This window comes from Grampus griseus, assembly GCF_964374135.1.
Source record: "Grampus griseus genome assembly, chromosome: 20".
NCBI classification, from domain to species: domain Eukaryota; kingdom Metazoa; phylum Chordata; class Mammalia; order Artiodactyla; family Delphinidae; genus Grampus; species Grampus griseus.
Window position 1 is genome coordinate 8,437,803 of NC_139014.1, and position 282,571 is coordinate 8,720,373.

Consider the following 282,571-nt stretch of genomic DNA (forward strand, 5'->3'; position numbering starts at 1 on the left):
ACCTGAGGGATCAGCTGGGGAAAGGACTAGAAAGAAGTGGACAGAAGAGAAAGAAGAAAAAGTGAGCCGAAGCAGCAGAGCCCAGAAACGGAGGCAGATGGCGGAGGCCGTGGCTGGGGCAGGAAGCCTCAGACCCGCTGACGATGGGAGAAGGTGCAGTAAGGGCACCCGGGAAGGCCCTCTGCTCTCATTTCTGGCGTCTGGGCCGGGACGACTCAAAGTCCAGGACTGCCCACCAGGGCGGCCACTGTGGCCTCCCCGTGGCAGGTTGCTTCTGAGATGGTCCCCGTGAACTCTGCCTCCTGGTACTCTGGGCTGCCACTTCCATGGTCAGGTCATGAGACTGTAATGTCCATTTTGCCAGCAGACCATCTTTCTTACTGGCTTTGATGGACAAGTTGCTACGCTGGGAGTCCCGCCTGGCAAGGAACGGAGTTCTAGTCGGCTAAAAAGTGAGGCTTTCCAACTAAGCGCGTTTGGGGAGCTGAGTCTGCCAACGACCATGTGAGCTTGGACGTGGCTTCTTCCCCAGCTGAGCCCTCAGATGAGACCCAGCCTCTGCCAATACCTCGGCTGTAGCCTGTGAGATACTCTGAAGCTGATAACCCAGCTAAGTTGTCCCCGGATTCCTGACCACAGAAACTGTGCGATGATAAGCGTGTGTCGTTTTAAGCCACTAGGTTTGTGCTGACTTGTTATGTGGCAATAGATAACTAATACACCGCAGTGCCCTGGCTTCCTTGCAATACGGAGGTCTCTGGGTGATCAGACCCTTACGGAGTGGCTCAGGGCTCCAAGTTGAAGGGTTACAATCAAACAAAAAGCCCTCCCGGATTCAAAGGGAGGGAACACAGAGAAGCATGCCAAGCTCACGTGTGGGGGAGGAGGACGGGTGGGAGATATTGTTGGGACTGTTTAGGGAAAGCAGTCTGACACAGCCCGCCCTCGGCCACAACAGCTCACATCTCTCCCACGTGCAGAATACGCTCACTGGACTCCAAGACCCTGAAAGTCTCACCCACCGTGGTGTGCGTGCTCCGACCCGAGATGCAGGGTCTAGTCCTGTAAATCAGTGCAGATGGGTGCTGGGTGAGGGGCGCGTCCTTCAAGGCCTTCACCCCGGGGGTTGTTCCCCCTGCCTCGGCTCTGCCTCTGAGTCATACTTCCTTTTTCATAAGAAAACGGAGTTTGCAACCAAACGGCTTTCCCAGCCTGCTTCCTTCCTCGAATAGTTCGAGTCCAAAAGCCTCTTTTTCATTTTGTCCTGTCCTGAGTCCAAGAACCTAATTAATTCCTCTCAAAACCTGGGGGGTGCCTATGCGTTCATTTAAAATGCATTCTATGAGATAAAAACCTTACCCACAAACCTTTTTCTTTTTTTTAAATAGACTTTTTTAAGAGCAGTTTTAGGACTTCCCTGGCGGTCCAGTGTTTAGGACTTGGTGCCTTCACTGTGGGGCCCCAGGTTCGATCCCTGGTTGGGGAACTAAAATCCCACATGCCTCGCGGTACAGCCAAAAAAAAAAAAAAAAAGCTGTTTTAGGTTTATGGAGAGTCAGAGAGTTCCCATATGCACCGGCCCCTTGTCATCTCCCCTCTTATGAACATGTTGCATTAGTGATACTTGGTTACTAACTAAAGTCCGTAGTTTACATCAGGGTTCACTCTTGGTGTTGTACATCCTGTGGGTTTGGGCAAATGTTTCATGTCATGTATCCACCATTACAGTGTCATACAGAGTAGTTTCACTGCCCTAAATATCCCTGCTCTCCACCTCTTCATTCCCCCACCTCCCCCCACCCCTTGGCAACCACTGATAACTGTCTATAGTTTTGCCTCTTCCAGAATGTCATATAGCTGGAATCATACAGTCTATAGCCTTTTCAGATTGGCTTCTTCCGCTCAGCACCACAAAACTTTTTGCATTAAGCCCTCTCTACCCTCACATGAGGATGCAGCAGGTGGGTCCCCTTGAGAGTTTAGAATCTACCGCAAGGTGTGCTCTGAAGATCCTCAGAGAGCCTTTGTGAAAGCGTTTATGAGGCATCTCGACATTTTTCTCTGAAGTCTCAACAAAGGATCTTCTAGTCCCATTTGGACTTCTTTGTTCTGAAGCCCTTGACTTTGAGACTCCTTTGCTGGCTGAAAAGACTGTCCTGGTCCTTTGCATTCCCTCCTATTTCCACTTGGAATTTTGCTTTTAGCTCATCCCCCTCCTTTTAAATTTTATTACGGTGCCTTCAACATTCTGCCTGGAAACCCTCTTAGCTAGATCATCAGGTTTGCTGCATACACTTGGTGTCTATTTTCTGTGCTACTGCAGGCAACAGTTGTGCTAAACTTTCTGCCAGCAAATTATGAAGGTCTCCTTTCTTCCCACGTCCAATAGCTTTCTCTTTGCTTCTCTTCAAGCTCTCGCCAACTTCCTCCAAGACAATCAGGCTTCTGCCCACCTCGCACTCTCACAGCCGATGCCACACGGTCTGAGCGACAGCAGCACAGCAAGGCACTTAATATACATCACTTTCCTAATCATTACATCCGCCTTGCAAACTGTGTAAGGGATTGTAATCCCCGTTTATAGGAGTGGAAATGGAGACGGAGAAACTATATGACTTGTCACAAATCACACAGTAGGTGAGGGAGCTGAATGTTGAAAAACAATTTTAAAAATTGGATAGCATGGTAGCCTCGGGACACTTAGTGAAGGAGCAACATAGTAGTATGTGAGTCTGTAATGGTTAAACATGTCATTTAAGATGATATTGGGACTTCCCTGGTGGTCCAGTGGCTAAGACACCGCACTCCCAATGCCAGGGGCCCACGTTCGATCCCTGGTTGGGGAATTAGATCCTACATACATGCCACAACTAAAGATCCCATATGCCGCAACTAAGACCCAGTGCAGCCTAAATAAATAAATAAAATAAAATTTTTTAAAAAAATTTATTTATTTTTGGCTGCATTGGGTCTTCGTTGCTGCGCACAGGCTTTCTCTAGTTGTGGTGAGCCGGGGCTACTCTTTGTTGCTGTGTGCGGGCTTCTCATTGCGGTGGCTTGTCTTTGTTGCAGAGCATGGGCTCTAGGCGCATGGGCTTCAGTAGTTGTAGCACGCGGGCTCAGTAGTTGTGGCACATGGGCTTAGTTGCTCCGTAGCACGTGGGATCTTCCCGTACCAGGGCTCGAACCCGTGTCCCCTGCATTGGCAGGTGGATTCTTAACCACTGCGCCACTAGGGAAGTCCAGTAAAATAAATACATTTTTTTTAAATGTGTAAAAAATAAAAATGATCTTGAGCCACGAGAAGAAGGGTCACTAACATTTGGTATACTCTACTCATTGAGGCAGGTGATTACATCATACAGTTTACAGAGTTGTCCATAAAATTAAAATTTCGTGCTTAAACAATTTACCTTCATGCATCCTGAAAAAGTATTCATTCCCCCTCCTTCCCTCCCTCTCTCTCGTCTTTCCTTCAGATTTTTGGCAGTTTTTTACGTGCAATATTACTACAACACAGGTGTCTTGATTCCTGGGTGCCCAGGTACTTGTGAATTACGACTCACAGGCAGAAATGCTAGCATTGAGAGGCCAGCCAAACACAGAGGACACCCAAGGGTCCTCCATGACTCCAGGATCCATCTACTCAGAGGATGGAAGTGTGCCAGAGCACCTTTGACTTGAGCTAAGTGAAACAACCAACCCCTAACGTGCCCATTAGACAGATTCCTTTTTTAAAATTAATTAGTTTTTTAGGGCTTCCCTGGTGGCACAGTGGTTGGGAGTCCGCCTGCCGGTGCAGGGGACACGGGTTTGTGCCCTGGTCCAGAGGATCCCACGTGCCGCGGAGCGGCTGGGCCCGTGAGCCATGGCCGCTGAGCCTGCGCGTCCGGAGCCTGTGCTCTGCAGCGGGAGAGGCCACAACAGTGAGAGGCCCGCGTATCGCAAAAAAAAAAAAAAAATTAGTTTTTTGAATTTTATTTTATTTTTATTTTTTTATACAGCAAGTTCTTATTAGTTATCTATTTCATACATATTAGTGTGTATATGTCAAGCCCAATCTCCCAATTCATCCTCCCACCCCCCCATCCCCCCACCACCCCCACTGACCACTTTCCCCCCTTGGTGTCCATGCGTTTGTTCTCTACATCTGAGTCTCTAATTCTGCCCTGCAAACCGGTTCATCCCGTTAGACAGATTCTTGAGAGGTAGTTGGGCCTTGGGAAGCTCAGGCATCAGTGTGGGGCTGCTATCACCATGCCTACTGGCCAGAATGAGGACAGAGCTCAGCCTTCTGGCTTGGCCAGAGCGAAATTTGCAGGAGCTGGTACAAGCAGCGCTTGGGGGTGTGTGTGAGTGTGGGTATCCCAGAATCCAAGGACAGCTGTTCACAGTTCATCTCTGCTCCGCAGGCCTGTGGCTGCTCTCCTCCCTTCACCTCCTCCCCAGGTCCCCAGATAAGGAGTTGGAGGTTGGCCCAGGTGGAGTCCAGTGCCCACTCTGGTCCAATCAGCTCTAGCCAGGGGTTAGAGGAGGTCACGTGGCTGGGCTGCTCCCTCTGCAGGTCTGTGGCTGGACAGATTTCTTTTTTTTTAAAGGAGATCATTTTATTTATTTATTTATTTATTTATTTATTTATTTATGTTTATTTTCGCTATGCCGGGTCAGTTGCCGCTCGTGGGCTCTTTGCTGCAGCACGCGGGCTCTTAGTTGCGTCATTCGGACCCTTAGTTGAGGCATGCGGACCTCTTAGTTGTGGCATGCATGTGGGATCTAGTTCCCCGACCAGGGATCCAACCTGGGCCCCCTGCATTGGGCGTGCGGAGTCTTACCCATTGGACCACTAGGGAAGTCCTGGACAGATTTCTTAGGAAGGGTAATAGGAGAGACAGACAATCTGACGGAACCACATGTGCCTCGGTTCTTATTTATACAGGTTTTCTACTCTCTGGCAGGAAAGGAAAATGCTGCTTAGACCCCCAAGGAAAGTAAAGGAGAAAGAAAAGGGAAGAGGGTGCTTTGGTGACGTTAAGTCTACTTTCGGTCTCCTGTACACTCTTTGGATTGTTGGGCAGAAGGCAGCGTTGCGCCCTTGCTGACAGTTTGCGGCGCTCCCCGACCCCTTTGTTCATCTAGGGGCCTCGCTGCCCCTGCGTATCTCTCTCCGCAGGTTCTGGGATACTACGCGCCTCTGGCTCGGCCACACCCTTCCCTCTGCCAGGAACGGCCCGCCTCCCCATCACCTTGGCTTCCTGGCAAATTCCTGCTCATTCTTTAACACCTTGTTTTGAATCACCTCAGTAAGACTCTGACAACACCCTCTAGACAAAATTCATCACTTTTTCCTCTGTACATTAAAAAAAGTCGTTTTATTATGGAAAATTTATTTAGGGTACAAAGGCAGACAGAATTCTTCTGTACAATTTTTGCTCAGGAACGCACACTCTCCTCACTGCTTATATTACCCGGGCTGTAAAGACGCGTGTCCTTGTATCTGCTCTCCTAGGTCGAGGCCCTGAGCGCGCACAGTACCCTGTGCAGGGGAGGTGCTCAATATTTCTCAGATGCAACAGAAATTATCATCTGGTCCAACGCACCCATTTTACAGATGAGTTACCCGAGGCCCCAGTTCAAGGAGTCAGTGCAGTCGGCCCTCTTGATTACCAGAAAAGTAGTGGGACAGATATGGTACCTCGCCTGCCCTGCTCTGCCCTTCCCTGGTCCACTAAGCCGGCGTCCGGGCTCTGACCCCCGGGCGTGTGCCGGCGCGCTACCGCCCGGCCCGGCGGCCGCTCCCTCCGCCCTCCTCCCGCTGCCACCTGGCGCGGCCCCGCCCAGCCCGGACTCCGGACCAGAAAGTGGCGGCGACGCCCCGGAAGGAACCATTCGCGCCAGGGGGGTGTGGCGGCTGAGGACGGCTGTCGCCTTGGCGACCCCCACCCTCGGACCGCTTGCGTCGCGGCTGCAGTGCAGGGGCCGCGGGGACTGGCCCGGGCCGAACGGGGTCGAGCGCAGGGCCGGGCTCAGGGCTGCTGCCTCTCCAGGCCGGGCGTCGGGAGGCGCGGCCCGCGGGGCTCCGCCAGGTATGGGGCTGCGCGGGGCGGGGCTCAGCGCTCACCTCCGCGCGGCGGGGCGGGGCCGGGGCCGGGCAGGGCCGCCCGTCCTCCCCGCCCCCATCCCTCCCTCTCCCGGCCCGGGATTTGCGACCTGGGAGCCCGCGCCCCGCGGCCTCGCCGCCTCACTTTCCTGGGAGCGGCAGCCACGGCGGCACCATGAGGAAGTCGTACTCAGGTGGGCGCCGCGCCCGGATTGGGGAGGGGTGTGTCCCGGGGCGAGCCCCTCTCACCTGAGCGGAGGCGGTCGCGGGTGGCCGAGTGGGTCCTCGAGGCGGGGCACCGCGGGGCTCCGGGCTCCCGGGGCAGATTTTGATGTGTGGGGCGTTCGCGCCGGCCAGTTGACGCAGCTCCACCCCGCATCGGGATCGCGGGGTGCTGGAGGCATTGAACCCCTCGACGGACTTGGCTTTCTCCTTTGCTCCAAGCCGCCGCTGCAAGGCAGCGGGGCCCGCGCGCTGGTCCGAGACCACAGGTGCCTGGGGGAGACCGGGTGCTCGAGACCTCCGACCCCTGCACGGTTGGGCCCCGATTCTGACCTTGGCCGAGGGTCTCCTGCCCCTGTATGTCGGCCACTACTCGCTCAGGTGTCTGGAGGGGCCACTGTGGGAGCCGCTGCCCTGGGCCGGCCGGCCTTCCTGTTCACCCTCCTCCCCCCTTGCACCTTCTCTGGAATTGCTGACTTTACAGGCGCCGAGGGTGCAGGCGTTTTGTGGTCCACCCCCGCTCCCCCCCCTGCAACCTCCGCGGGGCGTAAGTGTGCGTGGGTGGGGGCTGGGTGGAGGATTTCCTTGGGGTCAGCCTCCAGGACTGGTGGTCCAGGTCACAGCATCCTTTCTTCCCGTGAACTCCTGTTATTCCTCTTCCCAGTGGAGAACGGGAACTTCACCAAATGGGACCATCCAGCTGCACCCCAGCTTGGCAACTCGGATTCACCTTTTAGGTATCAAGATGCCGTCAGGTGTGCTGGCATCCTAGGTCCACTAGCAGGCCTGACCTCACATAGGTGGAGGGGGCCTGACTAGTTCTTATCATGTGCACAGGATCCTTTGTAACCATTTTCCCCTTGGGTACTCTGAAGTTCCATTCTATGGATGGGTAAACTGAGGCCACGAGCCTTGAAGGGCAGGTTAAGGGTAATCCAGATCTCTGTTCTTTTATTTTATTTTATTTTATTTATTTATTTTTGGCTGCCTTGGGTCTTCGTTGCTGTGCTGGGGCTTTCTCTAGTTGTGGCCAGCGGGGGCTACTCTTTGCTGCACTGTGCAGGCTTCTTACTGCCATGGCCTCTCCCATTGCGGAGCACGGGCTCTAGGCGTGTGAGCCTCAGGAGTTGTGGCTCGCGGGCTCCAAAGCGGAGGTTCAGTAGTTGTGGCGCACGGGCTTAGCTGCTCCGCGGCATGTGGGATCTTCCCGGACCAGGGCTTGAACCCGTGTCCCCTGCACTGGCAGGCAGATTCTTAACCACTGTGCCACCAGGGAAGCCCTCTGTTCTTTTTTATTTCCCTTTTTTTCTTTGTGATTTTTTTCCCCGAAGGATCCAGGCAGGATCTTTTGTCTTCCTCAGTTGTCGAATTATAAACAGCATCTCTTCTTCTGCTAACCCTGCAAAATTTCTCCTCATGTTCCTCCCCTTAATCTATTTGGACATGAAGTTTTCTGCCAAGGACTCATGAATTAATTTTTCTTCATAAGAGGACAGAGTCATGGTACTTAGTTGGAGCTGAAGAGGTCATTTGGGCCATTTGGGGGGTCATTTTTTGACCCTTCCTTTGGGTCATTTTTTTCCAGTCTCCTCCTGCTTTCCACATTCAGAAAGGAAAACAAGTAAAGAATAACTTGTCTCAAAGAGGGTTACTCAGAACTTCCCCTAAAATGGCCTTCCGGGCCAGTGGCATAGAATTTCAACTTTCACCCCCTGTTGCAAACAGCATGGCCCTCAGACACCCTGCTCACAGCTCTGTCTTAGGAGCGTGGGAGCGTTGATGTAATGGTGGGGGAGGAGGGGGCTTCCAGGTGGCATACGCTGGGGTTTGGTGCTCAGCCTCCCTCCCCAACATGCTCCAAATACTTGAGATGGTTGTGGGCATCACTGCCCCACGCGGCCCTTTCCCTGGGTTCTGCAGCCCAGTGTGGCCCGGGGACCCCAGCTGGCTCTTGCCTTTGGGTCTCAAACTTTGCCTCCTGCTGGTCAGTCTGGACAGTGGGGGCCACCAGGGGCCCCCCTCCTGCTCACTTGGCCTTTTCCTGGGGGGACTTTGAGACCCTCCTACACAGATGCCAGAGGGCCCCTGGGGCAGGCTCAATGTCTGTTCTCCTCCACGCCTGCCCCCTCCTGCCCTGGCAAATTAAAAAAAAAAAAAAAAGAAGAGGAAGGTTTTTGCAGTAGTTAGAAGTAGAGTTCATGGGTGGGTAGGAATCAGCTCTTGTAAAGGCAGCCTCCGTGGCTCCAGTGTTTACCTGAAGGGGCAGGGCCCTGGAGGACGGGCCTGGAAGGGCTTGGACCTCTTCCAGCTTGTTCTCCTCCTGGCGATGGTCCAAGGCGAGCTGGGTCACTCTGTTGCAGTTGTATGGGGTCGGGCTGGAGGGGGCCGGCCCAGGGGCGGGGTGGCCACTTGGCCCCATTCTGAGGGGCTCCGGTTCTCTTAGTGCCTCCCCACCCCTGCACCGCCCGGTTCCGAGGAGAGGCATTTTGCAAAAGTCAGACTGACCCCTATGCAGCATCAATGCCATGAAATTAAGGAAAGCAGCAAACTGTGAAAAATTCCCAGTGTCAAAAATTCAAGGCCAGCCAACCAGGACGGCTTTTACTTTTCACCTGGGTTGAGTGGGATGATTGCTTCTGGACCTATATATGGGCTCCAAAATAAATCAGATGTGTTCTCGGTAGAGCTGGCTTGAACACTCATGAGTCTCTGAAAAGCGGGGAATTTTCAAAATGTTTGAGGGGATCCCTAGTGCCTTAGGTCTACATTCACTGGACACACATTATGTGTCAGGCCTGTGCCGCCAGGGCCTCGACGGTACAAAGATGATGGAAGGACGTGGTCCTCGCTTGCAGGGACGCTGCATTCTCATTGGGGAGGCAGGATGCAGGGGGGGCCCCGGCCGGTTAACACCCCCCAACCCCCTCCCGAGCAGTACAGGTTCCAAATGCCCAGGTGGGAGGTTTCACGGGGAGGCAAGATTGAACTGGGCCTTGAGGAGTGAGCAGCTCTGAGAAGGTGGAGAATAAAAAGGGCCCTTCTAGGTGGGGAACAGAGCGAATGCCCAGTGGGGCTGCGGGATGCCAGGTGGGTGTGCGGGAGCTCTGTCCGGTAGCTCCAGTTCTGCTCCGCGCTCCTCCTGGATCTGCCTCACCTGCTGCTCCAGCGGGGCAGAGCTGCAAGCGGCGTGGCCCAGTGGTTCATAGCACGGGCTCCTGGAATTCAACCGTAGGCTGGTACCTCCTCGATGTGGGGCAAGGTGCTTGATCTCGGGTGTCTCCTTTGCCTCATTTGTTAAACAGGGACGGATGCCAACTGGTTGTAAAGATGAAATGAATTGCTGCCTAAAAGGCTTGAAAATGCCTCTCCATCCGTAACTTCCTGCTGTTGTCTTCACTGTCCTTATCAACAGCTGGAAGGACGCGTTACCGCCTTTGCCCGGATGCCTGGGGGCTGCCGGCACCCTCCCTGGGCCTTTGCTGGTTTGGAGGCCAGGAGGGTGGCCTCTCCCCCAGCCCCTTGGTGTCAGAGCGGGCTGCTCTCTGCACCCCTCCGGCGTCCTGAGCTTGGGGCTTCTGGTTGCATACCAGCTCACGTGGAGCCTGCCTTTCAGTGGCCCTGGCTCTCCTGGGAATTCTCAGGGGCGCAGACGCGTATAGCCGAGGCCCCCGAGCCACAGAAATGGGGAGTAGAATCAGACCAGTGTGCACCTGGGAATTATTCGGAGATGCCTGGTGGCTTTCGGGAGATCCCCGAAGAGGTACCTGGCCTACCAAAGGTTAAAAAGCTCTTGCACTAGCGACTCAGAGGCCTGGGCAAGGCGGGAGGCACCCAGAGGAGGCGGATTAGACAGATTAGCCAGCGAGAGGCCTTCCCCACGCCCGGCGCTCCGGGAGCTGAGTTCTGGGAAGGAGAGGAGAGCACGTCCCCAGAGCGCTAGCCCCGGGTGAGGGCGAGGAGGGGAGTGTGCGAAGGCCGGTTCCTTCCCCTTCTCGCCCTGTGGCCTCTCCCGCTGGCCCGCCTCCCTCTCCTCATGCCCCAGCCTGCTTGCTCCGGTTCCTGCAGGGACCTGGGCGGAGACGAAGAGCCACCTGTGGCAGGCAGTCCATGGCCCCCTTGGACTCGTGCCCAGGATCATGGACCTCGAGATCCCCCAGTTCTGGGGGAGCTGGCAGAGCCTGAATCCTTCCCGGCCTGTTGCAGAGGAGGGAGGCCAGCTCCTGTCTGCCCGGCCCTCCGGCTCACTCCAGACCACAGTCGCCTGCCCGTCAGCCTATCCCCAGCCTGCCCAGAGGGGTTCCGAGAACTGAGTGCTACGCACCTGGCAACGTGCCTGAGTTTGAGACAGCCCACCTTCCTCCTGGAACCCCCCGGGTGACCAGTTCAAGCCAGGACAGGTGCAGAGGGGACACCGGCTCGCTGCTCAGGAGCAGCGGTCTGGAGTTTAGGTCCAGGTGGAAGGGCGGGCTGGCCACGTGCCTGGAGCTCCCGTGTGGGTGTCAGCAGCAGAGGACATCTCCCCAGGGACCCCAACAGCAGGAAAAAGGCACTTCCTATCCTCCACCCAGCTTTTGGGGCTGCCCTCCTCTGAGACTCATCCCACATGGATGGGGCCTGGGAGTGGGACCTCGTTTCCGCACGCCCTGCTGTTTGTCCGTGAGCCGCGTCGCATGGGCTCTGAAGTTTGCTTAAGATGTACTTGATAAGAAGCGTTCAGCAAACAGCAGTGCAGGGCCCGGCCCTGGGACGACAAGTGAGTGCCAGTTCCTGGGCGGATCCAGCTGGTGGCCTTGGGGGGAGGGGGGCTGGAGAGAGAGACCCCAGGCCTGGGGGGTATGAGCGGTTGGGTGGGGAGGGAGGTGACATGCTGAGCTCCTACACCCTTGTTGAAGCTATTACTTTGGGACACCCCGGCCCTAGGCATTGCTGGGGGATTTATGGGGGACCGGTGGGTGCTAGTGGCCGGGTGAAGCCCCCTGCGGACCTGTGTGGGCGTGCAGCGCACAAGATCACAGCCCCCACTGTGCTCCAGGAGAGACCTCGGCCAGAGAGTCCCAGTGGCAGCTGCCAGAGGTTGCCTGGTCCAGAAGCACTAACCAAAGGAAGCCTGTCCTGGTGGGCACAGGGCCCTGGGGTCGGGGGTACTGCGGTCAGGCCTGGGACCATGGCGCACTGAGCTTCGATGGGAGAACTGAAGTGTCCCCGAGGCCGCTGGGCTGGTTGTCCCTGCTCCTTCCCTGTTGGGCAGCTGTAACTGGGCCCAGAAGCTGCAGCAGCCAGGTTGAGCTGGGGGGTGCCCATCTCCCCAAGGTCCCTGGCCTGTTTTGAGTCTCCCTGTAGGTTCAGTCATTCATTCCAGAAGTGTCTGCCGGGTGCCCCTGAGTCCTTCCTGCATGCTGGTGGCTCTCAGCACTGCTCTGGAAGGGTGGCCTGGCCTCGGGTCTCCTGGGCTGAGTGTGGCACTCTGCTCCCAGCCCAGTTTCCCTCTGTCTTATCTCCCTGTGCCCGCCCTGGGCCTGGGTCCCTTTGCAGCCCACGTGAAGGGGGGCATTGAGCCGCTGCCCACAGCGGGCGAAGCGGCTCCAGGCGTCCTGCTGTCAGCGGCCTCTTGGAAGCCTTGCAACAACTGAGCTTTGTTCCAGGCCTAATCTGACCTGGTTCTGCGAAGCGTGACTGCTGGCAGCCTGCAGGCCTCCGGGACGGGAAAAGGGGCATCGGCGGGGAGAGTAAGATGATCCCGGGTCGCAGGGCGGCCCTTGGCCCAGGCTGCCTCTGGCAGGAATGAGAGTCACAGTCATCCTCTGAGCGATGCTGGCTTTGTGATGGGAAGAGGAACCCTGAATGGCCGCTCCGGCCTGCATGTGTGGACCCCAGCTTCCCAGGGGCCCCTCGAAGTGCTGGGTGGGGCAAGAAGGGCCAGATCACTCTCCCTGGGGAGTGGCGCCCTCCCTGGCCCAGGGTTTCAGAGGCAGGGCTGAGGGAGGAGTCTTCCTTTCCCGGTGAGGGATGGGGGGTCCTTACCCTCTTTCTGGCTCCTGGGGAGCTTCTCCCCGGACTCTTAAAGGGCATGCAGTGAAGCCTTCGCTGTGGCTGGCCCCCCCTGGGCGCCCCAAGGCTATACCTGGGAACTGGGGGCTGGCCACATCCACCCCAGATCTCCCTGAGAGCCGTGCCTGGGCCCCTTGTCCCAGCCGGGCCAGGCGTGTCGGGGCAGCAGTGGAGACTGTCTGCCCGGGCTGGGGATCACTCCCAGCGAGCGTGGTTACCAGGAAGACCTGGGAAGGGGCAAGCTGGCAGGCCGCCTCGGGCTTGTCCTGCAGATCAATCTGATCTGATCTGCATCCTGGGGCTTTCACAGCCCTCCCCTGGACTGTGCCTTCTGTTTCCACCAGGATCAGGGCCCAGCGGGAGAATAATGCTTCTGAAACCCAAGCCACTTGGAAGTGGGTTAAATCCAGCCCCTGTCATCTTCCAGCCTGAGGACTAGGCTAATCCACCTGGAGGGCTGTGGAGGGTGGTTTGCAAAAGTCACTAATGAGCACGTGACTTTGACTCTAGCTACGGGGTCCAACGTGTGTGTTGAAGGACAGGTGGTGGGTTTTTGTGCAGAGGTGACCCGGTATAGACACCGTGGGGACACCAGGTGGTGGAATGACAGCCGAGTACACGCAGTGGCGGCGGCATGGGACTGGAGGGGCGGAGGTGGTGGATCTCTCATCAATGTTAGGCGCCTGAGGTGTGGTCAACAGACCCTCAGCAACGGGGAGTGTGTCGTCCTGGTGGCAGCGCCTTCCTGGTAGCTGGGGATTGACAATCTAGCCGCCAAGCCTGTGCTTTAGTTTTTAAAGGAAGGCTTTCTCAAATACACCATGTATCTCTTCTTTCTCTTTTGCCTTTATTTATTTGGTTGTTCACTTTGTTCATTACTCGTTACCAAACAGTGTGAACAGGAAATTAAAAGGACAAATTCTCCAATCGCATCGGTTACAACATTGCTTTTTCTGTTCCCTTTAGTACTTGTTTCTACATGCACAGGACGCATCGTTTGATTTAACTATCAAAGGCGTATAAGTTTTTTTTCACAGAGTTGCGTATTCTCTGTACACATCGTTTCTTTTTTTTTCTTTTTTTTTTGCGGTACGCGGGCCTCTCACTGTTGTGGCCTCTCCCGTTGCGGAGCACAGGCTCTGGACCGGGGCACGAACCCGCGTCCCCTGCATCGGCAGGCGGACTCTCAACCACTGCGCCACCAGGGAAGCCCTGTACAAATCGTTTTTAACTCTGCTCTTTTCACTTGAAATCAGATCTCACACGTGGATTCCCTGATCACAGTTTGAACGGCTCTTCAGAGAGGATGTTCCCGAATTCACTTAGCCATCCTCTCACCAGAGCTCTTAAACGTTCTGCTGACGTTGGCGCTCTTCCTTGGTGATGTGCACCCGTGACCCTGACGGAGGGTGCCTGCCGTGCTGAGCCGCAGGTGTTACAGTGGCCGTGCTTATAGCTGTGAGACATGAGCTGGCTGGATACGTGTTCTTTTTTTTTTCCAACCAATGTTGTTTATTTATTTTTTTAGATGTTGGGGGTAGGAGTCTATTAATTAATTTATTTATTTTTGCTGTGTTGCGTCTTCGTTTCTGTGCGAGGGCTTTGTCTAGTTGCGGCGAGCGGGGGCCACTCTTCATCGCGGTGTGCGGGCCTCTCACTATCGCGGCCTCTCTTATTGCGGAGCACAGGCTCCAGACGCGCAGGCTCAGTAGTTGTGGCTCACGGGCCTAGTTGCTCCGCAGCATGTGGGATCCTCCCAGACCAGGACTCGAACCCGTGTCCCCTGCATTAGCAGGCAGATTCTCAACCACTGCGCCACCAGGGAAGCCCCCCAAATAAGTGTTCTTAACACAGCATTTTATTAAGAGGTTTAAGGAACAGAAAACGCCATTTGCCCTGATTAGCAGCCTGCTTAGAGCCACTGAGAAGTCCCAGGGTTTACTTGTCCTTTAAAAGATCTGCCCGTTGCCCACGGTCTGTGATTTCTCTCTCTGACTGGTGTGTAAGGCCAGGGGCTCCCCCCACCCCGCCCTGCCTCTCCTTCTCTCCCTCTCTTCTTTGGCCCCTACTGGATGCTCACGTACCCTAGGAGGTGTCTCTTTGCTTCCTTGGGCCAGCCTGAATGTTCTAGTCTTGGCGATGGGCCACCTGCCCCCAGGTGACCAGCCACCTCTCCTGGAGATCATTCGTTCTGCTGCCGGGTTACCTGGGCAGTGGTTTCTTCTGGAATCTCCAGGCTCCCCAGGCCACTCAACAGTGCTGCCTGTCGGGCCGACCCTCCAAGGCCGCTATTTTGTTTCTCTCCCCTCCCCTCCCATCTTCCCTCCCAGGGCCTCTGCCCCTCAGTCCCTAATTGCACCTCTCTCTATGTATTAATATATCCTTGCATTATAATCTCACGACCGTCGACAGGTTGAGTGAAACACGTGTACCTCTTTGGCGACTTGGTGCCCATTAAACAGAAGGGCTTGAAGACTGATGCAGCCTTTCCCGTATTCTGGGGCGTCCCCTTGCGGCTCCCTTTGCTGTTGTCAGCTGTTTCTGATCGCTAACCTTCCTGCACCGTATCCACGATCTCCCCCTTGGTCCATTGGCCTTACTTTGTCAGTCTGCTCGTCTTTCTCACCTGTGCAGTCTGTTCATGGCGTGTGAACCGGGGTCTAACCAGGAAACAGAAACCACTCCAGGATTTAGAACAGAAGGACTCAAATGTACAGATGATAGAAAAGCCAAACCAAGCATAAGGAGGCAGCCAGGGTTAGGTGGGGTTTATACAGCTCTTTGAAGGTACGAATGGGATTATTTGTTACGAGTGAGAAAAGAAGTAACAGCAAATTGTAAGTTTTAAACAGCGGGCAAATTTCATAAGCGTCCCCAAATCCAGAAAAATAACAATGTTTTTTATCCATCAACTACTTGTCTGATCTCCAAAGTAATTTTTTTCCCTACGTATTTTTGGCTGCATACTCTTTGATCACTTCTTTATATGATGGCCATGTAATATCATTTTCTGTTGAACGAATAGAAAGTAAATTCATCTTCCTAGTTAATCAGAAGTTAACTTTTACTTTTGGTAGTTGGGATGCATGAAAAAGCGTGGCTTACCTCAAGAGTTTGTGGTACTGCTGCTGGTCCTCACCCTACAAACACAAGAATTCTGGTAAATTCCATTTTACGTGATTCCCATCCAGAAAGAAATAGACAAGTATGGGCCATTTGTAACTGCACGGGATGCATTATTGCATTTCTTTCTGACCAGAGATACTTTCTGTTTTGAGGCGACATTGAAGAGAATTGAATTCTCAGCTTACAACTTTATATCTGGTGATTGGAATCATTTCCCATAGCCTAGCTTCTGGCTCCATGCGTTTCAAATCTTGCTGTCCCCCACTGCCCACGTTTTCCCAGCACCAGGTACTGCAGGACACGTTCCTATCTTATCCCTTCAGATTCTGCACAGTAGACAGATTTGGGAAGGTCCATGGAAGGAGTACTCCTGGCCTTGCACGTTGGGGCGACGAGCCGTCACTTAACTCCGCATGGAAATAACTGTGAACTATGTAAATAAAACCCAACTACATTAAAGCTAAATATCTTTCCAATTCAACTTTCCCTTAGCAGGAGCCCCCAAACGCCAACAACCCCTCCACTGGTACCTTACACAGGAGAAAGGGTGATGGCCAGGAACTCAGAGAAGAAAGAGACAGCAATCTTAACTGACGGGGGTTAAAATATCTTCTGTTTTGACAGTTTTACAAAAACGCTGTGGCCCTTCTCAGTGCCTTGAAACAAGGGCTCTGGTGCTTGAGGTTCCGTAGCTTCCCGGGGACACCCAGAGATGAGCCTGGGGGAGCCACTACCGCACCCCACCACCTGCAATCAGAGGATCAGAGAGAGGAAGGCGTGTTATCAGAATCCAGGGACCAGGGTCACCTGACGGGAGGCTGGACAAAGGTGGGCCTGACTGGCGGGAGCTGCAGCTGCAGAATAGACAGAAACTGCTGCTGGAGAAACCTTCCAAGGCAGAAAGCGGGGGAGAGATCTACCCTGGTTCTCCCTGGCTCCCACCTTCCAGTCTCATCCTATAGGTTGAATCCAGCCGAAAGGCTACAGACCTGGGGACCTGGAGACCTCAGCCTGCAGAGGTCTGCTCTTCTGCCACTAAAGAGAGCCTGGGAAGGGCGAGGAATGCGGGGTACACTTATGCTTAAAATTATTCATTGTTTATCTGGAATTCAGATTTACCTGAGTGTTGTGTATTTTAGATGGCAATGTCTTTTTTTTTTTATGGGAGTGGGACCCAGAGTCCAGACGCCCAACTGGTGAACCTTCACGGGAAGGGCTCTGTGGGTCCTTGGTCAGCATTGATGTCATGTGATGGACTTGGCCGTCTGGTGATGCCGCTGCCTGCTGGGCAGAGCCCTCCACATGCAGGAGCTGCTGGTGCTTCCCCGGCCTGAGAGTGGGATACCAGTGCTGGCTCCCCACTGGCCTCAGGAGAAAGGGGAAGACTGTGTTCCTGGGGGCAGCCAGAGAGGCAGGAGGCTCCTGGCCGAGGTCCTGGTGACCCTATCCTTTCTGGAGGGACTCTCATGATTTTTAAGAAAAAATTGAGAATTGATTCCTTTCTGTAGATAAGCTCCTGTCATTACTGAAAATGGGTATTTGTGCACGAGTTTGCATAGCACCCCTTCCTGCAAAACTCCCTTTTGAGAAAATGGTGACTTTCTGGCTGGGAAGGGCTGTCCAGCACCACTCATGGCTGGCACAAGAGCAGAAGGGTGTGTGTGTGCGTGCACGTGTGTGCGGATGGGGCCGAGTCACCCTCCCCTGGAGACCACCTGCTTCCTGTTCTGCCCCTGTCCTTGGGTTAAGATGTCTGGGCTGTGTGAGACCCCAGGAGGGTTGGGGACGGCCACCCTGATTATGGGTGGGGACAGTGACTGCGACTCCAGTAGGAGAGGATGATGGTGCGTGGGTTCCCCATCATTAACGTAATAATAATAATCCCCTAGCTCCGGAGTCTAGTTAGAGTCTCAGTGCCCGTTTAACCTTGTATTTTACAATACCAGGATCTATCATAAAAATTTGGCTGAAAGGAAAAGACAAAAGGTCTTCTCAGTAACTGTATCCTTCTCTCTCTTATCCAGGCTCCCCAAATTATATGCACAGGGGAACACCCATGAGCTGGGCATCCAGGCTCCTAGACGCGGGGCCAGCACAGGTCTGCCAGGCTCCTGTGCCTGGTGGGGCCCATCTGTGGCGAGGGGGCAGGGAGGGCATGGGGCTGTTTACCTGGAGGTGGGCCCTGCCGTCAGGCTGCAGTGGTGGCTCCCCACCCCGAATGCTGGTTCTACCAGGAAATGCTCCCCAGGGCGTCCTAGGTCTCCTCCCCCTGCCCAGCATCATCCCCTTTCTCTCCAGGACCAAGGAGCCCCATCTCTTTGTCTGGCCATCTTCTTTCCTATTTGAAATGCTGCTTTTTCATTCTCAGTGGGACACCAGCCAGCAGGGACTCCCCACTCCCTTCTCCTGTCTTTTTTGCTTCATCTCATCTGAAGTGTGTTTTAATCTCGTGGCCTCCACGTGGGAAACCTGACTGGTGTTTGTCACTGGCCTGTAGTTCATGAATATTTGTGAAATGGCCTTTGCCCTGGCCTAAGTGAGCCCAGACACCAGTTGGGGAGTTTCTGGTGTGGCCAGGTGTGGGAGGGCACCGGGATTCTGAGTCCCCCCAAATCCTCACTGTTTTCTCTGGATTGCAGAAACTGCCCCCCCACCACCCCCCATCTTCCTGTAATGTGCAGTCCATCCTGGAGGCTGGGAGGGTTTTCAGCTTCCCGTAGTTGGGAGGGAGTCCAATAGGACTCCTGGTAGCCTTTCTTGGGGTAGCAGTATCCTGGCTATAACATGCAAAGTGCCTTGGTTATAACTTACGTTTTGTCTAATGTATTAGCACAGGGCAGCCAAGCTTTGTTAATTTCCGATTGTAGATCCCTGGGTCCAGGCTGGTGTGTGTGGCTGGCGTATAATAATAATTTATATTAGTATGTAATATATAATATGCCAATAGTGATAATACCTACCGAGTGTTCATTTTGTGCCAGGCACTGTGCTAGGTGCCTACCATGTGTGACCTCGTTTAGTCTTAGTCGCCTGTGAGTAATCCCCATCTCTGGCCCCATTCTGCAGATGGGGAAGCTGAGGCTTGGAAAGGGGAGGTTGTTTCCTGGGGCCTGCAGGGAGCGCCTGGCAAGGTCTGGATCGAACCCTGTTCATCTGACTGCAGGCTCTCCTGCCTCCTTGGCCTCTGAGAACTCAAATAATTTGGTCTGGGATGTCGCCAGAGAGCTGAACTTCAAATCATCTCCTCTCTTTCCGAGTATGTTTTATTTAAAAATCACATAAAAATAACTCCGTTCTCCACTGGAAGGACTGAGCCTTTAGATGTCTTGGAGGCTTTTCTGGCTACCTCTTCGCTGGTCTCCGACACAGACCTCAGTAGTTAGGTCCAAGGAACTGAACTGCAGCTGCTCTCGTTCTGGGGTTTCTCCCAGGGCTGCGGTGGAGGCGGCCCTGGGCGGGACGCTGGTTGGAGCGCGGGAACCCCGGGCGGCTGCTTCCCATTCTTTATTAAGGGAGCAGGCTTGGCGTCTTCTCTGTGCCAGGGGCTGCCTGGCACCAGCTGCACGTTTTGGGAAATCTGAAAAATAAACAGTGTAAATAAAACTTAACTCGACCGGAGAAATCTGAGACACATGCTGTTTTCCTCATCACCGTGTCTCCACCCCGACCGTGGCTTTGGTTCTTAGGGATCAGATGCCTGATCCCTAAGGGTTGGGGTTTAACCTGAACAGACCCTCTTCATTTTTATCTTTGTCCAGAAGCCAGAGGCGGGGGCGAGGGTGGGCGCCCAGCTGGCCTTGGGTGGATGCGTGGCCGGAAGTGACTGGATCCCCAGGAATGTGTGGCCGATCCTTCCCCATTCCCAGGCTATTTCCATACTGGGGACTCACTGGCTTTATGGGCTCAGCTGTCGCTCACTGGTGCCACTTTCAGCCCAGACAGCTGACCCCTAAGTAGCTCACGGTGCGCATGTGTGGCGTCGGGGGACAGATGTTGAGGGTTCTCATGTATCATCGTATGCAGTGCAGATCCCAGTTAGGCGTGTGGAGGGAGGTCACAGCCATGGTGGAAGTGAGGCTGGAGCTGGGGCCGGGGATACCCACACTCACTCCTCTACCCTCTCAACAGCCCCGGGACCTGTGCCTGTCCCCACCTCCCTCTCCTCCCCAGCCCTGGGCAGCCCCACCAGAGCCACTCTGGACCTGCCCTCTCCTGGTCTTAAGGGGCGGTCAGTTCTGGGAGCTGGGCGCTGGGCCCTCCTGTCCCCCGCAGGTCTGAGGCTGTGGTCCATCCAGCCTGTCTCTCTGGCAGGACCAGCCTGGAGTCACCATCCTGGTTGGACTTTTGAGGAAGGATGGAGCTCTCATCGCTCAGCAGGGGGCAGACTTCGCATCAGTGTCAAGTGGGCGCTGGGGAAGGATGCTCCCATCTCTGCCGTGTGAGGCCGCTGATAGTCAGGGTTCGTCAGAGCAACAGAGCCAATAGGGGAGAGAGAGGGAGAGACTTATCCTGAGGAATTGGCTCATGAAATTATGGAGGCCGAGGAATCCACCATCTACCGTCTGCAAGCTGAACGCCCAGGGAAGCCGCTGGTGGATTCAGTCCAAGTCTGAGGACTGAGAACCAGGGGAGCTGGTGTTCAGTCCTGGGGCAGAAGATGGGTGCCCCAGCTCACGTGGTCAGGCAGAGAACTCTCCCTTCCTCTGCCTTTTGTACTGTTCAGGCCCTCCAGGGACTAGAAGATGCCCACCCACACTGGGGAGGTGACCTGCTTTACCCAGCCCACCAATCAAACGTTCATCTGATCCAGAAACACCCTCACAGACGGGGCCAGATGTAGTGTTTAGCCAAACATCTGGGCACCCCATGATCCAGTTAAATTGATACGTGCAGTCCACCATCAGTGTCCCCGTCGTGGCTGGGGTGGGGCTGGTGGCTTTGTAGGAGGCTCGACGGCTTCAGGGCTTCTGAACCTCTCTTCCCTCATGTGTGAAATGGGGGTGGTGGCCCCTGCCTCATGGGATGGTCATGTTGAGTGAGTGGGAGAATGGATGTAAAGCCCGTGGTTGTCATGGAGCCTTGGCATTGGAAGTGGCTGTGAGAGCCCCGTGTCCACCTGGCCCTCCTTCAAGGGTCAGCTTGCTACCCCCCTTCCTGGCCCCCCGTCTCCTCGAAGCCTCGCCAGTCACCCCGGGCCCTGGTGTTCACCCCCCCATCAGAACCACATGTCACATGCATCTCTTGCAGTGTCGTTTACGTGGTGGGTGAGTTCAGCTAAAACTGGGGCTGTCTTGCCGTCCTCCCCAGCCCGGAAAGAGGCCAGGGCTTAGTGGCAGGTATCTGTCAATACCAGGCCCTGAAGGATAGACCTCTCCCGTCTTGTCAGCTGTTGAGTCATCCTGCAGATGTGGAGAGCGCGTGTGTCCCGGGGGAGCTGGACGGGAAGACCGGGTCTGCAGGCTGCCCTGCTCAGGGCTCTGGAACCTTTTGAAACGTAGCTGACTGCATTCACTCCTGGTTGGTCATAGTTTAAGAGTGGGCTTGTGGAATGAATGAATGAATGAATAATCTGTCTGGAGGACTGCAGGGGAGGAGCTAGCACAACTGACCCCAGCGTTCTGGGTGCATGTTGGATGACGGAGGCTGCAGGTGGGTCCAACCTGGGCCCCTCTGGCTCTGCAGGCTCTTCTCCACTGTGTCTTGCTGTCCATGGGGAAGGCCTCCGCTGGGCCAACGTGGGTGTCCCTGCCGTCCTCTGTAGGACGGCCTGGTCATCCAGGCAGCAGACCCTAGAGCACCGTGACCTGGCAATGATAGGACGGCCGCCTGCCACTCCCTCTTAGAAACCTCTTGAGTCTGGCCGGCTTAGCACCTCAGCAAATCTGCTCGAGTTGGGACTTGCCTGCCCTGAGCCTCCCCAGGCATTGAATGCTGGGCCGAGTGGTGTGTGTGGAGGGGCACGAGGCCGCGTTAATCTGGGGCTCCCTCCTGGTGGGTGGGGGAGAGAACGGCTTGTCCTCCATGTTCCCCAGTCCAGCCCGGCTTCCTCCGGGACCCCGGGACAGGGAAACCCCAATTCCCAACAAGGTGGATGCAGGTTATAGGGGGGCTGGCCCGTGCCTGACCTGTGCCAGCACCTCTCCATCCCGCAGACAGTCCCGGCAGCCCAGCACGCAGGAGCCGAGCCCAGGTTTTGGAGTTTGAGGGACTTGTCTTTATCCTGGGCTCAGCTCCTCATAGCTGTGTGGCTTCAGACAAGTGACTCAACCCCGCTGAGACTTGGCTGTCTTATCTGCAAAATGGAGTACTGAGGGTTATGTTAGGTGGGGGAACGTGTGTAAAGGCTTTGACCCAGTACCTGGCGCGCATCCGGACGGCGGTGGCTGCCGGGGCCAGGTGTTACCTGGGAGGACTGGGGCCTCTGGCCCCACAGGGGACGGATTTCTGGTTCTGGAGCCCCTGGCAGGAGCAGAGGTGAGAATACGCCCAGTGGCCTCAGGTGACCTTTGCCCTCTGCCCTGTCTTTAGGAGTCACGCGGACCTCCGGCGGCCGTCTCCGGAAGCTTGGCGACCCGACTGGCCCGGGTAAGTGGCTAGGTCAGCCTTGGCCCCCTTGGTTTGTCTGGGGCAGGAGTTACTGCTCACGTGCTCCAAAGAGACTCTCCCGACCACGGCCTGGCCTGGGTGGGCAGAGTGGGGAGGGGGTGTGGAGCTCCGCCTCTCGACCTCGGTGCCTCGGGGGCGGGGCCTGTGCAGCTCCTCCCCACCGGACGGGCGGCTCTGGCCTCCCAGACCCCGGCGTGGCCGGCACGGGAGCCTGCTTTGTGTCTTTGTTGTCAGGTCCAGCGGCCAGGCCCGGGGGCTGTGCCTGGTCCGTGGTCTCTCGTCAGAGGACATTGGGGCCCAGAGGTGAAGGGACTCGCCTCCCCAAGGAGGTGGGAGAAGTGTGTTGAGGACCTGCTGGGTGTCAGACCCCGGGCTGGACGGGCAGAGGGGCATAATGGCTACGTAGCAGCTGTTCTACAGGAGGGGATGTGCCCACCCGGAGCCCACGCCCCACCTTCTAGACCAACCCTGTCCAGTAGAACTTTCTGTGTCAGTGAAGTGTTCCCTGTCTGCATCGTCCAGTACGTTAGCCACTGTCCACGCGTGACCATTGAGCACCTGAAGTATACATTGTCTATGTTATTTATTCATTCATTTGCACAGAATTAACTGACTTACGATTCTCACTTAATATCTACTTGTGGCTAGTGGTTATGAAATTAGACAATCCGAGCACATGCTGGCTCTCTGGGACCCCAGAGTTCTGAACCCGAATGCCCCTGGGGCAGCCCGGCCTCTCTCCAAGTGTGTCCTCCAGAGGCAACCCCCGCCAGTGGGCTGGGCACCCTCGGGCCCGTGTGGTGGCCGATGGTGGCTCTTTGCTGGGAGTGGTGGGGTGGCGGGCACGTGATGTGCAGGCTGGACGTCCACATGAGTGTGTAGGAGGCCCTTGCGGTACGGGACGGGCCGGGTGTGGGAAGGGAAGGGTGACGCCGGCTGGAGGCCTTGGGGTGGTGAGTGATTCACGTCCGTGGTTAAGCGGGAGCTCCGCCCCCTGCAGACACGTTGGGCTGCTAACCACTGCGCTGCCCGGCTGCTGCTCTGTTTCCTGGAAGCCTTTCTCGGAGCCCCGGCCTCTGCCGCTGTCTGCCTCTCCATGTCCCTCCCTTTCAGCCGCTGGGCTGCGTCTCCGGGCCCCTCGGCGTGATGGGCTGGGGGAGACGCCTGCGCTCCAGGAATGAGGTCTCAGGAGGCCGGCGCCCGGGGCTGCAAAAACACAGCCTCCCTCTGGGCATTACTTCCCTGTGCTCAGAGAGGCCAGTTCTGTGCCATCAGCACTTGGCAGCCATGACCACGGCTCTACTTGGAAGCCTAAGGCATAATTTGCCCAAGCTCAAAGCTGTGATCTGGGTTTCGCATGGGACCGCCTGCTGACACACGAAACCCACTCTCTGGGGGCCTCTGTGGGCTCCGGCCCAGACACCCCTCCTCCTCTTCCTGCCTCCCTTTTCCAACCCCTGCCTCCCTGCGGCCAAGACCTTGGTCCAGGCAGCCTTCTTTCCTGGACCCCCAGTCCCTCTGACCTCACAGAATGCCCCCATTCGGAGCTGCTGTCCCCTCCCCTCCTCCCAGACACTTCTGTCCCGTGTCTGGACCCTGCACCCCGTCTCCTCCCCAGAAGGCCAAGGGCCCTCGTCGTGGTGTTTCCTCCTTTATTTCAGATTTTCACGAGGCTGGGTTTGGGACTGGGCCAGAGATGGCCGTTTCCGCCGTGAGCCACAGTCCGTCAGCCCAGACTACACCCACGGTCACCCTTTGACCAGCTCACTCTGGCCTTTTTTTTTTTTTCCCCCCCAGAAATAGAATTGTTAGACATATAAAAATATGTGAAGAATATAGTAAGATACCTGTACACCCACCATCCCGCTTAAGAAATAAGGTGTTACAGGTGCAGCCCAAGAGCTTGGGTGACCCTGTTCCGGCCGAGGTGAGCAGCCGTCTGAATTTAGAACTGCTCGCTGCTGGGTGTGTCTGTACCGTGTGCTGTGTGTCTGCAGACGACACGCCGTCTGCTCCTGACCCCGGCAGCGTCGCATCATGTGTCCGAGGGGAGTCAGCTGCTGCCCTTTGCTTTTTCCCGAGATGGGACGACTGAGATGTATCCTCGCAGCTCCGTGTATCTTAGTTCATTTGCTCTGACCTCGGGCAGGCGGGGATTCCTCTGTGCAGGGGGGCAGAGTTTTCGCCCCCTCGGCCTGTTGCTGGAGGCCCATGGAAGCTTTCCTCTCTTACAGACACTGCTGGACCCACTGTCATGGGTCCGGGGCCTGTGTGTGTTCCCCTGGGCAGACTGCCTGGGCTCTGGGATGCTTGCCCCGGGCCCTCCCAAGTGACCTTCCTCTTTGCTCACCCACCCTCACCCCCTTTCCATGCTATGAGCTGCCACCCTGGGCGCTGCTGGCTGACCTTTGCCCTGGTTCCCACGGCACCCATGGCATTTCCCCTGCATCTGCTTCCTCACCTCCTTGCTGCCCTGCCCAGCCCAGCCCGTCTGTCCCCTGGCTGGGATCCCTGGGGCCTTCTCCTTCTGCCCTGACATCTGGTGTGTGGCCGGGTCCTGCTTTACATCCTTCAAGTACCTCTGGGGGGTGGTGGCCAGAGCCCCAGTCCCACCCTCATCCCTTGAGTGGTGGGTTCAGCAGTGCCGAACCACACCCCTGCCACCAATTCATATTTGCTCAGAACCTCAGAAGGTGACTTTAGCTGGACATAGGGCTTTTACAGGTTAGTTAAAGGCCTGGAGATGAGGTCATACTGGGTTAGGGTGGCCCTAAATTCAGTGGCTGGGGTCCTTTTAAGAAGAGAGACACAGAGGAGGCCACGTGAGGACAGAGGCAGAGATTGGAGTTTTGTAGCCACATGCCACAGGATGCCTGGGGCCACCAGAAGCCAGAGAGGCAAGGAGGGATTTTCCCCAGAGCCTCTGGAGGGACCGCGGCCCTGCTGACACCTTGATTTTGGACTTCTGCCTCTAGAACTGTGGGAAAATCGATTTCTTGTTATTTTAAGCCCCTGTTTGTGGTGATTTGTTACAGAAGCCGCAGGAAGCTAGGGCCCCTTCCCTCTGTGATCGACACCCCACCCACACAAGGAGCTCCCTAGTACGCTGTCTGAGCTGTGTCCCTGCCCTTACGGGGGGTGCCCCCGTGTCCCCCTTCCCCACCCCCGCCTTGGGTCCCGGCTCACACACCCCTTCCTTAGGGAGGGGCCCTGCTCCAGGCCCGGCTAGGGCCCCACCCCAGTGTCCTGTCACTCAGCTGTACTCATTGTCATCCCCCGTGGACAGTAGGCGCCGGAGGAGGGGTAGGGCCCCTCCAGCTCGTTGCCCACCCTTTCTCCAGGGCAGCACAGAAGAGCCGCTCGCTCTGTCACTGAGGGAGGGAAGGGAGTGTCCTTTGTGGAGGAGCTGGTCCAGGAAGAGGCCGCCAGAGTTTTGGCCACTGTGCACCTGACACCCGGGCCCCCGCAGGCATCCCCAGCTGTTACTCCCCCTTCCCACTGGCACCCCCCCCCCTCCTCCACTTCTCTCACGTTTCAGCCTCGCCATCCACCCAGGCACTCAAGTGACAAGTCTCGGTGTCGTCCTTGACCTCTGCCCCACCCCAGCCCCCCCAGGTCAACAGGTGGCCAAGGTCTTGTCGACTCACCATCCCCCCAGGTGGCCCTTGGATGGGCCACCCGTGATCTTGGCCGTATCTCAGTCAGGCCTCTGTGTCTCCCCTCACCCCCCACCCCCTTTCTCCCCACCAGAGGCTCCTCCTCCCTGTCCAGTTGGTGTTTGGGGGGCTTTACTCAGTCCCGCCTGTGTGCCTGGGCCTGGGTGATAGCCTCCACCCACGGGATTCTTTAAAACAGACCTGGTTGTCCTCTGACCAAAAGAACCCTTGCTTCCCTTCTCATAGGATAAACGGTAAACCCAGCGTGAGGTTTTCCTCCCCTGTCTAGCCTCTCACCCCTGCTCTCCCCTCCCTGCTCGGAGGGGTCACAGCTCTGGAAGCCATTCTCTTTCCAGGGTGATTTGACCCAGCCTGTCCATCCCGTGAGCAGGTGGGTGGCGGGGATTCCTCTATCCTCCCCACCCCGTGCTCTATGGCACAGGGCAGGCAGCCAGTAAACATCGTTGAATTGAACTTGATAGGAGAAGCTGGGGGGGATTGGCCAAAAAAACAAGTTTAAAATAAAAATCCCAGCCTTCTTTTGCCTTGGTTGACAAGGAGGCTTTCTCTTTGCCTTCTGGGGAAGAAATTTATGGAGAACTCCGCGTCTCCAGGGAGGACGAGGAGAAGAGGCAGCCAGTAGGCACGGTGGTCTTTACATTTAAATTATTTATTTAATACAAATGAAAAACGCAGTTCCTCCGTAGCAGGGGCCCCACGGTAGGCTCTCAGCGGCCACACGTGGCTGCCGTATTGAACGCGGCAGGTCCGCGGCATTTACGTCAACGCAGAAAGTTCTGCTGGGCAGGACTGGTCTGGATTGGCCCACACGCTGGATCTTCAGATTCATCGTTCATCCGGAGAGCCTTTACTGGGTGCTGCCGAGCAGACAGAATGTTGGGATCCCAGGAGGAAGTGAAAGACACCAGCTCTTCGGGGAGTTTTCGTGTATTCCGGAGAGTTTAAACCCAGGGGCCTTGGGGCAGACTCTATCGAGGACGCTGCTCTCCACGGCCCCGGACCCTCCTTGCTCTGTACGGGCAGCTGGGGACCTTTAGGAATAAAGCGGCAGCCCCCAGCTCCGGCAGGGCCGCAGCCAGGGATTGATGGCTGAGCACGAGGGCCGTTAGCGGTGGAATTTGGCCCTGTCTGGGCCGCCTCTCTCCATTGTCTAGATTTCCTTCCACACTGACCTGGAAGAACTCCCAGAGCAACAGGCCGGCCCAGGCTGTTTGCACCAGTAAACCCTGCAGCAGTCCCCAGGGCAGAGAGTAGCTGGATCGTATTTATTTAGGAACAGCCGAAACTTGAGGCGCAATAAAAAGTGGAGAGAAGATTCCGGAGAGGAATGCAGCAGGCCCCGGGCCCGGAATTCGTCTTGCTCTGGAAGGCTGCTGGCGGCCAGACTGGGGCCGGCCCTGGAGGGTCTCGGCCGGCTGCCCGCCTTGCTGGCAGGTACAGTAGCAGTGACTGCAGGAGGGTCAGCGGGAGGGGGTCTGGGGGATGCAGCTTCTTTATTTTTAACTCAGGGAAGCAAACTGTGTGGTGGAGTCTGGGGATGAGCAGGAAATGAACGGAAAAGTCTTTTTTTTTAGGTGAGAGGTGGGCATCCCCTGTAGCTTGGAGCTAATTATGGAGGATTCGCAAGTACCTGAATGAGGGGAGGGGGAGGGGAGAGGTGGCAGAGATTCTGAGCTCAGAGCCTCAGAAAGTGTCCTTTCAGCCGAATGCCTCTTCCTCCGCCTCCTCACAGGCCCCTCCCCAGAATGTACCCCAGGAACAAGGCTGTGCCCCTCTTGTCAACCCCTTCCTGAGGCCCCTGCTGCCTGTGTCACATTCACCTGGAGTGCTTGCCCCCTTTCCGCATGGCTGGGCCAGCCCAGGCCTCCTGGCTTGTGATGGGAGTTCAGGGGTCACTGGGATTGCCTCTTCTGTGTCCCGTCCCAGCCAGGCTCTGGGGCGCGCACACGCACTTCGTGGAAAGGGGCATAGCAGTGTCTTTAAAGATAAAACAGGCCTCACTCTTCCTCCTTACCCCGCACTGGGCTCCTCGCTGGTGATGGTGACATCAAAAAGAAGGTGGCTGGGAGTATGCAGATCACGGGTACAGGTCTGTGGGGCTCAAGGGTAGAGATACTGCCTTTAGAACTGTCTGGAAGGGGCTGCTGGGCAACAGTACCCATCCCAGGACGTGGGCAGGCTCCGGTGGCTGGGAGCTGGGGCTTGCTGGCTGGCACGAGCAGAGTTCCCAGAACTGTGGCCCGGGGGGCGGGTCCTGCCTCCCCAGGGCATAAGGCGTTGGTCAGTGTGGGGATGTGCTGAGTTCAGAAGCCAGCCCCCTCACTGGGGCTGCTCATGGGTTTACTATGCTAATATGCTTGTTGAAATCAAAGACCAGGACAGAGTTTTTTGTAACCACAGAGCCCTGTCTTGTTCTGCTAGAAGGAGAAGCCACATGGGGAGCCCTGACCTGCTGACCAGTTGCCCTCTGAGTGGCCAGTGCTGAAGCCAGGACTCAGTGAGCAGCGGGGGTCGGCCGCCCCCTTCTCCCACTGCCTGGCCTCACCCCACCTCTGTGCCTGGCCTCTTCGCGGCTCATGACTAACACGGCCCCGTCGGAGCCAATCGGTGCTGCCAGGTTTTCAGTTTCAAATTATCCCCCGCTTGGGCCAGAATGTTTGGAGTTTTAGGCATGGTTGGGGAAAGGACGCTGAGCCAGACTATGCCGGAGAAAAACCGAGGGTCAAGCTGTGCTCAGCAGCTGTGCCAGCCGCAGCAACAAAACGCACAGCGTGTGCAGCCGGCACCTGAAGCAGGTGGTCAGGATGGCTGAGGCCACGGCTGGGCTCCTCGTCCTGGTCCAGCCGCCCCCCAGCTGGCCCGGTCTGCCGCTCCGTGGGGCCTTCCTGGGCCTGCTCACCGCAGCGGGAATTGGTGTCGAAGAGTGCCCTGTGGCATTAAAGGGGTTTCTTTTTTCATACGTTTTCTGTAGTTGCTAAATCTAATACAATGAACATATAGTACGTTTATAATCAGAGAAAAACAATAAGGAATATTTTTTTCAAAATCAGAAAGGAGATTAAACAAACAAATCAAAAAACCTCCAAGATTCCCATTGTTTCCCACTGTTCTAACTTAATTGTTGGTGGTTGGCTTACTGTAATGTGTTAGAATGAAATATAATCACCAGAAAACATCGTTCAGGGAGCCCTGGCTCTTAAGTCTGTCTGTGGTGTCTGTTTGAGTGTCCTGTGGCTGATGTAACAAATTACCACAAACTTGGGGGCTTAAGTCAACAGAAATTTATTCTCTCACAGTTCTGGAGGCCGGAAGTCTGAAATCCAAGTCTCGGCAGGGCCGGGCTCCTGGGGAGCTCTAGGGGAGAAGCTGTTCCCTGCCTGCTCCAGCTTCTGCGGGCTGCCAGGCTTCCTGGGCTTGTGGCCGCACCACTCCACTCTTCAAGGCCAGCCTCTTCACATCTCTCTCTGATCCGTCTGTACATCCCCTTCTCTCTCTCTGTGTCAGATCTCCCTCTGCCCCCCTCTATGTGAGTACACGTGATGGCATTTAGGACCCTCCCAACCCCCTGATTCAGGATAATCTCCCATCTCAAGACCCTTCACTTAATCCCACCTGCAATGACTTTTTCTCCAAATAAGGTCCCGTTTACAGGATCCAGGGATTAGGGTGTGAGCTCTTTGGGGCCACTGTTCAGCCTACCACAGTGCCCACCTTCCGTCACTGTGCAGGCAGCCACCTTTGGAGCTGTCCTGCAGACTCTGCTGGGGGTGGGGTGTTGCTATTTGGTGTCTCCCAGAAGGTGTCACCCCCCAACCGCCAAGAAGATGCCCTTGCTACCTAGGAGACTGCATTTGGGGTCCTGCCCTGGGCAGGAGGGGACGGGGACTTTGTGACATCCAGCAGAGAAGTGTGCATGGCCCTCTTGTGTTGACATGTGGCTCATGTGGCCCTGTAGGGCAGGATTGTAAACTCAGAGGTCACCTGGAGGAGGGGCTGGCAGATAACGAAAATGAGTGATGGGGCTGTGGGGACCACAGCAATCCAGAAAACGCGGTTTCATCTAAAGAGGGTAGCAGTCTTCAAGGCGGCCAGGCAGGAAGGCTCATTCCGTGTGGCTATATGCCCTCCCTTTTCCGAGAGATGAGGAAAATCTGGAGTTCTCGGTGAAATTGCCCGTTTGCAACATTGGCACGAATACACATTTTCTTTAGACAGGGTCAGTTAGGCATACAAAACCTGCTTTTGTGTCTTGGGTAGAGGGCTGCCAGTCTGAACCCTTGCGGTGAATGTAGCTTAAAGGGCAGAGGAGGTGCCCCCCAGCCCTCGCTCTGACCACGTGCTGTCCCCCTCCACCCCTGAGTTGCCAGCTGAGCAGTTCCGGGACCCCAGGTGAATAGCAGGGAGCAGTGCTGAGCCCCCAGCCCGGCCAGGCCCCGTGTCCTCTCCCAGAGAGGCGCTGAGTCTGGGGAAATCAGTGGCGAGGAGCTGCGCTCCCTCCCAGGGGACAGCTGGAGACTCACTGACTCATGAGTAAGTGGTAGGACTCTTCCAGGAAGTCTCCATCCCGCGCTCCCCTCTCGGCTGGGGTGGGACGGCCAGCTGCCTCTGTCTCCGCAGGCGGACGGCACACCCGGGCGTCTGCAGGGGTGACTTCTCCGGGCTCAACCCCGGCAGGTGTTCCTGAACCTTCCCTCGGCCCCTGCCTGGGGCGCCACTGCCCCTCCTTCCGGCCGGGTCAGGGTGGGAGTGAAGGGCCGGCAGAGGTGGAGGGAAGGGAAGGCGGGCAGGCAGGAACCAGGATTTTCAAACGCTCCAACCAAAGGAAATCACAGCATCGCGGGCCGGGGGAAATGAAAGACTCTGGAAGTCTCCAGGAATTTGATTCTGTGAGCTGGTTTCCAAGAGGCTAAGTTAAGCTTCTCCAAGTGGATATTAAAAAGGAGCAGCGAGACGAGCCCGGGCGGAGGGGCTGGAGGGGGTGGAGAGAAGGCACCGGAAGCCGCCGCACGCTGCACCTCTGGAGCCACCGCACAAAGCCCCGCCGGCCGGTCCTCGGCCCGGAGGACCCTGGGGACCGCAGGAGCCTTTCAAGGCCCACGTCCGGCCCTTGCTCCCGCCTCTTCTTTTATTTCTCTCCTTCGCTGCCTTTCCCCTCCCGATTCCAAGAGACAATGCTACTTCAGTTTGGAGCACAAACATATGATCAGCACATGGAAATGTGGTAATTTGGATGCATTCGTGATTGCAACAGATTGAAGAAATTAGACCAGACAAAGAGTGTTTTTGGAGGAGGAGGAGAGGAGGCAGAAAGAGGGAGGGCGACGGGGTGAGAAAGGGGAGGACGCCTCTGGAAAGGGGGACGCCGGGACTCCCGCCTGCTGCTAAATATATCCGTAGTGATGGAGAGAGACCGGATCACAGGTAGGCAAGCGGCCCTCCTCCCCCGGCTGCCCCTTCCCCTTAACTCACAACTTTCTTTATGCTTCGGGAAATAAGCACCCAAGGGTCACTTTGACTCATTTTTGTGGACATATTTCTTTTCCTCTTGACTGTTCTGAGGTCCTGGGACGTAATGTTCCAAAAGTGAAGCTTCGCTAAGCCGGGCTTTTATTTAAACTCGGCTCTCCGTCCCCTCACTATTTCTCTTTCATTTCCCAATGTGCCACTTTTGCATCTTAAGACGGCCGTGAATGCTGAGACTGTGGGCGCCGAAGTCTGGGAAAGGGTGGGGGGACCTGCTTCTGGCGCTGGGGTCCGGGGTGGCGGCACCGGGATGCCGACTGTGGTTTGTCCGCTGTGTGGTTTGTTTGTTCGCTGCCAGCCAAAGTCCGTCTTCAAGGCCGCCTTGGTCTCCTCCCTGAAATAGCATTTCGGTGCCTTCCCGGGAGTTGATTACAGGGCCGGGAGCTCCCGGTGCCCAAACAAGATGTGCAAATGCCTGTGTGTGTGCGCGCGCGCGCGCGTGCGCGTATGCACACGTACAGCGGAGAGAGCTTATTCTATTCTGCCGGAAGCTTGGGGGAGTTGACCAAGGTGACTCCCACTTGGAGGTGCTGGTGTCATTGGGGTCCTGTACTCACCTGGGCACCGTGGACAGAGAGGGGGTAGCAATGATCGTCCACGTGGTTGGATGGGATTGATTTAGGACGGGAAGAGCGGAGCTGTGGGCTCTGCTCAGATTCTGGGGCAGAATCACTGATCAGAACATCAGAATGTCACGTTGGGGCAAGGAGTGAGGGCAGATGGCTGGTCCTCGGGCTGGAGGGACCTTGCAGGTCCCTGGATCGGTCCCCGCACCCTGTGTGGGATCGAGGCCAAGTGGGTCACTTTGGAGCGGGCTCAGACCCATCGGGGCAAGAACCAAGCAGTGGAGAGAAAAGAGGCCGCCCCTCCTAAGTCACCCCGGTTAGAAGCCCCTCTTTCTCGGGCTTGCTGTCCCGTGTCAGCATCTGATATCATCACGAATAATTCCCATTCATTATGGGGCCTGCTGCTACGGCACACCCCTCAAGCCAGGTGCTGGGGTACACTGTGCAGGCCTGAGACGTCCTGGGGCATCAGCCTCTGGGCTTCAGGTGCTCCAAGATGACCCCTGGGTCAAAGTGAGGATAAGAATGTCGCTCCCCAAGTGCCACTGGCTTGGTCTGTTGTTTGCCACTGTGTGTGTTGCAGGGGGGGCTCCCCAAGAGGCCAGAGGGAAGGAAGGCGCATGTCAGTGTCTCCTCTGAAGATAGCCCCTTGCCTGCTGCTCCAGGGGCTGATCAGATCCCAGTGTGATGTCAGGGCTGATGGGGCAGCCACAGGCAGGGGAGCTGCCAGCGGGGTGCGTGTGTGCGCGTGCACGTCTGTGCTGCAGGGCACACAAACGGGCACTGCGACTGACCACAGGAGGTGGGGCAGCCATGGAGACTGGCGGAAGGCACGGCTGGTGGGACCGCATCTCATGTGTGTTTGAGCTCAGTGACGCGGGCCAGCTGGGGCGGACGGGGCGCTAGCCAGGGTGCCTTGCTCTCCGGCTGGCAAGGGCTGCAGGCTGTGGGACCAGGGAGGATGGTTACTCCATTGGCCTGGCTGCCAGGGGCCTCCGGCCCAGCCTTCATTTAACAGATGACCAAGCCGAGGCCCAGCTGGGTGACCACCAGGGGACCAGAGAGGCAGGGCTCGGAGGCTGGAAGGGGGTCCTTGGGGGAATCAGAAGCAGTGGCAACGTCTTGCAACCTCCCGGGCTAAGTGAACTTGAGGAGCTTTTCATGAACTGAACAAACAGTCCGCTCTGTGCCTTCATAAGTGTTGAGCACCACGCCCTCGGCCGAGGACAGCACGGCGACGGGTGAAGTAGGGACCTTCTCCCAGGACGTGCCTGAGGAGAAATGGGTACTTTCTATGAAATCCTCATTTGGATGCATTTTCATTAAAAAATACTTCTTTCAAAGCTCGGTTAGAAACTGGTTCCAGAAGAGAGAAGTCCCCAGGCTGTCTCCCCATGTTTCTCAAACCTGGTTAGACCTTGACCTTCGTCTTTACTTGTAACTCAGAGCTTAAGCAGTCCCTGGGCAAGTCTCGCTCTGCAGCCCTGGGCTCAGTTTCCCAACCTGTAAAGGGAGGGAGTTGGATCAGCACGGCCTTGAGGCCGCATCCCCACAGCCAGCGGCGGGCTTCTGAGCCTGTTCTGGGGACCCCGCCGGCTGCGGGCCTGCTTCTCAAGGGCACTGCCCCTCTGTGACAGCGTAAGACAGTTGTGGCGGCCTCAGTCCGCACCGGGCGGCTGTGGGGCTGGGGGCCACGATGCCGAGCGTGTGTGTGGACGGGGGCCTGTCTGGCCAGACGCCCCACCCACCAGCTTCCAGAAGTAGCTGTCACTGCTCGTGGCCCACTGGGCTGGCATTTAAGGCGTGTCTGGCTGACTCTGGGCCGCTGCCCAGCAGCTGTCCAGGAGGGGCTGGTGAGGAGGGGGTTTGGGGCAGGTGCGGGCGGCCTCAGGAGACCTCAGCTCTCCCTCCTCCGTCTCTCGCGAGCACCTAGCTCCCACTTGGTTTGGGACGTGGGCCCTGGGTCCTCTTCTGCAGTCAGGCAGCCTCCAGCCCTCTCGAGGCTGCGGCCTTGCCCTGGGAAGATGCCGGAGGGCTCGTCAGCCGGGCGGGGATGAGTCACGGAGCAGTGACTGGCCGCTGAGACACAGGCCGCTTCTTCCAGCCAAGGGTCGGCCTTTTTTCCTTGTTCTGGACTGGCTTTGTGGCTTTTACAAATCAAGCAGTTTTATCTTGTTCCAAGTGCTTGTGTTTCAGCAGGGAGACTCTCCAGGAAGGGAACTTTCCACTGAGGGGCTGTGACTTAGCTCAGCTAGGCCTCAGGGAGGGTGGGAAGGGCCACGCGGTGAGCTGTCTGCAGAGAATGTGGACGTTTCTCCGCTCGGTCAGGAAGGTTGGCGCGGGGGCCTGGAAGGGCCGGGCTGCACTGCACCCGGGAGGAGAGAGCTGGCACTCTGCTCGGGGGCGGGGGGCGGGTCCTGTGTCACGGTCATGGGAGGGCAGGGAGCTGGACAGCCCCCACCGTGGGCGGCGTGCCTCAGTCCTCACTCTGCTGCACCCTCTTGCCTCTGGGTCCCGGGCATTTCATACTCTTGGCCTGGACAGCTGCTGCGGTCATCAGCTTCCTGGACCCTCTCTGCCAGGGCTTCACTCTCCTCGTCTCCAAGATGAGAAGCTTGGCCCGAGGCCCTCCTGGCCCTCTGCCTCTTCCACCTCTGACTGACGAGGGCCTTGGTTTCCTGGGGCTGCTATAACCAAGTACCACCGCTTGGGGAGCTTACCACGACAGCAGTTGATCCTCTCCCAGCTCTGGAGGCCAGAAGTCCAAATTCAAGGTGTCCGAGGCTTGGTTCCTTCAGGAGGCCCCGAGGGAGCATCCCTTCCAGGCCTCTCTCCTGGCTTCTGGCGGCAGCCGGCGCCCCTTGGCATCCTCGGCTGGTGGATGCCTCTCTCCAGTCTCTGCCTCTGTTGTCACACAGCCTTCTTCTGTGTCTCAAATCTCCCTCTGCTTCTCTCTTATAAGGACACTTGTTCCTGGATTTAGGGCCCACTCGGATAATCCAGGAGGACCAAAATTCTAGAACCTTATCCTAATGACATCTGCAAGACCCTTTTTCCAAATAGGTCCACATGCACAGATTTCAGGTGAACATGAATTTGGGGGGCGGGGCACCATTCAACCCACTCCAGTCCCCATGCATCCTGGATGCACAGGCTGATTCCATGTCCCAAGATCACTTGCCATCCCCCACTCTGGCCATGGGGTCCCCTACCCCTGATGGGGTGTGGGAAGCTCAGCCCCATGAGAACTGCAGAAGCCTGCCCACCCCCCTTCCAGGCACCTTCTTGCCGGAGTTGCCTTGTGTTCCCTGCTGGTAGGGGTGAGGCCTGGGGCAGGCCCTGGGGACAGAGTGGACCTAGGATGGAGGGCTTTGGTACCTGGGTCCGCCTGCCCGATAAGGGCACCTTCGCCTGGTGCCTTGTAATTTTTTTTTCTTTGAGCTCCAAATCGGTCTGTCCAAAACTTTTCCTGATTAGAGGATTTATTTCTATGTAAAGTCTTACTAAGGAATGGCATGACAATCACGCTGTTACGCATTAAAGAACCACCTTCAATAGCATCATAGTGTGAGACTGGGACTGTCCTGAGTGGTCACTGCAGCCATTCTGTACTATAAGGACCTGGGGTGCCTGCGGCTCTGGACTCCTTTTTAAAGCATCGTGGTAAAATGTACACAACATAAAATGTACCTCTTTTAAAAAAAATTTTATTGGAGTATAGTTGATTTACAAGGTTGTATTAGTTTCAGGTGAACAGCAAAGTGAATCAGTTATACATATACACATATCCACTCTTTTTTAGATTCTTTTCCCGTACAGGCCATTACAGAGTACTGAGTAGAGTTCCCTGTGCTCTACAGTAGGTCCTTATTAGTTACCTATTTTATGTATAGTAGTGTGTATATGTCAATCCCAACCTCCTAATTATCCTTTTCCCCATTTCCCCCAGTAACCATAAGTTTGTTTTCTACGTCTGTGACTCTGTTTCTGTTTTGTAAATAAGTTCATTTGTCCTATTTTTTTAGATTCCACATATAAGCGATATCATATGATATAAAATGTATAAAATGTATCTTTTCTATAATTTTTAGGTGTACAGTTCAGTGGCATTAAGTGCGTTCACATGGTTGTGCAACCATCCATCCATCTCCAGGACTTTTTCATCTTCCCAAAGTGAAACTCCATTAAACACTACCTCCTCTTTGCCCCCTCTGACCTGACCCTGACAAACACCCTTCTGCTTTCTGTCTCTATGAATTTGACTATTCCAGTTTCCTCATATACGTGGAATCATGCACATTTGTCTTTTTTGTGACTGACTTATTTCACTTAATGACTTCATGGTTCCTCCATGCTGTAGCAGGTGTCAGAGTCTCCTCCTGTTTAAGGCAGAATAATATTCCATTACATGATAGACCACATTTTGTTTCTCTATTGATCTATGGGTAGACATTTGGGTGGTTTCCACCTTTTGGCTATTATGAAAATTGCCGCCATAAACATGTATGTATAGGTACTTGCCTGAGTCCTTGCTTTCAAATATTTTGGGTATATACCCGGAAGCAGAATTGCTGGACCATATGGTAGTTCTATGTTTAATTTTGGGGGGAACCACCGTACTGCTTGTCACTGCAACTATACCATTTTACATTCCCACCAGCAGTGCCCATGGGTTCTAATTTCTCCACATCCTCCTGAACACATGTTATTTTTAAAAATATGTATGTAACAGCCATTCTGATAAGTGTGAGGTGGCACCTCATGGCAGTCCTGATTTGCATTTCTCTAATGATTAGTGATGCTGGTCTTCCCACGTGCCTCTTGGCATCTGTGCGTCTTCTTCGGCGAAATGTCTGTTCAAGTCCTTTGTCAGATTTTAAAGTGGCTTTGTGTGTGTGTGTGTGATTGAGTTGTAGAAGTTTTTAAAACCATGTTCTGGATATTAATTCCTCATCAGACATACGATTTGTAAATATTTTCTCCCATTCCGTGTGTTTCCTTTTCCTTCTGCTGAGAGTCTCCTTTGTTGCACAAAAGTTTTGCACTTTGATGAAGCTCAGTTTATCTACGTTTTCTTTTCGTGCCTGTGCTTTTAGCGTCGCACCCAACGTCACAAGCCTTTCCCCCTGTGTTTCTTTCTAAGAGTTTTACAGTTTTAGCTCTTGCGTTTAGGCCTTTGATCCATTTTGAGTTAACTTTGTACGTGGTGTGAGATTAGGCTCCAAGTTTTCGTCCTGGGCTCTTGATTTTTTTTTTTTTTTTTCTTCACACCCAGGCTGGCTTCACTGGGTGAGGTGGCAGAAGTGGGGAAATCCTGGGTTGGGCTGGCCTTGACCATCCCCTCAGGCTGGCCAGGGAGCCTCAGCTCCGGCCCTGGGCATGGCTGGACATGTGCTCTGCCCGGGGCAGCCCAGGCCTGTGTCCTTCTGGACTGACGAGGAGGCCAGCCTGGGGTCTCCTGGGGTCCACTCTCAGGTGGGCCTCCTATTCTCAGTGGTTTCAGTGCCCAGCCTGCGTGTGAGACTGACTGTCTGTGTGTCAGTGTCTGTTGGTCTGTCCCCATGCTGCATCTCAGGAAGCCTCCTCCAGCCCCATTCTCCCTCTTTGCTTCTGCGATGCTAGACTCCGTCTGCCTCCTGCTCGGAGCTGGTCATCCCCATTGTCTCCCTTCCCATCCGGGCACAAACCTCTGTCCGGAAGCTACCACCTAAACCGCCTTGCCCGAAGTCCCCTGGACCACCGTCCCGCCTTCACCGCCCTCATGTCAGTTCTGCTCCCATTGGGCTGGGCGCGGGGTGGGGGTGGGACCCAAAGGAGAAACTGGACAGATTTCCTCTTAACCAGAGGCTCATGTTTGGAGACTGTTTGGGGCCCCAGGCCTCGTATGAACTCAGGACAGATAGCAACGCAGATTTCAGCTCCTGGAGACCCCTCTCTGCCTGTGGGCTTGGGACCTGCCTTAGATCTTCTGATCTTCCCTCCCTCTTCTTTCTTTTTTCTTTTTAAGGTATGTACGTATGTATGTATTTATTTATTTTTGGCTGCGTTGGGTCTTTGTTGCTGCACGCGGCTTTCTCTAGTTGTGGCCAGCGGGAGCTACTCTTCGTTGTGGTGCATGGGCTTCTCATTGCGGCGGCTTCTCTTGTTGCGGAGCACGGGCTCTAGGCACGCGAGCTTCAGTAGTTGCTGCGCGTGGGCTCAGTAGTTGTGGCGCGCAGGCTTAGTTGCTCCGTGGCACGTGGGATCTTCCCGGACCAGGGATCGAACCCGTGTGCCCTGCACTGGCAGGCGGATTCTTAACTACTGCGCCACCAGGGAAGTGGTGCAGTAGTTAAGTTTTTTTTTTTTTTTTTTAGCAAATGAGGAAACTGACTTGAGCAAAGCTGAATAAACAAAGCAACACACCCCTTGGAAATTAGCAAAGAGGCACCAGCTCTGAAACTTTTCTATGAAAAGTTGAAAATGCTTTGGGGCTGGGCCTGTCTGCTGGAGCAGGTAGGTGGGTGTGAAGAGCCGCCCAGCTCTACGTGGCAGGAGCCCACATGCCAGAGCCCGTTCCTCTGCGTGGTCCCGATTCTCCCTCCCGCCAGCGAGTGTGGACAATCAGTGACCTCTGTCTCTGTCCTCCGCTTTACGTTCACCTCAGGTCCTGATGTCTCCGGGTGGCTGTTCGCAGGACCACTAGACACCTGTCGTCCCAATTATCTGGCAAATATTTATTGAGGTCGTACTACGTGCAGCCGAGACGTCTCCTGGGTTCTTGACCTACAGTGAGGAGCCAGTACCCTGCTCCTTTGGGGCTGGCAGTCTGAGCTAGATGTCAGACAGCTAACCAATAAACACATCAATTGATGACTTTAGATGAAGAAGCAAAGAACAGGTGATGTGATGTGATTGTTGGTAGGTGTGTGTGTGTGTGTGTGGGTGTGGGTGTGGGTGTGGGTGTATGTGGGTGTGTATTAATGGACACCTTCCTTGAGGGGGTGACATTGAGCTGAAACTTACGTGTCCAGAAGGACCTGACAGGTCAAGATCCAGAGGAAGGACATTCAGGCAAAGGGAACAGCAAGTGCAAAGGCCCTGAGGTTAGAACATCACGGAGGTGCGAGTGGCTGGACTGCATTGTTGGAGGAGAGGGGCAAGTCTGAGACCAGCAAGATAGGCGGGGCCAGGTCATGCCAGGCCTCGGAGGCCCTGGCGAGAGTTCGTTTCTCTCCTCAGTGTGCTGGGTGGAGAAAGTGGCAGGACCTGAGTGCCCCGTGGCCACTGAGACTCGCCTGTAGCAGGCAGGGAGGAGAAGCACTGGGACCTGGAGGGGTGGCCATCACCGTCACTCTATGCAGCTGGAGAGGGAGGACCTCTGATTGCTGGGTGGACCCTGGTGGTTGAAGAGGCCGCTGGACGCCCTGACATGTTGGCCAGCCCTGCCCAGTCCTGCCCCGTGGGCTGCTATCTTTAGGAGGGAGTGCTTGCGGCCTCTGAGCGCAGAGGCTGTGGTTTGGTGCGTGCTTGGCCGAGGGTGGGGTGGCCTGAGTCCTGGGAAGGTGACCCGAGGAGCGGACAGCCTCAGGGGAAGCATGACTCGGGGCCTCCTCGCTTTGTATCTCCTGGGTCCTGACTCACTGGCAGGGATATCACACATGCCTGCTCATGCCCCCAGGTGGGGTAGTGGCCAGTGTGTCTGAGGACACCGTCCCATCCCACTGGGCCCTCTGAGCCTCAGGTTTCTCCCCAGCTCTGGGCCCCTGACTCTGGGGGAGGCCTGGAAGTACAGAATGTTTTCCAGGGCATCCCACTGGCCCTCAGAGCTGGGGTGGGTCAGAGCCTCTTCCCACAATGGAGCAGTAGCCAAGGCCCAGGGATTCTGGCCTGGTGCCCGGTTCCTGGGGCAGGAGAAGCGAGGTGGCCAGGCAGGCAGGGCTGGGGGCTGAGCCTGTTGTGACCTTGGGCTGCGGCTCCTCCCCTCCCGCTCTGTCCCAGCTCCGGGTCCCACTGGGGCTCCCTTTGTGCCTCCTCCACTCGCTGGCCTCTGCATCCCTTCTCTCCCCTCTGGGGCCAACCCTCTCCTCTGGCCCAGACTGGCCCTCCCAGCTGCTCTCCCTACCTCCTGCCTCTTCTCCTTCAGACCCTGCGCTGCTCCCCCGGGGCCCACCGTGTTCCCTCTGTGTCCCTTGCCACCCAGCGAGGCAGGTGCAGGGAAGTTCAGGACGCACGCACCGTTAGAGTGCCCGTGTGTGCCTCTCTGCTCTGGCGCTCCCTCGAGCCTGTGGCCCCTCCGCACAGAGCCTGGCCCTGTCCCGCATCCAGAGCTGGTGCAGCAGGAAGGAGCTGCCCAGGGAGCCTGGGCACCTGGCCTGCTCTGCTGGCTGCAGCCCCCAGGGCTCGGGTGTCAGAGAAGAGGTGCTTCTGGGAACGTGTGACCATGATGTGGCTCATGGGTCAGGGCGCCGACCCTCCCCTCCTGCCGGAGTGGCCTGAGATGCTGCTTCTCCGCTCCCGTTTCCGGGGCATCTTGAAGTTGGCCCTTGGGCAGCCTGGATTCTCCCTCTGGCCTTTCCTGGCACTGTTTCTGCTCACCTGGAGAAGGCTGGGTGGGGCTTGGGGACAAAGGAGATTCAAGGGCTTCCCTGACAGGACACCCCACCGCACAGAGGGGACGTTTTGGTCAAAGCCCCAAGAGCCCTGCTTGCTACTCAGAGAGCAAGACCTCAACCACCTGCGGGGCATCTGGTGGGGGCAGTACAGGTGTGACTGTCAGCACAGGGGCTCAGTGCACGGCCCGAGGCCTCCCTTTCCATGGCTCTGCTCAGGCCCGCGTCCTTCTCTGGCCCTGTTTTCCCTGACGTCCACAATGGGCAGCCCTCAGTCTGGACTTTGCCCCCCACCATCCGCCCAGCTCAGCTCTGGCCGGCTTGTCCCTCCCCCGGGGCCCAGGTTCCTTCTCCAGGTGGCGTATTCCATCCAAGGATGCAGGGCCCTCAGCCATGCCCGCCCTGGGAGATGTCGGTTTATTGTTATCTGATAATAACTAAAGAACTATAGCTTTAGAATGACTGTTTTCAATGTTTTTCCAAGTTCAAGGGTCTTTAGAGTGTCCTAATCCTGATGTCGCCGTGTCCGAGAGAGAGGGAAGGGGCTGGGGGTGATTGCGGGCTGGGGGCTTGTTCCCCACCTGGAGAGGATAGTCTTGGGCTGTGCCTCTGTGACGTGTGTTGGGGGGGGTGCGTACCTCCAGGAATGCCCCGTAGCCCTCGCCACCCTCCAGCTTGTAGAGAGCAGCTGGGAGCGGAAGGGGAGGCTGCATCCATCCTTCTGAGGAGGTGTGGACAGAGGGGCCCGGGTTCTCGAGACGTGCATCCTCCATGCATCTCACCCGAGGATTTACTGCAGTTGGGGCCTGGCTGAGCCTTGGAAGGGAGCGAGGGGACCGCAGTGAAGCCGAACCCCCAAAAGGGGCAGGAATTCAGGTGCAGGAAGCCTTTCTTCCAGGAGGTGGCGGTGCAGGCCCTCAAGAGCCCAGCGCCTGCTGGGTTTTCATTTTCGCTGAATTTGTGAGAAGAGGCTGCCCAGGTGTTATTTCCACTCACTGCGTCTGCTGCAGCGACGGAAGTGACAGGTGGGGAGCACGGGAAGTAGGTGAGGACGGCACCTCTCCTGGCACCGGGGCTGGAGCTCTGCAGACCTCGCCCGGGGTGGTCCTAAACCGGGCCAGGAAAGCGAGGTTTGAGAGCTCTGGGCTTCGGGGAGGGGTCTCCTGCCACCTCTTCTTTCTTCCCTATTTCTGGTTGATATCTCTCAGTCTCTTTTAAAACTTCCCAAATTTTTACTATGAAAACTTTCAAACACACAGGAAAGATTACGGTGTGAACACTCGCACACCCACCACCTTGATTCTGCGGGGCACATTCTGCTCTCTGCGTCCTCACACTCCCCTCCCTCTAGCCACCAGCACTCCGTGTGGTATTTTTGCATGAGTTTCAAAATCAGTTGCTGGCATCTGTCCACGTTACCCTGTAAACACTTCAGCTTGCTTCTCACTAACCAGAGGCCAGTCTTTGTTTATGGTTCTTTTTCTTTCTTTGAGGTAAGATGTATGTACCCTGAAACGCACAGATCTTAAGGGTACCGCTCTCTGTATCCCGGCTCCTATCAGAGTGTAGAACATCACGATCACCCCTGCATGCCCTTTCCCGATCGGCGTCTGCCTCCGCTGCCCTGGGAGCAACCAAATTTCTGATTTTTTTCTACTATAAATGAATTTTGCCAGTTTGACTACGTATATATTTTTCAGGTGTACCCATGTTGCCCCAGGTAACAGTAGTTGTTCCGTGATTGCTGTATAGTGTTCATTGCATGACCTTTCTCTGGGTTTTTTTGTTTTAGCTCTTCTGTTCATGGGCCCCTGGCTGTTTCCATTTTGGGGGTCTCCTGAATAAAGATTCTTATACAAGGTTTTGTGGACATATGCTTCCATTTCTCTTGTGTAGATACCAAGGAGTAGAATTGTCGAGCCAGAGGATAGGTATCTGTTTAGATTTGTGGGAAAACGCTAGCTCTTTTCTCCAAGCGACTGTATCAGACACTCCCACCAGCAGCGTCTGAGCGTTCTGGGTGCCCCGCATCCCCACCAGCGTTCGGTGCTGTCTCTTTCATAACGTAGTCACTCTGGTGGGTGTGTGGCGATCTCATTCTGGCTTCGATTTGCATTTGTCCGATGACCCATGCTGTTGAGCACATTTTCATGTTCTTATTGGCTTTCCGTATATTTTCCTTTGTGAAACGTCTTTTCAAGTCTGTTGCCCATTTTATTTTATTTTATTTTTTAAAAATCCCTTGCAGCTCTGACAATCTTATTCCTTTAAAAAAATTAATTAATTAATTAGTTTATGGCTGCGTTGGGTCTTCGTTGCTGCACGTGGGCTTTCTCTAGTTGCGGTGAGCGGGGGCTACTCTTCGTTGCCGTGCACGGGCTTCTCACAGCGGTGGCTTCTCTTGTTGCGGAGCACGGGCTCTAGGCATGCGGGCTTCAGTAGTTGTGGCTCGTGGGCTCTAAAGCGCAGGCTCAGTAGTTGTGGTGCACGGTCTTAGCTGCTCTGCGGCATGTGGGATCCTCCCAGACCAGGGCTTGAACCTGTGTCCCCTGCACTGGCAGGTGGATTCTTAACCACTGCGCCACCAGGGAAGCCCCCTGTTGCCCATTTTAAAATTGGGTTGTTTGACTTATTCTTTCTGGATACTGGTCTTTTGTTAGATACATGAATTGCAAATACTTTTTCCCCGTCTGTGGCTTGCCTACTCTTTTCTTAATGATACAGCTTTTGGTGAGCAAAAGTTTGTAATTTAATTTTGACTAAGTTTAAGTTAACAAAGTTCTTTCTTTGTGGTTACCACTTTTTGTGTTCTTTGTAAGAAAGCTTCGCTTACCCCCAAGTGGCGGAGATATTTTCAATGATTTCTTCTAGAAGTTTTACAGTTAGAGCTTTTATGTTGGGTTTAGAAACCCCCTTGAATTAATTTTTCTGTATGGTATGATGTAGGGGGTAAGGTCCATTTTGTTGTTGTTTTATCTGTATGGACATTCAGTTGTTCTAGAACCATTTATTGAAAAGACATTCTTACCCCATTAAATTGCCTTGGCACCGTTGTTGAAAATCAGTTAATTTTGTATATGTGCTTCTATTTCAGGACCCTTGTGTTTTATTAGTATTTTGTCTGTTCTTTTGCCAGTACCACACTAACTTGATTAATGTGGCTTTTTAATACGCTTTGAAATGAGATCTCCTAATATATCCAAAACATCGCTTTGGGTATTCTTGGTTCTTTGAATTTTCTTATAAATTTTAGAAGTAGAGTATCAACTTCTACAAAAATGCTATGTGAATTTTGATTGAGACTGCATTGAATCTATAGGTCAATTTAGGGATAATTGGCATTTTAATAACATTGAGTCTTCTAGTCTTATAAACATGGTATGTCTTCATTTTTTAAGTTTTTTTTTTTTTGTATTTCTCTATTCTCTACAGAATTATGTTGTTCTGTAGTTTTCAATGAAAAGATCTTCATGTCAATAGTTAAATTTATTTCTAACTGTTTTTGGTGCTATTGTAAATTGAATATATATTTTAAATTTCATTTTCAATTGTTTGCTGCTAGTATATAAAAATTATATAAAAATGCAGTGGGTTTTTGTGTATAAATCTTATATCCCGTGACCTTGTCAAATTCATTTATTAGTCTAGCACTTGTTTTGTAGATGTTTCATGATTTACTAGAACAACCATGTTGTCTGAAAATAGGCAGTTTGACTTCTTTCTTTCTGATCTTGATGCCTTTATTTTTCATGCCTTATTTCACAAGCTAGAACTGCCAGTACAATGTTGAATAGAAGTGGTACATGGACATCCTTGCCTTGTGCCAGAAAGTATCATGTTAAATATAGGTTTTCCATATATGCCTTTTGTCAAACTGAGGAGATTCCCTTCTATCCCTAATTTTCCAGTTTTTCATAAGAATGGGTGTTGACTTTTGTAAATACTTTTTCTGTATCTATTGAAATGGTCACTTTTCTTCTTTATTCTATTAATAAGGTGAATTACAATGATTGACTTTTTTTTTTTTTTTTTGGCCGCGCCGCACAGCATGAGGGATCCTAGTTCCCCAACCAGTGATCGAACCTGCGCCCCCTGCAGTGGAAGCACAGGGTCTGAACCCCTGGACCACCAGGGAAGTCACACAATGATTGACTTTTGAATATTACACCAAGAAATAAGTCCAGGAAACTCAATTTATCTATTGAGCTTCCTTTTTATATATTGCTGGATGTGATTTGCCTAGTTTTTTTGTTAAGGATTTTGTGTGTGTGTGTAGATTCATGAGGGATATTGTGTGGTATTTTCTGTTAGTTTGTTTTGCTATTGTCTTGGTCAGGGTTCTTTTGGCCTCAAGGTGATCAAAGTGTTGCTTCCTCTCTATTTTCTGTAAAAGTTCGTATAAGATTGGTGTTGTTTCCTTCCTTAAATGTTTGATAGAAGTCACCAAGGAAGCCATCTTTCCCTAGAGTTTTCTTCTTGGAAAGTGTCTTTTTAAGTTACAAAATTAATTAAAAAACGTGTGTTAGGGAATTCTCTGGCGGTCCAGTGTTGAGGACTCAGTGTTTTCACTGCTGAGGGCCCAGGTTCGATCCCTGGTAGGTGAGCTAAGATCCCTCAAGCTGCACAGCGCAGACAAAATAAAAAATGTATTAAATAAATATTTAATTAAATATATTAAATATAATTTAAATATATATTTATTTAATAGAGAGAGAGAGCCATTCAAGTTTTTTACTTCCTCTTGTATCAATTTTGGTAAGTTGTACTTTGAAGGAATTTGTCTGTTTCTTGTAAGTTGTTGAACTTATTCATATAAAGTTCATAATATTTAGTATCATTTTAATATCCATGGGCTCTTAGGGGGAACCCTTCATTCCTAATATTGGTAATTTATAGTCTTCATTTCTTTTCCTCTCTCTCTTATCAGTCTTGCTATGAGTTTGTTGATCTGTAGATCTTTTTAAAGGACCAACTTTGGGCTTTATTTTGCTTCTATTTTCCATTTCCTTGATTTCTGCTCTTATCTTCATTACTTCCTTCCTTCTACTTACTTGGTGTATCAGTCGGGGCCCAGGCAGGAAACAGAAACCACACCAGTAATTTGAACAGCAAAGTGAAGTATAACGAATTATTAACTGGTAAAAAGTGTTTACTGCAAGGGTGAAAGAGGACTCTGAGGAACACAGAAACAGCAAAGACGAGAAATAAATATTTTAGAAGAAACCGTAGGGGAAAGCTTTGGAACGTTGCATTTGGCAGTGACTTCTTTTTTTCTTTTTTCTTCTTCTTTCTTTCTTTATTATTTATTTTTGGCTGCGTTGAGTCTTTGTTGCTGTGCACGGGCTTTCTCTAGTTGCGGCGAGCGGGGGCTATTCTTCGTTGCGGTGCAGGGGCTTCCCATTGCGGTGGCTTCTCTTGTTGTGGAGCGCGGGCTCTAGGCACGTGGGCTTCAGTGGTTGTGGCACGCAGGCTCAGTAGTTGTGGCTCGTGGGCTCAGTAGTTGTGGCTTGCAGGCTCTAGAGCACAGGGTCAGTAGTTGTGGTGCACGGGCTTAGCTGCTCCGTGGCATGTGGGATCTTCCCAGACCAGGGCTCGAACCCGTGTCCCCTGCATTGGCAGGTGGATTCTTAACCACTGCGCCACGAGGGAAGTCCCTGGCAGTGATTTCTTGTATAAGACACTGAAAAGCACAGGTAACAAAGTAAAAAATAGATAAATTGAGCTTCATCAAAATTAAAAACTTCTGTGACTCAAGGATGGCTATCAACAGAATGCAAAGGCAACCCACAGAATGGGAGAAAATATTTGCAAATCATATATCTGATAAGAAATTCATATCCAGAATATATTAAAAACTTCTACAACTCAATTACAAAAAACCAAACAACCCAATTCAAAAAGTGACAAAGAGCCTCAACAGACATTTCTCCAAAGAAGACATACAGATGCAACAGGCACATGGGAAGATGCTCGACATCACTAATCATTAGGGAAACGCAAATCAAAACTGCAATGAGATACCGCCTCACACTCATTAGAATGGCTGTGATACAAAAACAAACCCAGAAAGTAACACGTGTTGGGGAGAATGTGGCAAAATTGGAAACCTTGGGTGCTGCTGGTGGGAATGTCGAATGTTGCAGCCTCTATGGAAAACAGTTTGGTGGTTCCTCAGAAAATTAAACGTAGAATTACCACATGATCCAGCGATTCCCCTTCTAGTTATATACCCAAAAGAACGGAGAGCAGGATCCAGAGCAGATGCACGTGACAGTGGTCACCAGGGGCTGGGGGAACGGGAAGGCGGGGGGTTCGTGTTTAATGCGGACAGAGCTTCAGCTGGTAAGATGACAAAGTTCTGGAGACGGATGCTGGTGATGGTTGCACAACAATGTGAATGTATTAATGCCACTGGAATGTACACCTGACAATTGTTAAAATGGTACCTTTTATGTTATGGGTATTTTACTGCACACACAAAAGAAGCAGCTACTCCCTCCGGGGCTGAGGGAAGGTACATGAGGAGAAATGAGGAGCTCGGGGTGTCATCCCCGCCTTGCTGCACCTTGGGCTCAGGCCTTGTTGGAGAGTCTGTGGCTGCCACAGACACCTGCGGCCTGCTGGTGGCAAAAAAGTTCTTGCGGGAGGGTGTGGATGGAGTTGGTCTCTAGCAACAGTTTACTGGGTGGCTGAGAAACTTCCGGAGGTGATGTGCAGGTTGGAGCTGGCGTACAGGAAGTGCGCTTGGACCAGATGTCCCAGTGTTGGCTAGGTGCGGGGGCACTGGGAGCGGGGGATAGAGCTGGTCCACGGGAAGGGGCCTGCTGGCTGCTAACTCCGTGGCAGTTGTGCCAGAGGCCGAACAAGGCCCGGGACCAGGAAGAGAAGCCCCTTCCTCCGCTCGGCAGAGAAAGCCTCCCTCTCTGCTCCCCCCAGCGCTGTGCGCATGCGCCTGGTGCAGAGGAAATGGTTCACAGCCAAGTGCAAGGGTGACGGTCAGAGCAGGCGGCCCAGGGATGGAAGGAGCCCGGAGGAGGAAACAGGGTGGGGTGGGAACAGGAGACGCAGCAGAAACTGGAGAAACGCCTTCCACCCCTAGAAGGACCGATGGAGGTTGCCGGGATGCTCAAGACAGATCTTCAAATTCCTGACGTCCGGTCTTGTTTCCCAAGCCCGGAGATCCTTCGAGGCGAAAGGAAAGGAAGGCCTTCCCTCTGGGTGTGTGTGTGTGTGTGTGCGTGTGTGTGCGTGCACACGTATGTGCCCATTTTCCGTTTTTCCATCTTCCTGACACCAGAAAGAATTTCCGTGAGCTTCTCCACCCTTCCCCAGGCTGCATGGGGAGGGGGACATGCACATACACACACACACACGTGCATTCACACAGACTCACACACACACACACACACACACACATATAGGGAGCGCTCCTGCGGGTTGTACCTAGGCCTGACAGGAAACTGGACTCTGGGAAACTTCAGCCCCACCTTTGGCACAAAATCATGTTTTTTGTTGCTGTTCATTCAAAGGAACAGAAAGTGGGGTGGGTGGGGACAGTTTATGTTCAGAAGAGGAGATTTTGCCAGAAGTGTCCGGTGCAGTTGAGAGCTTGTCCTGGCGTTGCGTGCCCCAGCTCTGGGGGGCTCAGGAGACCCACCTGTGCCCCAGGGAGTCTCTCAAGGTCGGGAGGGTCCACACTCCAGGTCGGCCCTTGTCCTGGGGTCCTGGGCCAAGATCACCTGGTCCAGAGCCCCCCAAGCTGGCTGATGAAGTCACCCGGGAAACCTGCTAAAATGCAGGTTCCGGGCCTACCCCGGGGCCCCAGGATGAGATGGGGTGCAGGAAGGGCTCTGGGCTGCCCAGAGTGAGCCGGATGAGGGGCACCAGGATGGCGGGAGACCCCTGACAGCTGGTGCTCGGTGAGCGGCTGGGCTGCCTTTACTGGGGGTATGGGAAAATCCACGGATACTTGCTGACCGGAACTCGGGTGAATGGCCGCTTGATCTTGCCAGTGAGACAAGATGACGGATGAAGACTTTGGCTGCAGGGGTTGAGGGGCGCGGGACACGGTGCCAACTGGGCCACCCTTGCTCAGGCCCTGGATCGGTACTGTGGCTGCCGTAACAAATGACCACAATCCAGGGACTCAAAAAGCCGAAATCAGGGCTTCCCTGGTGGCGCAGTGGTTGAGAGTCCGCCTGCCGATGCAGAGGACACGGGTTCGTGCCCCGGTCCGGGAAGATCCCACATGCCGTGGAGCGGCTGGGCCCGTGAGCCATGGCCGCCGCGCCTGCGCGTCCGGAGCCTGTGCTCCGCAGCGGGAGAGGCCACAACAGTGAGAAGCCCGCGTACCGCAAAAAAAAAAAAAAAACAACAACAAAAAAACGAAATCAGGGTTGATTCCTTCTGGAGGCTCAGAGGGAGGATCCTTCCCATGCCTCTTCCTGGCTCCTGGTGGCTGCTGGTGCTCCGTGACCCGGGGCCACATCACTGTAGTCTCTGCCTCTGTCACCACATGGCCTTCTCCCCTATGTGTCTCTGGGTCCAAATCACCCGCTCCTTTCTCTTATAAAGAGACCAGGTACTGGATTTAGGGCCCCACCCTAACTCGGGGTGCCCTTATCTTGATCACATGTGCAAAGACCTGATTTCCAAATAAGATCATGTTCACAGGTTCCAGGCAGTAGGGTTCCAACATATCTTTGGGGGAGCACAGTTCATCCTGCAGCAGGGCCTGCCTACAGAGGGGCGTCTCCAGGGCTCAGTCCTGAAGGAGGATGTGGATGGACAAGTGAGGGCCAGGAGAGGGGCCTGCATGGCGAGAGGGCTTGAGACGGGTCAGAGAAGGGGACTGGAAGGGGACTGGTGGTTGCCTGCACAGGAGACGCAGAAAAGAGGAGAGCTACAGTCACTGTCTCCAAATATTTGGAGAGTTGTCACGTAGAAGAAAGAGAGGGCTTATTTTGAGTTCCTCCAAAATACAAAACCATAACCAGATACTTGGAAGGTAACAGAAAGTGGAGTTTGACTCATTACCTAAAGAGGAGTTTTTCTTGCAAGTTGCACTTTCTGACAGACGAGCGAGCTCTTCTGCAAAGTAGTGAGTTCCCCATGCCTCGAAGTATTCAAACAGAGACTGTATGCAGATTGTTCAGGATTGCAGTACAAGGGACCTCAGGTTCTTGCCAATGCCAGGCGTCTGTTATTTTATGAGCACTTGAGTTGCAAAGTGTAATATTACTGAGACTATGTCTGTGACAAGGGCCCTCCACCATCAGGCTCCACGCACTCTGCTTTGTCTTTAGGGCAGGGGACCAGGCTGGGCTCGAGCCTACCACCCTTTCTCGCCTGCTCTTTCTCTTTGGCTTCCCGTGCCGACCAAAAGCTCGCTTCACCTGGTTCCTATGGAAACGGAGCCTCAGCCCTGTGGCCCACTCGCCTGGCCCCGACATCATGATTCAGAGCTATGTCGGACGGGTTCTGGGTAAGCACGTGAAGAGAGTCATGCGTATGTATGAACAGACACGCACCCATGCGCTTGGAGGCTTGAGGCAACTCTAATCATAGAGGCAAATCCCTCTAGGTAGAGACCCTCCTGTTCAAGGGTCCCTAGAACAGAGCTCAGCATGGCTTCTCCTGGTTCAAGTGGGAGAATTCAAGAACGCCAGCTCTGCATGTGTAGGATATGCCAACTCTGTTCTAAGCACATAATAACACATGTCTTTTGTTATTTTCTTTTGGCCGCGCCTCGCAGCATGCGGGATCTTAGTTCCCCGACCAGGGATCGAACCCGCGGCCCCTACAGTGGAAGCGCGAGTCCTAACCCCTGGACTGCCAGGGAAATCCCACATGTGTCTTATTTTTACTTATTCAGCAAACCTAGAGCAGTGGTTTTGTGCCAGGCCCTGTCCTAAGCATATTATAAATATGAATACGTTTTCATTTCATGACAGCTCTTGGAAGTAGGTAGTGTTAACCCCATCTTACAGATGAGGAAACAGAGGCATAGAGGGGTACAGGGCCTTACCCAGATTCTGTAGCTCCCTTACCCACACCCACCCCCCATTCATAGACACTCATACACACTCACACGCTCACTCAGTGGTTGCTGTTTCTCCTCTGATGTGAAGCAGGGCTCCTGCCAGCCAGGGCCCTGGTCAGTGTGTGGGTCTCTCTTTGGCCCTGTCGTGCTTCGGGCACTGAGGGATATTCCGGCAGCCTGGTCCCTCTGGTCTGGCCCAGCTCCCAGGAACTGGATTTCTCCAAATGCCTCTGCCCAGCCCGGAGCCTCCCTTCCAGCTGGAGGAAGGGCTGAACGACCCCCTCCTCCCTGGAGGTCACTGGTCAGGTTCAAACCCACCCCCGCAAGCCCCTCCTGCACCATGGAGCCGGCTGCCCGGCCAGTGGACTTTGCTTGTGGATCCAGGCAGCTGTCAGGGAAGGAAATGGCACTTGAGGCGATAATTTCTCCTCTGGGGGAGGCTTTGGGAGAAGCAGCTGAGGGGCCTGGCCTGCCTCCTGCTGCGATTTCCCTGTGCCTTAGGACGGCCATGGGTAGATCACCCCTGGAGTATCTCCCACGGGGAGCAGAGCACAGCACAAGTCTTGTCCACAAGGAATGGATCTAGTCCTGTGACCCAGGCCAGTGCTGGGTGTCTGCAGACATCACATTTCTGACACCAGCTGCGGCAGGCACGGGGACTGTTTTACGAGGAAACAGAGGCTCAGAGACGTTGAGTAACTTGCCCGGACTCCACCAGCTAACAGTTTAGCCAGGAGTCCTCTTTAGGTCTGTGTGACACCAAAAGCCCTGTTCTTCCTGTTACAATTAGGGCCAGGAAAGGATCGAGATGTTTCTCATGAGCTGGGTTCCCCGGATGCTCTGGGCTGCTGGGCTCTTCGTAGTTGCTCAATAAAAGTGCTAAATGAATGGGTTTGTGCTCCCCCGTTGACCTGCGTGACTGACAGCTGATGGCTTTGGCCCAAGTGCCTGTCTCCATCCTCCGATTCGGCATTTCCCTTTGGGGTGTGTGACCTTGAAAACAGTGACCCTCTCCTTTCCACCTTGGACAGCGTCTCCGAGTGGCGTCAGGAGAGCAGCTGGGGATTACCAGCGCCCTGATGCTGGTGGGCTCTGGGCCAGACTCCGCGCCACGGACGAGGAGGTGATTGTCAGCCGCATGTGTACGAAGAGCTTGTGCAAAGGCTCCTCATCCCCCGACCTCCCCCAGCCCCGTCGGTGGCGGGGGGGGGGGGGGGTTGGCTGCCAGGATTCTGTTCTGGAACACTAGCCAGTGGGGGGTCTTGCCTTGTGTCCTGGCTGCTGTGCCTGTTCATTTGTGTCACACAGTGTGTGCAAAGAGCCTGAAGGTGGCTCGTGGGTCACGTGCCCACCCCATGTTCCTTCTACCTGGTAGGTGGAGACCTGCGTCCCACGCACAATGGCTGCTGCGTCTGAAAGGGCTTCACAATGAGGGATGTGATGGGATCCGTGCAAAATCCCTGGAGCCTTTAGAAGCACTCCAGGCTGCCTCCTCCCATGTCGAGGTGCTGAGTTTTCATCCTCAGAAGAAAACCAGCATCTGAATCTTCCAACGATGCAGGGTGGGGTCCTCGCTGCAGGGTGGAGGTCATTCCCAGACCTAGAGGTACTGCCGTAAACAAGGACCCCCATCCTGGGGGACTGGAGTGCCGGCTGCCCGCCGTGGATCGTTTGGGGGAAGCCGTGCTGCCTCTCGGCCCGGTTATCCCTCTGCTGCACAGACACTCTGAGCACCCACCACACCCCCTCACCCCTCCAGCTTCTCCGGAGCATTGTGGGGACCTTGCACCTGGCCTGGACTCCAGTCTGCTCTCCCTGGCCTTTAGGACCTCCTGCAGGGGCTCAAAGCCATGGCCCCTGCTGCCCTGGAGCCTTTTTAGGTCCACACGGATGGATGTGGGAGTCGGACAGGTGGAGCCCATGTCCCAGAGGCTCTACTGGTACCTGGCAGCCTCAGCAGGCCCCCATCCTCCCCGCACCTCTGCTCCTGTGCAGAAACGGGGTACTGGGGAGCCTACCTCCTGGGGGTTCGTGAGGATTCAAGGAGATAATGAATGTAGGAGAGGGCCGGCTTTCAGAAAAGGTCCTCCTCCTGTTTTTCCTCTTGTTCTTATTCCCCCTCCATCTTTTTCTCCCCCTCCAGTCTCACTTTCAGAATTTCTCACCGATTACCTAGTCTTTATACTCATCCAGGACAACTTCTTACACAGCAAGGGCACTGCAGGAGGAGTAGGGACTCTGGGTTCTAATCCTGCCTCTGTCAGTAACAGCTGTGTGACCCTCAGCAAACCACTCTGCCTCTCTAGGTCCAGTTTTCACACCCATAAAAAAGAAAGGGGGTTAAACCGTATGTTATAGATAATAAGAGCTACACTGACCAAGCTCTTGTTTTATGTCAGACACTTTCCACTTATGATCACTAATCCTTTCAATCTAGGTATTGTTCTTAACATAGTCACTGGGAGCTCGGAGAGGTGAAGTAACTTGCCCTCTATCTCATGGCCTGGGGAATGGCCGCCCCGAGTCTGCACCCACCGTTTGGCTGGAGCCCAGGCTCAGCACCTCCTGATGGTCTGGGCACGTGCTTTGTTCCTGACGTGGCTGGTTCCTTTATTCCTTTGCCGCTGTGTTCTGTCCAGCACGCGTCTGACTGTGTAGGTGGCTTTCAAGATCTGTCCCAACATCTAACTCCCTGGAGCAGTCCCAGCCTACTCTGGGCACATGTTTATTGGGTGTCCTCTCTGCTTTATGTTAGCTAGTGTACATCCTCAGATCTTTATGTTCCAGTTTCAAGTACCAAAACAAGCCAACAAAACAAACCTTGGGTGAACTAGACTGTTCATCTTGCTTTAACTACGCTTATCGTATCAGACTCTGCTAGGGCCTCAGTGCATAATGCTAAGAGCCTTGCCCTGCCCTCTCCTGCCCAGATTGTTGGGATGATGGGCACATACCTTTTCAGTCAGGGTGCCGTCTGGCTGCATAACAAAGACTGACACAACAGAGGCTTAAGCAGGAGAGAAGTTCATTTCTCTTCCACTTCCTAATCCGACTGTAAGCAGTCATGGTGGCCCAGAGCAGCAGGGACACAGTTTGTTCCTCCTTTGCTGCTCTGCCATCCCCAACAAACAGCCTGCACCTCATGAAATAAGATGGTTGCTTCAGCTCCTGCAATCACATCTGCACTCCAGCCAGGGGGAGAGGAAGGGGCAGGAGTACCTTAAAAGTTAAACATTTCAGCTCCCCTCCCAATGGCCAGAACCTCGTTACATGACCACTCCTAGCAGCAGGGGTGGCTGGGAAATGTATTCTTTAGCTGGGAAGCCATGTGCCAACTGAAACTTTTGTTACAGTAGAAGAAAGGGAGGTCAGATGCTGGGGGAGCAATTAGGGTCTGTGCCACACACACCAGTAACTCCCTTTGTATGTACAGAGTGGTAGTAAATTCTGCAGTAGGGATTACTCAGGAAAAAGGTGAGACTGGGAAAGAGTTCGCCAAGGAGGTGACCTTTGCACTGAACTTTAGAGGCAAGAGAAATGTCTTAGGTCAGGAATGGCAAGTGGCAAATACGTGCACCAATCTCCCATGCTGAGGCTGGGGCAGACATCATCAGTCAATTATCATCGCATTCTTTCTCCCCGAGCACTGAGGCAGCCTCAGAAACCTCCCTCACATCATGATGGTGGGCCATTGATTGGGTTGGCCTGCTGGTTGAACCCTATTTGCTGTTGCTGTTCTGCCTAGCAAAGGGCTTCCTAGACTTCTCACCCTCCCAAGAAGAAAGAATAAGCTGTAGTGATCTGAGAGTTTCAGCTAGTGGTGTGCACATCTCTTGCCAACTCTGTGCTCAGGGAGGTTACGTTGGTAGCCTGAACTCAGCCATGGTGGGAGTATTGACATCACGGCAATTGGCAAATGTCATAAATCACTCTTTCTCTCGTCCACCGGAGCAGGTTGTTAAACATTTATGAGCACGCCACTGTTTCAGCCTGGTCTTTCAACCTTTCTTAACAAAAATCTTGCTGAAAGTTGAGTACTAATTTCTGTTTTTATGAGGGTTCCTACTGAGCCCTCCTTGGAAGATCTTGCTTTGTCTTGGGGTCACCATTCTGAACGTCAGTTCCTGCTGAGAACTGAAGGTGTAGTGACAAACGGGGGAGACTTGGGAGACCTGTAGGATTAACAGCGGTCGTTGCTGTGTCGTGTTCTGGACGACTGACGCTTCGGCGGCAGATGGGATGAAAGGGCGGCGCTAGGAAAGTGACATGGTTCTGCAGAAAGGGGACATATGTTCTGAGATTTTAGGTCACCAATTGGACAATGCTGGACTTTTTCCTGGATAAATGTTCTAGATTATTCACAGTCAAGTGGTCAAACCTCTCAGCTGCTGGGTTGCACACCCTGCTGACCCAGAAGACCCCATGCACCATATGTAAGCTGCGTCAGTTTCCTTTTCTCCAGTGGTGGGGGATGGGCCCACGGCCTGCCCAGATGTGCAATTTGGTGATTCACTGGCCTAGAATGTCTTCGTTCACCTCCTTGGAAGTGATGCCCCGGGTACCAGAGTCTCCACTTGGACCTGTGAGCAGGTCTATTCTCCATTTGTGTGGCGGCTTCAGCTAACCAGGCAGATTCCCTGCCCTGCCCTTTGGGCCGTGCAGCTCCAGATGTGTGCTCACTTGGGCAGAGCCAGGTCCGTGGCCACGTGGATGGAAGGAGCCACGGAGACCCAGACTCCATGGTCCCTGTTGACCAGACGAGGCCCCATCTGGAATGTCCCCACCCTGTTCCTGAAGGGGAGAAGTTTCTCTCTGCTGAAGAACAGCTGTGCTGAGAAGGTGGCCCATCTGGCTGGCAGGACCGCTGGGGCGTGGGAGGGGCGATGCTCGTGGCTTCCTTCCTCCTTGGGCTGGGGGCTCCCCGTCTCGCTTCCTGCCCTGCAGTGTCACTCCCTGGTGCTGATTCTCTGCTCCGGGAAGCCCACCTCCTGATCCCCGCTGCCTGGCTTCCCCCTCCAGCGAATGGTCTGGGTCAGAGGCTGACCTGGCCACTGGGAAAACCCACGGTAGGGCCTAGAAGGGAGTCCCCCCCACCCAGGGGTTCCAGGGAAGCTCCCTAGAAATGCCAGGGAGGCACCTGCAGAAGGACTGAGAATAAGCCAGGTCGAGGAGGGCGGGAGGGGCCTGCCAGGCTGAGGGAACAGAGTCGGACAGTCGCAGAGCTATGACGCCCGGTGTGTCCAGGAACCGGGAGCAACTGGGCATGAGCAGAGGCAGGGGTGGCCGCCGGAGGTGGAGGCCTGGTTGTCAGCCCTGCCGGGCTCCCACTGTATCTGGAGGGTCGCCGGTCACATTTGCATTTTAGAAAGGCTTCAGCTTGGGGGGAACCAAGACCCCGGGCAGGGAGGCCAGCTTGGAGTCTCCCTCCCCAGAGCCTAGGGCTGAGTGGGTGAGAGAACCTGTGTGTTTAGGTTAAGAAAAGCCAGGACACAAACCCCCAGACCTGCTTCTCAGAGGTGGGAAGGGTGGTAACTGGCGCTCAGCAGCCTCGGCATTCTTGCTCCTGATCGCTGTGGCCGGTTCCCACGTGAGTTAACCTCTCAGCTCCCTGCCTGCAGCAGTCTGCCGGAAGACGGTCTGTCCGCAGATGGGAAGGGGCATGGCTGCCAGGGTCCCCAGGCACCAGAGAGGCACAGAGGGACCTACCCCTGGCTTCGGGGGCCCGGGGTATAGACAGTCCCCGGGAAGCTGTGTGAACCCCGGGCCACTGGCCTCCGGCTGGACAGCCTTTGTCCTCTGTGTCTCCCCTCACACGGCCCGGCCAGAACTGACAAACCCCTGGCAAGGGCCCTGCCGGGCCGAGTCATCTAGGCGAGTGACTCATGCTGGAGGGGGAGAGGGGAAGAGCAGAGGCGGGTGAGTTAATAGGAAACCCATTACGTCCCGGAGGTCACTTCACATGAGGGACAAACGGTCCATTGAGGTTGGTTGGCTGCTGGCTGGCTCTAGCAGCACTTGGGGTAGGAGAGTTCATTATCCAGAAAAGCAATACCAGATTGTCGGGAGGGGCCCCGCCAGCACGCCCCGCTCTTCCTCCCTCCCTCCCACGCGGAGCTGTCTGTTCCCAAGGCTGCCGGCCAGGACCCGGAGCCTGCATCTCAGGTACCCTCTCCCGTGGGGGTCACGGCGGGCCAACGGGCATGTCCAGGGGCACAAAACATCCTCTCGAATTCACGGTGGACTGGGAATGGGCTGGAAAAAAATCCGGCCCCCAGGGAAACTGCACACACATTTTGGCCATGAAGAGGGCGGACACCCCTAATTCCAGGCCCCCAGAAAGATCTCGCAGTAAAACTATAGTCCATGCCCCTACATCTCCTTTTCACTTCTGTATTCTGGAGAAAAGTAAAGTAGATATCTCTTCCATGGGCAAAAGCTGTGGTCAGGCAGACTTTAATTCATTCCTTCCCTCCCCCAACCCCATCTCTTTTAAATACCCCAAACTGGCTAAAGATAGAGTGAGCAGCATTGATAGGTACTGAGCTCCCCGTCACTGGAGGTTTGCAAGGGTAGGTCGATGAGCATTTAGGGGGCAGGCATTGGAGGGGATTCCAGCAGGGTCTGTGGTTGCAAGATAAGTCTTGAAGACACTTCTGAAGTGTGCAGAAGAGGCGGGGAGGGAACCTGTTTCCCTGCCCTTTCCATGCTGACCGGCCACCGCTCCTGGCAATGGGCTGGGGCATTGTCAGAGCATGTGGCCGCAGTCCAAGGGGCCAGGCCGGCTGGCAGCTCCCTGGGGACAACATCGCCTTGGTCACTGCGGTGCTTTAAGCGTGGCCACAGAGGCACTGTTGTCCCCTCTTCTCTGCTTAGATCCCGCTCGGATCCCGTTGTTCCCGCTGATGTGGAACTAGGGCAGGCTGGTGACTCAGCCTCGTCCCCACACTGCAGCAGTGGCAAGCGGCCTTCAGCTTTCGAGCCCTCGGAGCAGGGTGCCTGCTTGAGAAAAGTGGCGAAGAGACCAGGACAGTGATGGCCCCTGGGGACCTGGGAATGTCCTGTCCCCCGGGAAGGTGCCCTGGCCAAGTCTCCTGGCAGCCTTGGGGGTGATGAGTCCACAGCCTGGCACAGTCACTCGCTGCTTTGAGGCTGGGTCGGTACCAGGCCGGCCACTCCCCTGGGGCCCCTTGTGTGACTTTGCAGAGCCATCGGGAGGGCCCGAGCGAATTTCCCATCAGCTGGGGGGTGTGGGAGGCTGAGCGTCCGCCACCCCATCTCTGTATCTCCAGCCTCTACTGGTTGCTAGGAAGTTGGGGACTTCAATCCATTCCAAAGCCCTGTCTAGGGGGCTTGGAGTGGGAACGGAGGGTTGTGGGACTGTGTAAAGAGGGAATAATCAGGAATAAAACATGAGTCATCAAAAGAAGAGTCTTCCTCCTCCCCCATCGTATCTGGGTGATCACTCACCAAACCAGAGTCCCAGACAAACGAATTTGCCAATCAAAGCCCATTGGCTGCACGAATAAACAACTGAGTCTCCAAAGCCACAGCCGGAGTTCAGCTGGTGAGTGGTCATCTTGCAGGGTCCTAATTTCCGCCCTGTCCTTCTGCCTTCCGTGTTAGGGGCCGCTGCCCCCTGCCCTGGCTCCCAGGGTCCCGTAGGGTTTAATATCATCGCAGTAAAGTTTGCAGCGAATCTGAAGGATGGGAGGGGTGGGCAGTGCTGCCCCCCTGGTCATGCTGTCCTAGGACGCAGGGAAACTGCAGCTGATTCAGGCCTGAGCGTCTGTCCACTGGAGTCGAGGGCTCCGGCTCGCTGGGGGTGGGGAAGCCTGTTGGCTTGGGGCCCGAAGGCCAGGAGCTTCCTTTGGTGGCTCAAAAGCATGATTTAGAAGAGAAAGATTTTGTTTAAAAAGTCCCCTGCCTCCGAGATAAGGGCCAGGCCGCTGTGGTCAGAGTTTGCTGTAAATGTTCCGAGCAGAGCAGGCTGGAGCGAGAACTGGGAAGTTTGGGGAACAGATTGATCACGTGCTAAGAGCACGGCATTCCCCTTTGAAGTGAAACCTTCTGGCTGCATTTAAGCAGCCAGGCAGATGGCGTAAGGGTGTTTTGTAGCCTACGCACCGGTTAAATGTCAGCCGTACCCAGACGGGCTTCAAGGGAAGATTCAAATTCAGGCTGCCTGAGAGACTCAGTGGTCTGAAGCATGGTCGCTGCTGATTTCACAGGGTGATAAAGGGACACGGGTCCTGGAGGCCTGGTCCAGTACAGGCAACGCCCCTGCCTGTCACCCTGAGTGCCGGGGCCGGGGCTGGGCTGGTCTGTGTGAGGCTGGCAGGAGCGCAGGGAGTCCAGGGGAGTCCCAAAGGGCCCTCTGCCCCTTTGGGCCGGTTCCCTGTCAGGAGTCCCCGTGACCCTGCCATCCCGCAAAGGGAACTGAATGAACCCTGTCATTCCACAGGCTCTAACAGGGTCTCAGGGGAGTCTCAGGGAGCCTCCATTGCAGGCCTGGAGGCAAGGAAGCAACTGGCTAAGGGGTCTCCTGGGGGACCCTGGGGTGGGCGCTCTGATATTTAAACGGAAAAGACAGGCAGGGAGCCATCAAGGGCAAGACCTGGGGGAGGCCGTCCAGGCAGAGAGGACAGCTATGCAGGAGGAGGCCGGGGGCGCCGAGTGAATAGGTGAGGCTGCAGCGGCGGGTAGAGGCCAGGCACCTGGGACCTCGGCGACCTCGGTAAGGAATCTGCACTCGACCCTTAAGCCGTGGGAGGTGACGTAGTCTGATCCCACTTTTAAAGCCTCGCCGTGATTTCTAGGGCGAAGGGAAGTGCGAGCAGAACAAGCAGGTCAGTTGGGAGGATTTGCAGGAATGCAGGGGAGAGGGGACCACGGCAGGGCACGAGCCAGTTGTTAAGCACAGTCATTATTAAAATTTTAATTATATATTAAGTGTATACAATAGAAAAGACGTGATTTCCATTTCATACAATGTATGTTTTATGAAAAACATATGCTCGAAAATAAATTATTTAAAATTAAATTCTGTGGAATTATCGTACAATCCAGCAATTCCATCTCTGAGTATACCCCCAAAAGAATTAAGTGCAGAGACTCAGAGACATGTTTGTACGCCCATGCTCGTAGCAGCATTATCCGCAATAGCCAGAAGGTGGAAGCATCCCAAGTGCCCATCGATGGATGAATGGATAAACAAAATATGGTACGTGCGTACAATGGAATACCATTCAGCCTATAAAAAGAAGGAGTTTCTGACACACGCCAAAACGTGTGTACCTAGAATAACAAAAGTTGAAGACATTACACTAAATGGAATATGCCAGACACAAGGACAAATATTACGATTCCACCTTACATGAGGTACCTCGTGTAGTCAAATTTGTAGAGACAGCAAGTAGCATGGTGGTTGCCAGGGCCTGGGGCGAGGAGGGGGAAATGGGGAGTTCCTGTTTAATGAGAGTAGAGTTTCCGTTTGGGATGATGAAGACAGTTTTGGAAATGGACGGGGGTGATGGTTGCACAACAGCGTGAATGCACTTAGGGCCACTGAACTGTACACTTAAAGGTGTTTGAAATGGTAGATTTTTTTTTTTTTTTTTTTGCGGTACGCTGGCCTCTCACTGTTGTGGCCTCTCCCGCTGCGGAGCACAGGCTCCGGATGCGCAGGCTCAGCAGCCATGGCTCACGGGTCCAGCCGCTCCGCGGCATGTGGGATCTTCCTGGACCGGGTCACGAACCTGCGTCCCCTGCATCGGCAGGCGGACTCTCAACCACTGCGCCACCAGGGAAGCCCCACATTTTATATTATATATATTTTACCACAATAGAAATGCATCGCTCTATTAGAAAAAATTATAAAATTAAATCGTAGATGTATATGGTATGAATTAAATTACTTACAAGTAATTATATTAAGAACAAAGATAATACCCAGAGCTCACCCCTTCCGAAGTATCTTACTACATTTAACCATCATCTTTGTTCTGTTTTTCTTTTTGAGTTAATTTATTATTTATTTATTTATTGGAGTAAAATTGCTGTACAATGTTCTGTTAGGTTCTGCTGTACAATGAAGTGAATCAGCTATATGTATACCTATATCCCCTCCCTCTTGGACCTCCTTCCCCCCCGACACACATCCCACCCATCTAGGTCGTCACAGAGCACCGAGCTGAGCTCCCAGTGCTGTATAGCAGGTTCCCACTAGCTATCTGTTTTATACATGGTAGTGTATTTATGTCAAACCTAATCTCCCAATTCGTCCCACCCTCCCCTTCCCCCTCTTTGTCCACATGTCTGTTCTCTACATCTGTGTCTCTATTTCTGCCCTACAAAGAGGTTCATCTGTACCATTTTTCTAGATTCCACATATATGCGTTAATATATGATATTTATTTTTCTCTTGCTGGCTTACTTCACTCTGTATGACAGACTCTAGGTCCATCCACATCTCTGCAAATGACCCAATTTTGTTCCTTTTTATGGCTGAGTAATATTCCATTGTATATACGTATCACATCTTAACTCCAGATGGATTAAAGACCTAAATTTAAGACCGGACACTATAAAACCCTTACAGGAAAACATAGGAAAAACACTCTTTGTCATAAACCACAGCAAGATCTTTTTTCACCCACCTCCTAGAGTAATGAAAATAAAAACAAAAATAAACAAATGGGACCTAATTAAGCTTAAAAGCTTTTGCACAGCAAAGGAAACCATAAACAAGACGAAAAGACAACCCTCATAATAGGAGAAAATATTTGCAAATGAAGCAACGGACAAAGGATTAATTTCCAAAACACAAACAGCTCATGGAGCTCAATATCAAAAAAACAAACAACCCAATTAAAAAATGGGCAGAAGACCTAAATAGACATTTCACCAAAGAAGACATACAGAGGGCCAAGAGGCACTTGAAAAGATGTTCAACATTACTATTAGAGAAATGCAAATCAAAACTACAATGAGGTATCGCCTCACACTGGTCAGAATGGCCATCATCAAAAAATCTACAAACAATAAATGCTGGAGAGGGTGTGAAGACAAGGGAACCCTTTTGCACCATCGGTGGGATACAGCCACCATGGAGAACAGTATGGAGGTTCCTTAAAAAACTAGAAATAGAACTACCATATGACCCAGCAATCCCACCACTGGGCATATACCCTGAGAAAACCATAATTCAAAAGGACACATGTACCCCAGTGTTCACTGCAGCACTATTTACAATAGCCAGGACAGGGAAACAACCTAAATGTCCAACGATAGATGAACGGGTCATCTTTGTTCTCGAGTTCTTCACCTCTGCTGTATCTCTATGGTGGAAACACTGTATAACGGCAGCTACTGCAATCTCTTCCCAGCCCCAGTTTCTTTTTTGTTTTTTAATTAATTTTTATTGGAGTATAGTTGATTTACATTGTGTTCGTCTCAGGTGTACAGCAAAGTGGTTTGGTTATACATATACACACATCCGCTCTTTTTTAGATTCTTTTCCCGTACAGGTCATTACAGAGTATTGAGTAGAGTTCCCTGTGCTCTACAGTAGGTCCTTAATAGTTATCTATTTTATATATAGTAGTGTGTATATGTCAATCCCAATCTCCCAGTTTATCCCTCCCCACCCTTTCCCCCCAGTAACCATAAGTTTGTTTTCTACATCTGTAATTCTATTTCTGTTTTGTAAATAAGTTCATTGGTACCATTTTTTAGATTCCACATATAAACGATATCCAGCCCCAGTTTCAACGGTGTCTCATTGGTAGCCCCAAACTGGCCAAGATGGGAATACTTACACCACAGAAATAGGCCAGTGCCACACATCAGGTAGAGTTGTTTTGCCGGTTGTTAAACCTTAGGCAGCATACCTCTGGCAGAGGGGGTGGGCTGGAGGGAGGGAACTTGAGGAGGGACGTAGACTGATCCACGGATATTTGAGGCAGACACTTCCTGATGGCTTGGACGTGGCGGGGAGGGAAAGGGAGAACTCGAGGGTGACGCCTTGATATTTGGCTTGAGCGGCTGGGTAGATGCTGGTGCCGTTTACCGAGATGGTGGGCTGAAGGGGCTTGGGGGCTGTGGAAGGCTCAGCAGCTGACGGACCTGAGGCTCTGGGGCTCAGGGAGGCCCTGCGGGGCGCTAGGTGCACGTAGAGCTGAGACCACATGGCCCCTGCCCCAGAGGAGCCAGATGGTCCACTGCATGGGGTGTCCGGTCCAAAGGCCTGGTTTTGCTGGGCAAAGAGCCACCATCCTCCCTCTGCTCCCCATGCCACCCCCCTGGAGCGTGGGGTCAGGGGTACTGATGGGTGAGCCAAATGGCTGTTTCCGCCCATCTACTTCCTCCTCCCGTTCTCCCCATGCTTTGCAAGGGTCACTCCACCCGGGCTGGACCTGTGGGGTTCCCTTCAGGCCTGCTCCTTCCATCTCCAGAAAGGCTTCATATTCATACGTTTCTCAGCCAGCCCTGGCCTCCAGCTTTTCTGATGAAAACTTGCTGTCTGAGTGCCCCCGAGCCCCCTCGGGACTGCCACCTGCTGGCCAGCGTTCACTGCCGACTGCAGGATTTGGGGCTTATGAGACATCTTTGGGAGAGGCAGCTTTGGCCTAAAGGGATGATTCAGATGGGAGTTTAAGGTCTGTAGGAGGGTCCTGGGGCTGCTGTAACAAAGAACCACAAACTGGGAGGGGCTTAACAGGACAAAAAATTATTCTCCCTCAGTTGGAGACCAGGAGCCTGAACTCAAGGTGTCAGCAGGGCAAGCTGTCTCCGAAGGCTCTGGGGAAGCGTCCTGCTGCTTCCAGCTTCTGGGGTCCCAAGTGTTACTTGATTTGTGGCTGCGTCACTCCCATCCCTGCCTCTGATTTCACGAGGCCCTTTTCTCTGCGCCTCTGTGTCTTCTCCTTTTTGGTCTCTATAAGGACACTGGTCATTGGATTCAGGGCTCACTCTAATCCAGGGTGATCTTGTCTCAAGACCCTTAGCTTCATTCGTCTGCAAAGATCCTTACACCAAGTCAGGTCTCATTCTGAGGTTCGGAATGGACATATCTTTTGGGGGAACCACCATGCACCCCACTACATGTCTCACGGTGGACCTGTGAGGTAGGTGGCCCCTCTGATGTCCCCCTGATCACACCTTCCCCTTGGGCCAGGCCTACAAACGGTCTTGCCTTCCCCCGTGGCCTTGGGAGAGCGCACCATCACAGAATTTGGACGCATGGCAGTTCTTTTGCTCTCGCCAAATTTAAGCTCATTTTCTTCCCTCTTCTGCTGCTGCCGCTGCTTTTATCTGCCCAGCGCCCCTCCCAGGAGTGTCTGTCCAGACCCGGGCCCTGACTGCTCATGCCCTGGGACAGGGGGTCAGGGCACCCTCCCCATCCTACAGGGATCAGGCCTTATTAAAGTCCTGGAGCCCCACTTTGGACACAGTCATCAGAAGTGATCAAAGGATGGGGGATGATTAAAGGGCCGGGGACAGATGATTTAAGCTGAGGAAGAGAAGGCCAAGGAGCAACTGGATTGTCTTCGAGTTTGGAGGAGGTAATTATTACTCGAAGGGTGGTGCCCAGCTGTTTCCCATCTCCTCTGAGGACAGAAAAAAAGAAGAAATAAATGATGTACAATTAGAGCGGTTGGTTAGATACAAGGGTGAACTTCCTGGCTGGGAGTGTGGCCAAGTGCCGGGGTCGGTTTCCTCAGGGAACAGGGGGGAATCTCCTTACCTGGAGGTGTCTAGGCCTGGCCAACGGCAGCCTCAGTGGTTAAGTGAAGGGGGGCCAGAGGCAGGCAGGGGGATGGACTGGACGGGGTCTGGAGCACAGTCCGGCCAACGTTCTGGCCTCGGAGGTCCGCTCCCTCCTGCCATTGTCCTTTGGGTTCCCACAGGGGAGCATTTTGGTGAGGCATGCACCCTGGCTGGGCTCCCTGAGGAGATAAGCTTCAGTATGTTTAGCTCCACTGTGAATGGAAGTGAATAATGCACAATAAGCCAACCTATTCGAATGTGGTAGAACTCCAGGCCAGCGCCCTGGAAGAACAATCGCATGGGTGTGTCTACGCGCACCAGGTGCTTTTTATAAAAACACTGGAGAGAAATGCTGTGGCCCAGGCTGGATGCTGTCCTGTCTCTGAGACCCAGCATCTTCCCAGGGGGTTATGGCATTAGGTTGTTTCTTAGAGGCAGTGGACCACCAAACCCCCAAATACTGGGTGGGCAGGTGGCCAGAAGATTGGACTGTCGGGTGGGCCCAGGTGCTGGTTTTCAGACAAGAAATGCCCCGGGCTGGTGTGGAAGCCACCAGAGGTGCTATTAATGACAGTGGCGACTCCATTTCTGAAACCCCAGCTCCCAGGCAGAGGGTGTGTGCACATCTGAAATGTCTGTGGTTTTGCAGTTCCTTGTCCACAAACTCACTTGGTTGAAAATAGTTCAAAATATCCAAAGCATGGGGGAGGGAGAGACTGCTTTTCTTAAAAAGGAAGGACTCGATTTCATCAGCTTAAGAAATCTCATGCCCAGCGCATTGCACTCTCCGCAAGAGGCCCTGATTAACCGGGATGGCGGTCAGGCCTCAGCATCCCCTGTGCATTTGGGATCGTTCAGAACTGGGGGCGTGGGGGCTGGGAGGGGAGTGGCAGTGACCAGTCTGAGACCCAGGACGAGCTCTCGGGCACTCGCATGCCACCCGGAGGACACCGTATTGCCGAATTGCCCACCAGCTCAGAGAGCGTCTTTCCCTGCTGTTCTCACACAGGCCCCCGACTTGGGGCAGAGGCCCTGGGTCTAAGAAAATGGGAGGATAGGCAGGAGTGCCTAACTGGCTGGGGGGATTGGAAGAGACTCCCTCCCCCCATTGTTGGTGCCAGACCTGGAGGGCCCTTCCTGGCTGCTCTTCAAGTTCCAGCCCATCCTTTTGTCCCCAGCCCTTGGGACCTGACTGCCTTGTAGGTAATAGGGCTTAATCAATGTTTGTCGAATGTACGGAGAAGGGCAGAAATTAACTGGCCGGGAGGGCAAGGCCAGGCCTGAGGTGTGGGCCAGATGGGGCCGAGCCTCACCGGCAGGCCCCTTGCTCCCCGTCGCCTCCCCCAACGCCTCCCTTCAGATACTTTGAAATATCTGCGCCTTACCAGGGAGAACACGGGGTCTACGTTCTGCCTTCAGGAAGCCCCTTGTTGTGCAGCGTTGGAGTGGCACGTGTCCCTGGCGGTTCTGACAAGGGTGTTCCGTCCCTGCCCCGCGTCCCCGGTGGGCCAGTGCCTTTTCTGACACCGCCCCCGAGGGTGCAGCAGCGACCTCGGGGGCGGTGGGCTGGGGGTAGGGAGCAACTGGAGAGGTGCCCCAAGAGGGTGGGATTTGGCGCCCCCCTCCCCGCCCCGGGTCACGTGACTGGCGCTCGCCCCTCGGCTCTTGGCCAACAGGCTGGGCTCCTGCCGGCCGCCAGTCCGAGCGCTTAACCCTTGGAGGCGCTACGCGCGGGAAGGCGGCGGCGAACTTTGTTTGGCTGCGTAAATAAAACCTCCCGCAGAAGGAACCCTGCGCTCCAGGGAAGGGGAGGAATCTCTTCCCCCCTCGGCGCCGCCCCCGCGCCGCCGCCCGACCTCCACATCCGCCCACATCTGGCCTCAGCGGGGCGTCGGGGGGGGAGGGCGCCGGGGCCGCGTCCGTCGCCGTCCCCTGGGCGCGGGCCAGGCGGGTAGAAGGGGGGGCTCTCGGGTCGGGCGCCCGGGACTCGGCCTGTCCCCGCGGCGGCCGCTCGGGTCCCAGCCCCCCAGGCCCAACCTTGACAGGCGGGCGGAGCAGCCAGTGCGAGAAGTGGAGGCCGGGCCGCGGGTGCGGGAACCTGATCCGCCCGGGAGGCGGGGGCGGGGCGGGGCGGCGGCGCGGGGAGCAGGGAGCGCCGGCGCCCGCCCGCCTCCCCCATTCATTCAGCCGAGCCCGGGGGCCGAGGGGCTCCGGCGGCCAGCTCTACACGGCGGGAGCGCGGGCGCGGCCCCCCAGCCAGCGCGCAGGGCCCGTGCCGGCCGGGGCGCTTCATTGCCGCAGCCCTCCGCGCGTCGCGCCGCCCGCGAGCCACCATGTCCGACCCCGCGGTCAACGCGCAGCTGGACGGGATCATTTCGGACTTCGAAGGTGGGTGCCGGCCGGCCACCGTGCCGCGGGCGTGCTCGGGGGCCCCTCGGGGCGGACCTCAGGCGAGACGGGGGCGCGGACGGGGAGGGAGGACCCAGATGGGGTGCCCTCCCGCCGCGCCCCCCGCCCCGCGCCCGCGTCGCCTCCGTGGAGCACCCCGTTAGGGGGACACGGGGACCGCGCGCCCTCGCTGGCCCCTGCGCTCGCCCTGCGCGCTGCCGCTGGGTTTCCTTCCTTTTATTGTTGTTTGTGTTTGCCGAGCGACGACAGTCTCCTCGAGGGTTCGCGGGGCTTCCTCAAACGGCCCTGGCGCGCGGTTTCCCTCTCAGCTGTCGCTCAGTCCTATCCCTCCCGCGCTCCCCGTCGGCCTCGGGGCCCTGGCCCTGCGGCGGGTTGGGGGAGTTCGCTACCCGCCCCCGCGTCCCGCCCGCAGGACAGCCCCCTCCCCCACACCAGTTTCGGAGCCGGGGCTGAGCCGAATCCGGGCTGGGCAGGGACCCGAGTGGACACGGCCCAGGCCGCGGCGAGTGTAGAGGAGGGCGTCCCATCGGCCCCCATCCGGGCCTGGGGACATCCTCCTCGTCCTCCCGGAGTCCGGCTGTGGGGGGAGGAGGGGCCTGCTTGCTGGTTGGGAGCGCGTTTTGGTCCCCTCCCCCCTCCTGGGTTTACAAAGTGTTGAGAGACTTGGGGGGCTTCTCCCGCCGGGTGCGGTAGGGCATCCCGGTCCTGGGCTCGTGTGTGTGGTTTTCGTGCGTCCTCGTGACTGCCTGTGGCTCTGCGTCCTGCGTCTTGGGGAGTAAATAAAGCGGTCGGAAGGGAAGCTCACACAATAGTCTCCAGCACTTAGGGGCCGGATTTCTGAGGGGCGGGTCTGCCTCTGCTGGGATCTGGAGCCCCCGCCCCTCGGAGGGGCTCCCAGGCAGCCTTGGGCAGAGCCCTCTGGTGGACCTGGCCTTGGGAAGGCTGGGTCGAAAGGAGTTAACAGACGTCCAGGTGCCAGGCCTTGCGGGGAGGTGCCCCTCCCCCAAGGGCAGAATCAAGACTGGGATCTTCTGGGGGTCCAGAGCCCAGCCATGCACGTGGCCCACCGGAGATCAGCCCCATCTGCGCGGGGCACTTCTCCGGGACCAGAGCTTGGCTGCGCCCCCAGCAGAGCCCCAGAGGCGGTGATTCTGGGCTGGGCCTGGACTGGCTTAGCAGGGGGTGGAGAGACAGGAGGGGGTGGGGTCAAGTGGCCGGCTTGCCCTGTGCGAGGGATGGTCTGCTGGGGGCTGGCTCTGTGGTTGGAGCACTTTTCCGACTCTGACACTGGGCACTGAACAAGGGGAGTGGGGGTCTGCAGAGCTGTGATGGCTTGTACCCGAACATCGGGACCTCTTGGGGCGCATGCTCATACCCAGCATGTTCCCCGAGTCTCCTTCCTTCTGTTTCGCCTTCTGCTTGCCCCCAGCAGCCCTCCCGCAGCTCCTCAGGGGCCTTTCATCTCCTGAGTGTCCGAGCGGGAGAACTGGCCCATCTGGAGACTGCTGCCGCCTTCAGGTTCCGCGCTGTGTGTGCTTTTCTCCTGTGGCCTGTGGGAGTTAGGCTGGCCTGCGGTCCCTGACCTGGAAGCGGAGCTTTCTGGGGTTTCAGGGGATGAGATGGGAGCCCTGAAGCAGGATCGGCAGGAGGAGGTTTGGGGGTTGTGTGGTCTGTCACAGTTCGTGCCACGTAGGTAGTTAGTGCCCCTCCCTCCCGGCCCCGCGTGCGACTCCATCCTCGCCCCGAAGTGCCCCATCTGGAGACGCTGGTGGCCTCTGTGGCTGCTTCCCAGGCGGCTTCTCCAGGCTGTCATTTAGTTGGAGACAATGGCCTCATTGAGACTGTCCTGGTGCAGCAGTTGGCAACCCTGTGCCTTCAGGGGGAGGTTTCTCACTCTTAGGGAGCGCGGCCTCGGACCCCCCCGGTTCCCTGTGTGTCAGCCTCTCCGTTGTGTGCCCTGGAGAGCCGTTGTGCTCTGAAGACAGGAGAGTTAGAGCCCCCCAGTGTACCTGGGCATGCGTGCGTGTGTGTGTGTGTGTGTGTGTGTGTGTGTGTGTGTGTGTGTGTGTGCGGGCTCCGCACGGCCAGCTTAGGGACCAGAAAGGCGGCCTCCCTAAGAGCCCCAGGAACTTGGAGTAGAGTTGGGTTTTGGGGCTGATAGCCTCAAACAGAGAGACGTGGGAAGGAGCGATCAGGAAAGGAGGAGAGTGTCTGACCCAGAGCAGCAGTGCCAGGCTGGCAGAGCCAGGGCAGAGGAAGGTCGTGTGGAGGAGACACAGTCTGACTGCAGCAGAAGGAGGAGCGCGTTCAGGCAGCGACAGAAGCGTGGGAGGCCGGAATGAGCTGGTCCGTTAGGACTGGGACATAAAGAGGGGCCAGCTTGCCACAGTCGGACGGTGAGGCCACGGAGGCCCAGGTGTGCCCATCCCCCGGGAGCCCGGACCGTCCTGGGGAGGCAGCCGGAGTGGTCGAGTTCGGAGCCAAAGTGCTGGTCTGTTTCTCTGGGGCCAGTGGGGGGCCTCGGCCCGGGCTGCCCACTCCGCGTCTCAGTTTCCGCGAGGTAGGGTCAAAGTCCCGATAGTTCCTGAGGCTGGCGGACTTGGCCCCGTCTCGAAGCACGTGTCGATGGCCGAAGGATGGAGGCCCCAGGGGCCACCACCAAAGCCGGGCGAGTTCTGAGCCACGGCGTTGCTGGGGATGACAGTACATCTGAGCAGACTGGAATCCTGCAGCGGGGGTCGACGGGCTCTGATGGGGTGTTTCCTGGAGGTTTGGGGCGACGGCAGTATCCAGGCTGGAGCAGCGTGCCCTGCAGGGCAGACAGATAGCTGCCCCGGGTGGATGTGCATGTGGGGGGGATGGAGCGGGCGCCCACCGTTAAATTCTGCTGATGCCCCACATCCTGGGCACATCCACCCCCTTCCCTGAGGAACGCTCTTCTCTTTTCGTCCCGTTATTCCTGCCCATCCCCTTCCCCACCCTGGAGAATTGAGGGCGAGATCTTTAAGCTTCATCCCATCACCGAGGTGGCGCGGGGATTCAGCCTGTCTTCTATTTTGGACACGTCTGTGGATTCAGGTCTCCCAGGGGACTGAGAGGGTGGCAGTGTCCTCCATGGATGCAAACCTCCCACACTGGTCTTTGCTCTCGCCCTAAGGAGGATCTCAGGGCTCCGTGGAGACCCTCATATTAGGGGCAAGAAAAGTATTTTGTGTTTTGCTGATGCGATTTTTTTTTAGAGAGTCTCCTTTTCCGCTTCCCCCTGTTTGAAGATGGGCCTCAGGTGGCTTCCGCGCCCGTCACTCCCTGGGTGATGGGGTGGCCCGAGCGGTGACGTAGTCCCCTATCTGGCTGCCAGGCACAGAGCAGTGGAACGGCGTGTTCTCTAGTGAACTCAGGCCAACTCTGCTATCGCAAACGCTATTACAACCCTGGTCTTTGTGTAACAAAAGCCCTTCCAAGTGCTAGCTGTTGGCCTACTTTCCCTAGCAGTGTTTGCTGTAACCAGATTTGCACACGGAGAAAGAATCCTAAAAGTCCTTGATGTTGGTTGAAACACAGTCTGGCCCAGGACCCAGGAGCTCCGGACCCAGAGCCTTGTTCTCCCGCCTAGAGGACATGTCTGCCCTTCTGAACCCTCTAACGTCTTCTCGAGGATCCTGCCAGCCAGATCCTGGAGCCCAAGCAGGCCCTAGGCCCCAGAGCGTGAGAATGGGCAGAGAGCAGGGAGAGGGTCTCCTGGGGAGACGAGACCATGCAGATGCACCTGCTTGTCTGGGAGCCCAGACACCTCCTGGACAAGGGCTCCCTCGATGGCTGGATTCGGGGGCCCGTTTCCTCCCAGGAGGACAAGGCCTAGCTTTGTGACAGGTGCAGATCTGCCCCTAATTAATGCCAGTTGGCCTCTTGAGGGATGAGTCCTGCTTTTCAGCAAGACTCGAGACCTCTTGAGAATTCAGCCTCCCGCAGTTCTCATCTGGTGGCAGGAGACAGGATCCATGGCGGCGTGAGGTTACTTGGTGGACCGGAGGAGCCGGCCTTGCTGGCATTCTGCTGGACTCTTGGGGGATGAGTCCCGCTTTTCAGCTACGGGGGGACGGCTCTCTGACGGCTCTGACCACCACCGGCTTCGCTGGCCTGCTGCTCTCGTGTCCCGGGCCCGGGACTAGGCTCACCCACCGTCCTGATTGTGAGGCAGAGGGCGGACACACACGTGCCAGGTGGCAGAAGCGTCCCCGTCATCGGCTGGGCTGAGGGTCAGACGTGGGCCAGGGAGGTGGGTCCAGCAGGGAGGACACCCCGTGCTGTGGGGCGTCAGTCTGGAAAGGCTTCCTGGAGGACATGGATCTCTAGGAAGGTATTTTGTTGTTTTGGTTTTTTTGGTTGTGCCACGTGGCTTGTGGAATCTTAGTTCCCAACCAGGGTTCAAACCTGGGCCCTCGGCAGTGGAAGCGCGGAGTCTCAACTGCTGGACCGCCAGGGAAGTCCACGTAGGACGGTTTGAAAGAGACAAGTGGGCAGAGTTTGCCTCCAAAGGGAGAGGGCCTTTGGGGAAGTGATGGGTAGGGCAGCTGGGAGCCCCGCGCGGTGTAATGCTTAGGAGGGCAGGCTCGCTCTGCCATTGGACAGCTGGGTGGTGGAGGGTGTCTTGGCCCCTGAGCCTCAATTTCCCCTTCTGTTGAATGGGGTCATAAACACCGTTGCCCGCGGGTCGTCTTGGGGAGACAGCCGACAGCCTGAGCCTGGTGCCTGCTCGCAGGAGCAGAGCTTGAGGTGGGGGGTCAGGTATTTGCAAGAAACGGGTGGGCGTGGACGCCTAAATGCAGGAATCTGGGTGACGGAAGGGAGGGGTTCAGAGGCCACCGGCAAGGGTCTCCCTGAGTGGTGATGGGGCGGTGAGTGAGACTGTGTAGCATGGTCAGCACAGCAGATTCGGAGCCTGCCGGGGGGTCCCCCTGAGTCCAGCAGATACTTGGGCTGCCGGCCAGCGTGGGAGCCCTGGCCCCGGCCCAGTGGACATCCCATCACGCTCTTTCACTGTCAGAGCTTGGAGGCTTGGGTCAGGTGGGCTGCAGGGTTCCTTCACTGGGGAGGTCATTCCAGTCTCCTCTGCATCCCCCCACCCCAGAGCGTCCCAGATGGGTGGACCAATGGCCCGTCCTACAGACAGCGACACAGGCGTACGCTGGACGATCCGACTTTGAAGACAGTGGGGTGTGGCTGCCTGCCCGTGGCTCTGCTGGCTGCCAGCCTTCCTGAAAGGGAGTTGTAACTGCGAGCTGGTTGTGTTGCAGACCAGGAGCTAGGAGGATGATCCCATCTGGGGCCGGTGGGGAGAGCCAGCGCTCAGAGGCCAGAGCTTTGTGACTTGAGCTCGCCCCGGGGGCTGGTTAGGTCTGCACCCCTGCACCCGCTGAGGCTGAGGGCCGGGGGCAGGGTGCCTGGGCACGGGCTAGGGCTTCTGTGCCTGGAGGAACGAGCCCACCAGAGTGTGAGCCCCCAGGCTCAGTGGCAGCCACGGCCAGCACTGTGCCCAGCACATGGTGGGTACTTGCTCAGGCCACGTGTCTGGGCGAGGCTGTCCTGCTCGTGGAAGCAGTGGCCTGGCAGCTCATTCGTGATGGGACGTTGCCAAGGAAGTACTAACGTGCAGGTGGCATGCTTGCCCTGCAGGGGCCGGGGACTTCGCAGCTCGGTGACTGTGGCCTTGGCATGCCCCTCAGGGGTGCTGCGGCCCTCATCCTGGCACTGGCTGAGCAGAATGGGGCCTCCCCTTCTCTTTTTCCTTGAATGTTCACAGTTCAGGGGTGTTGTCACATTCCGAGATCAAGCCCCCTACCACGGTTCAGCTCAGCCATCACTATTATTGCACACCCCCCGCCCCCCCATTTCCCAGCTGAATGTCCCTCACTCGTTGTGCTGGGGGTGGGCTGGCTGCTATCAGAAGAGTCTCCTTGGGGTACAGACAGGACCACGGGGCCAGCAGCAAGGATCCGGGGGCCAGGCTCAGGGACCCATGGTGGCCCCCAAACCCAGGAGTCCCACCTTCCTGCCAGGCCAGGCGCTCCCGATGGGCAGGAACAGGGGACCTGGTGGTGTGTGTAAGAAGGGTGGGCCGGGGTAGGGGGTAAGGGGTGCCGGGCTACAGGTTTATCAGAGATGAAGGCCTCCGGGGATGTCAGTTTTTTGGTTCATCCCAGAAACCCAGCCAGGAGACCAGTTCCTTTGCTTTTTCTTGACAAAGCCACTGAGGAAAAACGGTCAAACAGTGGCTATCTTTCCAAAGTTCTCTCGGTTTTTCCCAAATTTGGAGGCTGAGTTGTTATGAGACCAAACAGGCTGGAACTCTCTGGCACGTGGTTCCAGAGGACTGAGGACTTGTCATCTCTCTGGCCAAACAGACCCAGCGCTTGGCCCCTAGACACCCCCGGCGCCTGGGGCATTTCTGGGCTCCGGCTGTTTAATTTGGTCTGGACAGAGCCCGGAGGGCTCCGTTCAGCCTGGACCAGGAGACGGTCTAGAAGCTTCAAGTTTGTTGTCATTTTTTAAAGTGCTGCCAATGCCCAGAAATTTAGGCGAAGGGTCAAGAGGATGGTGGCCTTGGAATATACACAGCGAGCCCCCCCCCATAGGACAGAGCAGGGGCTGCAGGGGAGGCGGGGCAGCCCCTGGGAATAAGGCTCCAACCTGCCTCTGTCATCTTTGTGTTTGGTGTTCTTCTCTGTTGACGCTCTGTCTCATGTTCCTGAGTCTCTGACGGCCCCTCCCGGGATGCTGAGCCCCCGTAGTCTCCAGCCTTCTCTGCCCGCCAGGGTCTCTGCGCCAGCTGGGGAAGCCCATGTCTGCCCCAAGTTGCAAAATCCAGAGATTTTGCAAGGGGCCTGGCCTTGAACACATTAGTGTGCCCTCCCCACACACGGCTTAGAGCTTCCTGTGTCCCTGTCCCCAAGAGCGGGAGCCTCTGCCTTCCAACCCTGGGAGGGCCAGGTGGCATGGGGGAGGGGAGGCAGGAGAGGTAACCCCCGCCCCCACCTCCTGTCCATTCCACTTGTCCTCTGACTACAGCCTCCAAGGGACCATCTGGTTGGGGGTTCGATGGGTGTTCCCTGGGTACAGATGGGGGGCAAGGGTACCTCCAGGGCCTCAGGAGGGTCTTGCGGGGCATGGGCCGGGGTAGGGAGTCGGGTTTGCCTTGCCTCCTGAGCCTTTATAAGACTGAGCTGGGAGTTCCTGGGTCTGGTTTTTCCCTCTCAAACAAGGAGAGATTGGAACTCTGAGCTTTTTGCAGCCAGTGACCGGTCATTTTTGATAGTTCTGTCTGGCTTTCTACCCTCCAACCCGCAGCCTTCCCCTGCCTTACGAGGAGCGCCGGCTTATGGCTCTGCTGGCCGCTGGGGCGGCTTGGGGATCCCGGGCACCTCCTTGTGGGAAGTGCTGTGGCTGAGGGTCCCCCTGGGAGTGGGGAAGGAAGCCACTGGAACACAGACGGCCCCCTCTCTGCGGGACGTTAACTGATGGAACTTTTGGGCAGGAAGGGGGCATGGTGTCCTAGGCAGAGTGGGGCAGAGTGGGCCTAGATTCGGGCTGCCTCACCGTGCCCCCTCCCCCGTCTCCTGTGAGATGGAGATGTTTCTGGTTCTGCCCATCAGTGGCCAGCAGTCTCTGGCTCTGCAGACTCTCCTAGGCAGGATCTCAGCCTGGACCCTGCTGGCCCCTCCCTGGGTGCAGAAAGCCGACCTTGGGCAGGGCTGTCTCTCTGGCCCTCCTTTCCACGTGGGTGGGCAGTTTCCCTGTGAGGGGTAGGCCAGGCCTCTGCCCTGAGCCCCTGGAGACTGATATTATCTACAGTGAAAGCATACCAGTTTTCCTGGCTCCATCCCAGGCCCAGAGGGGTGGCCTTCTCCGCTGTCCCCTGCCTCCTGTCCCCCATCACAAATCAGGGGAGGAGTGCTCTGTGGAGTAGCTGGGTTTGGGTTTTTCCTTTCAGTTCAAAATGAAGTAAGTGCTGGAATCCCTCTGTCTCTGGTGGGCCAGGAGGAGGATGGCCAGGGTGGGAGAGACAGCTCATTCGTTTGTTTATTTAACAGCTATTTGTGGGCGCCAGCTAAGTGCTAGCTCTGTTCTACGTTCTGGGGGTCCAGGCATGAGCCCAGGAGAGGGGTAGGTTCCGGAAGGCTTCCTGGAGGAAGGGACACCCAAGCAGAGTGCTGGGTAGGAGTTTACTAGGTAAGGTCTCCAGGCAGATGGTGCTGGCTGGCTCCCGTTGCAATTTCTGTCAACTCGTAGTTTGTTTGGAAGACACTGTTATGCCCACACCTGGCACAGGTGCCCTTGGCACCGAGGTGGGAGGTGGTGGGAGGGGCCTGTGCTTTCAAGCATAGGTTGGGGCATGAAGAGGCTCCAGACTCCATCTTTCCTCGTGGTCAGAGAGCTGGGAGGGACTTGGGTGGTGCTTAATCCGGGTGGGAGAGGGGCCCGTGATGTATTCCTGTAGCGAGGGTGGAGTGGGTCTGGAGTGGCGAACTTTACTCCCCAGGCCTCCATCAGAAGACCTCAGAAAGGGCTGCTGTGCTTTTCTGCTAAACTACAAAAGAAACCCTGGGGCCCCTTGGGGGTGAGAATGGGAAGGCCCCATTCATACCTTTGCAGGTGCAGTGCAGAGGAGAGGGGAGAGGTGGGGTTGTGTCCCCTCCCTCCCTGGTAGCTGTCCCCACCCCGGCTCCTGGCCCTGGAGGAGGAGTTTGAGGGCAGCTGGGGGAGGGGTGGGGACATTGGTGAGCGCGGAAATCTTGCCCCTGCCCTGGCTGCAGCTCCAGTGAGGCTGGGCTTGGCGGGGTGGGGGGCAGTGGAGGAGAGTGGCACTCAAATATTTACATCTCTCCTAATATTTAGAAGATGGAGCCAGGCTCCTGCGAACAGCTGCCCTGGAGCCAGCTGGTGGGTTCTGGCCTCCCTCCTGAATTTTTTATCTCTGACCCAAGTCCCAGCCCTTCCAGCTGTTCCCCCTTCTCTCACAGGTACTTCCTTTGACTGTGCTGGTTCTTGCTCTTCGTAACTGTCTCTTTATTGAGCACCTACTACATGCCAGGCCCCGGGCTGGGCGCCTTGTATCAAGGGCTCTTGGTCCTCCTGGAGCTCAGCAAGGTGGACAGGTCATGCAGGTCATGGCTGGCCTGAGGCCACGCTGGAAGGCAGACCCCAGTGCACCTGCCCCCGGCCCTTGCCTCTGCCACCTCACAGGGCTGACCCTGCCTGGCCGGGATGGAAATCTCAGTCTACCTGGCAGTGGTGGGTGGCGACAGCTGTTTGTCCAGAGCCTGGGGTCTGGCAGGGGTTCCCTCTGCTCCCATCCCTGCCTCGTTGCTTTCCAGCTCCATGACCATGTTTGTGACGTGGGAAGCCCAGGGCCCATCTTGCAGGTGTGTGTCTGGGGCTCAGCACGGTACAGGTGCAGTTCTGGTGTGTAGCAGGCGCTGTACGATTTTAGAGCCTGGCTTTTAGGGGGCGCGGTGGGGTTTGGAGGCAGTGCGGTGGGACGGTTCAGCATGCTGGCTCAGTTCGGCTTCACCCTTGCCCACGCTGTGATGTTGGGCTGGTCGTTAGGCTCTCTGTGCCTCGGTTTCCCATCTCTAAAATGGGGATGAGAGTGAAATCTCTCCGTCTCCTGGAGATGATGGGAAGTGAACGAGCTAATGTAACAAAAGCCCTTAGGGTGGTGTCGGGTATGTGGTGAGCACGCAGTAAACATTGACTATTAAAGGTTCAAGGCAACAAACACTTTTTAGAGACTCATAGGACATTCCAGGCAGGGCCCAAGGCCCTAGTGGAAAGTGGAACTGTCTTCGTCTGTAACAAAAAGACCACGGACTGGGCGGCTGACACAGCACACGTGTACTTCTCTCAGTTCTGGAGGCTGGACATCCGAGATCAAGACTCCGGCAGATTCATTTCATAGATGGCATCTTCTCACCGTGTCTGCACAGGTCGGAAGGGGAGAGAGAACTCTCAGGGGTCTCTTTTATAAGAGTGCTAATCCCATGACGAGGGCTCCACCCTCGTGACCTATCACCCCCAAGGCCCCCACCTCCTAACATCATCACCTTGAGGGGTAGCATTCAACTTGTGACTCAGCAGAGAGCACATTCAGTGTGCAGCAGGGGCCGACCTGGACTAGCCTGGCTCCTGCCCTCAGGCGGGTGAGAGCCTATTGGGAGGAATGTGATGGCCATTCTAGGGAGGAGGGGGAGGCTGGCTGGTGGCTGGCTGGGGCCCTGGACACTAGCGCTGGGCCTCTCTCCTGCCTGCTTCCTGGGGCAGGTGAGTTAGCCTGGAGGCCCTGGGTGGCTTTGACCTTCTCTAAGGTGCACGTACTGCGGGCCTTGGGCAGGTTTGGGGGCCTTGTGACTGACATGCCGCCTCGTCACACGGGCCTTTGCCCCAGCAGAGCCCAGTATACATCCTTTGGTCTCTGAACGACCCAGGGGCTGAATGTGGCAACCGAGGCTGGACCTTGGGTGCCTTGGGGGAAGGTGGGGCGGGCAGAGCTGCTGGCCTGGGGTGCTTAGGGTTTCCTTCTTGTAGGATTCTCAGGAGGGTGATGGAGAGAAGGCTTGTGAGCCCACGGGAGGGCAGAGGTCCTCACCCACCTGCCCCCCAGACATACCCTGGGGTGCCAGGCCCACCCATCCTTCCTGACAGAACCTCCAGGAGGCGGGGACAGTCTATTTTTTTTTTTTTTTTTAATTTTTTTTTGTGGTACGCAGGCTTCTCACTGTTGTGGCCTCTTCCGTTGCAGAGCACAGGCTCCGGACGCATAGGCTCAGCGGCCATGGCTCCCGGGCCCAGCCGCTCCGCGGCACGTGGGATCTTCCGGGACCGGGGCACGAACCCGCGTCCCCTGCATCGGCAGGCGGACTCTCAACCACTGCGCCACCAGGGAAGCCCCGGTCTATTTTTTAACAAGCTCCAGGAATGATTCTCATCATCAGTTGGAGCTGAGAATGATCTGGAACCAGAACTTTAGAACCACAAAGGAATTTGGATAACGAGTGCAAGAATGTATAGAGATGTGGGCTGCGGGATGCTGCAGGAGAAAAGCCTGGAGCCGTGTCTCCACGAGCCTGCTTTCAAAATATTTATATATACCCTCAGTGAAAAGATTGGAAGGACGTTTGCCAAACTATTGATAGTGGTTATCTGGGTCATGGGTTTATATACGTTTCTCCCCTTGTTTCTCCGTGTTTTGCAGATTTCCTGCGTTGCACATACATTTTCTGTATTGCTTTTAGAGTCAGGAAAAGAGCAATAGATATTAGTTTTTAAAGTTCATTGTCAAAAAGAAAAACAATTCACCCAACCCGATCTCCCAGCCCAGTTTGAGAGACTCAAAGTGACTAGTCCCCTGGCTGATGGCGGCCGAGCCAGGACCCCTGGGTCCCACTGGCTCTTTCCAGCTCTGGGTTGGGGTGCTGGGTGGAGTGAAGCTTTTGCCCAAGCGCGCAGGCTGTGGGACCACCTCTGCAGGCACCACCGGCAGCTGCATGTTCGGCTGCAGAGGAATGTGGCCAGAGCCTTGGTCCTCGACCTCGGCCCAGATGGGAGGTGGGCTGGCCGGGCCCCTCCAGCTCTGCTGAGTGTTTGGAATTGCTGGGCCTGTGTCGCAGGAGCGATGAGAGAAACTTGGAGCTGGTGGCAGACCCCAAAATGGCCCTCATGGGGTCATTCGGTGTCCCAGCTGGAAGAGACCAGGATGCTGAGGCCGGAGGGGTCAGCTGCCTGGCTCGGGTGGGGCGTAGACGGTACTCGTGAGAACTCTGCATCGTCTAGCAGCCCCCAGCTCTGGGCTGTCTGCAGAGCCCCCCGCGCACCGCCCCCCCCCCCAGACCCTCCTCCACCTAGCAGTTCTGCTGAGGACAACTTGGCTGAAATTCTCCATTTTTTGTTAAGAAAAGAATTACTCCCACCTGCAGCCCTGTTTCCTGAAGGCGCTTTCTCTCTGCTGCTCCGGACCTCCCCCACCCAGGAGCTTTCAGGCTGGGGGGTTGGTTGTGTCCCTGGTGACGTAGGGGACCCGGGCAGTTTCCTGGTGTGTGTATGAGGCGCGGCTTAGCCCTCTCTGCCCCATGGCCCCTGCAGCTGGTGGCCGGAAGGGCCTGGCTGTCCGGGGGCTTTGCAGGGTGGGAATTGGGGAGGTGGTGATTGGCAGCTTGGGCCCCGCGTGGCTGGCAGCCAGGTCAGAGGTTATGGGGCTGAGTTGGTGGTACTGGGTGGTAGGGGCGGGGGTGGGCCTCTCGGAGCACTCTGTGGCACAGCGGGTTTGGAGTTTACTGTATGCAGCTCTCATCTTTTCCCTCTCCCTCAGGCCAGAAGCAGAACTGAGAGGTGGTCAGTTTGGGGCTGTGGCTCTGCGGGGTGTGGGTAGTTCACCTGTCCACCCGCAGCTGCGCAGGCCGGTGGCGGAAGGCTCCCACACTGCCTGCCCCAGAGGCCCTTCCTCTCTTGGGAAGAAAGTGTGGGTGGACCAGAGGCCGCCTTACAGGGTCATAATTAAGGCTGGTCACCCTCCGAGAATGGTCGGGGCACAGTGCCCACCCTGCCCAGAAGACAGGTCTGTTCTGACTTTCGGGAGGTTTTTGCCTAAACCTATGGGGGGCAGGTGAACACTCAGAGGCTCAAAGAACAAACGTAAAGAGAAAAGAATAAGTGGGTCGCTGCCTGGAAGCCGCGGCTGGGTGGCCCCTGGAAGGTGCAACAGAAAAACAGAACAGCTGTGTGGCCAGTTCAGAGGCGGGGGGCAGAGATGGGTGAGGGGCTGGGAGTCCGAAGGAGCATGTGAGTGTCCTGTGGCCGCAGCAAAGACCACAGGCTGGGGGCTTAAAGCACAGTTCTGAGTCCAGAAAGTCCAAATTCAAGGTGTGAGTGGGGCTGGTTCCTCCTGCCCAGCCTCTCCCCCCAGCTCCTGGAGGGGCTGGCGAACCGTGGTGCCCTTGACTAGTAGACACATCCCCCCCAGTCTCTGCTCCCTGTGCCTCCGTGTCTCTCTCTCTGCCTTTTTTTAAAAAATAAATTTATTTATTGACTTATTTTTGGCTGCATTGGGTCTTCGTTGCTGCGCGTGGGCTTTCTCTAGTTGCGGCGAGCGCGGGCTACTCTTGTGTGCGGGCTTCCCATTGTGGTGGCTTCTCTTGTTGCGGAGCACGGGCTCTAGGCATGCAGGCTTCAGTAGTTGTGGAACGTGGGCTCAGTAGTTGTGGCGCACGGGCTTAGTTGCTCCGCGTCATGTGAGATCTTCCCGGACCAGGGCTCAAACCCGTGTCCCTTGCGTTGGCAGGCGGATTCTTAACCACTGCGCCACCAGGGAAGCCCTGTCTCTGCTCTTATGAGGACACTCACTCTCAGATTTTGGATCCATCCTAAATCCAGGGTAATCTAATCTCAAGGCTCTTAATTATATCTTTAAAGACCCTATTTCCAAATAAGGTCACGTGCACGGCTTCTGGGGGTTAGGACACGGAACAGTCTTGGGGGGGCCCCATTTGCCCTCTGCATCAGCCCTCTTTGGGGGGCAGCAGAGTGTCTGGGTGTGAGTCGGGAGACCAGGCTTGGACGGGCTTAACGGCGTGACTTTGACCGATGGTCTCCGCGGGCCTTGGCCTCCCCGTCTGTATCCCCCGAGCGTGAGGGTGCCGCGTCTCCGATCCTCTGCCTGGTGGTGCAGCCGGGCCTAGAGGCCTTGCCTGGCTTGCTTTCGGTTTCCAGGGTTCTCCCCGAGTTCCAGGTGGCTGTGTGGAGTCGGCCAGGATCTGGCCGTTCCTGGTGAGAGCCCGGTAAGGCCTCGAGAGGAGTCCCGGAGGTGGCCTCACTCAGGCCCCACCAGGGCTCTTTGGAACAGCTGGGCAGCCCCTGGGAGCCCCTTCCAGAATGTCCTCAAGGTCCAGCCGTGGCCTGTGTCACACAACAAGCCCACTTCCTCCTGTCAGGTTTCTGGACTCTTCCTTCTCTGCAAGGCCCCTCTACCCCTGTGTCCTTGAGGGTAGAGACCAAGCCCTCCTGGACCCTCGAGTCGGCCTTCGTGCCTGCAGGGCTTTGCGGTCACGGAGGCTCCGTCCTCTCGCCCAGCGGAGCTTGGCTAGTTTGGGGTCACGCGCTGTGACCCGCTCCATTCCTCGGGAGGCCTGGGGAGCAGCTGGACTCCTGGCTGCTGCTCTGACCGGGGCCTGAACTCTGCTCTCTAGGGTCACCGTCCCCTGTAATTAGGCCAGAGCTCATATGGGCCTGGGCAGCACCCGCCTGCGCCCGCCCTCAGGCCACAGCGCAGAGAGCTGCAACTGTCCCTCTGGCGTGATTAATGGAGGGCTCCAGCTGGGCCCAGCAGCCCCTGGTATTAGGGTTTTGTTTTGGGTGGTTTTTTTTGCATTTTTAAGTGTTTCTACCATTTCCTGCAGCAGTCAGCAGGATGGTTCCTCTTCCCGGTGGATAGGGAACAGCCACCACCCGCTACGCTGAGAACAGAGACGGGAACAGCAGCTCCACCAGGATGGACCGTCACGCTGACCAGCAGCCTGGCAGCCCAGCCCGGTGCCGTGGAGCTGAGACCACCGGGTGCACCCGGGGGCTCTGGGGTCCTGCTCTGTGCCCAGCTCAGTCGTGTGGGAAAGAGCCAGCAGGGGCGCGGGCGGCTGAGAGCAGGCCAGCTTGTTCGCAGAGTCTTTTCGTGGACGGGATGATCCTTGCTCTGTGGTCGGGGGTGGGGGTGGGGCTGGGGGAGCGGAACCCTCCTGTTGGGGGAGGGGCTGTGCTCCAACCTGGAGCCGGGGCTTCCGGGGCAGCCCAGAGGGGCGTTGCGGATTGAAGGGCCCTGTAACCTTTGAGCCCTCGGAGCTGCAGCCTGTGGCTTTGGTTTCGAAGTCAGTCCCCTCCCAGGGGCTCCCTCCTGCCCTCCTTCACTGCCATTTATCAGGGGACCTTTGACCCTCGGGAGGCCAGAAAGGTCCTCTGTCCCCTCCTCTCCCCGCAGGCTGGGCTGCACCTAGGCCCTCCTCCTCGGCCGTTCAGGAAGCCTGGTCACCACCACCCCCAGCGTCCCCACCCTGGGTCAGGAAATTCTTCCCCTATCTGGCCCGCATCTCCTCACACGCGGCCCCGTTCCGAAGCCCCGTTCCGTCTGTCCTTTTAGTGGAGAGAGCCCACAGCTGGCCTGAGAGGGGGAGGACAGATGGGTCTAAATGTGCTCGTGTTCCCATAACTTTAACTTCATCGAGGAAAGAAGGAAGTCCAGTGTCTTAGGGTGACTGTTAAAGTCTGCCCGGAATGACCCCGGTGTCGCCAGAACCAGGGGGACCGGTGGATGGCTGGAGCGAGAAGCGGCCCCAGGCTGAGAAGTGGCTTCCTCGGAGCGTTTGCTGTGGTTTTTCTCTGTGTTGAGAGATTTCCTGAAGCAGAAGTTGCTATGTGGCTGTCCCATGGTGCCTGCCAGGGCCTCCACTGTCAGGTTGCTCCCCGACCCTGAGAGCCGTCACCCCAAGACCCTTCTCTGACGGCAGGGAGGGGAACACGGGTAATGAACCCGCCTTAGGTAGGCCAACCAGATAATTCATTGCCCCGATGGGGACCCTGTTGGGAATGAACAGGGCGCCCTGATGGATGACAGTGGAACAACGGGTGTGAGCTGGGACGTCCCAGGTGGGCTGGACACAAGGGCCCTGCCCCAGGAAGATGGGGGCGAGGCTCCGAGGCCAGTGGGCAGCCAGTGGCAGGAAGGGGCTGCTGGCCCAGGCGTTGGTAGCTGTGAAGGTCTGGGGTGACCTGACGGCTGACGCAGGCTGAGCGGGGAGAGGTCCTTCCTGCCAGCCAGCCCGATTCCAGGGCACCCATGTGCCCCTCCCCGAGCTGGTGAGTCACTGCGGAAAGTAGCTTTGGCATCAACAGAGGCTGAGGAGGCTGAAGAGAAAGGCCACGGCAGCCGAAAAATCTGTTCTCTTGATGCGTGAATTTCCTGCGGCTGCAAAGTGCCACAGACTGGGGAGCTTCAAACATAGCAGTGTGGTTGGTCGCTCCCAGGTCTAGAGGCCAGAAGTCGGATGTCGGGTGTGGGCAGCATTGGTTCCTTCTGGGGACTCCGAGTGAGAGCCTCTTCCAGGCCCCTCTCCCAGTTTCCAGTGACCCGAGAATCCTCGGCGTCCCTTGGCTTGTGTACGCGTCCCTGCATCTTCACACGGCCTTCTCCTCTGTGTGTCTTCCTTTCTGTCTCTTACGAGGACACCTGTCATGGAGTTAGGGCCCACCCTAATGGGGGATGATCTCACTTCGAGATCCTTGCCTTAATTACATCTGCAAAGACCCTTTGCCCACATCACGTTCACAGGTTCCGGGAGTTAGGACTCAGACCATTTTGGGGGCCACTGTTGGACCGGTGTCCTCTGCAGACGGCATGAGGTCTGGAAGCCCTGGGAAGGAATCGGACAGGACCCATTCTGGGTGGATTACACTGTGTAGCTGGGCTGGGGAGGGCTGTTTCTGCCTGTGTCCTTGCTAGCCAGGGCGCTAGGGAGCTTTTTCCAGGGAGAAGTTAACGTAATGAATTTGGGGATTAAGAGAAGGTCTGGAATCCGAGGGCTGGCTGTTGACCACAGCTGCCACTGGGCTCCCTGCTCGTTGTGAGGGGTCTTGTTCGTGTCCTGAGTTGAGGGGGCCAGGGATCACCTTTGCGCTCTTTTTGTGCCTGGAAATGTCATGGGCGGGAAGGGCTGCGCGGAGGGTCCCCCTGCGGTGAGTGGCAGCCTGGGAAGGGAGGAGGGGGCCTGTTGCTTTCTCTTGGCCCAACTTGGGAACCCAACTGGCAGGCACGGCAGACCTCCTTCCCACGTCGCTGTTCCAGGGTGGGCCGTGGGCCAGGGCTCCTGAGGGGGAGGCTGTGAGAAGCAGGAAGGCCCCCTGGGGTGCCCGTGTCCTAACAGCCGAAGTAAAAGACAATCCTCAAAATAAATTGCAGGGTGGAGGGGTGACCTCACATCTTTCACCTGGGCGCTAAGACCCCCCGGGGAACCTCCAGTTCTCAGGGACACTGGGCGCGCCCCGCACGGCCCCTCAGGGCCGAGTGAAAGTGGCTCATCTCAGTGCTGTCGTCCAGAGCGCACCGGCCATCCCTGCGGGACTGTGCAGGGTGCTGAGATGCAGGCCTGCATCTGCTCAGGGCCCGGAGCAGGGGCTGTGTGCCGCCTTCAGCCACGTGTGCAGCTGAGCCCAGGGCGGCCGGTGCCCTCGGCCAGCACGCCGGGACCCGGAGCCGGAGCGGGAAGCAGGACGGGGCTGGCACTGGACAGGGTTCGCAGCCCAGCCAGGCCTGCCCAGGGAGGGCAGGGGAGAGGCCCAAGGGGAGGATTCTGAGCTGTGAGTGCCAGGCTGGGCCTTGTCTCTTCCTTTGTTTGGGCTTTGGCTGGTTTCTTGTGTTTCTCAGTGGGAAACCCAGGGCCACCCGCTGACAGTGCTGTTTACTGGTGTCCCTGTCCAGGCTCTGCTTAGCCACTGTGTCTATTTTAAGCCCTTCCTTTTGGACTATTTTTCTTCCTGAGGACACCCCCTCCCACTTTCCCCATCTGCATCCTCTTCCCTGCCCTGAGCCTGCCGCCCCCCACCTGCTCTCACCTGCCCTCTCAGCCCTGCCCCTCCTCCACTGCCAGCCCCCAGGCAGTTCCTGAGACAAGGATTCAGGTGGGAGGTGATCCCAGGTGGTCCCCAGGCATGGGAGTGCTGGGGGACCCTGCACCAAGCCCCCCAGAGTGTTTGACCTCCAGTTACTGCCTAAAGGCTGTGTGCCAGGGAAGCACTGTTAACCCCTTCCTGCCTTCCGGGCCTGGGCATCAGGGGGGGCGCCGGGGGAGGCCCTCGAGCACAAGGGAAGATACTGGCCGTGGGTGTGATGGACACGGGTAAGGCACGTGCAGCCTCGGCCACCAGTGGGGTGACCACACATGCACGTGTGCACACCCACCCCCCGGGGTGCACACACAGAGGGCAGTTATACCAACAACAGTCGTGATAGCTGCCCGGGCACCACTGTGTCAGCGCCTCAGCACCACACGTGGGGAAGCAGATGCCCGGAGGTGGCTGTGGTTGTGCCGCCCCCTGTTTGAGCCCCTGCATTAGGCCCTGAAAGTAAGAGTCCGACGTGCATCCAGGCTGCAAGGCCCCCACGTCCGGCCAGCTCTCGGCTCATCCGAGGCCCGCAGGGCCTTTGTCCTGCCCTGCCCTCTGCCTGGGATCGTCCCCCTTGCCCTGCCCTGCCCGGTTTTCCCCAGTGAATTTGTTCTTTTGCCTGGACCAGATCTTGCTTTTGTGGCCTTGGGTTCCTTTCCACTGGAGGATTGTTATTTCAGGGACCGGCCCGTTGGCCCACCGATTCCTGTTCCGTCTTCCCTGCTGCCCTGGAGGGAGCTTGTCCGCCCAGCTGCAGCCCCAGCTCCCTGTCCTCGCGGGAGAGCAGGAACTGGGGGGTTGCCTCCAGCCCACCCCAGGGGTCGCACATGCTCCGGACTCATTCTGTGAGTCTGATGGCCCATGCACTTAGCTTCGGGGTTGACTTTTCCTGTGACCTTTCCCTGCAGCCTCAGGCCAGGGAGCAAGGAGGTGTCCTTCGCCTGGCACCCTGTGTTTCCTGGGTGTCTCACCCTGGCTCCCAGGTCGCCATTGTTTCTCAGGACAGAACCTGCTTTGCTGCCGCCTGGAAGAGACTCACTTTCACCAGGGCCATGTTCCTGGAGCCTGAGCCCAGAATCAGACCCCTGAGCTGGGCAGTGGCCACGTTGCTCCTCCCACTGGAGCTGACCCTGGCTTTGTTTTGACCTTGTTCTCTAACGTTTCTTTGCGTGACATTTGTCCCAGGCTGGAGCAGGGCTTTGTGGCTCAGCTCGTGTCCCCTCCCCAGACTGAGGCCCGCGGTGTGATCCAGGAAGTGTTCCTGGAGCGGGGAGAGGTTTGCGGGCAGGCAAGCGTGCCTGTGGTCAGAGCGGGGGCCCTCACAATGGCCTCTTGTGTGCGGCACATTCCTCCTTAAACAGGCCCAGATCCAGGCTGCTCCTGCCTCGACCCTCATGCGCACGGACGACGGGAGGTTTGCATCTGGCCAGGCGGCCTGGCCTCTGCAGCGGCCGAGACTGTAGGTGTTTGATGGACCGGGAGAGGCCGCGCCGGAGGTGCAGTTATCCACACCCTCCCCCTCTTCGTAGCGAGGTTTGTTTTTTAAGAGCAGCGCTCATGGTTTTATCCCCTGAAAATATGAAGTGACCCACATTAGCATAGGCGCCTTGGGAAAAGGCAGGAAAGTGTAATGAATTAAACGGCCACCTTAATTCCATCCAGAGGCGGCTGTTTTCCTCGAATGTGCGTGCACCCTGCACATGTGTGTGTGCGATGAATCCAGGCCCGTGCATGCAGCTTGGATCCTGCTATTTTTACTTAGTATTCTCAGCATTTCTCAGCTTCAGAACCGTGATTTTGATGACTTTGCAGGACTCTGGCATATGGGTTCAGAAAACTCTACGTAAACTCGAATTGTTTCCAGCATTTGCTGTTTTAATGCTGATGCAAACATCCCGTACATAAATCTTTCTGTACGTCTGATGATTTCCTGGGGGTAAATTCCCAGCAGTGGGCCAAAGGGCACGGCAGTCTTCAGTCTCATGTGCTCGCGGGGAAGGGCTGACTGGAGCCGAGGAGGGCTTTGGGGAGCAAGCAGTGTTCAAGCCCGGCTTTGGGGGTTCTTGACTTCACGAGAGGGAGAACGGGGGCGTTCTTATTTGGGAAATGGTGTGAGGATGGGTGGGCCCCCCGTGCCCTGTGGGAGATGTCAGTCCTTTTCCCTCCCAGCGGCAGTTCGGGGACCCTCCCAGTACAGCCTGGTCCCATGTTTGTTTGGTGCCCCGCAGCCATGCCGTTTGTCCTGTCCAGCTTCGGGGCGGGGGTGTGGGGGTCTCTTGCCTGCCCTCTGAGGGCATCTAGCATCCTGCAGACAAAAGAGGAAGCAGCACAGCGCCACTCCCCACTGCCCTGGTCCAGTGGAAGGCCACGTTTCTGCCCGTCTGTCCCCCATCAGATGCGGTTACGTAGGGGCCTCCAGTCTGCACTCTTGCCGGCTTCCTCGGCCGCACTTGGACCCCCTGGGCTGCCTCTCCGCAGGGAGAGGGGAGAAGAGTAAAGTGGAAAAAAGCACCCACTGCCGTGGTGGATTATAGCCATTCTCCACGGAGGAAGTGGAAGGAGTTTCCAGGGTGAGTCTGACCCTGGAAAGGGAGGGGTGGCTGTGCGTGTTGGGGCAGGACCTGGAGCGTGTGTTTAGGACTTCCGTTGGGGGACGGGATGCTGGAGGACCCTGTCCTGCCAGCTTCGTGACAAGCCGTCTCCTAACTCTTCCCAGCTGGGTGCTAATTGTGTCATGACATCCTCTGTATAGAGGCGGCTGCTCCTAGGGCATCCCTCGCACAGCCTGCCTTAAAAAATGATCTTTGGTTTCATCACCAAATATTCCGGTGTAAATCGAGAGCAATGTTATTCTCGTGACGACTTCTCCCACCGTCTGGGGTTTTGTGTGATTCCTGAAGGAGTCAGCTTTTCCTCCTCTGGGTGCCTGATACAACAGTTCTGGAGCTCGGCCACGCTTCCATTGGTCCATCCGTTGGACGTTTCTACTTCTTCTTCTTCTTTTTTTTTACGTTTTGGCCACACCTCGCGGCTTGCGGAATCTTAGTTCCCTGACCAGGGATTGAACCCGGGCCCACGGCAGTGAAATCGCTGAGTCCTAACCACTGGGCCGCCACGGGAAGTCCTTGGACATTTCTTGAGTGGGGCTGGGTGCAGAGTGGGCGTGACAGCACCAGCGGGAAGGGCCCCAGACAATCTCGTAGCCCAGAGGTTTCATCCCTCCAACGGTCCCTGTGTTAACTCCTTGTGGCTGATGTAACAAATGACCACAAACAATGTGGCTTAGACAACAGAGATTTACTCCCATGGTTCTGGAGGCCAGATGTCCAAAAGCAAGGTGTTGGCAGCACCACCTTTCTCCAAAGCTTCTAGGAAAGAATCCTTCCTGGCCTCTTCCAGCTTCTGACAGCTCCAGGCATCTTTGGCTTGCGGCTGCATCACTCCAGTCTCTGCCTCTGTTGTCACATGACCTTCTTCTCCGTGTCTCTCAGATCTCCCTCTTCTTTCTCTTATAAGGACACTTACCGGACTTAGAGCCCACCCTAAATCCAGGCTAATCTCATCTTGAATCCTTACCTTGATTACATCTGCAAAGAGTTTTTCTAAGTAAGGTCACATTCACAGGTTCTGGGGCTTAGGACTTGGACGTAGCTTTTAGGTTGGCGGGGGGACACTGTTCAACTCCCTACAGAACCTTAGAGGAAAGTGAAACTTCTCAGGCTGAGATGGGGTTGAGGGCCTGGTACCTCCCTGCTCTGGGCCCACAGTTACAAACCTATGATCCGGTCTGGCCTTTACATTGTGAAGAAGAAGCACCCGAGGCCCAGGAAGGGCTGGAGGGCTGGCTCGTGGTGTAACAGAGGAGAGGACTCCGGCTCTCTTCCCAGGGAGCCCCCCTCCCCCGAAGTCAGTCCCGGCAGCCTGGGACGATCGGGGTGACACGGGAGGGAGTGGCGTGAACTGCACGGGGCCACCACGGCAGGCTTTGGGAGGAGGCACGAGTGAGCCTGGCTTTGGGGGGGGACTTGAAATCCTTGGGTGGGGGCAGCGCTTGTTTTTGGGGATGGCGTATGCCATCAAGAACCCCCAACAGCCCTGGATGTTTGCTGAGCAGGGACCGTCCTGATGGTGGGAACAGCCCTTGTCCTCTCAGAGAGAACTAGACGAATGGGGGTGTTGGTGCTGGCCGGTGAATGCCTGGATAGACGATACAGCCGAGGGCTAAGCATGCGGACAGTGTGGGCCCAGGGGGTGGCATGTGCCAGGAAGAAGCACAGAGCAGCCCAGGAGAGGAGAGGGTGGCGGATGGGGCCGGGCTTGTGCGTTCTGTGTAGACTTTGTGTTCCGGGGAGCAGTGATCTGTGTGCCGGCCAGTCTGGTTCCGAGTCATCGCCGAATCGGGCCTCCCGACTCAGGGAGGCCTTTGCTCTGGTGCAGGGTCTTAATTCATGAGTTGCAGTTGGAGGTTCATTCAAATGGGCTCCCCAAGAAGGGGGCTCTCCAAACAGGGGCACAGACCTTGTCGGGACTCCCAGGAAAAGGTCGTCTTATTCCCGTGGGGCAAACCTGGGGAAGAGCCCTTACCCACCTAGTTCCTGTTCTCCCAGCTTGGCCCCAAGGAGCTAACACCAAGTACTCTTGGACATGCACATGCCTAGGCGTGTGGGGTGTGGACCCCTCCTCGAGGGAGCTCACAGACAGACAGGAGCCACTATCGGGGACAGTTTGGACAGTGCTCTCGGGGCGGGGGTAGACCAGATGTCTCGGAGGCCCTGGGAACCATGAGAGGACAGAGTTCCAGGCACTCAGCCCTGGACTTTCTGGCCAGTTTAGCAGGCACTTGACCTCTCCCTGGGCACTTGAGGCTTCTTTGGACGGGCAGTTTGTACCCTGCGTATCTTGCTGGACAGCCCCCGGTGAGAGGCAGAGCTGCGCCGGCTGGGGTCCTTGCACAGGCACACCCCTGCCGCGCTTGGCCGTGTGCCTTACCAACCCGAGGTCACGGCGGGGCCCACTGGCCGAGTGCAGCCCTTGGATGTGATTTCCTTTGACCGCACAGTGTTTTTAAAGGGGTTGTTTTGCTTTGTTTGTGCCAGCATTTAAAAATCAGGAGATAACATTTTAAAAAAACACAGCTTTTCAGATTCTCTTGAATCCGGAGCTCTGGCCACATTGCACACACATGCCTGCTTGGCCGCAGTGAAGCTGGACAGCAGGTGTGTCCCTGAGTCAGTGCGTGGTGAGGCGCCCGCTCCCGAAATCTGCACAGCTCCCTCCCTCGGAGGACATTTCCCATCCCTGCAGGGCCTCTGGGATGGTCGAGCTTTGTGACCCGGGATTTTGTGAAGGAGGTGTGCCCAGGGCTTAGACAGGGTCCCCCAGGGGTATCACGTTTGGGAAACTGGTAGTTCCGGCAGCCAGGTATCAGGTTCTGGGGTCTCCTTTGCTTCCCTACATCCAGTGCTTCAGAGCACACATGCCCCTGGCCACCCACCCACTCAGCCACCCACTCCACCGTGGTCTTCTGAAGGAGGTAATGTCCACGGGGAAGAGACGAGGGCTGTGTTGGAATTTGGAGGAAGGAAGACTGGAGGGAGGGGCTGCTCAGAATGGCCCTGAGAACTGGTGTGGGGGGCTGGGGGAGGAAATTGTGGGGGGGATCCCTGTAATCCTGGGCTCCTGGGGCTGTGAGGTGAGGTGGGGAGGGGGGTGGGAGAGACACTGTGGGTCGCTGAGGGCGCGCTGTGGGCCCGGCTGGGAAGGAGCTGGTGGTGCACGTTCCTGCCCCGCGGGCCCCTTCCCACTCTGGTCCTTATAACCGGGAGCAGCTGGTTCTCGTTTGCAGCACGCCTGCAGGAACTGTGGGGATAGTGGCTTCTCAGGCAGTGTCCCCACCGCCTTGGAGGGAGCAGATCCTGGCGGAGACGGTGGGTGGACGGGTGGAAATGCTGGGCTGTGGGGTGGGAGTTGGGTGGTCAGTGTGCTGCGTGGGCCCAGGTCCGGCTGGGGCACGTGGTATAGGATGGAGGCAGAAGCAGCCGGTGTGAGGACTAAGAAAGGCAGCAGTGTGAACTTCGCCCAGGATCTCCATTATTCCACCAGAAAGGAGTAAGAACCCTGGGCCTTGGAGTTAGACGCATCTTCCGGCTCTGCTACTCACCCCACGCCACTGGGCACTTGGCTTAAGCACCTGGGCCTCAGTTTTCCCATCTGTATCAGGGGATTATAGCATCCTTTACACCATGGGGTTAGGGTGGGGGGGTAAATGTGGTTATGCACAGTAAGCCCAATGCCTTGCCTGTGTTAAAAGTTCTAGCGTTGGCTGTCCTTGCTGTTACTGATATGGTGGTGACATTCCCATTGAGATTCTTTTCTTTTTCTCTAGTGAGTTTTTGTATTTATTTATTTATATTTATTTGGCTGCGCCGGGTCTCAGTTGCGGCACGCGGGATCTTTTTAGTTGCGGCATGCATGCGAAATCTGGTTCCCTGACCAGGGATCGAACCCGGGCCCCCTGCATGGGGAGCGCAGAGTCTTAACCACTGGACCACCAGGGAAGTCCCCCCATCGAGATTCTGATTGGTTATGGTTGTGGCTGTTATTACTGGGGACATCTCTCCACCGCTGCTGCTGGTGGTGGTGTTTGCTGCTGGTGTCTGTGTTGGGCGGAGGTGAGGAGGGAAAGAAATCAAAGGCCCCTCCCTTGAGCCAGAACATCCTTATAGAAAATGTAGCTGGCGGGACCATGGCCACGGCAGGACAGAGAGGACAGAGGGCGTCCTCCAAGCTCCGGCCTTTTCTCTCTCTCCCAGAACACGTGGCTGCGGGTGCCTCAGTCCCTTCGGACAGTGGGGCTGTCCTCTCTTCTTCCTGAGAGGTGAAGGGCGCAAGAGTCTTCCCGGGGGCCCCTTGCTGTAGCGTCCCCGCCAGCTGCCCTCTGGTGTTCCCCGTTAGCGGGATGTTCCCCGTGAGCGGGATGTTCCCAGGGGCTCCCGAGCCGTCTACTTACCACGTTCTCCTTGCTTTCTCTTTCAGCCTTGAAAAGATCTTTTGAGGTCGAGGAGGTCGAGACGCCCAACTCCACCCCAACCCGGAGGGTCCAGACTCCCCTGCTCCGGGCCTCTGTGGCCAGCTCCACGCAGAAGTTCCAGGACCTGGGTGTGAAGAACTCAGAGCCCGCGGCCCGCCATGTAGACTCCCTCAGCCAGCGATCCCCCAAGGCTGCCCTGCGGAGGGTCGAGCTCTCGGGCCCCAAGGCCGAGCCTGTGTCTCGGCGCACCGAGATCTCCATCGACATCTCGTCCAAGCAGGTAGAGAACACCGGCACCGCCGGGCCGTCCCGGTTCGGGCTCAAGCGGGCCGAGGCACTGGGCCACAAGACGCCAGAGCCCACCCCTCGGAGGACGGAGATCACCATAGTCAAGCCCCAGGAGTCAGCCCACCGGAGGATGGAGACCCCCACCTCCAAGATCCCTGAGGTGCCCGCCATCCCCACCGCCGACGCAGCCCCCAAGAGGGTCGAGATCCAGGTGCCCAAGCCAGCCGAGGGGCCCGCCTCCCCCATCCCACCCCAGACCCTGGAGAATTCGGAACCCACCCCGATGTCTCAGCTGCAGAGCAGGCTGGAGCCCAAGCCCCAGCCGCCCGTGGCCGAGGCCCCACCCAAGAGCCAGGAGGGTGAGTAGCAGGTGCCGGTCATCCGTGCTGCAGTGATTTGGGGGGTGGGGAGCTGGCTGTGCCCTGGAGTCTTGGAGGAAGAAGCTGAATATTGAGGAGGGGGGCGCGTATACTTCCGAAGGCTCAGGGGAGGGGACTGGCAGCTCTTTCTGTCCACGGGGGATGGACCGAGATGCAGCAAGTTGGATTTGAGTTAGACTTGGCAAAGAATCTCTGGGTTGTGGAGGGCCCCTGTTAATTGGTCCACAGGGCCGTGGTGTAACCTCTGCTGTGAGCCCAGGACTTGGGGGCAGGAGCCGGGGCAGGCTCGTGTCGGGGCTGGATGGGTTTGAGACGCTAGGACAGGCTGTCACATTCTTGGTGGCTGGCGGTCACTGAGCCGTGGGGAGGCAGGCTCCTGCTCAGGAGGGGACTGTGACTGCCCTGCTGGTACCCCCGGGGCAGGGGGTGAGGAGGGGTTTTCTGCACAGGAGGGTCTTCCTCTTCTTCCTTCCCAGGTAGGGAGGGTCGTGGCCAGATGCAAAGGGAGCATGAGAACGCCTCATCTCTGCGTGCTAATATTTTCAGGGCTGCCTGGAGGGGGTCCCAGGCCAGGGAGCCCCGTGATTCCTATTCACAGCTCCGTTCGGGGGTGTTCTGCTTGGCTACCATCCTCGGAGGGTCCAGACCCGGACTTGTGCTCACGGCGAGCTCACAGGGGAGGCGGTGCCAGTCCCGTGGGACGCTGTTACTGCCCCCGCAGGGAGGGTCTTGGCCCCATGGGCTGTGTTAAGGTGCCGGCTGGCTTGTAAGCCCAGTGGAAGCTGGGTCCAGTTCTGATCCCGGGACTCGGAGCTCAGTAAATGTTCAGTAAGTGTCCTTTGGGTTGAACAGGCAGAACATTCTGGGATTTTGATATACCTTTTAAAAATGATTTTTAATGGTGGTAAAGTACACATAACAACACTGACTGGTGTAGCCATTTTTAAGTGTACAAGGCATGGGCGTTAAAAACATGATGTTGCTGTCAGCTGTCACCGTGATCCATCTCCACGACTTCTTCATCTTCACCACCTGGAACTCTGTCCCCATAACGTACTAACTCCCCTCCCCCCATCCCCTGGCACCCACCATCCTACGTTTTGTCTCTATACATTTAACTACCCTGGGAACCTCATGTAGGTGGAATCCTAGATATTTGTCCTTGTGTGTCTGGTTTGTTTCTCTTTGCACATCTTCAGGGTTCATCCATGTTGTGGCAGGTGTCAGGATTTCCTCCCTTTCTAAGGCTCAGTAATATTCCATTATGTGTGGAGCTCACTTTGCTTATCCATCCATTGTTGATGGGTACCTGGGGTCCTCCTGCTGCTTGGCTCTTGTCAGTGAAGCTGCTGTGAACGTGGGTGTGCGAGTATCTCGAGTCCTTGCTTTGAATTCTTTCAGGTTTTCCTTTTTGAATGAGAGTTTTCCTGTGGTCCGTGGACTTGGGGGCTTGGGATGAGGTGGGGTAGGGGTGGTGGTGGAGCAGCTGCGTTCTGCCCAAGTGCACATCTGACCGAGCAGGTCTGGTGGGCCGAGGGGCTGACTGAATTTCCTCTGACGCTGGGCCACGCTGTGGGCAGCAGGGGCCAAGAGGTCCCTTCCAGCCCTGGTGTGTGAATCTGCATCTCCCCAGACATGACCCTGCAGAGCCACGCCACCCCCAGGTGCGCTGGTGCCAATGTCAGGACGCATGGCTGGTGTTTGGGGAGCGGCCAGGAGGCTGTTTCCTCACGATCTTCTGCTGGTCCAGGACCTTTGCTGCCGGATACGGCCCCGTCACAGGGGTGAGGTGTTCGCGCTCAGCTGAGTCAGACAGCATGTGGCTGGGGAGACGGTCGTCACCGTCCAGATCTTGATGACAGTTGGCACTGCATGCCCGAGGAGGTGGTCCTGCTCTGGGGGACAGGCAGGGGGTGTCTGCTCAGGGTGGCACCGCCCTGGGTTGTCAGGGCGGGCGGGGCGGGGCGCAGCCTCGGGCACGTCTAAGAACATCTTCCTCCAGCGGCAGCCGCTGGTCAGGTCGGACCGTGGGGACTGGTCAGGTCAGCTCTGCCTCGGGAGCGGGATGTGAACAGCGGCCGTGGAATCAAGTGGGCGGGGCTGTGGGAGAGCCCCCGGGAGCCCGGGCCTCAGCAGCTGAGTTTTGGAGAGGGTGGGATTTAACCAGGGAAAGACGGGAGGGAAGAGCATTCCCAGCTGAGGCTGCAGTCCAGAGGTGTTGGGGAGCCTGGTTTTGGGCCTGTGCGGTTTTTCCAGGGAAAAGCATTTCAGTGTCTGAGCTGGGCGCCAGCACCGTGGACCCGCAGCCCCTCTGTGCAGATGGAAGTCCAGCTCTTCGTGGAGAGGTCCACGGGCCGGGGGGGAGGGGTGTGCTGCCTTCCCACCCCTGGAGCACGAACTGGGGGTCGGCGTATGTGGCAGTCATGGGTGCGCACATGTGTGAACTCACAAGTGTGCTGAGCCCGCCTCCTGTAGGTCCTATTGGCTGGATGGGGAGGGGGCTCTCTGAGACCAGGGCTCACAGATTGAGAACCTTTGGGTGCATTTGAACCAGGCGGGGGCGTTGGACAGATACTGCAAAGAGGGAGGATGCTCGGGTTTGGAGGAGGTGGGGGATTGGATGACTCTGGGAGGATTCTCTTCATTTAAAACAGAAGTCACTGTGGGGTGAGCCTGGAAGTAATGCGGGGTGAGAAGGAGGCTGCGGGGGGGGGGGAGTAAGGCCCTCTGTGGGCTGGGAAATTTGGCCTTCACCTGCTCGCTTGCACGTCCGGTCCTGAGGTCCTGGGCAAGTCCAGGGTCTTCCCGATGGAGGGGTGTTCCCTGCATCTATTGCAGTGGCTTCTGCAGAGCCCCGGGTCTTAGCTCCCCCCCACCAGCCCCTGTTCTGAGGCTCCATCCGCTTCTCCCTCCCTCCCCCTCCTCTGGTCTCGGCCTATCCAGCCCCTCCAGGCACAGATCCGGTTGTCCCTCGGCCTCATTTCCTGTCCATCTTTCCTGCAGACCTGACACTCCCATCCCCTTCCGCCCTTCCATGGCGGGGCTGGGTTGGGAGCTCCCAGGAGCCCCCCAGCCTGCAGGGCCTGCTCTGACTGCCCTCCATGGGCTCACTATCCCTTACCCCTGAGGGCCAGCTGGCGCTGCGGGGTCAAAGGATCAGGGAGGTAGGGAGCTCTGTGCCCTCTGATCAGACTCAGCCCTTTGCCTCTACCTCCAGGAAGCCCTCCAGACTGTGACCGTGGGCACAGGACAGGGTGTCCTGGGACCTCAGCTAAGTTGTTCCTAGATTGACCTCCCTAAAGCACAGCACTGATGAAATCCATGCTCACTATGAGCTTTCACTGCTCACCCGCCCGGGCCCCCGCCCTCCACAGTAGATTCACCCTCTTGTCCAGCTCATACCTCCCTGCTCCCCAGCCCCTCCTGCTCTGGTCCTTTCGTGGTCTCCCACTGGCCACCTTTCCTCACAGTGGTTCTGCACTGATCTCCTGATCCCCAGCCCCGCTCCTCTTCACATCACTGCTTTTCAAACTCCTATGCATCCTTCAAAGTCCTGCTCAAATGGCACCTCTCCCACTAACTGGAAGTAGCCTCACTTCCTCTGATTCCCGTGCCTTTTTGCATCTTTCTCATGTATAATATCGTGTGTTTGTCTTGGAATGTAAATTGTTTGTGTATGAACCTTCTTTCCTCTGCTAGATGTTTTTTTTTTTTTTTAATGCAAAAACAGTTTTTCACAGTACTGTTTCTTTAAAATTTGGAAAATATAGACATTAGAAAGAAACTATAATTCACCTGTAAGCCAGCAATACCCACTCTGAACGTTTGCTATGTCTTCTTCAGAATTCCTTCCATGCCCTGAACTGGATTCTAGGTTACTTGAGGCTGGGGCTGTTGTCTTTTTTTTTCTTTTTGAAAGACTCTCATGAGATACCGAGTGACTTGGACATAACAGGTGCTCAATAAAACAATGTTGGAGGAGTGACATGGGGATGGCTTTGTGGTGGCTCTCGTAGGCAGATGCAGGGGCTGCAGGGACCCCATGGGACTCTGCAAGGATCAAGCAGATACTTTTCTGGTCAACCAAGACCCCACAGGTCTGATCCGCTCACTCTGGCGTTCTGGGATCCTGGTTTCCGAGGCCCCTGGACCTGGCAGCCTCCAGCCCTGCTCCTCTCTCAGGCTCTTGCCTCCCCTTCCAGGTCCCCCTGCCCCCACCTGGGTGGCTCTGGGTGGGGCTGGGCTGCAGGACCCAGAACCCTGTCTGTGTGGCAGGCTCGTCACTCTCCCTCCCCCCAGGAGCCACCCCCCCTGGTTCCACCGGCCAAGTTTCCCCGAGGCTGCCTTATAAGGCGGGCGCTGGCCGCTCACTCGTGGGTCTGGTTCTTTGCCGTCTCTGAATGCTCACTGGAGGCCGTGGGGGAGGCTGGGGTGACCGGGCCATGTGGCGAGTGGGGTGTCCCCGGACTGGCGCCCAGCTGAGTTCTTGGGTGTGTCCTGGCTCCACCCCACTGGCCGACTGGTTCTGAGCCATCACTTCGCGGCCCCCCCAACCTGCCCCCCACTCCCCAGCCTCAGTTTCTTGATCTGTCAAACGAGGGAGGCGTTGGGCTTGCTGGCCCGAGGCAACAATGGTGGTAGGGGATCTGAGCTGTCCAGGTACAGCTGCACCTACCCAGCCCCCAATAACCAAGACAGGTATCCAGTCCACGGTGGTGCCTGGAGTCCCTGGTGATGTGGGCGTGACATTGGGGTGGGGCAGACGCAGCGAATGTCTTCCTCCGGTTTCCCTACGGCTAAAAACATCTAGAAATATCTTTGGTCGTGGGTAGAGCCTTGAGGAAGGTGGACGTCAGGCCCCCTACGCCTCTGGTGGTGAGCGTGGCTTTTTGGCAGACGAGATGAGCCTGCCGTCTTCCGGGTGTACCTGGGTGCCGGCTGCACAAGGCCTGTGTTAGGGGCTGGGGCAGAACAGGGAAGATGTCACTTCCACGGGGAATCATGGGACGCTACAAGCACAGGGACATGGGGACAGAGGAGGCTGGGCAGAGAAGGCTTTGGGGAACGTGAGATCTGAGCTGAGTCTGAAGGGTGGGAAGGGGTCAGCCAGTGAAGTGGGGGGACCGTGACGTGCCCCAGAAGTGTGTGTGGGGATCAGAGAGCGTGAAGAGGGGGGAGAAGGGGACCGCCATCTGCTTAGGGAGGAAGGGCCAGCTCTGCAAAGGCTCCCTAGACACCCCCCATGTTCGCAGGACGACTCACTAACCAGGGTCCGCGCTGGGCCTGTCCCTGGCCTGTGAACTCCCCGGTGCCGGGCTCTGCACCTTGTCCACCCTTTCATCCCAGCACCTGGCCTATGGCAGGAGATTCATACACGTTGAGGGTCTCGTTTGTGTCTGGCAAAGCAGAGCCGTGAACTTGATCTCTCTGTGCCTTTGGGCCCTGAGCCCGGAGAGTTTTCTTCTGTGTGGGGCTGCGTGTTTCTATGCTGGTGGGAAAAGGCTGTACCTCCTGCAGGGATGCTCCCACCTGGCTGCCTTGCCCGACAGACCCCTCTGCTCTGGGCTCCTCCCCGTTCCGTCGTGACCCCAGAGGGCATCCAGGCACCCTTTCACCTTTGGGGATTGGGTCCCTTTCTCCTTCCGCCTTTTAAGAACAGACGCTCTCCTCTGAGTTGACCCTGAGGCCCGTGCACACCTCGGTCTGAAGCAGGAAGTCCCCATGCATGGGGGGACAGGAGGATGTGGTGGAGGGGTGGCCAGGCCCAGGTGTGTCTCCTTCAAGGTGGGGCAGAGTAGGGCGCAGGGAGGACAGAGCGTGGCTCCAGGGCCTGGGAGAAAGCACTCACCGCCCCCGCTGGCCCTCCAGCTGTCTGCCAAGCCCAGCCCAGTGGTGAGGAGGGAGCAATGCGGGCCCATCCAGGGAATGCAGCCGAGCAGCTGCGGAATGCCTTACATAGAGCTGGGCACAGCTGCGGGAGCGGGCCGGGCCGGGCAGGGAGGCCGACGCTGCAGGCGGGTCCCCGCGCTGCCTCCCTGCAGCTTGGGGGCTGCAGCCCTGACCAGGGACGGAGCCCGGGCCCCAGACACGTGGTGCTGGGTGAGGCCTCCTGGGTGCGTGACCTGGGAAGCCGAGCAGCTGCCTGGAGAGGGGCTGTGTCTGCAGCCGCAGCCTCTCCACCCAGGACAGCTGCTGGCAGCCAGGGTCGGCACAATGGGGCTGCTGTCCGGGGGACACGCCTGCGCGGACAGCCACGCTCTGTGGACAGAGGGCACATTCAGCACCGGAGGAGCGGCTCGGACCCCTGCCTGGCGCCCTGAAGTGTGGGCGGCCCTGCCCAGACCCTGGGTTCCAGCAGGCAGCCTGAAGGATGATGCCACGTGGTTCCCACTGGCCTGATGTGGCTAAATGTGGACCTGGGGCTGCATGTCTGAGAGCTGTGGGTGGTGAGGAGGGGACCCTTCTCGGGTCCAGGCATGACTTCCTTTCCACGTTTTATCCACTTTGGCTTTCCCTGGCCTGGGCCTTTCTGTGCGTGTCACAGACGCCCCCCTGGAATCCCAGGGGCTCCCAGAGTTACCAGTTGTAGCGAATGAGCAAAGGCAGCTCGTGGCCAGGACTGAGCGTCCAGTTCTCTGAGCAGGGAGGCTTCCTGTCCCCTTTCCCATGCTGTCACCGGGCACACCGCTGTGGAACCCCAGGGCTCTAGGGAACCTGCTTTGGAAATCCCTGGTCTGTCCAATGCAGTTCAGAGACCCCAGCGCTGGTCCCAGCAAGGAATTGGGAAGTGGAAGTGGCCTTGGAGGTCACCTCTTCCATCTCCCTCCTTCTAAAATATAACACACAGAGGGTACAGCTCAGAAGCACAGAATGTTCCAGCAGGAAGCCACTCGGGAGGCCTTGCCCACTTGTTCGTGGGGGAAATGGCCCTCAGACTGCCCTGGCCCATAGGTCATCAGACCTATGCTCTCTCAGTCCTTCTTCTCATCATCGCAATGGACCTCATTCCTCCTGCACAGCGTTGTTAGAACGAAAGTGCTAACGTGTGAGGACCGCCAGGGCAGGCCCAGCGCCCGGGAGGTTTTGTTAAACAGGCTCATAAGTGAAAACCAAATGCAGCCTTATTTAACGAACGGGCTCAGCTTGGCCATTGCACGGTGCCTCTCCCTCCCCGCGCTTGTAGTCTGTATCCCTGACTCCCTCGGCCCCGTCTGCCCCATTGCCTTTTTCTCTTCTAATTCTCAAAGGCAGTGCGTGACCATTGGTAGAAGAGAAAAAATCCAGGTCACATGAAATGTGAAAAGGAAATCTGTCTCTCCTGATCTCCCAGCCTTTCCCCAGGATAGCCCATGCGGGTGGTAGGGCGCGCTGTGTGTCCTTCTGGAGTCTGCGTGTGTGTGTTTTCCCCATTTAACGACACTGTGGTTGTAGATCGGGCACATTCCTCGTAACAGCTGCGTCCTCGGCCCTGACATGGTCCTGCCATTCTTGTCCGGCTTCCTCTGTGATAAACGAGGCTTCCATGAACATCCTCTGGCTTATGTATGTGCACATGTTGGATAAACCTTTAGGAGTGGAATTTCTGCACCAGAGGATGTGTGCGTTTAAGATTTTGACCCATGTTGCCAAGTTGGCTTCTAAAACAGCTACATCAGTTTCTGGTCGTGACAGAGAGAGGTACTGTGTCCCTTGCCCTGGGCGGAGAGGTAGAAAGCTATCTGATGGGTGTTTTATTTTGTGCATCTCTTACTAAGTTGCGGGGGTGGGGGTGGGTATCTTTTCCTCTGTTTACAGGCCAAGGGCCCTAGGTTCCCTGGGAACTTCTCATTCCTGTCCTAGCTTCCTTTTTCCCCCAGTTGGGTCGTTAATCATTTTCTTGATTTTGTTTGTTTGTTTGTTTAAGAGTTCTTGGTACACCTTTGTCGTAGCTGTTACAAGTGCTTTTTCCCAGTTGTTAACTTTTCATTGTGTGTCTAGTGTGTTCTTTTTTTTTTTTTTTTTTTTTTTAGTGTGTTCTTTTAAATAGAGATTTTTAACCCTTAGGTTGTCACGTTTATTCTTTTTCTTTTCTCTTGTGGAGGTTTATGTCCTGCTTAGAGGCCGCCTGCATTCCAAAATCATAGCAAAAGAATTCACTCAGGTTTTCTTCTGGTACTTTTATGGTTTCATTTTTATGTACTGAAATCATTAATCCATTGGAATTTACTTGGGTTTAAACAGCGAGGTAGAGACGCACAGCTCCTGCATGGCTACGCACGCGTGAGCCTGGTCTACAGCGTGTTGGGCATGTGTGCGTTGCTATTTTTATCAATTTTGGTGTCAGTGTCGTGCTGGCTTAGCGAAAATAATTTGGATGCGTTTCTTTACCCCCCTCTGTGTTCTGGAACATTTTTAAGCGGCTACACGATCATCTCTGTGTTAAAACGTTTGAAGAATTCACTAGTGAAACCATCTGAGCTGGATATTTTTGTGGGAGCCTCATCCTTTAAAAAGTTTTTTCCGTAGGTTTGTTTGAGTTTAGCGTTTGTTTCTTCCTATTTTATACCTTTTTTTCCTAGAAAATCATCCTGTAAGCTATTTAAAATCCCTCAGATCATTCAGAGGTAGTGGTGTGTAGAGTGGGTGGTGAGAGGCCAGCCCCCCATGATTGCCACCATCAATCTGTGCACCTGAGTCTCTGCCCTGGGCCTGGCACTGTTCTCAGAGGAGAATATGCGTCGGTGGCCAGGACACAGCCCATGTCCTGGGGACGCTCCCTCCGAAACATGTGTGCAGTGCAGTGTGACAAGTGTTCTGAGAGGGACGAGTCCAGAAGGCCTTGGCACCCCGAGGAGGGAGCCCCCCCAACCCTGCCAGCAGAGACCTCTTGGAGGTGGGGGGTGGGGGGTAGGCCCCTTGGTCTTGAAGGGGGCAGAGTGGTCCAGGCAGGTGAAGGGCTGTTGGCTTTCTGGAATCCTGAGTTTGATGTTGCCCAGAGAGTGGCTTTCAAACTTATTTTGGACTGCAGCCCCCAGTAAGAAGTACGTTTTGCACCGCAAACCAGGACACACGTGCGTGTAGATGTGTGTGTGTGTGTGGTGTGTATACAAATGGAACAGCATTTCCACGGAGTACTTCTTGCCTTTATCGCGTGCCTGCTACACCTTCATACTCGCTGTGTGTGCTGCTTCGGATGGGGGAGCTTTTCTTATTTTCTAAAAACAGCTCTATCGAGATACAGTTCACATAATACCATTTAGTTCTTCCATTTAAAGTGTACAATCCAATGGTTTTTAGTTATTTACAGGGTTGTGAAACCGTCGCCACATCCAACTTTAGACCGTTTTCGTCACCTCAGAAAGAATCTCTGTCCCCATTAACTGTCACCTCCTGTCCCCCACCCCCGTTTCTCCCAGCCCTAAACAATGACCGTAGACTTGCCTGTTGTGAACCTTCCTTAGAGATGGGATCGTACAGTGTGTGGTCTTTTGTGACTGGCTTCCTTCCCTTTGCATCGTGTTGCAAGGTTCCTGTGTGTTGTAGCCTGGATCAGGGCTGCATCCCTTTTCCTAGCTGAGTAATATTCCATTTGTGGACTAAGCACATGTTTATCCTTTCATCAGCTGAGGGACATTTGGGTTGCTTCTACCTTCTTTTTCTAGTTCTTCTAGTATGAATGTATTCTTTTTAAATGTTAAAAAATAATGCTGGTTATGACCTGCTAACTAGTCTTCAGGACCCACAGTTTGGGACACACTGGCCTAGGCGGTGGGCTGAAGGCGGGCCGGGCCAGAGGTGGGCTGGATGCTGTGTTACGGGCCCGATCCACCAGAGGTGTTTCACCAGGACCTGATCAGATTTCCTAGAGATTATCCTGCCTGGAGTGTTTGTTTATTCAGGAAGGGTTGAGCGTTGATATGTACCAGGCACTGTTCGCGGCGCTGAGGAGTTCATCCGTGCTGAACATACAGAGAAAAATCCTGTCCTCCTGGGGCTTATGTGCTGATGGGCAGAGGCAGAGGGTAAACCAAGCAAACGGTAAATCGTAAAGCCCGTTAGCCGTGGCGAGGGCCGAAGAGGAAAGTGAAGGAGGCGAGGCAGCTTGGGAGGTTGTGACCCTAACCAGGGTGGTCCTGGGTTCAAGGTCGAGCTTGGGTGTGGACCCCTGGAGGTTGGTGGGTGAAAGCAAGAAGAACACGCCCGAGATTAGGGCAAGTGAGGCACTCCTTGGGGGCACAAAACTTAGTGGAGGGGTGGGGGAGCGCCAGAAAACTCAGGAGTCAAGAGAAGTAGTATTTTTATGCAATGCTTTTAAAAATCAGAATTGCGCCCCCCAAATCCTTGATGATCAAATACGCACATTTTCAAGAAAGATGGGCCAGGCACGTGCACAGCCCCGCTGCACTCTCCTCGCCCGAATCCCGCCCTGTTGGATTGGAAAAAATCATTACGGATTTTTTGCAAAAGTTTGATTTTCAAAAAATATTGCATTGACATATTATGTATCTTGATTCCCGAGGTATTTGGCGGTCCCTTTGAAATTTGCACTCCCTGGTCTCCGCCCCAAGAGCGCTGAGGTTTGAGGGGCTGAGGACTTTGAACTTGCAGAGTGCAGCTCCTGCCAGGGATGGCAGTGGGGAGGGTGGGGCAGGGTGGGGAGTGCCTGGGGGCAGGAAGGCGCTGCAGCGTCCTCCTCTAGAAAGCTCGGTGGGGTGGGGATGGGGGGAGCTGTACAACCACCCTTCCGGCCTGTCATTTTGCTGTTGGACGTCTGGCGTCTGTGCCGAGGCACTGTCCCCCTAAATGGAGTGTGACGGGGAGAGGAGGGTCCCTTGCACACCCAGAGATCCAGTGGGAGGAAGAGGCGTAATAAAGGGGGTCCAGAGCTCGGGCCTGGGCTGGGCCTTCTGCTGACGGCGGGGAGGCAGCCCTGCCCACTCGGACCTGCTGCGCGGCTGGCCTCCAAGCCCCGAGGATGCAGCAGGGCCTCCTTTCCTGTCTATCCCAGTGAGGTCTCCAGGTGCTCCACCCAAAGCTCTCTCCTTCTGGGGGCTCCCTGAGCTGGCCAAACAGCATATTCGGTTCCAGGCAGCCTCAGCTCGGCCAGGCCCTGGCGGGAGCACAGCCCTGACCATCATCTGAGACCTGTACGTCCTGTTTCCCGTGCAGGGCCGTGGGACCGGCTGCGGGGGGCGTGTCTGGTCTGAGATGAGGCCCTTGTGGCCCGGGAGGAGCTGGAACTTTATAACCGTGGCGGCCGCAGCTTGGAGGTGGGCAGGGCTGGCTGTCAATTCCCAGGGAGCGGCCCGCCCCTCCCTTCCTCTGAGCCCCCCAGTCGCCTGGTCCCTGGAACGAGAAGGCCAGCCTGACAGCCCGTTCTCCGAAGTCACTGTCTCCAGGCCCACTTCCTCTCATCTGTAGTCACCCGGACTTCACGCCTTGCCTTACCTCTGACAGGGCAGAAACGGGAGATCTTGGGGGACCCCCGAAGGGTGTGAGGAGACTGCTGTGTGAACAGAGGGGCTCTGTCCCTCCCCGGGGCGGGTCGCCCTTGCAGACGCAGCCTCCTGCCCTGGCAGAACTTGCTGTGTCCACTCCCTCCTCTGCACGGGGATGGGGAGCCCAGCTGGGGGGTGGGTAACACCCACGGTCACCGTTGTCACTGGTGACCCCAGGGCATGCCTGAGTCATGATGTGACCCCTGCCCGTTCCCCTGGCAGTCGGGTCCACTTCTTTGCACAGTGCAGTAGCCCAGCCCAGGAGGGGGGGCTCTATTTTCACCCCTGGGATCATGCCCCCTCTCCTTAGTGCTGGTCTAAGGCAGGCCTTCCTGAGGTCTGTGGCTCCCTGCCTGTTTACCTGCTGACTAATGCCTGTCTGGTGCCTGATGGGAAGAGCTGGCTTGGTGAGGCGTCCAGGGCTCAGGTTACAGAGGGTTGGGGCACCTCCTGAAACAAGGCCCTGCAGTGTGGCCTCCACCGCCCGCCTGGGTTTCAGGCACCTCTGTCCCCAGCCCCCACCAGGTGAGTTCGTCCTGGGGCTCCCAGGCCGTGGCGGGGGGCTGTGGTTTTCCAGTGGGGGGCAGGGCTGGGGAGGCTGCGATGGAAGAGGCCGAGCGGGGAGGCGCAGCCCCACTTCTTCCTGTGGCAGCGGGGGGGCCTGGCCACTCCTGTGTCTCTCAGGAGGGTGACAGGCGGCTGGGCAGAGGCTGTGGGGCAGCTGTAGGGACCAGCTGGTGCAGGAACGGTGGGCGGACCTTGAATCCCAATCCCAGCTTTTCGGGAGTGGGCTGGTTTAGTCAGTGGCTCTGTCAGTGGACTTTCTGTTCAGGCGAGAGAGCCTAGGTCAGTGAGTCGGAGCTGAATTTCTTGATATTTAATTTAGTAGCAAGTTTGCCTCCCCGCCCCTGCCAAGCCCTTGCTTATTACCCTGTGCTCGTTCGGGGCAGGTATTTGCACTCTGCTCTCCGTGGGTGGCGTGGGCCTCCCGGCCTTGGTGCCTGCCCCCGTGATGCCTGGGCAGCCCCACCTGGGCCTTCAAGCCAGTGACACTTCTGGCTCCGGTGGTGGGTGGCTCTGTTTGGACCGAGAAGGTCCGGGACCGTTCAGCCTCAGTATCCAGATGAGGCTTGGGGGGTGGGGAGTGTTCTGAGCCGCCTTCCCGCTGCGTGGTTGGTGCGGCCTTGGTGGGGGCCTCCCTGTTGGCTGTTCCCTTCTCCTGCACGCTTCACTCCTCCCTTGGAGTTCCCCTTCCCCGGCCCCTGCGCGGGCCAGCTGGCACAAGCACTTTGCGGATGGAACTTTGAAACTGGAAGACTTTCCAGGTCCATCCAGGTCCAGATCCCTGTGGCAACAATGAGGGAAATCCTTATCTCAGCCGGAGAAGGAGGCCGAGGGGTTGATAATAACCACCAGCAGGATAAGGTTAGCTTCCAGGCGCTCTCATTACCCCATTTTCCAGATTAGGAAATCAAGGCACAGGGAGCTCCAGCCACTTGCCTAAGGCCCCCCAGTGGTTAATAGTCTGAATTTGAACCCTGGGGGATGGAGCTGTCTGCCGGCGCTGGGGACCAGGGCTGAGGCATGAAGCTGGGTCTCTGCCCCGAAGCTTGGGCTGGGGTGCGGAGCCGCCTGGGCTGGCTCCCTCCTCTGGCCTCTTTCTTTCAGAAAGTACCATGAGATGATGAAATGAAAGAAAAGAAAACTCCAGTTAGAAAGGAGGGACTCTGGTACTCCCCCCGCTCCTCCAGCCCCTCAGCTGCCCTGGACTTTGGAGCAAGATGCTGTTTGTCCGGGGTGAGTGGGAACAGATTGGAAGTCCCGTTTCTCCGCCGATCACAGCTGCAGGGAGCCTGCAGTGGCTGCTGCCGCCAGCCCAGCCCAGCCCAGGCTGTCTCATCCTCTCTCCTCTTTTTCCTCCCCACCCCATTCCTCCTCACAAGACCAGCGTGAGTGTTGCTGAAGAGCTAGCCAGAGATGTGCTGGCTGGGCTGGGGGCGGAGCAGAGGGGCGGTGTGCCTTCTTGGCTGGGAGGGGCTGAATTAAGACCCCTGGTTGTAGTCTCCTGGTCGGCCCTGGAAGAGGGGGAGACCGTGGTCCCTACCTGCCAGGTTTGCTCCCTCGCCCTGGAGCAGGTCCCTGCGGGTCCCAGAGAGGCTGTCCTTACGTACAGCACGGCTTCTGTAGGCTCGCCTGGGCTATTGATCCTTCTGGGGCTTGGAGTGGTTCCCCTGATTGGGCTGAGCAAGGCGCTGAGATGGGCGGAGGAGGGGTCCCGTGAGTGCGGGCGTCTCTGCCTGGGGGCTTCCTCTAACTAACCTCACTAGGGCACAGGTCTTACTCCCAGGGATTGGCTCAGCTCTTCATTGCTATGGCTTTGGACAGCCCAGCCCTGTCCGTGCTTGCTGGACACCGTGGCGGGGGGCGGTGCTGTGCCCTCAGGGCATCAGAGAGACGGAGAGGCAGGTGGAGAAGCAGCTGGAAACACAGCATCTTCACTCTTGTCAACGCTGCGTCGGGGCCTGGCAGGGCGGCCAGGACAGTAGCGGCCACCGCCCAGCTTTCTGGGAGGTCAGCCCATCAGCACGGCCCAGGGGATATGAGGAGGGGAGCTTCTGCCCCCAGTTCCCCTCATTTCTGGCCTGGGCTTCGGGAGCAGGCCCCCAGAGTTCTGCCTGGGGGCCTGAGGTAGGAGCAGCTGAGTGAGAGTAAGGGCCTGGAGGAGCCAGGGCACCCTGGCAAACTATCTCCCCCCACCCTCGCCTACCCCTGCAGCCCTTCCTTCCCCAGGATTGCTTTGGGTTGGTCCCAGGGAGCGAGGCTGCTGGCCACGTGGACGTGGGGAAGCTGATACCCACGGGGTGAGACCCCACAGCAGAGGGCACTCTTATTACCTGTTGGGTCCGAGCTCTACCCTCCAGGCCTGCATTTCCAAAGCACGGTGGGCACCTCTGAATCTGAAGGCAGCTTCCTGGGCCCAAACCCAGCCTTTTGGGGACCAGGGTCTGTGGGGGAGGCGTGGGGGCAGCTCTGCAGAGAAAGTTACTAACGTGGCTCTAACCCCTCCCCCGTGCCTTCTAAGGCTTTTCCGTCCTCCCTCTGGGACCCTGGTCAGGGCTGGGCTCCAGGGTGGGCACCAGGAAGACCTGTGGGCTCTGAGGTCACATCTGCCTCCTGGCTACGCCGTGGGTAGAAGATGAGAAGCTTCAGTCGCCCCGAAAGTTCTGTTTAGGAACCTAACCCTAACCCTGACCCTGAGCGGTACCCCACCCCCGAAAATGGCCGACTTGATGTAGCGTTTGTGACCAAGTGTGTGCAGTCTGCCCAGGAGGCTTTAGAGATGTGGCCCCAGGCCAGGTCCTAATGGGGGGGGGCTGGGGCCTCGTAACCCCCACTGTTCCCCACCCCACCCCCCCGCCAGCCCCCAGTCCTTGGCTCTGCAGTGAGGAGGGAGCCCTCCCCGCACCACACCCCCTGCAGTGTAACTGCCACCCGGTCACGCTGCAGAGAAACTTTTCCAGGGAGCCAGCTGTCACATTTGGCCTCGATTCTTTGTTTTTGAACAGGAATGAAAGGAGAGAGTGAGTAAGAAAGTGTGTTGGGGGTAAGTGAGTAGGGGAAGGTCAGAGAGAGGGGAGGAAAGATCTGGAAAGTCCAACCATGTGCTTGCGAAGCCGGTGCCAGCTCTGAGATTATCTGAAGGTGGCGTCCTGCCCTGGGCCCTGCCTGCAACCAGGAGGGAATGTTCTGCAGGGGAATTGCCTGACGAGCTGGAAGCGAGACCTGGGAGCCTGCCCTTGGCTTGAGTTCTGCTGCTCTGAGAGCGGCACAGATTTGTTTCCATTTGAGGGACACCGCGGGGAGGCTGTCATTCCCTTCCTAGCCTGTATTAATTTTTCATTAATCACAGTGACCGCCTCCTGCGCACTTACACGCTCCAGTGCTGGGCTGGAAGCTGCTCTATGTGCTTCCTGGGATGTTTCTGCACAACGACCTTAGAAACAGTTACCGTTACGGTTTGTAAAGAAGGTACCAAGGCACAGAGAGGCTGAGTAACTTGCCCTTGGCCACACAGCTGGAAGTGGCTGATCCAGCTTTGAATCTGAACACAGGGCCGTTTGACTCCAGAGCCGCGGCTGGTTTGTAACTAGGTGCGTGGTTTCCATGCCCCTGGGGCAGCCAGCTCGGCCGAGGCTCCTTCTGTGTATAGGCAGCCACCGGGGCAGCCCCCCCATGGCTAAAATGGAGCCAGGAGAGGCGGGGGCTGCAGCCAGAGTCACACTGCGGGTGGGCAGCCACCCTGGGGACACAGCCACATCCCCCCTCCTGGTTCTCTGGAGCCTGCAGGTGTGGGTCAAGCGCTGCCGGCTGCAGGCAGAAGAGGGCCCCACAGCAGCAGACCCTGGGAGTCCAGCCTGCGAAACCCTGAGGCTTCTGGAGGCCTCTGGCCCGGCTTCCTGTGCAGCTGGGTCCTCCTGCACGCTCATTCCCCAGGCAACACGACCTCCCACAGCCGGGTCCATCTTCCCAGGCCCGGGTCACGTGGTGCAGGTCAGCCTGCTCTGGGGGAGGGCAGGGCGCCAGGAACAGCTGGGGGCAGGATTGGGGGGTGGCGGGGTCACACTTCCCGGGAATGGAGGGAGAGCTCACTCGGGGCAGAACGTCCACTTTGCACACTGCACTTCCACATGCGGTCAAGCAACCCCCCCAGCCCTGCGCATCCTCCAGTTACGCACAGGTCCACCCCCACCCCGTCCTTCCCCCCACTCCCCCGCCAACCCATCCAGCAGACATTTGCACCATGCTCAGGGTGTATGCATGGAGCACAGCCCTCTGTGTAGCGCTGCTGGCCCCCGGTCCTGTGATCTGGACAGACCCAGGTCTCCTGCCTGTGTGTCCTAATCTAGGGGGAGGTGTGACGTGAGGGGAGGTGTTCCCTCTGAGAAGTTAAGGTCTGTGTTCGCCCAGGTGGGCGTGGCACAGAACAGTGAATGGGGCTGAGCAAGGGGTCTGGGGATGGGGGGCTCCAGAGTCGCCTCCTCAGGCCCACCCCTCCCTGAGCTGCACTGGGCGCCTCCCAGCCTTCTCGGCCCAGCACAGCCCAGCTCAGCCATTTCCTCCTGAGTCCACACCCCAGGCCGCCTGCTTCGGAAACAGCACCCTCTCCGCCCACCACGTTGCCTGGGCCTCAGAAATTTGGGAATCATCCACCAGCCACAGCCATCTCCAAAACAGACCCAAATCTGCGTGCGCCTCGTCCGCCTGCTCCAGCCCCGGGCCTTGCCTTGGCAGACGGTCCGCCCCGAACTGCCCCCTGCGGTCTGCTCCCCGCAGTGGCCTACAGGCCCCTACACCTTCCCCAGGAGCGCCCACACCTGTAATGTGTGTGAAGGACGCCCCCTGGAGGTGTGCGTTGGCTGGACATGGTGAGCCTGACAGTCGCAGTGATTTCCTGGATGGAGGATCGGTTCACATCACTCCCTAGCTTAAAGCTCCCCGTGGGTACCTCCTGTGCTTGGGACACCTACTCCCTGCTCATGGGTTTGCAGCCCCCTGGCCTGGCTGCTCCTGGGGACACAGACGTTTGTCCCCAGCAAGCCTGTTCCTTCCTGGGATATCATTCCCCACATCTTTTCCTGACTGCCTCATTTGGGTCCCTGCTTATACACTTGTCTGCCTACTTATATGGGATCCCAAACTCTTACCACTGATTTGTTCACACGGAGTGTGAGCTCCAGGAAGTCGGGGGAAGCTGGCTGTGTCCCCAGGGCCTGGCATGTCGGCGGTGCCCAGTTCATGCCTGTTGGGCACCTACTGAGTGCTAGAGGAGCACCGAAGGGCAGGCTCTGTCCAGCTGGAACAATCAGGGAAGACTTCCTGGAAGAAGTGGTGTCTGGGGGGCCTTGGAAAGTGGGAGGTTTGGTGCCAAATTAGGACAGAGGGCAAAGGGGCATTGTCATAACTCAGCAGACAGCCTTGAGCAGCGACGACTGGCACAAGTAAGAGGCAGAGAGAGAAGTATCTGTGAATCGGAGTCCCCAGAGAGGCTGAGCTCCCGGCTGAGCAAAGGCTGGAGGTGGGAACGACACCTGTGCATGCAGCTCAGTGTGGAGTGGGCCTGTCTGCTCAGGCCACTGGAGCCCTGTCAGATGAGGGGTGGCCCTAAAACCACCAACCAACTAAGGTGCCTCAGGAAGGATGAGGGGGGTGTTTCTGAGGGACTAATCTAGCGCAGGTGGACAGTGGAACAGAAGGGAAGGGACGGGAGCGGGCCCTGAAGCCTGCCCAGCCTGAGGCTCTGGGAGGCTGAGTGAGGGTAGAGCCATGGGAACTGAGAGGGCAGGCTGAGTTCTGGAAGCCCCCAGAGGAAGAAATGGCTGGGGCGGGCGTCCTACTCCTTACGGGGGATATACCGCCTCACCTCCCCCGGCCAGCCCAGCTCTAGCTCTTGGTGAAGCTGGGTGAATGCGTTTGAAGTGCAGGGCTGGCTGCAGTCCCTGGTTCGTGGCTGCCTGAAGCACTGTGTTGAGAAGGATTCTGAGGCCAGGAGGAAAACCTTCTCTCTGGTTTGGCAACGTCTGCCTTGGGTGAGGGAGAGACCACGGGCGGTCCTGAGTGATCCCATTTGCAGAATTTGAGGAGACCAGGCGGGCGAGGGGTGGGGAGAGGGGGCCCTGGACAACACCCAGGGCCTTGTCCTCCCAGGCCCTACCTCGGTTACTGTTTGGAGCTCTGCTTGACATTTCAGAGTCCCGATCAGCTCGGCTTGGTTTAATCAGTGTCCCACCCCAGGCTCGTCTGCCTTTTTGGTTTGATCCATTTATCCTAGTCGCTGTCATCCCTACCCCACACCTGCCATGTGTCCAGCCTTTCCATGGTGCCAGCCACTGGTCTCATTGCTCTCCATGCATCTCCTGTAGCCCTCATAGCATCTCAGGAGGCACAGAGAGGCTGAGTTGCTGGCCCATAGTTGCACAGCAGGCACCAGGATTCAAGTGGGACCTCTGACCTCAGGGCCTTTGCAGGGCCCCGGGGGGATATTGGTGAGGAAGTGTGAGGTATGAGAACTGGCCCCACCTCTGAGCACCAGCAGGCCTAGCTGATGCAGTGACTGCAGTGGGCTGGTCCACTGACAAACAGGAGTGTGGGCTCTGAGCTCCGTGCACCCACTTGCAGCCCGGGTGACCTTGGGTGCCTTCCAGAACCTTTTAGCTTCCTTATCTAGGAAAAGGGGAACGAACCGTCTCTACCCCGCAAGGTGGGTAGGGGCAGCATACGTGGGGTTCAGGAAAGCTGTGTGCCCTCAATGACCTTTCGAAGCAGTCTGGTGTTGCTGTGTCCTCATTTTCAAGGTGCAGCCCTGAGAGGTTAGTGCACTGACCCCGGTCACACAGCAAGAGCCTGGGCTGCAGACAGCAGTGCTGGAAGGGAGAGTGCTGGAAGCATGGGGGCGGGGGTGGGATGTCAGTGGAGGGAGGGAGTGCTTCCCAGCAGTTCACGAATATTTAATAAGCGCCTACTTTGGCCGGTGCCTGGTGGCCTCAGACGGAGGGAGGCTGGAGCCGGGCCTGAGTTCAGATTCTGGTTCTCCTGACTCTTCCAGGCTGGTTGTTTACTCCGAGTTCATCTCATCGTTTGCAGGTGGGGGGGGACACATGTGGGGATTTAATGGGATAATGTAAGAGGTGGCCGTGGCGCAGCCCTGGGCATACAGTCAGCATATGATAAATGCTGAGTGTTGCTACCATTGACATAATCGGCCACGTTTCACGGGCGCGTCCTGGCAAGGCCTCCCGCTCCGTGAGCCTGCTTCCCAGGGCTGAGCGTGTGGGTTGGTGGCTGTTAGCTGTGTGCACCCGCGGCCTGATCGGGCCAGTGGGCACACGTGGAAGGCTCGCTGTCTCTGCCGCTGCCGCCAGCACTCACGGACCGTGCCTGGGCTGCCCACTGGCTCCTGCAGCCGCCCGGCGGAGCGCTGGGCTGGCACCGGCATGGGCTGTGTGTGGAAGTTGCCGGACGCCTGGGCGGCCGTGGCTCCGTTGGTGGAGGAGCTGCGCGATGATTGCATCGTTGGGGTAGTGGCAGAGAATCCGAGGGGACCTCAGAAAAGGCCATGGCACCTTGATGTGGATGGGCTGCTCTGGGCTTTGGGCACCCAGGTGATGTCTGTCCTCTCGGAGGGGCCAGGAAGGCTGGAAGCTGCGTTTCAGTTTTCTGTGATCAGAAAAGGGTGGCTTCTTAAGGGAAATGTCTGGGGACAGTCTCTTTCCTGGAGGAGGAACCGTTTGGGGAATAAAAGGCTGGAGACAGGGGCTGGTGAGGGAGGGAGCTGGCGAGGGAGGCTTGGCAGGGTTTGGTTGGCATTCTAAGCAGGGAGGGCGGAAGCCATGCAGAGATCCTGAGAGCTGATGGGAACGCAGGTCCAGAGGGGGAGGGGCGTGCAGTGGCCACACGGCGGGCGGGGGCAGATTGGGGGCAGGCTTCTGGGACCCACTCTGTGCTGCCGTTTTGGGGTTCGCCTCCAGAGTCGTGGGCGGTCTTGGTGTGCCAGCTGCTCGTGGGGCCAGGACCACTCACCTGTGAGCTGGGCTTCGTCCCGTGACATGAGCACCGTTCGTTCCCCCGTTGTTCAGGAGGAGTGAGGCTGCGACATCACGGGGCCCACCCAGGGCTGTCGCTGTGCCTGACTGTCCCCGCGCAGGGCGAATGGAGGGTCTGAATGTGCTGGCTGCGGCCTGCCTTCCCACTGAGGCTCGTAGCTTGTACGTGCCTTGCAGGAGCCTGGCCCATCAGGGTGGTCCGGGCCAGCCTGGAGCCGTGAGGGTCTCTAGACAGTGGACGGGAGCTCTCCTTGCCTGCTTTCTCGCCTGCTGCAGAACTGTGACCACCCCATCCCATCCCCCCACCACTCACTGCTGTCAAATCCTTTCCCGGCACAGCCCGGGGACCGGCTTGAGCGTGGGCGCTTCTGGGCTCTGTCGATGCCCCACATCCTCTTCCGCGGCAACAGCAGACCCTGGGAGCCTGCTCTGGAGGGCTTGGCCGTGGGGTGCACTGCCCCGGCAGAGCCGGGCTTTCTCACCCGGGAAGTCGGTGTACCACCCCAGGCAGCCTCATTTCGTGGCGAGAGAGAGAGGGACAGTGACTTTTTTGGAGACAGGAGCTGGTCCAGGTAAGAAGCTGCCCTCCCAGTGCCCCCAGCGCCACTCCCTCCCCCGGTGGTACCACCGTCCCCCCAGCTGTGGTCTCACAGGGCGCTCCACCTCCAGCTTCCTCTCCGAGCCTCGGCTGGTCAGTAGGGGGCAGTGGAGGCCTCAAGTCCTCCTAGAGGACTGGGCATAGTGGAGTTTTTACAGATCTGTCCCTGCAAAGTCTTTCGCATCACACCCACAGTGTCTTCCCTCCCTGCTAACATTTCTCCCGGGGTTGTCATGCCGGGTGGAGTGTGTGGGGGGCGCCCACCAGGCTGTGGGCAAAGCAGAGCTGTGTTGACACAAACTCTGGTTGAACCCATATCCTCCCTGCAACCCAGCGGAAGTAACCTCATGGCAGGGCCGGCAGAGCTGGGACCCAGCTCTGCACATGGAGGAGGGTTCAGGCCCCTCGGAGCCCCCCGGGGAAGACCCAGCCCAGTGCCTGGCTGACAGATCCTTAGACTGTTCCATCCACTTGTCTAGGTGATACAGGGGGCAGGTGTTAGCACTTCTGAGAAGCTAAGAAGCATCTGTCTTCCTGGTTGAAAAACAATTTTGTTGCGATTTTAAAAATTATGCCTCCTTACGACAAAAATAATTTACTTAGAAAGCCATAAATAAGACAATCGGTTATAACTGCATTCTACAGAAATAAGCACTGTTCACGTTTTGGGGTTTTCTTCCAGTCTTTTCCCTACACATATACTTAATACAAATGATTTTTTTTTTTTTTTTTTAAAGAACAAAAGTGGGATCTGACACTTCTCCCTGCCACTGACAAGACTGCCCCTCACTGGGAGATTTTCCTCACTCTTGGCCCAAGCCTTGCCTCATAAAGGGATGGGGATAAATTGCCCTAGGAGGGAATGGACAGTTGAAGAACCATCTCGTGGCTGGTGGGACTTGGAAACAGGCTGAGGAGTTTTGGCAGAGGGTGGACCCCAGCCCAGGGTGGTGGGCAGGGAGGGGATGCTTAGATGCTTTCACTTTTTATTCCAGGGGGTTATCTGGAATAAAATAGGGGTGTGAGTGAGAGTGTGGCCAGTGTCTGGGCCATGACCTTTCCTGGCAGCATGACCTTGGCCAACATACTTTGTTTCCCTCTGTAAAATGGGCGAACAGAGACGCCCGCTCAAGAGACGGTGTGAGAAACAGGCTTGCTCATACACGCAAAGGACTTAGGGCGGGCCTGGCATCACCGCCGCCATTGTGGTAAATGGTACTTTCACTGTGTTCTGTCTGTATCCCTGTTTCTCTCCTCCGTGGTCAGGCTCTCATTCGTTGGTTCATTCATTCATTCACCTGCTGAGCCCTCCTCTGTGTCAGGCCTGGAGCTGAGGATGACGCCCTACTCCCTGACCCCAGGGTTTCTGAATGGGAATGTGATGATCTTGGAGACTGGCCCAACAGGCTGCCCACTGCCCCCTCCTCAAGGGGGACACTGGAAAGCTAGCAGGCAAGGGGGCCAGCTCTGGAGGGAGCCAGCTCTATCCCTTCTTGCTGTGTGACCTGGGGCAAGTTGCTTAGCTCCTCTGTGCCCGTTTCAAAATCTGTCAAAGGAGGAGAGCCACAGGGAGGCTTGAATGAGGCTGCCCTGAGGACCTAAGGGGGCTGCGTGTGAGGCTCTGGGAACAGGGCCTGCACTTAGCGAGCACTCACTCCGTGCTAGCTTTGGTCGTAGCTGCTGTTCTGAGAATATTCTTGGATCTCCGGACACTGACAGCTGTGGATGGAATGCTGTTTCTGGAAGCCATCATGGGGGGCACTCAGCGGCTGCAGGAACAGTTACTGACTTGGGAGCCGCGGCCCAGAGCACAGTCACTGTTCTCGAGAGGGAGGCTGGCTCCCCTGGAGTCCCTCCTCCCAGAAACTTCTGTCCTCCTCCGCTTGAGCAGGGGGCAGTGGGGGCTGGTGGCGGTGTGCCTGGACGGCCCTTTGCAGGAGCCTGGTCATCTCCTGCTCTGATGGCCAGGGCCTTTCCTCCCTCGCTGCTCTGGCCTGCTGTGCGCTCAGCTGCTATGACAGGAGGCTTTCGAGTAATAGAAACCCCAACTCAGAATGGCCTGAGCTCCAAGGAGAATTTGCTGCTGCATAAAATGAGAAGTCCGGAGCCTGGGCAGCCCGAGAATGCTATGGAGGCCCCTGCGTTCGGCCATCCTCGGCTGTGGCTTTGTTCCCGGCTGGCCCCCACGGTCACAGACGCTGCATCATTTGCCAACACGGCCGCATTCAGAGGAACTCGAGCCCCCTTCCTGTGGGCCTCGTCCGCAAGCCGGGAAACCTTTCCCCCAAGCCCCCGGGTGCCCTCCCTTAGCCCCCGGGCACAGGCTGAGCCCCAACCTGATGGCTCCTGCCCCGAAGCACGCAGTGTTTCCGGGCAGCTCAAGGAGGAGAGTGAACCCCTGAACCAAATTAGGGTCGGCCGGGCAGAGCAGGGCCGGAGGAGGGAGGGACCGCGTGTCCTCTGTGGCCACTGTCCCTCGGCAGAGGGAACAAGGAGGGACAAGGCCCTTTGACTAGCTGGGGTCCGAGTAGAGACAGTGCCATCACGACCGGTCCTTCCTGGCCAGGCGTGCACAGCCACCACAAGCGGATGAGCCAGGCCCCATCTGCCACCCCAGGCTGAAACGGGGGCCGGCCGGCCACGCCGGAAGCAGCAGCTGCGGCTCACGGCACCAACCGGCTGGCGTTCTGGGGCGAGAGGGTTGGCTCGGGCTGGAGCCTGACCTCTGAGCGGAATCCAGCTGTCCCAGCGACAGGCTGTAGCTAATGAAACGCTGGGACAGATCGGCAGACGAAGGGGGCGGGCTGCCCCTCTGCACCCCCTTCCCTGCGGGGTGGGCACCCCGCTCTTTCCGGCACCCCGCCTGCCCTCCCTGGGCCCTTCGTGTGCCTGTCGGCTTCCTTCCCTGCCCCCCTCCTGCTCCCTGCACAAGCGTATGGTACCGATTAGGGCCTTCCGCCCCCCTGCTCCGTGGACGGCCAGAGCGAAGCTTGTGTGGTACCTCCCCGACCAGCGGGGTGGGGCTTCCCCAGCGCACAGCCCTCATCTTCTGGGCTTAAAAACCAGACTGTGCGTGTGTGCCCGCGTATGCGCGTGTGTGTGTGCGTGTGGGGCAGGAGAAACACTAAGCTGCAGCCCATCTGCGTGTGTTTCTCACTTTTCCCGCTTGTTTAAGGGCCTTTGGCTTGGTGTCTGCAGGCCGAGCCGCCCGTGCTCGCTGGGAGAGGCGGGCCCCTTCCCCCTTGATCCGCGCTGTTCCTCTTTGGCCTGCTTCCTATAGGAGCTTCCCTAGAACAGGGCCACGCAGCGTGGTGGCAGGACCAGCTCGGGCTCTGGGCTCCAGCCCGTTAGCCGTGTGCCCGGGGCTCCCCCGCACTTCCCCTGCCTGGGCCATATTCACTGTGTCCTCCTGGCAGGGCTGCTGGGAGCGTCGCTGGAGGGAGGGGCAGAGGGGACAGGGAACATGCAGCATAGAGGGAGCGGTGTGGCGGGCAGGGGTGGCAGGGCCCCATCGGCCCGCGGGGAGACCCTCCACGGCCGCGGGCATCTCCGTGCCGCCCTGGCTTACTGTGGCAGCCTCCAGTCCGAGGCATCCCTGTGTCTCCCGCGCCAGCCTCCCATCACACACACACATGAAGTAAAGACTCGTTGGGAGGAGCGAGTGTAAGGCGTGGGTTTGATGAGGGCGAGGAGGTTTGATCTAGACCTGGCGGGCTTGGGGCCTCTGGGACGGCTAATGCAGGAGGGTGGCGGGTCACTGGGAACCACGGCTGGGCTCCAGCTGTGGCCGTCGTCAGCAGAGGGCCTAGGGGACAGGAGGGCAGCAGAGGACCAGGGATGCTCCGCCTCCATTCTCCAGGGCCTCAGGTTGCCAAGGCCGGACAGGATCCCTGATAGCCGGGACAGCAGTGGTCAGTAGCCAGGGCTGCCTGTGGAGCCTGCACGGTCTCAGGGCTCTTTACCTGGAGTAAGTACAGTACCTCATTTAGTCCTCTTATCGGCCCTGTGAAGTCCATTCTGTCATTATTCCCATTTCACAGATGAGGAACCCAGGGCACAGACAGGTTAAACAACATGCCCAAGACCACACAGCTGGTGGGTGTGACCAAGGAGGGTTGGAATTCAGCATGCCTGACTCCAGAGGCCCTAAACCTCCTCAGACCTCTGGTTTCACTCCCTCTTGTCTCTGAGGCTCAGAGAGGGGGCTGGTGACATGGCCAGGGTCACACAGCGGGTTAGTGGCGGAGGTGGAGTCACGTCTCCCAGGCCCTGATGCTGCAGCCTTTCTTGAGCTGGTGCCTCTTTGGATGGCCCACCCATCCTTGGGGTGGGGTCAGAGGTGACAGCAGTGGCTGGTCTGCACAGCCCAGTCTCCCACACGTCGTTCCAGAAGGACATTAATACCGGATCGATGGGGCAGCTGGGGGGAGACGGACGCCTTCGCGCTAATGAACTGTTACAGTTCTGCGGGTGCCTTTGCGTCTCACGGCTCTTCACCTCTTGCGTTTGCTGTGTGTGTGCCTGAGAGCAGCACACGTTTGCAGGCAGCTCCGTGGGTGTCTGAGCCCTGCCTTTGTGTAATCGGTGAGGCGCCAACCTCTTGGCGCTTCCTTTCTTCCACCTGCAGAATCCGCGCCCTGCCTACCTTGCGCAGGGCAAGAGTAGAAAAGCCCTTTCCCGACAGAGCGTGTGTCCTCTTAGCCCTGACCGTGTGCGCTTTCGTGCCTGGGGCGTCGGGGAAGGGTGGCGGCCTCTGCCGTCCATGCTCCCACTGGCCCTGGCTGCCTTCCTGCCCCGCTGGCCTCTATGGGGAGGATGCCCGCGGGAAGTGAAAGAGTTAACAATGGATCCCTCTCCAGCTTTCCCAGGAAAAGGGCAGGAACCGCGAGGCCTCCTCTTCAGAGGAAGGGGTGGGCGGGGGATGCGAGGAGAGCTAGCTCCTCTGCTCAGGCACCTCCAGCCACCCTGCATATTCAGTTCCACCGACTTCTGCAGACCAGCTGTTCAGAGCGAACCCAGAAGGCGGAGGGAGGGTTTCCAATAAGCAAAGAGGAACGAATGTGGGATTCATTACTGGAATTTGGCAACGCAGAGAGCCTCACTTTCTCCCCTGAGATAGGATGGGGGCAGGGTCCTGCAGGAGTCGGAGGCCCTGGGTGGGAGCCAGGGGGTGGGGGTGGGGGGTGAGGCCAGAGTCCCTTCCCTTCCCCCACAACTGAGCTCCGGGGCCCCTGCTTCCCTTTGCTGCGGCTCGCCCTTCCCCTGAGAACCGCAGGCTGGAATCACGTGCCTGCTTTCCTCCACTTCCCTCCTGCCCCTGCGGAAGAGAATGGCTTGGCCCCTTTGGCCCCTGCCACCTACCGCCTCCTGTTTGGCAGAACTGGCCTTTCTCCATGGAGGCTGGGGCGGGTGTGGGCAAAAGCCACTTCCCGGCAGCGAGGCCAGGTCCTGGGAGGAACTGCAGGCAGCCGATGCCCCTGCAGGGAGGGCTGACTGTCCTGGTGTTGGGAGGACACCAGGGGAAAGGCCAGGGGGCCACTACGTTGGGGGGGGAGGGGTGCCACTGGGCTCTGGAAGCTTTGTCTTCCAGACCAAAGCTGGAAGGGACTGGTGAGCTGTTCTCTGTCCTCTGGATGCAGGAGGCAATTCATGGGATTCCCCTGGCCCCGATCCCGCAGTTTATGGAGGAGGAAATGAGAGGCCCAGAGAGGCAGAGTGACTTCCCCAAGGCCACACAGCCCAGCACCCCTCTCTCTCTCTCTCTCTCTCTCTCTCTCTATGCATCCCCGTGTGGCAGCTAGTGTGATGCTGTGGTTTGGGGCCCCTCGGCCTGTCCAGCGTGGACGCCTGATGCAGCAGTGGTTGGAAAGTAAGACCCCTGGGAGAGAAGTGAGGCCTGTGGTTCGGGCTGTCAGGAACCAGTGGCCTGGTTCCCGGGAGCAGAGCACTGACGCCTCGCCCACATCCCGCACCCCACACCCCCGGGACCTCTCTGCCACAAAGCCGGAGTGACCTGGGCTCGGGGATTCCAAATTCATCTCGCTGGACGTGAGGCTGTCTTACTGTGACCAGTTATCTCCGGGGGTGGAAGGGGGCTCTCTGTGCTCGAGAGGGTGCCACAGTGAGGTGGGAAGAGCTTGGCATCCAGGGAGCCAGCGAGGGAGGCGGACTGCACTAGCTTCCAGTGGTTCTGGTGAGGGAGGAGACCGCGGACAAGCCGGCTGCCACCATCGCTGTGGCCGTGGCCTGTCACCCTTCTGGGGCGGCCAAGCACCGCGCTGGGAGAGCCCAGGTGAACCCCAACATTGTCCTGGAAGAATGACTGGTCACGAGCTGAGGACGGAATTTCTGGGGAGGACCTTCTGCAGCCCCCGGCCCCTCCTAGGTACATTATCCCATTTTACAGATGTGCATAACTGGGTCCCTCAGCTACTAAGTGGTGGGGCCGGGATTTGAACACAAGCAGGCAGCCTGCTGGGCATCCTCCCCTTCGTCTCCTTTCAGGACCTGGGTTAGTGGGGTCGGCAGAATGATGATTCCTAAAGATGCCCGTGTCCTAATCCCCAGAACGTGTGACAATGTCTGGTCACAAGGCAAAGGGGAATCAAGGCTGCTGCTCAGCTGGCCTTAAAATAGGGAGATTATCCAGGATAATCTAGAAAGATTATCCTAGCTAATCCACACAGACCCAGTGTAATCCCAAGGGTTCTTAGAAGTGGAGGGAGGAGGGAAGCGAGTCCGCATCAGTGATGGGGTGTGGGAGAGATTCCACTGGCCACGCCGGCTGTGAAGATGCTGGGAGGACCAGGAGCTAAGGAATGCAGCGGCCTCTAGGAGCTGGAACAGGCAGGGAGACAGATTCTTCCCTGGAGCCTCCAGAGGGAACCAGCGTTTGGTTTCAACTCGGTGAACCTGTGTTGGACTTCCGACGCCCAGATCTGTAAGATGAGGAACCTGTGTTGTTCTGAGTTACCACGCTGTGGTGATGTGTTGTAGCAGCAGCATGAAGCAGATACAGTTAGGAAGCGGTGATCCTCTTCTGGAAGGATTCAGGAGGAATTCCCTCTGTATCCTGAGCCCTGGGAGATTCTGGGTTCCCCTAGACGCTCCCAGCCCTGGAGTGCACAGGATGCTCCCCCAGGCAGGGCAGGAAAGAAACCAGTTGTGAAACTGTTTCGCTTTTATACAGATGAAGGGCAAGGGTGTGGGCTTGTGCACCTGCCTCCTTTTTGTGGCTTTTTCCCGCCCCCCAGACAGAATTCTTTAGCTGCAGGAGACCCCAGGGTTCATCTGCTTGATTTGCAAGTGAGGAAACTGAGGCCCAGAGAAGTGAGCCTGCGTGGCCAGGGCGTGCCTGGTGCAGGTGGAAGGTTGGCGGGTGTGGACTGCCAGGGAGAAAAGCAGATTGGCCTTGGGGGGGGCGGTGCGGGCAGCTGGAGGAGCAGCTGCTGCAGCATCTTCCAGGTGCCCCTGCCTTGACAGCCTGGGAGCCCCGGGGACCAGAGGATGCCCAGGCTTGGAGGCTGTGGCCTGAGATAACACGTGGGAAAGTGCCAGGTGTCCTGCCTGGGGTGGAGGCTTCCTCTGCAGGTGCCGCCCGATTGCAAGCCCCGCCTTTCCTCATCAGCACCCGTGGCCGGCAGCTTACAAGAGTTAGGCTCCTGTCTCTGGCCATGAAATAGTCATTTTCTGAGCTGCTTAGGGCCCAGGTGAGCAAATCTCTTCCCCCTGACCGCTGTGATCATCCTATCCTGGGGTCTGGACAAACAGCCCAGATGACACTTAGTGATAGTTTTACAGCCCCATCACTTGCCCCTCTGCAGCTCACACCTCCCCTGGCTTCCTGAACGGCTTCCCTGAGGTTCCCCCGAGGCTTTGCTGCCAGGCCTTTGCCTGCAGGTCCCTCAGCCTGGAAGGTCTGCTTTCCCACAGCGGTGGGGCCTCTTTTCGGATTCTCTAAGAACAGCCTCAGCGCGCTGTGTTCTCAGGCGCCGCTGGCCCTTGCTAATTGTTGCCAGATTCCTTGCTTTGTGTCTTCTCCCTGAGGCCAGGATCTGAGTGGGCAGGGCCTCTGTCTGTGAGGCTCAGCCCCATCCCCATACCTGACGAGATGCCTGCACGCACTCCACGTGTGCATGGGATGAAGGAATGAACAGTTAGGTTGTGAAATCATCCAATTCCCATTTCTAACTGGTACATCATGATAAAATATGTGTGGCATTTCACATTTTGAATATGCTTTTGTGGGTGTGAAAGATCGAAGCGGTTTTATTGTGTGATTCATGAATCAGGCAGCAGCCCCTTGAGCAACGAGTCGGGAGCTCCCTTGAGTGTACTTAAAAACACTTTTTTATTTTGAAATAATCTTAGACTCACTAGAAACTGCAAAAGTAATAGGAGCGGGTTCCTGTGTACCCTTTTCAGCTTCTCCCCTAATGACATATCACAGTACATGTCAAAACCAGGAAGCTGACGGTGGTACAAGAATGTCAACTCAGCTACACACGGTACTCAGTTTCCACCGGTTTTACAGGCGCCCCCCCACCTTTTGGGGTGTATGGTTCTTTGAAATGCTATCACATACGTAGGTTCATGCAATCACCGCCACAATCGGGAGACAGAAGTGTTCCATCACCAGTGAAAGTTTTGCCTGGTTCTGAACTTTATCTAAATGTTACCATACAGTATATACTTTTTTTTTTTTTTTGCGGTACGCAGGCCTCTCACTGCTGTGGCCTCTCCCGTTGCGGGCCACAGGCTCCGGACGCGCAGGCTCAGCAGCCATGGCTCACGGGCCCAGCCGCTCCGCAGCATGCGGGATCTTCCCGGACCGGGGCACGAACCCGCGTCCCCTGCATCGGCGGACTCTCAACCACTGCGCCACCAGGGAAGCCCCCAGTATACTTTTATTTTTGGCTTCTTTCACTGAATCTTATGTTTGCAGGATTTGTTCCTTTTTTTTTTTAATGTACTTTTAAAAGAGAAATTTCCCAGAAGATCTTTTGGATCCACCATTAAGGTTTTGAAAGCACAGTTACATGAAACTCATCGGTAATCCAAACTCTTCATGTCCATCAGTAGTCTCTGCTGATTCTTCTCTGTGCTTCCGCCGGGGAGCTGGCAGACACTGCGTTCCTGCAGGCTGTCTTCCCTGCTCCCACGCCTGTGGAGGTACCAAGAAGAGGCAGGGAGGCATCTTTGTGGAACGTCTGCTTGGGTGCCAGGCTCATCGCCAGTCTGTACCATCTGTACTGGGCTTAGATGGCTCAGTGCCGTCTCTTTCCTTTTCGTCTTCCTTGAATTCTGGTGAGGGAAGAACCCCTTCCCCCCTTCGACAGATGTGAAAAATCATTCGCAAGAGATAAAGAAATTTACCTAAAGTCACTCAGCTGATAGGTGGTGGAGTCAGATTTGAACACCCATCCTTCTGACCTCTAAGCCTGGGTTTCCTGGATAAAATGGGAACTTGAGTGGCTTGGACTGCAGGCCCTGGAGTGCTCGTAAATGGGACTGCTGGCCCCTGGGCAGGGAGGGTCTGGCACAAGGGGATGCCCAGGTTTGTGAAGCCAGCTGGGAAGGGTCAGTGTCCCCTGTCTGAGTAAACAGCCGGAGGTCATGTGCCCGCTGTTTCACAGCCTTGAATTTCCTGAGCTGCCAGTTCTGGGAGGAGAGAAAGGAGAGGAAAGAGCTGGGCTGGGCTGGTTTGGGCCCAATTCCCAATTAAACAAGCTGCTTAGTTTCCCATGAGGGGCGGTTGTACCTGCCCCAGGGTGTTTGCTGAAGGGAAGAGGGGTTTCAGGCACCCCAGTTAAAAGTGGGTCTGGGGCTCACAAAACCTCATATCATATGCCCTAAGCAGCCGCAAAAGCCCTCAGCCCTCACGTCTGACACCCAGGCCTCCGCCCCGAGGGAAAAACAAGGCTTCTTCGGCTGGGGCATTTTCTGCCAGGTCATGAAGACGGGCCTGGAGTCGCCAGCTCCCCTCGGTTAGAAGCTTCATGTGGTTTTCAAAGCACTTTGACATGGTTAGTTCAAACCACCCTCCCCAAAACCCCACAAGGGAGGGCAGGAAGTTTGAGCCACCCTCCTCGCGAGCAGCCAACTAGCAGGTGGGTTCATCGCCCTCGGTCTCAGTTGGGTAAATGGAGGCTCAGGGAGGTGGCGCCTCGTCTCCGGGGCCACCTGGCCAGTTAGTCACGGGTAAGCTCAGGGCTTTGATTCCCCAGTGCCTGCGAAGATTGCTTGCATTTAAAAAACACAGGCACTGTCTCAGTGACCGCCTGGGTGCCTCTGTCTAGCCTGAGAAGCAAACATTTGACAGTCCTGTTTCCTTCCTCTCACCAAACACGACCTGTGTCCGTATTTATCTATTTATCGTTCCCATGTTGACTTTAGAACTTTTACTACGCGCCTCTGTTTCTCTCAGTAACGTATGCCATTGTTTTACGCGTTGCAAAACGACGTAACCAGGAGCATGTTCTGTAAGTAGCCTTCTGAAGCTTACTCTGTTTGTGAGTTGAGGTCATCTGCACCAGTGCCTGTAGTTCTGGCCTGTGCCTTTTCTCTGCCAAATGGTCGTCAGCGGGCAGACACACTGTAGCTTTCTGTGCTCCCCTTGATGGACATCTGGGTTGTTTTCATATTTTTTTGCCTTTATAAACCATGCTGCTCCGGCCATTCTTGTGTCCCCTGGTAATTTAGGAATTTGGACTTAAAAATCTTATTCCAAGACCTGTGGCTGCCCCAGGTAAGCTACCACCCTCCCCGTCTTTGGGACTCATGTTCTCCACTCCCACCCCTCCCTAACCTGTGTCCAGAGAGGCTGGATTGGTCCGATGTCTGGCCTAGAGCAAGAGCAGAGAGCTGATGGGCTTTTAAGTCTAAACCAGGGTTTCCCAAACTGTGTTCTCTTTGGGCTCATTAATACGCATTAGAGAGGCAAAGGGGGTTCCACAGTCCAATGAGTTTGGGAAATAGTTAAAGACTTTGAACTTTTAAAAAACTCACATTGTAGAATTTAGTTCAAAAATGTATTGAAATGTATTTGTAAACATCCAAAAGAATGACTGTAGAGGGTAGCAATTGCCAAGTCTGTTTGACTGCGGAAACCTTTTGGGATGGGAGCACCCCGCAGAGCAGGCTGTCCTGCTTTAACAGACTTTGAGAAACGGGTGTAAAGTGCTGGCTGTGGGTGGGGAAGGTGCCGGTCTGCAGTGAAGAGGGTTTTTTTGGGTAAATGTTGGGGAAGGAAAACTCTTCCTCTGCCCTCTTAGATTCAGTCATTGGGGGTCTGCAGATTAAACTGACAAGAGCCACGTTAGCACGAGGAACGACAGACTTAAGCATGTACATAAGGGAGTTCACAGAAAACTGTGACTCAAAGGGGCGTTAGAATTTGGGGCTTATATACATACCTTCTTAGTAGGGGAAGGGGAGGGGGAGAAGAGCACTTACTGGAAAACAAAGGACTCTGGAAAGATAAATGGGCCCTTAGGAGGAGAGATGCAATATAGGGTAGTTGTGTGAGAGTATCTGGTAGGTGTGGTTTGCAGACTTCTCTGCTGTGATAGAGGAGGGGAGGGGACTGATGACAATTGCATTCTTCTGGAAGGCTCTGCGTTTAGGCAGATAAGATTTAAGGGACTCAATGCCTTCTCTCCCACATCGTATGCCGCAGTAGTGTATCCTGGACCCCTTTCTGGGTGTCCTTCTCTTGTTCTCTTCCAGGTGCCAGCCAGGCAGTGGGCAGTGTGCAGACCCTTAATAAAAAGGCCAAGCCTTACGCACTGAATTGGCCGGGGCGCCTGTGGCCCGGCCCCCGCCCCCGCCACTGCGGGAACTGTTGACCCATCCCACTCACCCCCCCCCCCCCGCCCGTGTGTCTCTTGGGCACACCCAGCTCTAAAATGTTGTCAAGATCTCACCAAATCTGAGGACTGTGTATGTGTCTGTCAGTCCTAACGGTAGTTCTCAACCTAGGCTACCCACTGGAGTCCCCTGAGAAATCTTTTTAAAATTACCAACCCCTAGATGAGTTAAATCAGAATCACTGGGGTGGGGTCCGGGCATCTGTATTTCCTAAAAGCTCCCCTTGGAATGGTAGTGTGCCACCAGGCTTGAGAACCTCTTTTCAGAGGCCAAGCAAATACCCTGCCCTTTCTGCTTGCTTATCCCCTACCCGCCCGGTAGAACCTCAGTCCCCCCCTTCTAAATACTAAACCATGTATTGTTTGACTCAAAAATTTACCATCTTAGCTGCTAAAGCTTTTGTTTCGGTCCTTATTTCTGTGAAGGGTAAGGAGGTCCAGAGTGTCACACGTAATGGCAGCCTGGAGCGCCCCCGCCTGGCGGTCCTCCCTCCTGACACCCTGGAGAAAGCCTTCAGGGTCAGACACCCCTGACGCGATAGACGTCCTTGGTTTCTGTTTGAAATCAGTGCAGGATCTGATTGTTTTGTTGCTGGGTGTTCAGAATTCTGGAAGGAGGATGGGGTGGTGGGGTTGGAAATGTGCCGGGGGCTACTGCTCAGCTACAAAGTATCCTTCACACCAGAGTAACAGAGTTGGCTGCCAAGGAGAGTTAAGATATCATCAAATAATTTCTGACACATTGTTGATTTAATGATAGCTTTTCAAGAGGAAAAAGAAATGTGTATTAAAGGTGCCTGCGAGGGGAAGGTGCAGCCTGACAGTGGGGGTGGGAGAAGCACTTCTTACAAAGGAGGAAATGGGGCCTTCCTGCTGCAGAGTTCCACAAACATTTATGGGGCCACTACCTAGGAACCCAGGAGGAGGTAAGTCAGCCAGGCAAGTGCTCCGGGTCAAGATGTGAGGTGGGAAACACGAAAGGGGGCGGGGGTGGTCACATCTGATGGAGAAACATCCGGAGGGCTTCCTGGAAGTGGTGACTTCTAACAGGGGATTTTAGATGGGGTTTGGGAGACTACAGGGCCTGGATGAAGGGCATAGGGTCCTTAGAACACAGTATGTTTGGAGATGTGGCTGGCGGGAAGGTGGTCAGGGCCAGAGGCGGCGGCAGTCTGGGTGTCGTGGCTGAAGCTGGTGATGGAAGTAAGGCCGGCCTCTCCTCTCCTCGCATCCCAGAGGAGAACCCCGTGTGCTGTCTAAACCCCTGCCTTGGGAGATGAGAGAGGAAGGTCGCCCGGAGAAGTGCCCTTCTAGGAGGGGTGCTTAATGCATGCCACGTGCTGCCTCTGAGGTCAGATGGGACGGAGGAACTGGAGGCTGGCCATGAGGATTGTTTCAAGAGGTTGGTTTTAATAGTGAAATGGGCAGAAGCCAGATAGCAAAGGTTAAGAAGTGAGTGGGTGGTGGGAGGGTGGAAGCCGCCGTGTAGACCAACTGTTAAGAGGCTGGATTGTTCAGGGAGGAAGAAAGCAAGCCTACAGTGGAGGAGGGAGCTGGGCCAAAGGAAGGGGGCTGGCCTTATTTTTGAGATGAGGGGCAGCCTGAACGTTCTCCTAGGTCAAGTTGAGAAGGAACTGGAGAAAAAGAAAGATGTCAACCCAATGTGGCAACTCGCCTCTGCGGGCCTTGCTCTGCTGCAGAGAGCAGCTGTGCGGTAGGGCCCCTCTCGCCCCCATGCATGCCTGGGCCTTCGCTCTGGGGTTTTGGGGGTTACCCCCAGGGACAGTCGGGGCTCGTGTGTGTGTGTGCCAGCACCTCTCTGAGGCCTGCCTGCCTCTAGGCAGGGGGGTGCCCACCCCCCCACCCCTGGGGGCATGTGGCTGAGTATGCTTCCTGCCCACTGCAGCCCCCAGGCCCACACTTCCAACCCGCCCAGCCCTTCCCCTGTCCCCCTGTTGCGGGGGAGCCCAGCGAGCTGCCCACAGAGGAGAGCGAGGGATCTTTTTCTTGGCAGTTGACAGGAAGCATCTGCTGCCTCCCATGGGGTCTGCCCGGGGTGGGTGGGAAGAGAGCTGGCAGGTGGGCTGAGCTGCTCGGGCTTTGGGCTTGGCAGGAGGAACGTTCGGGACCTGGGAACTGGGGTGGGGGGGGCGGTATGTGTGTGCATGTGTGTGTGCGTGAGTGTGAGTGTGCATGAGACAGGGAGGGAGGGAGGGAGGATGCTGTGTAACCACTTCCTCCCCTTCCGCCGCTGCTGCATGCTAGAGCAACGTCTCGGGCGTCACATGAGTGCCCCTGTCCTGCAGGGCGGGCGACTCCCGCAGAGGCTGCTGTGCTCTTCACCCAGTTGGCCCAGCTGCAGGTGGGAGCCCCGACTACCCCTCTGTGGCTTCCAGAGTAGGATCCTGCTGCAGGACATCTGATCAGTGCTGCCGCCCCTGGCGACCTTTCTGTTGGGGGTTCCCCGGGGGGATGGTGGGCTCTGCTCATGGGCAGGTGGAAACGGCCCACAGCATCCTTGTCCAGGACACCATGGGACCCCCCTCTCCACTGCACGTCAGCTGGTGCCCAGCGAGGGGAGCTTCCTTAGTTTTGTGGGGGTGAGTCGAACTCCCTCCCCCAAAACCTGACTTAACACCCCATCGGGTCTGGGAAGGGTCCCGCTCATGGATGCATGGCCTGGAGCAAGTTCCCTCCAGCTCTGAGTGTTTGTTTCTTCATCCTAACATATACGGGTCGAGTTCCAGACTGCAGGGCTGTATGAGTTTCCTGTGGCTGCTATAACAAATTACCACACGCTCAGTGGCTTGAAACAATAGGATTTATTCTCTGGCAGTCCTGGAGGTCAGAAGTCTGAAATCAGGGTCACTGGGCTAAGTCAAGGTGTCAGCAGGGCTGGTCCCATCTGGAGACTCCAGGGGAGAGTCTGTCCTCACTTCTTCCAGCTGCTGGTGGCTGCCGGCACTGCTTGGCTTGTGGCCACATCACTCCACTCTGCCTCCAGCATCACCCGGTTATCTTCTCTATATTCTTCAGTTTTCCCTCTGCGTCCCTCTCATAAGGACCCTTGTGATTATGTTTGGGGCCCACCCAGATAATCGGGGTAATCTCTGCATCTCACAATCCTTCGTCACCTCTGCAGCGTCCATCCTGCCATGTAAGGTAACATTCACAGGTTCCAGGAAGAGGGGGCGTGATTCAGCATCCCCCAGGGCTCCTGAATTGTCTCAGGGCCCTTCTGGTTTTAAGGTCTAAGATGGGAGAAGAAACTGGCTCAAGTGAAAAAAGGACACGTTAAATTCTTTTCTCTTTAATCTACCGTGAACATATTCACATTGTTGTGCAACCGTCACCACTATCGAGTTCCAGAACATTTTCATCACCTCAAAAGGAAACTCCATATCCATGAAGCAGTCACTCCCCGGCCAACGCCTGCCCCCACCTTGGCAACCACTGCTTTCTGTCTCTATAGATTGTTTTTTTGTTTTTGCGGTACGCGGGCCTCTCACTGTTGTGGCCTCTCCTGCTGCGGGCCACAGGCTCCGGACGCGCAGGCTCAGCGGCCATGGCTCACGGGCCCAGCCGCTCCGCGGCATGTGGGATCTTCCCGTACCGGGGCACGAACCCGCGTCCCCTAGCATCGGCAGGCGGACTCCCAACCACTGCGCCACCAGGGAAGCCCTACAGATTGTTTTTTAATCACTGTAATTCTGTGTGACTTTGAAGTCAATAAAAAGAAGCATGTTGAGGTACTTCGGGGAGGCCGGCGCCTAGATGCCTGTGCACGGAGGAGCACGAGTTGCAGTAGCTCGGGTGTCTGGAAGGGTTCCTGGCTCCACGCTCCCGGGGAAGCTCCAACAGCCCAGCTCACTCGTGAGCCGCTGCTTTTGAGTCAGGGGTGCATCCTGGCCTGAGCACCTGTGAGCCAGGTAAGTGAGGGAACCCTGGAAGGGGGGGGGGTTGGCAGTCGCAGGAACCGACATCTTTGGAATCGTCTGACGGATGCTTAGCGCTCATCTGGCAAAGTGACTCTTAGGAGAAACTCTGTTCTTTCTGACGGTCGAATCTGAGAGTAATGTCCCCATACGTTCCCAGAAAGGGGACACTGATGTAGGGATCAGTGGCCTCAACAGTATCTCACAGTAGATGCTTCTCTGTGTCCTGTACCACCCCCCGCGTGGCTGCATACACGGTGCTAAAAATGATCCCGATAAACGGCCCTCCAAGGATCTGGTGTCATCTCAGGATGAAATTGAGGCTATCGAGAGCTGTACTGTCCAGGACATGTGGCTCCTGACCACTTGAAATGTGACCAGTCCAAATCGAGAGGTGCTGTAAGTAGAAAATGCTCGCTAGATTTTGGTACGGAAAGAAAAAAGAATGTAGATATCTCAAAAGTTTTTATGTTGATTACATGTTGGGTTGATAATATTTTAGCTCTTTAGGTGAAGTAAAATGCTTTAAAATTAACGTCACCTGTTTCTTCTTACTTTTTTACTGTGGCTCCTAGAAACTTTAAAATTATGTACGTGGCTGGCCCGTCTGTGGACGGCCTTCCATTTCCGCCAGAGGACTGGATGGGCAGCTGCGCAGGCGTCGGGTCGCTCTCTCTAGATGCCGAGTGTGTGCTGAGCAGCAGTGGGCTCTGAGCGCTTCCGGGGGGGCAGATGTGCTGTGTTGGAAAAGCCCCTGGACTGGGGGGCTTGTCAGGCGCAGGGATTCCCTCTCCTGTCCTCTGGGGGCCGCCGTCAGTGACAAGTGAGGGGAAGGTACGAGAGGAGCTTGTCACGTATACAGAGCACCCAGGCCGCCTCCTGGGCCAGAGATCTGGGGGTTGGGGGAGACGGCGGGCAGGGCGAGGGCTGGGCTTGGAGAGCAGCTGGTTGGCGCCCAGGAAGGGGTGGTGGGCCCTGGGAGTGGATTCTGGGGCCAGAAAGCTGGGGGACAGAGTGAGGCCAGAGATGAGAAGGAGGCTCCAAGGGGAGCGCTGGGGGTCAAGGCGTCTGCCGGGCAGGCGTGGAGCGGAGGCTCTGTGTTAATTAACCCTGACACCTGGCCTGGCCTCCTTTGTGCTGGTTCCTGGAGCTGCTTTTTAGGGCCCAGCCCAGTGGGCAGGGGTGTCAGGAGGGGCTGGGCCTTCCCCACTCTCTGCCTAGGAAATCACCTCCTTGGAGGACAGGGAATTGTATTTTTTGAATGGCTGCCCTTCCTGTTTCTGGACACACATCTCACTTTAATTCTTGCAGCTGGAGTTGATTACACCCATTTTACAGATGGGGAAGGTCCAGGCCAGCAGATGTTGAGTAGTGGGCCAAAACTAGTTCGAGTGAAGGGGCCTCCATCTCGTTTTGACTCTGAGGCCCATGTCTCGGATCCACCACGGCCTCCCGCCCACTGAGGTGCCCACTGAGATGCAAAAGAGGTCTCCGGACATGCAGTCCCTCCCGCGGACACTCCCCCGGCTCTGGCCAAGAGCCTGGAGACCCATGGCAGCAGCTCTCCATGGCCACTCCACATGCGGGTGTGGAAGGGTGTGGGACACAGCCCCCTGAAGCCTTTGTGACAAACCCCAAGACCTCAGAGGCCACTGGGGAGCAAGTTGCCTGTCAGGGGTGGGAGTGGCCGCTGCTGGGGTGAGCTGGCTGCTGAGGGACATGGTGGTGGACGTGGTCAGCCTGCCCATGTGACTGGTGGGGCGGGTGCCCTGGGGCCTTACCCACCCACCACGCGGGGGCATCTGGGAAGGGAAACCCTGGGTGTGGCCTGGCCCACGAGGGCCAGGCTGGAGGTCTTTATCCCGGAGGCAGGAGGATGGACTGGCTGGTGTCACTGGCCCTAAGACAGACCTCCCAGGTGTCACTCAGGCTCTTGTGCACTTGAAATAACCACTCCCTGCCCCAGGAAGACCCCCACACCGGCCCCCCGCAGCTCTCTCCTCCTGTGGGAGTCGGCCTGAGCGCAGTCAGCCCCGCCTGTGCCTGGGAGTGACTCACTCCCTCGGGGTCAGAGGTCGTGACACAGGCTGGATTTGGCAGATCCCAGCGTCCAGGCCCAGGCCCAGGCCCAACAGGGTCGATCCCAAGCTCCCTCCTCTGGGGACCACCCAGCCCATCCCCTGAGGGGGTCTCGGCACTTCCCAGGTGCTTGCAGGGAGGAGAGAGAGGAGGAGACTCCGTCACTCATTCCCAGGCCCTGAGGGGCTGGAGAGGCAGGAGCTGGATCGGAGTCGGAGCTCCGGGGCTCCAGGAAGAAGAAAGAGCTCTGGGTGAGCTGGCCACCACCTCTGCCTCCCCAGCCCCTGCCCGCTCCTCTCTTCTCCCTCCCGGGGTCATTGCCACCTCCGCACGCACAGCAGGGCTGGCTGTGCTCCCACCCGCAGCTGCCAGGAAGCCTGGACCTCCTGGGGAGGGCGGCCTGTCATCCGAGCTGCTCGGGGTCAGGACCAGGTGGGGGGGGGTGCACCTGGCAAAGAGGGAGCGAGGGCGGGGCGGCGGGGAGAGAGGGTGCCCGTGGGCAGCGTCAGATTCTTGGCATCGCCCTGAACGCACGGGCTGGGAAAGCAGGGCAGCCTGGCTGGCTGGCCAGGTGAGCCTCTTTCCTTTTCTCTCTTTCCCGGACTCCTTCCCCGGGGACCGTGTCACTCCCTTTGGGGGTGACTCAGGCAGGCTTGGGAACTGGGCTCCTTGGCATTTCCTAGGCACCCAGGGCGGGGGTGATTGCCGGGGGCGCCCCTTCTCTCCGCCTGCCCCCCCTCCCTCGGCAGCCCCTCGCCCTGCCCCCTCCGCAGGGAGGCCGTCGCGGTCCCTCCCTACCTCGGGCCCGCGCTCTGGGAGGCTCCTTGTTCCTCGGCCACAAAGCCTCTTTGATCCTCTGCTCGGCTCCGAGCCATGTGACCCGGTGGGCGGGCCGCGCTCTCAGGCGGCCAGCGCAGCCCGACTCAGCTGCTGGGTGAGTCCTCGCTCCCTTTGTTCCCTCCAGCCTCGCACCGCTTGCAGGGGCCCCTCAGGTGGTCCGGCTGCCCGGCAGCCCCCTCGAGGGCCGGGCGGGAGCGGCGCCTCCCCGGGGGCCCCCGGGTCCAGCCCCCCGGCCGGCGGGACAGCCCCCGGGCCCCAGGAGCGGGACGGTGGGATCTCGGTCTTCACTCGGGGCCCAGATTTTCGGGCGCGGAGCAGAAGAGAAGGGCTTTGTGTGCCACAGCCGTGTCTCTGTAAATATTTGGCCAGCTACCCGAGTGGTTAAGTCCTTCTCGGCCAGGAGTTTCTTGGAGCCCATTTCCCTTTCTCAAGGGGCTTCCCTGACTTCCAGGAGGGCTGGGAAGATCTGCGGATTGGCCACCAATGCCTCTTAAAATCGTCCCGTCCAGATGGTCAGCCGTTAGGGGTAGGCGGCTCCGAGGACCTGCTGGAGATTAGTTTCAACAGATGCTAGAAATGCCGGAATCAGAGATCTTGCGGGCGGCATTGCGATCTGGGGAGTTTCTGCTGCAGCGTGTCTGGATTCCTGGGAGGTGTTTGGGATGTGGGCGATGTTCCTGGGAGCGGGCCGGGGGGCGGTGGAGGGGTGGCGGTGCGGGGGGCTGGAATGCGAGTGCTTTGCTGGAGGATGGAGCGAGGGCGTCCACCACGTCGTCACGCCGTGCAGAGGAGCAGGGGTGAGGAAGCGGCTTCTCGGGGACGTGCCTTCCGAGGGGCTTTCCAGCCCGGCCAAGAAGTTGGGAGAACCCCCAGACTCAAATCCCACAGCCAGCCCGGCACGTCACCCTAGGCACCAAAGCTGGAGGGCCGAGGTGCTTCACAGGCAGTGCCATCTGCTCTGAAACTTCATCCCAAATGTGCCCTGGGTGTTGACTCAGCCTCCAGGCTGCTGCCCTGCGTCCTGGTCTCCCTCCTTTCCTTCTGCTGTGAAATCTGCTGGCATTTTTGTCCGAGGTTTGGGGAAGCATCTCTGCTCACCAAAGAGACGTTTGAAATTCCTTTCCTGGAGAAAAGTGTGCTGCCCGGCAGAGGTGCATACAGCGGGTTTCTGGTCCATACAGTGGGTTTCTGGCCCGTGGGGACAGCACCCTCGTTGGGATTCAGTTTGGATCCCGCATGGAAAAACCTGTTGGGAAGGAGGGAGAAAAAGGCCCTGTGTCCTCATAATTGTGTGTGCTTTCCCCGCCCTTCATTCATTGTTGTTTTGCCTTGAAACTAGGGCCTCCATGGGTGTTTACACAAATGTCATTTCTCTTTGGCAACCTGGGGGCTCCTTTTCAGGAAAGAGAAAGAAGAACAAGTTTGTTTAACCCTCTGGGGGTGGGGAGCCAGCATCCGCATGACGCCTCTTTGGAAAGGGGGGATTCCCACCGCTCTCCCCTTGGGTCCTTTCTGGGTGAAGACATGGCTGGGGAAGGGGGCCACTTCTGTGGCTGACCTCTCCTTACGCCCGTCTCGGGGGACCTGCGTTGGTCGCTGACCCTCTCCCACCCCTCCTGGGCGTCCCTGCTGCCCCCATCATTTCCGGGTTGTGGCACCTGCGATACTGTTGGGTCTACTGGTTTATGTCTGCATTTCCGCCAGACGCCGCACCTCGTGGCCGGCACTGTGATCGGGGTGCTGTCCGGTTCCGCTGGCGCGTGGGGAGGATCAGGGCCCCGGGCATCTGAGATGGAGGAGAGAGCCCTGTTCTGATGGGAAGGGGGAAGCCAAAAGGCAGAACACAGACAGTGCTGTCATTGGGTCCCACCAACCCCAAGCCTTGTGGGGCCCGTGGGGTTACCCCCCGAGTGCCAGGCCCACTGCCCCAGACCTCCAGGACAGGGTTCACAAGGGCTTTCACCCCAGAAGCCCTGAACCCCTTAGGGTAACCAGGGTCCCTAGGGCGCCTTGCCTCCCCACCCCCTCCCTGATCCCCCGGGCCACCGTGCCCGCCCCACTTCCTGTTGTGTCACCACCAGCCTGAGCTGCTCTGGTCAGATAGGGCAGCTTTGCAGGAAAGAGGTTTCCTAGGGGCTGAGATGCATTCGGCAGAAGGAGAGACCCCCACCAGCCTGGAGCAGTGCCAGCTTCCTACAGTGTCAAAGGTCTCTAGGCTGTTTTAGGAAGCCTGTCACCCCCTGAACGGTTCACTCTTGGGCTGGCTTTCCCACACCGCCAGCGGCTCTGGGCTCCTTCACTTTCCCGTTGGCCAGGTGTGTAGGAAGGAGGACTTTATTTTAGCGTGTGAGGGGGAGGACAGACGCGTGCTGGCCACCCCAAGTCCCTGGCCAGCGTCCTCTGCAGTGGCCTTCTACACCTGCTGTTCCCCCCCGTCCCTCTCTTCAGCCCTCCTCTCCCCAGCCCTGGTTTAGACCACTGATACCCCCGGGCTTCAGAAAGATGCGGGGTTGGATGTGGCCTGGTGCGGAGATCCCGGTGGCCCAGCTCCCCACAGGAGGGGAGTCTCGGGGAAGGTGACTCCAGCAGAACTCAGCCCTTGGCCGGGACTCTTCCCAGACTTCTGCCTCCCAGCGCCGGGCTTTGATTTGTTCACTGCGTGCCAGCCTGGCTCCTGGGACAGGTAGGGGCCTGTTCTCAGAAGCTCAGTGGAGCCTTCTGACGCCTTCCCGGGAGCACTCCTGCGGTGGCAGCCGGGCACAGCCAGCTCCGAGGGCGAGCTTGCTGGGTGAGCAGACTGGGGGCCCGGCAACGGTGCAGGTCTAATCACAGCCGGGAGGGCGCCTTGCCCCACCTGGCGAGCCCTCCACCTGCCCACCTCCCAGCGGGCTCACCAGGAGCCCTGTTGGGGGCTGGCAGAGGTGGCGGGTGGAACATCTTGCCCTGGGCGTGGGTGGATGGGTGGGGTTCAAGCCTGCCACTCCCTTCTCTTTTTATCTGTGTCCTGTGGAGAAGGGCTGAATCCCGAGAGGCCCACGGAGCTTTGATTCCAACTCTGCAGGGGCCTGTGTGGCCACTTGTCCTCATCTGGACTCACCGGTCCACCTTCAGAGCAGAGTTAATTATCAGCTCATGGGGGCAGCTTCACCCCACCCGCCCTTCTGGGGTGCGGGGCTGGGCCGTGGTTTGGAGGGAGGCCGTTCCAGCTTAAATGTGATTTTTAAACCCTTTAATCTGGGTTTGGTAGCGGGATCATAGCAGAAACACCAAATTTCTTGTCGCTCTCCTGAAGCTGGGAGTGGGGTGAAAGGTCAGCTCCTGAGCACCCAGGCCACCCTCGGAAGCTCCCGGTTGGGGTTCTGTCACCGACGCTGACCCCCACAGGGAAGGAGGTCCACCAGCCGCTGGGGTGCCCCGCCCTCTGTTCCTTTGCGCCTGGTGTGCAGCACCCCCTTCTGGGGCCATGTCCCCCAGAGGGGATGCCAGCCCCTGTCCTGCTCTGTGCGTGCCAGGCACTGAGTGCCCAGTGAGGCAGTCACTCCCATGGCATTGGAAGAGCGCCCTTGCTGGTGTCCCTGGTGGAATGTGCCCGTACCTCCTCCAGCCTCCCAGATCCTTATCGCTTATCTTATCTCCCAGGCCTGTCACCAGGCCTGTCACCGGGCTCTGACAGCAGATAAGGTTTTCCTTTCCTGGGAGCAGGAAAGTGAGTTTCCCTCCTGCGTGGAGGACATCCCACACCAGGTGGGGACGTCCGCGTCCTGTCCGTGAGTCTTTCCCTGGACTGTGCACTTGGGTTGTGTGTTCTTGGTCTTTGTGGCGGCCTGGACGCCCCAGGTGCTTGCTCGGTTGCTGTCGGAATAGATGCACGCACCACGTGGTTGCGGCGTTTCATCTTTTGTCCAAATACTCTTGTGGTTTCTGTGAGACAAGCTCGAGAGGGCCTTATAAGAACAGACATTTGTTTTGCTCTCTTCATACAAGCTCTCCTTGGAGCCTTTTTTTTTTTTTTTTAAAGATAAAGGACCAAAGAGCAGCATTTCTTCCATGATTTGAATACATTCTCCCGGGGCAGGGGACTGGACCAGATGACCCCAGGCTCGCCCCCATGCTCTGGTGCTGGGGGAGCCGTAGGGGAGTGAGGACAGGATCCCAGTCTTTTGTTCCTTGTCTGCCAGGGACAGAGGAAGAGCTGCCCGTTGCTGGGGGTCAGCTGTGGGCCCCGGAGACAAACGGCCGCTGGATAGCGGCCCCGTTGAGTCAGAGGGAGAATCGTTGTTGACTGTAGCTTGGGGGTCGGTGGGGGCCAAGGGTGGGCAGGGGGTGCAGAGGGCGGAGGGGGTGTCACAGACCCCATGGGGGAGCAGGTGGGCAATGCACCACCTATTGGCCTCACTCATCTGCCCCCGGCCCTGCGGTGACGGAGGGCATGGAGCAGAGGCACTGCCGCCACTTTGCAAACCGCATGCTCTGCTGATGTCACTCTGGTCACCCCGGTGGCTTTGCAGTCAGCCTGCCAGGCCCCAAACCCCACAACCAGCGCTGTCTGGCCAGGTTTACTCTGGCCAGGTGCCCGGGGCCCCCAATCTTAATGTCGAGGAGTTTCATTGAAGCGACCTTTGTCACCAACTGCTGGAGCTGCCTCCCTCCCTCCCTCCCCACGTGACGGAGGTGGGGACCAAGGCCTAGGTGTCCACGACAAAATGTCATCCTCCCAGACTTTTCCTCGTGGGAAAAAGAACACGTTTTACGGGCTTTTGTTTGCCCTTGGTTTAAGTGTAGATGTTTAAAAAAGTGGGAAAACAGAAGGATCTCCACTGTGTCACCTGCTGCCCGGGAGGTGCTGAGGGCAGGTGGGAGGGGCCTTTCCGTCGTCTCTGGCCGCTTGCCGTCCACCCCGCCTCCACGGCCACCCTCTGGGGCTGGAGTGCTAGTGAGGAGCGCGGTCGGGGCAGAGGAGGGGACCCGGGGGGTGTGGGGCTGCGTGTCCAGGTGGCAGCGGGGGGAGGGCCGATGTGGCGGCTTCTGCTCAAATCGCTCACCTCCGGCAGGGCCACCCCGGCACGGCACCCGCTCAGCAGATGCCCGCCTCCTGCTTGCCTGACACAAAGTTCCTCAGCTGTCCTTTTCCATCTTTCCAAAGTCTTGCCTGTCTCCCCAGCCTCCTCCAGGGCTCGCTGTGAAACTGGATGGCCTGGTCCCGTCTCCCCGAGGCTCCTGGGACCCCCCTCCACCATGCGCCAGCAGCCACCTCTGTCCCCATTCACTCCTTCACTCCCTCGTGCGTTCATCCACCAGTGCTTTTGGGGGCACCTGCTCAACAATCCTGAGCGGAAGGGGTGCCACTGTGCTTGGGCGCCAGGTCCCCCGTGGGCCACGGAGGGAAGGACAGGAGACCTCTGTGTGCACCTCAGTTTCTGCATTCAGCCTGCTGCCAGTTCGTCGGGTTGTGGGGAGACATGTGAGCTGGGGATGGGGGGGGTTGGTCCTCCGGTTTTGTGGGGTGGGTGGAGGGGAGGTAAACCCCCCTCCGTGGGTGCCCCCTGAGCTGGCTCCTCGTGGGGCTCTCCGATGACGGCTGGGGAGTAAAGAGCTGATTCACACTACGAGGCACCCGGAGACCCGAGTGCGAAAGTTATAATTAAAGTTGCTCTTGAGCAACGCAGAGGCCCGTCTCCCTCTGCGGCCTGTGCTAATAACCCTGTAAAAGTGGGACTGAACTGAATTCTCTCTAGTTGTGGCTTGTTTGGCATCCTTAGGGTTTGGGAAGGGGAGGGAGAGGACTTGGACTTCTAGCAGATTTGGGGTGGCTCCTACCAAGAGGGCCCAGGAAATCTGGCATCGGCCCCCCCAGCAGCTCCGGCTCCCCCCAATCATTTCCTTCGGGCCTGCGCTGAAGATGCTGCCCAGACTCAGCCCCTGACCGGTCGGGCGGGGCCGCAGGTGGGTGCCGGGCCTGAGTCCTGCTGCCGGGGGGCCGCTGCACCCCGCTGGTTCAGGTATGTGGAAGGGGTCTGAGTGGGTGTCTTGGGAAGCAGAGGTTTTCCCCTCTTGTCCCTCCTGCCCAGGGATTCAGGATGAGCCAAGTTCAACCTTTCTGAGTGCTTATGGGCTGTGTTTTTATCTCCACTTCCCCCTCCTTTCAGGGTGAGGTTTACGGCTTCTGTCTGTAAAAGGGGCCTGCTCCCGGGTCATTCTGTGACTTGACAGGTTCCAGCCCATGACACCGAGGGCCCTTTTTAAAAATTCACGTCCTTATGAGCACTGGTGGTTTGAGGAGCAGGCTGGGCAGGTATAGAAGTCACCAAAGTCACCTGGGCTGCGGAATTGTAAGGGACCGGGGCGCCTCGCAGGCCAGATGCTGGGTCAGTGCTGGGGGCTGGCCGTGGACCAGAGGACACAGTCCCTGCTCTGATTCCCTGGGGAGCTCAGCCATCAGCCTTCTTGTTGTTGATAATAGCTTTATTGAGAAATAATTCACTTTCCAGAAAATTCACTCTTTTAAAGTGTACAATTCAGTGGTTTTTGTATATTCACAAAGTTAGGCAACCATCACCACTAATTCCAGAATATTTTTATCACCCCTCGAAGAGATCCATTAGCAGTAGCTTTCCATTCCCAGCTCCCTGCTCCTGGCCCCTGGCAACCACGAATGTGCTTTCTGTCTCCATGAATTTGCCTATTCTAGGTATTTTGTATAAGTGGAATCCTATAGGAGGTGGCCTTTTCTGTCTGGCTTCTTTCACTTAGTGTAATGTTTTCAGGGTCCATCCATATGTAAACATGGCCATGTTCCATTTCTATTTATGACTGAATAGTATTCCATTTGATGGCTGCATCCCATCCTGTTTATCCATTCATCAGTTGATGGGCATTGGGGCTGTGTCCACTTTGTAGCTCTTTAGAATCACGCTGCAGTGAGCATTGGTGTCCAGGTTTGGGTGCGGGTGTGTGTTTTCATTTCTCTTGGGGTCACTGGGGAAAGCTTGGCTCACCAGCACTGAGTCGGGGGTGCCCTGTTGGTCCCTCGGGCCCCACCCCCAGTGGCTGTGAGCATCTCTCATATCATGTCTCGAATCTGTGTGTCTGTGCAATTTGCTGGGGGTTCTTTTGTTTTCACTGTTGAGTCCAGAGCCAAGATCTGTGGAACAGGATGAATCGACGTGGAATCAATGCATGGATGAGTTGGGGGGCGGGGCGGGGGCAGAGAAGCCCGTTGGGTCCGCAGCTGGGGCCTGTCGCTGACTTCCAGTTTCCTTTGCCTGCATGGGGCCCAGAACAAGGCAGAAAGGGGAAATGGAAGGCTTGTGCGTCCTCTTCCAGGGAGACAGGGAAGCATGCAGCAGTGAGCTAGTCGCAGTGTGAGAGGAAGTGGGTCGATGGAAGGAGTGGGTGGGTTTGGCGTACCCTCCCCCAGGGGGACCTGCCCCTCTCTCCACCAGCCTTGGCCCCGAGGGGGCGTGGGGGGGGTAGGAGGTGTTTCCTTCCTGGGAGGGTGGAAATGTAGGGTGGGGGGCTGCCTCTGGGATCCAAGGAGGGGGTGAGGGTGGCCGCAGTTCTCCCAGATCTGCAGGAGCTACATGCTGCAGCGTTTCTGATGTTCTGTGCATCACACGCAGAAAAGGTAAGCTGTAGAGAGAATGCATGTCGGTTGTTTTTTAAACCACCGCGCAAGTGCATCCAGGAAAGGCCTACCCCTGCACACGTCTGGGCGCCCGCTGTGTCCACTCTCAGCTTCGCAGCCCGGGAGCGCGCTGGAGAGGGCCCACGGGCGCGGTCTCGGGTCTCGGGAAGGCGGTCTCGGGTCTCGGGAAGGCGGCGGAGCGGCCGGGCTCCCTCCCTCCTCCTCTGGGCCCTCCCCGCCCGGCAGCTGGAGGGACCTCTGCTTCTCACCAGTTCTCAGGCAGAAATTACCATATGAATGTGGCTCCTTCCCGGAGCCGCCGGCTGGGGAGACCTGGGAGGGGACAGGCTCCCACCCTCGGGGCCCTCCCGGTTCTGTGCTGACCGTGGCACAGATCGATCTGGTGGAAGACGCCGGGCGTTTTCGATCCACAGTAGGTCCCCTCTGGATGCGGAGGGTGCGGGGGGTGGGTTGGGGTCTGCCTGCGGGCAGGGCAGAGCCTGCTGGGTCCCAGCGAGTGTGGGAGGCCCTGGAGACAGGCGTGCTCCCTCCTTTAGCTCTCGTCTCAACTTGTAGGAGAACGTGTTGTTACTGTAGCTCTTGTTATTTTGGTCTGATGTCAAAAGTCTCAGCTAATTACAGCAGGAAATGTAGACTCTAAGGAAGGATGTGAGGACGAGGATAGGGAAGGACAGATCTGAGCGCTTTGTAAACTGTAAAGTGCTGTGCGCAGGCCAGCCCAAGAGTCAGCCCTCCTCTGATGGCCCAGCCCGGCCCCTACTTGTGTCTCGATTTAATACCCTTTGGCAGTTGGCCAAATCACTCTTAAGTTTGGGCTGGTGATACGTCACATTGAACTGCTGGACAGCAAATTAACGGATACCTAGTGACTGGTAGCCTGTCCACTTCACGTAGGGGACCCACTGCTCGCCAAAGCCCCAGCCAGGCAGGCCAGGCCAGCTGCAGCATGGGTGCAGCGTGGCTGAGGTTTCAGAGTCAGCACAGAGCCCAGGGCGGGTCCAGGTGTTCGGGCCTGAGCCCCCTGCACACCAGCCCTGCCTGCCTCAAGCTTCTGGGAGAGACCCCACGTGCCTTGAAGCCCCAGTTAGGGGTGGGTGAGGAAGGTGGTAGGGATTAGGGACCACCCAGTCTCCCCGCCCCAGTGGGCGCCTCCATCCCCCCACTGACTGTTTCCTGAGCAAAATGTCCTGAATGGGCAGGAGCTGTCCCAGGATGTCCATCCATCCTTCCGCTGAGGTGCTTTGTGGCTGCAGAAGGAGGACGGAAACCGGAAATTGTTCACATCTCATTCACACGCTGCTGCACACTGAAAGCCGAATGAGGGGGAAGCCCATGGGAAAGGATGCAGGCCAGCACTGCGGGAACCTCGCGGAGGGGCCAGGGCTGGAGAGGCGCCACCTGGATTGACCCGGGAGCAGTGGCCGGCCCCGCGATGCTCTGGGAAGAGAGGAGGGCAGGAGGAAAGAGCAGTGAGCTCACCTTTCATTCATTCATTCATTCATTCATTCATTCAACATCTTACTTACTGGGCGCTCGAATGTGTAAGATTTTGTGAGCAGCAAAGGAGACAGACCCGGCGTTCAGCAGAGGAGGATAAAATCTTCAATTTCAAGTTGTGCTCAGGGCCACTCCGGAAGAGAACCACGGGACCCAGCGGGAGTCCCCCTGAGCAGTGCTGGGGGAGAACCTCTCTGAGGAACCTTGTTTGAGCCGCAGAAAGGAGCCAGGGAGACGGTGCACATATCAAAACTGGAGAGGTGGGCATGTGCTTGTATTTTATTAGCAAATTAGAGCATTTACAGCGCCAGGCACCATTCTCTGTGCTTTGTAAGTGTCTGGTTTGGTCCTCATAGTACTCTTACGAGGCAAGTATTGTTATCCCATCTCACACATAAGAAAATTGAGGCACAGAGAGGTTAAGTTACTTGCTCAGGGTCACACAGGGAGTCTGGGATGGAACAGGATCCCAGCCCCAGGATTCTGGGGCCTCGGGATCTTGTATTTTCCCAGGTGCAGGGAGAACTAGTTAGGATTTCAAGCCAGGGGGATGATGCAATTAATTTCTTTTAAACAGGCCTTCCTGGTGCTTTGAGAGGTTGGACTGCGGGGGAGGGTAGTTGATGGCGATGGTTTGGATTGTGGGAGCCATGGAGGGAGGGAGGCAGGGCGACTGCCTGCAAGATGTGTGTTGGATTCGGATTGATAGGACTTTGGGGTGGATGATTGGATCTGGGGAGATGGAAGCGGCGGGGGGACCAAGGCTGGCCCCTGGATTTCTAGCTGTCATAAATGGATGCTTGGAGATGCCATTACTCACAGGGGAGGGGGTGGGGTGGGGAGGGTAGGCTCAAGGTCCAGAGTTCAGTCTGGGGCATGTTCGGTGGGAGACATCTAGACTTCCCTAGGGCAGGGGCCACAGGTACCAGTTCTGGGCAGGGGGCCTGCCATAGCGGGACGTCCCTGCTGAGTCATGATGGACTCAGGGGACCGGTCAGGTTGGCACTGGTGTATGAATCTGGACAGAGTTTGGCATTCGATGCCCAGAGGATGGGCGATAGGTAGAGGAGGAGCCAGCGAGGCAGCTGGGAACCGATAACCAGAGACAGAGGAGAATCAGCAGAGGAAAAGCTGGGCCGTCAGGGCTGCATCCCTGCGAGTTGGGGTGAGGGGTGACCCCTGTGCGTTTGCTCTTCAGAGCGTGGGCGGCTCCATCTGGCCAGAGCCCCAAGCCCAGAGATGCACCCAAGCTTCACGCACAGCGGGGGCCGCACGGGCCGCAGGCAGCTGGGCCCTTCCTGCTTCGCTCTGGTGTCCGACCCGCAGGGGGCTCAGGGGTGTCTGTGCACCCTGCCCGCAGCCAGCTTCTCCCCCGGGCAGTGGTTCAGGGGTGATGAGCGTGTCTCCCAAGGGGTGTCCAGGCAGCTGTCCACACACACTGCTTTCTTCTGGAGTGAGCCTGGGGTAGGCGGAGGTGTGTGTCTCTGAGGCTGCTTGGATAGGCGGGCCATCCATCCTCACCCTCACCTCAGAGAGCGTTTGAAGTCGTGGCTTAGGGTGTGTCCTAAGATTTCACAGGCCTGCTCTGGTGCATCCGCTCCCCTGAGTGGCTTCCTTGGGAGAACAGGGGCTCAAGGTTGTGTGGGGCGGGGAGCAGTGGGGTCTTCCCGCTAGGCAGGGCTCTGAGCAGCCCTGCAGGCAGGTGGGCACAGTCCAGGTGGGCTGTCTGCAGAGCGCACGCGGAGGGAGCCATGTCAGGGGCCTTGCAGGTTCCCAGGCCATGAGCACACTTCCTGACCTGCTGCCCGGAGTTGGCCGGGGTGGTGGTGGTGGGGGGGGACATGACTCCAGCTCCCCCCAGGTCACATCAGCCCGGAGCTGGGGCTGCCATTGGATGGCTGACATCGTTCTAAATGGTCCAGAGCTGCTGACCCTTCGTTTCTTCCCCCCCCCACAACCTTCCCAGACCCTCCAGCCAGTGGTACGAAGTGTCCTGCCTCCTTAAAGGGTCATGGGTCAGGCTTCCACTCCTGTCCCAGGAATTCCCCCCTCCCCGCTTGTCCCCCTCCCTGGCCCTGCCCTTAGCCCCTGCCTCTCTGAAGGGACCAGGGCCCGGGGAGACCTTAGGCAGCATCCCGGAGCCTGAGTGGACGGATCTGCACAGGAGAAGGGCATTGCTTGATACCTTTGAGGGGAAAAGCTCTTTTCCTACTTAGCGCCTGGCAGCGGGACGCCCTGTTGCACCCCAGAGACCCCTGTCTAGTTCGTGTTATTTTAAATGATCTCATCAGTTGCGGGAGGTGGAGCCCCCAGCGCCCCCAGCCTCCCCAGCTGTGGAGCTCTGGTGTGCATCTGCTGACAGTCCTGCTGATAGCAGAGGGGGCTGGGGGAGGGATGCTCTGCCCCTCCCCCCCCAGGGGGACATCCCTGATAAGAGGAAATTCCACCCTGTGACAAATGGCTACTTTCCACCCATCAGAGGGGGGAGGTCTTTTCTTTCTCTCTTTAACTTGGCAAGCATTTGCCAAGAATCAACGGAGGAATCTCTGTGGCCGGCCGCTTTGGACGCGGTGGGCGGGCTGGCCAGGGCCAGATTCTGGGTTTGCCTTGGGGCAGGGGCCCATCACGCTGGAAGGTTCCCTGGGGTGGGAGGCGGCTCAGGGGCACATTCCCTGATCCTGCGAGGTGAGTGGGCGGTGGAACAGGAAACGAAAGATAAATCCCTTGACACAGGAAGTCGGAGGCCTCTTCCCTGGCCTTCACTGCAGGCCGCTTTTTAGGAAGTGAATGGGATGGAGTGCAGGTTGGAGCCTGCTCTGACCAAAGATTGATGTCTCAGTAGGCCGCTGAGCCCGGGTGAGGAGCTTTGCTGGAAGAGGAGGCGGGAGGCGGGCTGGAAATGAGAGAACAGAAGGGGCCTCTTCCAGAAGGGGGGCGGGCTCGGAGTTGGACGCTGTCCAAATCTGGCTCTAAAGACCGACGCCAATTGAAACCGTGTTGGCAGAAATGAAGAGCTGCTTGAGATTCTTTCCTGGACAAAAGAGAAGAAGTTTGCTTCAAAGGGTTTGGCAAGAGAAAGGGGCAGGCAGTAAGAGTGGAGAACGCCCCCCTCCAGGACTTTGGGGCGCCCTGGGCCCCTGAATGAATAGAATCGGGTGAGAACGGCGCTGTTCCTGCCGTGACCTCTCCCAGGTCCTGCAAAGGGCGCAGGGTCGTGGGAACTCTTTCCACCCAATCTCTCCTCACACAGAAACCGTAAAACTGCAGTTTCATGTTGGGTCTCCTCTTGGGAAGGAGCTGGGGCTCCAGCGGGGAGAGATGCAGCCCTTGCATTTGCAGAACCCTGGCTTTCTCTGCAGAGGCCTTCACCTTTGTGCTCGATTTCTAAGCTGGGTTTCAGGCCAGAGGGCAAAGTCTCAGATTTCTGGCCTCACGCTTACCCATCAGACTTCGGGGAGATGCTTCCTGCCCTGTACAAAGTGTGAAGTGTAATTCGATTTGGAATTAGTTACCAAATTAGATGAGCCATGTGCACTTTAAAAATTCACGCCTTGATCCCTGACTGCACAAATTTGCAAAATTCGGTCGTTTATAGTCAGTGTTTCCATCTTTAGAAGGGAACAGGAAGTTCCCCTGTGACATTTATGGGGAGTTTGTAGTGGCTTGGCTGGCTTAACGGGGACACAAGGAAAAGCAGAATCCGGTAAATGGGAAAGGATTCTGTTTCAAAGCCCTGCAGAGAATGGCACCCCTTACATCCCTGACCCACCCCCCACCTCCCCCCACCCCTCCCCCCCCCCACCCCCGGCTCGCAGCTTTCTCCTCCGGCTCAGGGATGGAGACCAGCTGTTCATAGCCTCTTTTCCCGCCTTTGATCGTTTTTTAAATTTTTTATTATTTAAAAATATTTTTTTTGGCTGTGGCACGTGGCTTGTGGGATCTTAGTTCCTTGACCAGGGATCAAACTCATGCCCTCTGCAGTGGAAGCTCAGAGTCCTAACCACTGGACCGCCACGGGATTCCCTGATTTTTTTTTTTAATAAATTTATTTATTTATTTACTGATTTATTTTTGGCTGCATTGGTCTTCATTGCTGCGTGCAGGCTTTCTCTAGTTGCGGCGAGCGGGGGCTACTTTTCGTTGCGGTGTGCGGGCTTCTCATTGTGGTGGCTTCTCTTGTCGCCAAGCCGGGGCTCTAGGCACGTGGGCTTCAGTGATTGTGGCTCGCGGGCTCTGGAGCACAGGCTCAGTAGTTGTGGCGCACGGGCTTAGTTGCACCGTGGCATGTGGGATCTTCCCGGACCAGGGCTCGAACCTGTGTCTCCTGCATTGGCAGGTGGGTTCTTAACCACTGCGCCACCAAGGAAGTCCCTCCCTGATCATTTTTTTAAACTCTTTCTCACCCTTCTCTCACCATGGAACCCAGAACATCTTTGTATGTTGAGAAGTTCAATTCAGAGATAATGTGATTAAATTCTAAGTTCTCATTAGACCAAATTAATTTCATCAAGAAAGCTAGGGTGGGCTTCCCTGGTGGCGCAGCGGTTAAGAATCCGCCTGCCAGTGCAGGGGACACAGGTTCGTGCCTTGGTCAGAGAAGGTCCCACACGCCACGGAGCAACTAAGCTCGTGTGCCACAACTACTGAGCCTGTGCTCTGGAGCCCGTGCTCCACAACAAGAGAAGCCACCGCAATGAAGAGTAGCCCCCGCTCGCCGTAACTAGAGAAAGCCCGCCTGCAGCAACAAAGACCCAACGCAGCCAAAAACAAATAAAAATAAAATAGAAAAATAATAAAATAAAAGAAAGCTAGAGGTTCTTTGATGAATCCCCCCAGATTGTCCAAATTTATTTGCATGTGTCTGTCTTCATGTGTATTTTTTTTTTAGGGAGAGTGTCCTTACCTTTCAACAGCTTCTAAAACAGGTTTGTGATACATACACAAAAGTCCTGAATTGCTGTGCCAGACTGGGTTCCTTGCATGTAAGGGACTACTGTGAATCTGCCTGGAAGTTTTAGGCTGATAAACATTTGAATAAATGAAGTTCATGTTCCTATGTGCCACCACTGTTTTCATTCAGACTGATTTTAAGCCTATAGTGTTTTCTTTTTGTTTGTTACTAAGTAATAGGTACTCAATAAATATTTGTTGAATGAATCATTGTTGTGGTCCTGGTCCACCAGGACCCCAGGATCTTTTTCAACCATTATCGTTTATAGCCATTTTTAAAAATTGAAGTATTGTTGATGTACAATATTATATAAATTACAGGTGTACAAGATAGTGATTCAGTTTTTAAAGGTTATACTCCATTTATAGTTATAAAATATTGGCTATATTCCCTGTGTTGTACAATATATCCTTGTAGCTTATTTTATATGTAAGAGTTTGTACCTCTTAATCCCCTACCCCTATCTTGTCCCTACCCCTTCCTTCTCCCCACTGGTAACCACTGGTTTCTTCTCTATATCTGTTTCTGCTTCTTTTTTGTTATATTCACTAGTTTGTTGTATATTTAGATTCCACGCTTAAGTGATATCATACATTATTTGTCTTTCTCTGTCTGACTTATTTCACTTAACATAATACCCTCCAAGTCCATCCATGTTGTTGCAAATGGCAAAATTTCGTTCTTTTTTGTGACTGAGTAGTATTCCATTTTGTGTGTGTGTGTGTGTGTGTGTGTACACACACATACATATGCACCACATCTTCTTTATCCATTCATTTGTTAATGGACACTTAGGTTGCTTCCATATCTTGGCAGTTGTAAATAATGCTGCTATGAACGCTGGGGTGCATGTATCTTTTTGAATTAGTGTTTTTGATTTTTTCAGATATACACCCAGAAGTGGAATTGCTGGGTCATATGATAGTTCTATTTTTAGTTTTTCAAGAAACCTCCACACTGTTTTCCACAGTGGCTGCACCAGTTTACATTCCCATGAATAGTGTATAAGCGTTCCTTTTTGTCCACATCCTCGCCAACATTCGTTATTTGTGTTCCTCTTGATGATAGCCATTCTGACAGGTGTGAGGTGGTATCTCACTGTGGTTTTGATTTGCATTTCCCTGATGATTAGTGATGTTGAGCATCTTTTCCTCTGCCTGTTGGCCATCTGCATTTCCTCTTTGGAAAAATGTCTATTCAGTTCTTCTGCCCATTTTTTAATCAGGTTTTTTTTTAAATGTTGAATTGTATGAGCTGTTTGTATATGTTGGATATTAATCCCTTATATGTCATTATCATTTGCAAATATTTTCTCCCATTCAGTAGATTATCATTTCATTTTTTTTTTTTTGGATGGTTTTCTTTGCTGTGCAAAAGCTTTTAAGTTTAATTAGGTCTCATTTGTTTACTTTTGCTTTATTTCCTTTACTTTAGGAGACGAATCCAGAAAAACATTGCTACCATTTATGTCAAAGAATGTTTGGCCTATGTTTTCCTCTAGGACTTTTATGGTTTCCGGTCTTTTAGGCCCTTAATCCATTTTGAGTCATTTCTGTATATGGTGTGAGAGAATATTCTAATTTCATTCTTTTACATGTAGCTGTCCAGTTTTCCCAGCACCACTTATTGAAGAGACTCTATACCCCATTGTATATTCTTGCCTCCTTTGTTGTAGATTAATTGACCATAAGTGTGTGGGTTTATTTCTGGGCTCTCTATTCTGTTCCATTGATCTATGTGTCTGTTTTTATGCCAGTATGGTACTGCTTTGACGACTGTAGCTTTGTAGTATAGTCTGAAGTCAGGGAGTGTGATTCCTCCAGCTCTGTTCTTCTTTCTTAAGATTGTTATTATAGCCATATCTTTGACATCTTCTCCAGGGCAGTTTCTTCTCCAAGGTCTACCCGCCTCTGTACATGTATCCGGTTTCCAGACCCATCGCTGTCCTGTCCTCTTTCGTTCACCCACATTTCCTGAGCTGGTTAATAATAGTGTCTCCGTCAACTTAGTCACTTGTACGAGAAGTGGGGAGTCATCTTTGAGGCCCCTGGGGGTTTTGTCAGTTCTAGCTGGGGCCTCGTGGAGGTGGAGGTTTAGGATGAGGATGGACATTTTGATATGTGCTTGGCATCAGTCCACCTGGAACCTCTGGCTGGGGCACCAGGTGTGTGGGCCTCTGATGTGCCAGGGTTTGCCTTCATCAGCAGCGGTGTCTTGAGGGAGCTGTAGGTAATCCTGAGAGGGCCCTGGAATCCTGGACCCCATGCTGAGCCTGGCGGCTGGAGTTGAAGAGCTTGGCCTGCCAGGCTTGGCCTGCAGGCTCCTTTTCTCAGGAGTTTATGGAGGCTAAGATGCTAATGCACTCAACAGGCCTTTCCAGATGGCTGGGTGGGATCCCCTCCCAGCAGCTCCTGGGGAGAGCACCCAAAGGAAGGAAGCGCTGGAGCCCTGAGGCCTCAGAGCGCTACCCCAGCACCTGGCACTTTCTGGGTCTTTGCTCTAGGAAACCTATACTTCTTTTAGCCTTTTCTTGGCCTGTGGAGTCACCCTGCCTGCCATTCACTAGCTCTGTGACCATAATAAGTGACAAAAGCACTGTAGGCCTCAGTTTCCTCATCTGTGAAATGGGGAAACTAACAATACCTGATGTATAGGGTTGTCGTGATGTTCCCTAAGTTGGTGCGCGGAAGGCATTTAGAATAGCGCCTGGTGCAGAGCAAGCCCAGCAAACGCTGGCTGTTGTGATTTGCGTCATTCCTTTGTTTGTTCGTTCGCTCAGCAAACATTTAGTCTTGGACTTGCCACGTGCCAGGCCCTGCTCCGAATGTGGCAGCACAGGAGTGAGCATAATGGCTGAGGTTTGTGGCTTCGTGAATCTTACGTGGGGGGGACACGTGGTTAAAGTAAACCACACACATCACTGTTCGGTTATCTTTTTTTTTTTTAATTTTTATTTATTTTTGGCTGCGTTGGGTCTTTGTTGCTGCATGTGGGCTTTCTCTAGTTGCGGTGAGCGGGGGCTACTCTTCGTTGTGGTGCACGGGCTTCTCATTGCAGTGGCTTCTCTTGTTGCGGAGCACGGCCTCTAGGCGCACAGGCTTCAATAGGTGTGGCACGCAGGCTCAGTAGTTGTGGCTCGCGGGCTCTAGAGCGCAGGCTCAGTAGTTGTGGCGCATGGGCTTAGTTGCTCCGTGGCATGTGGGATCTTCTCAGGCCAGGGCTTGTACCCGTGTGCACTGCATTGGCAGGCGGATTCTTAACCACTGTGCCACCAGGGAAGCCCTGTTCGGTTATCATTGTTGAGACTGTATAAAGTGGAGCGCAGGCCCAGCAAGAGAGCAGTGAGGCCGGCTAATCTGGGTGCCAGGCCGGGCCCTGCAGGCCTGTGCAGCACCCAGGGAGGTGGGAGGGAAGGAAGGGGCAGCTCTGGTCACTCTGTCCCCCTGGCACTTCCTCCATCAGGGACACGCCCATCTTTAAGAAGCCTCTTTGCAGGGGGCAAGGAGCATCTGCTGTCTGGTCCTGGCCATGGGCTCAGGTGCTCTGGTGGGGGCTGTGACTGTCCCCTCAGACTGCAGTGCGGCCTTCCCCGTGGTCCCAGAGGGTGGACTCCAGGGCCGCTGGGGATGGGGGCCCCTCTGCTGTGTGCATAGCTGCCAGATGAAGCCGGGAGACTGCCTGGCTGCGAGGAGCACCTGGGCGAGGGTGGGAAGGGAAGGAAGGCTTCACTGAGGGCGGGGTGCTGGCTGGAGACACAGTTTCCTGCAGGAAGAGTACGTGGTGGTCGGCTCCCTAGGACCCCCAACATCAGACCTCTGAGTGGGTCCACCTGGATCTGCCTGGTGACACTAGCTTCTGTTGGGTGGCCTCGTGGGTGTCTGTAGACAGGTTGGCTCGGCCACTGTGGGCGGTGATTGAGCAAGGCCTGTGCGGGTGTTGGCGCCGGTGTGCCTGGGGAGGGGCGGGGTGAGATCAGGAGCCCTGAGCTGGCTTTACCCTGAGAGCTTTGTCCTGGGCTGTGTCCCTGCCTGTGACACGGGTACCACGTGGCTGCCCCCTCTGGCTGGGCGGCCCAGGGGCCCTTTTGCTCCCATAGAGCCACCTCTGCACTGGGCAGATGGGGCCGATGCTCGGGGAGGATGGAACCTGTGGGGACGTTTCTGGGCCGCAGGACAAGCAACAGGACAAACAGGGAGGGGGCGGGTGGAGAAGGGTGACCCCTGGGTGTTGCAAGCCTGCCATGCCGAGCCCCCTCCCACGGCCGCCTTGGGGCTGCGATGAAGCGTGAACCCCCCTGTGAGGCGTTCCACCTGGGAGCAGGCTCCTCTCTGGGCGGTACCTCCCAGCCAGACGTGTGTCCCACCGCCCGCCCCGGTCCCAGCGAGCCGCAGACAGCGATCCCCGCCCTGGGGGCAGGCGGAGAATTTCTCCCTTGGAGCAGAAGTCCGAAGCTGGCGCTGGTGACTTACAGCCCCCCACCGTCAACTCCTAGAACAGGCGGCCCAGCAGGCCCCTGTGGGGAAGGAGAGGGCGAGGGGAGGGCAGCCCCATCAGCGGCAGGACCAGCTGCCCCCAGCCTGTGGGGACAAGGGCTCCCCACCAGGGACGCGGGCCTGGGCTCAAAGTGGCGGCCTGCGGAGAGAACGCGCCAGGGTTTCCTCTGGCTGGTCTGGACGTCCTTGCTGGGAGATGATGGGCTGCTTCCACGGCCGGACAGCACGGGGGGTGCGCAACGACCTCAGGCCTGAGTGGGGGCGTCTGGGCCTCAGCTGTCCTCCAGTCGTACCGCTGGGTGGTGGCCACTCATGGGCACAGTGGGTTCTTTTCAATCCATCTCTACCGGCAGCGTCTTCGTTTTTGTCGTAACGTAACAGCTCATTGAGATATAATCCCCACCCCATGCAATTCACCCACTGAGCGTGCGCGTCCGTGGCGCTTCTTCCCAATGTTGAAAAGCCGTCATCGTTACCTAGTTCCAGAGCGTGTTCATCACCCAAAAGGAAATCCCACAGGCATCATGGCGCAGCCCCTGGCAGCCACGCATCCGCTCTCTGTCTCTTCTGGACATTTCATTTAAATGGACTCATACCGTATGTGGCCTTTCACGTCTGGCTTCTTTCATTGTGCGTAACGTTTTCAAGGTTCATCTGCCGTAGCCTGTCGGAACATCAGTGCTTTTTTTTTTTTAATTTTTTTTTTTTGGAGTATGTTTAGTTTACAATGTTGTGTTCGTTTCTGGTGTACAGCAGAGGGATCCAGTTTTTACATAAATATATTCTTTAGCATATATATATGTTCTTTTTCAGATTCTTTTCCATTTTACTTTATTACAGGGTATCAAATATAGTTCCCTGTGCTCTAAGGTACGACCTTGTTGTTTATCTATTTTATTTATTAGCAGTTTGTATCTGCTAATCCCAAACTCCTAATTTAGCCCTGCTTCCCTCCCCCACCCTTTCCCTTTTGGTAACCATAAATTTGTTTTCTATGTTTATGTGTCTGTTTCTTTTTTGTAAATAAGTTAGTTCATTGTATCATTTTTTTAGATTCCACATAAAAGTGATACCATGATATTTGTCTTAGTCTGACTTACTTCACTTAGTGTGATAATCTCTAGGTCCATCCACGTTCCTGCAAATGGCATTATTTCATTCTTTTCTTATGGCTGAGTAGTATTCCATTGTATACATATGCCACGTATCCTTTATTCATTCATCTAAGACATCAGTGTGCTTTTTTTAACATCTTTATTGGAGTATAATTGCTTTACAATGGTGTGTTAGTTTCTGCTGTATAACAAAGTGAATCAGCTATACATATACATATATCCCCATATCTCCTCCCTCTTGCGTCTCCCTCCCACCCTCCTTATCCCACCCCTCTAGGTGGTCACAAAGCACCGAGCTGATCTCCCTGTGCTATGCGGCTGCTTCCCACTAGCCATCTGTTTTACATTTGGTAGTGTATATATGTCAATGCCACTCTCTCACTTTGTCACAGTTTACCCTTCGCCCTCCCCGTGTCCTTAAGTCCATTTGCGTCTTTATTCCTGTCCTGCCCCTGGGTTCTTCAGAACCTTTTTTTTTTTTTAGATTCCATATATATGTGTTAGCATACAGTATTTGTTTTTCTCTTTCTGACTTACTTCACTCTGTATGACAGATTCTAGGTCCATCCACCTCACTACAAATAACGCAATTTCATTTCTTTTTATGGCTGAGTAATATTCCATTGTATATATGTGCCACATCTTCTTTATCCATTCATCTGTCGATGGACACTTAGGTTGCTTCCATGTCCTGGCTATTGTAAATAGTGCTGCAGTGAACATTGTGGTACATGACTCTTTTTGAGTTATGGTTTTCTCAGGGTATATGCCCAGTAGTGGGATTGCTGGGTCATATGGTAGTTCTGTTTTTAGTTTTTTAAGGAACCTCCATACTGCTCTCCATAGTGGCTGTATCAATTTACATTGATAAACCCTCCAACAGTGTAGGAGGGTTCCCTTTTCTCCACACCCTCTCCAGCATTTATTTGTAGATTTTTTGGTGACGGCCATTCTGACCGGTGTAAGGTGATACCTCATTGCAGTTTGGGTTTGCATTTCTCTAATTACGTCAGTGCTTTTTATGACTCATATTCCATTGTGTGGGTTTACCACACTGTGTTTACCCTTTCATCTGTGGGTGGACCTTTTAGGTATTTCTCAAAAAGCTACTTTTTGCCACTCCCTGGGCTAGGATTGGGGGTACCGCTGAGCGAGCCATGGCCTCGGGTTTGAGGAGATGGTGGGGTAGGAGCTGGGGGGAAGTGCAGGGCAGGCTGGAGGGACCTGCAAAGGACCACGTGGGGCCAGGATGAGAACCTGAGGCCCCTCCCTGGTTCCTGGCCTCGAAGCCTTCAGGGGGGCGCTGCACCTCACTTTGACTGCGGGATGACCGTGTTGCCTATTGTCCAAACTGCAGCCTTTCTGAGCACCACCTGGGTTCTGTTAATAATTAAGCTGGATACCAGAAAAATTGAAAGCAGGGACTCAGACACATGTCCACCCATGTTCATAGCGGTATCATGCATCATAGTCAAAAGGTGAAAACCACTTAAGCGTCTACGGACAGATGAATGGATAAACAATGAAGTACTATTCCGACGTAAAAAGGAACGAAATTGTGACACAGGCTGCAACAGGGAGGAACCTCGAGGACATTATGCTCAGTGAAAGAAGCCCGACACGAAAGGATAAATACAGCATGACTCCACTTTTATGAGGTTCCTAGTGGAGCCTGATTCACAGAGACAGAACGTAGAACAGAGGCTCTAGGGGGAGGGGGAGTTAGTGTTTGATGGGCTCAGAGCTGCTGTCCAGGATGATGAAGGCGTTTGGAGGTGGGTAGTGGTGGTGGTTACTTGCCATCCTGAATGTATTTAATGACGCGGACTCAAATACTTAACATGGTCAGAATGGTCAAGGTTGTACGTCGTGTCTGTTACTGCGGTAAAGAAAGTGATTAGGAAGTGGAGGGAAGGCGTAAACTGGCGTGTTAAGGTCACCACACACACCCCGACCCCAGGTGGTCACTTGGGCTTTTCTTCCCCAGAGGAGGGTGGTGCTGTGGTGGGCAGGGATGTTGCCCTGGGCCTGGGAGCCTGGGGAGAGAGCGACTGACCCAGAGTGGCCGACCCGGTGGAGCAGGGGTGAGGCTGCCCCAGGGGTCACCACCCCCACCACAAACCTACATTTCCTCCTCAGAGTGTGGCTCCAAGTAGGAGCAGTGAAAAGTAGCAGCAGCTCGTACTGTGTGACCTTGGATAAGTTACTTAACTTCTCTGAGCGTGAGTTTTCCACATTTAAAGACCAGGGCTCCCTCTTGCTTTACTTGCCTGAAGTGAGAGTCACCTTGGACATAAATGTGAGACCTCTTATTTTTCTGGTAAGAACTTCCCTTTCCTATTAATAGCATTTGATGAAGTTTGGGTGTGAAACAAAAACAGATAACAGGGCCATGGGGAAGAGGGTGAGGCCTCAGCGGCAGGCAGCTCACTGGAGGAGGTGGATTGGACACAGGTCTGGGGGGCGGGTCAGGAGGTGGCGTCTGGCCTTCGTGGAGGGTCTGCAGGCAGCCTGCGGCAGCACAGCCCTCCTCCCTGTGCTCCCCACCCCACGCTGAGGGGAGACTCCTAAGACCCCATTCATTCAGGAGTATTGGTTGAGTGTCCCCTCCTTGTAGGTCTCTGGAGGCTCAGTGGGAATCCATACATATCACTGCCATAGTCACTGGAGCTCACGGTCTGTGGGGGGACATGGATGTTAATCAGATATCGCAGGGGTGAATGTGAAGTTACAGGGCTGATTAAATTCAGTGAAGGTCTCAGGTTGGCCAGACCGCTTCCAATGCATTTCAGAAAAACATCACTCTGGGGACCTCAGTTTCCTCATTTGTAAAATGAGTAGGTGGGACAAGAATTCTGTGCTGTCCCGTATAGTTGCCATATGCCCTGTGTCATTCTTTATTTGAAATTCATTAAAATTAAATTAAATAAAAAATTGTGATCCTCCGTTGGACCAGGTGCATTTCAAGCACGCCAGTCACATGTGAAAACAGTTGGTGATTCTCCAAAAAATTAAACATACGATTACCATTTGACCCAGCAATCCCACTTCTGGGTTTACACCCGAAAGGTTTGAAAGCAGGGTCTCGAGGAGATATTTGTACACCCATGTTCCCAGCAGCACTATTCACAGGAGCTGAAACATAGAAGCAACCCGAGTTATCCATCAAGGAACGAATGGGGAAGCAAACTGTGGTCCATCCATACCGTGGAATATTACGCAGCCTTCAAAAGGAAGGAAATCCTGACACGCGCTACAACATGGATGAACCTTGAGGGCATTAAGCTCAGTGAAACAAGCCAGCCACAGAAAGACAGATACTGTATGACTCCACTTAACATGGGCTACCCAGAGTAGTTAAATTCGTAGAGACAGAAAGAATGGGGACTGGGGGGTTCGTGCTTAATGAGGACAGTTTCAGTCTTGCAACACTCCTGATCTGCACACTTAAAATTGGTTAAGATGGTACATTTTGTGTTGTGTACATTTTATCACAATTTTTGAGAAGTCACACGTGGCTGCCACACTGGATGGTACTGGAGTCGCTGGTCTCCGCCGTCCCATCCAGCCGGCTGGAGCCCCGCGGGCCTGCAAGGGGTCGCACGCAGACAGCGTCTCTGGGCGAGCTGGCCTGCCAGGGCCTCTGCTCTCGCCCGCACGGTTCTGAAGGCAGACCCCAAAGCCTCCTGGCTGGGTGGGCATAGAGGGCGGGTCCCGTGTCTGTGGGCCATCTGGGTGGGCACAATTGGGGTTGCCCACCAGGGGGCCTCCCAGAGGAGGAGGGACCTTGCAGGAATGTACCCTCACCTGTGCAAAAGGCCAGGCCTTTCCCTCAGCGGGTGGGGTGGTGCTTGTCATGTTTTTATGATTATTTCTCAAGCAGGGCCCTAGTGGGCAGGATGTTTGCTTTGGTTTGAGTTTCTGCAGTGGTTGTTGGTGCCTGTGGAGGGGCCGGCTGGAGTCTCTCTCGCTCTGCTGCTCCCAGGGCCCGTGGAGGGAAGTGAGGGGGTTCAGGGCACGCCCCCCACCCCACCCCCTGTGCTGCTCGGGAGGGGGGGTGAGGGATGGAGGGAGATGTAGGGGTGGGGTGGGGGGCTGGCCCAGTCCCGGGCAGAATGGCTCCCAGACCCGCAGACAGATGGAAGCAATTTTCGGTCACGTGGGGCAGGGCTGAACTGCCGTCCTGAAAGACAAGGCCCCACGTCTGTCTCCAGGAAACAGCCCCAAAGCCACACGTTCAGGCCAGATGCAGCTCTGGTCTTTGTTTATTTAAAGATGCCGGAGCCCGGGGCAGAGTGTTTCTGAAGAGGGAACAGAGGCACAGGCCTTCCAGGCCATGCAGGGAGGAGGCCCGCGAATGGCGGTCGAACCCCCCCTGGGCCCTTCGCCTTTCCCTGGCCTAGGGCGGTGGTGGGGGTGGACCTGGAACCGAAGCCTCAAGCATCAGCCTGTTGTTAGGAGAGATGCATGCGCCCCCTGACAACCCCTGGCGCTTTTATCTGCGTTATGTTACTTGCTCAGCACCCCCATTGTGGGAAGCAGGAATGGCTGTGCTTGGTCAAGGGCAGAGGAGATGGGGACTGACTTGAGGATGAACCAGCAACACCCCAATTTCTCGGATTTGTAAGCAAACGGTGCCCATCATCCTTCCTGTCTTACTGGCCTGGGCCTGGGCGTGGGAGGAGAGGGTGCTGGCCCCCATCTTGGCTCCTGAAGACAAATGTGGCTGCAGAGGTGCGAGCCTGGGGACGGGATAGAGTCCGGTTTTTTCCCCGGGAAGTGGAAAGGCAGTTTATCTGAAAGCCCAGCAGTGACCTTCCTGACCTGGCGACCTGTGTCCTGCTGCTTCCTGGGGCAGGGTCGGAGGGGGTGGGCAGGAGGGCACGTTTGGGAAGGCTGCTTGCCCACCCTGGCGGTGGGGCACGCCCCCTGGAGCATGGGGCACCCGGAGCCGATGCGCAGGGAACCGACAGCTTCTCCCCAAGGGCTGGCGGGAAGGGCTCGCGGGGCCGGGGGAGGCATCTGGACTCGCTGTGTGGTCGCTTCCCATGAGCTCAGGGTGCCCCAGGAGGAGAGACGGTGATCCTTCCTGGGAGGTAGGATGAAGCCGAAAATGCTTCTTAGTGGGAAGAGCTTGGACCCAAGGGGGCAGGGAAGGGGAGCTGGGGGGCCAGCCGGGGAGGGTGTGGCCTGGGCATGTGCCACGTCGGGGGCTCAGTGGGACGCGGCCAAAGTGCTCCAGCCGGACCCTGGTGGGGACCCTGCACCGTCCTGAGCGCCCTGACCAGCCCTGCTGGCCGGGTGCACCTCAGGTCCCCACTGGGGGGCTTCTGGGGGGCATCCCCCCAGCCCCAGACCTCAACCTGGGCATGTGGATTCTTGAGGGCAGCACGGGAGGAAAGGAGGAAGGCTCTAACCTGTAGACCGCAGAAGCTTGAGGTATTTCGAGCAGCTCAGCCCGTCCGCAGACATGAAAGCAAAACCTCCTCCTGGCCTGTGGGTGTGAGGCCCACAGGTGCTGGGCGGCCAGAGAGAAGACGGCCACCTGGATCCAGTCCAAGGAGGGGGGAGGCGGGGGGCAGTGCCCCCAGGTGCTGCCCGGGGCCCTCTCCTTCCTGCCATCTCCCAGGAACGCTGGGCCTGGAGGAGCTAGCACTGCATCCAGGCCCTCCTGCCTCGAAAGAACGCCCCTCGTCCCAGCACTCCTGCCGCTCCAGGGCTATTGGCTGGTACCTGGGACTGAGCCAGTGCCGGCCCCCTCCATCCTTCCTTCAGAGGGCTGTCCTCTCCTTTGTCCTGGCTCATGGGTTCACCCAAACACTGGCTGTTTGACCCCCAGGGCCCCTTCGGCCGTCAGGCTGCAGCAGGTGTTGGGGCCAAAGGTGAAGGAGATGGGGGGGCCCACCTGGGTGCCCCGGGCAGGGCAGGAGGGTGGGGGGCAAAGAGCGCTCCCCGCCCTGCGCAGGCTAGTTCTCCTGGGTGCAGCTCAGGTGAGATAGAGGAGGGTTCAGGAGTCAGCCCTGCCCTGGAGGGGAGGGCCCCAGCCTAGGCAGGGCTGGCGGCTTCAGATCCGGAGTGAGGCTCTGTGGGCCAAGCTGAGTGGCTGCAGGACAACCTGGGCCTCCGGCTCCAGCTCCGGGGCATTTCTCAGGGGTCTCCCGGGCAGCTGAGCCTCAGTTTCCCCACCTGAGGATGTGGGGGCTTAGAAGACACCTGCACGTGTCCCCTGTGACCCCCTAACGCGCCCACTCGTCGTCCCGCAGCCACCGAGGCAGCTCCTGGCAGCGTTGGCGACATGGCCGACACCCCCAGAGACGCCGGGCTCAAGCAGCCGCCCGCGCAGAGGAACGAGAAGGCCCCCGTGGACTTCGGCTACGTGGGGATCGACTCCATCCTGGAGCAGATGCGCAGGAAGGCCATGAAGCAGGGCTTCGAGTTCAATATCATGGTGGTCGGTGAGTCCCCGGTCCCCACCACTGCTCAGCCTGCCCCCGGGCCAGCCACACAGGCTCCGGGGCATCTTCTCTTGTAAAATGGGGGCGACAGACGTGGCCTGCAGGACAGATTGTGAGTGGCGTTGTGTGTGTGTACGCGTGCCCGCCAGGAGGGTCCCAGCCTCCATCAGCTCCTCAGCAGGGCCTCTGCCCATTACATTAAGAACCCCGGAGACAGCTCGGCCCCGGGCCGGGCAGGGGCTCAGGAGACGACAGCTCTCTGACCAGTGGCCTCCACCTTCTGCTTTTACCTTCTGCTGAGGCATCCCCATCGCTGTGGCTCAAGCCCTGGGTGCGCTGACCCCCGCACCCAGCAGGCCTGGCTGGAGGCTCCCCTGCGGCCTCTGCAGAGCTGGATGGATGGTCATGGGGAGGGGGTGGTCATTGATCAGCCTGGCCCAGACAGGGTTAGGGGGCTAGGCTGGGGGAACAGTGGGCAGCCCTTGTTCCCGAAGACTCTCAGGTCCTGTTCAGTCCTCACAGTAACCCTGTGAAGGGAGCGCCCATTTTACAGGCGGGCATGATGAGGTCATTCAGCTCACAATCCAGGCTCCACGTCTCCGCCCTCCTTCCCACAGCAGTGCCCCCGCAGAAGATGCAGCCAGGGTGGAAGGGCGCCTGTGGGGGGGTCTGCAGACAGGGGTAGAATCCCAGCCTTGCCCCTGCTGAGCTGCCTGATGCTTGCCCAGACTTCCCTGGGGTTTGTCTCAGCCTCAGTTTCCTCATCCATAAAATGGGATAGTCCTGGCCCCCAAGGGCCAGGAGGGGCACATGGGAGAACGTGTTCGGTCCCTGGCATGGTCATGGGCACTCAGGAAGATTTCAGAAGCAATTATGAGGATGGTGGTAATAAAAATAATAATAATTACAGGATAAACTTTATAATATCCTGGTTGGCATCTCCCAGGTGTCAGGGGCCATGGCTGGAATATTGGATGTAGCCCCTGGCCTGAGCTTGGTGGGGACACAAAACCATCGGGCAGAAGGGGAGATGGTGGAGGAGGAGGGCCAGTCCTCGGGCTGGTAAACAGCTCAGGCCAGGGATTCCCGACGCCACCCTCTGGGGGATTCACGCTTTTCCTTGAAAGGTTATCAAAGTTGGAAAATCAGTGTGATTTAATTTTTAAAAATAACTTTGGTTACCATGGCCTAAGGCCAGCTCAGCGCAGAGGCAAAGTGATGGGGCTGCCAGTCTGGAGTGTGTGAGCCTGTGCGCATGCGGGTGCGTGCATGTGTGTGCACGTGTGCATGGTGCCGGGGTGTGCCCGGTGCGTAGTAGGCATCTTATAGGCGTCAGTGGCCATTGCCGCTATTAACCCCCGATGTGGAAGGTCCTGGCCGGGGCCGTGGAACTGGACTGCTGCTTCTAATCCTCAGTCTGGACTTGGCCTCAGTTTTCCTCATCTGTCTGATGGGCTAATGACAGCACCTGCTTGTGAGGGTTAAACTGCCGCTCTTAGGACAGTGCCTGGCGCACAGCGAGGGCTGCGTGGGCGAGACGTGGGGCAGCAGCAGCGAGGCGGACCCTAGGTTCAGGGTGATTTAGAGCAGGAGGGGGGGCCTTCCAGTCACGACTGAGTCCAGGTCCCCTCCCTGTTGTGCCCTCAGCCCTCGTTCTTCTTGCTGTAGGAGGGGACTGTGGGTGACGTGAGGTTTGGGCTCACAGCCAGGCCAGAATCGCTGCTGGGGCCACACCGGGGGGCGGCTGATGCCCCAGGGGCTCACTGGCCCCTCGGCCCCTCAGCTGCCAGGTCTGTTGATGTGGGCACTGGTCAGCGCTGTCCCTGCCCTTGGCAGTGAGGCAGAGCTGCCCAGCGTCCAGGGGCCCGGTCAGGCCTCCTGTGCCAGGAAGAACTGCAGCAGTGGCCTTTTACGGAGCCTGGCGGTCACGTGGCTGCAGGCTGTGTGTGCTGAGTGTGCCAACTCTTCAACCGAGATGATCCTGGGAGGCGGGGAGCCCGGCCCCCAGGGCTTTGGACTGGAGCCCCACAGTGTGGGCAACCCGGCCCTGGGGGATGCAGACCCTCCATCCTGAGGTCCCAGGGTGGGGGGCTCTGTAGGGCTTTTCCTTCAAACCCCATGTCGATCCCAGTATGCCCAACAGCTAAGAGTGGATCTGCACTGGAGGGGCCAGCCCCGCACTTTGCCTCCCCAACACCGTTCTGCATCTCAGCTCCTCCCGGGCACCCCAGGACCTCGCATGGGGCAGTTTGACCATCCCTGTGGTCAGAAGGCGAGGGGTCCGTGTCCTGCTCTGCCACAACGCACTGTGAGAGCTCGGCCACCACCCAGGCACCCTCCTGCCTCCTGACCTCCCCCTGACCCACCCCCAACCAAGGTGTGCTGGGGGGCGACGCCCAGGCATCACTGCATCGCAGGCCCGTGACCTGCCCTCTCTGGAGCGCCACGCCAAACAGCCCCGTTCTCTCCCCAGGGCAGAGTGGCTTGGGAAAGTCCACCTTGATCAACACCCTCTTCAAATCCAAAATCAGCCGGAAGTCAGTGCAGCCCACCTCGGAGGAACGCATCCCTAAGACCATTGAGATCAAGTCCATCACACACGGTGAGTGCCGGGCAGGGGCTGGGCGGAGGGATGCCAAGTCGGGTACCTCAGGTCCCCTGAGCTGGTGACTCTCGGCTACACCTCTGGGCATGTTGAGACTCAGGGTGAAGGGTGAGGGGTCGGGGCTGCTCTCCGGGACCCCTGCAGGCCCTGGTCAGAGCCCCCTGGAGATAGCTGAGTTTTCCACCAAAAATCATGGGCAGGGGGTGCCCAGGATAAGTGTCATCAGCTCTGCTGGACTTTACTGCTGCAGGCTGTCATCTCCCTGGCATCACCCTGCGGGCGCCCCAAGTGGGCTTTTTTGGGGCAGGGTGGTCAGGGAGCCTGGCTGGGGTGTCTGTACGGGTCCTGGGTCTCCCCCTGAGCTCGGTGGGGCTGGGATTCTGTGCAGATATCGAGGAGAAGGGCGTCCGCATGAAGCTGACGGTCATCGACACACCGGGGTTCGGGGACCACATCAACAATGAGAACTGGTGAGGGGCTCCGGGGGCCGCTTCCCCGGGTGGAAGAGCCCTAACGGGGCTGCTGGGAATCTTGCCCCTCCCCCCGACCCATGCGGTCAAAAGTCAGCATGGGAGGCTAGTGTGGGTCTCTGCTCGGAATGTCAGACACCTCCACACGTGTACGGGCGTTGGGCTGGGACTTGGGGAATTACGGACCTGCGGGTGGGGACGGGGGCCTGCCCCCCAGCTTGGGTGGTGGGGGTCCCGCGTGCAGGCTGACTGGGGCCTCTCCATGCAGCTGGCAGCCCATCATGAAGTTCATCAATGACCAGTACGAGAAGTACCTGCAGGAGGAGGTCAACATCAACCGGAAGAAGCGCATCCCAGACACGCGCGTCCACTGCTGCCTGTACTTCATCCCCGCCACCGGCCACTCGTAGGTGCACACAGCCGAGGCCCGGGGCTGGGCTGCCCTGCGTGCAGATGGGCTGGGTGGGCCGTGGTCAGCAGCCTGTGTGCCCCAGTCTCCCTCTGCCCCCGTACCACATCCCACCCACTTGTCCACCATCCAGCTTGCCTGGGAGGGTGGAGGACCAGGCGGGCCCAGGATGGTTCGGGGCCTGGGACCTGCCCTCTCAGGCCGGCCATTCGGGTAGGCCTGGCAGGCGGGTTGAGACTCCGGCTGTGTGTCCTTAGCACTTACCCGCTCTTCCAGGGTGGCTGCCGGTCCCTAAGGGGGGTGATGATGGTGTGATAACAGTCCCCGGCGGGGACCACCAGGAGGGTTTAAAGCACAGAGAACGGGCTTGGCCCCCCGCAGGGCTGGATGAGGGCTGTCGGTCGAGGCCACCTTGGTGAGAGCTGTTTTCTCCTGCGGGTTCTGTCTGCAGCTAGAGGTGCACACACGGGTCAGCGAGGCTGGCCTGCGCTGGGTGCCCCGGAGCCGGGGTGGGGGGGTCTCCTTGCCTCCTGTGAGCAGGGTGGTCTCCCCTGTAGGGCAGCTGGGCTCCTGATGGCCTCATAGACCCTTTGTCCTTGGCTCCCTGCACCGGTTACCTTGGTGCCTCTCTGCCTGCTGGTGGACACCCTCAGGCTTGTCCTGAGTCAGGCACCCAGCGGGCAGCAGGTGCAGTGGGGTGGGGAGGCAGCGTGGGTGGACAGACAGGGAGAGCTGGGGCCCGGCGTCCTGCTGGTCGCCACGGCCTGAGGCTCTGGCTCTTTCTGGCTGTTCTACTCTCGGTTCTACTCGGAGCAGGGAGCCCAGGGGTTGGGGGCCTGAGCCCCGCAGGCACGTCCAGGAAGGAGCCCGGCAGGAGGCGGCCGGCCTCGGCCGGGGCCTTTGTGGGAAGGCAGGCCAAGTCCCCGAGCTGCCCGCAGCGAGGGTCAGCTCAGGGGTGAGCAGGCCCGGCACCGGAGCAGGGACCGTGGCCGAGCCTCTCCCTCTGGGGGACAGCGGGCTCAGCCGCGGGCCCCACGGCAGCTGGTCCAGCTGGTCCAGGCTTTGCTCCACTGAGGCCGACGCTGGGAAGCAGAGCCGGCCGGCGAGCTGAGGGTGGGCACTGCTGCTTCCGCAGGGACCCAGCTGGGCACTGCGCCGTCCCCTCCCTCGGGTCCCGGGCCCGTGGGGCTGGGGTGGCCCCTCGCCCTCCTCGTTCGGACCTCCTCCCGGAACCCGCCTCAGCCCCACCCCATGTCTGCGACTGACTGACCCTTGACGGGGGGAGGAGAGCAGACGCAGCTCTGTTCATGGTGGGGACGTGCTGCCCGCCATTCAGGGGTCCTGTGGCCCTGCCCACACACCTGCTGAGAAGAGGTTTCACATCGGTGGGGGGCAGGGAGGGGCTGGAGGGTAAGCCACTCTCCACATCAGATCTCAGGCGCACTGGAGCCTGTGGGCGGGGGGCTGGGACCGCCCCAGAGAGCAGCCTCCCAGCCCGTCCCGGGAGTTGGGGCCGAGTGAGCTCCCATCCCTCCTTCCTCTCCCCCATATCGAGGACCCACGGCACGATGGCCACCTGAGCCGGTGGCAGGGGCAGCACTTCTCCGAGTGGACACACTGGGGGCTTTGGGAGCTAGTGCACGAGGGTGCTCGGAGTAGGCCTGCCCCTCCGCCCCCTGCTGCCCGGACTCAGTGTGTCCCAGGAGCCCTTTTCCTTTTTCTGTCCCTCGTTCCTGCCCCCCACTTCCCACGTCCCTCCAGCCACACCCTCAGCCACGTCTCTCTGCTCCAGCCTCAGGCCCCTGGACATCGAGTTCATGAAGCGCCTGAGCAAAGTGGTCAACATCGTCCCGGTCATCGCCAAGGCCGACACGCTGACCCTGGAGGAGAGGGTCTACTTCAAACAGCGGGTAGGGCTCCGCCTCTGCGCAGCTCCCTGGCCCCCTGCCCCTCTCTGGGAGTGAGGCGGGTGAGGGCCAGTCAGACAGAACAGGCCAGGTTCTTATTAGATGGAAGAGATGGTCCGGAAGGGACGGGCTCTGCCAGGGGACAGCTGGCCGCTTTCTTCTCTGCCACTGTCCCGCTCTGGGCCGCTGTCCGAGCAAGAGGGTGAGCCCTGGGCCGCTTCTTCCTAACAGGGCCGCACATCAGAACCACCTGGGGCACTTGAAAAACCCAGGTGCCTGGGCCCCCGCAGAGCCTCCGCCTCAGTGGGCGTGAGCAAGGGGGCCCCTCAGTCTAATCCCCAAAGCTCCGCCCTCCTCACCCGCCCCGCCCGCCCCCCCACCAAACCGCCCCGCGGGCAGCCCAGGTGCCAGGGATTTTCCCAGCATGCTCAGGGGAGGACGGTGTCCTGGTAATGGGTGTGTCTGGAGGAAAAAGGAACGAGAGAGCTCCCAAGGCTGCACGCAGGCATTTGCGCTCAGGGCAGAAGTGACAGTTGTTCACCGGCATGTTATCACTGAACGTCATCCATGTGGGTAACTGTCGCTGCAAAGGGTGGTGACGGTTTAACACAAACAGGTGCACCTGTGCAGGCTGGTGAGCTGCAGTGAGAGGCTTTCCAGGTAGAGCTCAGGGAGGGGAGGATTCGGCAAGCCTGAGTGATTTTCTTCGGGGTGTGATGAGCTGGGGGACAAGGACAGGGAGATACCCGGGACAGAGACCCGGGTCCCTTGGGCGGCTGCGTTCTCTCCTGGCAGGCAGGTCTGCAGCTGCCCCTCCTCCACTCGGGAGGCACAAGAACTGGAGAGCAGCAGTGTCACCAGCCCCCCAGAGCCCACCCCTGATCCCGAGCCTGGGGCCACTCACTTCGTGGAGGTTGTGGCATGAGCAGATCCCCCAAAGCTGGGTTTGTCCAGCTTGCTGCGTGGACGGTGCCCGCATCTCTCCCCTCTGGACCCCCAGATCACCGCAGACCTGCTGTCCAACGGCATCGACGTGTACCCCCAGAAGGAGTTTGACGAGGACTCAGAGGACCGGCTGGTGAACGAGAAATTCCGAGTGAGTGGACTGACCAGGATGCTGTTCCCAGAGGCCTCTCACTTCCTGCTAGAGGACATGGGTGGGGGTCTTCCCACCCCATCCAGGGTGTGCTGGGAAACGGGTGGTAAGGCCTTGAGCCATGAGAACGTTATTTTCTGGGCTAGGAGGAGTCGGTGCCAGTGTTCACATGCAACCTTCTCAGGCCAAGGGTCTTAGTGCTGGGGGCCTGGACTCTAGGCAGCTCCACCCAGGGGCCCAGGGAGTGGACTGGCCTTTGCACGCTCGCGTGACCCATGCTGCCTGCCCTTCCCCCAGGAAATGATCCCGTTTGCCGTGGTGGGCAGTGACCATGAGTACCAAGTGAACGGGAAGAGGATCCTTGGAAGGAAAACCAAATGGGGCACCATTGAAGGTAATCGCTGAGCTGATGTCCGGGGCCTCCAGACAGGTCAGAATAAAAGCTGCTTCTGCTGACTGGGAGCTGCGTTCATCTATTGCATTGCCCACCTAGCCATGGCGAGGGGTCCCATGGTTACCGCTCGGCTGGGGGGAAATGAGGGGGCAAGTGGCTCGTCTGGGGCCCACAGCCGTTAGCTGACGGAGCTGCACCTCCACTCCCATCTCCCATGGGCGGGGAAATATCCAGGGAGGAAGGAGGTATGACGGGCACTGTCAAGTTCTGGGTCCTGGTGCTGGGGTTTCACAGGCGTGCTGTGTGACTCTGGACAAATCACCCCGCCTCTCTGGGCTTAGGAAAGGGCTGGGCTATAGCTCTGTCCAGCTGAGAGCCAGATGCCCTCCCCACTTCCCACCCCCAGAAGTTCCCGGGACCCCCGTCTTGGTGTTCTGGGGCTGCTCTGACAAACCAGCACAGTCTGGGTGGCTTAAAACGGAAGTTTATCCTCCGAGTTTTGGAGGCCCTGAGGGAGAATCTGTTCCCTGCCGCCCTCCTGGTGGCTGCCCGCTGTCCTTGGCATCCCTTGGCTTGCAGACACATCACTGCGATCTCTGCTGTGTCTTCACACAGCCTTCCTCTGTGTGCCTGTGTCTTTCTTTCCCTCTTCTTATAAGAACACTTGTCACTGGCCTTAGGGCCCACCCTAAATCCAGGATGACCCCCTCTTGAGATCCTTACTTTAATTATACCTTCAAAGACTTTTTCCAAATAGGGTCCCATTCACAAGTGCCCAGGGTTGGGAGTTGGACGTTGTTTGGGGGACACAATCCAACCCACTACGGTGGCCATGACCCTGGGTGGGGTGGACCTGGGCATTTCTTTACCCCCCACCCCCCGCCCCGTTCCGTTCTCCCTCTAGAACAGAGTAAAATAGGCCACTTTGCTCCTTGTTCACTTGGCTGAAAGGCCCAGCGTAGAGAAGGAAGCAGAAAATCCAGCAGTTGCTTTCAGCTCCAGCTGCTGCCACCCCAACCCATGCCCAGCTCACGACCTTGGGCATGTCCCTTCATCCCCCAGGGCCCCTGTTTTCACCCTCCGTAAAGTGGGTACCATGCGCCAAGAGTTTAATAAAATGAGAGAATGTCTCAGGGACCATTGGAGCTTTGGGGCAGCAGATACTTTTAAGTAACTAATATAAGGAAAATGATACAATGGAGCGCTCCCAGCCTGGCTCATTTTACCTGGGTTAATTGTTAAGTTCCTTTACCTCCCTGACCCACCTGGGCCGTCTCAATGAGGCTTCACCCTGGGCTCATCCCGCCTTGGCCCCACCTCTTCCGTTTCCTGTCTTCCTGAAATCTTGCTGTTTAGGAACCTTTTTGTGAAGGTATGTTTTGGAGGGTGGAGAAGTTCGGGATAAGAAAGGGCCAATGGGGGCGGGGGGGACTTCCCTGGTGGCCCAGTAGTTCTCTGCGCTTCCACTGCAGAGTGCTCGGGTTCGATCCCTGGTCGGGGAACCAAGATCCGGCAGGCAGCCCCCCAAAAAATAAAAAAAAAAGAAAGGGCCAATGGGGACCTGGGAGGGGCAGGAAGGGCAGCCCGGCAGCTGACAGGCCTCTGCTGCCCCCTGGCGGCCAGCTAGGGCCCTGCAGGCAGGCGGTAAAGGAAATTGTCAGGAAATGAGCGAGGCTGGTTATCTGTGTCCCCCTCTCCTGCTCTGGCCGGGATACCACGCATTGAATGACCTGTGCGTTGTCGTGGTGCCACCAGCTCACGTTGAGGGTGGTGATGAGAAACAGCCCCGTGGAACCTGTAAAGACAGTGGTGGGGTGGTGGTTCTCACATCCCAGCAGCCTTCATGAGGCCCTGGAGGGAATTTCTGCCCTATCTTAGAATAGTTGAACTTCCCCAGGGCCTGGTGGACTTTTTTTTTTTTTTTTTTTTTTTGATCTCTGGGACCTTGTGAATTGGGAGCTGGCCACTCTGTGGCCACTCCAGCACCACTCTGTGCTGGCCCTCAGCCAGAGTTATTAAGTGCTTCTCCTCATCCCCACCCCCACCAGTCCTAGTTCTTTGTTCTTCCTCTGACTTGGTGTACAGCAGCGTCCTGAGGTACTTTGCTCATCCTTGGAAGCCTCCTGAAATGTTTTAAGAGGTAGGCGGGTGTCATAAAGCACACAGTTAACTCATTTAATCCTCTCGTGTCCCTGAGAGGTGGGTGGCATTATTATCCCCATTTTACAGATGAGGAAACTGAGGGTCAGAGAAGCCAGAATAATTTACCTAAGCCAGGAGGCGGCAGAAACACACTTACGCCAGGTTCAGAGCTCTGTTCTTCCCACCAGCTCTCACTGGTTCTCCAAGTTAGATTAAAAGGCTGCGTCAGGGGCTTCCCTGGTGGCACAGTGGTTGAGAGTCTGCCTGCCGATACAGGGGACACGGGTTCGTGCCCCAGTCCGGGAAGATCCCACATGCCACGGAGCGGCTGGGCCCGTGAGCCATGGCCGCTGAGCCTGCGCGTCCGGAGCCTGTGCTCCGCAGTGGGAGAGGCCACAGCAGTGAGAGGCCCGCGTACCGCAAAAAAAAAAAAAAAAAAAAAATGAGAGTCAGCTGGCAGAAGATTCTAGTGTGGGCACAGCCCTGCAGGGGCGGGGGGTGGGGGAGAAAGGAGGGCAGGGGTGTGGAGGGCAGAGCCCAGGCAAGAGGCAAGTGAAATCCAATAGGAGCAGTGGAGGCCCTGCCTGCCGCCTCATCAGCCCTTTAAGCTTCAGAAAGGCCCTGCTGCTCTGGGATGGGGAAGCCTGGACCAGGGAGCCAGGCCTCACGGGCTGTGGAACCCGGGCAGATCTCTTTTGCTCTCTGAGCCCCATCTCCCTACAAGCACAGAAGAAGAACCTTAGTCGCTATCCCGTAGGGTGTGTGAAGGTCGGATTAAGTCCTCCGGGCTGGACGCCTCCACAGAATAGCAGAGAATAGCCTCTCCTTCTGCCTTCTCTGCCCACCTCCCTCAGTCCAAGTGATGCCACTCACCACCCTTTAAAAGGTGTGCTAGCACCTGTTGACCACACAGCAGGCGGAGTGTTCCCGCATAGTTCTGGACTGTGGCAGTAACTGCCGCAAGCTTCAGCCCCAAGGCACCACCTGCACGCTCCAGGGTACCCGTGGGGGCCTGGGGACCCCTCCCTGCCCTCTTCCCGCGTCCCCAGAGCTATCCGCTGCTCTGCAGCTTGTCGGTCTGGGAGGCTCTCGTGTGTCCTCGTGCGCACCTTCCCCAGGCAGCATACGGCTCAGTTCTGCTGGTTCTTGACCTCAGTGTAAACAGTCACCCCCGGTGCCTGGCCTGTACACGGCTGTCCTTGTGTGCGTCCTGAGCATGTGGGGGAGAAGTCCCAGCCCTGATTCCTGCCTCATTCCGTTCCCAGCCCCCCTCTCGTCTTCAGGTCTCCCCTGGGACATCATCCCCCCCCCCCCCCCCCCCCCCCGTCACCACGGCATAGCAGCCGCCCCACCGCCACCGCCTGCTTAGCCTAGCGCTCCCCCCCGCGGCCGTCTTGGCCGGGTTACTGTGCCATCTCCCTGCTAGAGCAGAACCCTCCGGAGGGCAGAAGCCAAGGTGCCCACGGCTCCCCTGTGCGCGGTGGACCCCTCTTCCGCTTGCCTGCCCAGCACTGGGGGAACGGGGCTTTGCCTGACGTTAAAGCCCCTTCTGTCTCTCCGCAGTCGAGAACACCACGCATTGTGAGTTTGCTTACCTGCGGGACCTCCTCATCAGGTGAGCGCCGGAGGGGCCTCCATCGGGGCCGAGGGAGGGGCGGGACCGGGCGGAGGTCTTGAGCAGCAGCCGGCATGGCCGCCCGCGTCTGCCTGCCTTCCCTGGAGGGACCTCGGAGGCCCATTTCCTAAAACACCTTCTTGGAAATGAAGCAAGAGTTGAAATTCTTTTCTACTTCTACTTGGAAAGGGTCGAGTCTGCATCGCCGCAGCCTGAGCCCATTAGATTCAGGGCCCCCGGAGGTCTCGTACGCCGGGCGTGTGTTGGGGGGTTCCCAGCTCCCATCCCCGCGTCCTCTGACCTGGTGGAGGCCCCTGTTCAGTTTCCTTGAGCCCAGGCAAGGAGTAGCCTGTCCTCCGCCCATTCGCGAGGGTGCCAGGTGGGTGGGTCTGGGCCTGGGCAGGTGAACAGAGAAGGTAGGGGCTCCCACCAGGGTACCAGGAGCTCCCAGCTTTTCAGCCAGCAGGATGGATGCTAGGGACAATGTCAATAGGAGGGATGGGACCGTCTCACGGCCTCCAGGTTGGGGGGCTCTGGCTTCCAGGAGCAGCCCTGCCATGCTGGAAAGCCTGGCTGAGGAAGGAAGCCCACCTTGGGCCCTTTTGACGTGTCCTTTCCAAATCTCTCCTGCTGAGCTGCAGAGAAGGGAAGGTTGAACACAGGACTAGCGGGGTGCCAGCGTCCCCAACCCCGGCCGCCTGCTGCAAGCCGCTGTCCCTTACCTGCCAGCACACCTGGCTGCCGGCCTGGCTCTTCTAAACGGGAGCAAGGACGCTCCAGCCCTGCGCACTGCCCGGGGGCCTCTGCACTCAGCCCCTGTCCCTGGACTGGCCACTGGGTTGACACAGAGAAAGGGGGACATGTTAGAACACATGGTCCCGAGAGCAGCTGGGGTTGCCCTGGGGACCACCCCCCCCCCCCCCCCCCCCCCGCCACACATCCCTGCCCAGGCTTGGTCTGTCTTGGTCTATCACTGGGGAACCTCCGGGGAGGCAAGCAGTGGGGATTGGGGGTGGGGAGGGCAGGCCGAGTGAGCAGGGCCAGCCTCCTGCCCTCGCCCGTGACCCTCCTTGAGACCCACCCCCCGGCCCCTCCCAGGACACACATGCAGAACATCAAGGACATCACCAGCACCATCCACTTCGAAGCCTATCGCGTGAAGCGTCTGCACGAGGGCAGCAGCGCTGTGGCCAATGGTGTCGAGGAGAAGGCTCCAGAAGCCCAGGGGATGTAGACACCGCCTGTCCCGGGACCCTGCCCCAAGTCTTTTCCGTCTCCCCCCACCCTCCCCCCACCCACCTGCCCCGTTTTATTTTATATAATTTTCTCCATGTGTCCTCCATCTCCGCCCCTTTACACCTGCCAAGTAACAAGATGACGAGTGCCCTCTGAGTATGTTTGTCATTAGCCCGCTGACTATGGGGACCTGGGCTGGGGGGGGGTCCTCGGAGTGGAGGCCGGCTCTCTGGCCGTCCCTGAGGTCCAGGAGGGACGGGAGGACCACTGACTCAGTCCTGACCCTGCCCCGGGGCCGGAGGAGTGGCCTCCAGCTCTTGGTGCCCCTCGGGCACAGCCTCTGCGGCGTGGCAGGGTGGTGCCCGTGGGAGGATGGAGCCATTCTCGTGGACCTGGAGCCCCTGCCTGCCCCTGCCTCCCCACATGGCCCTGGCCGCAACTCAGAGCACCCCACCCCGCCCCACATGGCCCTGGCCGCAACTCAGAGCACCCCACCCCGCCCCCAGGGGAGAGCAGTTCATTCCACGAGACCCAAGTTGCCAATTGCTTTAGATGCAGCGGGGCCATTGGCTGCTGCCCGCCCACCTGCCTGCGCCCCTGTCCTGGAGTAGGAAGTGCCTTTATCTCAGCCGTCCTCGCGAGCCAGCAGCTCTCCCTCGCTGTCCCCTTGGACGAGAAATTGGGACAAGTTGGAGAGAGGGAGGTGTGTCTTCATCTCCCCTCATGTCCCACCCCCCCCCACTGGGATTTGATTGAGGATTCAAAGGAAGAGGAAAGGTGCACCCCACCCGCCTGAGTTTTGGGGAAGGTCCGAGTGAGAGAATCTGGAGCAGAAGCTAAGGGAGGAGGTACTGGCAGGTGCCCAAAGGAAGTGGGCCACAGGGACCATGGCTGGGGACGCTCAGAGTGGCCCTTGTGGCCTTGGTGGCTGCCCTGCCCCACCCCGTGTGACTGGGGAAGCCTGTGTCTGTCTGTCTGTTTAGACATCCATTGGGCCCAAGATGCTCTGGTTAAGTGAATGCCCAGTTGGGCACCCCAGATGCACACTCAGCCCTCCCGCCCAGGCTGTGCTGATGCCGCCGCCAGGGAGGTGGGAGGCCAGGGAAGCCTGACTTTGTGTTGCCCTAAGTTTGCCTGGGCCTCTGTTCACCTCCCCCCCGCACCCCAGAGCCCGTCGTAATGACCCCAAGGAGGGATTGGCCAGGGGTCGGGTGTGCATGGCCCACTGCTGGGCTGCAGAGCGGGCTTCACGTCTGCACGTCTCAGGCCTGTGAGCTTAGACACGGGGAGATGCACGGCCATCTGCAGACCCCTGGCTTGGTGAGAAATGTGGTGGGAGGGGTGGGTGCAGACTGACCTGGCATGTGCGCGCGTGCGTGTGTGTGCACACGTCCGCGTGCGTGCGAGTGTCATCGCTTTGCGTGTTTGCTCCCTCCCCACCCAAGAGAGGAAGGACCCCTTAGCGAAACAGTTTACTTGCCGACTTGCCATTTTTGCCAAAACCAAGATGTTGAAGGACGTGTCTGTCTCCAGCGTCGGGGTCGCAGCCTCTGTCCCGGGATGCCTTCGCTTTCCTTGTCTGTAGCCAGATTTTGAAACATTGTTAGTTTCCCTGGGATCTGTTCCACAGTGGCCTTTCGCTATGTGCCTCTTGAGAAATTCGTCTCTTTTTGTATAAATAACAAAGTGTTGAAAATGTATTTCCTGAAATAAATGTTCCAAATGCAAACCCAGGAGGCTCTGGAGTGGGGATTTTTTTTCTCTTTTCTGACCCCGGAAGTGCAGATGAGCGTGAACGTAGCGTGAAAGTGATCGCTGGGGAACTGTTTCATCTCCTTTCCCGGGGCGGGGGGGGGGGGGGGAAGAAAGGTTTCAGGGACTCAGAAGCACTGATTTAAGGGGATGATTGAAAAGAGAACAGAGAATCTTAATGTATTCATTACGAGGAGGCTTTGCAGGGCAGTGCTGTGAGCTGTTTCTATTACTGTATTCCTGGAAATGTTTTTCTTGTTAAAGTTGAAATCTATTGCAGTGAGCTCTATGAGCGGGTCGATATTTGACAATAATTTCATACCAATGTATTCCAAGAGAACTTGGCCCCCAAAAGACTAGACTGTAAGAGGCTACCATGCGAGGTTTTCTCTGCATCCCGAGAGCCGGGGAGCGAGGCTGGGGGTCCAGGTCCAGATTCTTAGCTGTGCGCAGGCCTCACCAGCCCCTTCCTCCCTCGTGGCAGGGTGGCCTGGGGCTGCTGTCGCAAATCACCACAAACTGGGGGGCTTAAAGCAACAGAAACGGATTCTCTCATAGTCTGGAGGCCAGACGTCCAAGGTCATGGTGTGGGCAGAGCCGGGCTCCCTCTGAAGGTCCAGGGAGGAGCCTTCCTGCCTCTTCCAGCTTCGGTGGCTGCGTCACTCCAATCTCTGCCTCCTTCACGGGACCTCTGTGTCTCTCTGTCTCTCATTGGATCTCGGGCCCACCCTAATCCAGGGTGACCTCATCTCGGTCCTTATCTTAACATCTGCAAAGACCCTGTCTCCAAATAAGGCCTCATTCTGAGGTTCCAAGTGGACATGAACTGGGGGAGTCAGGGGTCACTGTTCAACCCACGATACCCCCCATGCCTGCCCCTACCCCGTCTCAGGCTTCAGGACAAGGCAGGCAGCCGAGGTGGGGAGCAGGAAAGCCCTGAGTTGGGACTCTGGTGACTTGGGCTCGCGGCTCTGCCACCAGCGAGTCAGGTGGCCTCAGGATCGTCTCAGCCCCTCGGGGCCCCCCGGGCCCTTTTGTCAGGCAGGTTGGCTCCTTCTGGAGAAGACAAGTGGATTTCATCTCCAAATGAGCCGATGGGCAGTGGCCACACGGAGCCTCTCCTTCCAGGATCCGAGGCATGTCGTCGACGCCCACGTCTGCTGTGGGCTCAGGAGGGGAGGGGAGGGGAGGGTTGGCCCCCGCGCGGGGCTGCGACCCTGCTGGCCAGCATCTGAAGGCGCTCCTGGCTCTGCCGGCTTTGCCCCATCCCTGGATTCCTCGGCTGTAGCTCTTGGCAGTTCCTACACTTGAAGCCCCCATTCCTCCTCCGGACTAAAACCATCCCCGTTGCCGCCCCTGCCGGCCAGGCCTGTCCAGCAGCTCCTCTCTCTGTGGCCCTGACCCTCCGGGGCTGACACCGGCTCCAAGCCATGCACCTCCTCCGAGGGGCCTGCTTACCACGTCCAGCCGGCTCCCTGCCCCTTACACTGCTGTCACCTCGATAGCCCGCCTGACTCCTGGACCAAGAAGGGCCCGGGCCGTCATCTCCGCCAGCTCATCTGCACCTCCCATCCCAGGGCAGCCCAGGAAGGCCCAGTGATGAGTTCTCCCGCCTTCTACCCAACCAATCAAATCCCCTGCTGTAGGTCCAGGTGACTGAATGTCCCAGTTTGCCTGGGAGTGATGGGTTTCCAAAGACACAGTACTTCCCGTGCTAAAACCAGGGAGATCCTGGGAAGACTAAGCGAGTTCGTCCCTGCGTAGACCCCGCACCACCTTCTCCTGACCCTTGGAGCCCCGGCCTCAGGCTCTCTGGCCCAAGGGGCTCCTAGAGGACCTCAAGATCCAGGCTGCGCTGTTGCCAATAAGTCCCAGGGGGGGAGCCACAGCCTCCTGCTGGCCTGAACCTGTTTGGGGGGGGGTTGGGTTGAGATGTCCCAATGGGGCTGCAAGTCCCAGGTGTCCTGTGTCACCTCCTCCCCTGCTCTGGGCTGCAGTGTTTGGACAAGTCAGAAAATCAACAGGTAGCCTTTGGGTTTGCCCAGACCTACTTTGCCTCGTGTGCATCCGGCGTGGACCCAAGGCAGGTAGACTCCACCTGGGGAGGAAGCCAGATAGAAATCAGCCGACTCGGGGCTCTCCTTTCGGATCTGTATTTATGGGTGCGGCCCCCCCATTTGTAAACACTACTTTCTGACTACAGAGTTAGCACATACAACATAGGCCATCCGGAAAATGCCAGACAAGGAGGCCCCGAGGGCCCGATGGTTATGCATTGTCCGTGGTGCTAAGTGCTGGATGGAGAACTTCGGGGCTGCAGGGTCATATAATGGGGGGACCCAGCCCATTCTGGGGCGGCATCAGGAAGGTCCTCCTTTGTGCAAAGGTCTGAGACACGAGGGAGCGCAGAGTTGGAGGAACCAGGAGGCCAGAGAGACTGGAAGGTGGGGAGAGGTCGGGGGCCAGGCCACGATGGGGGCCGATTCTCTCCCAGGCCAAGCACTGCAGGGTGAGTGCCCGCCTGCACCAGGCTCTCCTCCCCGCGCCCCTGGAGGTGGGACTCATCCTCTCACAGGTCCGGCCAGCCAGAGCCTCTGCCCCGCGCTCCCAGGACTGGCTCCGGGGCCACGCCTGCTACAGGCCATCCTCCATGCTCGGGGGCCCGGCCAGCCCTTGAGGGTCCTGTGGGCAGCGCTGTCCAGCTGCGCAGCTGCTGCTTCCCCGGCAAGCAGGGGGTTCCGCTGGGCCTTGGAGAAATCACAGCTGCAGGAATGCCAAGACGCCGGCGGAGAAAACATCTTCCTTCCAGTTCAGAGAGGACGACTGTAAATGATGAGAATAAAAAGGGAGAGTAAATAATTAAAGCTGCAGAGTGAGTGGGTCTTGAACCGTCTGCATGATTTAAAAACTAATTACTTGGAGAGTCTGCCCTGCCAGGGAGCTGCTGCCCGTCGCCCACAGCGCCGCCGCCTCCTCTCCATCCACCCTCCCCTTTACTCCCCCTCTTCCCCCCTCCCCCTCCCCCTCCCCGCTCTTGGGTAGCAGCGGCACAGGCAACAGTCCCGGCACATGGAGAACAGCCACGGCCTCTCCACCTCCCTGATTAGTAACGTCATCAGAGCCTGTTCCATGGAAAAATATTAAGTCCCCTGAAGGACACAGCCATGTGGAGTGACCACATGGACGCCATCCAGGAGGGGCTGAGTCTAGGGCCAGGATACTCAGGAAACCCCAGGGGCGACTTCGCCGGCCCAGCCAGTGTGGGTACCACTTAGAATCAGCCTCTGCCTCCCATCAGGGGCCCCACGGGGGGTGGGGTTTGGGGATGCGCACCAGATGGCATCCTTCTCAGCCTCGTCCTGGCTGGAGATCTTCAGAATTTCTTACCCTCAGAACATCCTTGGCTAGGGTGCCAGGGGCTGGGGCAGCGGGCAAGGGGGAGTGTTTAATGGGGACAGAACGTCAGTTTGGGAAGAGAAGAAGTTCAGGAGGAGGATGGTGGTGATGTTTGCACAACAGCACAAATGGGCTTAGTGCCACTGAGCTGTACAGTTTTAAGTGGCTGAAATGGTAGATTTTATGTTATGTGTAGTTTACCACAATTTGCAAAATGAGTGTTAAAACAAAATGTCTGCGTCTCAGCCCCACTGGGCCTGGAGCAGGCCCGTCTCTCAGCGGCGGATGTGGCTCCAGGTGTACCGCTTGGGTGATGGGGGTGCAGGGAGGGGGCCCCTGCACCTCGGCAGGATGTGGTGTGAGAGCGGAGGGGGGCCTGTCCCGGAGTAAGAAACAGCCCAAATCCATGAGGACCTTGGGAGAGGCTGCTGAGAGCAGGGCTGGCCAAACCACGGGGTCCCTGGAAGGCACAGAGAGATTGAGGGAGTGGGAGGGGTGACTGGGTGGGGTGTGAGGGGTGGGGGGTGAATAGGCACCTCCCAGCCGAGTTCCTAGGGCTGCCAGATTCAGGGAACAGAAATGCAGGACGCCCAGTTAAATCGGAATCTCAGATAAGTCCCACGTGATTATGACTATTTATTTTTTTAGTATATGTATGTTCCAAACACTGCAGGGGATTTACACTACACTATTATTCATTATGTGTACAAAGTTCAACTTTAACCGGGTGTCCTGTGTCTCGTGTTGCAAACCAAGTTTTGGGTGTGACTTCTGTGAAAAAGCTCTGATAAGAGGGGTGAGGAGGTCTGGGTTCTGACATGACAGAGGGCTCCTGGGGGCCGCTGAGCTGGCTGATTTGGCCTCTTGTGACTATAAAGTCATGTATGTGCAGGAAAGACAGTATGTATTGGGTGCGGGTTAAGGTGTGTGTGGGCAGTCTCTCTTGTCCTGAGCTGTATCTAATGCTGGGTTTTAAAATAAAATGTGGGGCTTCCCTGGTGGCTCAGTGGTTAAGAATCCACCTGCCAATGCAGGGGACACGGGTTCGATCCCTGGTCCGGGAAGATCCCACATGGCGCGGAGCAACTAAGCCCGTGCGCCACAACTACTGAGCCTGCGCTCTAGAGCCCATGAGCCACAACTACTAATGCCCACGTGCCACAACTACTGAAGCTGCGTGCCTAGAGCCCGTGCTCTGCAACAAGAGAAGCCACCACAATGAGAAGCCTGCGCACCGCAATGAAGAGTAGCCCCCGCTCGCCGCAACTAGAGAAAAGCCCACACGTGGCAACAAAGACCCAATGCAGCCAAAAATAAAATAAACAAAAATAAAATAAATATTTTAAAAAGTTAAAAATAAAATAAGATAAAATGTAACCCACAAACCTGGTTATAACACACAAGAGAACTGGAAAACAGTACAGAGTTTCCTTAAAAAACTAAAAATAGAGCTACCATATGATCCAGCAATCCCACTCCTGGGCATATATAACACGTATCTGGAAGAGACGAACGCTCTAATTCGAAAAGATACATGTACACCAATGTTCATAGCAGCACTATTTACAAAAGCCAAGACCTGGAAGCAACCTAAGTGTCCATCAACAGATGAATTGATCAAGAGGATGTGGTATATATATACAATGGAATATTACTCAGCCACAAAAATGAATGAAATAATGCCATTTGCAGCGACATGGATAGGCCTAGAGATGATCATACTAAGTGAAGTAAGTCAGATAAAGACAAATATCTTACGATATCACTTATATGTGGAATCTAAAAAATAGTACAAATGAACTTATTTACAAAACAGAAACAGACTCACAGACAAAGAAAAACTGGTTACCAAAGGGGAAGGGAGGGGAGGGATAAATTGGGAGTATAGGATTAACAGATACACACTACTATATATAAAATAGATAAACAACAATGTCCTACTGTATAGCACAGGGAACTATATTCACTATCTTGTAATAACCTATAATGGAAAAGAACTGAAAAAAAAGAATATAGATATACACATATATGTGTGTATAACCGAATCACTGCTATACACCTGAAACTAATACAATATTATAAATCAACTATACTTCAATTAAAAAAAAAAAGAAACCAGAGAACTGAGCTGCCTGGTGGAAGGAGGGGACAAGGGCCCAGCCCCCCACCTGCCTGTCCCTACCCAGCCCACCCGCCCCGAAGGCTCGAGGGGAGGATCCTTCCTTGCTGCTTCCAGCTTCTGGTGGCTCCTGGCATCATGTGGCTTGTGGTAGCGCCGCTTCAGTCTCTGCATCTGTCTACGCTGTGTGTCTCACCTCTTCTCATAAGAACACCTGTCATTGGATTTAGGGCCCCCGAATCCAGTACGACCTCCTCTTGACTTAACTAAGTACATCTGCAATGACCCTATTTCCAAATAAGGTCGCATTCTGAGATTCCGGTAGACGTGAATTTTGGGGGACACTGGCCGACTACACTCATCATAGGCCCCAAGACTCCTGCACTAGAGCAGAAGCCTCATGAGGGCAGAAGCCTGTTGGACCCGTGGAAACGTCATAGGATTTCATTTAAAGGTGCCTAGAAGGCCACTTCCTTAGGGGCTAGGAAGGTTTAGAGGGGGCCGACGTGTAGGCGCTAGTCTTGAGAAGCAGGCAAGGACCCAGTGTGGGGCTGGGCTCCACTTAGCAGCCCTTCAGGAGCAGCTGTGACCTGAACCTCTCCCCCACCCTCCCACACGTGACCTGCCTCCTTGCATGTCATTTATTTTTTTTGGCCACACCAGGTGGCATGCGGGATCTTAGTTCCCTGGCCGGGGATCGAACCCATGCCCCCTGCAGTGGAAATGTGGAATCCTAACCACAGGACTGCCAGGGACTTCCCTGCATGTCATTTTTTATTTACTCCATATATCGTGTGTAAAAAACCAGTAGTATGTAAAATAGATATATTTTCCCTGGAAAAAGAACCTGCCCCTTCCTCCATCAGGCCATGACTGTGAGGGGCTGTCAATCTAATATGCAGGTGAGCTGCGTCTGGACTTTGACGAAGTTTTAGGTTCACCTCCCCACTCACTTTAAATGTTTTGAAGGTGGGATCAGGTCTTTCCCTTAAGTGCTTGGAGACAGCGTGAAAAGCATAATGTGTGTCTATATGAACAATGTAGGTGGGACACACCTGTATGCAGCTGGTGTGTCCGGAGCCGCCGAGGACATGAACATGGTATGTGGAGGGGGGACGTGATATTCAACAGGAGACCGCTGGTGTGCAGAGATGGGTGGTAATTCTCAGGGGAGGAGAGAACTTCTCCTTGAAACTTTAGATGGTACAGGTGGGAATGCTGAAAATAATGATGGAGACCGGCCTGAATCCAGTGCCTTCAGAGACCCTGGAAAAATTCTCAGTATTTCCAAATCAATTGGCTACAGGCCACTGCTGCTTCCACGTACAGGAAGTCCGCTACATACGAACCTTCAAGTTGCGAACTTTCAGAGGTGCGAACGTGCCTTCGCATGTCCAATCACGTAAGTTAGTTTACATGTCCGGCCCGCATTGTCACTTGTGGGCATTCTCTACAAGTGGTTGTGCTTTTGTGTACTTACTGTACAGTGCTGTATAGAGTACAGTGGTACAGTATCTTTATTTCAAGCCCAAGATGTTGGAAGCAAGCGTAAAAGCAGTGGTGATGTAGCTGGTACTACTGTACTTTTCAAGGTACAGTACTGTACTGTGAGATTAAAAATGTTCTCTTTATTTTTTGTGTTTGTTTTTTATGTATGATTTGTGTGAAGAGTATTGTAAACCTATTACGGTACAGTACTATATAGCCGATTGTGTTAGTTGGGTACCTAGTCTAACTTTGTTGGACTTATGAACAAATTGAACTTATAAATGAGCTCTCGGAATGGAACTTGTTCGTATGCAGGGGACTTACTGTAGTCAAAAAAAGGCCAACATCCCAGTTCTGCCTGCAAACCCCAGCGCAGGCTACGCTGTCCCCCACAGGAATTTGCTATTACAGAACAGAAACTTCACTGGTCCCGGCCCATCTCTGCATTCCAGCGCTGCCCGTAATGGGGGCTCCCGAAGCCCCGCTCAGCTCCCTGCCAGGCTTCCCACAGAGCTTTTTGGCTTTTGTCAGCTCGAGACAGCCCTGGAAAACTGTGGAAGCTGAGGGGGTGTGTGTCTAATAAAGTTGGAACTCTGTAATTTAGCAATTACTGTAACCCACACTTGTAATTTAGGGGGTTCTTGTAATTCTTCTTCGTACTCGCTCTTCTAAAAAATATGCTGCTTTAATAGTTTTCTCTTTAACGCTGCGAACCAAGGCTGCCATTTGCCATCCCCACCCCCAGTCGGCTGCAGAGCACACGAAAGTGCAGATCGGGGTCTGTGCTGCTTTTCGGAGATTAGAAAGGTTAATTGAATGTTCAGCAGCTCCCAAAGGACACCGAACTTGCTCTTTGCAACCGTGCCTTCCTCCGAAGGTCTGAATTCACCTAGTTTGATCATCGGTGTGGATGGAAGCCCACTGAAAGGTGTAATCTGCCCATCTCCCCAGGTTCTGTTATTCAGGCAGTCCCTTTACTGCTCCCTGACGCACTGAGTGCCCCACTTTTGTTCCTCTCTCTCTCTCTCTTTTTTTTTCGCTGCACCACGGGTTCTTAGTTCCCCAACCAGGGATTGAACCTGCAACCTCGGCAGTGAAAGCGCAGAGTCCTAACCACTGGACCTCTAGGGAATTCCTGCTCCTCTCTCTGCATTCATGTGATTAGCTGTTTATTTTTTTATTTAAAAAAATTTTTTTAGATTTGTTTATTCTTTTTGGCTGCATTGGGTCTTTGTTGCTGCACGCGGGCTTTCTTCAGTTGCGGCGAGCGGGGGCCGCTCCTCGTTGCGGCGCTTCTCATTGTGGTGGCCTCTCCTGCCGCTGAGCACGGGCTCTAGGCGCGCGGGCTCCAGTACTTACTGCGCTCGGGCTCAGTAGTTGTGGCACGTGGGCCTCAGTAGTTGTGGCACACGGGCTTAGTTGCTCCGTGGCATGTGGGATCTTCCCGGACCAGGGATGGAACCCATGTCCCCTGCATTGGCAGGCAGATTCTTAACCACTGTGCCACCAGGGAAGCCCCACTGTTTATCTTAGAAATATTTTTGGGGGGGAAACTCCATGTGCCAGACACTATGATCCCTATGGGGAGCCTAAGTCATAAAAGATGGGACTTTGTTGTCTGGTGGGGAAGACAGGTGACTGTATCATGACTACAGTTCCAGATGGAGTCGGCATAGAGGGCTGAGGAGCTGAGGGCATGGCACCCAAATCAGGTGGAGCTGTGCTGTGCAAAGCAGTGACGTGGGGATGCAGGAGCTGGGTTGTGAAGGATGGAAAGGGGGTGAAGAGATGAAGCAGGGGAGGTGGGAGCAGTCGGTTGAGGGGAAGGTGAGCCTTAGGACCTGAAGGCGTGAAGCAGCACAAGTGGATCAAAGGTGAGTTAGGAATTCCATGGAGCTGGAGGGGCGGCTGGAAGCTGGCAGGTGTGGGCGGGGGGCAGAACATAGGCAGGGATCATATTGTGAAAGCCTTGAGGGCTCATAACAGATACGGAAGGAACCTTTCTTGTGCGCTGTGTACTTCTTGTGATTCTACTGCGATCAGCTCAGAGAACATTTAACAAAACAGTCAAACCAGTCTCCGTGACTGGGGCTGCCCTTTCCCTGGAAGTGGGCATAAGGGAATGTCAGGGGGCTCCCCAGGGGAGGTCCACAGATGGGTGGGAGACATCTTGCTTGGAGCCAGATTGCAAAACTTTTGCCACCTGCATTGCCTCACCTAATGTCACCTTCAAAAGCATTCTTTTTTTTTTAAATAAATTTATTTTTATTTTATTTTATTTTTGGCTGCGTTGAGTCTTTGTTGCTGCACACGGGCTTTCTCTAGTTGCAGAGAGCGGGGGCTCTTTGTTGCGGTGCACAGGCTTCTCATTACGGTGGCTTCTTTTGTTGCGGAGCACGGGCTCTAGGTGCTTGGGCTTCAGTAGTTGTGGCACACAGGCTCAGCAGTTGTGGTGCACGGACTTAGTTGCTCCGCAGCATGTGGGATCTTCCCAGACCAGGGCTCGAACCCGTGTCCCCTGCATTGGCAGGCGGATTCTCAACCACTGCACCACCAGGGAAGCCCTCAAAAGCATTCTTGACCGCATATATTTGCACAGGTGTTCAAATGTTTCAGCAGCATAGGTTCCAGATGGTGGAATAACTGGGCCAAAGGGCATGCATTTATAATTTTGATATATATTGCCAAGTTATCCTCCGAAAGAGTGGACCTATATATATGCCAAAGATGGATAGGACAGATCATCTTCCTATATTCTTACTGCACTGGATGGTCTTGTTTAAAGAGTAATTTGCCAAAAAAAAAAGAAGAAGAAGAATTTGCCAAACTGGGCTTAAACTCGTATTTTGACATTGAGATTTATTCTGTGGGAGTGCGATATAAATAGCCCTTGGGTCTTGGATGACTGGGCACCTCTGTATAGACTGAGAATTCATGAAGCCCATCAGAGCAGCTGCCATGGGATGTTCACACTGGTTATAACCGCTATTGAAATTCTTTATGGAGTTATTTTATTTTTGGTACGTTTGACCTGCCCGTTCCTGAGATGTGTGTTGAAGTTTCCCACTGTGATTATGATTTTGTCAATTTTGAAAATTTCTAATTATATTTGCTTTACACAGTCCATGCTATGTCATTCAGAAAGTGAAAAGGCATGTCACCAACTGGGAGAAAATATCTGCAAAACATACATCTGACAAAAGGCTTGAACCCCGGATACATAAAGAATTGCTAAAATTCAATTAAAAAACAATCCATTCAAAAATGGGCAAAGCAACCAAAGCAAATATTACACAAAAGAAGATAACAGGCTATAGATACAGGTCAGTCGGCACGTCAACACCTGGGCAACTTCATTTGCCATCACATTGTAAGTGAAAACCACAAGGAGATACTGATTCACGTCCAATAAAATTAAGGCTCTGATAATGGTAAGTATTGGCAAAGATGTGGAACAAGCAGAACTCTCCTAATTTCCTGAAAGTTCCTTAATGGGGTTAAACATATGCCTGCTCTGTAAATCAGCAGTTCCATCTCTAGGTAGTTATTGGTTGTTTCTATGATCTCAGATCTGCCGTTGAGCCCATCTTGGGAATTTTTCATTTCAGTTATTTTACCTGTAATCTCTAGAATGATCATTCCTATTTCTCTACTAAAACTATTTGTGGAGTGGTCATCACGTTTTCGTTAATTCTTTGAACGTAGTTTCGTTTAGTTCTTTTTTTTCCCTCCCACATTCAGGTTAAAAATAGTGGTAAAAGATACGTAACATACAATTTGTCATTTTAACAGTTTCTCTATCCTTTAGTTCTTTGAACAGATTTCTAAGAGCTGCCTGGAAACGAACTGCAGCGTCAGGGCACAGAGCCACTGCTGTGTTTCCCTGGATGTGGCTCGTGCTTCCCTGTTTGTTTGCATGTCTCATAATTTTTTATCAAAAGTGGACATTTAAAATAATACAGTGCAGTAACTCTGGATTCTCCTTCTTTTTTTGTTTTTGGACACACCATGAGGCTTGTAGGATCTTAGTTCCCCAACCAGGGATTGAACCTGGGCCCATGGCAGTGAAATCAGAGTCCTAACCACTGGATCTCCTTATTTTTCTGAGTTTTGTTTTTGTTTTTGACTCACCTGTAGGATCTGTTCCCCCAGGTGCATGGTCGCTCATGTCTGTTCTCACATTTTTGGCTTTTCAGCCTGCCGTTCTCAGAGTCACCCCGAGTCTGCATTGCTTAGTAGGCTGCCAATGATTTTTTTTTTTTTTTTTTTTTTTTGCGGTATGCGGGCCTCTCACTGTTGTGGCCTCTCCCGTTGCGGAGCACAGGCTCCGGATGTGCAGGCTCAGCGGCCATGGCTCACGGGCCCAGCCGCTCTGCAGCATGTGGGATCTTCCCGGACAGGGACACGAACCCGTGTCCCCTGCATCGGCAGGCAGACTCTCAACCACTGCGCCACCAGGGAAGCCCCAGCCAATGATTTTGAGTTCGTGAGCCCCAAGCCTCTTCCCTCTGGAGTGGACTCAAAGCCCTGCCTCCCTTGGCTCGTCCTTTATGGCGGCCTCCCTCTGGCCTCCCTCAGGTGCCCTGCGTGCACGTTGTTCCCCATTCAGCCAGGTATTTTGGAAAACTGATTTCAGGGCTCCCAGAGCTTTCTCCTTTCCAGGTTCTCCCTGGTAAATTTCTGCCTGGTTTGCTGCTTGTCTCAGCTCAGAATGCATTACAAAACCGTGGTTTTCCCCCTTGTCCCGAATCAATCCCCACCCCGATACAGCTGTATTGCTCACCTCACGCAGGGAGGGTGGGGTCAGCCCCAGGTAAGAAGACCACAGTCCTTGGTATTCTCACCTGAAGTTCTAGCAGTTTTCCGAGAACAAGAGCTTCTCAGCTTATCGTTTGCCTTTACTTGATTCCCAGTGCCCCCAAAAGGTTGATTGTTCGACAATTTTGTCCGGTTTACTACTTAAAGCCCAGAACCCCACCCTAGCCCAGAAGTACCTCCAACAGATTAAGGTTTAAACACCATAGGACTAGACAATCTCAACAGATACAGAAAAGGTACATGGTACAGTTCAATGCCCACTTTTGAATCATGATAATGAAGCCTTAATCTAATAATAATGATGGTCTACCCCAAACTGACAGCAAGTGTACTTACCGATGAACTGTTAAAAGTTGTGACTTTAAAGTCAGAAACCACTCTGGGTGTTTCAAGCCAAAAGGGATTGAATATAGGAAAGTAGGTGCTTATAAGATTAATGGAAGGTGGAAACAGTGGGAATGAGGAGGCATCACTAATTTCAAGCTCGTGCCCTGTAGCTGTGATCCAGAGGTCCTGGCATCACCACTGCTTCAGACCAGGCAGTGAAAGGTGGGCTCGGGAGCGAGAAACTCACTCATGAATCTCCACCACCACAGAAAAGAGTTAGGATTTCTCTGTTCAAAGATTACACGAGTGCATCTGTTGGCAGCCCCTAAATCACCCTCATCTGGTGTTCTACAAAAGCCAGGCTGTCTGGGAGATGTGGCTCTTAGCGTTCTATCTCCCCTGACACAAAGTGGTAGGAATGGGTGCTGAATGAGAATACCCAGCGCAAACGGGCAGAAAAATTCTCCTTTGGTCTTTGGAGAGAATAATGGGATCTGCTTTACCTCCAGATGTGTCTTGAGTTTCCCTGGTCCCCAGCCCAGGTGAGGTAAGGGAAATGGCTTGTGAACACACACGCAACGTCTGACGTTTTACGGATGGCGCTGCAGAACATTTAAGCCTTGGTTCCGTCGGGCAGAAAGAATCCCTCTTAGGGATTTGGGCTGCTTTAATAAACATACCTTAGACTAGGTGGTTTATGGACAACAGACACTCCACTCACAGCTCTGGAGGCTGGGCGTCCAACAAGATGCCGGTGAGAGGCTGCTTACTGTTCATAGAACGCACCTTCTCTTTGTGTCCTCACGGGGCAGAAGGGGCAAGGGTGCTCTCTGGGGTCCTTTTTGTCAGAACACTAATTCCATCTGGGAAGGCTCTACCCTCTCGACCTGGTGCTCTCTCGAGGCCCCACTTTCTAATACCATCCCCTTGGGCGCTGGAATTTAACAAATGAATTTGGGGAGAACACAGACATTCCGTCTACAGGGAATCCCTAATATTAAATAAAGCAGAAACCTCGTCCCTAAGCATGATGTTAGACTCCAGCATCTGACCAATGTTCATATCAAGGAGAGGGAAAGCCGAGGGGGCTTCCTGGAAGAGGAGGAGGGAGGATTACAGGGGACCGGTGTGCTCTGCTCCTCCCTCTTACTTCCCTGCCCCCACCTGGTGACTCAGTAGTTTCCACCTGCAGCCGCAGGCCTGTCCCTGCAGTGACGGTTGTGACAGCGTTAATGCAAGAGTCCCTTCAAGCGGGGAACCTCTCCAGCTGTGTCAAAGCAGTACTTGCTACAGGCGCTCCCCTCCCCTGGACTCAAGTCTTGCTGCCCCCTGCTTCCCTCACCTTCCAGGTGGACCTAATTCAGACGGACCTAACTCCACTGCCTACACCCACAGCTCATGCCTCTGGGGGGGGGGTCTCTGGACCTGACCTCTGGCTCCCTTCTCTGCACCTGCCGTGTCTCTCCCCATCTGGCCCGGATCCTGCTGGGGGCCCCCCGCCCCGCGGGTCTGCTCAGCTCCCTGAAGAAATCTCCTGAAGATGTAGGTGCTCAAGTTGGAGGTACTGGGAGGGGTGCCAGTATCCAAGAGCCACCTGGGAAGTGGCCGCTGACAGCCGAACGGTTTAAAGCCCAGGCTGCAGTGTCCCCCTCCTGATTTTCAAGTTCAGTCTTACATTTCTCCTCAGAAGTGTCTTTTTTTTGGGTGGGGGGAGGTTTCTGTGGCAGCGGCCCCGACCCCAGGGACTCAGAGTTGGAGAGGGAGGTTTAAGAGGCCCCTGCAAAATATTTTGGAGAACCGTCTTCCTCTAGCCAGGTTTTTCTAAACGGCTCTTAAAAAGCAGTGAAGACCCTACTTGCTTGAGCCTTGCGGAGCTCAGGGCTGGGAGCAGCCGGTTTAGGACATATGACGTGGATGTCGACCCCATGCTGGCAGTGAGAGGAGATGACAGCCTGTGGCAGGGTCCTCCCTCCCCTCCCCCCTCCTCCACGTGGGTGTCACCCCCGGTGCCCCCGCTTTCCTCCTCTGTAACGCAGCCAGAAGCTTTCAACCCTGCGGAGCCGCATCTGCTGCCGGGGATGGGCCTCCAGGTTCTTGAGGGAGAAACAATAAGTACGTTTATGCAGCATTCCTTCCTCCCCGGGATCTGCGGGGCATCCCTCTCCCACGTGGATTTTCATGTAATTAATTAATATCACATTCATCAGAGCTTAATTCGTGTTCTTGTAACATACAAGGATTAAAAAGAAATCCTACCAAGAGAGCAGTCCCAGGCTCTGGCTTTCTATCTGGGCTCGAGGCTAACGAGCCCCTGTGATAATATCCTCACAACCCCAAGCCCCCCCATCCCAGGGCGCGGAAATGTTTACCACCGTGAGTGCCTCCCACGCTCAGAAGCACCACAGCCTCCCCCTGGAGCCGTGGCCACCCTGGGGTCCTTCCTGGGGATGCAGTGGGCAGCCGGCAGCCAGCCGCGGGCCCCGGGATGCTGCAACGCCGGGCGTGGCAGGGGCGCGGCCGTTTCTGGTGGAGCTGCTCTGAGGCTGGGGCGACCCTGCACCTTGCTCCTACCCTCCCCGTGCCAGGTACTTTTTAACCACTGTTTACATTCCCCTGCAGCCTGAGGGCTCCTCTGTGCCTGTCACTCCGCTGGATAACGGGAAAAGGAGAGGTGGCATCTTCAGGGTTTAGATTTTGCTTTATAATTAATTGCGGGCAAATGAGCTTAGAAGACCAGCATGGTGTGGGCTGGGCTGTTGAGGGCGACTGGACGGCGAGTCCCGTCTGTATGCCCAGGGGCAGCATCCGGGCACCGGAGCATCAATGCCTGAGTCGTGCCCGTGAGTGTGTGCACAGTCTGGGGGGAACCCGAGGGGCCAGTCAAGGGCTCTTGCTTCAACCAAGCCTCTTCCCGATGTCCTCCAAGCAGAAGACCCTCTGTCCTGTGCGTGGTCCCTGCGGCCCTTGTCCCCACTTTAGAACAAAGCACGGCTACTTTGGGAAGAGAAGAACAAAAGCTGGGAGGGTGGCACTCTGAGTGGCAGTGGCCAGGCAGCGTGCCCCGTCGTCGCCCAAGAGGCAGGTGCGCCAGGCTGTGGGCAAGCTCCCTGGGGGTGGGGAGGGCAATGCCAGGGCCCTGCCTTGGTTTGCCCCTCTGCTCCTCTCTGGGGCTCAGTGTGGCCAGAGAGGATCTCCTCTTCTTTCCTCACTTCCCACCCTGCAAGCCCTTCTCTCTTCCCTCCCCTCTGCTTTTTAACTTCTTGCAAAGTTTTTGTGTCAGCGCCCTGGCCTCCAAGTTGCCTGTCCTGGGTACTCGGGGCGCCCCTCTTTCCTCCACCCGCTGTACACGCAGCCACGCTTGGTGCCCGTGAGCTGTTATTTCTTCCCTCCCTCTGCCCCTTCATTTCACCATCCTCTTTCCCACAGCTTCCCAGGGGGCGGGGCCCCCAAAGGAGAGAGGGGATGGGGGGCAGAGGGACCACTGTTGGGAAGGAAGGCCCGCCCACCTGCCCTGCCGTAGCAGCTGCCAGCACGCAGAGCACCTGGTTGTCCCTCCAGCTGCCCGTGCGAGGGCCAGGGCCCGGCTGAGGAAACTTCTGAAAAGCCAGTTCATACAGTAGCAGAGAGCGTTCGGGAGTGGGCAGGGGGCACGCACCCAGGGGCTGGAGCATGCATCTCTGTCCTGGTGCAGAGTTTGAAATGCCAAGGTGGCAGCGATGATAATAGAATAAATTCAGTGACAATGATACAGGAAACAGGGCCGTGGGCTGCACACACAGGTGGGGGCCACTGTGGACCGGGGTTTCAGATATGCTGCAATGATGCAGTCCCCTGGGAAGCGGGTCCCTCCTTTTCTCTCTGCAGCTTGGAAGTGATGGGCCGGCTAGAAAGCGAGTGTCCTCGCCCCTCCAGCCACGCCGCTCTGGGTGCCCCGCTTTTAGCCATGCTTTGCTCTGAAGTGGAGGTGGGGGCCCCAGGGACCGCGCTCTTCATGGTGACTATTCCTCTGGTCTTTGGGGGGCCAGGAGGACAGTGCTGTGGGGGCTGCCTGCCTGGCATCATTAGGGGGGCTGTCTGTCTGTCTGTCCCCTGCTGGTGTGGGGTGGCTGGAGGCGAGGGTGACAGATGAGGAAGATGTTTTCAGGAGAGCTGGTGATTTGACCTGACACATGTCAGATGGGCACTGGTCTGCCTGCATCCCCGCGGGGAAGAGCCGCCCATTCTCCCAGAGCAGGAGAACGGCCCCCAGGAGCGGGGACGGCTGCTAATGAGGCTACAGAGGGGCTGCCCACGGGGGCGAGGACTGGCCTGGGGGTGCCGCCTCCTGCTCTCTGCGGCCCGGATGCCCTTCCCCCTGCCCTCCTGGCCACCTCGTGGGGCATCTAAGGTTGACTCCGGAAACCAGCTGCTTGCCTCTCTTATCAGGACAGTCCTCCAAGACGGGGATTTTCTGGAATGTTCCTTCTTCCTTTGAGGCAGTAGTTTTATTTATTATTATTTTAAAATCACCCTCTGGCATATTTCTCCTTAAAGATAAATAAAGCCAGTGGTCAAAACCAGGAGAGCTCTCGGAACTGTGCCCCACACCATTCCCAGGAAACCCTTCCTTCCCTGAGCAACGCATGTTTGCAGAAGGACTCTGTTACCGGCTGGGCCATGTTCCCCCCAAGTTCATATATTCATGTTGTAACCCCCAGGACCTCAGCTGTGAGGGTATTTGGAGAGAGGGTCTTTAAAGAGGTAATTGGGTTAAATGAGGTCCTTAGGGTGGGCCCTAAGGCAATAGGACTGCTGTCCTGATAACAAGGGGAGATTAGGACACACACACACACTCACGGGGAGGATCATGGAAAAGGAGGAGAGGCAATCAACAAGCCAAGGGGAGAGGCCTCAGAGGAACTGACTGTGACCTTGGTCAGAGGGCACTGTGACCTTGGTCCAGCCTCCAGACAGTGAGACGATACATTTCTGTTGTTTGAGCTGCCCTGTCCTGGTGCTTTGTCAGGGTAGCTGAGCCAACATGTGCAGAATCTGTTGAAAAAAAATGAATCCAAAATGTATTTCTAAAGACACATTCCAGGTGCCTAAAAACCTCTGCTCTGATTGGAGGGGAAGCGCTTCACAAACGTGTGGCCGGGAGACACCACGATGCTCTTAGGAACAGTTTCCACGCCCCACGCCCCTGACCAACAAGCTCCCCCTTAACGACGGCTCCTTAAAAATGTGGCCTTTTAAAAAGTTATCAACCCAGGGACTTCCCTGGCGGCGGTCCAGTGGTTAAGACTCCACGCTTCCACTGCAGGGGGCACGGGTTCGATCCCTGGTTGGGGAACTAAGATCCCGCATGACACGAGGTACAGCCAAAAATAAATTAATTAATTAATCTAAGAATAAAAAAATGGTATCAACCCAACAGATCAACATTTCAATACACGTTTAAAAAGCAATTCTGCATCTGCCCACCTGTCAGAGGGGGTTGCCAGTTGGTTGCATAAATAATCAGCTTTTAAACCTGCTGCCTGCCGTAGCTCTGTATTTACCTTTATGATAATGTCACATCACCCTCAGTTTTAGCTACTAATGGGAATGAAGTTATTCCAGTAAAAGACAGAGGAATGAATTTGATAGAGGACAGACCTGCTTCCTGCCCACCCTTACTCCGTCACACTATGTTTTGTTTTCCCAAACCCTGGGGAGCAGTTGAGAATGTTAATGTCCTTCCTCAAGCAGCTTTTTGTGTCTGTGACCCACTTCCTGATGGGGCCTCCAGTGTGGGAACCAGAGGATGTGGCCCTGCCATCCACGCGGTCACTGGAGAGGGAAGGGGGCCTGTGAGACACAGCCAGGCGTGGCTGCGCTGGGGGCCTGGGGCAGCCGGCCCTGAGTCCCGTCTCCAAGCCTCTCGGAATCACATGATCTCAACTGGTCCTCACAACCTCCCTCCTTTCCTCATGGAGGATTCCGTGATGGTGCCACATCCAGAGATACCCTTGCCTTCCTTCAAATTTCCAAACCACTCGGGCTCTTGTGCCCTTACCGCTTACCCTAGACTCGAGAGCACCTGAGAGTTGGGGAAGCGGATCCCACTATCTCCGCAGCCCTGGCCGTTCAGCACATCTGCCCTCCGCCCCTGCTTACTGTAGGAAACGAAAGAGGTCATATCATGCCCATTTTACAGACGGGGAGAGAGAGGCAGAGAAGTTCAGGAACGTGACCCTGGTCAGGCGTTTGTGATTTTTATATCTCACATATTATCTGGTGCTTTTCCAAAAAATTCCACGTTGGAGATTTTGAGACATGAAGCCATTTGACAATGGGGTCATCGATCTAGGGAGGCACTAGTGCTATAGGTGTCAAGAAACTTTGCTTTAAGAGAACGTTCAGCCCGCATCTGCTTACCAAGTAGGTCAGAGATGGCTGCTTTCATTAAGAAAGCGTATCTCTAAGATATCTCGGAAGGATGAATTCCTTAATGTACTTCAGATGGCTGAGGTCACACACAGCCCACTGGAGGGAATGCCCTCCTGCTTGGCAACCTGCTAGCTGAGCGTGTGTGTGTGTGTGTGTGTGTGTGTGTGTGTGTGTGTGTGTCGGGGGGAGCACAGGTGAGGTGCTGTTACCTGGGCTTTCACAGGCAGAGTGATTGTGATATGAACCAGGAATGCTAAAGTCAAAGGAAATGGGGGAAATGTTTTTCTCTAACAGCAAAAGCAGGCAGGAAAAAACCTCCAAAGTTTTACTTCTTAACTAGACGTTTTTAGCTAAAGGAAAAAAACACTCAAGTTGGAATCTAAATTCCAGCCAGTTTGGGGCCTGGGGGAATCTAACTGAAGGCTTCCTGAGTGGGTTTGGAAAGTCTCACGAGATGAACGTGTCTAAGTGTCTGGCCCTAGTCCCAAGGAGGGCAGGAGAGGTGGCCAGGCAGCAGGCTAGGCTGGGAGTGGCCTGCCCAGCACCCACAGGTGGGCTCAGCTGACAGCATCTCGAAGGCCAGGGAGCAAGTCCTTCCCTGACCATCACACCAGCCAGATGTCTCTGAGGACCTCTGGGGCTTTCACAAATACTCCCAAAGTCAAACTCATCACGATGAGACCCAGGTCACTCAACAGCATTAGTCATTAGGGAAGAGTCCGAATCGAAAGGAAAATTTGATGCTACTTCACACGGACCAGGATGACTTACTATTTACAAAACAGAAAATGACAAGTGTGGGAAGCGATGTGGAGAAATTGGAACCCTCATGCATTGCTGGTAGGAAGGTAAGATGGTGCAGCTGCCGTGGAAAACGGTTTGGTGGTTCCTCAAAAAGTTAAATATAGAATTACCATATGATCCAGCAATTCTACTCCTAGGTATATACCCCGAAGAATTGAAAACAGGGACTTGAATAGACATCTGTACACCCATGTTCGTAGCAGTGTTATTCACAGTAGCCAAACGGTAGAAACAGCCCAAGTGTCTATTGACGGATGAATGGATAAACAAAATGTGGCCTATAGATACAATGGAATACTATTCAAATATAAAAGGGAATGAAATTTTGGCATATTTACAATATGGATGGACCTTGAAAACGTTATGCTAAGTGAAATAGGGCAGACACAGAAGGACAAATATTGGGTGATTTCACATATACGAAGGAACTGAGTCGCTAAAATCGTAGAGACAGAAAGTAAAGTAGAGGTTCCCGGGGCTGGGGTGGAGGAAGGGGAGGTGGTGCTTAACAGGGACAGAGTTTCAGTTGGGGTAACGAGAAAATTTTAGTAGTGGTGATGGTGACACAACATCGCGAATGTATTTAATGCCAATGAATTGTACTTTTTTGGGGGGCCGTACCCCACAGCTTGTGGGATCTTAGTTCCCCCACCAGGGATCGAACCCGTAGCCCCTGCAGTAGAAGCTCAGAGTCCTTACCACTGGGCTGCCAGGGAATTCCCTGAACTGCACTCTTATGAGTGGTTAACATGCTAAATATTATGTCATGTATATTTTACCACAACTTTTTTAAAAAGGGAAAAAAAAAACCCTAGGTCAGTTATCTAGTGAGATCTCTGGGAGGGGTGGCTAGATGGGTGGATGGGAGAGAGTGAGGTCAGGGGTCCGGAGACCCTTTGTGCTTGGGTACGGGGTTTGCTCTACCTCCCTGCTGCCGGTCAGGGTCTGGACAAGAGCCAGCCCCTGGCAGCGGAGCCTGGCAGCTCTGCCCCTAAGAACCTGTAGTCTTCGGAAGGAAATGACCTTGATGTTTCAGAAGCCCAGGAGTCCCTGACACCCTGCTGCCCACTCAACACCCCCGATCTGTTCCCAGGTGCCTGGTACCTCAGAGCTCATTGTTCCTCAGGACCAAAAGCCGGTTCACCCAGGGTTCAAAGTGGACCATTTACACTTACCCTGGGGAGTGCATGGCAGAAGCAGCTCTGAGATCCTTTCAGAGAGACGGGCTTCCAGTAGAGGCTGATCGTCAGAACCAGCAGAAGGGCTTCCACATGCAGATTCCCGGGCCCGATGCCAGCCTGCTAGACAGGAACGGCAAGGTAGGGCCCCGGACGCTGCCCCTGAATGCATCTCTGCTGACTGGTGCACAGCTGTGGTTAATAGGGAGGCCTGAAGGCGAGCTGGACCGGGTGAAGGTGCCGATACCAAACCCTGCCCGGGATCCTCCCAGGAAACTCGTGGCTTGGGTCTCTCCAGGGGGGGCTGGGGAAATCTGACCTGACTGAGGATGCGGGGTTTCCATAGCTGCCCCACCTGACCATGGCTAGTCTGAAAAGGCAGGGAGTCTGTGGGCAGAGATTATTCTTATCTCTGAATGCAAAACTTATTCTCTGAACACAAAACTCCTTGGGCTGAAAGTCGGAGCCCGGGGAACCATGGGCGTCGGCACCACTCACCACCCCCGGCCGCTCCCCTTCCAGGCTCTGAATGAGGCGGCCAAGAACACAGCACCAGAGGGCCGTGGCCTCCACGGTGCCCTGGTCTCCGGGAAGCAAGGAGGTCGCTGCTCCCATCCCCCTGGAGCAGCGGGTGCTGAGCTGGGCGAGTGGCATGTACCATTTGGGGAGCGTGGTCTGGGGGTCGGGGCAGCAGCCCCTTGAACACCCACCCTTGGGTTCCAGCCTAGCTTGAGGGGGGGTCTGATTGAGGAGTCCTTTCTGCTGTGTCTTTACATTAACCACTTGAGGAGAAAATGTAATTGGTAATAAATCTGTTACAGTGGAAGTTCCGCTGCTCCAGTGGCTATAAAAGTTAATTCCCGATTCTAAGCATTACTATATGGCTTTAAAAGTGAATTGACCTGTGGTTGGGTTCCTGGTTTGGGCCATTATTAGTAATTAGTGTAATCAAACAGCATCTCTGTCATGTCCCCCACTCCCACATCCAGCCCTTTGCTGACCTCGCCGCCGTGTCTTGTCGCGAACTGGTTTCTGTGAAGTAATCAGACCTGGAAATGGGATGTGATGGGTCGAAGCTGCCTGCTGACTTGGATGGCCAAGAAAGATGTTTTCTTTCTACTCCCAAATGGTCAGTTTTGCTCCCTGCTTTTTTTTTTCTTTCGAAGTACTGTGTATGCTTGGGGATAACATGACAATTTTCCTGTTGGAGGGAGCTGCTGAGTGGAGAAGGACCCTGACGTCTGTTTAAGGAGGAGGGCTCCTTATTCTGGGGTCTGAGCGGGGAGTCTGAGGGTCTGGGGACCACATGCAATTGTCTGGTAAATGTTGTGTCCACGCACATGGACAAGCATTTATGTTCCCCTAAGGAAGTAAGTCAGTCGTCTTCAGCAGAAGTTCAAAGGGAATCCACGTCCCAAAGACTAGTAGCTGACGTTCACTTAGAAGCAATAGAGACCTGTGGTCCCTGACCTGGAGTTCATGACCTATTAGGGTCTGCAGAAAGAATTCAGGAAGTCCAGGAGCTTGGGTGAGGCAAATTTACATCTTTAGTTTCAGGAAACTTCTGAAATCGAGCATTTCCGTCAATTGTAAATGGAATTCAACACAGCACCGTGGCGTTCACAGCTATTTCTCCACTGTATTAAAATTGTTGCAGATATCTCAAAATATTCTTACGCTCGTCATTACTAAGAAATTATGGTGGTTTTAAACCAGCAGCTATGCCTTATTTAATGCATTACTAAAGAAGAACATATATTATAATATCTTGCTTTTTAAAAAATCTTTTAAGAACTGGTATTCAGTATCGTTGGTTACCATTATAATTCTATGTCTTTAATTTTATACATTTAAATGGGTCCATAGGCTTCACCAGATGTCAAAGGGGTCCACGGCAGAGCCATGTTAAGAACCACTGGTGTGCACAAAAGCAAGTATGCCCATCTGAGGGGGTATCGTATCTGGGTTTGAACTCTACTCTCCCACTGCATAGCTGCCTGATATGGGCTCTGATCTCTCATTGCTCACCTTGAAATTGGAATGACAGCCACCACACAAGGTGGTTGGGGTGATTCAAAGAACTAGTACTGGTATCAGGCACTACATCATACTCTTTACATGGGTTATCTCATTTCATCCTCCTGCAACCCTATACATTTTGTCCTAGAATTATTCCCATTTCACAGATGGGGAAATTGAGGTCTATTTTAAGTAAGTGCCCGAGATCATATAGCTAGGAAGTGGGAGAACTGGGATTAAAGCCCAGCCCATTGGACAGCTGGTCCCATGTGCCACACTGTACGGCCTTCCAAAAAAGCCAAGTGCTCTGGGTCAGTGGAGATTATCGTCTGGGCCACTCAGGGTCTGGAGAAGGCCGGGCTAGAGTTTCTAGGCTCCTGAAGCCCTTATTTGACCTTGAGCTCTAACTAGGTGCCCACAGACAAGTGCTGTTGTGTGAACCTGAGGTCCAGACCTGCCCCTGATGCCCAGCCTCATCTCCATCCACTGCACTGTGTTCTCTGCCCTCTCCCTGTCCTGGTTTCTCAGTAGTTCTCATCCAAGCCATGGGATTTGAAGCCTTGCTGCTTTCTCCAAGGACTTGCCTGTCAAGGGGAATTAGTTTGAGAGGAAAGGGAAATAAGGACTCGATGTGAATTTAAGGTAAAAATCTCCTGGATCTGAAGACAGTGGGTGTGACAGCCAGCGTGGGCCTCAGGGACCCCGAGGGAAACGCTCACACGGGTGCTTCACTGTCGCACTGTTGTGCTGACCGCGACCAGGGAAACACCTGCTGGGACCAATTAGAATCCTTCCTTCTGGACTGGTTTCATTTGCATAAACCAGAAGGCCTCCTATTCTTCGCTGAATGAAAAAGGTTCTTTCTCTTTCCCTAGCTGTCAGCTCACACATGGCTTCCCTGGGAAGCTTTCGCTGGCTCCTCAGACCGGGTTCTCCTCGTTTGGCTGCACTCATCACCCCCTCCGCCCCTCAACAACACCTCAACTCACTCAGTAATTCATGTTTACTTCCAGACTCCAGCACCAAGGACAGGGACTTTGCATCGTGTTGTCACCATTATACAACCAACACCTAGTGCATAGTAGGCATTATTTGCTCAAAGAACACATGGATTTCATTACACAACACCCGTCTGTCCCCATGTGAGCCAGACGCTCTGCAAGGGCCACTCTTGGGCCATTCAACAGAAGGCCTTGTTGGTACTTTCTTTAGCTCTTACCACGGTTTAGTCTCTCTGCTAGTTTCTGGGCCCACCCCTTAAGGAGCTTACAGCTGAGCTGGGGAGATAAGATGTAAGTCCTTGGAAAGATTCTTTTTAATTTGGAAAGTTGAACGTTTGAAGCCAGCATCCCATGAGACTGTGGGGTTAGGTTAGAGGTAGACCATGCTTATCCAATTTGGAATCTCTGAAGAGTTCCAGAAAGGGCTTAATTCTCCATCCATTAAAAAAATATATATTCTGCAGAGATTCTGAGATGCCGAGGTTAGGCTTGGGAGAAAAGCAAATGTCGAAGTGTCCAATGATGTGTTGGAGGGAACGAGTGGGAACTTTGGAGATAACGCCAGAGGGGTTGGGGCTGTCTTGGGGTCTGACTGAGCATTTGGTAGAGCACGGGTTGTGATTAGCTGTGTGCACATCCTGGCTCCCGACTCTTAGCTGATGGTGCATCCGGCCGCTGGAATTCGTGGTATAAAGGGCACACAGTTGACATGTTCTCAAGTGCTGCCTTTGTCCCCAGAGCGTAGCAGAAGATGCTGGCACATCTAACGAGGAGCGAACCGCCCCTAAACTGGAGGAGCGTGAAGACACCGCCCCCACGGTGTGGAGAACGCAGGTTGCCGGTGTGGGAACTTGAAGACACCAGCTGAGGCTTGTGCCCCAAGCAAGCGTCTGAAGGAGCTGGGGCAATTGCGCAGAGTGGCCATGGGGTGGCAGTGTGGAGCTAAATCCCTGATTGTGTTCAGGAGATAACACTGCTGTCTTGAGTTAGATGCTCCCTCCTGAAGTCAGGCAGGCTGGGAGCTGGGGCAGAAGCCGGGAAGGTTCTCCCTTAATTTAATCGACCTGTGCACTGAGCTGAGACCGTGACTGCCATCCTCTCAGGCTGGGTAGCTGCCCTTGTACAGAGGCTCCCGGGTGCTTATTCTGGGCTGGGAACACGCTGATAAAAAGTTAATTTCTATTTGCTGTTGCTTGGTAATTGGATGAACATGAAAGCAATTAAATATTAAAACATATAAACAAATAACTAAGTCACTGTAATTAGCCAAAGTTTGATCACTGTCATATTTATTTAAGAAGAGGTGATATGTCTCAGCAGGTGACATTTTAAATACCCTGGGCCTCTCTGGTGTTGTCTTTGGAGAATGCTGAATAATGTACTGAGAATTTAATTAAACCCTGTTATAAATCAGCTATGATGACAGGGAAATGACAGCCACATGTTGAAATGAGAATTAGTCCACAGCAAGGGATATTAATTAACTCCTTTTCTGAAGGCCTTTGGCACAGAGTGGCGTTAAAAAAAAAAAAGTGGCAGCCAGCGCTTTGACACGGGGAGGGACTGCGCCTGTTATTTCTATAATCATCATTATTATTTATGGCTGGAATTTCTTCAATGGCCAAAGTGCAGCTAATAACCACCACGCCATACAACGAGATTAAACAATTCTTTCCCCGGGAGCTAGGAGATACAGGTAGAAAATCGCAGCGTAAAAGGAAGCCGGGGAATGAGAGAGTGTCCCTTTGGAAAACACGAGCATGCGTATTATTCTCTTCCAGATTTGGACTCAGGGAGAATATACAGAGAGGTATTAGACATGGATGCACAGACCGCAGAGCTGGGAGACACCATGGAAACCAACTAGCCTAACCCCGCTCCCCTCACAGAAGAGGCTCAGGGAGATGTAAGGATTTGCCCTAGGTCACGGGCTTACTGGGGCTGAGTCAGGGTGCGCTGTGACCCTGAGCCCAGGTCAGTGGAGTTTCTGTGAACTCCTCCCCTGGGTTGTTTTTTAATATATATAATTTTATTTATTTAGTTAGTTAGTTATGGCTGTGCTGGGTCTTCGTTGCTACACGCGGGCTTTCTCTAGTTGCGGTGAGCGGGGGCCACTCTTCCTTGCGGTGTGCAGGCTTCTCGTTGTGCTGGCTTCTCTTGTTGCGGAGCACGGGCTCTAGGCGCGCGGGCTTCAGTAGTTGTGGCGCACGGGCTTAGTTGCTCTGTGACATGTGGGATCTTCCCGAACCAGGGCTCGAACCCGTGTCCCCTGCATTGGCAAGCGGATTCTTAACCACTGCGCCACCAAGAAAGTACCTCCCCTGGGTTTTGAAAGGCAAACTGCACAGGATGTGGATGTGGTGGGAATGGAAAGATGCTTCTGAGAAGGACGAGGCAACAGAGATGCTGTGTTTGTTCCTGATGTTGAGACTACTTGTGCAAATTGGAGCAGGTGTCTCCACACCCATGAGGACGGCGTGAGGTCTCTCCCACTCGGACTCTGTTGGCCTTGGCCCCCGGAAAGGAGGTTGGGTTTGAGGTGTTGGTTCAGTCATTCTTTGCCCAACTGTGAATACAAACACTCAGCAAATAGGAGGTGTCTTGTGCAGTCCCTCTGTGGGAAGAGAGACCTCATCAGTCAGAGAAGAATTGGGGCCTTCCCTGGCAGTCCAGTGGTTAAGACTCTGTGCTTCCTTTGCAGGGGGCATGGGTTTGATCCCTGGTTGGGGAACTAAGATCCCACATGCCCTGTCATGTGACGAAAAATTTAAAAAAAAAAAAAATCAGAAAAGAAATGGACCCTTCACTGAGGGCCGGGCCAGTGAAACCACCTGTGCATCCCAAGACCTTAACAGGAGCCACGTTACTTGCTCCTTTGGTGAATGCGAACAGGGTCAGGGAACGTGCACTTTCCTTCCACCAGGAATTACAGTCACGCCAACGTGTATCTAGAGGTGTGGATGCTACGTCTGTGTAGAGTCCTGGGTACTTGCTCCAGGAGCCATTAGCCAAAGCAGGCACACCTGGACTGCAGACTGTCACCCTATTGGCTCCCTGGGTTGGTGATGGACAACTGTATCAGCCAATTAAGAACTCAAAAGACTGGGCGGTCAGTTGCAGTAGAGATGGTCGTAGGTGGTCCTGACCTCATGTAGAGGTGGAGGCTTCCTGAATGGCCAGAGCAGCAGTCCCCGACCTTTTTGGCACCAGGGACTGATTTCGTGGAAGACGAGTTTTTCCACGGACGGGGGAGGGGATGGCTCAGGCGGTAATGCAAGCGATGGGGGCGGCAGATGAAGCTTCCCTCGTTCCCCAGCTGCTCACCTCCTGCTGTGCGGCCTGGTTCCTAACAGGCTGTGGACCGGTACCGGTTGGGGACCCCTGTTCTAGAGCATCTCCTTGGGCGTCCCACAGAGATGAGAATCTGGCCTTGAGGAAATTATCAGGACACAGTCTTTACAACATTCCCCAGGGTCGGAAGTGGTTGGTTCAGACAAAAGCCTGGTGTTTCAGAGAGCCGGCTGCACTGACTCCAGCCTTTCAGGTGTGTGTGTGCCTAAGTGTGTCCCCAGACGGTGGGACCCCCCACGGGTGCTCAGAGGAAGAGTGGCTGACAGCAGATGGGGAAGTTGTGCTGAGAGCTTTCTTGGCGGAGTCTGAGAAGCATTTGTGTGCAGCGGAGAACCACAGATGTCCCGTCGGTTTAGTTTGAATGATGTTATCTGGAAGGTCAGGGACTTAACAGAAGCTGAGCTTAATCCCCGGAGCCCTGCAGTCCTTGTGTCAGAGTCACCGACACAGAGGCCCAGGGTCCTGGCTTGTGGCGGGGAGCCCATCTCATCTGGGCCAGCCAGAGCCTACAACACAAGGCAGTAGCGTTTCTGCCGCTTCCACACTGTCTGACCGGCAGTCAGAATTAAAGGTTCAGGTTACTATTTTCACCCTAAGCCGTAGTTCCCATCCCGGCTGATCCAGAACTCGGCTGCTATGTGGCCTTGGGTGACATCTCACTGGGCCTGGGAAGGCTGGCAGGAGGGGAGCACAGGAGGAACCGGACGGGTGAGAGAGTCCCACTGTGTGTTCCTGACCCCACTGACCTGCAGAGCTCCGTCATGGAGTGCCAATAGTTACGGCAGAAAAAGGGATTCTGGGGTCACAGGTGTGTAGCCATACATCTGCCCAATGCCATACACTATAAGTCTTTCTTTGAAATTTGGGCTTCCCTGGTGGCGCAGTGGTTGGGAGTGCGCCTGCCGATGCAGGGGACACGGGTTCGTGCCCCGGTCCGGGAAGACCCCACATGCCGCGGAGCCGCCGGGCCTGTGAGCCATGGCCGCTGCGCCTGCGCGTCCGGAGCCTGTGCTCCGCAACGGGAGAGGCCACGACAGTGAGAGGCCCCCGTACAGCCAAAAAAGAAAAAAAGAAATTTCCCAAGCTCATATGCATAGGAAAGGCTCTGAACAGTCCTGCAATTGTGTTAACTTGGATTAGTAGAGTGAGTCACATTTAAATGATCACCGAAACAGCCCCACCCGCTTTTGTTGTTGTTCGTAGTACACTGTGATAGGCGGAATAAAGGCCTTCTGAACGTGTCCACATCCTAATTCCCCAGAACCTGCGAATATGTCACCTCATATGGCCAAAGGGACTTTGCAGATGTGGTTAAGGACCTTGAGATGGGAGGTCATTTGGATTTTCCTGCCCCCTAATCAAATTATGAGTCCTTAAAGGCAGAGACCTTTTCCTGTCTGTGGTCAGAGGGAGATGTGGCGACCGAAGAGTCAGAGACATGCAACGTTGCCGGCTTTGAAGAAGGAGGAAGGGGCCAGGACCCAAGGAATGCTTGAGAAGCTGGAAAACGCAAGGAAATGGATTCTCCCCAGAGCCTCCAGAAGGGGCACAGCCCTGCCGACACCTTGATTTTAGCTCAGCGAGACCCACATCAGAATTAGAACCTAAAGAATTTGTAAGATAATAAACTCATGTTATTTTAAACCTCTTAAGTTTGTGGTGATTTCTTCATGGCAACAATAGAAAGTGAATACACGTACCTACAACACGCTGTTGCACGCTGACATCGTTCTGAGAACGATGCCTGGCTGGTAATCCAATCAAGTAAGTACAAATGATTGACGGCTCATCACCTGGGTACTGGACACTGTGGACCAAACCAAGCTGCACAAGACACACTGCCTGCCCCTGAAGGGTTTGCGTTTCACTCGGGAAGTCAGGACACACGTGCACAGAAGGGAAATTCTGTTTTGTTTCTGGGGCATGCTGACTCAATTACACAATGCAGGGAGCTAGGCAGGGAGCAGACCACACCCACCAGGGTGAAGTGGGGTGGTTTCCTGGAGGAAACGTCAGTTCCAAGTTCCTGGGGTGGGGCTCCTGTCCATCCACCTGGCAGGAGGGGCTCTTGTCTGTCCACTTGGCATTCTGTCTGTCGGCTCCTGGAGCCTCACCTGTACCCAGGGTTGCTGTGAGTCAGGCAACCCCCGTGAGTGTTAGAGACATCCTCCCCAGGCGAATGTGCATCCACTCAATAAAAGCAAGATGCTGTGTTTGGAGACGATGGGCCCCCAGTGCAGACCGAGATCTGGGTCTCCCTCCTGCCTGTTCCCCCAGCACCTGCACCCTGGCTGGGCACCTGGGCCAGAGGGGAGTCTGCTCCTCTACGTGGAAGGAAGGAGGTCTCTTTCAGGGCTCTGGGCTTTGCAGATTTTCCTTAAACAAACAGGAGAGCTTATTTGTCTTTGGTCAAGATACACGGAGGTCAAAGGGCTGGTGACCCCTTTTAGTTGGAGTGACAGGGTCACGAGGTTATATGCTCCTGGGCCGGGATGATCCCCAGTGGGGGGAACTGGCTTGTGGTAGATAGACCTCAACTCCGCCCGCTTTGTTCATGAAATCCCGGGGGAGGAGACAGCCCGGGACGGGCTGCCGAGTGGCATCACTCAGGTGGCTTCCACCTGTCCCCCCAGCACCCTTCTCAGCCACGGTCTCTCTTGTTGAAGTGTCCCCTCCCCCTCTGCCTTGTCCCTCCACATCTGGCCCCCAGCCTGTTCACCTAGGCTTCCACCAATCCTGGGCCCTCAGTGGGTCTCTCTTGGCCCGATGGATAACCTTTAGGATGTTGGCAGGCGAAGACGCCCCTTCCTCCCCTGCTCGCCCCATCTCAGTGGTTGGCACAAACCGTCACTGCCAGGAGTGGCACGAAAGATGCTGCTCCGGGACATCCGCCTGCGGCCCCCGCCATCCGTCCCCAAGTGCAGAGCCCGCCTGCCTTCCACATTTGCACGTGTGAGAAAGCAGAAAGCCTACGAGACTGCAGAGACCACACAGTACACCTGCAGGGTAAACCGTTTTGAAAATAACCTGAGTATCGCTGAGATTAATTATTTGACTCGGCGTTAGCACCCTGACCCGATCACGTGCCATACTTATTGATAATAACTTGGTAATATTCCTGTTACAAATTTATATTTTAATGTGGTCAATCTGACCTACTGTATTCTTTTTTTTTATCTGGCAGGGTTATTGGGGGTCTAATTTGCATACAGTAAAATTTACCCTTGTTAGTAGACAGTCCTGTGAGCTTTTTTCTTTTTTAATTAATTTATTTATTTTTGGCTGTGTTGGGTCTTTGTTGCTGCGCATGGGCTTTCTCTAGTTGCGGCGAGCGGGGGCCGCTCTTCACCGTAGTGCGTGGGCCTCCCGTTGCGGTGGCTTCTCTTATCCGCGGAGCACGGCTCTAGGCGCGCGGGCTTCAGTCGTTGTGGCACGCGGGCTCAGTAGCTGTGGCTCGCGGGCTTAGTCGCTCCGCGGCATGTGGGATCCTCCCAGGCCAGGGCTTGAACCCGTGTCCCCTGCATTGGCTGGCGGACTCCTAACCACTGCGCCACCAGGGAAGCCCAGTCCTGTGAGCTTTGATGAATGTGTTGGAACCAGCAGCACAATTAAGATGTGTAACCATTAATTCCCTTAGCCCAGAACATTCCCTCATGTTCCTTTGTAGTCAAGAGCTGCCCTCCCCTTGGTCTCTGGAAACAAATAATCTGCTATCTTTCCCTATAATTTTGCCTTTTCCAGAATGTCCTATGAATGGAATTAGACAGTATGCAGCCTTTTGAGTCTGGCTTCCCTCACTTAAAAAGACATTTGAAAATCAGTCATCTGTGTCGTGGGCATTTAGGGGTTGTTCCTTTTTATTGCTGAGTAGTATTCCATCGTGTGGATGTACTATTGTTTTTTACATCTGAAGGATATTTTGGGATGTTTCTGGTTTTGGATGTTGATAAATAAAGCTAAAGTAAACACTCACAGACAGGTTTTTGTGGGAACACACGTTTCCAGTATGGGTTGCATAATAAGTATATGCTTAACTTTATAAGAAATTTCCGCACTGTCCTCCAACGTGGCTGTACCATTTTGCATCCCCACAAGCAGTGTGAGAGTTCCACATCCTCACCAACACTTTGCTATTGTCAGATTAAAAAAAAAATTCCAGGCTTTCTAGTATCTGTGTTGTGATATCACATTGTGATCTTAATTTACATTTCCTTAATAATTAATAACGTCGAACATCTTTTCGTGTGTTTATTTGCCATCTGTGTGTCTACTTTAGTGCAATGTCTTTTCAAACTTTTTGCCTTGTTTTTCGAATTGGGTGGGTTCTTTGTCTTTCTATTATTAAGTTTTGAGAGTTCTTTAACTAGCCTGGATACGAGTCCTTGAGCAGATGCGTGTTCTGCGAATATTTGCTCCCAGTCTGAAGTTTGTCTTTTTTGTTTTCTTAACGATGTCTCTCAAAGGGTGGAAGATTTTAGGTGTGAAGAAGTCCAGTTCATCCCTTTTTTTCCTTAACGAATTGTGCGTTTTGTTTTGTATCTAAGAAATCTTCCCCGATCCAAGATTTTCTCCTGTGTTTTCCTTCTAGAAGTTTTGGCTTGTGTTCCATTATGAGTTAGTTTTTATATATGGTGTGAGGTATGAGTGGAGATACGTCTTTTTTGCACATGGATGTCCAGTTGTTACAGCACCATTTCTTGAAAAGACGGTCCTTTCTCCACTGGAATGCCCTTGTACCTTTGTGGACAATAAATAAACCATAACTCGTTTGTTTGGGAAACTTTGGCTTAATGCTGAATGTGATTTGAAGGTCTACTTTATTTGTTTTTCCTTTTTGGCCGTGCCATTACAGATTGTGGGATCTTAGTTCCCCGACCAGGGACTGAATCCAGGCCCGCCGCAGTGAAAACACCGCGTCCTAACCACTGGACCACCAGGGGATCCCCTGAAGGTCTACTTCTAAACTGTTTATTGAACACTTATTTCATGGTGATCATAGGTGAAAATGACACCTCACAAAGGTGCAGATCCAACCAGAAGAAGCGAGTTGGTGGCTGGAGCTAATAAACCAATACAGTTGTTTTTCAATCCCATCTGACGATCGTGTAAAGTTTTTTAAAATTGAAATTTGGTGGTTTAATTTCTATCTTTCCTTATGTCAACCAGTTGTTCTTGCAATCTTGGAAAGCGTTATACATTTCATATCTTTAATAAGTGAGTTCAAAACCCACAAAACTCTTCATATGAAATATTTTTAAAAATGTGTTAGGAAGTTGCTTCCAGGTCATATATGCAAGCATGAAATAATCATATATGCAAGTATGAAAAATCTTTTAAACAGGTGATGCATTGCTTTCGTAATAATGATGTCAGCCTGACTCTATTGAGGACTTTCTACCTTTCCTTCAGAACACTCAAGACCGTGCAAGAAATGCAGCACGTGGATAAGGCGAGGTGCTGATGCCCGAGCTCTAATCAATAACAGTGATATGTACGTTCTTTACAAGTATAACCTGTTCCACACCTGTAGCGTTTAAATTTTCTATTCAACACATGGCCTTTTAAAAAAAATTATTTATTTATTTAGGCTGTGCTGGGTCTTAGTTGTGGCTTACGGGATCTTTTTCGTTGCAGCATGTGGCTTCTTAGTTGTGGCAGGCATGCGGGATCTAGTTCCCCAACCAGGGATCGAACCCGGACCCCCTGCATTGGGAGCTCGGACTCTTACTCACTGAACCACCAGGGAAGTCCCCACATGGCCTTTTTATTTTTCTAACCTGTTAAATGTTGATGGCAGGTTGAGTCTCTGCATTTGGAGATTGGGGGTCTGATGGCCTCAATTGTATCTCCCAGGTTCCCTGCTCTTCCTTCCTCGGGAGACTATGTGTTCCTGAGGCTCTTGCTTCTCTGAATCCTGCTCTGTTCCTCCTTGCGTTCCCCTAGAGCCTCTATTGAACACGAGCGAGTCTGTCTTTGAGAACTGAGTGAAATGCATCAGGCAGTACTCACTACAGAGGCCCTTTCTCTCACCCAGCAAGCACCGGAGAGCTATCAGACCCGCAGGGGCAGCTCTGAGCACTCCAGCCTGGTGGCCCCTGTGGCCAGCTTCACTGAGAGCCACACCCTCTGCAGCTGGGTGTCTGGGAAGTGGAGACGGAGCTCCTCAGCGAGCCTAACTGTGAGCACGGGAGTGATGGGTCTACACATACCCTCCTGGATGTCCTATATGTCACATCCTGAATTGAGGGTTTGCAAACTTTTGCAGCATCTTCTCACAGCCCTTGGGTGGGAGCCAGTAGATTTCACAACACCAAGTGCAAACTTGCTTTTCTCTGGATCCTTTCCTCCCTCGGACAGCACCTCAGTTCTTGGAAAGGCGCCCTGGGGATCTCACTGTACTCTGGCTCTCCTGAGTTCTGCAAACCCCCGTGAACTTGTCAGTGTCCAGCAAGCACTTGAGTGTGGACTTTTACGAGCTCTGCAGGCTTAACGGCTCAGGTACCCTGGAGAGCGGCGCGGTGTGGCCAGAGGACACAGAAATGAAGCAGGGAATGAAGAGAACTTGGTTCTCCACTTCTGGAACCATCGGGAGGCTGGGATTTGCTTTGGAGGGGGCAGCCTTTGGCCTCTCCTTGCCAGGGGACGGGAGTTCTTCCTCAGGAGGCCTCTCTGCTCCGGCCTGTCTAGATGTCTCCTGCTGCTCTTGAGCACAGAGAACAGATCCGGGAGCTGCCCAGCTTTTGAGGAGCAGGCTGAGCTGGGGCCATCTGCTGGCCACTTTCCCCAAGGGGGTCTGTGTGTTCTGCAACCAGGACCCTCTGATGCACGAAAACCATGGCAGCTATCATGGGTGTGTGCGTGCAGGTGGGTTTTCATCTCTAAGTGCTTCCGTCAGCAGGTCCCAGATGGCTGCTGGCAGCTCCTCAGGGCTCCCTATGCTTCCTTGATCGTATCCAGTACGGAAGAGCGAGGCTCTTGTTCTAACATTCCAAGTAAAGGTTCTGAGTTTGCTTTAATTAGGCTGCATTGGTTAATGAACCCATGTTTGGACCACTCGCTGTGGCAAAGGGATGGGAAACACACTCGTTGGCTTAGCCTACATCATGTGCTTTATCCCTGGACACAGGAATGGAGTTGGCTTCCTGGGACTGGTGTAGACCCCTGACTTGAGAGGTGGAGGCTGTTGGGGAGAGGGGATATAAGTGCCAAGGAGGCAACCAATAGGTGTCTGTCTTACTAAGGTTAGGGAGACCAAAGTTTGCTAGTCAGGTGATGACAGGAGTCGGGGAAGGGTCACTCCAGGAGAGTGGACATTGGTGAGCTTGTGATGTGCGAGGGGGGTGGTACCCTGGCCCTGGGCTGCTGGCATCATCCATTCAATACCGGCATAAAGATGGCCTTGGTCCAGTGACCTTGTGCAGGTGGGATGAGGGAGAGCACAGAGGTGGAAGCCAGGCTTGTCTCAAGGGAGCTCATCCAAGGTGCCCCAAGGGGAGATGAGACTTCCTTTTCCTGGGCCACTCAGATCCACGGTTCCGTCCGATGGCAACGTGGCTTCTAGCAGTCCCATCTCTCCATGCTGAGAGGGTGTCTTTTAGTCAAAGCAGTAGGAACAAATCCCAGTGCGGGGGAGCCCGTGAGGAGAGCACAGCCCCCTGCGCTCCCCACCTGGAAGATTTACTTCTTCAATATTTCCCTCCATGGTTCCAAACTGGATGCCGAGCTTTGCACATCCGAAGCGTGTCTGTGGATGACGAGCTTTTGTCCACCTCCCACCCAATTCTCTCCACATTCCTTTCCCACGTTTGACAGTTATCCTCTCATTCTCCTATGGTCTGTCTTTGCAATGAAAATGTTCTACCTGCTGACATTTCTCTGCTGCTTATTTCATCAGCATCATGTCGTAATACTGGGATGGATAATGCAGACATCTGCTGGGCATGAGATCAGACTCTCTGACTTCAAATCCCAGGGCCTCGGTGCTCTCCATGTGAAATGGAACTAGCAATCCAAACTACCTCTGGGGTTGTTTGGAGGATTCGGTGGGCACATTGCCACGGGCTGCTATAACAGAATACCATGGACCATGGAAATTTATTTCTCATACTTCTGGAGACTGGAAAGTCCAAGACAAAGGTGCAGGCAGATTCGGTGTCTGGTGAGGGCCTGCTTCCTGTTTCGTAGCCGTCTTCTTATTGTGTCCTCTGATGGTGGAAAGGACAAGGCAAGTTTTGGGGGCCTCTTTTATAAAGGCACTAATCCCATTCATGAGGGCTCTACCCTCGTGACCTACTCACCTCCAGAAGGCCCCACATCCCGATACCACCACATCGGAGGTTACAATTCAATCTATGAATTTTGAGGGGGGACACAAGTATTCATTCTATAACACATGTCAAGGGCTTAGCTGGGGGAGGGGGCATGATTTGAGCACAGGAAGTGGAGCCACTCCACTGGCTACTGCCAGTCCCTGGGACCACAGCCCAGAGGAGCAGGGTGAGCAGGGCAAGCAGAAGGAGAGAGAGGGGGAGGGGGGGAGAGAGAGAGAGGGAGAGAAAGAGAGAGGGAGAGAAAGAGAGAGAGAGAGAACCCCTGGGAGCCGGGAGCCCGTGTATCCTTACCCTGTCCTCCCGTGTACCTGATACAGCCACTGTTAAAAATAGAATTGTACTTTGCAGAGAGAGCCTTAAATGACACCCACCAAATGCCCATTAACTCATCAAAGTGGTGATTCCAAATTGATTACTTCAAGTATAAGACATAATATCATGTTCATCATGGAAAATAATTAGCGGGGGAGTGGGGCCTGCTGCCTGCCTGCCTGGCTCCCCAGCCCTGAGGCTGAGGGGCAGGGAGAGAGTGGGTATAGCGCACTGCTGGTTTTCACTGGGGGGGGTTGGTTGGTGGCCGAGGATTAACCTTTGTCCTGTGACCCAGCCCTCCTTCCGCTCCACGGGCCCAGCCAGGCCCTCTCCCCGGGGTGGGGGGGTTTAGTGCTCCCCGGCCCCTGGCCCCTCTCCGGCTCCGCTGTAGGCCGGCCCCTCCATGTTCGGCTGCGCCAAGTGGGCAGTAATTGGCTGGGCTCCAGCTGGGAGCCGGGGCTACCAAGAAATGCATTTCTCACTCGCTGAGCGTGGGCAACAGCCTGTGCACCTTCACACCGTTTCCTTGGAAACCAAATTGCTCTGGCAGCATTCCGCAGCGACACACGTGCACACACACGCACGCACGCGCACACACACATGCATGCACACACACTCCCCACTGGAAAATCAAGTGCCACAGAGAGCTGTCACTGACCAACCCCCCCCACCCCCCGCCCCGTGCTCTCCCTACTGCCCCCTGTGCATCCCCACCCCAGGCTCAGACCCCACAAAGGGATGGTCAGAAATGCCCACCCCCTAGGGAAGGGAGATAAACAGGGCTGGCATCTGCTGAGGTAGCAGATTGAGGAGGAGGTTTATGGGCTCTTGGATGGGAAAATGGCTCCTGCTGGTGCGGAGATGAAACAGGTCAGACTCTGGAAGAATCCCCGCTCCTCTGGGGGCTTTGGTCCAGAGCTGCATCCTCTGGTGGGGGGGGGGCAGGCAGTGAGACTTGCACAGGAGGGGTCTCTGCAGCCACCCTGCCCCCCCCATCCCTTACCCCCCTCCCTCAGTCCCTCACTGCATTGCATGCCTCAGGCAGAAAGCCTCCATAGCAGTAAATATTTGGGAAGAGGCTGTCCTCCCCACGATGGGGAGATAACTGCAGGGAACGTGGGTTTGTATAGTAGATGCTGCGGCCCAGGCCCCGGGGGGGCTGGGGGCTCATTCCCCCGCTCAGGCTCTCAGCTGATCCTTTCTCCTGGACTTGCCTTCAGCTGGAGAGTAGCCTCTGCAAAGGCCCGGGCCTACCTGGGGCAGTCTGTATCCCAGTCCTGGCCAGCATAGGGGAACAAAGTCCAGGCCACCTTGACTCAGCTGAGAAACTCTGGGGGGCCGCCCAGCTCAAGCTCCTAGGATGGAGGGCCGGCTGAGCCTTCACTAGGGCTGCCGGGAAGCTCCGAGGTCCGAGACCCAGCACATAAAACTCCATCTCCCGGCCAGCTTCCCGGACCCTGACCGTGACCCTGACCACAGCCGCGTGTAGGTGTGTGATTTCTGAGCACCTTCTTCCCTTCCATCCCCCCTTCCAAATTCTGTTGGATTTGTGCCAAGCACTGTCAGCCAGACAGGCACAGTTTCTGCTCTCGTGGAGCATCTATGCCGATTGGCGAAGACAGAAAAGAAACACACAGTAAGAAATATCCCACCCCAATGCTCATAGCAGCATTATTTACAATAGCCAAGATATAGAAGCAACCTAAGTGTCCATCGACAGATGAATGGATAAAGAAGATGTGGTATATATATATACCACATATATGTGGTATATATATATACACAATGGAATATTACTGTCATAAAAAAGAATGAAATAATGCCATTTGCAGCAACATGGATGAACTTGGAAGGTATTATGCTAAGTGAGATGAGTCAGACTGAGAAAGATGAATACTGTATGATATCACTTATATCTAAATCTAAAAATACAACAGACTAGTGAATATAACCAAAAAAACCCAGACTCACAGACCCAGAGAACAAACTAGTCATTCCCAGTGGAGAGAGGGAAGGAGGAGGGGCAAGATAGGGGATGGGGATTAAGAGGTACAAACTATTATGTAGAAAATAAACAAACTACAAGGATATATTGTACAGAACAGGGACTATAGCCAATATTTTATAATAACTATAAATGGAATATAATCTTTAAAAATTGTGAATCACTATGTTGTACACCTGAAACTTATATAATATTGTAAATCAACTATACCTCAATAAAAAATCAGTTACAAAAAGAAAACTATCCGGTAGAGAAATGTGTTCTGTGCAGTTAAAATAGGGTGATGGGCTAGAAAGTGGCAGGGGTGGGGCTACTTTATATAGGGTAGTCAGGGAGGGCCTCTCTGAGGAGGTGACATTTAAACTGAAATTTGAGTAACAAGAAGCCAACCCTGTGAAGAACTTTCCAGGTAGAGGGAACAGCAAATGCAAAACAGCAAATGCAAGGTAGGGACAAGCTTGGCACATTCAAGGGACAAAAAGAAGTCTCTGGGGTGGAGCAGGTGGGGGAGGCGAGAGAAGCAGGAGAGGAAATGGGCGGGGTTGGGCCAGGTCTCTGAGGTTTTGTCCTCCAGCAGAAGGAGTTTGGGTTTCCTTCCAAGTGTCCTCCTGGGCAGGCACTGCAGGACGGGGCTAAGTGATGTTATTGAATTTGTGTTATTTAATTTTTTATTGTGGTAAAATACACATAATATAAAATTTACTATTTTAACCATTTAAAAAGGTATAGTTCAGCGGCATTAAGTATATTTACATTGTTATGCGACCATCACCCCCATCCATCTCCAGGACTTTGCATCTCCCAAATGGAAACTCTCTCCCCATTAAACACTGACTCCCCTCCCTATCCGCCTCCCCCAGCCCTGGTAAGCTCTGTTCTACTTTCTGTCTCTGTGAATTTGATTATTCTGGGCACCTCATATAAGTGAATCATACAGTATTTGCCCTTTTGTTCCTGGCTTATTTCACTTAGCTTAAGGTCTTCAAGGTTCATCCATGTTATAGCACATGTCAGAATTTTCTGTTCACTGAGGTCTCCAGCCTACAGAACAGCATGAGGCACATAGTAGGTCCTCAGTAAACCAACAGGAAACTAATGGGAGCAAGGAGATGTGATCCTCCCACCCCCTCTCTCAGACCCCTCAGTTTTTGCCCATTTTTAAGAATTGAATTATAGTTGATTTACAATGTTTTGTTAGTTTCAGGTATACAGCAAAGTGATTCAGTTTTATATATATATATATATATATATATATATATATATATATATATATATATATATATTCTTTTTTCAGATTCTTTCCCATTATAGGTTAGTATAAGATACTGACTATAGATTCCTGTGCTATACAATAAACGCTTGTTTACCTATTTTATAGGTAGTGGTGTGTATCTGTTAATCCCATACTCCTAATTTATCCCTCCTCCCACCTTTCCCCTTTGGTAACCATAAATTTGTTTTCTATGTCTGTGAGTCTGCTTCTGTTTTGTAAATAAGTACATTTGTATCATTTTTTAGGTTCCACATATAATAATATCGTAATATTTGTCTTTTTCTGACAGACTTCACTTAGTATGATAATCTCTAGGTCCATTCAAGTTGTTGCAAATGGCATTATTTCATTCTTTTCTATGATTGAGTAATATTCCATTGTATATATATATATACACCACATCTTCTTTATCCATTCCTCTGTTGATGGACACGGGTGGATTCCGTGTCTTGGCTATTGTAAATAGGGCTGCCATGAACACTGGGGTGCATGTATCTTTTCAAATTACAGTTTTCATCTTTTCTGGATATATGCCCAGGAGTGGGATTGCTGGGTCATATGGTAGCTCTGTTTTTAGTTTTTTAAGGAATCTCCATACTGTTCTCCATAGTGGCTGCACCAATTTACATTCTCACCAACAGTGTAGGAGGGTTCCCTTTTCTCCACACCCTCTCCAGTATTTATTCCTCGGAGATTTTTGGTGATGTCCATTCTGACCGGTGTGAGGTGATACCTCATTGTAATTTTGACTTGCATTTCTCTGATCATTAGCGATATGAAGCATCTTTTCATGTGCTTGTAAGCCACCTGTAGGTCTTCTTTGGAGAAATGTCTATTTAGATTTCTGCCCTTTTTGCCCATTTCTTAATGCCATGGAAACACAGTCTATATCAGTGTGGAAATGGGAGTGAAATTGGATGGGGGAAGACTGTATCTCTTGACTTCCACTTACGGAAAATAGAATTGCTCCTGGACCACTGTCTCTAGCGGGAGTGCCTGGACCACCCCTGCATGAGTCCCATTGGGCTTCCGGAGCCTGCTGTGGGTGCCGTGGGTTCCGCGGCTGTAGAGGATCCTGGCTGGCGGAGATAACACTTGATAAGCAGGGAGAGCGGGCCGTCCCCTCTGCCCTCTTTTAGATATCCAGCGTTCTTTATAGCTTTGCTCAGGTAGATCATTCATTGCCATAAATTTTCTTATCTCCAGTGCTTTTCCAATTATGGATAACAACAGAAAAGCAGTCATTGGTTTCTAAAAGGTCATCAAGATATAGAGCCCACTGGGGAAGGGAATGACATGCAGCTGGCTGTATAAATCTGGAGCAGTTTTATGCACAAGTCAGACAAGAAATGTAAGTGAGATTCATAAAACATATAAAGATTTATGGTGTCTTGGCTGACGAAAATTGCCTCCCCTTTTGCTGTTTGTGTGGGAATTATTTGTTCCTTCCAAGTGTTTTACATATGGTACACGAGCCAACAAGTCCTCATGAAGCCCCCGTGAGTGGCTAGTGGCATCCTAAGGGCATGGTGACAATTAGTCACGACATCTTTGAGCAGCAGGCTGGAGGGGATCTTAGAAGCCATTGCTCCTCTGAACGCCAAAGATGCTCAAATTCCTGCAGGCAGCTGTTGCACTTTTGGCGTCTGTGGGCAGAGAAAACAAATATACACATGGATGCCCAACTAGCAGGTCATGTCATCACTCCCCTGAGATCTGGGGGGTGGGACACGTAGGCCTGGCTGCCTGGCGTTTCCCAAAGTGGTTTTGAGAGTCCCGGGCTTGGACTCAATGCAGATTCCCAGCCTCACCTCCTGAGAATTGGATTTTTTTTTTTTTTTTTTTTTTTGCCATGCTGCGTGGCTTGCGGGATCTTAGTTCTCCAAGCAGGGATGGAACCTAGGCGCCCTAAAGTGGAAGCACGGAGTCCTAACCACTGGACTGCCAAGGAATTCCCAAGAGTTGGATTTTGTTAGTTGAGGTTGGTCTGGGAATCTGCATTTTTATTTAGCAAGTTGCCCAGGTGTTTCACATGCACGCTAAGGTTTGAGAAGGACTCGTATAGCTGCCTGTCTTCCCTTTTGTGGACATGGGGGTGAAGGTCCAGGGAAGTAAAGTGGCACAGTTAGTGCCTTCCAGGGACTCAGAATATTATACAGGAAAGAATTACCAGAACCTGCAAAGCTCTTCCATGAAAAAGATGCAGGCTGATTGCAAAACACCATTTCTCTGGGAAGACCCTCTGACCCAGCCCGAGGGTCTCTCCCTTGCCCCGCCAGATCAGCAGCTCTGCTCACCCTGAGTCTGGCACAGTGGGAAGCTCGCTAGCATCCTGTATGTGTGGTGGCGTGTTGCTAAGTCTCTAACAACTGGCTCTCGGCAGGGCCGGGGGGGAAGCCTTGACGTTTGCCAATTCCTCTGGTGTAAATACTCCCACCACAGCCAATTTCAAGCTTAGGAATAGGACTTCACTGATGGTGGAGTTGGGAAGAGATGTACAGATCCAGCTCTCATAATGGTCTGAGCCACCTCCAGCAACCACTGCACCTTTGTGTCCCAGGAAAAGAGTTGGATGCAGCCAGAAATGGATCAGGCCCGAGGAAGGAGGAGACCAGGCAGACGAAAGGTTATGTCCAGGAGGCTGTTTACACATATGCTCGGGGTACCTCCAGGGGACGGGTTCCTCCAGGCCCAGGATCCAGGGGAACCTAGGAAGCCCACGTGGCACTGGGGCTCAGGGTCCAATGCTCCCCCAGGGCACAGGAGGGTGACAGCCCTGCCGCCTGACCTCAACCGCAGGGCTGCTGGTCACCAGGTCACGGGTGTGGGCGTCTTGTGCTTCCGGCCCAAGAGGCAGGGAGAGGTCAGGGGTTTCCTTCCAGGTCAGGCTGATGACCCCCGCGGGTGTGAGGCAGAGGTCAGAACCAAGTGCTAGCCCCTCCGCCTTGCATTTGAGGTTACCCCTTCCACGAACTGGCCCCACCCCTGTTCCATCTGGTGCCCCCGCCCTTCTCCGCCCGCCCCACACCCTGGCGAGAAGCCAGGGCCCAGTGAGCCCCCCGGCAAGGTAGCGGACGTGTGCCCATCTCCTGGGTCTTGCTTAGGCTGTGGCTTCCCCTCACAGTATCCTCCACCCCCTGCCTTTTGGTCTGTGGAAGTCCTGGGCTTTCCCAACAGCCCTCTGCAAATACACTGTCCTGTGGGTCCTTCCCGTCCTCCTCCGCCATGGAGAGCCCCTCCCTTCTTTGACCCCAAGACATTGTGTGCCTTTCCAACAGCATCGATGACATCTGCCCTGTGTGGTCACGTGGCCTTTCCGGGGACCTGCAAGGTGGCTGTTTATTTGGCCAAAGCCTCTGGGACAGGCAGCTGGCCCATCCCTGGGGCCACCACAGCCCTCGCCCTGCAGCCTGGGACCTTGCTAAGGTTTAGTTTTACCCCCTAAGGACCCAAAACAGTTTGCCGTCACTAGCAGTGCCTGCTAAGGTCCTGGATGGCTGGCGGGACCAGGCACGTCTATTTGAATCCTCATGCCCCCCCCATGCCCTCACGTGTGGCTCCTCCGGGTAGCCTGTCCTGCTGACCAGTGTCCGAGACTCACAGTGATGACGGCTGGGGGCTGCAGTCCGAGGCTCGGGCCCGTGTCCACCTTTCTCCGGAGGCCTCTGGTCCACCTCCTTCCCAGCTCTCCTTTCCTGAGATGCTGACGTCAGGCTAAGTGTGGGTTGTCAGAACAGGTTTTGGGACCAGCTGTGGCCACGTAGAGATGACCATGGCCCCCGTCACCAGCCAGAGCTTCTTCTCGAAGGCCAGGCCCGTCCCTCCCACCACGGCTGCTGGACGGGACCCCGTGACCGGCAGTGCCTGTTGATGCCATGTGGTCTGAGGTCACCTTGGAAACGGTCGGTCCTCGGGCTGCGAACTCCTTCTTTCCTTCTTCCCTCCCTACTTCCTCTCCTCAATCCATCAGAAGGAATAGTAGTTTCATAGTTAAAAACTCAGGCTCTGGAGCTCAAATCTCAGCTCACTCCCTTGCGATCTCTGTGACTCTGGACAGATTCTCAAAACTGTGCTCCGTGGCATCACCCACACAGTCAGTGTTAACCGTGGTATCTATCTGATCGGTTCCTGTTGGCCTTAAGTGAGACAACACAGACGAAGCAGAGCCGTGCCTGGCACACAGCAAGTGCAAGGCGCATGTTATCCAAGAGTATTGTCCTTATAACGACCATGACCATCACCGTGGGGCAGCCCAGCCTCTGATGTCAGTTTCGCTCGTTGCTTCTCTGCTCCGCCTCTTTTTTTCTCTAGCTTTCTCACGTGTGCGTCGTATTACTATTTGCTGAAATTCAATCAGGACACACAGGGACGTGCATAACCGTGCCGGCACAGAGTAGGCACCTTATAAATTACTGTTGCTTTCCAGGAGTCTTGGCACAGCCTCCCCTTGGTACCTAGCACGGTGCTGGGCGTGTAGTAGGTCCTCTGTGATGGAGCCGAGGGGTTGGTCTGGCCACCCTCTCTTCCTCCTGTGCCCCGTCCTCAGTACCCGGACCCTCACCTGTCATCGCAGCAGCGCAAATGAGCTGTGTCCCACGGGGGAGTGTGGCAGGGAAACATGCTCTCAGTTCTGGGGGTGAAGGGGCTCATTTTAGCAGAAACGAGGGGGTGTGACTGTGTCTTGGATTGCCTGCCTGTTTTTTTTTTGTTTTTTTTTTTTTTTTTTTGCGGTACGCGGGCCTCTCACTGCTGTGGCCTCTCCCGTTGCGGAGCACAAGCTCCGGACGCGCAGGCTCAGTGGCCATGGCTCACGGGCCCAGCCGCTCCGTGGCATGTGGGATCCTCCCGGACCGGGGCACGAACCCGTGTCCCCTGCATCGGCAGGCGGACTCTCAACCACTGCGCCACCAGGGAAGCCCCTGCCTGCCTGTTTTAATAACGGGCCCAAGGGGACTTCCCTGGCGGTCCAGTGGTTACGACTCCGTCCTTCCACTGTAGGGGGCGCGGGTTCGATCCCTGGTTGGGGAACTAAGATCCCGCATGCCGCGTGGTGTGGAGTGGCCAAAACTAAAAATAAAAAAAATAACGGGCTCAAGGTCAGGAAGCAGCTGGGTGGCCCACCCACTCAAATGAGCCCTTTCACCCCTGTCCGACACTGGGCTGGAGTGAAATCTCTGACTGATGCGCCTTCATAGGATGCAAGATGGAGGGGACAAGCTGTCCTCACCAGACTCTTGCCTGGGACAAAGCCCAGCCGCGAGGCTGTGTTGGCCAGCAGGCAAGACCCTGGGAGTCAGGTGCAGGGGCATTTTTCACGTTGCAGAATGACAAAGAGGAGGCAGGTGTCTGACCTGGGATGACAAAAACACAGAGCAGTGAAGCCCCCCCCCCCCACCGAGGGGGGAAGGGGCAGAGACCCAGTGTCATTTTTCAGCACGATTTTCCTCCATTTAATGTTCCCATAGATTATGGGGCCCGATCATCCGATGGCCTGTGGAGATGTTTTATGGTGTCAGAGTGTAAGGTTTTAGGAGAGGGAAAAATTAATAATGAACTTTCTGTTCTACAAAGACCCTCATCATCTGTAGAATACAAAGTTGATTTGGTTTTGCTTTTCTTAGAAATGTAATCAAGGTGAGAAAGATAAATAGAATTTACAAACCTCCTTCTGCATGTAAAAAAGATGAAAAGGAACTTCCTCTCTAGAAACTTCCTTTCAGCTTGGAAGAAAACAAGGATGTGTCTTCTCACACTCATGAGTGGGAGGTTTAAGAGGTTCCTGGAACAGCAGAGAATTTGATGCTAAGTCTTTTTCAAAACCTTCAGGTCTTCTGTTTACAGTTCTCTGTCCTGGTTCTGTGATCAGGAAGGTCTGAGGAAAGAGGCAGAAAGTTCTCTCTCTTCGATGGACCCTGGTCTGGGCCACATGTGCCCCAGGGTCCAGTTTGTAGTTCTTGACCCTGTGAGTGAAAATCTTTATTGAAAAACCACACTTCTTCTTTACAAAGGAGGAAAAAAAGAGAAACCAATATCACATCCAAGTGGGGACCGGTGAGCACATGAAAAGATGCACAACGTCATTAATCATCAGAGAAATGCACATCAAAACCACCCACCTCACACCCATTAGGACGACTAGAGTCAAGACAGATAATAGCGAGGGTTGACCGGGATGCTGAGACATTGGAACACTTTCACATTGCTGGCAGGGATGGAAAATGGTGCGGCTGCTTTGGAAAATAGTTTGGTGGTTTCTCACAAAGTTTAACACAGAATTACCCTAGGACCCAGAAATTCCACTCCTAGATACATGCCCAAGAGAACAAAAGAAATGTATTCAAACAAATACATATATGTGTCTGTTCATAGCAGCACTATTCACAAAAGCCAAAAAAGGTGGAAACAATCCAAGTGTCTGTCAACAGATGAATGGATGAACAAAAAGTGGTCCATCCACATAATGGAATGGTATCCAGCCATAAAGAAGGGATAGAGTTCTGATACATGGTAAAGCTCAGAAACATTATCCTAAGTCAAAGAAATCAGTGTGATTCCATTTATGTGAAATACCCGGAACAGGGAAATCCGCAGAGACAGAAAGCAGGTTGGTGGTTGCCAGCGACTGGGGGGGGGGGGGGGGGCAGGGGGGGAGGGGAAGTAACTGCTTAATGAGTAGGTGCAGTTCCTTTGGGTGATACAAATGTTCTGGAACTACATAGAGGTAGGGGTTGCACACCACTGTGAATGTACCAAAAACCACTGAATTGCTTGTTCACTTTAAAACGGTTAACTTTACGTTACGTAAAATTCATCTCAATTAAAAATACACATATAAAAAATTGCAAGCGGGGCCCTGAGAAGTAGCCTCAAAGAGCGAGGCTGACTCAGGGGGAGCTGCCGTGAATGCGCGAAGAGTCGGCTGCTTTCTCCTCAGAATTTCTTGCTTCCTGCACCTCAGTAGTGGCGGTTTGGGGAGGGTGTCAGGTAATAGATAAACGTTCCCTTGGGAGAATCTTGGGACCCAGGCTGGACAGAACCAAGAACCCAGGGGGACGCAAAGTGGCGAGCTCCCCAACCCTACTCATCTCCTGCACAGCTAATCGCCCCCCACGACCCCACGCACATACCAGCACCTGCCAGACCTTTCCGCCAGCCCCGCCAGTGAGAACCAGTAAGGTGAGGGTGCTGGCAGCGGGCCAAGGAGAATGACTCCAGGAAGCTGGGCACATGGGACACATGCTCGGCCAGCCGGGGACTGCAGTGCCGCTGTCTCTTCCCGTCTGTGGGCTCCAGGAGGGTGGCCCGCTTTACCTGGTTCCCTCCCTGGAGCTGGTAGAGGGCTGGCCCACAGGCAGGCTCTGTAAATGGTGTCTTGATGGTGCTTGGGTCCCAGGCAGCCCCTAAGCTCTCCTGGAGGGACGGTGGCCGTTTTCTCGCCTGCTCATCGCCCCTGCCCTCGGAACATTCCTCAGAGGTCTCCTTCTGGCTTGGTCCCAGGATGGCCTGGAGTTCTGAGCCAGCTCCGCCTGAGGGTCCAGGGGGAACCGCAGGTCCTCAGTGGGGGCTGGGCGGGTCCAGGAGGCAGAGGTCACTGAACTGCTGGCACCTGCAGGCCCTGATCCACCCTGGATGCCTGACTCCCTCCCCCCCGCCCCCCCACCGGCTCCCATCATCACCCCCATCTCGGGACTGCCGAGACTGCCTGTCCCCTATTACAGTCTTTTCAAGTGGCTCCTGGTACCCTGGGGACTCCCTCTTTCCTCCACTACATCCCTGCGTGGCGGGAGGGAGAGGCAGGTCCCCAACTCCCAGGCCTCAAAGAAGCCTCTCAGAACAGAAGTGGCTCTTGAGGGTCGTGCTAAGAGCCCACTCTCCCTGCATTAACCAGTGAAGAGAGAGAGGCTACAAGGGACGCTGCTATCCCGCAAGCTGGAAGACCCAGGTACGGATACGGAGGAAAATCGTACCTTATCTTCATCTGCTGCAACCCCCGCCCCACCCCCTCTGCCCCTGGCATCGGAGCCTGAGTTATCCATGGCAAGAGAGGATAATTAATTCAGAAAGGCCCACATTCCCGGGCCTTGGCCCTTTGACAGAGAGAGGAGGGGAAGCGAGGGAGAGGGGCTGAGAGACTGTTGGAATAATCCCTGTCTCGGGGCTAGATCGTTCCAGTCCTAATGAGACCCCCAGGCATTATCCCTGCGCGTATTGTCTATCTCGGCCAGGAACAGGGCGAGACCAACTTTATTTCTGAATTTGGACTGACTTAAAGAAGCGGCATCGCATTTGAAGGGCACCCAATCAATCTGTTACTCTCACTGCATGAAATTGTATTTGCTTGCCACTTCCTATCTCGCTGGGCGCAGCTGGGCTGTAAGTCATTGGTGATAACATTCTTTATTATGCCATCCTGTTTATGAACTGTGCCTGGGAAGAGGGATAGAAATATGCAGCAATATGCAAAGGGATGGGGCGAGGTGGGGGAGGAGAAGGGGGGGGCAAATGCTAGTTGCCAGGGCAACAGTGGGGCTATTTTGGGCATCGGATTTTGTGGATGATGAAAACCATTTTCCTGCGAAGGTTGGACTCTCCCTTCCCCCCTCCTGGAGGCCATAAATGCGGAACTAATATTTAGGAAGGGGATGGCTTAATTTCTTAATTAAAAATTATTATGTATATTTTTTCTACCTCCGTTAAAAATGGATGAAAAATCTAAGGGTGTTGATAAGCATTCTTGAGTGGAAGGTGAGCTTTCGTCCTGGTAGAAAGAGATGTGTGAATAATTTACTAATCTTCACGGATCCCCTGCTGCCTCCCCACCACACACACTCACCTCTTTTTACCTACAACGGACTTAGCTCTGATAAATTCCCCAAGCAAAATCCCGAAGCCCTGGACCTCAGCAAAATCTCAAAACCTGCAGGTGTTTACGAGCAGCCTGAATTCCAATGAGTCGCAGCCAACCTGGCTGCCAAGGAGACGGCTGGGGCTGGGCAGATTCTCCAGCTCTGGGCACACATGTCCCCGAGAAACAAAGGCTTGGGCGCACGCCCTCCTCCTGCCCGCTCCGTCCAAGTCTAAGATTTCCTGGAGGACTGGGATTTCTTCAGTGGTTCTCCAAGTGGGGTCCCCGACCAGCAGCAGCAGCACACTGCCTGGGGACTCGTTACAAATGCAGATTGGGGGTCCTCCCTCCAGGCTTGCTGAATGGGAAACTGGAGGTGGGCTCGGTCCCCTGTGTTTTAACGAGCCCCCTGGGAGATGCTGAGGCCGGTCCGGTGTGAGGAGTGCTGTGTTAAAGAAAGGCAGTGACTGGGTATTTCATATACCAGCACGCAGCACGTACGCACCACACGGTTGTAGGTGCCCAATAAGTAGGGGCTGGGTGATTGGAGCTGGGGAAACGCTCTTGGAATCCGCCCTCTCCCCAACGGGTGTGCGAAGCGACAAGGGTGGTGAGCAAACAGCAGGTGGATTTCCGGTACTCTCAGTCCAAGATCTGGGACTGAAGGGAGGTGGCTCACAGCAACCTCTTTCTTTCTGATCTGGGCCGTCTTTGGCTCATCCAGCTCTCCATGGCCAGGCCCCGCCCCCCTCGACCCTGCCCGCCCCCCCCCTCGCCCCCCGGGCAGGGAACTTATCTCTCAGGGGGACTCCGTGAACTGGGACACCCAGATACGTTCTCCCTGCCTGTTGAGCTCTGGTATCAGGTCTAGGACATGCTCCTGGACCTGGGGAGCATCTTGCAGGGCTGGCTGGGTTCTGGAAGACTCTATAGGTGTCAAAGTTGGTGGGATGGGGCTCTTATTCTGTCATTGAAATGGGTTTGTGCCATTAAAGTACTTTTGTGCCCCTGGCTTTGCGGCAGTGAACCATGTGTGTTCTCCCAAGTGGCCCCTTCTGCCCACTCCTACTAGCAGAAAGAAGTCCCGTGAAGATGTCCTTTGTGGGCTAATCTGGGGGAGGTTCTTTGTGATAAATTAGGGGAGAAGGTAGCTGGGCTCTTCTTGTGGGGATATAACTTATAAAAGCATCATTGCTCTAAGCCTGAAGAGAAAGAGAGGATTTAAGCTTTCTTTTTTTTTCTTTTTTAATTTTTATTGGGGTACAGTTGATTTACAATGTTAAGTTTTCTTTTTAAAATGATCTTTTAGTTACATATTATCCAAGTAACACATGTGGAAAAATTGGAAAATGTAGAACAGTGCAAAAAAGTAAACAAATTATACTTTTTCTGTCTGGAGATAAGAGATAATGTTTTTTTGTTTTTTTTGTTCTATGCTTTCTTTTTTCTCACTCTCTCCCTGTTTATTTTTACAAACTTGAGATCATATCGTATTCTGCTTTTTTTTTTTCAGCTAACATCCTAATGTGAGCATTTTTCCATTTCCTTAAATAGGCTTCAATGCCTTTTTTTTTAGTGGTCGCATACTATTTTATAATGAGGATGTATCATAGTTAAGCTTTTTCTGCGAATAAATTATTTTCCACGTCTCTTTCAGGACGGGGAAGCGGCAGCTCGTGATTTTAATAGTAAAGGAAAAGCCAAAAGCGCAGAGAGGCAGAGGTGAGTCCCTTTGTCTCTGACGCCTGGCATTCGAGTCGGTGCTGAAGGAGGAGAAACCAATCAGTCAGTGGCGTTTGAAGTGAGTTTCTGGGGTGACATTCAGGGTAAGAGATGAAATTACTTCCCCCGGGGCAAGTGGCAGCGTTTGGCATTTTGAAGGTTGGCAATGAGATAAATGTAGTAAAACCGAAGTTCACGCAAAGCTTCCTTTTAATGCACTGGAACGGGGCTGTCACGGGAGGGAAATGGGAGAGGTGCTCGTCTGGCAGGGCCCGCGCTCCGCGGCGCGTGGACCACCTACGCCCTCAGGGGCGGGGAGGCCCTCGGCTGGGCTCTCTACCGGGCTCTCGTGGACCTGCTAGCAGGTCCTGTGGAGAGAGCAAAGATCTGCTCAGGGTTTCCTGTGGTCTCACATCTGTTCTGTATTTCCCCTCTGCTATTGCATTTTGGGTCCATACACCTGTGAATAAGAGTGGGACAAATGAAATCCCTTTCATAAACAAAATAATGGGTGTCAGCCTGCAGAGTCAAATTTCCCGCCCGCTGACTCTCCCTCTGCTCCCCAGTCACGCCTCTAACTTTTCAGGACCCTTCGCAGCCCTGCTTTGCAAGAGCTTGGACTTGGCGTTGGTTTCCAAAGCCCTATCAGGCCGATTCCCCTTCTTTCCATCATGCCCGTCACAGCCACCTCTGCTAAAAGGGAACCCCCAAAGCCAGTTGCTGTGGATAAACGACACTCGGGCCGTGGGGACTCTTCTTTATAAGCAGTTATGTCGGCAGAATTTATTGCAGCCCAAGTGCAAATACTCCCTTGATCCTCGGGGCAGGGGTTCTCAACGGTGGCATTGTTGACCTTTGGGACCAGATGGTTCTGCATAGTGGGGATTGCTCTGTATACGGTAGGATGTTGAGAGCATCCCTGGTCCCCTCCCACTTCGTGCCATGGCACCCCCTCACCCACAGCCGTGACAACGAAAAAGCTCCTCAGATATTGCCAGATGTTCCCTGGGGGCAAATCGTCCCTGGTTCAGAACTACTGGTCTAGAACAGTGTTTCCCAAGATGTACTATGTGAAACCCAAGTTCAGTGGGATACCAATAGGTATTTTCTGGAAAACAGGGTTCCAAGATGAGCTAACCCTGGCCAACCACTGACCTTTTTGCTGTCTCCATAAAGAAAGAGCTGCCTTTTGCAGAATGAATCATACAGTATGTAGGCTTCTCGTATTGGCTTCTTCCACTTAGTAATATGCATGTAAGTTTCTGCCGTGTCTTTTCATGGCTTGATGGCTCATTTCTCTTTAGTGCCAAATAATATTCCAGTGTCTGGCTGTGCTACAGTTTAGCCATTCACCTATTGAAGGACATCTTGATGGTGTCCGCGTTTTGGCAATTATGAATACGTTGTTACAAACATCTGTGGGCAGGTTTGTGTGTGGACATAAGTTTTCAGTCCCTTTGGGTAAATACCAAAAAGCACGATTGCTAGATGGTACGAGTATACTTTGTTTTGTAAGAAATTGCCCACCTTCCAAAGTGGTTGTACCGTTTTGCATTCCCACCAGCAATGAATGAGAGTTCCTGTTGCTCCACATCTTGACCAGCATTTGATGCTGTCAGCGTTTTGGATTTGGCCACTCTAATAGGTGTATAGACCTCATTGTTATTTTTGCCTTCTTCTGATGAAATATGCTGTGGAGCATCTTTTCATATGTTTCTTTGCCATCTGTATGTCTATCTCCTTTGATGAGGTGTCTGTTAAGGTCTTTGGCCCTTTTCTAAGTTGGATTGTTGTTTTCTTTAATCGTTGAATTTTAAGTGTTCTTTCTTTACTTTGGGTTACAGTCCCTTATCAGATGTGTCTTTGGCAAATTTTTATCTCCCAATCTATAGACTGTCTTCTCATTCTCTTGACATTGTCTTTCACAGAGCAGAAGTTTTAAATTGTAATGAAACCCAGCTTCTTAATTATTTCTCTCATGGATCATACCTTTGGTGTTATGATATAAACTTTTTTATTTTGAAATAATTTTAGATTTATAGAATGGTGTCAAGATAGTACAGAGAGTTTCTGTTGACCAGCGATGTCCCTCACGGGGCATTTGGCGGGGTAAGGAGACATTCTTCATTGTCACATCTGGGGGGTGGGGGTACTTCTGGCATCTAGTGGGTAGAAGTCAGGGCTGCTGCTCAACACCCTGCCGTGCACAGGGCAGCCCCCACGACAAAGAATGATCTAGTTCAAAACACGCCCTTCATCAGCATCTCTCCTGTTCACATCTTACAGTAACCATGGCGCATTCACTAAAACTAAGCAACTGACATGGGTGCAATACTATTATCAATTGGCTTCTTTCTTTTACCCTCTTAACAAATTTTTAAGTGTACTGTATATTATTGTTAACTATAAGCACAGTAGTTGTACAGTGGATGTCTAGAACTTTTTCATCTTGCACAACTGAAACGTTATACTATTTGATCAGCGACTCTCCATTCCCCCTCTCTTCTCAGCCCCTGGCAACCACCATGCGACTGTCTGCTTCTATGAGCTTGATTACTCTAGATCCCTCATATAAGTGGAATCACACAGTATTTGTTCTTCTGAAGCTGGCTTATTTCACTCCAACTAATGTCCTCAAGGTTCATCCATGTGGTAGCATGTATCTTAACTCCCTTTCTTCTTAAGGCTGAACAGGTAATATTTCTTGTGTAAGTAGACCATATCTTCTTTATCCATTCATACATCAATGGACATTTAGGTTGCTTCCACATCTTGGCTATTGTGAACAATGCTGCAGTGAACACAGGAGTGCAACTATCTCTTCGAGGTCCTGATTTCAATTCTTTCAGATTAATTTCCATAAGTAGGATTGCTGGTAGTTTAATTTTTAATTTTTTGAGGAACCGCCATACTGTTTTCCATGGTGGGTGCAACGGTGAACAGAGGTTCCAATTTCCCCGCATCCTCACTAACACTTGTTATCTATTCTTTCTTTTTTAAAGTGGCCGTCCTGACAGGTGTGATGTGGTAGCTCATTGTGGTTTTGATCTGCGTTTCCCTGATGATTAGTGATGTTGAGCACATTTTCATGTCCCCGTTGGTTGCTTGTATGTCTTCATTGAAGAAATGTCTGTTCAGGTCATTTGCCCATTTTTTTAATTGGGCTATTTGTGGGGTTTTTCTTTTTTTTTTTTTTTTTTGCGGTACGCAGGCCTCTCACTGTTATGGACTCTCCTGTTGCGGAGCACAGGCTCCGGATGTGCAGGCTTAGCGGCCATGGCTCACGGGCCCAGCCGCTCCGCCGCATGTGGGATCTTCCCGGACCGGGGCGTGAACCTGTGTCCCCTGCATCGGCAGGCGGACTCTCAACCGCTGCGCCACCAGGGAAGCCCCTATTTGTGGGTTTTTTTGTTTTGTTTTGTTTCTTGCTGTTGAGTTGTAGGAGCTCCTTGTGTATTATGGATATTAATTAACCCCTTATCAGGTCTGTGGTTTGCAAGTATCCTCCCCTATTCTTAGGTTGCTTTTTCTCTCTCTTGTTTCCTTTGCTGTCAGTTGGCTTTTTAACACTTTTGATTTATCTCTTTATGCCCCATATCCTTCTGCTCTCAGTTCAGCCACTGGTGGCCTGAAACAAAATGTAAGCATGTGAAGGCTTCTTCTGGCGGTGGGGGGGGGGGGGGGGCGGGCAGGGGTGCATCATTTCATCAAATAAAACCTCTGTCGCATGGATCACCTTTGCATCATGGGTTTGTTTGGTAAAGATCACCTTAGGTCAGGCTTTATGAAATCAGAACCCAGGTGTACTTTCCATGAAAACATCAACACACCTGCATTTGGGAGGCGAGAGATCTGAGTGGCAAGACTTGGAGTGGCGGGACCTTCTCAGGGACACAAGTCCCCTCTCTTGAAGACAGGCCGTCATCTAGAACTGGGGCCCACGAGGACTCTTTGCATCCGTCAGGATGTGGATGTGAAGGACCATCCCATAGTAATGACCAGCAAGCTCACCCCAATGGATATTTGCTAAGTGTTCCTCAAGCCCTGGGCTCAGAGGGGGTCATGGTGAGGGCAGGTGCTCCCTGACCTTGGCTGCTTGGGTCTCTGTGGTGCCCAGTGCAATAGAGTGAGCTCTCAGGACCCCCCGCCAGGCCAGGTTGAAGAGAGATTTGGGGAGAAACCACCAATGGCTTCCATTGTTTTCACTGGCTCTCCGTGGTCCCTGGTGTCACTGCAGATCCCAGAGAAGCAGAGCCCTGAGCCCTCGTCCCAGGGACCTGACGCCAGGAGGGCCAGAGAGAAGAAAAGCTCATTCAACCGGACGGCATATACCCCCAGAGAAAAAGCGCTATGGATCAGGGGTCTCAATTAGGACATGCACATGGTCCCCCGGGGTTCTTGTTTAAGGTAGATTCTGATTCAGTGGGGCAGGGTGGGCCCGAGAGTCCGCATTTCCAACACGCCCGGTGAGCGGTGCTGCCGGTCCTGAGCTGCACGTTGAGAAACTGAAGGAAAGAGCACGGTGAGCGGAGTGATTTTGAGATGCTGCCCTGGGCCTCGACGGATGGACAGGATGGAGGTTGTACTGGTTGTACTGGGACAACCTTGCGATTTCCGGGAAGCAGAGGTCTGCCTTGTGTGGACCCAGAATGTGAAAACCAGAGCAAGGTGGGGTGGGCAAGCTCCTCCTTGCTTGGTTCATCGGGAATCACCTGAGACACTCAAGTGTCTGGCAGAAAAGCAGCGGAAAGTCGGTGGCTACTTAGGGACTTCGCGGTGCGGTGCGGAGGACGGCTTTTCCAGCCAGGCAGGTTCCTCACAGCTGGAGGGTGAGGATCCGGCTGTGTGCAGCCCAGACCTGTCGGCATCATTGCCTTCGGGCAACCGGTGGGGCCACGTGCCATCCAAGGGCAAAGTTTATGCTTTCAGAAATTTCTTTCCAAGGAAGCGATTAGCCAGACAGACCTGTTGTCCTTTTGCAAGCAGCAAATTACCCAGGAAAATGTAATTACCCGTTTGCTTTGTTATTAGTGCACAGCTAAGAAGATTGAAGCAATCTCCCCTTTCATGGTATTTCAAAGCTTACTCACATGATGCATCCCTGATATTAAACACAATGAGACTTTTTTGAATTCAATTAAGCATTTGCCTACTGTGACTCTTTATTCATTGCAAATTGTCTCAGTAAATAATCTTCATCAAAAGTCAGAACCAATCCCCATTAGTTGTTTAGATTAATTAATGGGTCCCCCTGGAGCCACCCAAATGAATTCAATTTGAACGTCAACAACTTGACGATGGAGTTTCCCAGGTTGGCATTAAGACAATATTAAACCTGCAATAAGTCACATTTAAAATGTTAATTCAGAGAAGCTCTCCATTTAGAGCATTTAATTAAATCCTTAAATAAACTGCATGGGCTCAGTACCAGATGGTTCTGCGTTTTCATTGCAGCACCGAGCAGGCTCGGTGAAGATAACCAGGATATATAGAGTAATAAAATCTAATCTCGTTTCTAGCGGGGAGATTCAGTGTATGTACACAACCCGGGCTCAAATTGTAAGTTAATTACATTAACCCTGGTGTACTCCGGGATCTGAGCAGCAGAGATGAAATTAGTCTTTTTTCTATCATAAGATTCTTTTCAACTTCACTATATTAATTTTTAGCCAAATACTAACTCATAAGGAAAATTGAAGTTAATGTAACCAAAGATAAAGTAATGCAGCCTTAATATTCTGAAGGGATTATGGAGACCCGTGAAAATACACTCTGCAAATGTCATCAACTTGGAATGGATTTATGGAGGGCAGGAGAGAAGAGATGAAGATGCTAGGCAGCCTCTTGTCTCCACCCATTTCCCCCCTCCCAACCTGGGGTTAATAAAGGACCTAATCTAGAAAATCCAGCCCTTGGAATCAAACAGTCTCACAGGGGTAGTGGAGAGTGTCTGTTGGGGGAAGGGAAAAGTTGCTCCTTCATCTGAGATGCGGGCGTTGGGGCCCAGGGGTCCCCCAGCAGCAGGAGTACCTCTGCCTGCCCTGCGAGCTCCGTAAATCTCCATGGCTCAGCCTCTTAATCTCCCCGTCCTGAGAGCATCAGTCCTCAGTGAGGAGGGACTAGGAAAATTGCTCTTGCTAGCTTCCTTTTCTGACCATTGGTCCCCCATTTGGCAGCCCAGAGACCCTCGGGATCACCCTGAGTTATCACAGCGATGTTTGGTCATGTGGTGACTGCAGATCCGGGACAAACCTTCTGAAGGAGTTTCCCCCAAAAGTCTATCAATTCTCAAACAACTAAGAAAAGCCCTCCACTTCATCCACTTGGCCCTGGGAGCCTGGTGTTCTCGAGAAGCTATACCTCGAAGGACACTCTGCCCCCTACAGGAGTGGGGAAACAAGGACACCCAAGACCTTTTAAATTTGTTGTCTCCAAAGCACAACTTTCTGCTCCTAGGGTTCCGAGAAACACAGCAGGAAATGTATTGAATTTCCAACAGCCTCATCCTCATCCTAGACCATCTCTGGTCCCCACTGATGGGCTATCATAACCCTGCACCCGCCTTGCATTTGACCTTCCTTGATTTGAGCTACTGAACTTCCATTTAGCTCCCTTTTTCCTCCTGACCTTGACTGTTATCCTTATAGCGGAAGGATCTTATACTGAGATGACTAGTAGATTTCATCTGAATGCCCACTGTAATCGATAGCGGCTGTTCAGAGGGCTGTGTTGAGAAGGATGCTGAGCCTGAATGCAACCTCCAAGGGGAAAAGAAGGCTGCGTACTATTAGCAGCATCTGTCATGTACGTGGGTGTGTTTGTGTTTATATTATGAATAACTTCCAATGTTTTAGAATATCATTGAAAACATTTTAATGGCTATGTCATAATTTATCTTGGTTATATCCATTTGGGGGGTTATTTTTGCCTTTTTATCTCTGCTAGTCAGGATAAATGGCTCATCTTTGTATATGAGTCTTTGTCTCAATGCCTCACCCTTTGTTCAGACTCCTTGAAGTGGAATTACTAGATCAAAGATAATAAAGAGAACAAATTTGTTTGAAAGTTGAGCTCTTTATAATGACCAGCATAATAACTTAAACAGATATCCCTAATTATTCGAATGAAGAGATCACACTGGGAGAGCAAGATTTAAAGAAATAAGCAGGCAGCCTCATGTGTTCTTTCTAATAATCCTTGTTTTCTGTCTATTCCTAGTCATCGAATTAGATTTTAGAGCTGGAAAGAAAACAGGAGGTCAAGTCCAGCCATCTCATTGGACAGAGGAAAATGAAGCCCAGAGAAGTTAAGTGACTTAACAAAGCCACACAGCCAGGCTGTGGCAGCCTGAGTCCTACTTTGGCGTCCCGCCACCTCAGCTTGCTTCCAACCATACCCGCTCAGGGTCCACAGCACCCGCTTTTCCTTGCGCCTCCAGCTGTGGACACCTCACTGCCCTGCCTCCCCAAGTTGGGACCGAGCCTAATGCAATTGTCCCCACATTCCTTTCGCTCTGTCTCTCTGCCCAGTTCTACATGGCAAAGTGGGAAGAACTAGATCCTGGTCACGCTGTGTCTCCATGAAGGTAGTGTGTACCTGCTGCACTTTTTAAGGTAAAAAAAATAAACCAGGCTTGGCGTGGATTGGTTTTGCAGAGAGTGTCATCTCCCTACTCCCCTCCACAGGGACCGCCATGAAAGGAAATGGCAGGCACTTTGCAACAGCAACCTAAGTGTGACCGGAGCTGCAGTAACAAAGATGCCCTCTTCTGCCAGAAGCACTTTTCTGAGCAGTCAGGGCAGCAAAGGGACTGAGCAAGAAGGGGTGCTGGCAATGCAGGTTCAAGTCTGGGGGGCTGCGCCTGTCCTGGGTGGGGAGGATGGGGGCAGCTGGAGGGTGAGACACAGCCTCCACTTTAAGCTCTAGTGTCCTGCATCGTGGGGGAGACTCTTCCTGGGGGGACTCAGCACAGGGACCGCTCTTGTTCCACCCAATCCAGGGCAGCCCTAGAAGCTGCTTGTGGCTGCAGGGCCTCTCATCCCAGCCCCGCACAGGAGGGGGTTAAGTACAGCAAGAGCTAAAGCTGCAGAATTATCATCGGTAACAACACGGGCAGTGGGACTTACGACACGGGCAGTGGGACTTCCGCAGTTAGTACTGAAGAGCAACATCCCCCCGCCCCCAAGGCAAGGAGTTGGCTGTTCCATTTCAGGCCAAAGTGAACCCAGCACAGCTAGGACCCCAGAAGGGGACCAGCAAAGAGGGCCGCCCCTGCTGTTTCAGGATGAACCCAAAAACCGTTTCTCTGATCCCACTGGGCTGAGGTTTCACCAGGCGCCTGGTGCGGGAGGCCTGGAGTAACAGTGGTGGCAACCTGTCTGTAGTTTGGGGTGGACTGATTCTACCCCGAAATGAACAGCTTGGCATCCAGCTCTCTGGATAAACGCTGTGGGAGCATTTATTTCGGAAGCAGCTGCCCTGGCTCTGTCTGTCACTGATTAAAGATGACGATTATTACCCTGTCACCTTTTCTGCTCTAGGGAGACTCACTCCCTCCTTGAATATTCTCGCCCTCAGCAGCCTGTACCTGCGTCTGTTGCTGGAGGAGGTGCAGGAGGTCCTCCTCGGTCACATCAACGCCTCAGCCTGCAGCCCGGGCCGCGTCTGCGTGACAATCTCCTGCTCCCGCTGCCAGCCTGTGTGGGGCTGGGGAACTGGGCACCCCTGGCCTGCTGCAGGGCTGGCGAGGCTCGTGGTCCTCTTTTTTTGCCGTACGTGGGCCTCTCACTGTTGTGGCCTCTCCTGTTGCGGAGCATAGGCTCTGGATGCGCAGGCTCAGCGGCCATGGCTCACGGGCCCAGCCGCTCCGCGGCATGTGGGATCTTCCCGGACCGGAGCACGAACCCGCGTCCCCTGCATCGGCAGGCGGACTCCCAACCACTGCGCCACCAGGGAAGCCCTCGTGGTCCCTTTTTGCGACTTCAGTCCTGCTGCCTAACAAGCCAGCTGGAGCTAGATTAGCTGGCAAGAAAGAGAGCAAAGGCATAGGTGTTTTTGTTTGTTTGTTTTGTTTTTAAAATATAGAAAAGGCATGAGACTCAAAACTTTTTTTCTCCTCCTCTTTCTCCAAAGAGAACACACAATAAAAGTGTCCATCCTGTGGCTGGCTCAGGCCTGAGGCTGACAGCTGATGAGGTCTCTTAATTTGTGGTTTTCTCCGGCTGCCTGTCCCCAGGACACGTCCTCAGGTCCGGGTGGTGGGGGCAGGCGGGGTGGGCGGTCACATAAGCCCTCTGTCCCCTGGCATTGTTCTGACTGCTTCTCCCTGAGCTGGGGGACACCTCCAGCCGTCGGACCTGGCGTCCTGGTGACAGGTGGTAGAGACAGAGGTGAGCAGTTGGTGGAAACCATGAAATAAATGCTGCATCGTTTTCATGAATTGAGCCTGGATGTAGGCTGCCCAGGAGAGCAGGGCCAGTGGTCTCCTCTGGACGAGAAACAGGAGTGGTGGGTGGCCCTGGAATGAGCCAGTCTTCAGGAGGCCCCGGATGGAGGCTTCCCAGCAGGGTTGTGCGCTGGGATCATTTTTGCTTTGGAGCAGAGTGGGCTGTGCTTCCCTCTCAGACTCCACCTGCTGGGAGCAAACCTTCCCAGAGTCGCAGAGTATGTTCTACCTTTCCCGAGGCTCCACCACGCCCTCTGCTCTGTTGTATCCTAGGCCAGGTGAGTCTCGGTTCTGGGCAATACCATGCGGCTCTCATTCCCCAGCAAAGAATGACCCCCTCGGTGATGGGACCACTGCTCTGTCAGGATGCAGCATCAGGAGCTGTCTCTTCCTGTATCCTTGAGTTGGAGGGAGGCTGCTCTAACCCGCAGGGTGGGCGCTGCAGTTCGGGTCCCCAAGCTGAAGCAGCTTCCGGGAGCTGCTCCAGTCAACAAGTGTTAATTGAGCGCCTCTGGGATCCGCTCCTGGTGACGGAGTAAATAGATGATCTGGCCGCCGTCCCCCAGGGCCTTGGGCACAGGCGCGTTTGGTGCCTGGAGTCGGAGTTCCAGCTCCAACCTGTCGCCATGGCTGTCAGGAGGCCTCTCTGCACAGCTGTGGCCCCGGCGTTGTCAAGTCAGGCAAGCGAGTCTTGTCATCAGGGGCTTTAGGACCAGAGGGAGCTGCAGAGACGGTGCCAACCAGGGACAGGCTGGGCGGAGGCAGATTTTGGTTGCAGGAGAGAGTCACGCTGAGGGCAGATGTTACCAGAGATGTGCTTCTCCTTCTAGGAGAGCTGGGCACCGACAAGGTGGATGACAAGACAGAGCAGGGGCTGGAGCCAGGCTGGGTGCTGAGCTCACGTCCTTTGTGCTTCCGGTGGCCTCTTGCTGCAGACACCTTTGCTGGTCCGGATGGTCGTGGGAGGATTCGCCCCGGGATGGTTTAAAGGGCTGTATCCCTGACATTGCTTTCCCTCTTGGACTGTATCTGCTGGGGGCAAACTTCCCTCCTTTCTCCCCCGCAGGGTGCACCCACACTTCCCGCCAAGCGAGGCAGGATTCCCTTATTCAAGTGCGTGGGTCTCAGACAGCTTGGTGTGGACTGTTCCTGCACAAGGTTGATGCCACTTGCCTGGTCCCCAGAGGCCAACTCTGTTGGGATCTGGGACCTTATCCCCAATGCAGTGGTGCCTGTTAGAGACCCAGATGTCGGGGTAGCCACCAGCAAGGGATAATAACACCTCAAGGTAGATGGTACTTGATCTTGGCTTTTTAATCAGAATTGTGTTCCATTAAAATAAAAGAGATGCCGAATAAACAGTAATCACCTACAGTCACTTACTGACAGTGGGAAAAAGCTAAGATTTTAGGAATGTCCCTCTTAGGCTGAGAGCAAGGCAGCACCAGCCTTGCTCTCTTATTAGCTATTTTCTCAGCTTAGCCCATATGTGGAGAGTGAGAAAAATGGTCACGAGCTTTTGAATTAGACCAAGCCTGAGTTCTGACCCCAGCTCCATCCTGTTCTTATCCAGGGGATTTAGTCAAATGATGCCTGTGGAGCTCCTAGTACACAGCAGGGGCTTGTTACCAATCAGGAGCCTTTGGTTGCAAGGAACCAAAATACCAAACTCAAATAAGGAAAAGGAAAATCATCATTGACTCCAATGGCTTCAGGTACGGCTGGATCCTGGTGCTCCAACAATGTGGTCAGGAGCCGGTGCTGTCTGTCTCTCTCTGATCTCTGTGTCAGCTTCATTCCCAGGTGGGCTCTTTTCCCATGATGAAACCTGGCAGCTCCAGACCTTCACCCTCCCACCTCTAAGACCACCATCCTTTCCAAAAGTCAGCTGTTCTTTCCCAACAGGTCTTTGGGGAGACTTTCACCATCACAGAACCTGCCTGACCTATGGGGCCACGTGGGGACAGGCAGGTAGCGAGGGAATAGCAGATGCTTTCTGGGCCCAAATCCTCTTGGCTCACCTGGGAGTTCAGGTGCAGCTGTGGAGGCAGGTCTCACCTGCCCCCTGCCCCGCCCTTCTGCCTCAGGGCATTTTCCCAAAGGAGTTAACATTCCCAGGGGCAACCATCTGCCAATGTTAGCTGAGTTAGTTCCCGTCTTGGCCTCCCCGTCTCTCTCAGGGTGAGTGGGTCACGTCCCATCTTCCTCTGGCCTCCACATTTCTAGACCAGATCACTCTGACCTCTGCAGGCCGTGGCTGCCTCTCCTGTTTACAGGTTGGACAGAGGAGGTTTCCGTGGCCTTTCACTTCAGGGGCTTTTCCCAGGAATCACGAAAGGGAACACAGCTAGAAGCGCTAACCTCCAAACCCCAAGAATGAAGGGGAGCCCCAGGTTGGACCTATCCCATGTCTGGGTGTGTTTTGTGGTCCCCTCTAGTTCCCCAGGTGATCGGGTTACTAAAACTGCAGTTTGGGGAGCGCTCTGGGAGATGTGGGCGGGGCGGGAGTGAACCTGGGAGAAGATAGCTGCTGAAGCCCCTCCCACTCTCTCCCTTCTCAGGATGGTTGCTGACTCCTGCTTAGTCCCATTTGGGGAATGAAATTGAGATGAAATTGTTTCCCCCCTTTGCGTAAGTTTCCTCTCGCTGCTGTAACAAATTACTGTCCACTTGGCGGCTTAGAGCAACACAGACTTATTCTTTCATAGTTCTGGAGGCCAGAGTCTGAAATCAAGGTGTAGGCAGGACCAGGCTCCCTCCAGAGCCTCCGAGGGAGGGTCCTTCCAGCTTCCAGGCATCCCTGGCTTGTGACTGCCTCACTCCATTCTCTGCCTCTGTGGTCACAGAGCCTCTGTGTCGCTGTTTCAACTCTCCCTCTGCATCGCTCTTAGAAGGACATTCGCAGTGGCTTTCAGGGTTCACCCAGATGGTCTAGGGTAATTGCCTTATCTCAAGACCCTTAATCACATCCGCAGAGATCCTTTTTCAAAATAGGGTAGCATCGGGCTTCCCTGGTGGCGCGGTGGTTGAGAGTCCGCCTGCCGATGCAGGGGACACGGGATCGTGCCCCGGTCCGGGAGGATCCCACATGCCGCGGAGCGGCTGGGCCCGTGAGCCATGGCCACTGAGCCTGCGCGTCCGGAGCCTGTGCTCTGCAACGGGAGAGGCCACAACAGTGAGAGGCCCGCGTACCGCAAAAAAAAAAAAAAAAAAATAGGGTAGCATCACCATTAGAACATGAACGCATCTTGGGAGCAGGTGGGTATTTTTCGACCTACCACACCCGTCTACAGCACACTTCCCAGAGCTGTTTATAACTTGCAGGCCAAATTGCCAGTCGATCTCTGTCTCCCATTTTCTTTGGGGATCTTGTTTTTCATCTTTCTGGAACTTTCAAATATAATTTTAACTGTAACCAAATGTAAAGCCCCAGGCAGGGTGCATGGCACGCCCCCCGTATGTAAATGAGTTGGGCACGCCCCCGGTATGTAAATGAGTTGGGCACGCCCCCCGGTATGTAAATGAGTTGGGCTCGTCCAGGTTTTGTGGAGTATCTGCTCTGTGCCAGGCTCCCTCACTCCTCACAGTGACCCCATTTTCTAGATACAGAAACAGAGGCCCGGAGTGTAAGGAGGTCACCCAGCTGGTAAATGGCAGGGTGGGGACTGGGGTCTGGGTCCTCTACCTGGAAGTGCAGGCCCTTGCTCTGGATCTGCTGGGCCTGAGCTCCCTCGCTGCACTGGACCCATGTGAAGCGTCCCTTGGTCTCCTCCAGTCCAGACTGGACTTTCTATCCAGCACTGGTCACTTCCCTTCCCCTGGACTTTCCAGCATCAGGCTGGGCTACGAGATCCCCGAGCAGCAGACATATCTCCCTGTATAGGCACAGACTCCCCTGTCCCGAAGTCCCTGCTGGCGTGAGGCTCCCTCAGTGGCAGATGTGTTGACAGCTCTTGCCCTGCCCCGCTCGCTGCCCCCTTGGACCCCCCGTGTGAAGGGTCCTCTCAAAGCCGCCAGTCCTCCCGCAGCTCTGTCCCCATTTTACCACTCGACAGCATCATCCTTCCCTTCCCCTCTCAAACCCCAAGCGTCACCTTCTAGGGCTGCCCCTGCCCATCCAGGTCTCGTCCCCTGCCAAGAACATGGAAGCATCAACTTCTCCATCCTCATCAAGTATCATTAGCCAGGAGCAAGCTACACATCGATTTTCTTTTACTCCTCGTTCAGGCTCCATGCTGGGGCCTCGGGCCGCCGTCGGGGAGGGCGGGTTCCTGCTCTGAGGCTCTCCGCGCTTCTTTGCCCTTTCTTTCTGGCCACCTCATGCTTCCCACGATGTGGTGCTCTGTGCAGTCTCAGGGCCAGAAAACAAGACCGGCCTTGTGCTCCCGGGGAGGGGTGGGCGGCGGGTGGGGATGAAGGGGTAGCTGGGCTGCACGTGCTTGGTCTCCTCCCACTGGGCCCTACACCGAGCCTCTGAGAGGTTTCTCTTATTCTTGTAATGTCCTTTTCCCAGATGTCACCCACGACATACCTTTTCTCCAGGATCTTTTATGCCACTAACAAACCTATCAGACCGAGTGCCCTCAGATCATTTTAAATTCTCCTTCTGGTCCTTGTGCTGGAGATGAAGGGCCCTAAACTTGCTTTTCTGAAATGCGGCCTGGCCTGTTCCCGAGTCTGAACGATGCCAGCTTTCCGAGAGGTCTGAGGTCTGGCCGTGCTCTGAACTTCATCCTGGAGAACGGGTGCCGACGCACATGCACTCTGTGCCCTTAACCGTGGCAGGCCAGCGGCAAATAAAACAAAATCAGATCCTCCGCTCCGCCAGGCAGCCTTGGCCCTGGGTTTCAGAGCCTGCGTGCCAAGTGAACTTTTTGTCCAGCTGTCACATGCTCCACGTGTAGATTCCGCGGTGGTTCCGAGGAGACCTATGGGGAGGGCCCCAGGCTGCTGCAGACCGCCTCTATAAATAGCCAGGTTCAGGAATCAACTAGGATTACGGGCTGTTTTTCCAGGTTTGCGTCTTTGTTTTTCCGGCAATCCGGCTGAGCGCTCCTGGGCCGCAGCCGGGGTAGGGACAACCCCACATCTGTCACAGGCAGACAACAAGGGGGGCAAGGGAAGCTCTTTCCCCGCCTTTTAGGAGGGAAAATTGGAGGCCAGGGCTGCTGTTGGCTCACGGGTCCTGGACTGTCTTTGGCGCTGTGGCCAGCACGTGACCGTGGTTATATGGGACAAGCCTTGGTCCCCAAGTCCACATGCATCTTCCCCTGGGCCTGTCCCTTGCCGATACATCTGGTAAGCATCACAATGAGACAGAGAACACTGTGTAACAGGAACCAGCTCTGGGTCCTTCCAGGCATCCCTTATGAGAAAACCCTTTCTACCAAGTCGGAATTCTGCTCTTAAATAAACTGTGTGAATTTCTTTTAAGCAGCCGGTTGCCAGCCAGCTGTGGGATTTGGGCAAAAACAGTGACTCACCGGGGTTCCTTTCCTCCACAGAGAAACAGGGATGCACCCCAGGGGGTCTCCAGTCCTACTTGGATTCAATTCAATAGCCTTGCTCCGGGCACCAGCCGGCCGGGAGCCGGGACCAGGAGTGGGGTCCTCTAGGCCCTGCAGACGGAAGGTCAGGGGTGCTCAGGGCAGGGCTGTACCTCTCAAAGGAGAAGGAAGTCTGCTCTCTTGTGAGCGAGTGCTGGCTGGCCCTGGAGAGGAAGACTTCGAGGGAAGTGAGAAGACGAGACCCTCCCGGCCTGAGCAGAGGGTCAGGACAGCAGAGTTTTGCATCCGAGAAGAGTGCAAAGGTCAGACAAGGACTTGGGGCCTGGAAGGTCAGACAAAGACGGGGGCCTGCACCTTGGAGCCCTGGGGCCATGACTCGGTGGGAAAGGCCGGCGCACCCCGCGTACCATTCCTGACTCTGAGACTCTGGCCCTGAATCTCTCTCACTCTCTGCCTTGAACTAGTCCTGATCTCCCAGTCCTTGTTCCTTGGCTTCATTCATTCGTTCATTCATTCACTCATTCATTCATTCACTCATCCACTCATTCATTCATTCATTCACCTGTCCACTCAGTAAGTATCTCCCCAGTGATTCCCACTCCCTGTTCATCCTCGACCTGGACCTCAATGCCCACCCCCAAACCCAGTGATGACCCTGGCGTCCCTCCCCGAGCCGCGCTCACCTTTGCCCTTTTGACGCAGCCAGCTCCATGGGGAGACCCCTTCTTGGTCTGGTCCGGTCCCACGGGAGCAGCTGGAGTGCAGAGCGGGCCCAGCAGACGGCAACGGAGGCTGCCGACAGGACAGTGATCTTCCCTATCTCTCCCTCTGGGACCAGGGGAATGAATGGTTTTGGGGTCACGTGGGTTGTGTAGCAGAGCAGCAAGTGATATTAAAGGGGAAGAAGAAATAAATTCAGACGCAGACAGCTAGAGGCTGAGATAAGCCCAATTTTTACTCTGAAGAAGGTCTCCTCCCTTGTTGGTGACCTGTCCCCAGTTCCCCAGGCGCCGGCTCTGCAGGGCCTCAGCTGGCCTCTGGGAGAGGCTCCCTCTCACCCAGCTTGCTGCTTGGCAGTGGTAGGCGACGTGTGACTGCTGTTGATGTAATGGTTGAATCCCGCAAAACAAGGACGGTACGCCGGACCGCAGTCATTCACCTTTGCACTGTAGCATCCTCTCAAAAGGAGCCCAGTGGACTCCGGTCCCTGTTAGGTTGCAGAATTATCTAGAAAGCGGCTAAATGTGCCCCCTTAGGGGGCTGAATGCCAGTTCTGCCATTTGCCAGCTGTGTGACCTTAGCCCCTCTCCTGATTAGTGGCGACAGAGGTGGCCACAGTGCAGGGCTGTGGATGGACTAAATGAGATGAAAGGTGGAAACTGTCCAGCACAGGCTGGGCAAGTACAAGCATCCAGTAGGCGACATTTGCCAGCTTAGTAAATGGCTGTCATGGGGGTGGGGCTCTCAAGCACCTACAGACAAGAGGCAGAGGTCCTGGTGAAGCAGGGGCAGAGCATGCCAGCCCAGAGGATGCCCAGCAGGTCCCTAGAGTCACAGGTGTCCCATGGAGGCTGACAGAGAGCAGGAGTGCGTCAAGGCTCTGGGGGCACCCGTACCCCTGGCCAGCTTGGAAGTGAGGTGTCACCCACTTTTCAGAGTGACACCCGTGAGGGCGGGCCTCCTTGACATGCGGGCAGCCCTCACTTCTGGTCGCCTCTCCCGCCTTTGACTAATGGCTGACCTGACATCTTTCAGTGAGTGACCTTGTTGCAGCTGGTAATTCAAATATCTTTCAGTGTCAGAAATAATAAGCACCACCGTGAGATGAACAAGCAGAGCTTAAGCTGAGCGCAGATTAATGGGGTTTTAATATTCCTAATTTAATCACTCCTTTCTGTCGCACTGCAGGCAACATGATGTAGCAGCTAATTATTTTTTTTAACCATGATGGGGATCTTTCCTAATCAATTTTATATTTAACGTGAATGAAGGGAGGGCAGTGATTAATGAGAGAATAAATCTCACCAAACAGGCACACGCGAGCGATCAGTTAAAAATACAACGCAAGGATACTTTTTTTCTTCTTCTCATGTAGTAAATTCTTCAGGGATGGGATGGGACACAACTTTGAGTCCATTTCATTGTGAAAAGGGGAAATACATCCAAGTTTTTAAAAATGTGTTGATTGGAGGGGATTTCCCTGGTGGTCCATTGCTTAAGACTCCGAGCTTCCACTGCAGGGGGTATGGGTTCAATCCCTGGTCAGGAACTAAGATCCCACCTGTCGTGTGGAGCAGCCAAAAAAAAAAAAAGTGTTGGTTGGAAAGGAATGTGCACACCTGTGTTCATAGTCTGAACCAATGCCTTCCGGTAAGTAGAGTGGCATTTCATCACTGCTACCTTTTGTAGGGAGCATCGTACAGAGTGGTAAAAGTCACGGACATGCACGTCGGGAAAGCACTTATATTTGAGTGTTTGGTGCTGTCCTTGACCGTGGGACCGTGGGCCTCGGTTTTCTCATCTTTTAAATGGGTGTCATGGTGTCCTTTCCTTGGAACATTGTGAGGACTCTGTAGGTGAAGGCACACAGCGTAATGCCTGGTGTGTACGTGCCCTCAGTCTAACTTGAATTCTCACGACCCTGGAAGTTGTGTCCTCGACTGAGATCCCAGGAGCAGGTCCTGGGAGGAGAATCCACACACAAAGGGTTTGTTAGGAGGTGTTCCCGGAAACAGAGCTGTGGAGTGTGAAATGAGACCAAGGGGAACGGGGCCACATGAGGGCGTGGGATCAGGCCAGGCCCACAATTTGGAGGTGATGGTCACAACCAAGAGTGGTCCCAATCAGGGGCTCGGGAGCTGAGGATGTCTAGCTCACCCTGTCAGTCAGGGGCTGAGGGAGACAAGTTCCCAGTCCTCCTGCAATTCAGCCCCCGATAGCTGGAAGACAACCCTCCCAGGAAGAGGCCAGGTACACGGAAATGGGGAAGGGACTCCCAGCGATGTGGGTAGGGGTGGACAGCCACGGCCCAGGTGGTTGGGCCCATCGCTCCAGGTCACTCGGTGGGGTGTGAACAGGCACAGACCGCTGAGCAGGGGAGGAGATGGTTTGGTCAGGTGGGAGCTTGCACCAGGTGAGCTCTGTGCCCTTGCAGCACCCTCACGGGGGCAGACGCAGGACCCCACAGGCCGAAGGAGCCCAGCTGAGCATTTCTCCTAGCTAGCAGAGTAGGAGGTCTTTGCCAGTGTTGTCTTCATTCATTAATTCACTCATTCATCCATTTAACCTTTACTCAGCAGACGCCTATGCTAACCAGTGACTGTTCTAGACGCAAATGAGGTACCACAGTGAATAAGGATCAAAAAAACCCCTGCTCCCATGGACCTGGGGAGAAACTCCATAAATACAGTACATCTCAGAAGGTGAGAGTCTCTGTGCAGACAAGTCTCTCTCTCAGAGAGAGAGCAGAGGGGGCCGGGGATGAGGGAAGGAATGCAGTGTTGAGGTGGGCATTGAGGGGAGCCTACCAAGGAGGTTTGAACCGACACAGGATGGAGATGGGGGAGTTGCTGCGGGATGTTTTGGAGAAGAAGTTCAAGGTAGTGGGAACAGCAAGCACAAAGACTCAGAGGCAGGAAACTGCCTGGCCCGGGGAGATGGAGGAGGGGGTAAGGGCTTGGTGAATGGGCAGGTCTGGGTGAGGCCTTGGGTCCCCATTGGAGGGTGAATGATGTGGTCTGATGTAACTGGCTGCGAGGTCGGAGAAGAGCCTACAGGGTGGCAAGGAGACCCACAGGAGGCCTCTAAGAGCATCCCGGGGGGAGGTGGTGGAGGCTACACCAGGGTGGGAAGGGCTGGATTCTGGGGGGCAGGTGTGGGAGGGGAGAGGGAGCCAGCAGACAGGCTGTGGAGTGTGAGCTACACAGAGCAGTCAAGGAGAAGGCCAAGCCTTCTGGCCGGAGCAAGAAGGAGCGGCTGTTAATCCAGATGGGAAGACCTGGCTGGAGTGGGCTGGAGCGCCGGGGGGACCAGCGGCAGGGTAGGAGTGTGCATGTGTTAAGTCTAAAACAGTCCCACTCCTGGGCATATACCCTGAGAAAACCATAATTCAAAAAGAGTCACGTACCAAAATGTTCATTGCAGCTCTATTTACAATAGCCAGGAGATGGAAACAACCTAAGTGTCCATCGACAGATGAATGGATGAAGAAGATGTGGCACATATATACAATGGAATATTACTCAGCCATAAAAAGAAACGAAATTAAGTTATTTGTAGTGAGGTGGATGGACCTAGAGTCTGTCATACAGAGTCAAGTAAGTCAGAAAGAGAAAGACAAATACCGTACGCTAATACATATATATGGAATTTAAGAAAAAAAAATGTCATGAAGAACCTAGGGGCAAGACGGGAATAAAGACACAGACCTACTAGAGAATGAACTTGAGGATATGGGGAGGGCGAAGGGTGAGCTGTGACAAAGTGAGAGAGTGGCATGGACATATATACAGTACCAAACATAAGGTAGATAGCTAGTGGGAAGCAGCCGCATAGCACAGGGAGATCAGCTCGGTGCTTTGTGACCACCTAGAGGGGTGGGATAGGGAGGGTGGGAGGGAGGGAGATGCAAGAGGGAAGAGATATGGGAACATATGTATATGTATAACTGATTCACTTTGTTATAAAGGAGAAACTAACACACCATTGTAAAGCAATTATACTCCAATAAAGATGTTAAAATAAATAAATAAAATAAAACAGCCCTCGAGCATCCAAGTGAAAATGTTGAGGACAGAGTTGGATGGGGGGAGTCTGGGATGTGTGGGGAGAGTGCGAGTGGCAGATATACAACGTGGGAAGTGCTCCTGGTGGGTTCATTTTTGTGGAAAGCGGGGCTGCAGCCTTGCCCTGGGTCCTGTCCTTCACAGCTGTGAAGCTGGAGCATGTCATGGAAACGCTCTGAGCTTATTTTCTCCAGAGGAGGGAAAGAAGTTGGAGTGGAATGAGGAAGGAACAGATGAAAAATAAATAAATCATGGCTGTCATCACTGGGGACGTCGGAGCACGTGGGCGACACACCCTCGGCAGGTAACAATAATGAACATTTGCACGGTGTTTCATCTTTAAAAATAAATAACGCTTTCATATACATTTAGCTTTCTAAACTCAATATTATTTCACCTTCTCTTCCCCAACATTCCAGATGGGAACTGAGTGACTGCAGTTTGCCTGAGAACAGGCCCGTGAGTGGCTGAGCCTGGAGGGCACCGCAGCCTGCGCCCCTCCCTCTCGCCAGAACGTGGGACACTATGGAGGACAGCCTTGAACTCCTCGTTTCCTTCTGCACTTGGAGCTGATGGCTTGTTTCCCATTGGACCTTAGAATTTTTATATAAACATTGTCTTGTGTTTAATTTCCTTTGTTTGGGGAGGTCAATTAAAGGTCTCAGCATAATTCTATTAAAACACTTGTCTCCTGAGTGAATGGTTGAGGCCAAGTCATAAAACTTTGCAAGGGGGAAACGGACATTTGCTTTGAAATCCCTTCCTTCGCCTCAGGGAAAACGAGAAGGAAGAGAGCTTTCTGCAGAGAAAGAGCCCCAGGATCCAGTGGACTTGTCTGTTTCATTTCTTTGTTTGTGTCCCTTTTTGCCCAAAGACAGTCCACATGAAAGCCGGCGCCTGTGTCCCCGCCCGTCCCCCTGGAAATGAGCTCTTTCCTTCTCAACCCCAGGTGCAAGGCAGTGGGTTAGCACGCGATCACCCCAGAGCCCTCCCCCTCCGCCAAGCCCTGGGGGGGTGGGGGAGGGCTCTGGCACCATGGGGAGCAGTGAAATAGCTCTGCCTTCCTTCCCACAGGCTTGGGGATCACAAAATCAGAGGCGATTCGTCCCTCGGCATTTTTCTCCCTTGCTTTTGAAGCCATTTCTGTTTCAAGGAAATTGAACCCATGTGTGTTTGGATTAATTGCTTCATTCCTAAAAATGTTGTTTTGTAAGACCAACTCCAGGTCCAGAAAGCTTTTAAGTTGCTCTCCACGTAGCCCCGGTTGAGGCATCTGAGCAGCCCTCTTGGGCCAGCCCTGTGCTTACAGCAGGATCGTGCTAAGGAGGAATTAGCAGCCCAGGCAGTGTTCAATTCACCCCTCAATCAGGTGGGCTCACAAGTCCCACCCTGACATCCAGGAAGTATCTTGGGTCCTGCTGGGTTTGGGGCTTTGGAGAACCTCCTGTGGTCTCACGTGTCATTGGAAGTTTCCTTTTCTCCACGTCTGATTTCCAGAACTTGGCCGCTTCTCTGGCAGTTTACGTTGCCCTGGAAGAGCTTCTCAACATAGGAGGTGCTGCTAAGTAAGGTGAGTCATGCCTTCTGCTCTAGAAATTGTTTTGATGTTCAGGCTTTGAGACTGATCGGCTGGCCCTCTGTCGTGGGTTGAAGGGGAAGACCTTGGCTGCTCGGGTGGTTAAATCCATCAGGAGCCCGGGGAGTGAATGCCTAGCCGAGGAGCCTTCCTTTGACATCCCTGGGCCTCGGTTTCCCCATCTGTTAAATGGGAATAACTCCTGAGCCCAGGGCTCTGAGAGCCAGTGCTCCAGGCCTCAGGCCAGCCTGTGCCTGCACCCTCCCAGGGGTGCCTGCACCCTCCCAGGGGTGCTTTGCTCAAGCCGATCCCTCCCTCCTGGGCCGTCCGCAGCCCCTCCTCTCTGACTTCCTCCTCCATCTGCAGCCCCACCTGGCCTCTGACACCTTCCCAGATGACTTCACTGGGCAGCCTTCCATCCCGAGCTACCACTGCAAACTGCAAAGATTAGCGCCAGGGTGTTGTTCATTGGCTTCCTGCACGCCCCGTTCTCTTTTCAGCACCCATTCTCTCTCACACCCTCCTGCACACACCCAAGAGCGGACCAGGACCTCATCACCTGCTCATTAAATTCCCTTCATTGATAAACTGCTCGGGGGGAGACCAGCCCGGGGTGGGGGGGGGAAGGGGGGACGTGATGGTGACACTGGTTTGCCCACCCTCGGGTTCTGAATTCTGACCCAAGGAGGTGAATGCGTACAAAATTCCTCCTAATGACTTGGCCCAAGTTCAAAGGCTTCAATGTCCATCTTTATCTGGATTGCCCCCTCAATCCTAGCCAGGAGTTTGCTTTTTAGCAAACAAGGAAGGATTTCTCAAAAGGGCCAACAGGCATAAAGCATGAGTATCTTCCCCTGCACCCCCTGCCCATCTCACCTACTTCTGTGCAGCTCTATATCAAAGGCACCAGGAAGAGGTCATCTGGGGTGATACCTGTAGTGCGATGCTGACCCCGACTTCCCGCAGTTAGCATCGACTTCCCAGGTCAAGGGGTCAGTCCTACAAGACTGCCCCCCTAGGACACCAGCCACAAGTCTCAGGGGTCTCAGGCCACCCCGCCTCCCAAATCTGAGATGTATTCCCTCAGGTTCAGAACTCGGGAAAGTACTACATGGATGACTGCAATTTTATTACAAATCTGAGCCAGCCGCAAAAAGAGACACTCAGCATGAGGTCTGGGAGAGTCCCAGACACAAAGCTTCTGTGTCCTCCAGGCACGTGGTTGTGTGATCACCGACCAGGAAACTCACCCAATGTCCAGAGCTTCTCCTGGGGCCTCATTACATAGGCAGGATTGATTGAACTCAGTTTCCCTCGAATCACATGGTTGGTCTTTCTGGCTTGGTCTGTCCTCTCCATGGCCCCTCCATGAATAACGAAGGCATGCCTCTCACTCAGGGAATTCCAAGGATTTAAATGTCGCCTCCCAGGAACAAAGGCCAGCCAATTCTTCATTATAGAGCAACACACCTGCTTAAGCAGGTGATACACTCTTACCCCGCTTGTCGTTACCCGTCCTGACTCTTGTAAGGAGGTGTCCCTGAGCCAGCTGGCAGCTGGCAGAAGCAGGGTCCCAAGCGCCCTGCAGAGACAATAACGGAGATCTTGTAATGAGGCTACTTCAAAGGCCAAGCGCTGTGTTCTGAAAGAAGTTAGAGCTTGAGTTCACGTGTCCATAATGAAATTCCAAAAACATGTTTTTTCTAAAAACATGGTTCCCTGAGACCTTCCTGTCAAGGTTGTATGACACTGTGCTTCAGAATTAAAAGTCACTAAAATAGGGCTTCCCTGATGGCGCAGTGGTTAAGAATCCGCCTGCCAACGCAGGGGACACGGATTCAAGCCCTGGTCCAGGAAGATCCCACGTGCCGCAGAGCAGCTAAGGCCACGCGCCACAACTACTGAGCCTGTGCTCCAGAGCCCGCGAGCCACAACTGCTGGAGCCCATGCTCCACAACAACAGAAGCCACCACAATGAGAAGTCCACGCACCGCAACGAAGAGTAGCCCCCGCTCGCCGCAACTAGAGAAAGCCTGAGCACAGCAATGAAGACCCAACGCAGCCAAAAATGAATAAATAAATAAAATTAAAAAAAAAAGTCACTAAAATAGACTGCCTGTACCTCGGCCCAATAGACTAAGGAGTCTTGTTTCAAGCTGGACACCTCTCTGTGATGGGATGGATTTTCAGATCGGGGCAGCATCCACTGTGCACCAGGCAGTGGGTACAACGTGGGAGTTCAGAGGGAAGCAGACACGAGTCCCCACCACAGAAGGGCTGCAGCCTCCTTGTCATGTGGAGGGTGAGGCTAGGGACACGGACCCTGAATAATAATTTCAGTTTGGTCTGGTAAGAGTTGTGCACGCAGAGCCCTGGGAACACGGGGCATGGACCCCTGGCTCAGACAGGAGGCTAGGGTTGTCTTGGAGGGTCTAAAGGGCAAGGGGGCTTGGCTGGATGAAAGTGAGCTGAGGGGACAGTAAAAGCAGAGAGGAATGAAACAGCAAACATAGGACATTTCAGAATACAGGAGCTTCGAGTCAGGGGCAGGCGTATCAGGAGACAAGTCAAGGGAAGCTTGGATTGTCCTGTAAGATGGAGCCGTAAATGGATAAATGGATGAACACATTGTGGTGGACACACGATAGAATGTCATTCAGCCTTAAAAAGGAATAAAATACTGACACGTGCTTCAGCATGGATGGACCTGAAAATATTACGCAAAATGAAAGAAGCCAGACACAAAAGGCCATAGATCATAAGATCCCCTTTACGTGGAAAGTCCAGAATAGGTAGAAATACATAGAAATAGTAAAGCAAATGGGTGGTTGCCTGGGGCTTGGGGGAACAGAAACTGGAAAGCAGCTGCCAGCCGGTATAGGGTTTCCATCTGGGATAATGAAAACGTTTTGGAACTAGGTGGTGGTGATGGTCGCACAACATTACTTAATGCCACTGAATTGTACTTAATGCCCCTGAACTGTACACATTAAAATGGTTAATCTTATGTTATATGCATTTCATCTCAATTTTCAAAAGAAGGTGGGGGACTTCCCTGGTGGCGCGGTGGTTAAGAATCTGCCTGCCAGTGCAGGGGACACAGGTTCGATCCCACATGCCGCGGAGCAACAAAGCCTGTGCACCACAGCTACTGAGCCTGCGTGCCACAACTACTGAGCTCTACAGCCCGCGAACCACAACTACTGAGCCTGCGTGCCACAACTACTGAGCCCATGTGCCACAACTACTGAGCCCACGTACCACAACTACTGAGGCCCGTGTGCCTAGAGCCCGTGCTCCGCAACAAGAGAAGCCACTGCAGTGAGAAGCCTAGGCACCACAACGAAGCATAGCCCCCGCTCGCCGCAACTAGAGAAAGCCCGCGCATAGCAACGAAGATCCAACACAGCCAAAAATAAATAAATAAATAAATTTAGATTTTAAAAAAAGTGCGGTGAAGCCATGAAAGAGTTTTCAGAAGAGGAGGGGTGGCCACATTTGACTTTGAGAAAGCTCATGCAAGTGGCAGTGTGGGTGACAGGTTCTGGGGGCCGGGGAGCTGTAGGGACATTAGACTGCTCACTCAAGAAACAGTGAGGCTGGCATCAGGGGAGGGTTGCAGGGAAAGGATGGTGTTAAGAATATTTAGGGGCTTCAATGGGTATATATTGGTGATTAATTAAGGAATACCTTTCTTCAGACAGGCCGACTTCACTAGGATTACATTTTTTCCCAATGGGGTGTAAATTGAAACAGACCTAGTGAAAAGCTTTACCTGATGGACCTTACTGTCTGCTCCATGTCAAGCCTTTATCCTGTGTACCCCAAGGGTTCACGCCCCACCTGTAACAGGGCCACCTGCCCTGCTCTGCTCTGGCCTGGGGCAGAGCAAGAGATATTCACACCCTTTCTGAGATGCTCATTGGTTTTAAAAGGTATGACCTTGAGAGCAGTTCTTGGAAAGGTTAGATCTTTAGCATCCAACATAGACACACATGTAATTTCTGAGTCTCCCTTACCTTGGCCTCCAGCATCAGAGCTGGAATCATTTTGGCACAGTCCAGCAGCTGTGGCACAATAATGATGCCTTTCTTCACCTTCCTCTGAAACGCCCTCTGTTGTATAGTCTGAAACCTTTGTCTAGCTCTGTTCTGTCTGAAACCTTAAGACTCTTCTGAAGGGTACTTTGTGCTAGTTCTGTGTGCCAGGAGTTTTGAAAATTGAGCGCCAAGCAAGAAAGTTCTGGCCTCATCTTAGTAAAACTGTTCTTAAAGTGGGGAGGGGCAGTATTTAATTATGCACAAGAGACCCTAACTAATTTGAATATCAAGTCTGATAAGAATGTGAACAGGGACTACAGAAAATCTGGTAATGTGTGTTGTTTTTTTTTAACATCTTTATTGGAGTATAGTTGCTTTACAATGGTGTGTTAGTTTCTGCTTTATTGGTAATGTGTCTCTAAGTCAACTAACCCATGATTTGCTCAGTTTTTCCTAGGTCTTTGGCTCTCTTTTGGGTCTTGGAACACCCAAGAGGTACAGAGTCCTTGACTCTGAGATGGAAAGTTGTCTCACGTCATCTGGTCAAGCCCCAGGTGCAGGGGGCTCTTCTCTGCCCTCATACTCACACCTGCTCCAGAGACGGTCACCTGGCACAGGCCTGGCCAATCAGAGAGCCCCGTCCTCCTGATGTATTCGAGGTAGAGGCATCAGTCTAACATGGGTTGGTCCTGGGACCTCCGTGGAAATGAAGAGGAAAGCCTTGGTCCCTCTCATGGGCTTGCTGGGTCGGTGGGATGGAAGCCTGGGGCCGCTGTTTCTACTACTACTTGGGTAGGGGCTGCCTAGAATGAGGCTGGCACAGAGGGAAGCAGAGGTGAGAGACAGATAACGGTTCTTGAAGACATGTTTTGTGCATTTGATCCAGCCGTGTGGAACATTTGGGACTTTCAGTTATGCAAGCCAAAGCCTCCTCGTCCTTTTTTTTTTTTTTTTTTTTTTTAACTTCAGCCAATTAAGCTGGTCTTTGGTCCTTCCTCATCAAGCATCCCCTCCAACACCTGCATCAGGTGGCGGCTGTCTTCTGCTGAAACCGCGCAGGGATGGATGGCTGCTCACAGGTGGTCCGACCCATCATTGGATCCCTGCGCCTGGTGTCAGAGGCTTTCCCCGCCGCGGCCTCCTTCTGCATCCTAATTCTCTCTAGGGAACGGCACCAAACTTGGATCAAACCTCTTTGTCAGCTGAACTTTGGAAAAACTTGCCTCAAACTCCCTTCGGCACGTGGTGGGACCCCACCTCCCTCCGGAACTTCCTGGGGACGTGGTGGGGGGAGGGGAGGGAGTAGCATCTGTTTCCCCCTCCATCCTGCCTTGGCTGGCCGGGCCCTGGGTACCGACCGTCTCTGCATCCCGCACATTGTCCCCATACAGCCCCGTGACCCAGAAACACAGGGCGTTTCCTCCAAACATTATCACAGGAGCATCTGTGTGCCAGCGAGGAAGGCAGGCAGAATCCACAGCACAGCACCGCCTGGACTCAGCCCAGATTCAAGCTTACTGAGCCAGTTCCTAATCCTCCTATGGCCTCCCTCCGAACAGGGACCCCCCTCCCACCCCAACTGCCCCCCACACACGGTGGCCCGAGCACCTGCGTCCCTCTTCCTAGGCTGGAGCCCTGCCTCAGGTGGGATTTATCTTCCCACCAACAGGGTTTACACCACCGTCCCTGGGAGGCAGGTCCAGCCACAGTCACGTTGGGTTTTCAATAACCATTTGTTTTCTCTCTGCAGCCCTTGATGTACTCGCAGCCTGTGGTAAAGTCCCACCTGGGCCATCCCTCCTCCAGGTCCGGCTGACGTCGCCTCTTCATCCCTCCTGCTTGCAGACCCTTCACCTTCCAGGTCCTCTCCCTGGAATGCGCTATGGCTTGCTCCTGTCCTTCAACAATGCTGACTTCCAGCTGCAATCTGCCGGGTGCACGGAGTTCCTAGGAGCTGGTTCCATGTGTTAGTAATACAACCCAGGCTGTGCTGGCTTCTCTTCCCATCAGTGTCTCCAGTGACCCCTGTGAGGGCTGCCACCTCTGTACATCGTCAGCAACTTCCTTCTGCCACGTCGGGCCTCCCCGGCTTGTAATGAGGCAACAAGAAATGTGACTGATCTCAGCAATGTTTGACCCACTGGTTCTGGGACTTCATGGTCATTCATGTTAAGCATCCCTCCCAGGTTTATACCATTTCCAAATTTGAAGAGCATACCTCTGCTTCTATCCAAGGTGCCGTAGAAGTGCTGACTGGCTCCAGAACAGAGCAGAGCCCTGTGGCCCTCCACTATGGCTCTGCTTCCGGGCTGACTCATTCAGTGCAGTGTTCAACAAGCTATGGATTTCCCTACGGTTCCATCATCTAGTCCTTGTATGACCACCTAATTTACACATGTTTATGCAAATCAGTGTATTGCCTAAGACATTCTTTGCATCCGTCAGTCTGATAACTCATTGAAAATGGAAATGAGATTCGTGGGGTGTGTTTTAGTTGCAGAGCGTTTCCAGTATTGTGTTGTGTCTCCTTCTGCATTCATGAACAAACTCTATAATAGTCTTATCCTTTTCTAAAGATTTACATCACGTTCACTGGTCTATTATTTCTAGAATTTTCTTTTATTCCTTTCTTTTTGAGAATCAGGTCAGGCGTGGTTCATGGCCAGTTTTCCGACACCTCCCTTGCCCTCCATAATTTCTAGAAATTACCAATAGCAGCTCTGAGATGATGGCTGCTGGCTGCTTAAACACGCTGGGATGTGGTTCATCGGGCTCTGGGGAAAGAACGCATTTCTAGCACCTCAGGTTGCTGTGTTTCTCTCTTCACCTGGGTCTGTTGTAATCCCCTCTCTGCATTTAATTCGACGAGCAGTTCCCAGCTCCTGTGAGATGCCTGGCATTGGGCGTTGTTAACCTTGCCAGTTTGAAGACCATTCTTTTTACTGGAACGGGCAGAAACAAGATGAGAATTGAGCTTTTCTACCTTCTCTCTCTTCTTGAGGGGAGACCTTGGGTGTCCTTGTTCACTTTGATCTGAAGCTTGCTTTAGAGCAGTGGGCCCCAACTTTTTGGCACCAGGGACCGGTTTTGTGGAAGACAGTTTTTCCACAGACGGGGGCGGTGGGGAGTGGCAGATGAAGCTCCGCTCGCTTGCCCACCGCTCACCTCCTGCTGTGTGGCCCTGGGGAGTGGGGGGTTGGGGACCCCTGCTTTAGAGGGTGTGTATTGTGTATTTGTGTGTCGTGTGTTAGTACTTTGAAGGTTCCAGGTTGTTCCCAGCTCTCTGGTGCTTGTCATCAAGTTCACACCCTCTTCTCTTCCCTCCAGCTCTTTGGGTTTATTTTTTTAAAATCACTTTATTGAGGTATGATTGACATACAAAAAGCTGTACTTTTTTTTTTTTTTTTTTTTTTTTGCGGTACGCGGGCCTCTCACTGCTGTGGCCTCTCCCGTTGCGGAGCACAGGCTCCGGACGCGCAGACCCGGTGGCCATGGCTCACGGGCCCAGCCGCTCCGCGGCATGTGGGATCTTCCCGGACCGGGGCACAAACCCGTGTCCCCTGCATCGGCAGGCGGACTCCCAACCACTGAGCCACCAGGGAAGCCCTGTACATTTTTAATGTATACAACTTGATGAGCTTGGAGATAAGTGTACACTGTGAAACCATCACCACAGTCTATGCCATAAACATATCCATCCTCTCCAAAAGTTTCCTCCCACCTTCTTTATTATTGTTATTGTTATTATTATTAGAACACTTAAGATCTACCATCTCAGCAAACGTTGAAGTCTACAACACAGTGTTATTAACTCTGCTGTACAGTAGATCTTAGGACTTACTCTCTTGCATACCCAAATCTGTGTGCCCCGTTTCCCTCTCCCCCAGCCCCTGACAACTACCCTTCTAATCTCTGCTTCTATGAGCTTGACTACTTTAGATTCCTCGAAAAGTGGTTTCATGCAGTATTTGTCTTTCTGTGTCTGGCTTATTTCACTCAGCATCATGTCCTCCAGATTCATACATGTTGCCACCAATGGCAGGGTTGTCTTCTCTTTTAAGGCTAAATAATAGTCCACTGTATGTGTACAACCACATTTTCTTTATTCATTTGTCTGGGTCATCTTTTACAGGTAGGCGCCTCATATAGCCTCATCTACTTCTGTACCTATGGCTCCCATCTCTCCCCAAAGCAGATTTACAGGTGCAAGGCCAGATATCATGTACAGAAATGTTCCAGGAGTCATGCATCTCGGGAGAGCCTCCGACCGTGGGCCTCTGTCTCTCTTTAGAATCTGTTTTCCTTCAGTTGGGGGGGACAGGGTGGTCCACACCAGTTCCTTTGCTTGCCATTTTGAAATGAAGTGGTTAGAGTCATTTTCTCAAGGTTTCTGTCACTTCTTCATTGCCAGCTAGCCTTATTACACAAGTCATGGGACAGTCCGTTAATCCCATTTATGCAACACTCTGCTAAGTTTGTGCGTGTGTGTATAAATAAATGCAAAGAAAAGTCTGGAAGGATTTACACAGAAGATGTTAATACAAGTGGCTTTGGTAAGGGGTGGGGCTGGGGTTCAGAAGACAAGGAGAGGGGGCCGTTCACTTTTACCTTATATTTTTTAAATTAAACTTTTAATTTTGAGATAATTGTAGGTTCACAGTTGTAAAACACGATGCAGAGAGATCCTGTGTAACCTGTAGCCAGGTTTCCCTAACGGTAACACCCTTACAAAACTCTAGAACCATCTCACAGTTGATAAGGTCAAGGTACAGAACATCTCCAGGGGGCTTCCCGGGGGCTTCCCTGGTGGCACAGTGGTTAAGAATCCGCCTGCCAGTGCAGCGGACACGGGTTCGAGCCCTGGTCCGGGAAGATCCCACATGCTGCGGAGCAACTAAGCCCGTGCGCCATGACTACTGAGCCTGCGCTCTAGAGCCCAAGAGCCACAACTACTGAGCCCGTGTGCCACAACTACTGAAGCCCATGCGCCTAGAGCCCGTGCTCCACAACAAGAGAAGCCACTGCAGTGAGAAGCCCGCGCACCACAACGAAGAGTAGCCCCTGCTCGCCGCAACTAGAGAAAGCTGCGTGCAGCAACAAAGACCCAATACAGTTTAAAATAATGATTAATTAATTAATTAATTTAAAAAAAGAACATCTCCATTAGCACAAGGATCCCACTGTTACCTTTTTACAGCCACACCCACTTCCCTCCAGCCTGATCCTCTCCTTAACACAGCAACCATTATTCTGTTCCCATTTCTGTAATTTCGTCATTTCATGAATGTTATATAAATGGAATCATACAGTATGTAACTGTATGAATCACGTTTTTAATTTTTTAAACTTATATTTACTTATTTTTGGCTGTGCCACATGGCTTGTGGGATCTTAGTTCCCCGACCAGGGATCGAACCCAGGCGCACGGCAGTGAAAGCATGGAGTCCTAACCACTGGATTGCCAGGGAATTCCCTGAATCATGTTTTTTAATTTTTCTATATTTTATGGTGCTTTGACATCTCAGGGCTTTGTGGACCCAGGGAGAGACTGCCTCTCCCAGTGTTGGCTAATTACTGGAGAAAGGGAAGCTGCCTTTGATATGCAAACCAACAAGTCCCGAGTTCATACCCTCCTCTGCCTCCTCTTATCAGAATCCTGCAGTCTGGGATGCTATCTGCTTGCCCTAAATCACCCAGGGTCAGGTGCCAGATGACTAGGGACCACCTCTAAAGCCCAGAGCCCACCAAAATTATTCAAACTAGCCAATCCTGAGACTGCTTCCCATGCCTGCCTTTTCCCCCCCAATGGAAACCGCACTAAAGTCTCATGCCCACGCTTCCCCTCGTTCCTTCTGCCTACCGATCGATGCTGTGCTTCCGTGTGTAGCCCTGTGTGGTGCACAGTGCCTCCAATTTCCAGGAATCAGAGTGTAATCTTCTTCCTACACGACAGTCATTGTCATGTCTGCGTGTCTTGCCATACCTGATTAAAACAAATCCTTGGTACATTTTCAACCAGTAACTATTTGGGTTGGTTTTTTTTTTTTTTTGCGGTACGCGGGCCTCTCACTGTTGTGGCCTCTCCTGTTGCGGAGCACAGGCTCCGGACGCGCAGGCTCAGCGGCCATGGCCCACGGGCCCAGCCGCTCTGCCGCATGTGGGATCCTCCCAGACCGGGGCACGAACCCGTGTCCCCTGCATTGGCAGGCAGACTCTCAATCACCGCGCCACCAGGGAAGCCCAGGATTGGCTTTTTTTACCTAGTATAATTTCTTAGAGATTCACCCAGCTTGTCGTGTGTATCAAGAGTATGCTTCATTTTATTGTGAGTATATCCCACGGTATGGATGTCCCAGTTTGTTTAGCCATTTACTTATAGACATAATCTGAGTTGTTTCCAGTTTTTCACTATTTGGAATATTTCTGCAATATCTATTCATGTACAGGTTTTTGTGTGAACCTAAGTCTTCATTTCCTTGGGACAAATGCCCAGGAGTGCAATTGTTGGGATGTGTGGTAGCTACATATTTAGTTTTTAAAAGCAACCACCTGGACTTCCCTGGTGGCGCAGTGGTTAAGAATCCGCCTGCCAATGCAGGGGACACAGGTTCGAGCCCTGGTCTGGGAAGATCTCACATGCCGCGGAGCAGCTAAGCCCATGTGCCACAGCTACTGAGCCTGTGCTCTAGAGCCCACAAGCCACAACTACTGAGCCTGTGTGCCACAACTACTGAAGCCCGCATGCCTAGAGCCCGTGCTCTGCAACAAAAGAAGCCACGACAATGAGAACCCCCGCACCGCAACGAAGAGCAGCCCCCACTCGCCTCAACTAGAGAAAGCCCCGCGTGCAGCAACGAAGACCCAACGCAGCCAATAAATAATTAATTTTTAAAAATTATATATATAAAAAAAGGAACCACCAACTGTCTTCCAGAGTGTTTGTACCATTTTCCATTCCCACCAGCAATGCAGGAGTAATGTAGATTCTCTGCATCCTTACCTGTATTTGGTGTTATATTTTATTATAACCATTTGTAAAGGTAGGTAGTGATATCTGATTGTGTGTGTGTTTTTTTTAATAAATTTATTTATTTTTGGCTGTGTTGGGTCTTCATTTCTGTGCGAGGGCTTTCTCTAGTTGCGGAGAGCGGGGACCACTCTTCATCGAGGTGCGCGGGCCTCTCACTGTCACGGCCTCTCCCATTGCGGAGCACAGGCTCCAGATGCGCAGGCTCAGTAGTTGTGGTTTTAATTGGTATTTCCTTAATGCTTAATGATGTTGAGCATCTTTTCATGTGCTTATTTGCCATCTGTATATCCTCTTCCGTGAAATATCTCTTCATGTCTTTTTCCCATTTTCTAATTGGATTTTCTCTTTCTTTTTTTTTTCCTTTTTTCTAATTGGATTTTCAGTTGTCTTTTTTTTTTTTTTTTAACAGTTGGGTTTTGAGAGTTCTTTATATATTCTAATTATTAGTCTTGTGTTTGGTATGTAGCTTGCAAATATTTTCTCCCAGTCTGCAGCTTTTCTTTTCATCCTCTTAATAGGATCTTTCCTGGAGCAAAAGGTTTTAATTTTGATGAAGTCCAAATTATCAGTTTTTCCTTTTATGAATTGTGCTTTTGGTGTCAACTCTAAAAGCTTTTTAGCTAGCCCTAGATCTCTAAGACTAGATCTTAGATCTTCTTTTTTTCTTTTCTTAAAAATGTTATAGCTTTACAATTTACATCTAAGTCCATGACCCATTTTGCTTAATTTTTGTGTAAAATGTGAGAACGAGGTTTTTTGTTTTCATGGGTGTCCCGTTGCTCCAGTAACATTTGTTGAAAACGCTATCTTCCCTCCGTGGGTTTGCTCTGGCACCTTCGTCAAAAAATCATTTGGGCACATTTCTTTTGGTCTATTTCTGGGTACTCTGTTCTGTTCCATTGATCTGTGTATCTAATTCTCTGCCAATACTACATAATCTTGATTACTGCAGGTAGATAAAAAGTCTCCAAAATAGGGTAGAGTGATTCCTCTCATTTTATTGTTTTTCAAATTTGTTTTAGCTATTCTAGTTCCTTTACTTTTCCATTTAAATTTTAGAATAATCCTGTCGATAGCTACAAAAATATCTTGCTGGAATCTTAATAGGAATTACATTACCTGTGTACCAATTTGGAAAGAATGGACATCTTTGCTATGTTGAGTCTTCCAATCCATGAACACGATATGTCTCTCTACTTATTTAGGTTTTCTACTATTTCTTTGATCAGCATTGTGTAGTTTTCAACATACAAATCCTACACCAAGTTTTGTTAAGTTTACACCTAAGCATTCCTCTCCCTCTTTTTTTGGAGTGGTTATTAATGGTATTGCTTTTCAATTTTGGTGTCCCTATGGTTATTGTTAGTATATAAAACTATGATAAATTTTCGTATGTTTGTTTTGTGTCTCGTCACTTTGCTGAACTCACTTATTAGTTCTAGGAGGGCTTTTGTTTGTTTGTTAATTCTTTGGAATCTTCTAAGTAGACAATGATGTCATATACAAATAGGCACAGCTTTATTTCTTCCTTCCAGATTTGTATGCCTTTTATTTCCTTTACTTGTCTTATTGCATTGGCTGGACTTACAGTATTATGTTGAATGAGTAGTAAGAGCAGACATCCTCACTTTATTCCCAATCTTAACAGGAAAGCATTTGGTCTTTCACTAGTAAGTATAATGTAATCTGCAAAGACTTTTTTCCAAACAAGGTCCCATTCACAGGTTTTAGGTAGACATGTCTTTTGGGGGCCCCCATTCAACTCACTGCAGCTGGTGACTAGCCTTGGTTGTGCTTGGGCCATGGCAGCCTAGGAACTCAGCAAACATATGAGGTGGGCTTGTCTCTGAAGAGACACCATGTCCTGCCAGTACTCAAGGTGGAAGTTGAGACCTAGCTGTGCAAGGTGGGGAAGCTTTTCAGGCAGGAGGGATGGGTAGCCTGCTGTCCCAGGGGGCAGCTCCATCTGAGGGGCAGCGACAGAGAAGCAGGAGCCTCCCTCATCAGGTACAAGGGGTGCTGAGCTGGGGCCTGGGAAGGCCCAGGGGAGACTGCAGTCATTCAGGGACCCACCTTGGAGGGCTGTGAGCTGGGCGAGGAGCAGGCTGGGTTTGGGTGGCTGGGCAGTTTTCCCAAATCAAGGTATTTTAAACCAAGACTTAAGTCCTAAGTTGGACACCAAGAAAGACTCTTATCTCCTCACCATCTGTAATTGCTTGTGACCTTATAAATCCCCTCATCTCCGTGGGGTCAGGTTTATCTCATTCCTGTTAGCTGGCTGGAGGCTGTGTTGTCGTCTGCCATCCTTGGCTATCAAGACTTTATTTCGCAGCAGAGATAAACTACAGTCCCTGTCTACCAAAAGTCCCTACCCTAGGGGAGAGAAACAAAGGAAGCAACATTAAAGGCAGCTTGGTAAATGCTGTGACGGAGGCTGCGGCTGCGTGTGGATGGCTGCAGGGTGCCAGGTGCCTTCTGCATGTTGGCTCACCCCCATTTTACAGATGAGGAAACAGAGACTCCCAGAGGCAAGGCCTCTGCTGTAGTCACACAGCTACTAAGGGGTGGGGCTGGAATTCCACACACCATCTTCCTGACCCCAGAGTCTTGCCCCTTCTGGAACCTCATGCTGCTCGTGAGTGCGAGAGGGGTGATGTTGTTTGGGGTGATGCCTGCCAAGGGAGCAGGATGGGGCAGGGTGCTCCTCCACCCCGTGTTGCTTTCTGGCAATGCCTGTGGTCACCCAACAGGGAGCTCCACAGTAAAGATGGCCCTAGAAGGGCCACGTGAGTGGTGCACCTCCCGGCTGCCTCTGTGATGGATGTGTGGCCAGAAGTATCATGCTCATATCAGGGGTCCCTGTGTGAGTGTCCTGGGGTTGCCTGATACATTACCACAAGCCGGGGAGCTTGAAACAACACAAATTTATGCTCTTACAATCCTGGGGGCCAGAGGTCCGGAATCAAGGTTCACGCAGGGTCATGCTCCTTGCAAAGGCTCTAGGGAAGAATCCTTCCCCACCTCTTCTGGCTTCGGGGGGCTCCAGGCACTTCTGGACGTTCCTTGGATGGTAGCTGCCTCGCTCCAATCTCTGTTCTGTGTCTCGCGGACTTCTTCCCCGTGTGTTTCCAATTCTCTTGCTTCTTATAAGGACACCGGTCATTGGATTTACGGCCCACTGTGATCCGGTACCACCTCATCCTAACGAATTACATCTGCAAAGACCCTATTTCCAAATATGGTCACGTTCTGAGTTTTCAGGTTAACATGAATTTTGGGGAGACCGTTATTCAACCTGGTATAGTCCTTATTCAGAACTGGAAGAGTTTTTCAGAAGAAGTGAGCTCTAAAGGAGACCTAGAGCGAGGAGGGGAAGGAACCAGTGTATGCAAAGGCCCAGAGTCTGGAAAGCACGAAGCTGTTTCGGTATGATTAGAACATTCTAGAAAGGGGGCAGAGTGGGGGTTGCATTACAGCAGGGCCAGGTTAGGAAGGGGCCTCCAGAGCCTTGTTCTGGAATCTGGCCTTTATCCTGAGCTGTGGGAGGGCCCTAACTCCCACGAGAGGGCATCAACTTCCTCCATCTCTCCAACAGGCTGGGATATCCCTGGGATACGGCAGGGGAGGAGAGTCTGACCCTGCCTTGCTGCCTGGCCTCCCTCCAGAGGACGGACGCTGAATCCAGCCTCCTACCGGCTCCTTCCACCTCCCCGCCCCCAGTGCCCAGGGCACCAGTGACCCACACTCCTAATTAGAGCACCGGAAGGGATTGGGCCAAGAGAGCAAAGACGGAGGATGAGTGTAGCCGTGCAGGGGTCGGGCGGGGGTGGGGGGCTGGCTGGAAATGATGTGACACCCACCCTGCCACACAGAGCAGGTGGCAGTGCACGTGTCAGTCAGCCTGGACAGCAGCCCACGGGTAAGGAAGTGGAGGCGTGTGGACTCAGCTGCAGGAGTTGGAAACCATCACAGTCCTGTTGGGTCTCCTCTCTGAGTTGAGAAGCAGGTGAGGAGCGATTGGTAAATGTCAGGGTGGAGCCCTTCTTCCCAGATGGTGGATGTCAGATCAAGCAGCCTGTCTCCGGCCTCTCTGTGCCCCTCTTGCGTCCTTGGGGACTGGGCTGTTCCAGAGCCTGGAACGGGAATCCCTTTTCCTCTTGGGGGATACGAGCTGTTTTAGAAACCAAGTTTCCTCCTGCTGGCTGATCTCAACCTTGAGAGGTCATGCAATTCATATCCTGCCTGGGGGTAGGACTAGACCCAAGCTGAGCCAGGGCGGTGAGGCAGCCCCTCCTCTGGGTGCCCCCCGAGGAGACGTTCCTGAGTAATCAGCGCAGCAACCCACCGCACAGGGTTGTTAATGCAGACCCCCAGCCCGCTCTGCCTCCCTGCTCAGCTAGGCAGGTTGCCATAGTGACAAGCAGATGTTAGTTTCTCCATCATAATACCAGAGTCTTCCCAGGCTCTGCCCAGCCTGGCCCCAAAACACAGCCCAGGGGTGGGGAAGAAACCCTGGGGTCCCCACGCAGAGGCGATTAAATAGCAAGGAGAGGAAGTGGGAAGGGGCGAGGGCAGGGAAAGTGTCAGAGATGACCGCGTCTTTGCCAGTCAAATCCTGACACCGCCCTGAGTTATTTCCTCAGTGGGAAGTGTCCAAAGAGGTCCCGGAACCCAGACTATGGTGCCCAAGACTTTTATGTGGGGGGTGGGAGGTGGGGGTAGAGGCTGTGGGTCTGTCTTTGAGGTTGTAAATGTCTGTTTGAGGCCTTACTGATCGCACAGGGGCCACGGAGGCGGCTGCCTGCGGGTGGGAATCGCTCACCTCTGCAGCCCCTGGAGGAGTAAAGGGAGTGGGAAGGGGGAGCTTTCGACCCTGATCTGATGTCTGCAGAGAACTGAGCCCCCAGCCTGAATGCCGTGCTCAGTCCTTCTGAAAGAAACAGCCTCTGCAGATTCAGGTTTGTAAGTGATAAGGACGGTACAGGAAAAGAAGGCTTTTCCTTTGCTCTCCTGCCTTTCCGGGCATGAGTTAGTCCCCCTGGGAGACCACCCTCCAGCTGTGGGCTACCCCCGAGGGGGTGTGGTGAGTCACAGAGGGTTGAGGTGCTGACAGGAGGCAGCAGAGCTGGCCCACCCGCCCAGCCCTCATCCAAGGAGGGCAGGTCTCTGAACAGAAGCCAGGGCCCAGGGGCCCAGTCTCCAAACAGTCGGAGAGTCCGGATCCGACAGCCAAGAGGGACTGTAGGGGATCCATTTCCTAAGCCCAGCCGTGCTTTCTGGAGCGTCCAGCTTTCCTGTGTGCAGTCTCTAACTCACGATGCGGTGATTAGTCTCGTGTCAGTGTGGCCGGGCTGTGGTACTCAGCTTACTCAATCAAACATGAATCGAGGTATTGCTGTGAAGGCGTTTGGTAGATGTGGTTAACATGTGCAATCAACTGACTTCAAGCGAAAGAGACCACCCTCGAGGATGTGGGTGGGCCTCGTCCAATCAGTCGAAGGCCTTAAGAGCAAACACTGAGGTTTCCTGGGGAGGAAGAAATCCGGCTCCAGACTGCAGCAGCCCCTCCCGCCTGAGGCCTGGCAGCCCTGCCCTCTGAATTTTAGGCTTGTCAGCCCCACAGTCACCAGAGCCAGTTCCTTAAAATAAGCCTCTCTCTGGAGGACACTGGCTGATACTCCAATGGCTCGGATGCCTGTCCCAGCAGCCGTCAGTCCTCTCTCTGCTTTCACTGTGCCTGGGGCTCAGTGTTGACATGGGGCGGCCGGAGAAAAGACCAGGAGGGGTGCTCGGGCCACATATGACGGCCTTACAGTTAGGGTGGCTGAGTTTGAGTTTGGTTTGGTAGGCAGTGGGGGAGTTGAAGTTTTCGAGCAGGAGACGGGCATCCCTGGGATAGGACAGGGTGGGGACAGCCATCGGGAGGAGGAGAGGGGCAGAGGGAAGACATGGCTTTTCCAGTTGGAGCTGTTCAGCCACGGCAGAGGGAGAAATGCAAGTGGGGAGTCACTCCCCAAGAGGTGAAATTATATTAGGAGCAATTGATTCCAGCAATAAACACAAATCAATAGATACTTGAAATGGACAAAGGGGTTTCTGTTTAGAAGAGGCGGGTTGTAAAGCAAAGAATCATCTTACAATTAGACCAACCATGACATCCCATGTCCTTGTAAGCTTGGATTCCATATTTAGAATTTTTAAAAGATCAGAGCCTGTCTGCATTCATCCCCAGTGTCACTGGCCTTCTCTTCCCCCAGGCCTGAGCCCAAGTGATGGAACGGGGATCCCCGCTCCACTGCACTCCCTCCCCCCTCCCAGCAGATAGGGTGGTGAGCCCCCCAAGCACAGGTGTTGAATGCTGTTGCAGAGAAAGGGGACGGTCGGGGTCTGGCATGACGGGGTGGGGTCAGGCTCTGCCTGCAGCATCCTTCCATGGCACTGTCACAAAGAGGGGACAGGTGACTTCCTTTGGTGCTATAGTTGTTTCCTGTGGCTGCTGTAATGAATTACCATGAACTGGGTGCCTGAAAACAACAGAAATGTCTCCTTTCACAGTTCTGGAGGCCAGAAGCCCGATATCAAGGTGTCCGCAGGGCCGCGCTCCCTCCAGAGGGTTTAGGGGTGATTCTGTTCCTGGCCTCTTCCAGCTTCTGGTGGCCACTGGCATTCCTGGGCTTGTGGCTGCAACACTCCAGTCTCTGCCTCTGTCTTTATAGGACCTTCTCTCTCTGTTTCTCTCCTCTTCTGTTTCTTATTAGGACACTTGCCATTGGATCTAGGGACCAGCCAGATAATCCGAGGTGATCGCATCTGCGATCCTTAACTTAATTACACCTGCAAAAGTCCTTTTTCCAAATGAGGTAACATTCTCAGGTTCCAGGAATTAGGGTGAGGAATTTGGGGGCGACCACTATCAGCCCGCTGTGGGCTTGGAGAGGGGTGGGCCTGTGGCGGGTGCCAGCCTCCTAGAGCGTTTACCGCAGACCTGCCTCTCCTGTCCCTCTGCCCCACGCCCTCCGTGGCTGTTCAGTGCCCTCCTTTCTCCCTGGGAGGTGCCCCCACCTGGGTCTCCCTTTCTCAGCTGCACCCGTTTCCTCACATGCGTCCCTCCAATAAAATCAACATATTTTCCATCCTATCCCTCCTCTAGCCTGAGAAATCATTCCGTTCTCACGTCAGGAAGGGGAAACATGTTTTGTCTGTTCCAAACAGTGGGCTGGACCTAGGAAATAAAGAGATGCGGGTTTGAATCCCATCTCAGAATTGTTATCAGCTGTGTGTTCCAGGGGCGTCAAATCCTTCAGCTTCCTGCATCTTCCTCTCCCCACCTACAAAATGGAGATAATAAAAGGCTATACACTCCGGACGAGAAAAATAGTTTCTGGAACACATTTGCTCGCACCCCCATCCTGGTAATCTCGCTCCACTAATAATAGACTTAATTATTTAAACTTAATTTGTTAGAGGTTTGATGTTTAATTTGAAAATCCTCATGAATTATTAATATTTAATAAATAATAAAATCTAATACATATTAACTGGGGTTTAAATACGTAAACGACTTGATTTCTAAATTCAACGTCTATTTAAAAAATAAAACAGATAAGAATCACTCCTCCGATACGTCAGACCCTGGGGACATCCTCGTGGAAATCACAGCCCCTGTTCTCTGTCCGTGAAAGCAGCGTGAGTGGGCACCCCTGTGTCCTCAGGCCGGCTGCACGCAGAAGAGATCGGGAGGTCACCCCCTCGTCTCCCCAAGACCCAGACCCAGTCTAAGTGAGCCTACCGCTTGCTGGGCCCCTCTCTTGAAATTTCCCCCATGGTAGCTGCCTGCAAAGGGGACCACCGCCCAGGGAAGGAAGGAGGCTGTCTCAAGAAGGAGGCTTCTTATAGGGAAATCGAACTGCACATAGATAGACACACCGTGCTTTTTATTTGAATATTAACTGGCACTGAGATATAGCGTGAGTCTAGTTATATCAGCAATTAGTTACTGACGAGGTTCTGGGATGGCCGCTGCCCCTAATTCTGACACAGAAGTTCCCGTAAAGTGGGCTGACTCTGTCCCCCAGCAGCCTTGCCATCACCATCCTTGGGCGAACGGGGTCTTGTGTGTCACCCAGAGACAATACCTTTGCCTTTCACAGGGACAAGAAGCCAAGTGACCACCCACAGGACTGGTCTAACCGTGTCTCACCCTTTGGAGGGAACCACTCGAGGTGGGCGAGCCCTCGGGGCTCTGGGCCCACTCTGGGCCCTTGCGGCTCTCTAACCGTCCCTTGGTTCAGGGTTTTTCCTGCTCTTTAAGGATGCACAGGGCTTTCCCTGGTCATTCCATCCTCCGGGGAAGAGCCAGGCAGCTGGACACGGGTGCCCAGAATCCCGGGCAGGGCAGGGTCCTGGTCACGGCACGCCTGCGATGTCGGGTCAGCTGCGGCCGAGCAGGGGGCAGCTGCCCCGGTACCTCCTGTCGTCTGGCAGCCCAGCTGGCATGGGCTGCACTGCCGTCTCGTTTCACAGCCTGCGTGCCGGCTTCCTGCTCCAGACTGGAAGCCCCTTGAGGACACCTGCCTGGCCTTGCCCACCTGTGCACGCCCAACCCTTAGTGCGAAGCCTGGCACACAGGAGGTACTCAGGAATTCTCCAATAGTGGAGCATAAAAGGTGGGGGGACATTCTCTCTCACAGCTTCCCTTGGGGTGGCAGTGCCCGCAGCCCCTCCTCGGCATCTCCCTCCATCCCCAGATGCAGGTCCCCTGCCCTCCCTCCCGGCACCCCTACCCCACTGGCTGGGGCAGGACTGGCTGAGGTAGCCGGAGAAGCCGGGCCGCAGGTGTCCTGCTGTAGGGGAGGATTTGTGGGAGAAGCCGATTAAGAGCCGCCTCTCCGGGTGCTAATTCTCTCACCCCCGAGCTTCCCGTGGCCGCCTCACTGCTGCGTCTCAGACTGAAGGATTGCACGGAGTTTTAAATGGGAGAGAAGGAGCATTTCTGATCTCATTTTCCAGTATTTCAGCTGCACCATAATCTATTTACCACACAATTTGTGTCACTTTGATAAGGGGCTGCTTCAAGAGTGCATTTATTAAAATCAAGGGCGGGGACAGCTTTCAAGTCTCTCAAGAATTGTAATAAATGTTTGAAATTAGTCATTCTGGTGTTTGTCATGGTTCACGTCATATATTCCATCGCGGTGACAATCACATCCTGCACACGCGTCCTCTTTGGTGACGGTGGTGGAGGCCTCGCTTTGATGCTCGCGTGCCCGGGGTGTCAGGGCAGGGCTGGGCTGGAGGGTGCAGGAGACCCACACCGGCAGCTCAGCCTGGTGGAATGCTCTTTCAGCCTAACCTTTCATCCTTGAAAAGGAGCGAAATGGCCTAGAGCCACTTTGCCTCCTACCCGCCTCGAAAACCCTCAGCTCTTCTCTCTCTGGGCACCAGGGCCTGCCCTCCAGCCCCCATTCCTGCCCAGCGGTGCTATTTGAGGATATTGTAACATCACGGCTGGTTTACCGTTTTCTTTGGGGGTTTTATAGCTGTGGGAAGTAACCCTGACCTCAAATATGTCACCTTCTCAGAGGCTCCAGTTCTGCAGGATTTTGAGGCCCAGGAAGTGGGGAGGAGGGTCACTGAGGCCATTAGAGGAATTGGATGGGATCAGGGAAGAGCCGTTTCCTGCCTCTGTGGTGTCTTGGGGTGCATGACCCCAGAAATGAGGATCAGAGCGTGAAAACCATTTTTATTAGAGACACTGAGAACGGGCCCAGAGTAGCTGAGGCTCGGTGCTGGGTGGGAGAGGTGGGAAGGACCAGGGGACATACATTTTCTGGTTGGCTAGAGGATGTTCCTTCCGAGGGGTCGTCAGAGCTGGTGGCGAGGCCCCTGGGTGCCCCGGGAGCCCCCCCAGGCCACTTGCTGTGGGTACCGTCCCGCTGCCAGGCCTAGCTCCAACCACAGAGGAAAAGCTGAGGGGGCAGGTGTCCCCAGATCCCCTGGGGAGCAGGTGACACAGGGACACAGGGACTCAGGGTGGGCAAGGGAATGGTGGGGCCCCTTTGGGTGACAGGCTCTCTCCTCTGGGGAAAAGCGTCCGAATTTTGTTTGTGTTCAAGGGCTGGTGAAAAGTCCTTTATATTCTACTGAAAGTATTGAAAACAGTCCTTCCACCTCTCTTGAGAAAAGCGTTTTAGTAGCGCAGCAACTGAAGCTCACCTGTTGCGGGGGGTGTGGGTGTGCGTGTGGCAGTGAGACAGACAGACAGACAGACAGACAGAGACTTGTAACTAAAACCTCACAGTGAGAGATCTGAACCATTTGCTCAGGCCTGTGTTTCCCAGGTGAAGCTCTTTCTCACAGATGTGAACAGTAAAAGTGGCTTTTTCTCTACTATAGTTTTATATATAAAAAAGGAAAACAGTCAACTTTCTGTGAGTCTGATTTTAAAGGAGACATACTCTCATTTGCAGATATTTTGAAAAATATAGAAAAGAATAAACATAAATATATTTTTCAAAAAAGAGCCATGATTCTCTAGACAAGGTGGGGGTGACCCTCATTTTACTCAATAATGGCCCCAAAGCACAAGAGTCAGCAAGGCTGGCAATTCGGATAGAAGCCGTAAAATGCTTCCTTTAAGTGAAAAGGTAAGGGACTTGCCTGGTGGTCCAGTGGTAAAGAATCCACCCTCCCGTGAAGGACACACGGGTTCGATCCCTGGTCGGGGAACAAAGATCTCACAAGTCGCGGGGCAGCTAAGCCTGCACGCCTCAACTAGAGAGCTTGCGTGCCGCAGCTACAGAGCCCTTGAGCTCTGGAGCCCGAGTGCCACAACTTGAGAGAGAAAACCCACACGCCACAACTAGAGAGAAGCCCGCGCACAGCAACGAAGAACCTGCGTGCCACAACTAAGACCAGATGTGGCCATAAAAATAAAATTAATAAATAAAATAAATATTTTTTAAAAAGTGAAAAGGTAAAAGTTCTCAACTTACTAAGAAAAAAATCGTAGGTTGAGGTTGTGCAATCTTCTACCTGTGAAATTGTGAAGAAAGAAAAAGAAATTTGTGCTGGTTTTGCCGTCACACCTCAAACTGCAAAAGTTACCACCATGCTGCGTTACGAGTGCTTAGCTAAGGTGGAAAAGGCATTAAATTTGTACAATGAGACATTTTGAGAGAGAGAGAGAGACCACATACACAAAACTTTTATTACAGGGTATTGTTATAATTATTCTATTTTATTATTAGTTGTCGTTAATCTCTTACTGTGCCTAGTTTATACATTAAACTTTATCATAGGTATGTACTTACAGGAAAAAACATAGTCTATGTAGGGTTCGGTACTATCTGTGTGTTCAGGCAGCCACTGGGCGTCTTGGAAAGTATCCCCTGCAGATAAGGGGGGACTCCCGTACATTTCTCAAAATGCAGATCTGATCATGTCATTTGTCCCTGCTCCAAGCCCTCGGTGGCTTCCTCGTGGCTCGGAAGATGAAGTCCAGCCCACTCACCTTCCGCTGCAGCCCTCGGCACGGGCTGGGAACGCCTCCAGCCCTTCACTTCTTCTGAGAAGCCTCCCTGGCCCTGCGTCGCTGGGGGACCCCTTCCTCTTATTCCTCGGGCCCCCAATCCCCGGGCCCTCCTTCCTGGCCAGGCACAACTGCACATTTTCATGGTTGTAGGGATCATTCGGTGAATGTGTCTCTACTTCCCTTGGGGAGCATGCATCCCAAGGGTAAGACGGGGCTGTCTCGCAAAGCCCTGGGCCCCAGCTCGGAGGCAGCAAGGACGGCAGGGGGTTAGCCCTGCTCAGGCGAACAGATTGGCAGCTCCCGGTGGCAGCACCTCATCCTCTCACTGCCCTGGGGCTCACGTCCACCCGGCAGGACATCCTGGCAGCACCTCCCCTGGGGGGAGGCCTTGTGCCTCCCAGAAATGTGCGGGTCTCTCCCCTGAGCAGGACAGAAAGGGCCAGGCCCCACCTTCCACCCCTGACTCTCATCTCAGGCCCGTGTAGTGAGCTCAGGTCACTCTTGACAGTGGCCAACTCACTTTCTGTGTCACTCTCGCCCTCACGTCTGCTCCCTGGGTCAACGTCTCGGGCAGGTCCTCCCCAGAAGCCCGTCTCAGGTTGTTTTTAGGTCACCCAAGCTAAGGCGCCAATTGTTAACTCTCACCCTTGGCTTTTTGCCCATTCAGATGCTCAGGCTTCTGTGCAGAAAGCCCACTTTGTAGCCTTTGTTTGGGGAGCAGGGGTTACCCCAGGTTTTCTGGCTGAGTGTCCCCCTGTAAGAATCACTATAACCTCACCTATGTTCTTTCTTCCTTCCCCTCCATGAGCCCTTTCTTCTTCTCCCTTCTCGCTTCCCTCTTCCTTCTCCTCTCCCGCTTTTCAAAATTGTCCCTCAGGCCTTCCTGCTGCTGGTGTTTAGACATGCAGATCTTGGCTCCCGTTTTGCATGAAGGTTTGACCTTGGGCAGAGTTGCCGCCCAGGATGGATGTGTTGTCACTGCATTTAATCAAGAGCGGCTCAAGCCTTGAGAAACCACGGAGACCCAATTCCCCGTCCCCTGCCTCGAGATGGCAATGAACTTCCGAGAAATAGCTAATCAATGAATTGAACAAACCATTCAGGCAGTTAACCCTCTCCATCAGGACCTTCATCACAATTGCAGAAGTAAATCGGGGGTGGGGAGCAACACCTGGGGTGGGGAGCTTGTATTAACCCCTGATGTCTTCGGTGGGAGTGCGCTGGGGTGGGTGGAAGGAAGCCCTGCCCTCCGGGGATTTGATTTCTGAGAGGGGACGAGAGATGCAGCTTGGTCTAGCCATCTGTCTGGCTCTCTCTACCCACACTGAGCTAGGAGCACGCATGATTTTCTCAGCTGCCCCATGAAATTATTTTTGAAAACCGTAAGGTGCCTCTTAGCTGTCCAGAGCTGATGACTACATCGACCGTCCCCTCGGCCAAGAACCCACCAGGTCTCCCCTCTGCCTGTCCAAACCTCGAGGTCTGCCACCTCCCTGTCCAAGAAAGGAGGATGATTCTAGACGGATCCGCTGGAGTGGGAGACTATTGCCTTTCAATAAATATTTTATTTAAAAACGTAAAAATTCTGTAAGACAAAATAAAATTCAGCTGAGCAAAAAGAAATTAAATGTAGATCATTCTAAAACTCACCACCCAGAAAGAACTGATAAGACGGGGGTGTATGTTTTAGTGTAATCTTCTCAGGGGCTTTCCTGCTCCCAGCTTTATAATCATAGGAGTGTGTGTGTGTGTGAGTGTAAGAGAGAGAACAGGCAGTAGCAACAAGCAGCAAGATGCTGAGACACTGGGTCGTGGCGAGCTGCCTGCCTTGGGGCTGGAATTTTCCATGGCAGTAAATAAGTCTCCTCTGCGAGGTGGCAGGCACGGAAAGGACATGAGCGAGGTACCAGCATCAGCCCAGTGTTTACTGCACAGAGAGAATATTTACAGCTCCATCTTTGGTGTGAAATGTGGCTCTTCCAGACCCCACGAAGGTCACTGGAATGTCAGGAGAATTTACAGGTGTTTTATAGCACATTTGTGCCGGGGAGCAAGGCGATGGGATTCTGTGCCTCAGTACCCGGAGCAGAGAGACCCCCAAAGAGGGAGCGAGGGAGCAGCTGGCTGAGAACCCCGTCCCCCCCACCCCATCACGCTCATTTATGCCCGTGTGATTCTATTTGTCCGTGTGTGTGTAGAACATATGTTACTCTAAGGCTGGGGAGGGGAGATTAAAATGTGCAAAAGGGAAAAACAATTAGAAGATTCATGAATCACGATTCTGTTTCTGCTTCTACTGTCAGGGCTAATTATTTCTTGCTTTTACGTAAAGGATTCTGCATTCACTAAAGCCAGGAAAGTCCCAAGTAGATTATAGTTTTAGATTCCAGAATCCTAGCGTGGGGCAGGGACCTCCAGATAATAAAATTTATTGTCATTTTCAGTTGAGAAAGCCGAAGGCTGATGACTTTCTGTTTAATAAGCTTGCATGTCATCAGAATTATGGGGGGGGAGTGGTTTGGAAGGTCTGAGGGAAGTAGGTTGGGCTTACGTCTCCAGAGGGTCTCCTGATAACCTGCAGGTGGTCCCATGCCAGGTGCTTGCACGTTTCCTATGGTCTCACTGGGTGGTGCTTTAGTGCAGGTACTTGTCTGGTTCCTCTTGAACCAGTCCTGTGTTTATTCATTCATTGGCCCCCCACACATCATGCTGGAGGGCATCCTATGTCGAGGGTCTACGACATGGCACTGAGACCACAGAGGAGAACCCCAGAAAGCCTCCGCTCTGGAGTTTCCATCTCCCACACCCTGCGACCACGTTGCCAAGTCAAGGGCAATGCATCCTGATCAGCTCATAGCTCTGTCCCTGGTGCTTCTTAAAATACGCTGCAGGACAGGCACCCAGGCTCTGCCCTGGAGCTGCTCCTCTCGGCTGGCAGCTGTGTGACTCCGGGCATTGCCCTTTTCTCTTTTCAGCCTCGACTGTGCTATCTGTAAAAGTGTGTTCTTGCATTAGTGATCCTTCCCTGATTCTGGGTTTTTCTAACTCCCTGGAGGAAGCTGTCACCCAGGATGAAATTCCCTGGAGGAAGCGGTCACCCAGGATGAAACATTCTTGACGGTTGAGTCTGTGTTAATGTTTATAAGTGCAGTGTTGGTATGGAGAAGAGTTTGGAGATGACAGAATTGTCAAAATACATGGAAGCACACAAATAGGGTGAAGGAAAAGCTTTTCTCTACAGCAGATGTCAATTAATAAGTATGGAAGGGACGATGGAGTGATGTAGTTAGAAAACTCATCCACGGGTGCTAAAACCAGTGGGTGAAAGTATGATTAGGGCGAGGATATTTATATAGTCTCCATGTATCTGCCCATAAATTACATATCAAATTCAAAGAGTGCAGGGTGACTCAACAGTGAGGAGGTCTGGCAGACACTTCCTGGACTAAGGGATCAAGGCTAATTTCACCAACATGGGGACAAACGTGTAGGGTGTGCCACCTGCTATGATGCACTGAGGACACACACCATTTCTGCAGTCGTCCCATCAAAAATGCACAACATGGGGACTTCCCTGCTGGCGCAGTGGTTAGAAATCCGCCTGCCAATGCAGGAGACATGGGTTTGAGCCCTGATCCGGGACGATCCCACATGCAACTAAGCCCACATGCCACAACTACTGAGTCTGTGTGCCACAACTACTGAAGCCCGCGCACCTAGAGCCCGTGCTCCCAACAAGAGAAGCCACCACAATGAGAAGCCTGCACACCACAACGAAGAGTAGCCCCTGCTCTCTGCAACCAGAGAAAAGCCCATGTGCAGCAAAAAAGACCCAATGCAGCCCAAAACAAAATAAATGAATTTACAAAAAAAATGTTGTAAAGCAATTATACTCCAATAAAGATGTAAAAAAAAAAAAAAAGAAAAAGAATACACAACCTGCATGTGATTGTGAAGAAACATCAGAAAAACCTAAATTGAGAGGCTGTCTATAAAATCACTGGCCTGTGTTCTTCAAAAACTTTATGGTAAAAGAAAGAGAAAGAAAGACTGAGATGTTATTTCTAGTTAAAGGAAGCAAAGGAGATGTGACAGCTAAATGCAACTCGTGAGCCCAGGTTAGGGCCTGGACCAGGCAGCAAATGGCAATAAAGGACATTATTTGGATAACTGATGAAATTTGAATAGGGTATTAGTTTTCTCAGGCTGCCATAACAAAATGCTATAGACTGGGCAGCTTAAACATAGTTCTAGAGGCTAGAAGTCTGAGATTGGGGGGCTGGCATGGCTGGGTTCTGGTGAGAGCTCTCTTCCTGGTTCACAGACAAGCCACGCACGTCCTCACATGGGAGAGAGGGAGAGAGAGAGAGAGTGAAGAAGAGGGCTCTCTGGTGTCTTTTTTTATTAGGGCACTAATCCCATCATGGGAGACCCATCCTCATGACCGCATCTTAAACACATTACTTGCCAAAGGCCCAGCCTCTTACTACCATCACACTGGGGGGTTAGGGCTTCAACATACGAATTTTGGGGGGAATGTTAACTTTCAGTCCATAACAAATATGGACTGTGGATTAGATAATAATATTTTATCAATGGTAAATCTCCTGATTTTGATAATTGTCCTGTGGCTACATAAGAGAATGTCCTCGTTCTTAGGAAAATGCCCACTGAAGCATCCAGAGGTTAGGGGGCATGTTGCCTCCAACTTACTCTCAAAAGGTGCAAGAAAAAATAATAATGTGTTCAGAGAATGAGTGAGTTCGTGGTAAAGCACAAAGTAAATAGGGAGTGAATCTGGTCAAGTGTATGGGAGCTCCTGTTGCTATTCTTACAACTTTTCTCAACTGGAAACTATTTCAAGATTAAAATTTACCCCCAAATAAAAAATAAAAATAAAAGCAGCTCAGTACACTGTGTAACTGAAGTTATTGGTGTTGGATCAAACCTGACCTGATATGGGATCTGAGTTCCCCAGTCTTCTAAAGTTCATCTTTTTGTTCATGACCTTTCAATGCAACCACTAAAAGTATTGATATTATTCCAAAGGAGCAGTTGACCAGGTCACCAAGATCACTTTGCTCATTTGCCCTTTCTCCTGAAAGTACTCAGGTAGCAAAAGAAACAATTATGAGGTGCTTCCACCTGGTCAGCTAAAAATTCGTCCCAAATATGTCTTGAACCAATCATCTTCCACTCCCCCCTCTGTTTCTCCCTTCCCTCCTCCCTCCCTCCCTCCCTCCCTTCCTTCCTGCCTTCCTTCCACTTATAGCTTCCAAATCAATAATTACTTTGATGTAGGAGAAGGGTTTCTTCCTTCTCATCCTTCTGGGCTCCAATTTTTCCAGATAAGTGTGGAAGAAACAATCTTGAAAGTGTTCTGTGGGACAAAAAAATTGCAGAGTTGAAATTAAATATTGTAATGATGTAACACAGTAAGCAGATCTGCTTGACAGCTCTGACAGCTATTTGTTCTAGAAAACAGCATTTATGATGTCAGTCCTATCAGGGAGTATGTTTGAATTAAAATAATTACAGCTGATAGCACAACAAAGATCGCTCATCGTCAATCATCCTTCACAAATACCCGGGGTAGAACTTTCCCAGTGGCAGGAAAAGTCTCTGTCAAGGGGAAGAAGCGAGTAAGTGCTTGCTGTCGGTTCCTGCAGAAACCTAGCGTCCTCCAGACGCCCATGCATTTCACCTTTGAAAGGAGCTCAATTGTGGGGACGTCTCTCGGGCCGCCGTGTCTGTCGGACTGAGTGGATGGTCACTGCCACTTCTGGGATACAGTTCATCCCCCTCTTGTCAACTGTTTTGGTTGAATCGACCTGTTCTTTTGATGAAACCATGTTGATGTTCAAAGTGAACTCCTTTGTCTGCCGCTCCCTTTGGAATTCTGAATTTGAAATTACAGAGGGTTCCGTTTCAACGCCTGGGTGAAACTGATGAAGAACCTGGCCGAGTCGTTGAGATGCCCAGAGAAACTTCTCTGCCCGCGGGTAGATCTCTTCCTGCTTACCCCTGTCTAAATTCTTCCCAGAATAAACTGCCCCTGAGAGGGTCGCTCCTGGGAACCCATTTCGGCTTGAGGGAAGTTGCTGGGATCAGGACCAGGGAGTGTTGAAGCCCGGAGCCTGAAGGGCTGAGGACGACAGAGAGGGAGGAAAGCCTAGAAGGGGTCCAGGAGCCAAGGCAGAGGAGGGGAGGGCTTCTTGGGCCTGAAGCTGGGCCCCGGCTGACAGGACCCCCTCCCCTCCGTTCACTCAGCTCGGAGCTCCGGGACAGGGAGAAGCTTCCCGACTGTCACCTGGATCAGAGCTCTCATGAACGCTGCCCTCTCCACACTGCTGCCTCTCCCTGCCTGGACCTCCACATTCTACACCTGCTGCTCCCGGGGCCGAGCCTCGGGGTTCAGCTCAGGATGGTCAGTCCCTCTGCATGTGGGTAGCTCCCCTGGTGTGATCACTGGTCTCCCGCTGCACTGGGTTGGCACGTGTCCCGCAGATGCATGACCACCTGGAACCTCAGAATGGGACTTGGCTTGGGAAGAGGTCATTGAAGATGTTGCAGATGTAATTGAATTAAAGATTCGAGATGAGATATTCCTGGATTGGGGGATGGGAGGCTCTAAATCCAGTGACTGGTGTCCTTATAAGAGAAAGGAAAGGGAGACTGGAGACACAGACACAGGGGAGAGACGCAGAAAAGGCCACGTGACGATGGAGCAGAGACTGGAGCAATGCGTCTACCAGCCCAGGAATGCGAAGGATTGCTGGCAACCGCCAGGAACTGGAGAGAGAAGCCTGGGATGGATTTTCCCTCAAAGACTCCAGTGGGGACCAACGCTACCCTTACCTTGACCATGGACTTCTGGCCTCCGGAGCTGTGAGAGAATACACTTCTATTGTTTAAAGTCCCCCAACATGTGGCCCTTCGTTACAGCAGCCTAGGTAACTTTCCTCTTTTCATGACTATTTATTGACCTATGTGCCAGGGGTTCTGCAATGCTCTGGCAACAAAATCAAGACCAGACTGTCAGGGCCGAGCCAACGCTCCACATGGAGGGGTGGGGCTATAGGGGCTGGAACTCTAGACCCACTAGGCTTCAAATGCACCCTCTCCAGACCTGGGCTGGGTCTGCCGTAAACAGATAAGGGCATCATTTGGCTGGCCCGCGGGCACTAAATAAATCGTCGCATTATCCTTCCTATTCCAGCACTGTGATGCTTGTTCTTTCCCTGGTCACAAACTGTCCTCCTAGTGCTTTCACGATGCCCGGCTCTCAGCCCTTAAAATTAAACGCCGTTCTTTTACAGAGCCAAGGAAATTGCCCAGGAAGACCAATAAAATAGAATAAAAATGAAAACGTCAAAAGATTTTTGAAGGGCAATCTAGGAACGATGTAACATGGTGGTAATCATGCAAGAGACCATTGTTGGAGACCACTCCACCAGGAGGCATAGCACTTTGAATGTATAATGAACGATAGAACAGGAAGAAAGGCCATATCGCGCGGAGAATCAAAACCCAACTTCTGAATGTAGAAGTGGTCCCAGATGAGCCTGGGTAGTAATTGAGGAAAGAGTGAATAAATCAGGGAAAAGAACCTTGGCTGGCAATGATCCTGGGTCTTAATCAGGCATTGCCATGCCTGGTGGAGGGAGCTGGGTCGAGGGACGCTCGCTGCGGGGAGGGGAGGGCTGCAGCGGCCTCATGTCTGTGTTTTCAATGTTCATGTGCTGGCGGGGCAGAATAAACATGTGTTTTGTGGCTCCTCTTGGCACACCGGCCTCAGGATGTCATCAGCTTAATGCTGTTTGTATTTGTCATTTGTCACTGAGCATTAGCGTGTTGGAGGCGGTATCACTTCCCTAGGGCTGTCATAATAAGTACCACAAACTGAGTGGCTTAAACAATAGAAATGCTCTCTCTTCCGATTCTGGAGGCCCGGAATCTGAGATCAAGGTGTCTGCAGGGTTGGTTCCTTGTGGAGCCCTAAGGGAGGATCTGTGCCAGGCCCCTCTCCAGTTTCTGGTGGTTTGCCGGCCATGGAGGGCATCCTTAACCTGTGGATCCATCACCCAGTCTCAGCTTTGATCTTCACAGGACCTTTTCTCCCTCTGCGGCGTTTCCGTGTCTAAATATCCTCTTTTTGTAAGGACACTCATCAGATTAGGGCCCACTTGAGTGACCTCATTTCAACTTGATTACCTCTGTAAAAACCCTCTTTCCAGGCTTCCCTGGTGGCGCAGTGGTTGAGAGTCCGCCTGCCGATGCAGGGACACGGGTTCGTGCCCCGGTCTGGGAAGATCCCACGTGCCGCGGAACGGCTGGACCCGTGAGCCATGGCCGCTGAGCCTGTGAGTCCGGAGCCTGTGCTCCGCAACGGGAGAGGCCACGGCAGTGAGAGGCCCGTGTACCGCAAAAAAAAAAAAAAAAAAACCCTCTTTCCAAATAAGCTGAGGTTCTGGGGGTAGGACTTCAACATATGACTTTGGGGGGACCTAATTCAACCCATATCAGAGGGTGTTGGGGAATTTCCAGTTCCTGTTGCTGTGTTAGAAACTACCCCAAAATGCAGTGGCATAAAACAATAACTGCATTATGCTCTCAAATTCTTTGGGTCAGGATTCAGACAGGACCCAGCAGGAATAGCTTTTCTCTGCTCCACAACACCTGGGAATCAGCTGGGAAGGTTTGCCGGGGGCTGGGATCAACGTGGGGGTGTGTCCCTGATGCACACATCTGGCTGTTGCCTGGGACTTCCCTGCTGTGGCCTCCTCATGGCGCCTGCGCTTCCTCACACCATGGCGGCCTCGGGGTATGGCTTGTTTTCGAGGCTGCTCAGGGCTGCAAAGGTGAGTGTCCAGTGACCAAGGAGGAAGCTGGGGGGTCTTATCTGACCCAACCTCAAAAGCCCTGCAGTGTCGCTTCTGCCTCAAGCTGTTAGTCCAAGGGAGTCACAAGAATGCTCCCAACTTCACTAACGTGGGGGGAGAGTTTTCAATTCCACACCTCGCTCCAAGGAATCTGGGCTGGCTGTCTTCTCCCTCCCCACTTCCCCAAACCTCAGACTGTGCCTACAACAGCAAAGTGGAGAGGGGAAGTGTGCTCCGATCACTCAGGAGCAGTTAACTCCTGCTGATTCCCTGGACCTGAGTACTTACCGGCCAAGAAGGTCATTTCTTCCTTCCTTCCTTCCTTCCTTCATTCAGGACATGTTTCCTGAGCCCCTGTTACACACCACGTGCTGCTCTCAGCATGGAGATTCAGCAAGGACCAGGACGGCTGGATCCCTGCTCTCATGGTGTTGAAATTCCAGCAGGAGAAAGCAGACAAGAAACAAACAAACAAGATGATTTTAAACAGCAGTAAGCGCAGGAGAAAAATTAAATTAGGTAAAAGGAGGGAGCCGCTGGGCAGGGTCCTTTAGGTTGGGTGTTCAGGGAAGGTTCATCCCTAAGGCACGAGGCCTGAGAGGTGAGTGCCAGTGTCTGGCCGGGAGGACCCTCAGGCCCTGGGGAGGAATTTGGGTTTTATTCTAAAGGGGGTGATAAGTCACTGAGGATTTTAAGTCAGGAGCACAACCCCTGCCCTGGGGGCTGGGGCTGGGGGTGTGGGGTGGGTACATAGAGCCCAGGACCCGCGGAGAGGGTCCACGCCTGTACACGCGTGGGCGTTTGCTGAGTGCATGGTTTAATTATCTCAGTACTGGGCCCGGGCTCCCCTTAATAATTCAGTGAATTTCAGCGGCAGATTAAATTCTATAAAGGAGTAAATGGCCCAGGAAAGTGAAGCGAGGCCATGGTGGAGGACGGTCAGTACATTATAGCTCTTTATTAGATAGAAGCCCACAGCAGCGGGCAGTCGGGCTCTTGCAAACGCACATGTAACACAGGAACTGTGTACACGTAACACAGAAGCACACGTAACACAGAAACACAGGAACTGCCTCAGTCAGCTTGTCAGTCACTTGGAAGAGCTGGGCTGTGCGTAAGCGTCAAGGGCCGGGGACGGATGGGCTGGCCCTGGAGGAACGTGGCCCCGGCGTCAGCACCAGGTGGGACTGCCGCTTGCTGCCCGGCCAAAGTTCCACCCAATGTGCCTTTAAAAACTTTGTTTTTATAGCCCTGTTAGAAGAGCACCATGTGTTTTTATAGCACGTGTTAGAGGGAAGAGCTGGCTGTTTCTTGATCCGTGTGGCTGCTGACGCCAGAAACACACTGCAAAAGGGCGGCCTGAGCGAGGATTTTCTGGATCCGCTCTGCTCCCCACGGGAGGAGTGGGAAACAGGGAGCAGCTGCCCGGGCCTGTCCTGACTCTTGGCCTGAGAGACGGAAACCCAGCCCAAGCAGCTCTGGCCGTTCCATATTGGTCTTGAATTCCAACTTAGAGGGAATCATAACAACAAGGTTCTGGGGGTAAGACGTGGGTGGCAGCTCAGAGGCAGGGAGCTGGCAGATGGGGTTGAACTCAAAAGGATGCTGGAATGTCAGCTCCTGAGGGCAGCAAGGTCTGGTTTTCTCACTGATGTTCCCACTCCAGAAACCACTCCTGGCACAGAGTAGGCACTGGGCAAATATTTGTTGAGTGAATAAATAAATGAACGAACTCCCAGCGGCCGAAGACGGAGAGACAGAGGAAGAGGTAAGAGATTCATGAAAGCGTTCCAGGGTCTCGCCCCTTCTTTCCTTCATGATCCTTTGCAACCTGGGTCTGGGTGACATGCCCTTGTCCCGAAATTCTAGATGGCCCATCCGGCAGAGAAACCACTTGCCACCGTTTATGAAATACCAATCCGATCAATCAACTGCGACCATGTTTTCCTAATCTGCTCTCTTACGTTGAGAGCCTTTCCGGCGTATGTGTTTTGTCACCCTGGATTTTATGCTCCTGAGGACAGAGGATGGTCTTGTATTCCAGCATGTCTCCAGGACATTGGTCTTAGAGATGGTGTACACACTCTAGGGCAGGGGTCCCCACCCCCCAGCCCGCAGACCGGTACCGGTCAGCGGCCTGTGAGGAACTGGGCCGCACAGCAGGAGATGTTGCCACTCCCCCTCGCTCGCATTACCGCCAGAGCCATCCCCCCACCGCCACACCACCAGCCCGGATGTGGAAAAATTGTCTTCCACGAAACCGGTCCCTGGTGCCAAAAAGGTTGTGGACCACTGCTCTAGGGGTCACACCAGGGCATCCGCTGGGATGCCGGAAGGGAATGTTAAAACTATGAGTTGCATTTAAGTTTTAGTATTATACTTTACATTTTTCCATATTCTGTGTGTATATTTTATAATGTGTATCTTGCTAGTTACTCTTGGCCAGTGGTTCTCAACGCAGGAGGATCTTGCTTCCAGGAGACACTGGGCAATGTCTGGAGACATTTTTGATGGTGACACCTGGGGTGGGGGGAGGGGGGTGCTCCCGGCGTCTAGTGGGTAAAACCAAGAGTGCTGACAGACGTCCTGCAATGCACAGGACAGCCCCCCAAAAGAGACTGATCGGCCACAAGTGTCAACAGTGCCGAGGTTTGTCCAGCCAGCTATTTAAATCTCTCTGTCCCCCTTTTGGTTCTTTTTTTTTTTTTTTTGGTCTTGCCACTTGGCTTGTGAGATCTTAAGTTCCCCAACCAGGGATAGAACCCATGTCCCGTGCAGTGGAAGCACTGAGTCCTAACCACTGGACCACCAGGGAATTCCCGAATCTCTCTGTCGCTTCGTGTTCACATCTGTAAAAAAAAAAAAAAAAGGATAAGACTAGTGCCTACCTTCTAGATTCCTATGAAGAAAGTGAGCTAATGCATGCAAGACTCAGAACCAGCAGGACCTCTTACAGTTGTACATGTATTAATTTATAAATAATTGCACACATATTGCTAGTTGGGTTAACAATTTTTATCCTATACTCCAATAAAGATGTTAAAAAAAAAAAGCTACGAAGTCTTTCTCCAGAACACGACGTATGCATATGCGTGCATATTTTTGCATACAATTTCATGAATCCCCACATTCTTTACACACAAATATACCTCTTGTTTCAAAAGTTAAACTATAGAAGCTATAAGCTTTCAAATCTTACTAACACCCAAGAAATTCTGAAAAACTCTTTAATCATAGCAACTTTTTATATTAAAGAATTTTCTTTCTCCAAAAAAAAAACCAGTTGGAAATTGTTACCACTCCTGAGGCTAAAAGGGGAGAGAGCAGCATGCAGAACTCACCAAGACCTGTAGCTATAGGGAGGGTGGTCGGACAGAAGCTGCATCCTGAATCAGCTATGGCCAGGAAGCGATCCAGCGGGGAGGGAGTGGGGGGAATAAATACCTTGACCCCTTTTCCTCCTGCCCTTTACATCTGCTGGTGCTTTCCACTGGCTGAAGCCAACTAGGAGACAGAGGACAAGGGAGCCTGATTGATGCAGTTCCTAGAGGCCAGCCTCCAGGGACACAGAGCAGGGTGGCTTTGGGGGGGGGGCGGGGACAGAAAGAATATCCTGCCCATCTGGAAACTTGTGAAGAAGTAGATGTCAAAAATATGATTCACCATCAACAGTGTAATTATTGGATTATATTACCCTACGCCTATGTCGGCAAAGTGAATTTTTATATTCAGTATTTCATTTATTTTTACCCTTCAAGTATGTTTCATCAGCCCCATTTTCGAATGAAGAAACTGGAGTTCAGAGAAGTTAAGTCCCTCACCCAGAGTCATAGGACCAGGAAGCCGTAGAACTAGACCCAGCCCACCTCCCTCCTGATGGATGGATAGATTTCGACGGACTGGACACAGCTGCTGAGCATCCTGGAAGCTGTGGTTTCTGAATACCCACCAAGCATGGCAGGATGAAGATCTCTCTCTGGATCAAGGGCATCTCAGGAGAAATGCAGTCAGCAGCCTCACTCCCAAGGATGCAGGGCCAGCCTGGGCTGAGTGTGGTGTGAGTGCAAATGCCCAGAAATGTGAGAAGCGTGCTTCCTTGCCCTCTGATGGAGAAATTCTAGAAATTCCACTTGTAAAGCGTATCGCCTTTAGTGGGAAAGTCTCTGTTCCTGTTTCAATATGACATCTAGGGACGCTTTGAGACATAAAGTTTAAGCTATTTTTTTCTTCTCTTGCATTCAATAAGCATTTCTTGAGCTTCTGCCGTGTGTGTTCAGCCCCTTCTCCTGAAGAGCTACGCAAAGGAAGGGCCCTGGTCCACCTCAGATGTTCTCGCTTGTTGGATACGGATGTGCAAACCACAACTCCAGTGGCAGCTTCTGAGAGGTGGAGGAGAGGGGCTGCCAACACTCTCCCAACTGAGAGTAGGGACTGGGGTGCAGCCCAGCCAGAGAGCCTGGGATGCATGGGGCCTCTGGTCAAGGGTAAGCTGGCTCTGGGCTCCTGTTTCAGGTTCTTGGCAGACGGGCTGATGAAATGCAATAGAAGACAAGCAACAAATGTCAGCCAGGGACACACATCCTTACGTGTGATCAGAAATAAAACCACGGGCAGCCCAAGTACTGTTTTAACTCAGTGCGGGGACAGCTGTACGGAGCAAAGGTGATTGTTTTATATGTTCAGTCACTGGAAAGCCCTGCTTTTATAGGTTCGCTCTCTAATTGTGTCCTGTTTTATTGGCAGCCACAGTGGACAAAGCCCCCAAGAGGGAAGTAAATGGTACCTGTGATCTGGGAGATAAAAAAGAATCAAAGAAAAGCAGAAGTTGCTGTTTCCTGCTCTCACCACATCCCTGCTGGTTCCATGGAGGGATGTTTGTTCAGCCATTAGATCATTCACTGGCTTATCCAGTCATTCACTGGTCCATCCATCCATCCATTCATTAACTCATTCTTTGTTTTTCGCATGCATTGACTCATCTACAACTTTCCTTACTCACTGGTACTGTTGACATTTATGGAGCTGCTGTATTTGATTTTAGGCAATGCAGAAAAAATCAACATCAAGGCAACAGTCATGACCTCAGTAAGTACCCTTGCGGGTCCATCGTTCTTTACGCTTTCCATCTTCTCTGCCTGAATGGTGTTCTGGTCCATGCAGCCAAAGGGAGTACAACAACGCTGTGTCTCCCAAGACCAACTCACAGGGACTTCTATGGAGTTACAAACTGAACACAAGCACTCTCCTTTGTAAAGCTTGAAAAATCTTGTAATCAGATAATGTTAAGATTGGGTTTTTTTTAAGATTGGGTTATTCTAGGTCCTTTGGCTTTCCGTATAAATTTTAGAAGCAGTTTGTCAATTCCTACAAAAAAAGATCCTGCTGGAATTTTAATTGGGATTTTATCCATAGAGCCATTGACATCTTAAAATATTGACTCTCCTAATTCAAGGTTATGGTCTATCTCTTCATTTATTTAGGTTTTCTTTATTTTGTCTCAGCATTTTCATAGTTTTCAGTGTAGAGTTCTTATATGTCTTTTGTTAAATTTATCCCTATTTTTTTTTTTTTTTTTTTTGTGGGTGCGTACGCGGGCCTCTCACTGTTGTGGCCTCTCCCGTTGCGGAGCACAGGCTCCGGACGTGCAGGCTCAGCGGCCATGGCTCACGGGCCCCAGCCGCTCCGCAGCATGTGGGATCTTCCCGGACCGGGGCACGAACCCGTGTCCCCTGCATCGGCAGGCGGACTCTCAACCACTGCGCCACCAGGGAAGCCCATCCCTAAGTATTTTATAGTTTTGATCCTCTTGTAAATAAAATTGTTTTGAAATTTTCATTTTCTACTGTTTCTTGCTAATATAAATATTTGATTGACTTTTGCATATTGACTTTATAGCCTAATACCTTTAGAAATTCATTTATTAGATGTGATAGTTTAAAAAAAATTATTCCTTAAGATGTTCTATGTGAACAATCATGCCTTCTGTTGATGAAAGACAGTTTTATTTATTCCTCTTTAATCCGATACCTTTTTTTTTTCTTGCCTTGTTGCACTGACTGGAACTCCAATACCATGTTGAATTCAAGTAGTGAGAAAGGGCATCTTTACCTTATGTTATCTGATCAGAGTTTTGCCATTAGGTATAATGTTAGCTGAAGTTTTCTATTGTTTTTGTTTGTGTGTTTGAGAAAGTGTCCTTCTGTTACTAATTTGCTAAGAGTTCTGATTATGAAATTTTCAGATTTAACTGCAGCTATTGGGATGACCATATATACATTTTTAAGCCTGTTAATATGGTGAATTACATTAGCTGATTTTAGGAAGTTAAACAAATCTTGCATTCCGGGGATAAACTCTATTTGTTCAGGATGTATAATTTATTTTATATAACGATGGATTAATTTTGCTAAACATTTTTAAAGGATTTTTATACCTGTGTTCATGAGGAGTATTGGTTTATACATTTCTTTTATTATAATATCTTTGTCTTGTTTTTGTATCAGGATAAAGCTGTCCTCATAAAATGAGTTGAAAAGTATTCCCTCCTCTTAAGATTTGGGAAGAATTTATGCAGAGTGGGTATTATTTCTTCCTTAAATATTTGTCAGCATTTACCAGTGAAACCAACTGGGACTGGATTTATTTTTGTGTGTGTGGGAAGGTTTTGACTAAAAAATTTAATTTAGGGGCTTCCCTGGTGGCGCAGTGGTTGAGAGTCTGCCTGCTGATGCAGGGGTAACGGGTTCGTGCCCCGGTCCGGGAGGATCCCACATGCCGCGGAGCAGCTGGGCCCGTGAGCCATGGCCACTGAGCCTGCGCGTCCGGAGCCTGTGCTCCACAACGGGAGAGGCCACGGCAGTGAGAGGCCCACGTACCGCAAAAAAAAAAAAAAAAAAAAAACGGTAGGTATAGAGTTATTCAGATTACCTACCTCTTCTTGAGTGAGCTTTGATAATTTGTGAGCAGCATTTATTTGGGGGCTAATTTGGTCCCAAATTACCCTAAGGCTATGTTAAAAGGTAGAATCATAAGAAATTATTTTATCTTATTATTTCTTAATTTTTATTATTTTTATATTTTGCTTTAGGTTTGAAGAATATTTTCATTGGGTATAAAATTCTAGGTCAATAGCTTTTTCTTTCAGCCTTTAAAAATGTTATTCTTTTGTTCACTGGCTTCTAGTTTTTCTTATAAGAAGTCAATGGTGATTCTTGCTGTCTTCTTCCCTTTATATAATTCATCATTTTTTGGACTACTGTTCAGATTTTCTCTTTGTATTTGATTTTCAGGAATTTGACTCTGATATATCTTTGTGTTTATCCTGTTGGAGGTTTGTTGAAATTGTTGGATGTGTGGATTGATATTTTTTCATGAAATCTGAAATTTAGAGTTCCTATTTCTTAAAATATTTTTTCTGTCCCATTTTATTTCTCTCTTTCTTCTGGGACTTCCATTATACATATCTTAGGTTACTTGATATTGTCCCACAGATCTCTGAGGTTCTACCAATTTTGCCCACTTCCCCCACCCCCACTCCCATACTTCAGTTTGGAGAATTTCTATTGACCTGCCCTCCAGTTTACTGATCTTTTCTTCTGCAGTGTCTCTTTTGCTGTTAAGCCCATAATTTTTTAAAATTTCTAAGTTCTAGAACCTCCATTAAAAATATATATATAGTTTCTGTTGAGAGTCTCTCTCTCTCTTTCTTTCTCTCTCTCTTTTAAAAATCTTGCTTGCCAATTCCAGTATCTTTGTTGCCTCTGGGTCTGTTTCTATTGACTTAGTGTTTCTCCTGAGAATTTCGTCACATTTTCTTACTTCGTATAGCTAGTAATTTTCGACTGTATGCCAGATATTGTTGAGGTTACATTATTGGTCATCTGTATTATTTTGTCTTTAAAGTGTTGCATTTTGTTCTGATAGATAGTTAATTTACTAGTGGATCCGCTTAATCTTGCCGTGGCTTGGTTTTAAGCATCATTAGAGAGGATGTAAAGTAGCTCTTACTCTAAGGCTAGTGTAGCCTTATTCCTAGGGTGTAGCCTTTCTGGAGTCTCAACAAAATTTTGGAGTATTCAGTAGTGTGTCTCCACTTTGGGTGGTCAGAACTTCAATGTCTCTCAGCACTGTACAACCTTTAGAATCTCCATTTAACTCACAACCTCCTAATAGTTGTTCTGTGTCAGATCTCATGTAGTCTTGCCCAGTGCATAATCTGCTTAGTATTTGGTTCCAAACTCAAGTGAACTCCATGCCAATTTGGGGACATATTTCTCTGTGTAGCTCCCTCACCTCTGGTATCCTGCCCTGCAAATTCAAGATTCCTCAGCAATCCTGAACTTTGTTCTTTGCCTTTTCCACCCAATGATACTATGGCTCTACATGCCTTAGTTTGGAAATGCTCCTGGGAAGAAATCCCAGGTGAAGGTGGAGCTTGCCTTATATGTTTCCATTCTGTCATGAATCTCAGCCCTGCACTGTCTACAGTCCAAAGCTTGTGTCCAAAGCCCATCCAAGGTAAAACTGTTGCTTTACTTAATTGACCCAACTTTGTTGTCATGTATGGCAGCAGGGTTAGTCTGATACCCATTATTCTGACGTGGCAAAACTGCTACATCTCTTTTTAATCACGGAAATGTTATTTCTCAGAAGCCATCCCACCCCCATCATAAATCTAATTGGCTGGGGTGGCATCACAGGACCATGCCTACAACAGTCATTGGCAAGGTGGGTGGAATCCCCATGATTAGCTCTGACTAAACTGAGCTCCCTCTTGGGCTGGGGAGGTCCCACCTCCTGAAGCACATGCATGCCCAATACTGGACAGAATCAGTTTCCGTTAGCAAGGAGAAGGGGACAATGGGTGTGGAGTGGCCCAACAGTGCTGCCACCCATGGTCCCCCAACTTTCCAGTCTCCAACTCTAGCTTCAGGGAAGTGCAGCTCTGCTCTAGTGTCAATCTCAGATTGTTTGTATGTTTATAATACTCTTCTGTACTGGGTTGAATGGTGATGTCCACCCAGAACCTGTGAATATGATCTTATTTGGAAGAAGGGTCTTTGCAGATGTAATCAGGTTCAGATGAGGTCATACTGGATTAGGGTGGCCCTAATCCAATGGCTGGTCTTTAC

General features: G+C 54.2%; 1 protein-coding gene across 5 annotated transcripts; it reads left to right on the forward strand.

Annotated features, from left to right (window-relative positions):
- Positions 1-6,229: 6,229 nt before the first annotated feature.
- Positions 6,230-171,221, forward strand: SEPTIN9 (septin 9). Of its 5 annotated transcripts, XM_082678076.1 has the most exons (12): positions 6,230-6,291; positions 22,022-22,078; positions 91,404-92,045; positions 157,427-157,618; positions 160,092-160,220; positions 160,612-160,693; positions 160,962-161,099; positions 162,895-163,012; positions 164,010-164,105; positions 164,403-164,499; positions 168,205-168,256; positions 169,355-171,221. In XM_082678076.1, exons 1-12 carry the CDS (start codon positions 6,273-6,275, stop codon positions 169,488-169,490), a joined length of 1,758 nt encoding a protein of 585 aa, XP_082534202.1. In that variant the 5' UTR covers positions 6,230-6,272; the 3' UTR covers positions 169,491-171,221. The 5 variants fall into 5 exon arrangements, with proteins under 5 accessions (XP_082534202.1, XP_082534203.1, XP_082534204.1 ...); XM_082678077.1 differs by lacking the exons at positions 6,230-6,291; positions 22,022-22,078 and adding an exon at positions 66,318-66,653; XM_082678078.1 differs by lacking the exons at positions 6,230-6,291; positions 22,022-22,078; positions 91,404-92,045 and adding exons at positions 103,984-104,068; positions 105,212-105,340.
- The last annotated feature ends 111,350 nt before the right edge of the window (positions 171,222-282,571 follow it).

Excerpts from the sequence above, each read along its gene's own strand:
- SEPTIN9 (XM_082678076.1), top strand. Across the intron at positions 22,079-91,403 it reads TGGCGACCCGACTGGCCCGG|CCTTGAAAAGATCTTTTGAG; the intron begins GTAAGTGGCTAG and ends TTTCTCTTTCAG. Across the intron at positions 168,257-169,354 it reads CTGCGGGACCTCCTCATCAG|GACACACATGCAGAACATCA; the intron begins GTGAGCGCCGGA and ends GGCCCCTCCCAG.